Source organism: Zalophus californianus, chromosome 6 (assembly GCF_009762305.2).
Source record: "Zalophus californianus isolate mZalCal1 chromosome 6, mZalCal1.pri.v2, whole genome shotgun sequence".
In the NCBI taxonomy this organism is placed as follows: Eukaryota; Metazoa; Chordata; class Mammalia; order Carnivora; family Otariidae; genus Zalophus; species Zalophus californianus.
Window position 1 is genome coordinate 44141336 of NC_045600.1, and position 264672 is coordinate 44406007.

General features: G+C 43.5%; 3 protein-coding genes and 1 non-coding gene across 11 annotated transcripts; all 4 read right to left on the reverse strand.

Moving 5' to 3' along the window:
- Positions 1-647: 647 nt before the first annotated feature.
- SAMD4A (sterile alpha motif domain containing 4A) lies at positions 648-207099 on the reverse strand. 8 transcript variants are annotated; one of them, XM_027569716.2, is made up of 13 exons: positions 206899-207099; positions 205040-205665; positions 86177-86695; positions 53168-53431; positions 41614-41723; positions 39320-39406; positions 31917-32250; positions 29569-29654; positions 24261-24379; positions 19786-19987; positions 18295-18421; positions 10481-10564; positions 648-5019 (listed from the first exon to the last, which is right to left on the reverse strand). In XM_027569716.2, the coding sequence occupies exons 2-13, from the start codon at positions 205233-205235 to the stop codon at positions 4991-4993; spliced, it is 2157 nt and encodes a 718-aa protein (XP_027425517.1). In that variant the 5' UTR covers positions 205236-205665; positions 206899-207099; the 3' UTR covers positions 648-4990. The 8 variants fall into 8 exon arrangements, with proteins under 8 accessions (XP_027425517.1, XP_027425518.1, XP_027425521.1 ...); XM_027569717.2 differs by lacking the exon at positions 53168-53431; XM_027569720.2 differs by lacking the exons at positions 205040-205665; positions 206899-207099 and adding an exon at positions 99013-99276.
- LOC113910642 lies at positions 121476-121579 on the reverse strand. Its single transcript, XR_003516150.1, has one exon. It is a non-coding gene; the product is annotated as a U6 spliceosomal RNA (small nuclear RNA).
- Positions 157844-158410, reverse strand: LOC113908956 (60S ribosomal protein L17-like). Its single transcript, XM_035727928.1, has one exon. It carries the CDS (start codon positions 158312-158314, stop codon positions 157874-157876), a length of 441 nt encoding a protein of 146 aa, XP_035583821.1. The 5' UTR covers positions 158315-158410; the 3' UTR covers positions 157844-157873.
- A 20529-nt stretch (positions 207100-227628) lies between the features above and the next one.
- CGRRF1 (cell growth regulator with ring finger domain 1) lies at positions 227629-254308 on the reverse strand. Its single transcript, XM_027570808.1, has 6 exons — positions 254097-254308; positions 241437-241576; positions 234494-234671; positions 234187-234334; positions 229516-229623; positions 227629-229100 (listed from the first exon to the last, which is right to left on the reverse strand). The coding sequence occupies exons 1-6, from the start codon at positions 254198-254200 to the stop codon at positions 228780-228782; spliced, it is 999 nt and encodes a 332-aa protein (XP_027426609.1). The 5' UTR covers positions 254201-254308; the 3' UTR covers positions 227629-228779.
- Positions 254309-264672: the final 10364 nt, after the last annotated feature.

Sequence of the window (264672 nt, forward strand, 5' to 3'; positions counted from 1 at the left end):
TATGTTTTCTTTTGTCTTTACCTTCTTCTTTTTTGGATTATAGGTTTAATTATATAAACCTTGAGTATCACAGGCCAAAAACCAAACCAAACCAAGGCTCAGAGAGGTTAAGTAACTTGTTGAATATCACACAGCCAGAGATTTCAAACCCACATTAGTCTCTTTAACCATATGTTTGACATTATTTATATCAAACATCATACTGGAATCAGAGGTATTATAATGAGATTCAAACCATATGTAGTTAAAACCCCAAGGCTCCAAGGAGGCTGCTATTTCTTTATGCCATGGTTCAGGGGTAAAATTGGATTTCAAAAGCATTGAGGATGGAGAAGAAGCTATAAACAATATCATCTACAAGGACAGAATTTGTATTTAAAAACATGCCTTCAAGTCAGGTGACGCATTTATTGACTACTTGGAGCACATATCAAGCTGCATAAATTTTTATACCTCTCCCCCTACTCTTTTGTTAAAAAAAAAAAAGCGAATCATAGTTGAAGACACAGTTTGCATGGATTGGTCAGGTGCTAATAGTTTACAGGGATATCATGCTCATTCTTCCTTGCTGACTTATTTCTAAGATTCAGTTCTTGTTTTCTAATTAATCATATCGACAAAAAGGAAAAAAGACACACACACCAGTGTTACAAAACCTTGTATTAATCATTTCCCTTCACTTTCAATATAACATTGATATGAAATATAGCCATGATTCTTAGTTACATGGGAGGAAATGAGTAATAAATACATTGTAGCAAGTTTAAACCACAAGGGTATTTCACTGGTAACAACATTTGAAAACTGTACACTTGCAAAGAACAGCATCTTCAAACATTAGTATATCTGTATATCAGTAAAGCTTTACATGTAACAAACATGCTATTTCCATATATGACAAATTTAAAAAATATGCATTGCTTGGCAACATGAACTAGGCAAAAATAGTTCTTTGTTCACTAACTTTATACAGGAAAACAGGACGAGAGGCATGCACGTACAATAGGGATGCCTGCACGGGGCATGCAACAAAAGAAAGCTTTTTTAAAAGTCAGCTTACATTAGGCTTAAATACATGAGGGTTATATATTAATGAGGGAGGAAGTCTTCTGTTTGACATTATTAACATTCCTGTTTTCTTCCTATTCCTCCCAGAGGAATACACATTCACCTTTAAGTAAAGATAAAGGAATTACAAAAAAATAAAACTCACTTCGCAACATCTCTGATGACTTGTAAAAAAAAAACAAAACAGCATTAGTGTTATCACAGCCCCATGTGCAAATTATCCTTCCGCAGGTCCTTCTTGTAACAGGCACACCCGAGTGCCTTGGTCAGGCTGCTTCCCTGCACCCAAGCTGGAGCTGCCTACTGCAGACATCTCCAGAGGGCCAACGAGACGGGGGCCTGCTTTTCCTCCCCTCGCTGCCCTTCTGGTTGCACGTCTATGCATTCAGGCCAGCTCAGTCCCCCAGCCCAGGCTTTTGGGGGGATCCCGGTGCTAGCTGGGGAATGCACGTCTACCAACCTTGCACCGGCAGTCGCTACAAGAGGTGCAGAAGAACACAAGACCCGGAGAAGGCTCCCATTCCGTAAAAGGCAGCCAGTGACACCTCAAAAGAAAACCTTGTTTCCCTCAGTGTCTCTTCAAAGGAATGGGAGATGGGGGCTCAGCTGTAGTTCCAATCCTGAGTACCAAAAAGGGACCATCAATACACAGGATTTGAGAGCTTGGTGCAAACAGCCGCCCTCTGCAGGCAGAACCAGCAGCGTCTATTTTGCTTGCTGGCCCTTGTTTAAAAAGTGAAACTCAAAAAGCGTGTGGAAAAAGACACATATCAGCAGCAATGTTTCAATTCTTGTACACAGTTCATGTGTGTCTTCCTACTGTTTCTGGTAAGAAACCACTATGAATAAAAAGCACCAATAAAACATCATACATGGTAACAATATCATAGACCACCACTATCCCTAGGACAGTGTAGAGATGCCAAATACATACTGCTTAAATCAGAAAAAGGGGGGAAAACATGTAGTGAAATAGATTTTACTCTAAGATTTTTAATGTTTACTATTAATATAAAACAGTTGCATTTGGGGGGTCAATGGGTAAATACAAAAAAAGGCACTGCCGCTTTATTACTAAATATCCGACTTCACAGCCTTATGCATGCAACTGTTTGATTCTTTTATAAATAAAGTTCTTTTGCTTTAGGATTTTAAAATTGAGCTGTATACCTGCAGTCAACACAGGACTCAAAACAAGGTGGGGACAGGCTCCTAAAATTTATCAGAACACTCAACTTAAAAAAAAAATTAAAACACTAATAGCAAAACACAACTAAGTAGATAAATCTATACAGTCAATGAAAAATAAGCTTTTCTTTTTTTTTTAAAAAAAGAATTATGTTGTTATTAATAACAGACTTTATCATGGTTACCAGCCATAGCAAGTTAATAAGTAACATATCCAAAATAATATCTCTAATAATCAGATAACCATTGTTTCTATATTCAGTGAAGGAATAAATAGAAATCCAGATTTGCAAATACTTTAAGGTCTTCTTCCTTTTAAAGGATTCATGCTAATGTGATTGTGTTCACAATCTGTTTTCTGAACAACCCAAGTCTTTATGGATATATGTGTTTTGCAGCAGATCTGAATGCTTTCTCATTTCTCCACGAGATGTGTAATACCCTTGTTTTCTCTTCTTTATTAACTTTCTTAGCATCCAAAAAACACCTTCACAAACCCTCTGGTCTTACCTTTGGCCTTCAAAATTTTTGATCTAGTCTTCCCGCCTTACATGTGATCGTCCATCCCAACACATTCCCCAAGTAACACTAAGCTTGTTTAGAAAAGGGGTGTGGAGGATGAATGTTAATGGCACTTAGTTTAAAAAAAAAAATCAACTAAAAAGTGCTGCCTCTTTCTGCACATGGATTTGCATGTTTAGAATGTAGTCACCCAGGGGAGGTCTGTTTTCTTAACGTAAAACGTGATATAATGGGTTCAAGCCCCCTCTGCTTACCAAAGGCTCTCTACAGTTAAGATGCTCCCACCTTTTTAAACCTTAAAAAAATTCAAAAGCAAGGCTGAATTGGGTGCACATTTTTAATCTCAAAGGTAAAAGAAAGTTTAGATTTCATTAAGGCCTTTTAAATCTGTATTTACTTCATTAACTTTTTTTTTTTTAAATAAGCATAAGCAAGCGCAGTGATTTTCATGGTCTGATCTCTTCAATTTCGACTCTGACTTCGCTAAAAGGAATGGCACCAGACTCACCCATTTAATAAACAGACCTTACACCGTCTCCCTGATCTCGCCTCTGGCTGAGCATTCATACCATCATTTACACAACCCAATTTTCCAGTGCAGAGCACAACTCCTCTTTGATTTCCTTTAATACCCTCCATTGCATTGAATCCCAAACGTAGTCTTTCTTGCCCTTAAGAAACAGAGCTATTACTTTGTGGTAGCATAGTTTGTTAATCTCTCACCATGTCAGGACTGGTTTTCTCTCTCTTCTGTGTGGCTGGATAGATAAATCGGCCAACGACACAGCAAATCCCCGACGTACACGTGGAGAGAACCACGTTTCCATCCTGAAGCTGCCCTTTCCCACATCTGCTTTCACAGCCCGCCTGGCCGCGTGGACTGCACATCTCCCCGCACGCTCTCTCTGCCACTTGCTGACTGACCAGTTATACACTGTCCTGGGTCTTGCTCTCCTCCTCTTCCTCAGCAGTGAGCGAGCCGGGGGGGAGGAGGGGATGGGGGGGTGCAGACCCCAGGCTCAGGTTCCTGCGCGCAATCGTAGTGGAAGCGGTTTTTTGAGCTCATTATCTGACGTTAAGGCCTTTTGTCGGTCCTTGCCATTTCTCCTCCAGTGGAACTTGCACCCATGTGCGTGTGTGTGTGTGTGAAGCGAGGCAGGGGGCAACAGGATGAAACCCCACAGGAGGGTGGGGAGGGAGAGAGGTCTCTAGGTGAGAAGCAAATCCAGCCCAGAAAGGGGCCACAGGATTCTTCTAGAATCTCGCGGGGACTCGCGAACAGACCCTAAGTGATCACACGGTGCCGTCCTCCCCGTCCCTTCCCCGTGCTTCCAACCACATGCTCGTCCTGCCAGCCCACCTGCATGCGCTCCGCAGCCGCGGCCGCAAGATGGACGCCGCCTCGGCCTACGTGACGCGTCCGCCTTCCCAGCAGGCACGGCTCGGCAGCCATTTTGACACAACCCTGCTGCTATTACAAAAATAGAGGGAAAAAAATGAATCCATATCAACAAATCCTTTACAAAAACCATAGTATGAAGAGAAGTTCTATCCAAACTCTTTACACATTATGTACCCTTTAAAATTGTTATGTAAACAATACACAAATCAAAGTTTCTCTGAAATTTTGTTGGAGGGAACGTTCCCCCTCTGCCGCCGGGGCCGTGCAGCCCTCTCCTGCGGCTCGACTCCAAGCCGGGTCCACAGGGAAAGCCGATCCGGGCGGCAGGGAGGGCGGGCCGCCATCCTGCTTTGGTCGCACTCGCCCACGACTGCGTCCTGGGGCCTGACTGCGGAGGCGGGCTGTGAGAGGCGCCCGGGCCCAGGGTTCGGCCTCCCTCCTGTATCTCTCCCAGCTCTTTCACGGCGGTAGGCGGTACTCTTTTTGTTTCTCCCCCTCTCTCCATCCAGGAAGCCACTTGCTTTCCCTCTCCATCCCCTCCCAGTCCCACGTTTCCCTAGAGACCCCTCCCCACCCCGCACACCAAGCCATCCCATGACAGAAACAAATGACAAAATAACCAATCCCCGGTCTACTGATATGTTTACAAGGACGACCTACGCTCTCACAAAATCAAAATGGGAGAGGGACCAGGGGAAAAAAAAAGGCTGCAAAGTATCTCCGAGGATTCTGTGCAACCCTGAAGATGGCTGACACTGGACCCGCAGCAGTCGATTTCACGGCCAGCGCGGTCACTCTCATCTTCAGCTTCTAGATTGTGGAGGTCCGGTCAACCCCGTCTGGGAGAGAATACATGATGGGCACAGGTGAGCAGAACCGTTCCCTTCATGGTCACCTAGTCGCACACCGCACGTTGGGCTTCCTGGTCTCTGAGGACAGGTGAAGACCACACTTACCCATCCATCCACTCATTCATTCACACACCCACCCACTCAACATCTGCTGAGTAGCCATTGTTCCAAGAACTGAAACCAGTCTGGGAACCAAAACAGGAGACCTAGTCCTCACCGTGTAAGTACATGCATCCTAGTCGGGACAGATCTGTAAAGCCACAGGGATGTAGGAGTGATCATTGCTACGATGGAGTATGTATCAGGCACAGCAGGAGAAATGGAGGAAGGAAGATTTAAGTTGCCGTTGGAAGTCAAGGATAGTTTCACAGAGAAAGGAAATGAGTTTCGTAAGATGGTGCTGGTAGGAGAAGAGCAGAGGAGGCAGGAAAGGAAGAGGGTGTGGGGAGGCGTACAGCTTGTGTATAGGTGTGATGCTGGTCGTCAAATGGTGGGGCTGGGGGGGCTAGTCGAGGTTTAGGATGACAGGTGGGGGAATGGAGGAGGGGCAGGAGATGTGCTGAAGGGGGGAGGGGGTTGCTGCAATGGACATGCAGGTGGACCTGTCTAGCTCACATCCCTTTCTTTGACAGCATCTCCTCCTCACCGAGTCCCTGCTGAAAACTCGGGCAAGAGGTGGTTGTGACTCTGAGCTGAACAGACCAGGGGGAGGCAGCTGACCCAAATTGATCTAGCTTCTCTGTTTCAAGAATCTGGTTAGGGGCAGACACCATAGTTAGAGGCTGTGGGCACTGAGAACTGAAAGATCCTGTGGAAGTGGGTGAATGTTGAGGCTACACAATGCAGGCTGTGTCTACATTATGGAGAGCTGGTGAGACCAGGCTATAAAGTGGAGGACTTGCAGGTAGAGACAGAGGCCATGAGTGAGACAAACTGCCGAGAGAGCCAGTGGCTGCCCAGCTCCTTTATGGTTGTCTGCTTACACATGGGACTATAGGAGAATCCCCAGAATGAGGCCATAAGGGTCTTGTGTACTATGAACAGGAGCTTGGACTTGGTAATTGGGGCATTCTAAGCAGTAGAGTAATTAGATCTGATTTTAGAATGGTTTCTCTGGCAGCTGTTAGATGACCTAAAAAAAGACAAGCCTGGTGGCAGGATGGCCCCTACAATGGCCCACGCTAGGGCTTGTCTGACAAGGGCTTATCCAGTGAGCAGAGAGAAGCATGGATGAGCTATTGTAGGAGGTAGAAATGACTGTGTTCAGTGACCAGTAAATGAAGGCCAGGGAGGGATGCAGGATGCCTCCCTGGTTTTGTTGATATCCAAACATCAGCAGGTATGTCCTGGTCTAAGCCTTGATGTCACAAACCTGGTCTACCAGGAGGAGCATCTAGATCCAGTAGGCAGAACTCAGGTGTGAGAGGGGAGGGGCAGAGTGTTCAGGGAAAGCTGGAGGACCTAAGTGATATGGAGGAGTACTGAGTCCACTGCACAGGCCTCCTGCCTCCTGATGGGTGGTGCCAGTCTAGTGTCTTGCCAGCAGGGACTTGAAGGAGAAATGTTTAATTGAAATTTTTACTGAGATCATTGTAGGTTCATATGCAATTTTAAGAGACAGTACCAGGTTTCCGGGTTTGCTGGGTTTCTCCCAGTGGTAACATTTTGCAAAACTATAATATTACCACCAAGAAACTGATGTTGGTACAATTCACTGATCTTACTCAGATTTTCCCAATTTTACTTGTACTTGTGTGTGTCTATAAATTTCCATATGGCTTTTGGAGAGATTTTAAAGAAGAAAAGCAAATGACCCCGGGAGCATTTATGGTAATCAGGCCGTCAGTCATAGAGGCCCCCAGATGTGAACTTATAATCGGTAATCTTTCTCTGACTTCTGCAGGTGTTAACCTGAACCTCTTATGGTGGCTCTGCAGTGGTAATGGGTCATGGGAAACAGTGGGTGTGTGTAAATATACACACACGTGTGGGTGTGTAGAGGTCACTCCCCTGTCTGTAGGATTGGAGTGCACACTCTTGCCAGGGCTCACTGGCCTACTCATTAATGCCAATGAGTAAGTGGGGAGCTAGAAACATGAAAATCTCAACTAACCCAACCCCAAGCTGCATTTTCACTGACTTCCAATCCTGTGCCTCATCCCCCAAGGGTTACAGTATTCATCTGCAGGGAGATGACCAACAGGTAAGTCCAAATTCACCATTTACAGTTGTGCAAGGTGTACAAGTTCAGGGAGCACCATTTACATGTATTCATTATAGGTTTTATAGTTGTTAGGACAAATAGCAAATCAATGGCAGACCAGCATCTTAAGAAAGTGGAGTCTTTTTCTAATTTGCAACAAAGTCTCCATACAGCTAAAAGTGAGGCTGTTAAGTCCCAAGAAGGAGTAAGGAAAGAAGGTGAGAAGGAATGGCAAGGGGATCATGTGAAAACATGAATCCTGGAGCATCAGAGAGTGGACTGGGCGTTCCTCTTTATGGTAGAATTCACTGCAGTCTCTGTCCTGCTTGGAGGAGCCTTTTGTAGCCGTGACTGTTCCTGCCCATACAAGCCCTGTGCCGGAGGAAGATAGCAGCCAGGCTTGGTGTTGAGTCTTCCTTTATACCCGGAGCCACCAATCAGGAGCAGGCCCAACAGAGCCAGATGAAAGCCTTAAATGAAGATTCACAAACCAAGATGGCAGAGGCAACCCACCTCCTGGGCTTCCTCATGGGTTCTGTTGGAGGGGCCAAAGGAAGGGCAAAGAAAAGACAGAAAGGGAAGGCCAAAGAGAGAAATGGCTTAGACTGGCACCAGGAGGGTCGTACTTAGTGGAGGACACTGAGAGTAGAGATGTCAGCGCAAAAAGGATGGGCCACCAAGGCCTGGGGCCCATGGACCAACCACATTAGAAAGACCGTCGTAGGATGTGGTGTCCCAGGAACTTGGCCACCCTCCCCTCCTGTCCTGAGACACAGGCAGAGGAACCTCTTTTACTTTGCTTTCCTCTCCCTAATTATTTGTCCTCCTGTAAAATGATTTAATTCATTGGCATTCTGTCCCCAGCAAGGTCATCTTCCCGGCCCCTGGAAGAGGTGGGCCAGCAGAAGAGTGCAGTCCTAGTGTGGGAGGCTCACCACCACTGTGCCCAACTGGGCCACCCTGAACTTAATTTGCATTCTCTGCTCCAGAAATGCTTACGAGGCTTCCCACCAGAGAGGATTATTGAGGAAAAACACAGCAATAAAAAGGCTTAGGAGATTAACAAGATGAAAACATTAGCAAAAAAACATCAGTTCAGAGAGGTTTTCTGTAAAAGTAGAAGAATGAGCTAAAAAATGAAGCCTTTTTGATGAAAACCTCCCTTTAATAAAGAGCATTTGGCATTCTTGCTACTAATGATGATAATGTTAGCACTTAGCAGTTTGATAAGGTCTTCCAACATGCCAATTATCTGAGCTATATCCAGCCCTGGGGGAGAAGGTCAGTTCTCCTTGCTGACTCTCAAAGGCCTGGGAGTTCCTCACCCACCAGCCAGGGTTGTGTGGGAGGGAGCTTGGGCTGCCTGCAGTGGGCTGAGCTTGGTCTGAATTCTCAGGGTCTGGGAGGCTTCCCTTTTGGAAAAAATTGAGATATAATTTGCATACCACAAATTTCATGCTTTTAAAGCGTGCAATTCAGAGGTTTTCGTATATTCACAGAGTTGTGCAGCCATCACCACTATCTAATTCCAGAACATTTTCATCTGGTACCCATCAAGCAGTCACTCTCCACTCAACAGTTCCCTCCGGTCCCTGACAACCACTGAACTATACCATCTGTCTCTCTAGATTTGCCTATTTTGGACATTTCATAAATTCCTATGTGGAATTGTACACCGTGTGGCCTTTTGTGTCTGGCATCTTTCATTTAGTGTAATGTTTTCAAGGTTCATCCATGTTGTAGCATGGATCAGTACTTCATTCCTTTTTAAGCTGCATGATATTCCACTGTCTGTATTTCATTCATCCATTTCCATCTGTTGATGGACCCTTGGGTTGTTTCCCATTACTCATCAGGGGCTATCAGTGTGCCGACCCAGTCTCCTTGGTTAGCTGGAGAAGAGGACCTGGTGGCACCTCCCCACAGAGGTGCCAGGGATGAACCAATGATGCTGTGAAGCTTCTAGGCTGTGAGTGGCCAAGGGAGAGAGCAGTGTTTGCAGATGGGGTTCCTGGAACCCCGGGGAGGTCACATTAGGAGCTGTGCCTTCCCACCATCTGTTCAGTCAGCAGCCCTGGGAGGCCTTGAGCTAGCTCCCTTCTGGTACTGAGTGCAGCCTTCCTTTGGGCTGCGGAGAGCCCTGCCCAGCTGAGGTCAGGTAGGTACAGTCCTTGCTTTCCAATCTGCTCCATGCAGAGCATTTATTGGTCTCATACTTGGTGTTAGGATAAGACTGTGTTTGCAGGGACTAAAAATCTAAAAGTCCCTGGTCCGGGAGGACCAAGCTCTCAGGAGTAGCAACTGTTGGCAGCCTTTCTCCTCACCATGGCCAGATAGTGCACATTTTGGCTCTAGGTGTGCTGACTGCCCATCTCCAGGGTGGGTGAGCACATCCTGCCTGGAGAGGACTGGTGGGAAGGGTCACAGGAGGCCTCTCTGACTCAGAGCCTCCCGGAGGTTGGCAGGAAGAGGTGGCCATCTCTCCTCTGCCTGCCAAACATCCCCAGGGCTGGCGCAGAGTCCGGGCTGGAGAAAAGCACTTGGTTAGTACCCGGAGGGCACTGCAGGCCTCCCGGGGCTCTGGTGATGATGTAGGGCTTCAGACCAAACCGACAGTGGGACAACCCAGCTGCTTCTAGAGCTCCTCGTGGGGCTGCTGCCCATAGGCACATCGAACTAGACCATCCCTGTCACACTGGGAGGGACATCTCAGACTGCTTGGGGCTCCAGGCATCGTGGAAGCCATTTGGAACAGGGAGATATAAAAACAAGCAGGGATTTTTGTTTCAAAAATTCTATTTTTAGAACAAGCTGGGATATGCTTGGACCAGACAGGGAGATCTAGTGCCGAGAAGGAAAGAATCCAATTCTGTGGGGGGGGATGTTGCCACTAAAAGCCATGTCCTGTGTTTCTGACTCCTCCAGCTCCCAGCATTTGGCTGGCACAGCTGCTGTGGTAGGACCTCAGTGTGCACTGGGTGGGTGGCTCTGAGGAAAAAGGGACAGCCTTGGTCTCCAGGTCCCTGACTCACCTCCCAGAAAAGGAGGAGCAGGGCGTTGTGGGCTACTCAGTGTGGTATGGCTTGAGGAGGATCCAGCAGCACCTCGAAGCCATTCTCTCTCTCTGTCCCCTGCCTACCTCTCATTGTGTCTTTCCCATTCCTCCTGAGCTACTGCAGAGTGTAGACAGCAGACGGCTGCTAGTTCTCCCAGGCATGCGGTAAAATGCAGGGAGGACCCACTCACCTCCCAGGGCGTGCTCGGTCATACTGAGGCACAAGGACTCCAGCCTGTTGTTAATGTCTGGTTCAGTCACAGGAAGTTGGAATTCTGCAAGGGACAAAGGGTTATGTTGGTGACAGAGACTCTGAGAACAAGGAGGAGGTGTGCATGGTGCTGTGAGGCTCCACCCGCTCCACCCCGGAAGGACTCAGGGGACTGTGGGGGTCCTCGCGGAGGTAAGTTACACTCTGGTTTCAACCAACCTAGGAGTCTCTTAGCCGCACAGAGTCCACTGCGAACGTGGGCGGCTGGAAGAAAACTCGTAACTGAAAATAGCTGGTCATAGAGTCTGTCAGGCCTCTGCTCAGAACCCTCCAGCGGCTTCCCATCAGAGTAACAGCCAACCCCCTGCCATGGCCTGCAAAGCCCACGTGATCTGGCCCTTATTAACCCTTGCCTGTGTACAGCTCTCCCCGCCCTTCATTCCTTCCCAGGCCTGCTTCTACCCCAGGGTTTTTGCACTGCTGTTCCCTCTGCCCAGAATGGTGGTCCCTGGATGTTTCCATGACTTTCTCTCTCCCTGCCTTCACGTCTCTGGCTCTACTGTCTCTTTAGAAAGGACTTTGGGGATGAGCAGAAATTTCCCAGCCCTCTCCCTTTCCTCTGCTTTATTTTTCTCCACAGCTGTCACCAACATCTGGTGCATTCTTTATTTGCTGCCTGCCCCCAGTTCCATGTTCACTTCATTGGAGCAGGACTTGGCTCTGCTGCTCCCTGGGCCTGGAAGCGGGCTTGGCACATTTCTGCTTTGTTACAAGGAAATGGAAACCACAGCACTGGTGAGCACCTCTTCTGAGCCCACGACTGTGCCAAGTGCCCAGTTCTCGAGCGGGACTCAGAGTGACTGGCCAGGTTGGCTGGCTAACACAAGAACCCATGGGGGTCTGACTCCAGGGCTGGTACTCTCCTACATGCTGTAGCGACTATAACCGCTAGTCAGTACTCGCAGCCTCCAGCCACTTAGAAGGTCTGAGATGTCTGCTGTGCGGGTTCTCATTGCCTGGGACCATGCTGTGTGCATTCTAACCACAAAGCCCCTCTACCATCTGGACCCTCCCTATCTCTCCAGGCTCCAGTCCCTCCTCCCCCCGAGTTGGAAGCAGCCCCAAGGAGCCGCCGCCTCTGTTCTGCTGGGGCCCTCACTGTCAGTACCTCCCTCATCCCTCATCCTGGGAAGCTCTTGAGGGTCTTCCACTGGCTTGGAAGCGCCTTGCAGACAGCAACAGTGCTTTTATCTCTTTCTGAATCTCCCATAATACCCAGCGACGGTCTGCTGGCACACTTTACACATGTCTACTGAGTGAGGAAAAAGTGGAAGCTCTGACAGCTAAGAATTGTGAAATCCTACGATGGGGGTTGGGGGGCAGACAAAAATCCGCAGTGGGATATGTTCTGAGGGCCTGGGAATCTCAACATTGCCACTGTCTTCATGTGCGACTCTGGGAAGCTTCTCTTCTCTGTCGGGCCCTAGCTCTTCAGTCTGTAAGTGGGGAAAGGATCCTGGTGGCCCAAGCTTCAGGCCATTTCCTTGCTCCTTTAAATCTCCACCAGGGGGCACTTGGGACTGGTGGGCGGGATGATAAATGAGGTTAGGAGTTGGTGGTTTAGTGGGATAGGAAGTTGAAACCAATGGCTAAACCAAAGTATTTGTTTTCCTTGATGAGCTATACATTTAGGTTTTCTCTGCAATCTGTATTCCCCATTATCGGCTAATTCAGAGGCAGATGTCATTTCTGTTGTTTAAAATTCTGAGTAGATGGGCAAAATGGATCAATATGAAAAGCACCGGGGAGCAGATAGGGTTCTTTCCGACACAAGTTCCAGCATCAATGGGTTTGAAAGGCAACTGTGCCAATTCATGAACAGAGGACGACCGGGCTTTCCGGGGGCCAGGAGCCAGGGGGGAATGGAAGGGTCTCTCCCACCTCCACCCATTGTTGCTCTCAGAGTAGGGTCGGGGCAGTTAGACAATCCAGAGGGAAGAGTATTTTATTTTAGTATTTTCATCCATTCATGTGAAAATCATATGCATGCAAAATTAGCAGCCTTCAGGGTGTGAAATCTATAAAATAGAAACACAGTTTTATATATAGCCAGTTAGCAAATATGAAAAAAAAACCCTCAGCAATTATAACCATCCATATGCTCATTGTAAAATTTAGTTTACTCTCTAGCACTCCCCTTTAAACAAACACTGTGGAGAGATTTGGATAAATAAAGATGCTCGACATTTGGAGAGAAGTGTTTCAGCTGCAGGGTTTCTTGCCAACACGCAGCAAAATGCCATTTTCCAAGCTTAGGACTGTGTGTTCAAAAAAGGGGGCTGAGAAATGCGGGGCTCTCCGCTCTAGAATCTCCAAACCTTAGTGGCTGCTCTTTTAGGTTGAAAGTTGGCATGGTTGCTTTTTCTCCCTCAGCTCCTCCCTCTGGTGTGCTAGGGTGTCACGACCCCCACCACTCTCAGAGTGGCTCTGAAAAATTCTGAGTCTTGGGAGAAGCCCATATGTTCACACTCCAGAGTTTCCTAATAGTGTGACTTTTTAATTGTGTATTTGATAAAAACAGATCCGTGGCATCTCCCCACACATACAAGACAGAGGGAGACCAGCTGGGTGGATAACAGCTTCCATCTCAGGCTAGAAGCCCTCAGCCAAGTGTGGCTTGGGTGGGCAGAACTCTCAAAACCCCAGAGAAGCATCTGGGCAGCTCCTGCCACCCAGGCGCACACAACCCACCAGGCCAGTTCTTGCTATGGCTCCTGCTACCACCAGGGCTCATTGCATTTAGCCTGGGCCCCCAGCTGTAACGGGCCGGGCAGACATAGTTTTATGTTGTCAGTAAGGCACAAAGGAAAGACTGAGCCTTCTCTGCCATTGCCTGAAGCAGGCCTGTTTCCTTAACCCAGATGACATCTCTGAGAACCGGGAATTTTTCCCCTGACCCTCAGACCATTCCAGTATTTAGTGAGGGTCCTCAGGCCTAGGATGCCCAGGGTCTAGGCTGACCTGGATCTTTTTAATTGTGCCTTTTTCAGAAGTCCCACAAGTAGAGAGACTCGTGTTCAGGCACAGGGTCAAGAAGATTCTGGAAGGGAGCAGCTTCCCATTCCTAATGAAGCGCTTCTGTAGGGTCCACCTGGGGGGGGGTGCCCATGTGACTTTTCTCGGCAGAAACCAGTCACCCCAGCTGAGTCTCACATGTGTGGCACCTATGGCACAATTCTGTAGCTCTCTCCCAGTCCCTGTGGCTGAGGTGGAGAGGCCAGCATCTTTAGCACTTTAGAATAAAAAATGGGGTATTCTAGGAAAAACCTCTAGAATTCTACTTTGCCAATAACAGCTGAAGCTACTTGTTGAGTAAGTAGGAAGGCTTCAAGTTAAGTGAGAAGTGGGGCTGCCGGGAGGAGAGGAATCAGGAAAGAGAGGCTGAGGAGGACAGGACAGAGCATGGAGAAGTGGGGTCCAGACTGGGTAAGGGGCGTGAGGAAGAAAGGCAGGCGGGGACGGTGGAAGGGTAGTAACAGAAGGACGAGAAATCAGTGTGGGCAGGGAAAGAGAGCCGTACTGACAACTGCAGAGACCGTCATGGCGGTCACGGCGCGTGACAGAGGGACACGAGTAATCAGTCGCACCCCTGAGTCTGCTGTGGGAACACAGCTTTTCTCTGGTGGCCTTGTTCCTAAACCTGAAGACGTTTGTGCTGTGGAAATCCTCTGGGACCCCCAATTTCATGAAAAATGAGGAGAATGTGGCATAAGACAATATTGTACCATCTAGGTCTCTAGACCTACAAGTACCATCTAGACCTAGGTTGGTCTCTCTCAGTTTGACTTTCAGACAAGTACCATCTAGACCTAGGTTGGTCTCTCTCAATTTGACTTTCAGACAAGTACCATCTAGACCTAGGTTGGTCTCTCTCAATTTGACTTTCAGAGACAGGGGAGCACAGGCCCAGCTGGGTCCGTAGCTGTGATACAGTTGATTCATTCACCAACCTCCCTACCTGTTATCTGCCAGTCCTGAGCAGGACTGTTTGCCTTGGCCCACCAGAAGGCAGTGGCCCACCAGAAGGCAGAGAGCAAATGTACATTAGGTACTTGAAGAGGGTCCCCGTTCTGGTCTCTTCCTCTGCACGGCAGCCCCTTCCATTCCCCTAACAGACCCATTGTATGGATGGTACTCTCTCTCTCCCCACTCTTTTGAAAGGCAGTTCTCTGGAAGGAATCTGAGACTCACACTAAGGAGGCAATGAATGATACCAGCTTGGGATACTATGCTCCCAGGTATGCAGCATTCTGATGGTGGAAGAAATACAGTCATGAGCTGGTGCCTAGGGGAGGTTTGCTATGGTGAACAGATACATCACATGGCCCTTTCCTGTCAGGCCCTCCAGGTGGTAAGGAGCCTCTGTGACCTCCCAGTGTTACACCAGGGCTGTTTTGAGATCCTGTCTGACTGGATCCCAGTGGTGGCCGAGCCTGGGTCAGCAGGAACTGATCTGCTTCCAAGATAAGGCAGTCCTTCTGCAAGCAATTTCCAAACTAATTTTCTAGTTGGGAAGACACCCTGCCTTTGGGGGAACGTGACCGCACCAAGGCACCACACTTGTTTTGAGCTCAAGTCATCCCATTGGTGAGTGTATAAGACCCTCTCCGCCTTGCTCTGGGAGGACCAACTCCCAGTGTTTCTTGCTCATGCCAGAGGCCAGTGAGACACAGCAATCACTTAGTGGCTCTCCTGGTTTGTCCTGGAAAACATCTAAAATCTGTTCCTGTGGGAATAATTTAAAAAAACCACCCCTGACATGGCCTCCAAGGGGTCCACAAATCCTGCGGATCCAGGAAAGAAGAGATCATCTTGCAAATTCAAGCCAGGTAACTGATCAATTGATACAACTTGCGGGCTTTTTTCTAGCCCCCGGACTTTTTGATATTCTTTGGAGACATTTAAAAATTTCCATCATTTAAATGGCAGTATTTTAAGTTTACAGAATCAAACTTTCCTTGAATGAATTGTAGTCTTCCAAGATTTACCCATCTGGTTTAAAATGGATGCTCTGAAGACATCTAATGGTCCAGCAGAAGCCATTCTGCTGCATTGTAACACAGTTTTCTGAGGATCTAATTTAGGGTTGGTTACACATCTCTACACCATTTTGTGTTCACTACCACTACTGCTTGTGTAAAGATGGAAGCCACTCGCTGCCTTCCTGATTTTGACTCCCTGATATGATACTTGTAGTTTGGTCCTGCCCCCTCAGCTGCCAGCCCCTAGACTCCTGCCGAGCTAACAAGGATGTGCTGCTTTGGGTGGCAAGGCCCATCCCCGAGAGACCCCGTCTGTCTAGGACAAAACTTCATCTGGGCCTGGCTGTGGCAATTAGCCGGGCTTGCCCTGTGAACAAGGCTGCCTCTTCAGGAAGAAGGAAGAGTTCTGATCATGACTTGGGGTCTTGAAAACCAGTGTCTGATCTGCCAGGGGCAGGGATGACCTTGGAGACAGAGGAGCCTCCCATAGCAGTGACTTTCTGCAGCCTCCGTTCCCTTCAGCCAGGAACCCCTGCCTTGTGCTTCATGACCATGTCCAGGGAAGAGCCACCCGGCATGGGCTAAGTATGCTGGGCAGGGCTTAGGAGTGGCTCCTGCCCAGTACCCACCAGTTTATTTGCTTATGCTAGAGGTTAATTGAACCCCCCTTTCCAAAAAAAAAAAAAGACCCCCAAGGGTTCTGTAGTTCTAAGTCCAGTATACAAAGAACATAACTTAGAGACTTTTGGGTTAACTACCAGGAAAACTGAAAATCGTTGTTAAGTGGCTGTCTCTGGAAGATGAGACTGTGGGCTGGGAGGGGAAGGGGAAGGGGACAGTCACTTTTCCGTAAAGCCCTTTTGTATTAATTGATTGTTTAACAATGGGAACAAGAGGGAACACTCTGGGAAAAGGGTGGAAACGATCTTAGGGTCATAGTTGCCCTGAGCATGAGCGAGCAACAAAGGTGTAGATGGAGGATCTGTATCTACAGACTCAAAGAGTCCTCCTAGGGATGGCCCAGCTCTTCCTGGTGGGCCTGGTCTTCCCAATTAAGACAGGAGAATGTGGGGAAAGTATAGTGAGAACAGAGGACTGAGGACATGGAAGAAGCCAAAGGAAGGGGCAAGAGGTCAGAGAGGAGCAAGGAGGCCACAAGTGTATAGGGATCGAAGGAGGAGGGTGGGCAGCTATGCTAGGGCTCCCGTGAGGCTGCAGGGTGGCCGGGCTGCAGTGCCAGGACTGAGGGCAGCGCTGAAGGATATGTTCAAGGTGAAAGATCTCCCCGTGTCCAGGATGTCTTCAAATCTCATGGAGGTTCTCTTTTACTGAGAGTGGATTATACATAATTCTGCATGAAAACAGAGGCTGGGACTACATGACCCAGGGAGAAGACCTTCACAACCCCCAAATTTTATCAATTATTTCTTCCCAGGAAGCTACAAGTATCAAAACAGAGAAAAGGAGCTTTCAAACAAACGTGCACAAATAAGAACAGTTCTAGAAGTCTAGAAGCAAGTTTAAACAAATATCTGGACCATCTCTTCCTTTCCTGACACACCTTACCTTGTGGTGACTCCTCACCTCCCGCTTCCTCCTCGGTGTCTCCCCATCTCCATCCTGCCTTTCTCTCACTCCTCCAGGCACACTCCTACTCAAAATTTTCCCATACATTCCCCACTGAGAGTGGCTGGGGTCTGAGCTCCTCAGCCTTGGGTTCAGAGCCCCCATCATCAGCCTCGATCTTTCCAGCTCCCTTGGTCTACTTGATGCTACTTCAGCCTGACCCTTTGGCTCAGCCATGGCTCCTGGAACTCACTGAGGTATGTGGTATGATTGCGGTCTTGCTCCCTTGTCTCCTGCCTGCAGCTCCACCCTCCTCTTTCCACTTCTTCACTCTCTGTCCGCTGCAGCTCAGCTCCAATTCCAAGAAGCTTTCTTGCCCACCGAGGGCACAGTGACATTTCCTCCCCTTAAACTCCTGTAAGACTTGTTGTACAGAACATGTCTCTTGCCTAGGGTGGGTATTTTCCTACAGGTACAACACCTGTAACCTGTCTGATTTTCCCACTTAGAAGGTCATCAAGCTAGATGTAGTCATTGTTTGCATGGCTCTATATTACTCATGGACTCTTAACAAGGTCACTGTCTGCATGGGATTGTTGTCTGTGCATCATTCGGGTGACTCTGTTAGGAGGCACAGTGAGAGGCGCAGCTGACTTGAAGTGCACCACGTTGCTGTTTAACCAAGTAAAGGGAAGATGGCCGAGCCAAAAAGTCATGTTTGCAAGGTGCTCCCAAACCAGGGGGTAAGTCTCTTAGCATCAACACCGTCAAAGTTTTCTTTTTCTCTGTTTCACTTTCTGCACAACCCCCACATACACCGGAAGTACACACACAGACACACACATACACACACACTGCACATGGAACCCCTCCCAACTCCCCCAAATACCCTCCAGTGATCTCTCTAGTTTAATCAATCTAGAAATATGACTAGTATCAAAAATATCCCCGTCAGATTGCAACTGACTCTGGGGCTCCATGTGCTGGCTCCCAGCCAACGAGCCGCTATTCATGCTGGCAAGGCAGTTTAAAAAAGGAAAGGCTTCTATAAGCTCAAAAGAATGCGTGGTGACAGTCGAGGCTAAGCACTTTCCGGCTGGGTTCACAGGGGCATCTATTTTGGCGTCCTGGCCTCCTCTCTGGGTCAGGGGGTGGAGAGAGGGAGAGATCAAGTGCAGGGCCCTACCTGGCTGCTGGAACATCAGCATATTCTGTGGAGAAGTGTGCACGGGCAGCGAGCGGGTCCTTTGGACTGAGCTGTGGGTGCGGCTTGGCATGCTGTTGCTGCCCCCAGGGTTGGCAAACCAGAGGTTCTAGTGAGAAATGCAAAGTGGGGGGGACCATTAGTGCAGACACCCTGGGGTCAGGGGAGGGGGGTGTGGAGCAGGGCCGCCAGCCAGAATTCAAGAGGCAGATAGCCCTGAAAAACTCTTTGCTAACTTCTGGAAAAGGGCTTGCAGGCTCATGCTACCCATATGCATATTTATGGAGAGGGGGTTTAGGTTCGGCTCATTTTACCCCCCTCTCCAAGCCCCAGGCCTCTCCAAGCCCCAGCTTCATCTGGACAGCTCTGTCCCTCACCATCTCCCCAAACTCTTCTTATCCCTTTTGTTGCCTTTGCTTTTCCTATCACTTTTTTTTTTTTCCAGAGATGGAAAGAGTTCTATAAATGTTTGCAACGAAGAGCACAAACTATTTCGGGGCTCTCATTTGATTTTCTTTTTGAGATTCTTACAACTTACTACAAAGCGAGGGGGAGAAAAAAGCATCTTTCAGCTGGCAATGAGCTGCACACTTAGCTTGCGTTTATTATTATGCGGGTGTCCTGGTGGTGACTTCCTCTTGAACTGATGTGGGGCTTCCCACAATGGTCAGAAAGTGGAGCCTTCTCATACACCCTGTGGTGTATGCTTTGGAGAGTAAATCCTGCCCATTTTGCCTGGAGCTGTTTTCCTGTTTTTAAACCAGTCCATCATCCCTTAGTTTCTCATGACAACCCAGACCTACTTGTGCCCCTCCAGTCCCAGCCCCAACCTGCAGAACCCCACAAAGCTGGGCACACAGACGGAAGGCACTGGGCAGGGTAGGGAAACCAGACTGGTGGGTGAGGAGCCTTGGGACAGAGTTCAGCTCTAAATCACACAGTGAAGACCTCTGGGCAGCCTGGCCTTTGACAGGCGGAGAATGTTCCAGCTCTCTCTCTGACCGCCTCTCTCAGGTTCCTCTTTGGATTCTCCACCACAGCTGGGACTGTGACAAAGGAGCTTTTTGCTGTGAATAAGAAGGCTAAGAAAGCTCCTTGGATGCTAAAGCTCCTCCGGAACCCAGATCTGGGAGGTGGTGAGGTCTGCAGGGGCAGTCAAGGAGCAGGGCAAATAAAAGACAGGTCTTGCGTTTCCTCCTACAGGCTCCCAGGTGCAGGGCCCCCGGGGTTAAAGGTCAAAGTGGCCAGAGGGCATCCTAAGTAAATCCCCACGAAGCCAGGTGCAGGCATGGCATTGTGCTGTCTCCTAGGGAAACAGTGCAAACAACTGGTTACCTCTGAGCACAGAGACCCCTGTATCTTCATGTGGCCCTCCTTGGCCTTCGTGCCCACCTTGGGGTCATGTAGGGATAGGTCCTGAAGCCTCAGGCCCTGAGCTTGGCGGCCCACCTTCCCCCCAGGCACAGAACACACCTGTCTTCCTTGTTTCATGATGGTGGGGTTGGCTGTGGTGTTGCGCTGGGTGGAGCTGACAAATCCACTGGTGCCCAAGAGGCCCAGGCGGGCGGAAGGGACGTTCCGGGAGGGGATCTGGTACTGGCGTGGGTTCCGTCGGCCCATACCGCCGCCCACAGAGCCGGCTGTTGGGAGGGAGTTGGACTGCCCAAAGCCACGGCTGTGAGAGGGAACAGAGAAGCAAGAGACTGTCAGTCACCCTTAGCTCTTCCCACACCCCAGGCTGCCAGCGGGCTGCCTCCCTGGAGTCTGCTTACATTTTGACAGTTACGGGGTCTCTCTAGGGCCACCGGCTAGTTGTGTGTCAGGAAAGGGCTAGGATTAAAATGACAGCTAAGAGACATCTGAGAGGCACTATCACATGCACCGCCCTGGGACTTTGACACTGATTCTTCAGTCCTCACGACAACCCTATGAAGTAGGCGCTCTACCCCCTTTTACAGCTGGAGGACGAACACAGAGAGCTTCACAGTGTTGCAAAGGTCACATGGGCAGCTGGCGATGGTGCTGAAATACGAGCCTAGGAGGAGCACCGGGGTGCCCCCCAGCGGTCTTCCACGTGAGCACTCATGTGCCCGTCGCGAAGGCACACAGCACGAGGACAGCAGAGCCAGGCCCAGTGCGCCTTCTCTCACACCACAGTCTGTTTCTCATGTCTGCCCACGTGGAGAGAGTGGCCTGCGAGCCCTGCTAGGATGGAGACTCCAGGAGAGAAAAGATGGCATCTGTCCTCAGCGGTCCTGCACGTCCCATGCCTGCGGCAGCTCCCGGCACAGTGAAGGCAGGCTGAATGAACCAACCAACGAACGAACGGGCCTCTGCCACCAGGATGCTCCTCCCTGTGGAAGCGCTGACCCTGTGTCTGGGGCTCTGACTCCAGCTTGAGAGTAGGGAAAGAGAACGGAGATGATGATGTTGGCAAGTGCTCTGGACCTAGGACACCGACAGCTCCCCACTCCACAGGCCGTCCCTGCTGCAGAGAGACGGGGAGGTTGCGTGCTTCCCCACATGGCCCCAGGGAGGCCTCCAGGGACCCTTGGCATCGCATAGGGACACTGTGCTCCCACTTCTCCAGTGACCTCAGCGCTCAAGAACTCATCCTTCTCCAACATGCTTCAGGTTCTGGGACGGTACACAGCAGCCAGTAGGGTTTCAGGAACCAGCACATTCCTTCCAAGAAGAGTCAGCTTTAGTCATTCACTGATGTTTAACTCGAAATGCTTTACCTCCAACGGCCACAAGATGGAACAGACTTGCTTTCCCAGCCACACAGGGGAGGTCCGTACCAAGCCAGTGAGGGGACTCCAGCAGACCAGGCTGACGTAGTTTAACCGGCTGAAGATGATGGGGGTTGGGGGAGGGAGGGTGTGCTGCAAAATAGTCATTTCCTGAGAAAGAGAATTGTGTGTGTGTGTGGCGGGGGTCTAAGCCATTAGACAGGTGATCTCAGAAGATGTTTCTCTTCTCCCCAGAAGGCCTACATTTCCTAGGGGGGAAGGGGGTGGGGAAGAGAATTCCACAGGTGAGGTGGCTGCAACTGATTTCTGGGCCTGTGTCTTTCCACTTCTAGGTTTTTGTGGCCAAAAACCTGGTTCCTGGTTCGCGTCAGGGACTCATCTACATGTGGTGAGAAGGACACTCATGGGCTCTAGGTCTGTAGCTCATCCTTTCTCCCCCACCTTCTTCTTTTTATGAACATTAAAATTTTTTGGTTTGAAAGAAGAAATTTGGGCCAGGAGGGGGTAAAAGTAATTTCACACGATCTAGGAGACCTCTTTGGGAGGAGGGACAGTCTGAGATCCGTGACAGGTAGAAACAAGGATCAAGTGGTGGTTGTTTTTTTTAAGCTATGAAAACTTGTCCTTTGGTTTTTGAAGTTGGAATATTGGCCACCTGGCAGATGATTCAGTATTCTAAGGCTTTTCCTTATTTAGTGCAGATCGCCTTTTTGCTCATTTTCCTTTTTGGTTGGATTTTTTTAAAAGTTATTTCAAATGCAAAATACAGTAGTCAATGAATGGTGCTAAAATGATTTGTGCTTCCAGGAAGGCAAGATTATATTCTTGAGCAATATCATGTGGGCAGAGGATTCTGCTATGGGACACTTAGTCACGGAAGAAACAGATCTAGGGACTCCTACAGTTAGGACGCATGAACTGGGCTGTGTGTGGCAGGTAGAGCTCAGAACATTTTGGGGTCAGGATAGATAGGGGGTAGAATTTGGCTAGGCCATCTTTCTAATGACTGTGGGACCCTACTGTGACATCCTTGGTTGGTTATTACAAAGCCAGAGTTGTTGAGGGTTACTTAAGACCACTAGGCTTAATGACATAATCATTCTTTCTGGGGAGAGAACAAAGTGACACTAGTAAGTTTTCATTTCTCATTCTTTTGCTCTGCCCATCTGTGTCTTTCTCTGATTTCCTAAATCTAGCCAACTGATTTCATTACCTTGAAGTGCATGAAGAGGCTGATTAATAAGAACCAATTAATTTGGTATTTGTGATAATTCAAGCAGGGGCTGGGCTGCAGTTACCTTTGCATTATGGGAGAAACAAGTCTTCAAGGCAAATTAACAGCATAAAAAGGTCCCAGAGGTAATATGTATGAGAACAAATGATTTTTCTAGAGCTTTAGCAACTTCCAATTGAACATCCACAACTGAAGATTGAATTCATATCTAATCAATAAGAACAGGTCCATCAAGATTCCCATACGGCAAGCCTTGGATAGCCCAATACACACTTTAGTTAATAACACTCTAGAGAGCTCAAGTTTAATGGGAACTCCGATATGGACCAAGGACAAAGCAGAGCCGACAGAGGCGGGGGATGACACTTTTGGGAGAAGCAAAGAGCTTAAAAGTTCTGTCTTCTCTTTATCCTCTAAATTCCTTCTTCCTCTTCGAACGTGTTTCCTGAGGGCCTGGTGTTGCAAGAGGGGTCTGGAACCTCGTCCTCTCACTTGGGAGATGTATGGCTGCCCTTACAAGAAGAGAGAGTGAGCCTGGGGAGAGGGCAGTCCCTAGGGCAGGGGGCCTGCGAGCCTGCCTTGCCTTTCACCTGGGCCCCCGGGAGTCCTCAGGGTGCACAGATGGTCCAGCCCGTCTCCCCAGGGAGGGCAACCCCAGAGAGCGTGGAGCCAGGGAGCTGCCATACAGAGTGCTGCTCTGCCTGCTTGTGTTTTCTGCACATCAGTTGGAGACCGTGAGAGCTGCCTGGCATGTGTAGTGGGTTAAGATCACTGACTCTGCAGCTGGTGCTGGCCCGCCTGGTCCAAGTCCTGGATACCCACTGCCTACCAACTCCTCTGTAAATTGGAGTTAATAATAGCAGCTCTACCTCATATGGTTGTTGCAAGGATTAAATGTATTAATATTCCTAAAATGCTTGGATACCACTTGGCACACAGGAAGTGCTAAATGTTTGTTTAATAAATAACAGTGTTATATATGCTGGAAGGTGATAACACTTCAACTTTTCCATTAATCTTTAACGAAAACTTTTCATAAATCCCAACTATCCTTATCTCCCTCAAATGATATAAAACAGTGGTGTTTTAAGGCACACTCCTGCAAATAAATGCCAAAATTGCTAACAACACAGAACTTCTATATGTGCATTGAGAAATGAATTCAGAACTTTCCAGGTGCAGGTGAAAAAGTTATTTATCTGCTCATGTTTAAAAATGTAAAACGGAAAGTTGATTTTTCATGATGTTTGTACCATCATTCTTTTGTCACCCCCCAACTGCCTGTCACTGCTGAAGGCTTCACCCCACACCCCCCTAAATTCCTCCCCCGGATTGTCGCTGTAATTCACCTTTAATATGCAATTGGATTCCTCCATTTAAAACCAGATTAAGGTAATGGGTTCTAAAGTACAACGAGGCTTATTTTTAACTGCATCCGAGAAGCTGAAGTACTATGAAAACTCAAGAATGGTGCTGCTCCACTCTGAGATTGCAGCTCAGACCAAAATAGACCAGCACTGGGCTCTTCACCCTGCCACCAACTATAATTAGCTAGTCTGCAGCGAGAAGGGAGAAAGAAATGACACTACCTCATAAGGTGCTGCTAGAACAACCCATTTTTGTCCCTTCAGGGCCCCCTTTTGTGGACAAACCACAAAGTGTTTTGCGGGCATTCCTTCAATCATACCCATCTCCCCTCAGTGCCCATCTGGACTAATGCCTTCATTTTGATCATGTAAAATGTGTTACAAAAGATCATGTGCAGTTCTTTTTCTGGGAACGTTTTCTCTCTATAGCGTTTTCCTGACTCCATCTGTTTAAGGAGTGTGATCTGGAACTCCCCACAGGGCATCCTTGTGGACAAGGACTGGTGCCCCGCCACGGTCCTGCCCAGGAACCCAGGCAGGCCGCGGTGCATCAGGGAACCACCGTGCATTAAGAAGAATGAAATCCCAACATACTTTCTTTGCTGTCGATATCCTGATATGTCTAGAAGGGTTTTCCGAGGGAAAGACCGAAAGAGCTTCTGCACCTGCTGTTTCCATGACAACAATCTTTTTTTCTGAGTCTCTGTAAATGCCTGCAAAAACAAACAGGACTTTTTAATGGGTGGCGCAGCCTGGCATTAGAGGGAGGAACACGCAGTTAATAGGGGGGGACATCAGAGTCTCTGCAGCTGCCTTTTCTTCACCTGCTTCCCACCTGGTCCAAACAGCAGTCAGTTTCACTTGGGAGCCACCTGTACCAACAATTCAAGTTATTTGACATTGGAGGTGCCTCAGAAAGTACGTGCATTATGCTTTTGACAATGCTTGTTTTTGGTTGCATTTCTGGCAGACCCGTATAGTCACCTTCCCCTTCTTCCTGACTCTGGACTCTCTAGATTAACCAGGAATGAATTGCAAAAATGGATTGTTGACTATTCTGGCTTTTGCAGGCCCCCTTGCATTTTCATAATCAATGGAAATGCTAAACCACTCCAAAAATCAATCTGCATGATGGTGTGTGGTCACCCTGGCGTGGTCTGCAGGCTTTCAAAACATGGAGTATAGTCTCTGCTACACTACGCTCCCCTACCCTACCCTACCCTACACTATAGGTCAGGATTGGTGCACTGGACTTTTTTGTAGGGCATGGGGCTTTGCTGAGAAATCTCCAGTTAAGGGGCTCCGTTCCCTACAAAAACCCCAGTGCACCAATCCTGACCTAAACTTTGCCTAAGATTTAGGAAAACAAGTAGATCTGATACCTTTTCAAATCTTTTTTAGTAAAATTGGCACTGAGGGGTGTTTTGCCCGCTTCGTAACACACTGTAATCTATATCATGTGTTCTTTTGTGTACATGGCAGCCCGGGGAAGGACTTTACAGGGGTTATGAGTCCCCAAGGCAGAGATGCTCAAAACTATGATATAGAATCCCTCAAGGAGACTATTAAATGCAGATTCCCAGGTCCCTTCCCACACACCTAGAGCCTGATTTAATACATCTGGACAGGAGTCTAGAGGATGTTTGCAGCAAGCGCCCTGTAATTCCGTTGCAAATGGAACATGGACGTGTGGCATTCTAGATGGTTTGAGGACCCTCCACGCAATATAGGAATGCCCTGTCAGGTGCCTAAAACCAAGGTCCACAAGCTGTGGGAGGGCCCGCAGATTTGACTGATCAGCAGTAACAGTGATGGAGATGACATACTCATATAGTTTTGTCAATAAGACCTGAAATCCTTTAAGTAGCAGTAAACTATTACTTAGAGTAACAGACTATATGGCTCCTTCCCATAAAGGAAATGGATTCCTTAAACAGAGAAAACATGACAGTTTAATTTTCTCCGGATGACATTTAATCTTTAAGGACCTAAACACAGGAGAGCTATGTGAACAAAAGCAAAAAGATGTTAGTTATATTGTGAAAAAATTACTGACTTGCAAACCCCTTCCTCCTAGATGACCTTAGCCAGACGCCTTTAAAGATATTCATCAAGGAGGACTACCCAACCAAGGGACTCTGTGCCTCCTTAAAGAGGTGCAGACACTGCACAAGGTACATGGTGGGATGGTCTCATGGTTACAAGGTGAGGACATGGTTCTACTTTGTGGTCCCTTCTCATTTGTTCGCAGTGCTTGGTGAGTGTCCAGTTATACACAAATGTCTCTGAAAGCCTGAAAAGCAAGCATTTCTGCTGGATGAATAAAGAGAGGGACAGATAGAGTCAGCTTTTGACTGGCTTCTTCTGCCAAAGTTTGAGTGAGAAACAGGATGCAGGGGCACTGATTTAGATGACTTGGGGAGGAGAGTCTAGCCCAGTTGGTCGGAGGCTCTGGATGGATATGGGCGGGGCTTGAATCCCTACATATCCTTATGCAAGTTCCTTTACCTGACACTCAGTTCCTTCTAAAAACCTTCTAAAGGGAGAATATTATCTCCCTCCAGGATGTCGTAAGGTTTAAATGAGATAACACGTGAAATGCACAAGAATACTTAGGACATGCCTGGCTCTTCGTAACGGTTCAATAACTGCGACATAGATTCTCAACCCAGGTTTTTGTGGTCGCACAGACCAGCCCTTTGGTGGTGGTATGAGTGTTTGTCACATTTGGCATTCCAACAATCACCTTTAGCCCCAACAAATGACTCAAAACTACAGTACCAAGCTGGTCTGGAGCCAGCCTGAAGGACAGCTGGCCTGAGTTTTCAAGTGACAAAAGAGGAAATGGCTCACTTTATAGACATGCATTCAAAGTGCTTCCAAAGGACACCAGTTCATACATGACATCTCCCATGGTGGCCAAGAACATCCAAGAAGATGGAAGTGTTTATACTCCACCAGAGAGGTGAGCTCATTCACTCAACACTGGGGCAGCAGGCTCATTTCGTCCCAGGCTGCGGATAGGATTAAGCCCCTTAGCCATGCTGAGTGAGTGTGGTGGCCACTTCTCAGTCCTGGAGGCTGCAGCTGGGAGGCCTGGAGAGGAGCTAGGTCATGGCTGGCAATGAGGGATTTCCAAAAGCTGGTCTCTGTGTGTATCTGCAAAGTAGCCCTCCATTGTGGGAGCTCTGCTACCAGCTGGGATGGCTGACCCCCACATCAGCCATTCCACTGGCAGCTCTGGGTTGGGCTGGTAGCAGCTTCCTCAGGGACTGGAGGGGAAGGAAGCTTCCATACTACAGACTGGCATAGCCAGGCAGCCTATTCTGAGTCCTCTGTCCCTGTCAGAGCCAATCCAATGAGTCTATCTGGAGGAAAATGGCTAGGATGCGCCCTACAGCTTTCATGGCTGGATTAAAGGGCTCCTAAAGGGGCAAAAGCTCATCTCCACAGAACCTCCTTGAGATGGCGAGGAGGCAACATGCCAGGGATTATAATCCAGGAGATGAAATTCAGAACTTTCCTGTCCTCCCTTCTGTTACTCTAGGGAGTTGGTCCCTTTGTCCCTGGGGAGGGAGGAAGGTGTCTAGGTTTGGTCAACCCCCTGCCATCCAGTCAGCTAAGGAATGGCATATTTGGGTTGTGAAAGGGAGTCCTGTTTCATGGAGCTCAGGTGAAATTCAGCCAGGATAGAGACTGCTGTGCCTAAATGGAGCCTCACAGAGAGGGTATGTGCTGCCCACATAGAATAACCCGAGCCTGTGGAAAATTATTCAGACACATTTCCTCTTTCTTGAACTAAAATAATAATAAAAGGTCTTGCACAACATTTTCCCTTCCAAGGCAGAGCACAAGCCCCTTCTTCCTGACATGCATTTAGGCAAGCAGACATGGCATGAGCCCTTTTCTGCCCAGGACTTCCATCAGCCAGAGGCCCCTCTACCGCAATCGGGGCCTCTTGCCAGCGAATGAGTCTATATGGTGCCATCTTTGCACTTAATCATTTGGGGAGGCAGCAAGAAAAAAACCAGGCATTTTTCTAAATATTCTAAGGAAATGGAAAGGAGAGCCAGGCTGCCCAAGGAGGGCATGCATGACGGCAGGGAGGTGAGAAGCATCAGGCCACAGCTCCGGGGCTGGCGGAGGCCAATTAGGAAGCGTGTGCACTGTCCAGCGGAGGCAGCTGCAGGGCTCATTATTTTGTCTTGTGGGCTCAGCAGACTTGAGGCAAGATGGAAAGTAACTTCCAACTTGTTCTCCAGTGTCTTAAAGGCTCAGTGTGAGCGTGGGCATGGGAGAGCATGCAAGGTTCTAGCTTGCCTCACAGAAGTTTAAGTGCTCTCCTAATCAGTCCCTCCAAAACCCACTCCAAATGTCCTCCTCCCCAGTAAGACACAGAGCCCTCCAAACACTGTTCTCTCTGCCTGGAGCACGCCCACCTCCTCATGCAGTGAGTCTTTACCACCAAGACTCCAGCTTGCCTTTCGGGCCCAGCTTGGGAAGCAGTTCCTCTGAGGAAAAGCCATTTCTGGCTCTGGCTTTGGTGGCCTCGCTCCTCATCTGGGCTCCCTGGGATGCCAGCACAGCCTTATCCTCACGTGTGTGATCGGCTGGTTTCCTTTAGCCTTCCCCGCTGCCCTCACACCATAAGCTACCTAGTCAGGGACAGGCCCTAGACGCTTAATAAAGATCTGTGGAATGAACGAGTTCTAAAATTCTTTAATGTGTCCTTGCCTTCTCTTCTTCCTGGTGCTTTTCGCTGGCTGAAACACGTGTGGTGTCAGGATTGAAAATAGCGAAGGGTGAGTTGGGGGCTGGGGAGAGGGACACACAAGAATTTGCACTGCTGAGAGGAAACAGCAGAAAGGAGAGTTTGGGGGATTGTGGGGCAGTGACTGGGAAGGAAACCCAGAAGGAGACCGTGCTCACGAGCCGTGGGTAGGCAGACCGTGGAAGGGTGGAGGGCCTAGTGAACCGGCCTTGGACAGATGTGCCTGTGTGGCAACTGGAGGGTGGGAACAGCATAAGTAGGGTGGTAGGTGAGGGGGCCGGACCTCTGCGCTGGCTGCCTCCCTTCGCTGGGGCCCACTGCCCTTCTGGGGCTCTGGAGGCCAACCCAACAAAGGTGAGCAGACTTGGGGGGCCTTTACCATCTTATTCTAACTTTAAAATCCCACAAAATGACCTCTGCATTGTTAAGCTTCTTTAAAGCCTACACTGTGACTCTTTGGAGGGGGTGCTCCCAAGAAGCCACTGGGGTCTTGGGTCTGAGGCACAACCTCCTGTCCTCCCACGCACCTCAGGGCAGGTGGCTGCCCCAGCCGGCAGCACCCGGGACCTGCCCCCGCTCCGTCAGGGAGACCGTGCTCACACGGGGTCTAATGGGGCACAGCTCCAGCCTGCCTCGGTCCTTCTTCAAAAGGACATGTGGTTCAACAGAATTCCTATAAAAATCACAAATTGAACCACACGGAACATAAACACAAACACATTATTTCTTTTGTACATTCTCCGACCCTCCCTCAAGTTTCCCTGAGCCAAAAGGCAGAATGTTTCAACAGAAAATTTTATAAAGACTCGAAAACCTGCCAAGGCAAGGTGGCAGGACTGGACATTCACCAGCTCAGGCTTGGTCACTCGGATTCTTCTAGAGCCAGAAGTTTCTCTCAGGCATTCACCCTCACATCAGAGCTCAGTCTAGATGAATCTCTAGACACCAAAGTATTACAAGCTGTGCTTAGGTTTGACGCCATCATAGATAAGTTCTGCCCGAGCTATTATTAATGCCTGTCTACTCTTCAAAAACAAGTTGTTGGAGACCCAAATGATCACATCACATAAACTCTGAGAACCATTTCTAAGCAATGAGAAAAACAGTTTTGTGAAACCCATTACTACTCACCTCATGAATTAGACACTTGTCTATGAGCTGTAAATATGAACTGATATTTTCCTCATCAGGTCTGGAGACCAAGAGCTGTGTGCACACTGTGAATTAAAAAAAAAAAAAAGGTGAATTAGAAACATGTATACCCATTCTAACCTCTGAGACCTGCCCCTGATTTCCTTTCAGGACCAATATTTTGAGATATGTGTGCCTGTGCCTTTACGTAAGGTTCACAAAAAAGGCCAGGAGGCTCCTCATTCCACTGAAGTCAAAGGCTTGGTCACCACAGGAGCCCTCGCCTCGAGAAGCCCCTTCAGTTAATTCCAGGCATACCATTCTATATTAAGACTTCTGCAATCCAGCCCGAGACAGACACTCTGGGAGAAGAAGAAGGCAACCATGTCCTGAGCCCTATCTCCGAAAGGGGCTCCTTTTGAGAAGGGAGTTCAAAGGCATCAAATACCATCGACGTTATGGGAGAGCAGTCTCCATAATTTAATGAATGAACCGTGCACCTCATTTGGAGGCATGAGGCTCTGGCACATCTTTTAGGACATGAGGTGTGTGGGCACGCACACGAGCAGGAAGCCTGCTACTCAGTCACTGGAGAGTTATTTTCTCAAAGTGATAACACACTTATACACACGTAGGTCCGCCCACACACTCAATTAGCTGAAGTAATAAAGACAAAGCAGGGTCGGTCTGCGGGTAGAGCACACACACTCACGGGCCTTCCCACGGCCATGCTAGCATGGCCCATTCTTATCTCATCCTGGAGGCTCTGCTGCTCTGATCTTGATGGGGGTGTTTAGAAGGCCATGGTGGAGGTGGTTGGACGGAAGATGTCAATTAGAAGAGAAAATGTCTTGCACTCAAGTAGACCATGCTTGAAACCTGGGCATCACGATTCCTTTCTCCCCCTAATCCTGCATTAACCAGTCTGTTGCAGAATTCCATTTACACTCTATCTTTGCACAGAGACTCCCAGTATAGCATTGTTCGTATTGACAAAAGCTCGAAAACCACCTCCATGTCCATTCACTGGGGCCCTGTCAAATTATGCTTTAAGCATACAGTGGAACAGCATGCAACCTTGAAAAAAGAAATTGGGTAGTGATATTGTATTGATAGAAATATTAAAAGTATACAATGTAGAAAAAACAAGCTGCAGAAAAACATGTAAACAACACCTGTTTGTGTGTAAAAAGGATACTCATGTACTTGTTTATGACTATCAGGAAGTTTCTGAAGGGACAGTCCAAACCTGTTTAGAGAGGTCACCTGTGGGGAGGAAGATGGTGGTGCTTGGCGGACAGGTTATTTTTCACTTCCATCATTTGGTTAATTTTGATTTTTTATGTTGAGCATGAACTGATTTTATAATTTGTTTGAAAGGAGCCAAAGTTTAAAAAGAAGGCATGCCAGAGGAGTTTGGATCTCCTGAGGACTGAGCCCATCATGGGTCACACTCAGGCATCCACCACCACAGGATCATCTGTTCTAACCCCACGTGGCTAAGAGTCCACTCAGGGGTGGGAGGTCAGGGGGTGCAGAGGGCTCGGAGGTGAGTCGGGGAGACCAAGGACCCACCCTGGCCATCAAGCTACTGGCATATCTGCTCAAAGGGATGTTACAAGTCATCTCCTCTGAGCCAGATTTCTATGGATGGAAATCTCTTTTAGGACGTGTACACACAGGGCGTTTCTCACTGCACCTGTAAGACTCAGGTGTTCATTTCTTTTGGTAAAAACTTGGTTCTTTAAAATGATTGGACGATAAAGAAAAAAATGTTTCTCCTTCCCAAAGGAAAAGTATGGGCATTCACTGCATTTTTTAACACAATCACACTTTCTTGTGAAACACCCCGTTCAAGCACAAATTACTCTAGCATTGGACTTTTTAAGGATAATCACGTAATCGCTGTGCCACTCATGGGGAAGACACAGGGCAGTCCAGGTGGAAAGAGTGCTCTCACCTAAAGGACCACATGAGAATTCTATCCTGCCCTCCAGACAGGCACTCGGCCTGGCCATGGTGCCTTCCAGGCGCTGTCTGCAGTAAGGGCCGACTTCCGCCCACAGGCCCAAAGCCCACCGAGCCCTCACTCTACTAGGAGGGCCCAGCAAGCCCTGGTCTGAGGGAGTGGGAGAGAAAAGGGACAGGGTTAAGGAAGAGGCCTTTGCGGATTAGAGGGATCGGAGTTCAGGCGACCTCTGAGCCTCACTCTCCACATCTGTAAATGGGCTAATGGCATCTACCCCGACAGGTTTATCCAGCACTCCGGGGAAGCTCCTCAGGAACCCGGAGCTCTGGTTAGTGGTGATGAGCGAAGAAAAGGGGGGAGGTGTGAGAATCAGCTCTACCTTTCCCCATGACACGTGTGAACTGGCCGGGGAGATCCCCCTCCGGCAGGGGGGCGACGGCCAGCTCCCCATCACAGCTACTCAGCTGATGTGGCTGCAACCCGCCGCTGGCCCCAGCCGAGGTGGTGACGGTGGCCCCGGTGGCCGAGGCACTGTCTTTGCAGTCGGGGCTCTGGCCCTCAGGGCCCATCAGTGAGGGCGGGTGTGGAGCCTGGGGCTCCCGGTGGCGAGCCTCGGGGGTGGTGCTCGGGGAGCTGTAGGCCTTGATGGGAGTCAGGATCATCTGGTGCAGTTCCTGGAGTGGGATGCGCAGGTTGCCCCCCTCGATGATGTCCTGGATGGTCAGAGGGAGAAGACCTCTGTTAGCAGCAGCAACGGGGGCGGCCCGCCGTGATGCCTCGCTTCCCCTGCCCCAAGCCGTTCCCAGATTGGACGCACAGCTGCTGGCCCCTTCATCACAACATTCTTTGGAAAGGCAATCACTTTAATTTTATCATTCTATTATTAGCCCGGGCAGAAAACTTGGAAAATACAGATAGGCATAGTGGGGAAATTATACATCACCTGCAAATCCCATCATCTAGAGGTGATCACTAGAATGATTTTGTACATTTCCTTCCCTGGCTTCTTCAGTGAATTTCTACAAAAAGCATTATACAGTTGACAGGCACACACTTTAGAAGCTGTATAATAAAGCTGGGTCACGTGGTAACTTCCTGTCCTGTGTTTGAGTTGTGCATGAAGGAACCTGCTGCTCATTCACACCTTCACTCAGCCCCCCACACAGGCATCACGGGGCAGTGGTGAAGAATACAGACTCTAGGGCAGATGCTGGGGTTCAAATTCGGACACGGCTGTCTGACCTCGGGTAAACGACTTAACCTCTCTGTGCCTCAGTTTCTCTGTGTAGAACACACGGATAACAGCCATATCTGCCTCACTGGGTGGTTGTTAAGGATGTTAATATTTGTAAAGCTGCAGGTCGGTGTCAGTTATGGTGTCCTGTGCATCTTTGTTAAGTTACTAGGTATGTGGCCAGGTTCCTGAGGAGCCAGGCACCGTGCTAGGCAAGGGGGAACCGCGGGAATAGCCTTTATGGTTCCCAGGGGAGTTGACCCTGAGCTGAGCATATCGTGTGCTAGGGACTGAGGTGCAGGCCAGGTGGCTGTGAGGGAAGGCTCTCTGAGGGGTGGACGTTGGAAAGGGAACCCAAATGGATGCGGGCATGAGGATTCTGGGCAAGTGTGCTCAATGCAAAGGGCACAGTAAGGGCAAAGGCTGTGAGGTGGGGGCACGTCTGGAGTGTGTGAGGAAGAACAAGGAGGCCTGACGTGGAGCAGGGTGGTGAGGGGAGAGGGTGGGAAATCAGGTCCAGGTTGCTCCTGGGGCCTGAGTGTGGAGGCATGGATGCTGGAAGTTCTTCTAAAGAGATGGAACATCAGGGAAGGTTTTGAGCAGGGGACTGACATGTTTTCAAAGAATCATTCTAGAGAGAAATATGTATAATCTATGTGTATACGATACAGCTGACCCTTGACCAACATGGGTTTGAACTGTGTGTGTCCACTTACCTGCGGATTTTTTTCTATAAATACAGTACAGTATTATAAATTTATTTTCTCTCACGATTTTCCTAACATTTTCTATTCTCTAGCTTACTTTATTATAAGAATACAGACTATAACACATATAACACACAATATGTGTTAATCCACTCTTCATGTTATCAGTAAAGCTTCCGGTCAACAGTAGGCTATTAGTAGTTAAGTTTTGGGCAAGTCAAAGTTATACATGGATTTTTGACCACACGGGGGTGGGGTGCCCCTCTACCCCATGTTGTTCAAGGATCAACTGAAGTCTATAATATAAGAACGGCTTTATATGTTGTATAATAAAATTGGGTCCTTCTGCACCTACAGTTTGACATATTGGCCATTATGTATTAGAAGAAGAGTGAAAGTGGATTCTGATTGACATTTATCTATGCACCAGATGCTCACGGAGGCACAGAACATGCTCCGAGGCTTGGGGCCAGGGATCAGGGCCTGGGAGTCTTTTGGGCATGGTGAACGGCCCAGCCCTCTCCCTGGTGCTGTCCCGTGCTTCTGTAGCAAACCTCTCCCTGGGACCCACAAAGGACACTGACAATCGGGGCCCTGATTACTAATGAAGTACTTAATCTTCCGAGAGCCCAGAATAGCAAGGACATCATTATAAAAGCTTGAAGCATGAGGCCCAATCCATTCCTGGGATCCTCTCTTACCAAGAAAAACTGCTTGATGGTGTCAAGGAACACAAGCCCACGGAACACGATCACATCTACACCCAGACTTTCCAATCCATCAATTAGAAAAAGGAAACCTGAGGATGGCAGCCTTGGACAGGCAACATTTCAATTCTGGGCCGCAGACCACCAAGAGCCCGGCCCCGTCGTTGGTGGGAACATGCTTTGCGCAGGAGGTTGGATGCAGAAGCTTAGCTGAGTGGGCACCCGGGGTTATGGAGGACAGTGAAATGCTAAGTAGCCATCAGAATTGTCTCAATCCTGCTCAGGGCTACTTTCCAGCCTATTTTAGAGGAGAGAGTCTATTTTTCTTTTAAAGAGAAGGGTTTTAGAGTCTACCGCCTTCCTTCTACACCTGGTGGATATGGCAGAGGTAAGACTAGGTCGCTGCCTGTGCTGGCAAGCCTGGTGTGGGAGTCGGGGGTGCTCCTGATCATTGCCAGTTTTTCTGCTGCCTGGACTGGACCGGCCTTTTCCAGAGTCTAGAGGGTGGCATGTAAATGGTTCCTTGACTTTGGACATGGTGATCTACCCGGGCTGGGTGTATGGAGGTAAGCTAGCTGGCCCATGCCAGGAGAGCACCTGTTGTCTTTCCTGACTCAACTATGTGCCACCTGGGGGACCCCTGCCTCGAAGTCCTCCACTTCCGGCCAACAGCCTCACCGGCACCTGGTAAGTGGGGGGGGGGGGGTGGTTCTGATCTTGTCCCGCCCCTGACTGAGGCTGGGAAAAGGAAAGGAGAGAGAAGGGATGAAGCTTCCTCAGAGTGAGGCTGAGTAGGCAGAGCTGACCGGCCTACTTGGGAGATCACATGCCTCCCTGCCACGCTATCCCATGTGACAGCGACCACTGAGGTGAGCAAATGCATGCTCGTGACAGTTTTTCAACTGCCACCAAGCAACCCTTGTCCGCTCCTATCACATGCCAAAAGGCTTCTGTAGTTACTCAGTGAGGGAGGAAGGAGATTCTGGTTATGCTAAGAGCTGAACTCCTTGAAACAGGAAACATACACTTGCCCCAAGTTCAAATCTTATTTTATTCCACTGGAGACAACCACCCCAAAAAGGAAACCATAAACCTAACGAATAATGACAGACACTTTCTGTAAACTATCTTATCAGGAATCATGAAGAGTTTTGTTTCCCCGCTAGCCTTCAAGCCAGTGTCTCAAAGAAAACGCTTGGCTACCAACAAGTTAACAATGTGCTTTAGGCCAGGCTCCATGGTGTTACATATCCGACTCTTTAAAATCAATTCGAGAACTCAACATTGAGTGCCCAGGTTGAGAAGGAAGCTAGAAAATGGCCCGAATGGGACTCACTCCAGTGTCCTCAACTGGTTGTGGGAATTAATTCTCCAGGTTGACAAAAATAGGGAATGAACCCAAGTCTCTATTGATCCTTCAGACCATAAATATAATCCTACGTTATAAACACAAAGAGGCAAAAACGAAGCTGTCCGGTCACTAATGGGCCAAGCCAAGGAGCTCACGGCAGAGCAGGTACCAAGAAGCAGTCAGCTTGGGCGGCACAACTCAGGGCTGGCATACAGGGAAAGCAGCTACTTGCCGACCGACCGCTTGCCTGGCTTTCTTAGGTCTTAGAGGAAGACTGGTTTGGAACCTTCACAGGGCACGTGATGGCGGCAAGGGGCAAATCATCTGGAAGACAGGACTCGGGCAGCCAGCATCCCAGCACTTACGCACTGTCCGTGGTCCCACCTTCCCCCTGCATGGGCACAACTGGACTTCTCATGCAGTAGATGGCACGCCTGCATCGACTTAAATCCACTCCCTTGCCACCTTTCATTCACTAGACTCCAACTGAGCCCTACAAGGAGCCAAGACCTAAAATGAATACAGCAGAATCCTCGCCCTAAGATGTGTGTGTGTGTGTGTGTGTGTGTGTGTGTGTGTGTGTGTCCTTTCTCCATGCCAGGTTCCCATGGAAGGGTCCAGCTTCACAGTTTGGGAGTTAGTTGCAAAAAGGACAGTGAAGGGGCACCTGGGTGGCTCAGTTGGTTAAGCACCTGCCTTCAGCTCAGGTCATGATCCCAGGGTCCTGGGATGGAGCCCCACATCGGGCTCCCTGTTCGGTGGGAAGCCTGCTTCTCCCTCTCCCACTCCCCCTGCTTGTGTTCCCGCTCTTGCTGTGTCTCTGTCAAATAAATAAATACTAAAAAAAAAAAAAAAAGAGTGAATAAAAGCATGTGGAAACATTTTCAGTATTAAAGATCAATGTTGAAAAGTCTGCCCCAGTGACCATTCTAATCTTCCCTTTTCCTTTTCCACCAGACATCTTGAGAAATCTCCACACTTCCTTCCCTAATGGCATTCTCACCCATTCACACTCCCTGGTTCACAGGTTTTGGCTCTGTCCGACCATTCTCCTGGTGACCCTCCTCACCGTGGCTACCAGTGACCTGCTGGTGGCCGATTCCAGGGGGCGGTGTTGAGTCCTCACTGTGGGACACATTTGCGGCCCCTGATGGGATTCCCTCCTTCAAACACTCTGACCCTCAGGATGGTTCAGCCTCTGGCATTGTTTGGTCCCTCCATCTTCTGGTGCTCTTCGGGGCTCTGTTCTCAGCTCTTACCACTCAACACACACTTCTGCGGAAGCAACCGCCATTTCCACACAGATGACCCACAGTGAGTCTTTCAAACCCTGTGGACTCTAGCGTTGTCCTTGTGGCCACTAACTTGCCTTTTCCGCCGCAGTGTCCCATAGGCACCTCAGACAATCTGTTCAGCTGAACTCCACTTCTCCCACCCTGGCTACTCCTCCTATATTTTCTGTTCCCAAATGGCACGGCACCTGGGTCGATGCCTGGACTTCCGCTAAATGACCTCTCTTGTCTCTCTCCACCCTCACGGCCCCCACCTTAGCTCAAGGGCCCGCCAAGGCTGGCTCTAGGCTCCTACCGAGTCTCCAGCCCATGCTGGCCCCTCCATGCTCTCCCCCTCCTCACACCTGCAAGAGCACTGTGTCTCATCCCAGGAAGATCCCCCACCTGCCTCGGTGATGGTGCTGATCACAGGGGACTGTGAGGGCACCGCTACGTCTGTGTGACATGTCTGTGTCACAATGCGCATCCGAGCTCCCCAAAGGCAGGAACCAGGTATTTCTGTATTACTCACGGTTAGTCTCCAGTGGATGGGGGTAAATCTAGTCCAAGGCAGCTGCTTAGTACGTATTCAGTGAGTGAGTGGAAGAGCTCTGGACCTAGAGCTTACCTGCAACGACTACTGATTATGAACTAGCCATGGGCGGGGTCCCAGCTATCTCCTCAGAAATCTCTGGGTTCTATGTGAGGTAAGAATGCTGTGGGCAGGGGCCTGATGACAGCATTTGCAACACCATAATCAGCCCGGGACCTCTGGGAATGCCACAGAAAGGGCTGGTGTGAGTCTGTGGCTGGTGGCCTAAGTGGTAACACAGTAGGGACAACTCCCTCCCTCCAAGAGCAGGAAGGCCCTGGGTCCCAGAGGAGAGAGAACAGAGCCAAGGGGCTGAGTCCTCAGTGGATGCTGAGGCTCCCCACCCCCAGGCCATCAGCTCCTGAAGGGAGGACCACACAGGTGTCTGACCTCAGGTGTTCTGAAGCAAGCTCAGTGTGCCGGTCTGGTAGGGACACAAGCTTTCTTCTCAAAGATGTCAAAATAAAGTCATTACTGCTCTTTTCTTGGCCATTAGCTGCCCTCAGATTTTGTGTTACTTTTGTCATCTTTTTAACAATTCCCATTCCAGTGAGCCAGGCAGACGGTATTTTTGTGGAATTACTACTATTCTAGGTGCGAAATGGCAATGGACTCCTCAAAGACCAGAGAGGAAGTCAGCGACACGTCCAGGCACCTGGGCCACCTTGCTGCCCTTGTGTTTCCACACTGAGTTGGCCCAAGTCCACGGGGAGTAGAGCTAACAGCAGTTTCGTCTCTGTCTCTCAGGTCGGTGCGTTTCCTCAGTGACAGAGTTCCTGGGAGTTCCCAAAGGATGCTCCAGAGATAAAGGGGGACGATCACTCTTTCACCATAATACTCAGCAATCTAGTCCTTAGGGAGAACACTTCCCGAGCTTTCTAACAGAGGAGAAAACTGGCCTTTTGCATGGTCCCCAAAAGAGAATGGGTTCTTATGTTAAAGATGGCAATAATCACTGTTAGACAAACTGCTTGGTAAATAGAACAGAATTAAGAACAACCACCTCGGGTTCAGTTGGGTTGGTTGCTTGTCATTTGGGATTCACTTTAATTAAGGGCGGGCCTTTCAGCACGGATGTGCCATGAGAGTAGCCTCTACCCATCTGTCGATCCCAAGGCTTTCAAAGCCACCTTCCTTATAAAGTTATATATGCATATTCTATAGATATATATTACTTTATATTTTATGTGATATGCATTAAATGTAACTTTTTATATTCTATGTAAAATTATATACACACATCTTTATAAATCAGTAAAGAAAAACTCTCATTGCACTAAAATGTTTACATACTCACAGAACTTGTGTTAGGCCCACCTAGCTCTATACTTTGTTCCCGTTCAAAGGCACCCTGGGATTACTGGACGACATGACCACTTAGGCTGTGCAGGTAGCACGTGCCCACGGAGCTTCCGGCCCACCAATCCCAACCACCTCCCAACAGCAGTGCCTGCACAAGAATCCCAGCTTGGGGCAGAGGCAGCACAGGAACGAGGTTGGCTCTCCTTTGCACCTTAGATGAAATCATAAAGTTACCAAGTCCCCAAAATGAGACCAGTACGAGGGTGATGTCTGGATACAAAGATAGGAAGAGAACCTGTTTAGGTAGCAAACAAAAAGGGACAGTAGCAGCTGATAAGGGCTTATCAGCCAAATGATTCTGATTCCCTCTACTGAAGCTGGAGTCTACTGGGATGGCCAGTCACAGGCTGCCTGGACCCAGGCAATAAGTATATGTCAGTGGTCAGGTTCCATAGAAGTGTGGATAACCAGGAAACTTCACTTCAAAATCCTTTCATTTTTTCTGCCTTTGGTAAGGAAACAAGGTGGAACACTCCATAAGGTCTGCCAATGACATCTTCAGCTGAGACTTTTCCCATCATGGCGGCAGAGATATGCCCTCCCCTGGTGATCACTCACCCTTTCCAAAGACTTCAGGAGGTTTTGTCTTTCTTTGAGCTTCTGAATACTGATGACAATTTTGTGTCTTGCACCTTTGGTAACATTCTGTAATTAAATAAAAGTTAATTTAAAAACATATTTTTAAGAATCAGTTTAGAGACTCCTGGAGGCTACTTAGTACTTTACTGTCTTCTTGGTTTCTACGTTTGTGGACTAGTAAATATCCATTTGTCTCTCTCTTCAGTCCCCTCTGTCATAAACCTCTCCTTACTAAATGTTCTAACTACATCCGGCTATACATTTACCTGTGTACTTTGGCTGTGACCTTTAGGAGAGAAAAGAGAGAGAGCTAGAACAGCAAATTACCCACCCAGCATGAAATTTCTTCACAGTCTTAAACAATCATTTTAAAGTCATACACCCCTCTTCTCCATATTTTGTCATTTCAATCCCACCCAGGTTGCTTGAAAGTTCCAATCCCATACAGAGCTTCATTGTTTTCTCCAACCTTTCCTAGGTTTTCCCATCTCTGAAGTCGGGTACGGTTCTCACTGGGTGCCAAACAACACAGGGCCATTTTGGGCAGTTTGCGGATCATCTTTGGTCTCCATAAGGAAAACCAGAATAGGAAAGAACCTAAAACTCACTTCAGTCATCACTTGAGCTAAATGATTAGAATTCACAGTTAGGACTGTGGATTTTGGCTTAACTATGTGCAATGGTGAGCCCAAGGATTTAGTTCAATACTTGTTGACTAGAGATACTGCAAAGTTCCAAAAAGGAGGTCCTTTCTTAAGTCAGGTCTCTAAGACAAACTTCTGGTGACTTCTTGCAGCAATTCATAGAATTCCTCTTACAGAAGGAAAAGATGGGAACACCAGAGACATCTCCTGCAAAGATATTAACACTCAAGGGACAACTGAACTCACTCTCTAAGATGAAGTGCTGGGGGCAGATTTCTGTTTAGCCTTGACTTTGGGTTCAAGTGAATTAAATTACTCTGAAAAGTTTGTTCTGGCCTCTGGCTTTGCCCTGTCAATTATGTCTTGTTTTTTCCTCAAGTCAACCCGAGGACTTAGATTTTTTTTCCCCTCAACTCGGACCCAAACACAAAAAATGCTCTTAGAAGTAGTTCTCCTCAATCCCTGGGATCTCAAGGAGCAATTGAGATCCAAAATGTGGTGGGAGAAGTGTTAGGAAGTTGAAATTAGTGCTTTTCATTCTCTGAAAATGTGCAGTGACTTTGGGCTTTGTCTTGCATCTCAATACTTGTATTCAGCCAGGTGTGCAGAGGTTAACTAAAGGTACTGAAGATGCAGTGGGAAACCAGCATCTGCTGGGAGGTACGAGTCCAGAGCAGTACTGCCCCAAATGGTACAATCTCCTCTTCCTGTAAGGGAAATACTGTTAGCCTGTTCAGACCATTAATTCTTTTAAATCATTGCTCAAAGGAAACTGAGGTCAATCTGAAACATGCAAATGGCATTTTATTTTTTTATATTTTATTTTATTTTGCAAACGGCATTTTAAACAAGGGAAACAAAGACATCGGTCAGATCTAGTTACTCAAGCACAGCATGGTAGGAAACATGTTTGGTTTTGGGGGGGGTCTGTTGACTGGCCTAGCCTTTGGCATCCACCCTTGGGGAATGACACCTGAGAAGGAAGGGGTATCTTCATTCTTTGATGGCACTCCGAAGGGAAATGAAACCTGAGACCTGGGGTTATCCCATTCTCTGTAATGGTCCTGTGTTATGCAAGGTAGGTAGAAGAAAAAGTGTTTTGCACAACTTACTTGAATCTCAACTGAGTCCAATCTGAACACGTTTTTGGAAAAGTGTTGAGGAAGGTCTGAGGCATGACCTGGTGCTTCTACCCACTAACTACTAGAAGTTAGCTAATTTGTAACCGGACTGGACAACCCATCTGGCATTGTCCAAACCACCCTTAGTCGGACAGACAGAGGGAGGGGGCAGGGATAGCAAAGGCAGGAACACAGAATCTTTGAGGCCTTGGTCAAATGTTCCTTCTAGGCCATTCCACCTTGAACTTAGAGCCTTTTTCAAAATACTCCTTCTCCTGAGCCGTATTTGCCTTGCAGTTATGTGCTGGTCCCCCGCCTCCTACTGGACGCTGAAGACAAGAACCCAGCCGTACTCACCACGTAATGCTGGCCAGCACCTAGCAGCTCGTAGAACAAGGCAAGCTACTGGGTGGGGATAGGTATGGGTCCAAACAAGGTCTGCCTTGGGCGGGAACTTCAGATTCCACCTGGGGCACCTGATCAGGGGATGGTCACCGGCAGCACTTACCTGAGCCTCCAGCTGGCACTCAGTGAGGGCCATCATTTCCTCGTAGGTCATCTGGGAGAAAAGCGCAGCGTACTTGTGCAGGCGGAGGCTTTTTAACCAGGCCGGAACATCTGTGGTGCAAGATGCGCAAGAGATGGGGAGAGAAATTGAAAGGGAACAAGAAGAGATGACAAAAGATGTGGGAATAGAGAAGGAAAGGAGGGTGATGGTCAGAGGGGAAAAAAGAAGAAAAAAACCCTTTATGTTAACTAGTTGTTCAATTCCATTTTGGCGGCAAATTATGGACTTCGAAGTCTTGGTCTAACCCTGACATTCCCACTGTCAGTCTCCCTTATTCTACTTTAGACTAGGGGTTGCAAACTTGGGGTCCATGGGCTGCAGGGCATATAGGAACTCCCTAGAATTATATCACAATTTGTGATATAGTTTTCTGGACAGAAGTCACCCATAGCTTCCATAAGATTCTCATAGGGGTTCATGACCAAAAACATGGCAAGGAACCACTGCTTTGCCCAGACTACTTCATTACTGATTTGGAAAGAGCTGACTTAGAATGTTAAAACTACATGTGATGAGTCTTCATCTCCAAGATTTCCTTCTAGGCTCAGTGTAGCTCTCCACATGCTCTTTGTGCCACCTCCACAGGAAGAGCTCACCCAGGCAACCGTGGAAGTCCATGGGTGGAGTTGCTGTCATTCTTAGCCTAATCTTTCTTCTGCCTTCCTATGCCCCAGCGGGAAAATAAGGGCATCCTAGACTCCAAAACTATCACTTCAGTGTGTGTGTGTCTGTGTGTGTGTGTGTGTGTGCACGTGCGCGCGTGTGTGTGTGTCCCCGCTGACCATTTCTCTAGGCTATGGAATATGTCTGGATGTGTCTCAGACCTTTCCCTTGAATAGCAATCACAAATATACCAGGACTGGAAAGGCCCAAAGATTGGCTAGATCATAGGATAATGGAATTTCCAAAGCATATCTGAAATAAGCCCACATTTTGGATTCTAGAGTTGGGAAAATTAAATAGTAACTTTATCAAAATCCATGAAAATTATCACCTTGCTAAATTCAACCAAAACAAAGCACTTGCCCCTGCTCTTTTAATTCAGAGTTTTTGAGCTAATAAGATCTTTGAGCATTCTCTAGAATCACCTTCCCCGACCCTTTGCTCATTTTACAGATGGCAAAGTTAAGTCACTGTCTAAGTCACGGAGCAAGTACGTGGTGAAATGGGGACTAGAACCAGGCCTCCCAACTCCTGGCTTTTTCCTGCTTTGTAGCAACTTCTTGTGAGATGAGGACCAAACAGCCCATCAATGGTAGGGCTGGATAAACAATGACTTCAAAGTACTTTGAAATGTTGAAGCACTGGATAAATGTTATTCATGTTTCCTATAAAGTATTATCCATTACTAACCATGTTGATTACAAGATATTGTCTGTTGTGCCAAGTGCTTTATTCTGAGGCACTGACAAACACCCCAGAATAAGTGGGAAACTTCCAATTTCCAATTTTTAAAGTAGTTAACTGGGATTGATGAAAGAAACCTGGCCTACTCTGAAATCAGGCCCGGCCTCCCCGGGGAACCCAACCTAAACTTATGGAATGTGGGTATTCAATGATCTCCCGAAATTCGAAGATTACAAGGGGAGGGTGGGCCTGGTGAGTTTACCTCTTGATCTGCAGTAGTGTGAAGGCTGAAGAAGGGGAACCTCTAAAGAAATAGAATTGGATATCCAATGCCATTTGAAGACCAAACTCAGTCATCTCAGGCAAGAAATCACTTGATTCTGTGCTTCGAGGCCCTTCGTTCTACTGTGACAAGCAGAGAGTCCCTCTGGGACCATCAGGAACCACAAAGAGAAAAGTCTTCCCCAGGCACATAGTATCAACCGCTTATGTCCTCCTTGACTCAAACTGCAGTTGCATAGAGTCCGGGCCCTTCTAGCTCAGGCTCTGGCACTTTCCCTTCTGTGACATCCTGCACCCATTTTACCAGACTTTATTCTCCACCATGTTTTGTTGTTGAAACAATGCTAATCTTTCTGCAGAGTGAGCAGCAAAAACTACAGCTCTGGCTTTGGGGCCAGTGATTTGTTAATGCTTTGGCACCAGATTTCATGTTGACTACTCACATCTTTGAAAAGTCCCAAGTTGCTGCTCAGAAAACTCAGTGGATCATGATTCAGTGAAGAGGGATAGCTTCACAGTGGCAGCAGCCTTGGAATCACTGGGCAGACCATACAAACACTTGGGCACAATTTGTCACAGAGAGTACGGAGCATCTCATGGGCCAGACTTTTCACTGGTGCCCTACAGTTTCATTGTGTAAAAGCCACTCACGATAAAACAGAATCCTGAGCTACTAAATCATGTTGTAAACTGGGTATTTTATAGGCCAAGAGGACAATATGGTGTTTTAAGAGTTGGGGAGAGTGGGGTGCAAATCTTGGCTCAGTGAGACTAGTACTCCAGTTAGTACTAGCTCCTTTCTAGAAAAGATTTGGACAACCAGAATTCCTGTTAGAGGGATGAAAGAGCCAGCCTCACCCATTTAGTGAAAACGTGGGCCACTGGGAGTTGTTTTCCTACAAAAGGTTCCTACACAACTTCACAACACGGTGAGTAGGCCTTCCCGAGAAGTTATTTCTAGATGTGTTCCTGGGCAATGTAAGCTCCTCTTGGCCATTTTTCCCCGAGGCAGGCACATGTTCTCTGCTTGTACAGCAAGTATCTCCGTGCCTTGCTCGGTGCTGCATGCTGAAAGGGCTCTCCTTCCTCAAACATGAACAAAGAAGAGGAAATCCCAGTTCTTTTTTTTTTTTTAAGATTTTATTTATTTGAGAGAGAGAGAATGAGAGAGAGCACAGGAGGGAAGAGGGTCAGAGGGAGAAGCAGACTCCCCGCTGAGCAGGGAGCCCGATGTGGGACTCGATCCCGGGACTCCAAGATCATGACCTGAGCCAAAGGCAGTTGCTCAACCAACTGAGCCATCCAGGTGCCCGAGGAAATCTCAGTTCTTAAGAACATAGCCTACTAATCTTTTACGCCCTGGTTGAAGATAAGGCACGTTCCTTTGCCAGGGATTAAAACAAAACTCCCTTAAAAGGGAAACAAACCAGAGAAGTGAGCACCTGCACCATTTCACTCCTCCCAAGCCAGGAATTCCGATGACCGGGATGCTAGATTCTGTTAAGATGCTACCCAGAGATGAAGTCTAACTAAAAGTTCAGATCCTTTCCCATGGTCCAGGTGCCACAGGGTTGGATGCAAAGCTGAGAACCACCTCACAATAGACATTGTTTCTTCATTCTGCAGATCCGTGGCTATGTTTGAAAGAAAAGACAAGCAGGGGTGTTTCTTGAAGGAACTGATATGTGACTGGCGGCATGCATGCCTCCTGGGTGCCCACCTCTGGTGGCACACAGCTATTTAGCCTCAACTGGGCTGCTTCTGATGGACTTGCTAACGGAGGTCCCAGACTAGAAAGTCATCCTCTTATGCAGTGTGAGAAAGATTAAGATGCTTTTGCTATATGCCGGGTTGACTTCCTTGTCATGTGTGGGCATCCTGATATTTGCTCACTCAACGTTTGTTGAATGTTTACTCTGGGGGCCATGCAAGTCCCTGCCATCAAGGAACTTTTAATCCAGAATGGCTGACTCACACAATACATTTAGAATAGTTGCAGGACAAGTGCTAGGTCAACTCCAAGTTCTAGGTGGGCACTGACAATGAGCATTTTGGTTTCCCTTGGGGAGTGAGGGATAGCTTCACAGTGGCAGCAGCCTTGGAATCACTGGGCAGACCATACTGAGGAAGCCTCTGCAGAAGCAGGAACAGCATATTAGCAAAGCACAAAGCCAAGAGAGCAATTGGGGCCAAGCAAACACTTGGGTGAACGTTAGAGAATGGCTAGGAAAAAGGTGGGGCACATAGGCAGGGGTGTGAAGATTGAGATCTGTAATGATGAAACAAAGAGGACAGACCTCGTCTTTGGGTGATGAGGAACGGTTGAAATCTGAGCAGCAGAGGCACAATCAGATGAGGATGTTAGAAAGATGATGGCTGTCAGTGTAAAGGCTGGACTGGAGGATATGGGAGGGGAGACCAGGAGATGAACTGAAGCCCTTGGAAATGGCTTGGAAGGGCAGTGGCGAGAAAAAGGATATAAATGGGTAGTATTTGAAGATCAGGGAAGAATAGGGAGTAACAGTGAGACTGGTGGTTCTTCTGATTCAAGCTTGGTTAAGACAGAAAGTACAGGGGAGCTGCCAGTTGGGGGTGACAAGGGACAGACGGTGAGCTCCGCTTCATGTCAGCAGAGTATCACTGCCTTTGAGCCATCTAGGTGGAGAAGTCAACCGGACAAGATCTCTGAAGAGAGGTCTGAGCAGGAGAATTTGTCAGCAGCACATGGTAGTGGCTTTAAGCCATGGAAGTGGGTGAGATCACTCAGGGAAAGAGCATGGAGGGAGAACAGGGGTGAGCCAAGATAGAGCCCTAGGAGCATGAGGCATTTAGGGGAAGGTGTGGGGAGAGAAGCCCACGAAGGAAATTGGGAAGAGAAAGCTGAAGGGTACGAGGTTTCTGGGAGAAAGCACCACCATCCATGTGCAGATGATCGGTCCCTGTACACAGTCCATCTTTCATGAGGCTCCTTCTAGATCCTGCTGCAGTCCACAGTGGTTTATCTTCACACGACCATTTCTGATAATAGCGCTACATTCATCTTTCATATGCTCTGTGTTTACCTGTTGGTCTTTACCAATGGGATCAATTTCCAATTATGTTGATTTGTTTCCCTTTTAGCGTTTGGGCAAACCAGCCACAGAGAGGCTTTGTGGTGCATACAACAGCTCACACAGAAGCTGGGCTCCAATTAGAACTTGAGTTGCTTTTTTCAAATATTTGCTGCTGGAATGGCTGGCTGCCTCTACCATTCAACAGGCCATGTGGTACCTGCCTCACAAACAGAGAGGCTCCACAAGAGTGAAAGACGGAACCGATACTGCAGAAGGGCCCAATATGGGAAGCCTCGTACGGGCAGGAAGTAAGGCGTCTCTGGAAGAGAGAAACATGAACAGCCTTGGTTTCCACAAGAAGCCTCACCTGTGGTGGTCCTGGTACCTGCAGACAGAAGAGCAACTTCCATTCACCACAGAGAGCTGGGCTACTCTCAGACGACTCTCTCTCTCTTCCCAAGATACAAGTGCATCCTTGGTCTTTGAGGGAGAGAAGAGGAAACCAACTGAGGGGTAGGAAGAGATGAACTCTTCAGCGTTGAAATGAGAGGGCAAAGATTCCTTTCAAAAACAAAGCAGAAGTCTAGGAACGGCACCAGTATTACGGAAGGCTGTCTCCAGGCCTCTGAGCAAAAGAAAGACGTGCCTTGGTCTCTGTTTCCTGGGAGCTGTGAGTGCACTCCTCAATCCCGGGAAACGTCAGTGGTGGCCTCCAGGAGGGGTTCACGTTGATGGGGAGTCTGTGTGGGTCTCAGGAGGGACAGTTTGAGTAAAATATCCACTTAGACTTTCAGATACAAACATAGGGACTAAATTTCTCAATGTTTCCGTGAGCTGTGACACTCCTAAGTGGTGTTCTACACACAGCTTGCTCTGCATCGTGAAATGGCGGCTGGGTTCCAAGTGGAAAGCTGCCCTCTGCATGCCTGCACAGCTCTTCAAGTACCACAGCTGAAGACCCAGGCTTGGTAAGGAACGGCGATGAAAAGACTCATGATCTTTAGAATTTGGGGGAATCCTGGAAACTTGTCTTTCAGACAATGGGCCTCTGGCCTACCTGAGAAGAGGGGGCACAATCTGAGCCCCTGAGGACCTATCCATGCAGGTTATATGCTGGCATTTGGGAATAAAGGGAAATGAATTTACTAAATCCTGGCCTTTTAAGTTAGATGAATTCAAGACAGCGTCTAGAAAGTCAACATTCAGAACATGGTGGCTTGTTCCCACGACAGCCGTGCTGAGAAGGGTCCTGGCCACACTCTCACTCCATCACTCACACCCTTACGACCCTCAGAAATGCTGGATTCACCACTTTTCTCATGAAGGTTTCTCACGCGGGGTTCTTCGTCTTAAGAACGATCACACTTCTCAATAATTTTTCTAATCGCATACTAAGACAGGCAGAGAAGTTCAAAGGTTAACATTTCAAAAACAACTCGAAACCCCAAACTGGCAACTTCAGAACAGGCAATGCATTTCCTTTGCTGTGGGAAAAAAAAGTTTACTTCAGTTTCATCTGAGACTCCCTAGAAAAGGCAACCAAGCTTATTTTCCCAGTCCCTGGTCCCCTCCAATCTTAAGGGCTAGGTTTCTCTCAAGATGACTACAGCCACAGGTTTCTTTTGAACCCTGATGTCTGTATACAAACAAGGTAACAGTTTCAACTACCTCCACGACTTGTACCGACAGAACGCCACCCATCGTAAGTCAGCCCAGTCAATGTGCACTCCTAACGGTGAGGCTGGAGCTCAGATCAAGAGAAACAGCCCCCGACCTCTACCCCTCTCACCCTGACAACTGTGACGACAAAGTCATGGAGCTTCTCACTCTTAGGAGCCCAAATCTATGGGCCTTACTAGCCAGAAATCTGGAATGGAGGCCCCCACACGAGCCTCCCCACAGGCAGGCAGAGTGCTAGCCTGCGCGGTTGAGGGGAGGAGCCCGGGCCAGGGAAGAACACGGTGCACCGAGGTCTGGCACAGCTCCTGCACTGGAGTGTCCTATGGGTCCCTAGACTCGCCATGCCCCACATTGGCGCCGGATCTGTTTCTTCTCCTCTATGCTCTTTGCTACAGACAACACCGGGGACTCTCCAGCTGTCCCGGGCAAGAACCTGGGCTTCGTCCTAAATTCCTCTGGCTCCTGCACTGTCTACTTTCAACTAGTGCACATTCAATTCCGAGCTCTCTCAATTCTCTCTCATGCAGACCACGCCCACACACTCCTTGGAATCCATTCTTAGGGAGCTTAAGCTTGGTCCCACCTCCTCCTTTTCCTCCTCAGTTACTAAATAGCCCCCACCTCTCAGCAGGCTTCCCGGTCCATATTGCCCTCCTCCTCCTCCCCTCCTACGCCCTGCCCCCACTTCTGCCAGGGTGCGATGGCCCATGAGCAAAGGTAAGCAGATCGTTCTGCTGCTAAATGCCCTCGACAGCTTCTATCAAAGTCAAATCGCAAAGCCTAGCGTTTGGCTTTCCCTTCTCCAGACTCCTCTCCCGTGAGCTTTTTACCGTCAAGCTATAGGAGGTACTCGGTCAATCTGTCTTATCACCATGCTTTCATGCATCCTTTTCCCCCTGCACAGAATGCCCTTCCCTCACCTTATATATTTGGCTAACTTGTAATCGGGCTCCAAGACTCAGGTCCAGGCCTCTCCTCCTCAGGAACTTTCCTTGACTTCTCTCCACTTTGCATCAGGGCCCTCCTTGGCACCTACCCTGACCCAGGGCAAGTCTCCAAAGACAAGACATTTTCACAGCTGCGCACTTGCATCAGGTACCTGTTTGTGGCTCATGTGATGGGGAATCCCTTCAGGCAGGGGTCGTCTCTTCTCTGTCTCCCCAGTAACTAGTCCAAAGCCTCTTGCAGCAGGTGCTTAAAAGCCAACTGACTTTATAAGGACTAAAGTGAAACCTACGAACCAGTCTTTCTTCCCTTCTCTCTGCTCCCATAAACACAGCCACACCACTCGTCGACAGCCCTGGCCTTTTGAGAAGTCTTTGGGTGTTGTGTCTATATGTTATTTCTGAGGACATGATGCTACTATGAGGGGCAGATGTGCTTCCTCCACCAATGGACTTCTGCTCTTCTAGGTTTTCTCCTTCCAGGAAATTATGGGAATGTCTTTTTTCCTCCTCTTGGCCACCTGAAGGCTTTGCATGAGAGAAAAAGTAAAAGAGCACATTCCACTCATGTGATGCCGAGGGAAAGGAGGTTATTATAATTGAGGACCACCCCGGGAATCATGAATCTCTCCCCCGGGATAAGTCACTGTGACGTTTTTTGCCAACAACGAGGACAACTGAATTTAGCAACCACAATCAGCATATCTGGGCCAAAGAGGTATAACCAGTTGCCTCCACGGGGCATGTTTAAGGGGGAGAAACTCTCATATTCCTGTTGTTTCCCACTTCTGTTCGTTAATTTCTCGAGTAGCTGATCCTGTTCTTACTTTAGCCTGAGTGAGATTAGTCTGAGATCCCTACCCCGAGGGACATCCAATCTGTCCTTTGGAGCTGACTTACATCTTCAGGATGGGTATTTACTATAAAAGGAAAAACAAAGCAAAGCAGGCAGATGATGTTAATCCTCTGAGAACACAAGCTGGTCTACTTGGGAGAGAACTTTGCCCCGATCCCTGGCAGGGTGCTGACCCCAAGACAAAAAGAGGGCGAGATCGCTGTTTGTGAAAAATTTAAAAGAAGAATGCTGGGCCGTGAAGCTTTATTTCACACTCTTGACCCAAGAGGCACATTCCTAAGGGACATTCGTAGCCAAACCTGGCTAGTTTGTCCAGATGAAAAGTAAGGAATAGATGAACACAGTGTTTCAGCCAGGTTTGCACAGCTGTTGGCAAGAAAGATGAAATCACACTAAATTAAGCTCAATTATGGTGACTTTTTATTCTTTCCCCAAGGTGCAGGGAGAGGGCTGAGCTGCATCCTCTGGAGATTTGGAACTCCTCCAAATTCAACTACAGATTCCTTGTTGTTTCTGTAAAGTAGGCTTTTAGAAAAACTTCAGAAAAATAGCAATTCATGGATGGCATCCTGAGGTGGACCAGAAAGTAGCCTAACAGGGCTGATATTCCTGCCAAAGCACCTGGTCACACGGAAGAAAGAGGCGTGGATCCGAGAGGAAAAGCTGGCTCTTTTTAGAAGCACTTCATTTGATTTCATATTTCACTTCTCAGAAAGTATAAATTAATTTGGAAACTTCAACCGGTGTCTACTCTTGGACTTGGGAATCAAATGAGAAACTCTTGGGCTGGGCTTGGTGAGGGCTGCCTCTTGGGTGTTGTCCGGGAGGCCACCCTGTATAGTCTTTCCTGACAGAGTCGAGCAGTGGCCTTCTCAAGAAGCCATATCCAGGCACGGCTGGGGGGTGGCCTTTGGCCCCCAATATTCTGGGATGCCGCTGTTTTCAGGTGTGGACGTTTCTACAGCTTGACCCATCAGCTCAACTGCAAATATACTTTTTCCCACAAACAGAATCCTTCGTTGTCTCTCATGCTTTCTTTCAAATAGGTTTTGTCCTTTAATTTGCTAAGGACTTTATATTTTGAATCCCAATCCAATTCTTTGGGAACAGGACAGTTGGATAGGTCAGCAGAAGGGGGGTGTATATAGGAAAGAGTCCTCTGTTTTATCCAGTCACCAAATAGCCTGCTTTCTGACCATATCCCTTGGGCCTATAAAGAAAATCTTGGATGTAAGAGCTTATCTATGCCACTTTCTGACTGAAGAATCTCTGAAGGAGAAAATTCTTATCAATTCTAAAGAAAAGAATAGAAGATGCTTACATAGGGGATAGTCCCTGAACTTTGGAATATTTTGGCTTTTATTATAAAACAGCAATAAGAAATTTATTCAGTTTTTCTGTCATTCATTTTTCTTTAAAAACATGCTCTCATTATTCTTTTCTCACCTCAAAATGACAGCACATAATGAGCACACCTTCACCTACTTTGGGAGGATGTTGAAGGTGTACATTAAAGTTGAAAGAAATAAAGAACGAATGAACGGATGGAGGGAAGGAAGGAAGAAAGAAAGAAATGTAAAAGGAAGAAAGGAAAGAAAGCAAACCTCTTATAATGAGACAGGACCAACATTCCTCTCTGGGAGAGGTCTGTATCCCAGAGAACGGCCTTCCTGCAGGACCCTGCTTGCCCTTGAACACAAAAGCCAAGGCCTCCTTCCCACAGTTACCGATTAGAACCGCACATACACTTTCTTGGAAACATGCCGCCCAGACACTCCACTTGGCCTAGGAAGAAGCTAGTCCAGAGCAATGGCTGGTCCTGCCTCCCTTGGTCCCTCAGGTACTTGGGTGCCCCAATGACAGATGACCTGCTGGCTTCCCTAAAGCATGGCTGAGGCTCATCTGCTACCCATCACCTGGGGCTCAGCTGCTTGAGCACATAACCATGTAGCATGAACTCAGAAATGAGTTTTGCTAGGTCTCCAAAATTATGACACATTCCCTCAAAAACTGTGAAAGAGAAAGAGGACACACATCCCCTCCATGCCAAAATGAGCCATTGTTTGTGCTGTCTGTTAAACACCTTTAAAGACCCACTTGTATCAGCAGAAGAAAGCATCAAGACACATCCCACTCACTCTGGGCATTCACCATGGGATGGGGGTGGCATGGGGAGCATACGGGCCTGCCTGCCACCGAGGGAGAGAATATTCAAGGAATGCACCAGGGAAGCGACTTTCCGGCAGCTTTATTCCCCTAATGAACAGGCTCCCTGCATCAGCCTGGCGCTCTCGCCCTGGGTGGTCATGGGCGTCTTTCTGTGTCATGCTTCCACGGCGGGGAGGGGACTCGGTGGAGAGCCTCCTACTTCAACACTGATCCTTCTCGAGGGAAAGGTCGGAGACAGCAAAACCTCAGGACTCTGGATGCCAACAAAGAAGGCTGTTCTCAGAGCCCCACTCAGTACTGTACTCCCAGAAGCAAGGCTAGTTACTGTTTCTCCACCTAAAATTGTTATTCCTGGGTCTCTGATGAGCATCCTTCCCGAGGACTTCCCAGACTTCGAACAACTTGGTGTCTAAAAATACAAAATGCACGTATCCTCTTTGAGCCTATCATGGGTAATTTGGAAATTTCTATCTCCTGACGAGTAGCTTAAGAAGAGGAAAGATTTACAGGGCAATGTACAAACATTTATTTATGCTGCACAAGAAGGCCTTTATCACCTGTATGCAAATCCATTATCAGGCTTAAAACACTGTCAGAGATTCTCAGTGGTATTTTATTCATGTCCCTGAAACAGATGCAGGGGAAAGGGTTTAAAAGTGTCTTCAGATATCAAAGGAAAAGGGAGAGAGAAAGGAAGCACGACTACAATTCTGCACTAAGAGAGACTTAAAAGAAAGATCCTGTGGTTTGTGTTGCTAAATTATTGACGGTTCCCTGGCCACGGCCAATGAGGTAAAAGGCTGGAGTAGCTCAGCGCCTTTCCAAACAGGACAGGTTGAGCAATGTACATGCACAGTAGATCCTATCACTGTTAGTGGTGACTCATTTAATGGCCTGTAAGTCACTGCATAAAAAAAAAGGAGTGTTGACCTCTCTTGCTCTGGTTCCTGCTTCCCAGGTTTTGGCAAGATACCCTGGAAGGGGAATCAGAGCCCTTTCCGCCGTGGTTGACCGTGGAGCTCTGCAAGGGCTGGGTCAAATGCACAAGCCTGGGGAGGGGGCTGGGCTCCTCTCTTGCTGACTACCTACCTCTCTTTTTACACTTCTGACTCCAAATAAAGGGACGGACTCTGTTCCCAGTGGTTTCTCATTTAGTCACTCACCTTTCATACCACTACCTTCTTCTTGGAATGTGTTACGAGCAGTGTTCTGATCTTCTAAGTGTTCACTCCCACCACTTCCTGAAGAGGCTACACTGCTTTGTGGAGACAGGGGGGCATGATCGGATGGGAGGCACTGGGGTCCTCTAGCTCGTAAGTCCTCATGAGACATCCATCCATGTCCTAGAGGCTGGTTTGGCACATTCATGGGTGGGGTAAGGGACACAGATCGTTTCAAAGGGCTGTGGTGTGCCTGGCCTGAGAGAACTGGAAAAAAAAAATAAAATGAAATAGGTTATTCCCCCCACTTTAGCCTGGGCCACAGAGAACCCACAATACCTTTTAACCCTGAGAGATGATGCTAACTATCTGCCGACTCTATCAGTGGTCCCTGCAGGCTGAATACAGGCCTGGCAGGGGCCTTCCCTTCAGGGGGTTAAAAAGGATGCTGTCTGGACCTCTTGGTGGGTTGGGTTTCCCCAAGGAAGCTAAACCTACAGTGTCCACACATTTGGCCTTAGCCTCTGTGGGTCAGGATCTGGTTTTTGTTCTAACTCTAGAAATCAGGATCCATGGCAGGAGGCCTATAAATCAGGCGAGGCTCGACAGCCTGGCAAAGTGGTCCTCTGCCAAGAGTGAAAAGAACATGTCCTGGACAATTTTTTTTTTTTCTTTTGGAAACCCCCAGAACCCAACGTTACTCATGTCATTAGGGTGGACTCCTTGAAGGGCAGGCAGGCTGGTCACCGTTTGGGATCTCTGCGGGGCTGAACTAGAAGGTGGACTAGGCCTTGCAGCCAGGAAGCAGGGGGTCTATCAGTCCCGGAGGGGTGCGGGCTCCGCGAGGGCCACAGTGTGGACGCGGACCTCAGGGTCTGTACAGGACATGGGCAGCCGTGTGTGAAAGGGCCGGTTCTTTCCCTGGGCTTCACAGGTTAACGCCAAACTTCACAGTGGAAACAGTGCCAGGTAACAAGGCCTTCATTCAGAAGCCGGTGGGGCGCTTGCAGCGAGCTGGGAACGCTTTCCCCCGCGGTTCGACGCTTCCGCGCAGTGGGCCACATCTGCGCAGCCCCCGTTCTAACATTTCTTTTCCAGAAAACAAGGAAAAAGCAACACAACTCCCATAACTAGCCAAATTAAATGGAGGTCCTTTGAGGGAGGGATTTCACCAGAATCAAAGCCGGGAGAGCCGACGTTACCCTCGGTGGGCTTTTCTGGGCATGTAAAGAGTCAAAACTTTACAAAATAAGTCTTTTCATAACATTCTCTCAGCCCCGCTTCCTGACAGGTCCGGGTTGTTTTGACTGCGGCCATGGGCACACGGAATTGAGCCACATGAATTTTTAAACATTTTTTCAGGGAAGCCATTAAGTTCCATCTCAGGCCGTATCCCCTACAGTGAGGTCTTTGGTCTCCCAGGCCCGGACAAGCACTTCTTTGCTGGTGTTAACCTGTGTTTTTTAGTAAGCAGACCTGACACCACAGTGTAAGAAGTTCTGCTCTGTGTTAGACTGAGCAGCGCCCAGCCCACAAAGACCTGAGCAGCAGACTACCTTACCCCCACTTCAAAGAGAAAGACCAGAGCCAAGACGCTGGGGGTTTCCAGAAAGTGTATTTGGGGGCAGTGGTGGGTGTGGGAAGGTAGCTCGTGGTCAGCTGGCATCAACCAGGCCCCAAGAGCAATGGGGCTCACATCTCTGTTGTCAATGTTTCCTTCCATGTGGCTTCATGCAGCCAGAAGGGGCAGCTTGTGTGAAAGGGGGGGGGCAGCTGGAAGGGCTAGAAGCTTCTTTATTAATAAAACAGGGAGGCAAAAAGGGAGCTGCCGAGTTTACTATTTGCAACCTGAGAGATTCCCGCCTGAGGTGGATTCTATCAAAGGCAAGGAATTATCACTGGACTTAAAAAAAATGCAAAGGGAATATTGTTTAAAAAAAAGTTTTTTTGACCCTAACAGGCTGAAATAGCTTGCTTTTCCACTAAATAGACTAGGGAAGAAACTATTGAAAAAGGCTCCCTGGAAAACGCATTGCTACCTGGCTGGATCAGAATTAGCAAGAGAAGAAGGAAAAAAAAAAAAGCAGAAAGAAAAAAGTAAATAAAAAGGAAGCAGCAATAAAAATGAAGAGAGAAGCCAATAGGAAGAAAAGCCAGACATCCAGAAAATCCATTTCATGCCTGTCTAAGTATTTATATAAAATTGGGCAGACTTGTTGAGGGCTGCACTGAGTGCCGGGATGGTCCAGCTTAGACATCTTAGCTTTCTGATATCTTGGCAACCGTTTCAGACTCTCTGATGGATGCTCTGAATGGTGCCAGCCAGGTATGCCTGAAGTGGACCTGGGGGCCCCTCCTTACAGCCAGGATTAGAGTAAGCCCCAAACCATAAAAGTGGGCCTTGCTGAAGAGAGACACACAGCTTTGAACTGGCAGAACCCTTAGCACCTAGCTTGGTTAGAGGTTAGTCCTAAGTGAGGCTAAGAGAGTCCCCATCTTTAGATACTGAGAACAATACCCCAAATATAGTATTTGGATGGAGCCCATTTGCATCTTTCCGCCTAAAGTTTTCTTAAACGCCACACTACCTCCCCATGGATGGGCATCCTTGGGGATGCTTGTCGATATCCAAGGAATCCACTGGTTATTAGAATGGTACAAGACAGTAGTTACCTAACTTAATGGGACTCACAGGGATTTATTCATAGACAACTACACCCATGTCCTTGTATATTCCTGAGCTTGACTGACGTCACAGGGGATCTGGCATCCACTTGGCCTCTGCCTCTAATAAAAAATCAATTATAGCTGAGGTGCCAGGGCCTTTTCCCAGTAACTTTCTACTACAGGCTCCACCCTGTCTGTATCATAAAGACTCCCACAGCTGACACCAAAACAGCAAGGTCTCCTTAGGAGTCAACCTCCTCTAGCAAACCAAGCAAAATGTCTCACACTAAGCTTCCGATTTGCAGAGAGGGCCATGCGTTTAGACCCAGGCAGGGTGCCACACCTCAATAAGAGCAAAGTCATGCTGGGCAAATGCCTCATTTCTCCAAAGAGAACCAAGGCCCTGAGGCAAGACAGGCTCGTCTTCCTGTAGGAAGGAGACAGAGGCAGGTGACAGATGACCTGCCCAAAGTGCCATTTTGTGGTGAAGACAATTCTTCAGGTAGAGATACTAGGTAGAGGCTTTGACCACAAGGCCAATTTTGGTGTTACTTCGTGTGCTGGGGTGCTTTGTTCAGCACAAAGTGGCAGAGGCAATGATCAATGCCATGGGCAGTGTGCAGAAAATAGGCCACACCACTGTGGCATTAATGAGGTGGCCAGGGGCAGAGGGTTGATGGTTGTCCCCTAACTCCATTTTATTTTTTAACCAAAAGAACTCACCTCAAGTGGTGATAAATTGAGGGAAAATGGATATTCAAGCAAAAATAAATACATAAATAAAAATTCCTTTTTCCTCTGAGTAGGGAGGGAGAGCAGTGAAAACAATCTTCTGTTAGCTGTCCCAGAATGACTCTAGCTAGAGGCGGACCTTTAGAATATTCCCGCTTGCTGACTGCTCCGCAGCAGACAACGGCCAAGGCTTCAATCAGACTGAAGCTGCCCCCAGGTATATTCGAACACTGCAGAATTAAGTACACCTTGGGAAAAAAAAAATCTCAATATAGATTAGAAATTGACAGGTTCCAGCAGAATTGAAGTCCTGAATTTATATTGCATTTGTGACTTTATAATAGCGAGAGGGGAGGGACAGCGTGTTTCTGGGTGGATTCATTATATTGAAAATCCTACTAAAAATTACCCAGGGGAGCAAGGTTGTGCCTCTTTTGCTCTTGAAAAACTGAAGCTAAAACTTAATATAGTGTACAGTATAGATTCAATATTGCTTATTATTTTTAGAAGGAAATATAGGTTCAATATTGCTTATGTCTTCTAATAGGAAATTTCAGGAATGTCCACATATCCATGTGTGAATACATATGTATGCCAATAAAATACTGTGATTTGGGGAGCATTTATAAATTCAAGTGAACCAAAAATAAATAACAAATACTGAATAAGTCTAGTTGAAATATGGAAAAAACAGCTAAAAATAATCTTGCTACAGCCGTGGAGCCATGTGATGTGAGTACAGAGGGTCTTATATCTGGCAATAAACTCTGTCATACCATTCTTGGCTAGCCCACTTCTCTGACCTCATTTAACCTTATGATTTCTTTTTCATCTTGAAACATCTTTGCTGTCAACGTCTTTTTAGAGGAAGATACGATACCTGGCTCTGGGATCTGTTCTTTTAAGTATTTTTTTAAAGCCTGGAAATCAGATTTCTTACCCCTTTCCTTTGACCAAACTTGACTTCAGCTCTATGTTTAGTTACTGAAATAAAATTCAGTGAAAGGCTTTTTCAGATAGACTCTTTTAAGAAAGTTAGGTAGAACTACTTTTTCTGCTTTCTAATGTGACAAATAATAGGGCTTGTAGAAAGAGGAAGTTTGGGGATCCTTGCCCAATGAGCTCTTTGGTTCACTGTCAGGTTAAGCATTATACCTCACCGTCGAGGAGAGAAGTGATCCCTACAGGTGAACAGTCCAGCTAACTGAACTCCACTGTCACTGAAACTTTATCCTAACAAACTTTAATGGAGATCTTTCAAAGATACATTGCATACTTCCCTCTTCTCCTGAAACTTATCCACTGAATGTAATTTCTGCTTTAAAAATTATTATTAGGAGCCTAGATTCATAACATTTCAGAGCTGGAAGCCCCCTGAAAGGTAATTCAAGAATTCCTAAGTCATGAGCTCTGGGCCCCTGGGTAGTGAAAGTCCCTTAAAATCCCTATGTGCACCACACTTTGTTCATCAATAAAATATTGTGTTGCAAATCATTTTTATATATATGCAGGGTATTAACATTAATAAAAGACAAATTAATTTACATGTTGCTGAATTCATAGCTCTTTTGGTCACTTTTTTCTATCAGCAGATTCAGAGTACAGTTCCTATTTTATGGGGACCCCGGTTTTTTTCTATATTAAAAACTGAGGCCCAAACTCAATAAATGATAGGGATGATTATTGTTGCTCTCTGATTTGCTGAGTGAGGTTTCCATGGGCAGTATAGGCAGCCTTGGGCACTGCCATGCTCGAAGTCTTCTGCACACCTCTCTCATCGTCAGAGTATTTCCTCCAATCCCATCCACCAGCTGTTTGCTTTGCTCCCACTATGTGTTTCCAACTCCTTAGAGGCTTAACATTTTGTTCTAGAGTTTAGACTCTAAAAGCTGACTTCTTTTTGAATGAAGGCAGTAAGTGTTCCCATATTCCTAATAGCACCCTCTTTCCTCAAACCAAATAAGCCTGTCTTCTCAACCCAAAGTTGAGTTTTGTCTCCTCATCATGCCCTTATGAGTTCAGCCACATAGATGGGATTGGAAATTTTAATCTTTTTTACTCCTAAGCCAGTCTCTCCATTTCTAATTCAACAAGCTGCCCTCTCACAGAAAAATGTGTGCTTCATTAAAATTTTCAAATTCTAGATGCTCACGTGATAAAACTTAGTCGAATTGAGAGTAAACTTTGTAAAAAAACAACTCATCCTAATTTAGGGATTTTAAGAAGTAGAATGAGGAAACCAAACATTGGCATATTATTTTAAACTATTAACTTCAAATTTCTTTCCTAAACTGAAAGGTCCTAGGCCATTCCCTACTCTGGCGATACACGCTGCATATGTCAACACTCTATGACTAAGCCTACAGAATATTCTACGTATAAGTTGCTAATCGTGTAACTTTAACAATGTTTTCTAGACTTACTCCCAAAAGAAATTCAGAGTATCTGTAGAACCTTTGCTGAATACACCAATTTGAGGGCTCCCATCATATTCTTAAATTTTGCTGTAGGAGATGGTTTGATACTTGTCCAGTTTAAAGGAGAAAAAACTCAACCCACCGCCAGCTACAAAATAGCTTCGGCTATTGTTTCAAAGTTACTGGGGGAGTGTTTCTGTTCATTCCTTTAGATTTAAGGCCTGCTTATCAGGCATCTTTCAGGTGCCATCCAAGAATTTCTCGAGAGTACTTTCAGAGCATCTAAGGAACTGCTACTAAAGGTTTTCCATTTTCAAAGAGTAGACTTCTGTTAACACCACTTGCATGAATGATTCCAGGCATTTGCTTAAGAAAAAAAAAAAAAGCCAGCATTTTAGAGGCTCAGTGGTGGGGAAATGATACTAGACCCTGGATTCCTCTTCTTTAGTTGGTTTTGTGGTGCCACAACCAGTAATCTGAGGCCCTGTAGCAGGAATCTTTGGGGAAGAAAAGATTAATAGTACTGCAAGAATACATTAAAAAGCAAAACAAAACAAAAACAAAACCAGAGTGTTTGATCAGTGACATCATGCAAAAAAAGACAAAATAACACCACTCACATTTATGGCCAAGTACAAATTTGTGTAAAAGGAGGGAGGAATGGGGTTATTAATTACTAAGGTTAAAATTAACATGCTATGCCATCATTGCCTCAGGGAATAGATTAAAAGCAAATCTAGAAGGTTATATGCCTCAACTCTGCATGCTTGCTCTCTGCTTCTTGTTCAAAGGTTTGGAAAACCAGTGCTCACAACATCTGGACACCAGAAGATGATTCCCCAAAAACAGCTTCAGACTCCACCTCATTCTGGGGGAAGAAGAGAGAACATGCCACAAAGCAAAGATGTGGTTGGTGGATGGGGTGTTCTTGACGAGCCCAAAGAGGAAGCCACACACTCTCAGGAAAGAGAAAATGTACACTTGCCTAAGCAACAAAACAAAACAAATGGAGACTCTGGAAGAAGATAAAGCCGCAAAGAACATTGCAACAAGGTTGACAAATACACACTGCCAAATCTCTTTTTCCTTATTAAATCTCATTTTCATACAGTATTGAAATGAAAGCATTCTGATGCAGGGAAATGCACCCGGAGAGACTTTTTCAATAATGTGAGTCCTTGTCACCGATGTCAGCTCTTATTATTCTCCAGACGGCTCAGCCTTTGGGCAGAGCAAAGATGTATGTTTCTGCCTTCACATTATCACTTAAACATTTGGGCTTTTAAGAAGTAAATTAGGATGTTTCTGGCAGACTTTTATTGCTGCATTAATCTTTGGTACATTTCATTTGTCCTCTTTTGTCAGTTTCTATAATGGCAAAACTGGGTGTCATCCAGTAGAAAATTTATTTTAGATAACGGCTATTTGACTTTATATTGTCATTATTTATGAAATAAGTTAGACAAGAAGCCAATATATACATTTTAAAGAAATTGGTTGAATCTTACTCACAAGTTTAACTTCAAACCAAGCAGTCCTAAAAGGAAACTGCCCAAATCCTCTCATTCCATCTCATCAAAACCAATGACATCAATTATGGAAGTAATTTGACACCACGGAAGCAGATGTTTAAGCCAACTGAAGGGACTGAGGGATCAACCCAGCCACTTCTAAAGTTTCTGCATACTGGGTTAACTTCTACTTTCCTGCATTTTGTTTCTTTTCCTATCTACATTTATATCTACATACACTCAACCCTGGGGCTTGTCCATGGAATTTCTACCCACATAGAGACTGAAGAGATGAAATCCAGAAATGAATTTAGACAGAGATGCAGAATTTGAATCATTTTGTTGATGACACCAAGTAGAGTAAATAATTGAGTCAAGCCAGTGGCCAACAGTGGATTTAAGAGGGCATGTCCTTTCTCATTTTCCGACGTATCCATAACAATGCCCCGGTCATTGTGTTTCAGGAAGAAAGTGGAGACACTCAGAAAACTAGATCCTCGATGCCAAAACTTCTCTCCTGCCCCTTTCTTAAAAGACAACTGTCAAATTGTAACTGCTCACAGGCCTACCCAGGAGGTACTTCTTAGCTTTACAAAATGCAATGTCCATCCTGGGTTTAATGACGTCAGGGCTGCTCACTGAGCATGGGTACCAGAAAAGCAATCCTAGTATGGAACTGCAAACAGACAGGGTTTCATGATTAAACAACTCAGCCCCCCTTAGAGCATCACCGGTCCCAAGGCCATGGCAGAGTCACTGAACAAATCATCGGCGACTTCTACATCCTGACACTGTTAGCAACACTTGTCTAGAGAAGCAGGTCAATCCCTTGAAAGGGGCTCACAAAGGATATTCTAAAACCTTGTCTATGAACTCCTGCCTTGAGCTGAACCTTAGGCAAAGTCTGCTGCTGGAACTTCAAGGCTCCCAGATAAGAGGGCGACGTGGCTCTTAAATGTCATGGCACTCATTAGGCAAGGACTGGCATCATTAGATGCATAAGTCCTGCCACCCGGGCCTCAGCTCAGCCCCAGCCAAATGCACGACTGGTGCCAGGATTTCTCTGGGCGTGAAACTCTGAACTCTGCCTTGATCAAGCTGAAATCTTTTTTCTTCTCTTTCTAGTGTTAGGAGAAGGGTGATAAATAATTAGAAATGTATTATGTGGTCCTGACTAATTCTTAACTTAGTTACTTGATAGAAGAATGAGAACTGGAGTTTCTCAGCATTGTGACTCGCAGGGCAATTTACTGATTAGCGAATTGGTTCTTGTTTTCATTAAAGCATTCAATCTAAATGTCAAATGTAATAATACACACAAATAACCATTCAAAAACCCCACAATTTGAGCTTACATGGCTAATGAGATGATTTTTTTTTGTTGTTAATTAAGAGAAATTGAATGGTTTAGGCTCTCCTGGCTTCTTAATTATATTTGATTGAATTCACCATGTGATTCAAGACAAGCTATGGAGGCTACACACAACCCAATTCCTGCTTTGCTTTACCTTCAGTATCTTCTTGGATTCCAAACTGTCACAGGCAGCCCCTGTGGATGTTGGAACATGGTGATATTGGTACTGTGTTTGTAAAATTGATTTACTGTGGTCTGTAATTACACATACCGATTTGAAATTTTGACTCGGCACTGCATTTTTCACTTAAACCATACTGTTCTTCTCTACCCCAGAGAAACAGCATTTACGTAATTGCTCTCAACTCATCTATTTGGGTATTATAAATCAGTCCTGCAATAAAAGACTTCCAGAGACACTGCAGGCACGAGGTTCCTGGCATAATTCAGCCCCTGGGACTGTTCTAGTTTAAGGACAGGAGTCGAACAGCATTCATTTCTTATTGGAGATGAGATGGGAAGGGCTATCTGGAGACTTTGGATCCTGACAACAGAGAGGAGCCACAGGGCGATCAGGAGGGCTGGGCAGAACCCAGGCGGCCAGCTCAGATCCATAGGTCGCCTCCCTTTTCTCCTTGCCGACTTCCGGGTCCCCCTCACCTGTCACATCAACTGTATAACGTGTCATCTGTTCTCCTATTACCTGTCTTATCTACTGTGGATCCTCCGTATTCACAGATTCCATATTTGTGAATTCTCCGATTTGCTAAACTTTATTTGTAGGCCCCAAATCGACACTCATCGCATTTTCATGGTCATTCATGGATGTGCTCAGAGTGGCAAAAAACCAGAGTCCCTGATGCATATGATCCCTTACTGAGGCTCTGCCTTCCTGTGTTGGCTCTCGTCCTGTAAGCAAGTGGCCTTTTCCAGGCCTGTGTAGTGCCATGTTTCTCTCACTCTGATGTCTAAAGCTATTTCTAATGGCCCCCAAGCGTATCAGTGCTGAGGTGTTCTCTGGTGTTCCGAAGTGCAAGAAGGCTGTGATGCGCCTTACAGAGAAAATACATGTGTTAGATAAGCTTCATTGAGGCATGAGTTATAATGCTGTTGGCCTTGAGTTCAAGGCTAATGCATCAATATATATGACATAAGATGTCTTTAAACAAAGTTTTGTATTGATTGGTTGATGAAAATGTTGTGAGGCTTGCAGGAACATCACCCTCTATCTCCCCCAGAAGCAATGGTTCAGGATTTGTTAATCCAGTGCTCACAGTGATTTTATAGAACTTAACAGTGGCAAATAATAAGAACCGACTGTGTGCATATATTGATACAAACTCTTCACTCCACCTCCCATCTTGGGGGATGTTTGTCACATTTGCCACATTTTTGCCTTAGGCTAGTGGTTCTTAACCTTGGCTACACAGTCAACCTTGCTGGACCCTTTAAAAAAATCCTGACGCCCAGGCCCCACTCCAGACCCAAGTAAGAGAAAATCCCTGTAGTGGGGTCAGAGCACTCATACTTTTTAATGCACCCGAGTACCTGTAATGGCTAGCCAGGCTGAGAACTACCGTCTTGGGCTATCTTTTTGCTTGAGTGTCCCCCCAAACTCTGTCCACTATCCTAGACATTGCAAACTTCCCCAGGTTGGATGATGTTTCTGCCTGGTCTTAATGAGATGCCCACAAAGAATGGACGTCTTGTTTCCTTTTCAAGTGGCTTTTAAAGGACAACATACAAATCATTGCTTCTCCTACCAAACAAGTCCTGTTTGCTTTGGATTAACATGCAGAATTCTGCTCAGGCTCCTCAGCTCAGTATTTTATCACTCTTGCCCTGCCCTCCAGGTAAAATAAATGATATTTTGCTTCCAGAATTCCAACCTGAAGGATACCTGAGCAGAACTTTCTGAAGACTCCTTGACACATGTTTTTATTCCTGAACAATAGTGCCTGCTTCTTGCTGTGGCCATTTCACTCTTGCTGAGTAGGAAGAGAGGGTCAGGGGTCAGCTGGAGGCCCTCCCTGAACGTGAATCAGCTGCAGGAAGCTCTGAGCATCTTTTCTCTAAGTCTGGAAATTCTGCTGGTGAAAGCATAACTGATTCACAAACAGCAAAAACTGTTCTAAATCCATGGACCAGCAGCACTGGCATTATCTGGAGCCTTTTATTTTTCCCCAGAAAGGCTGGACTCTCCCGCCTTACCTCACACCTACAGAATCAGGATCTGATTTTAAGATGTGCATATTCAAGGTTAAGATACTGCCTATATGCCCAGCTCTGACCTGCTGGCTTGACACCTGTTCTCTTGATGTTGGGATAGGTATCAACCATACAAAAAGCAGCCTGCTAGAGTGAGAAGAATTTGGGATTTGGGTAGTAAGTCATATATAACTTTCTGTGCCTCAGTTTCCCCCAATATTAGTTATCAAAGGATACAGCATGGGATTGCTGGGAAAAGTCCAATCATTTAATGTACATAAAAGGGTTTTGCAAAGTGTAAAGTGCTACAGAAATATTAGTTATTAGTTGTCAGAGTAAGAATACCTCAAATGGAAATCCACACTGCTAAGGGAAAAATCAACTCAAAGTATTAGCCAATCTAATGACATTCACGGATCATTTTCAGCATATTATGGACGGTATGAAAAATATCTCTGATTACTTGATAGTGTTTCACAGATTTACAAGAGATAAATTTCCACCATGGTCTGTCATACCAAAAAGAGTATTTTCCTTGCTCTTTCAGAATCCTTACACTGACAAAGTTTTCTCTGCCCTAATCAGAATCCTCTTCCTTTGATTCAGACTCAACTTGGTCTTTCCTTTCTTCTCACACATTTTATTTTTTTTAAGATTATTTATTTATTTTTGAGAGAGAGGGAGTGAGCGAGAGCATGCACAAGCCGGGGGAGGGGCAGAGAGAGAGAGAGAATCTCAAGCAGACTCCCCCGTCCTCCCTTCCCCCCGCTCTGCTGAGTGGGGAGCCCAGTGCAGAGCTTGATCTCATGACTCTGAGATCATGACTTGAGCCAAAATCAAGAGTCGGACGCCTAACCGACTGAGCCACCCAGGTGCCCCTCCTCTCACACATTTTAGTGTTCACAGTTCATTTCTATTTTCTGGAGGGTCAGGGCATGTGAATCACCTTCTTTACCGTTAGATTTCAGTGCCCAGAACTCCTCATGAGACCCTCTCTTTCTTTGTCCTGACATTGGTAAGCAATACTGATTGCCCAAAGTTCTTATTGAAAATTCTAAGTACCTCCATTATATTTAGAAATTCAAATATAATGAAATGGCTGGGTAACATTGGGTTCTTCATAGGCAAAACAAGGGCATGGACTAGGTGACTTAATTAATTCACTCATTAAATATGTGTTGAGTGCCCACCATGTTCCATGTTCTCAAAGCTGAGGGCACAACAGTGAAAAAGCCATTACAGCTCAGCGGATGATCTCTCAGCCCCTCCCTGAGCCAACCTTCTACAATGTTATTAGCATATTTATGCCGTGCCATTCTCATTTGGACAAGGTATTTTCCCCACATTATTTATTTCTGCATATTTTTAAAAAGTCTGTCTTGTAATACCAATAGAGCAGCCAGCCAGGGATGTCAGGGTAAAGGCTCTGCCGGGTGCTCACCACAGGCAAGGTTCTGGAGAAGGGAAGGTACAAAACTATACCATCCTCCCCACTCCTGGCTCATCCAATGCTCTCATTTGTCCTGCACATTTAAGGATCTCATGAAAGGGTGACTGGATCAATGGATGCCCTGTCTCCTGACTCTGCTTCTTTCTTACCAGCCCCAGGCTGGGGATACTGTACTGTCATCTCCCCAAATGCAACCTAAAAGACCCATCCCTAAGAACCCCCTCTCCTGTTCCTTCATTCTCTGAAGAAGAGGCCACATGGCAGTAAGCACAGCATCAGTGTCAATGCTGACTAAGTGTCAAAGCTGACGAAGTGTCAGGTACAGATAGGTAGACGTTGATTCATTTAGTCCTCATTTAATGCCTTCGGAGGCAGGTTCTACCATTATTCCTCCCTCCATCCTGCCCAACACAAATTTCACAGACAGGAAGCTGAGTTGCAGTGGGTAAGGGACTTGTCAAAGATCAGACAGCTAGGAAGGGGCAAGAGCCAGGGTTCAAGACCAAGGTTCTCTGACTTGCAAGCCTGCCTTCTTATGACCAACACTACACTGGGCCTCTTGTGGCAGAAAGAACTCGCGGACTTAGACTCTCAGCCCTGACGCTGAACACTCAATATCCAAAACCCTGAGCAAGTCCACTGGCTCCTCAGGGTCTCAGGATCTCATGTGGAATACAGTTCTAATAATGGTAATACCTCTTTACCTACTTCCCAGGGATGCTGTGGGATCACATGCTGCCTGCCTCATCCATCCATCCATCCATCCATCCATCCATCCATCCATCCATCCAATATTTGCTGAGCATGTGCCCTGTGTGAGGAGCATATGCTGGGCACCAGGAAAGATGATCAAGAAAGACCCACTAAGATGATGTGTGGAAAACTGCTTTTGAAATCTCTCAAAAAATTTTTTTGAAATTTTTGAAATTTCCCTTCCTGGGAAGAGAGAGGTTCAGCTAACCTCCTCATTCAACAAACACTTAGTGTCTCTATGCATAGGGCACTGAACTAGTCAACAGGGCCACAGAGGACGAGGAGAGTGTAACAGGAGAGAGGGCTGCCCAGATAACAATCAGTACCTTCTACTATGTATTAAGCCACCACCTGCTAGGGCGAGAGGCACACAACAGCGAGGAACTGTAAGGCAGTGCTAATATTGTAAGTAACACTTTGCACGAAGGCGAAGAAGTGCTGAAAAAGTAAAAATTTTAGGTGATTTCAATTTCAATGAATTCACCACAGTATCTCAAGGACTAACGAGCGTTTTCGAGGAGGTGGTAATACACCCGGCCCTCCCTCCATTTTGGAATGACGGCAGTGGGGTATTTATGAAAGTCAAAGAAGCTCTGCTCTCTTGCTTCCATGGTAAACGTGCATGTTGTTTTCTTGGCTGTAAGTTGGCTATTCCATACAATCATTTAAAATCCGTGAATCTGAGATGCATGAAGATTCCTTATAACTGAATTAGAAATCACCTGCTCAACCACATGGAAAGCCTCTCTTTTCCATTTGGGCTTTCCCCAAATGACTCACAAAGCTTATGGTTTGGGTCTTGTGTGGGTGGTCTGAGGGCAGAGTCAGGCAATCTCTGCATAAAAAAGCCAAACCAGGATCTTTTCATTTTAAATAAAATGCTGGAGGAGCCCCAGACTTAAGGAAAACAACGTAGCTTTTTTTTTTTTTTTTCCTTCAGAGAAGATAACCACAATGTTTCCCTGAAGGAAAAGCTATGCTTCAAAAATGATTCCTCCTGAAATGAAACCGCCTCACCAGGTGCCCGAAGGGGGTGGATATAGAGCTTTCTTGGGTGTGGATATAGAGCTTTTCATTCCTGAGGCAAGACCTCAGGAGAACTGGTCGAGAGAAATGCCAACGTTTTATTGAAAAGTAGATGTTGCTGTTGTTTAGGTGCCCAGTGGAGTTGGTCCTGATGGAATTTTAATGATGGTGCTACATTTCTTGGGCTCTTCCTCCAAAAATATTTTCAGAAGACTGGAAGGTATAAAGCTGCAATTTGTTTCCCTCGTTTATTTACCACCAATTATCTCAGAATTCCAGAGCTTTAAAGCAGGAAGGGAATTTAAAAATATGATTTAGGAATCATCTATTCTACACCCTTCTCTCCCCTCGCTGCCCCCTGCCATTTTATCAGTTAAAGAATCAGAGGCTTAGAGAGATACTGTCCAAGGCCACTCAAGAAAGTTGATACTGAAGCTAAAACTAGAGTCTTGATGTTTTTGGTCTTCATCATTCATATTATATCGATGGTTATTAATCTTCATATCAATGATATTGATAAAGAAGAATAGAATAATAGATCTGTGATCTACAACAGATTATCCCTCATTTAACACCAGAGTAATACATTGCAGAACCCAACCGTTGAGAGCTACAGATTTTTACAACAGCATGAACAGTGTAACCCAAGCACAGCAGGAACTAGGACCTCCAAAAAATGATCATATGCCATCAGAGTGTTTCCAGAACCAGGGCTATTGCATCTTCACAGATGTCGGCATTTTCCAGGTCTGGGCACTCTGTGCACCTGTTCTCCTCCTATTAGCTGTCTACATTGTTGAGCCATCACCAATCCAGGCGTGCCACAGGACCCTCTCATTTTTGCCTCACTGCTCAAGAGAGAGAGCCATCCCTGTGAAATCAAGTATTGTTTGTAGACTAGAGAAAGCAACACCTTCTTTAGTCAAAGTCTTCACCTGTGGAAGACTTCTTTCCCTACTACAATTAAACCTGTTCATCAGTTTGGGTTGTATTTCTTTAATTCCGTGATTTTAATTATGACAATACATTTATGGAGAGGTTTGCAGCTGGGATGTCTATATGTAGACAGGTCTAGAAGCCATCATTTTTATACCTAATTATCTAATGAATCAACTGATTTGTCATTTGAAAAGACGAGGCATTTTCCACTGGGATGTCACTATTGTCTGACCTGGGCCTTAGAGACGGTTATTTATTATTGACTGACACTTCATAATTAGCAGGACTGCAGAATCTGTCATTTTAGAGCCTGAAAAAAAACTTCAGGGATCATTTAGTCAATATTTCTAGTCTAGTTTCCAGATAAGACAGTGGAAACTGAGGGAAGATGGCTGACAGGCTGAAGGTCACATTGTAAATGAGAGGCACCAAGCTCAAGTTCCAGGAATCCTTCTACTTGGCCATGGGAACTTCCAACAGTCTCTTAACATCCAAATGCAGCCCTTGCTTTAACGGAAACAGGCAACATCCTATTAGTTATCCACAGTGATTTGTGAGAAGATCACCATTAGGAAAATCTCAAACTTGAAGGGGAAGTTCTAGGGGAGGTTAAGATATTTCAGGTACACTCCATTAAAGATTTTAATTTAAAAGAAGCAGATTCAGGGTGCCTGGCTGGCTCAGTTGGAAAAGCATGCGACTCTAGATCTTGGGGTCGTGAGTTCAAGCCCAACTTTGGGTGTAGAGATTACTTAACAAAAATAAATAAAAAACTTAAAAGAAAAAAGCAGATTTATCCCCATTTAAAATCAATGGCTGTGAGTAGCATAAAGTTTTATTTCACTGCCTAATCCTCAAAGATAGAAATAGTTATGGGTAAATATTATTTTTTAGTGGGATATACGCATTGTACAACTACATTACATGTCATTCATTCATGCATGCATTTATTCAGTAAGTATTCAACATCTGTGATATGCTAGGCAGCGTTTTGGACAATAATAATACTTCAGGGAACAAGACCAGGCCTCTGACTTCTTGGGATTTATATTTAAGTGGAGGAGACAGATCATAAACAAGTAAACAAATTAAAACAGACTTCCAATTTATGCAGATGTTCCTCTGTTCTTTCTGGAAGCTCACTAAAATGACAGCAAACACATAAACCCAGAAGGAAAAGAATTCAGGAGAGATGAAAGAAGCAGACAGTGGGTATCACCAGAAGTCAATGATATTTTGGAAGCTGGAAACAGCAGGACATGGGAAAACTGATGCAGCAGACCAAAGAAAGATGACATGTATGTCCACAGGAAGGGGAAACATGACCATTCATGCCACAGGAGTTCCAAGAAGTTCTGGACTCAGAAACCAGGTACCTTTAAAGGCAGGGGTGCAGGGAGGGGCCAAAATAGGAGGTTTGGTAGGAAGTATATCTAAGGCACAAGGAGACCCTTAGCTTCTCTCCCACACCCCATAAAACCAAGTGATTATCATCTTAGCACCTTTCTCTTAACAGCCCCTAGAACCCTGGTAGCCAGGCCTGAATCTTCCAGGAGGAGACAAAGATTCCTCTAGGGGAAATGGACTGGTCCATGAGAAAAGAATTAGAGCTGGTATTTTGTGTGAGCCCCCAGTAGAAGCAGCCAGGCCACATCCCTACCTGATCTCTCTGTGGTAAAATTCACACGTATAAGGTTCTAGCACCTTCTCACTTGAGAGACTGGGTCCAAAACAAACAGAAAAAGAAAGTCCAAGGAAGCACAATGTTGGGAGCAGAAAAAGACTCCAAAACTCAACTGTCATGTCTTCAGAGCTATTAGCAAAGGCTTTGGTACCCATGAAACAAGAACAGAATGCAATACAAAAAGGAACAGTCAAAGAACAAGAAAAAACTCTTAGAATGGGAAAATGTGACAGCAGAGATTAAAAATTGTATAATAGGTTTGGAGGATAAAGTCTTAGAAATCACCCAGCAAGTAGAACAAAAAGATTGTGGAAATAGGACAGGAAAAGTTAAGGAGGTAACAGTATCATTAGAGAAGAGCTACTATGTGATTAAAAGGAGTTCCTAAAAAAGAGAACACAAGGGCGCCTGGGTGGCTCAGTTGGTTAAGCGACTGCCTTCGGCTCAGGTCATGATCCTGGAGTCCCGGGATCGAGTCCCACATCGGGCTCCCTGCTCGGCAGGGAGTCTGCTTCTCCCTCTGACCCTCTTCCCTCTTGTGCTCTCTATCTCTCATTCTCTCTCTCTCAAATAAATAAATAAAATCTTAAAAAAAAAAGAGAACACAGAATGAATGAGAGGAAAATATTTTTAAAATTTGAGAACATTTCCTAGAACTGAAGGAGAACTAGTTTTAGGGGCACCTAGTGGCTCAGTTGGTACAGCATGTGATTTTTAGTCTCAGGGTTGTGAGTTCAAGTTGCACATTGGGCATGGAGCCTACTTAACAATTTTTTAAAAAATTAAAAGAAAATGAAGAACAAGTTTTTAGACCAGGACTGAAATAGGAGGATGGAAGTCTCCAGGAGGGATGTCTTCAAGGGAAAACACCCAGAGGACTTTTACAATCACTCGTGGATGGTGATTATTCCCCTCTTCGTAATATGAGGAAATCAAGGCCAAGAGAGGTTAAGGCATTTCTCCAAGGTCACACAGCTAGTAATCAGTGGAACTGGGACTGAAACCCAGGTTGGTCTGACTCCAAATCATGTGCTCTGAACCACAACCAATATTGCCTGAGATCTTTCTGGACTCTGATTCTGTAACCTAGCGTATTAGGATGGGATTCTATAGATTCATTAGGTTGAAGAGAAATCCGGGTATCGAGCAGGTTTTTCCTAGAGTTCCAACAGCTCAGCCAAAGGCCCATTCAAATCTTTGCCAATCTGGATGATTCCAAAGGGCTGGGTCTAAGCTGATCTAAAAGAGGGAGAGGCAGAGGGGAAGGTGCTCCTCTGCACCCTTCTTTCCCAAAGTCAGGATCCTTCCCTCCCACCCCCAAAAGCCAGGATTCCTAATGAACTATCTTTTCAAGTGCTTTGTTTCTCTCAGTCCATACTAGAGTGGTAGAGTGGTCTCACAGGGTAGGAGGATCTCTGGAAGTAAACCATTATTTACTCAATAATGAAGAGGAGTTGAAAACATTGACCTGCAAGCAAAAGCAATCTCCTGGGTCAAGGAATTTTAGCAGCCCTTTCACTTGGAGTCATGCCAGTTTGAGAGTTTGACCCCTGAGTGTATAAAGCGTCTTGCTCCTAAGCCATTTCAGGGGCAGCCAAAATGACAAAGCCTTGGTTAAGGAAAGGCACTTCTCTTTTCTCTTGGCTGCTCTGTGGTTATGTTTCTGGAGTGAAGACCCAAGAAATAAACATGGAATCCTCTGCTTGCTCTGTCCCGTCAGAAAACGCACTTATTTCTTGTGTTGACCTTTCTAAAAAGTTTGTTCTTGCAACCACACAAGGATGGAAGGCTGCTCCCATGCAGACGTGTGGACGGGAATGAGGAGAGGGTCACGAGCGAGACCTCGGCATCAAGCCGTCCCGGTTGAACGCTTAAAGAGCTTTTCTCTGAGCAACTGCTTCTCCAGTACCCCATAATTAGCCTGCTCTCGGAACTGCATACAGATTGAGTGGCTGGGGAAGAGGAGCAAGAGAATAACTCTAAAAGCAAATAAAAATTAAGCAGCTGTCTCTAGCTAGAGAGAGAGAGATCACCCACAGAAAATTAGGGAAAGAACTGTGACCACACAAAGCTTTCCATTCTTTTTCGCACATCTCATAGATTGAAAAGAAAGCCTTCAAGCAACACATCATTCGCTTGCAAGATACCTACCCTCTCCGAGTACTGACAATTCTTATTCCTTAACGACAGTGAGCTATGCATTGAGACTTACCTTGAATTTAGGATCTGCAACTCAGATCCGGCCTTAGGGACTGACTGGCCTCAATCATGTTCTCAGCTCACACTCCCAAGTAGACACACTTTGGGGAACCAAAAACTCTGAGGTTGAGCACACAATACTTTGGGAGTTGGAGCTGCTAAAACCAGCAGAGTTAATAACAATATCACAGGCACAAAATAATTTCTTGGATAATGATGAACATATGTGAATAATTCCCTTTCTCACAACCTAGCTCCCTGAGGCCTAACAACTACCCCCCAACTCTTCCAACTTCCCAAACATGCTTCAGTCTTGAATGTTCTCCCACGGCACCCAGTGGATACAGACCCAGGCATTATTCTAGTCAAACCCTCCCGTCAACATGTCTCCTCAGCAAGCTCTCTCTCTCTAGTTCCTGAAAGTATTCGGGAGGTCCACACTCTCCATGTTTAGAAATGCAGCCTGAGGTGGGATTTAGGGCACCACCTGCCCTGCCCATCCAAAGCCATATAAATGGGACTTGTTAGAGACAGCAAACCAGAACCAAAAACAGCCATCTAAAGAGTTCCAATTTACTAAAGAAAAGGACTATTATACACATTACTGCCCCCCCAAAAATCAACTGATGAAATCCTTTCAATATTTGTTATCTTAAGATACTTTACAGATTATTAACTTTGATAGAAAATCACAGGAACCGAGTTCCTGCCAATGAAGATTAATTAGAAACCAAGATAGTGTGTACCCCAAATCATAGTTCTAGTCAATGGGAAAATGATTTGATTCAAATAAAGGTCATTTCAGACAATTTTTAAAGAATATACCCACCATGTAAATGAGACTTGTCTATATTATACGTTCTCTCCCTTATGCTTCACTTTGACACTAATGATAGATTAGGAGAGTGTGCTCAGTGTCTTCACCTTTGCCACCACTATCCTTCCACCGAGAAGCTGAACTTCTGGGCTCTGTGAGAGAGGGTCGGGTGCTGTTGCCATCCCCTGACGCCCTCAGAGACTGCTCCTCAGGAAACTGGCACCGAGGGATGCACGTCTCATTTTATTTGGACTTGGGTACTGCAAAAGTTGTTGTTGTTGTTGTGTGTGTGTGTGTGTGTGTGTGTGTTAATCCAAAATGTAGTAGCTTTTGACACAGAGCCCCAAAGCTGCTTGTCCCCACTTCCTCTGTGGAAATATTTGACTTCATGGCACAGGAATAAGACCAGTAACATGCCAAAAGTTTACCAGATCTCTGAAAACAAAGAACCTTCAAAAACAGTTCACTTTCCTCCCAAAAGAATCTCTTTAAGATGATGCCACAATCACAGAGAAAGAGTGGCTCTCAGGTCATCTGTGGGCGCTGGGCAACTGAACCTGTCTATCCTCTGATGTGTTTTAACTCCGACAGGATAGCGAACCCACATTTGTCATCGTAACATGCTCAGGCGTCTCATCATCACCAAGATCTTTACCTGTAATTGTTGCTGATTTTCTTTTCTTTCTATGTGGCAGAGACCAAGGAACTAGTGATAGTGCCCCTCCTATTAACGCACTTTAACGTCCTTCTCAATGATCCAACCACTCCTTATTTAGCCTTATTACTCCAGCCTAAATCACCCTGCCTTTTCCTTTAGGAGACCTTTTTTCTCTCTCTTCACGAACATCTTCATATCCTATTCCTTTTGTATCTTTTTTATTTTTAGTAGATGATACGTAGCACTAACATGGTACTCACTTCGAAAGGTAGAGCGAAAAAGTGGTTCCTGGGCATTCCCTGTCCACCGGACTCTTCAGTTCCAAACTTCCCAACGCCAGCGAGCAGTTACTGGTGTTCACATCCTTTTAACAATGACGGCAACTGAAATCCTATCAGGTTCTCGCTGAGTGTGTACTTAATGCCGAGTATATCCGGGGAGCCTCCCCCTGGCTTTGGCAGGCACCTGCCGCTCTAACACCAGCCCAGCATGTTCAGTGGCATAGCACCCTTCTTCTCCTGCTCACCGCAACCTAACAGCACTGTATCCTCATCAGCTCCTACCTTAGAAGCATAGGATGAAAGTACTAACCAGGGTCCTTAGGGGTCATCCAAACTTGTACCTTCATGACGATGTGGGAGTCCCCAAGATTGCAAGATCACACACTGAGTGAGAAGTGGGGTGACTTTCCCAACCCATTGCTCTTTTCACTACACCACATTCTTTTTCTTCCAAACATTTTAAACTCTTGGGACCAGCCGCACTTCCCTGGCCTGTATCTAGGTGCATAAACTCATTTGTCTCTCGTAAATCCAATTCTGTTCCTTAAGGATCATTTTTTAAAAGATTTTATTTATTTATTTATTTGAGAACGCAGAAGCAGGGGGGAGAGGCAGGGGCAGAGGGAGAAGCAGACTCCCGGCTGAGCAGGGAGCCCGATGCGGAGCTCGATCCCAGGACCCCAGGATGAAGACCTGAGCTGAAGACACATGCTCAACTGACCGAGTCACCCAGGTGCCCCCCCTTAAGGACCATTTTTATAAATTTGAATAAAATCCTTATATATATCACTGATTTAAAAAATTATTCCTGCTAGCAATGGATCCCAAAGAAGCAACAACAAATGTTTACCTTACTCTACTCTTATTTTTTTTCTAGTCCACTTTAAGGCATTTATTAAGATATATCACTGGAACAATCCTTACGGGTATGTTGATTATTCGTGGAGGGCCAACTCTTTATGGAGCTGAGTCAAAGCATCTTGATTTCAATTTAGCATGTAGGAAGAGCTTTGTCATAAGGCTGCCCCAGGGAGCCTATTCCAACCCCATTTCCTGGAGAGCCTGGCCTGGTGGAAGAAGCAATCCTTACTGTATCAGCGTTAGCAACAAGTGAAGAAATAATAATAATGAGGGCTATTATTTGTTGAGCATCTCCTACTGGCAAGTGCTCTATACACATTTCTCATTAAATCCTCACAACAACCCTAAGTAGCTCTCAACTCATCTTCACTTAACCAACTTGATAGACCAATCAGTACTCTCCCCTTAGACTACTTCCTGATGCCCATGGTGCACCAACTCCTCAACTGTAATTCAATTGTACACTTCTGCTCCCACCAGCGAACTTGGAGGGGGACCAAGAGTCCATTGATCTTGTTCCCTAATCTGTTTATGCCAGTTGTACTTACTGTAAATATGTCATTTAAAAAAGTATAACAAATGATGACATAGGAATTATAAAAAAGTTAATTGCACAAAAACTGCATTACATATTTTAGAAATAGTCATTGTTTTGCTTAAAAATCTGTTGAATTCAGAAAGATTCTGTGCTCTGATTGCTTTTTTTTTTTTTTGCAAAAGTCTTCAAATGCTTTTTCCATTTTGAAGAGATCACAGACAATCATGCATCCAGGGTGTGAATTATGCAGGAAAGACAAAGAGCAGCCAGAGTTAGGAGCGCTATCCTCAAAGAAAGATCATCCATCACTCTATATAGAAACAGCACATGAATGTATGTATTCATGCTTTAAGTTAATATGTATGGTCTTATTCCTTTTTTATGATTCCCTGGTTTAAACAGCTCTTACAATCAACACATCAACTACCAATCCTGATCAAATCATTTAAGAGGTCTCCTACTGAAATTTAGTCCCATTTCATAGACGAAGAAAGGAGCTTTAGAGGCCAAGTAACTTGTCCATCACCAGACACCTGCTCATTGGAGGAGCTGCAAGAGAAAACCAAAGCATCTGACTTTGAAGCCGTGTTCTTGATCTTGATGGACACTGCCGTGTCATTTATACCCCAAAATTGAATATCTAACATGCCACTTAGCCCTGTAATTCCCTTTGCACAGCAACATTTTCCTGTGCAGAGGAGAAGACTGAAGTATAAAATAATCTGCTATGAATCTTTTAGCTCCATATGGATTTGCTGGGCTTTTCTGAAAGGATGCATCTCAGCAAGGTTGGCTGTGAAACAAATCTCTAAAGCAAACCCTGTGCTCTCATTGGTTCCTCTAATTCTAGCCATGGAATTCGTCTATGGAAATGGTCCAGACTTTTGGCAAAGAATGATTACTCCAGGGTATGTTAGAAAATCCTATATAGCATTTTCCAGATTTTGGAACCCCCTGTCTTCCTTGTTTCCTCGTCTCCTTACCCTTCTCTTAATTGACTTATACCTGAGATTTCCTATACTCAGATACCATAGATACCTATCCATAGATTTCCTATACTCAGATACCATACTTTACCTAATAGAATGTTGAGAATGGGGGTGGCAGCAATGGTATGTACAGTGTTTAAGAGTTAGAAAATACACCCCAAATTGACAGTAAGCACTGCCACTAAGATTCACCCCTACCTGAAACCATGAAATTCAAGGGTTTAATTTGCCTATTAAGGATGTCAAATATATATGTATACATTATGTATACATTACATATATATACATATATAACATATATATATTTAAGTTACATTCATGATACATCTTTCTTCAGTGTAACCTGAATTTGTCCCTGGAAATCTTAAAAGTGAGAAAAGAAAAAAATAAGTGCAAGATTAGAAGTTTTCTTGTCCAATTTTTTTTCTTTTTTCTTTCTTTTCTTTTCTTTCTTTTTTTTTTTTTGTGGAGCAGCCACTGTTAGACTATGACTCTAAATCTTGTGAAATAATAGAAATCATAAGACTAAAGGGCTCAAAAAAGTCTTAAAGAAGCCATGTTCATCTCTTCCTCCTTTCTTCCCTCTTCCAGGCTAGTCCAATCTAAGCCATGTATCCCAGCCAGAATCCATCCTATTTTTGAATTACAGTAGAGAATTAGAACTTGGCTCATCTAGTATTTAATAACCCTCACTTGAATTAGGGTCTAAGAAAATCCTCCTGGATAGGGGACAGATGGCACAGCCTCATGACCCAAGGTGCATGGAGGCCCATGGAGGTCATTGACTTTTCCCAGGCAGTGGGATCTCCGCCGACTCACAATAAACCAGCAGACTTCTTGCTTACTGTGGTGTTTTTCCGATTGTTGCCCCAGAAAAGAAACATGAAGCATGGTGAGGAAAAGCACAGTCCTGTGAAACCTCTGGACTCTTGGAAGGGAAAGATTAGGTAGTGGCAATACCGGGTCTGAGATCTCGCTGAGCCCCCTTCACACTGTAGTATCAAGAAGGCCAGTGTTATGCTTAAAAAAGTTTCCCCTGAAGGGGAAGGAAGCTGAAGCTAAAAATATATCAGGCCAGCTGTTATAAATGCTTCTCAAAGGAAGCAAAGCAACTAGAGTTACCTCTTGGAAAAGCAAATGAGGGGTTAAGGAAATAATGGAATTTTTCAGTTACATGCCAGGTTGGCTAGATTTGGGGGAGGAAGAAATTTTCCAACCAGAAAGTATGTTGGTAAAAGACAAAATAATTCCATGAAGATTTACTTATATGACACCAGTGGCTTAGGATGGGGAAGACCTGCAGCCTGCCAAAAAGAATCGGGGTCTACAGGCCTTGCCCTCTCTTTTCAGTTTCCAAGAGGCCACTCCCAAGACCTCGCTTCCTGTCAGGCCTACCTAAAGCTGTGTGGTGTCTCTCCTTCCCTTGAATGTCTGGGTTCTGATCATTTTTTGCAGGCTGACTGCAATGAACTTGAAGGGGCTGCTGGTCTTGTAAGAAAATGTTGACGGGCAGAGGATTTCTTGAACCAAACGGGTATCTCTGAAGGAGCTGGCCCTGGCTGAAGGGGTCCATCCATGGACTTGGAGGGTTTTTTTCCAGTGGTGGATCGGGGGTTCCCAAAAGAGCCATTTTCCCTGAGATCCACGTCACCCTCACTTCTCACCTTGCCTGCTGGAGTTAGTTTTGTTCCATGTGTTGGCTCCATGGAGCCTAGCAACCAACCTTCCCATAAATGGACGGACCCTCCACGCTCCTAGAAGGCCAGGTCACAAGGACCAAAGCCCAAGAGATATCCGGGCACTGGATGCCTCAGCAGTTTTTGTTTTCTCACTTTTAATTTTGAAATAACTATAGATTTAACAAGAAATTGCAAAAATAGTACACAGAGAGGTCTCATGTACTGTCTCCCAGCTCCCCACAAGGTGACATTTTATCCAACTATAGTGTATTATCAAAACCAGGAAAGCGACATTCATGCAATACAATTAATAAGACTATAGACCTGACTTGGATCTCAGCAGTTTTGTGCACAGATTTTTTTTGGCAGGGGGAGGGGAGAGGCAGGGGCTTACAAATTTCCATACAACCCTATGGCATTTTTTTCACATGAATAAGTTCATATAACCACCTCCACAATCACGATCACAGTATGTTATTAAAAGTTTGTTAGTATTGAGACCTAGTTGGTAAAATAGGTCAGGCAAAAAAAAAAAAAAAGCAAGAGGAATGACAAATGTCACTATGAGGATTATGACAGAAGGCTAAATGATCAATATTATCACCAGATATTTAGTGAATTCCCAAGGATGTTTTCTCGTTTATTTTGGAACTTCATTAACTTCATGAACATCTGCCTAGTGAGCCCAGGAATTTATTAAAAGTTCCTACTGTTCAGCAAACATTTATGGCAGGGTGGGCAGACAGGCTTCAGCTCACATGCCATCTCTTATTGAATTATAGTGGCTGCTTTGAGGGGTATACAGAGGAGGATTTGGAGGCCACATCTGGCCCTAGCAAGAGACAGCCAGGATCTAACAGAGACGCCCTGCCCCTGGAGGATGGCAGCTGAACACGTGCCAGGAAATTGCCATCTCCACAGTTTCTGTGACTTGTTGAGCCACGCAAGTGTTCTAGGTGCCGGGAAGGAGGGATTAAGAAGACACAAGCCTTGTCCCCAAGGAGTTTGTGATTGGGAAGGGAAGGCAAATATGTCAACCAAGAACTGTGACACAGAACGCTAAGGGCTGACATTGAAATATATGGGTCAGTGCAAAGAGAGCACACCGGGGGTGCAATTTGGGCAGGATCCTAGATCTGTGTGCTATGGAGAACCATGCAGGGACAAATTCAGAGTCAGAGTCAAACAAGGGTCTACTAGCTAGTAATTGAGTCAATCTCTGAGGACAGGATTAGGAAGGACAGGCATGTCTCCTCAAGTTCAGAGACAGACTCTGGACCCTGACCGCCTGGGTTCAAGCTCCAGTTCATCCAAACTTGGTTGGTCTGTGACACTGGTCAAGTGACTTCGCCTCTCTGTGCCTCAGTTTTCCTTATCTGTTAACTGGGGATAACACATCATGGAGGTATGAGGATTAAATGAGTTAATATTTACGTAAAGCGTTTTGAACAGTACCCAGCATGTAGCAAACGATATGTAGTGTGCTATCGCTGTTAATTTACTTTTTCTTTTAATGATCTACGGTGCCAACATTTTTTAAGGTATTGTTTTTATTATCAGAAAAATCAACTGAGACAAAGAAAAGAAATACTAAGTTTCCAAAGTGTACCATGAGACTGTAGAAGTGGGCAGTCTAAATGGAACATTTTGGAAGAATTTCTGTTACCTAAAGCTTCTGAGTTCTTGCCTCATACCAGGCTAGCAAAGGGCAGCACATTTTCAAATCCACATGTAAAGAATGCGAAGTAAAATCAAGTATTGTAACGATTTGAATAGAAACAAGTTTCTTTCATTTGTCACTGCAGCACGTAGTTTTCTTCCGGGTCCATGTCCACCAGCGAAGAGCAGAAAATGGTTAGAAAGGCAGTCTGGGGTAAGGGAGGTGGCACTGACCTCCACACAGGGGAAATCTTTGGGCTCTTTGGAAAACCAGGAGGTATTTTTCCTGAATGTTCTTTTCCTGAATGGTTTACTTTTTTCTATGGCAGACTTCAGACAGGAAGCAAACAGAGAGATGCTAAGCCAGGTTCTATGCACCTTACAATTGGAATTGCTTGTAATGGCCAGAACAAAGTTGACTAAGTCTTTGCGTAAGTCTGAGACAGCTAATACCCTCGTTCTTTCTGATCCCACGGGCTCATGATGAAGAATCTGCAAATTCTTGCTTTCAGTGAGCAGATCTGAGTAACCTTACAAGGACAGTGAGGTACTGAAAAATACAGTACCTCTCTTCTGAAACACCTTGAAGCTATCCAAAATGTTTAATCGACTTCTCAACTGTCCCAACCCATTCTTCTCTTTCTCATGAGAAAAGGTGTGGCTCAAAGTCCCTGTATGATCTCACCTGATTTAACCTGCAACCAATAAAATGTACTCTTGCCTCTGCTTAAATGGATGAAAACAGGTTGATTTTTGTTATATCGGGGTTTAGTTTTTGCCCCCGACTCTTAGCCTCACCCTAATCCCTTCCTTCCAAAACTTCCCATGGCACCATCATGTGCATTTTAAATACCCTCTAAACATCATTTTTCTCCATCTCAATGTTCTAGCACCTTCTCTAAGTCAATACACATCGAAAATTGAGCTTGTATCTAGTTTGTCTCCCTGTCTTGCCTTTTATCTCTTTGGAATCACTAACTCAACTTTCTTCAGCCCTTAAATGCCTACCATGTGTGAAGTACTCCCAATTTATCTCTAATATTCCTTTTTGATAAATCCAGTGGTTAATCCTTGGTCCTCATTTTATTGGATGTATCAGCAGAATTTTACCTGATCACTTTTTCCCCTTGAAACATGTTCTTCATTTGCTCTGCAAGATGCCCACACACTTGACTTTTTTCTGACTTCAGTGGTTTCTCCTGCATTTCTTTTGCTTTACCCTCCTCCTCCTCAGCCTTCATGTTCAAGTACCCAGGCTCAGTCCTTGGTCCTCTTCTCTGCCTACATCTTTGCTTTGGTAATTTCATTCTGTTTCAGAGTTTTAAATACTATTTCTGTGCTGGTAACTCCCAAACGTCTATCTCAGATCAGTCCTCTCTCCCAAACTGCACACTCATACATCTAAATGCCCACGAGACCTGTCTGATCATCTAATGGGCACCGAGATTCGTCATATATGACACAACTCCCAATCTTGCTTTCAAACTTAATAGAAATTTTCTCCATCCTTCCAGTTACATAAGCAGAAACTCTGGAGTCATTCTTAAATTCGGTCCCTCATACCCTTCATTTCTTTTGTCAGGAAATCCCGTTGGCTGTACTTTCAAAACATATCTAGACTCTGACACTCTTCTCTCTTCTACCTCAGCCATCCCAGTCAGAGTCGGCAATGTCTGGCCTGGATTACTGCAACAGCCTCTGAACTGATCTTTGTGTTTCCATCCTTGCCCTGGTACAGCCTATTCTTTTTTTTTTTTTTTAAGATTTTATTTATTTATTTGAGAGAGAGAGAGAATGAGAGATAGAGAGCACGAGAGGGAAGAGGGTCAGAGGGAGAAGCAGACTCCCCGCTGAGCAGGTAGCCCGATGCGGGACTCGATCCTGGGACTCCAGGATCATGACCTGAGCCGAAGGCAGTCGCTCAACCGACTGAGCCACCCAGGCGCCCTACAGCCTATTCTTAATACAGCAGCCAAAGTGATCCCTTTAAAATATGTCAGATCATGTCACTTGTCTGCCAAAAACCCTCCAATGGCTTCTTGGTTTCCTGAGAGCAAAAGTCAAAGTCCTTGCAATGGCCTGCAGTGCCCTGTAGGATCTGTCCTTTCCCAATACCTGAGCAACCTCCGCCACTGTCTACCTTACTCACTCATTCCCTTTCAGCCGCTGGCCTTCTTGGTTTTCCCCAGCAAGCTGGGAAAAGATCTTGGGATCTTTGTTTAAGCTTTTTCTCTGGCTGGACAATTGTCCCCCTGGACACCCACTTGGCTAACCCTTTTACCTCCTTCAAGTCTTTGTTCACGTGTTACCTTCCTGATGAGGTCTACCCTGACCACCCTATTTAATCCTATAACCACCTCACCACCTAGGCCTGACCCTCCTGACCCTACTCTTTTTGTTTTTTTCCATGCCACTCACCAATCTCTAACACACTATATAAGTTCCTTATATATTATAATTTATACATGTTAGACTGCAAACTCCACAAGGGAGAGCATCTTTGTCTTGTCTGCTGATGCACCCTGAGTGCCTTAAATAGGTTAAGCATATAGTAGGTGCTCAATAAACATTTTCTAAGTGAATGAATGAACAAATAAATAAACTGATAATGTATGTCCAAGTCAATACTGAACCCTAATTTTCTTTTTTTTTTTTAAGATTTATTTATTTATTTATTTGAGAGAGAGAGAGAGAGAGAGCACATGAGAGGGGGGAGGGTCAGAGGGAGAAGCAGACTCCCTGCTGAGCAGGGAGCCCGATGCGGGACTCGATCCTGGGACTCCAGGATCATGACCTGAGCCGAAGGCAGTCGCTTAACCAACTCAGCCACCCAGGCACCCTGAATCCTAATTTTCATAATTACACCTAGAAACATTTCTAGCACCCATTCCTTCTGCTCCATGCCTGTTTCTATCCTCATGATACTTTTACTACCTCACAACTGAGGTTTTGAAACTCAGCACTTGTCATTCATCTGGTTTGCACCCAGTATACCAGTCCCTCTGCAGCACTGCTCATATCACTGCCACATCCATGGTGGGATGCTTGGACTCTTTAGAGCTCTCAGATCGCCTCCCTCAGTCTACTTGTACTGCTGTCTCTCACTACTCTTTGTCCTTCGTGAACCTCTCCTTCCTCACTGTCTTCCAACCCTGACTGCATACTATAACCTCCATGCCTTTGCTCACAATGCATGTCCCTACCTTCGGTCCTCCCACCATCTCCAACCTAGCTTACTTCCTCTATTACCTGCAAAGGCTTTCCTGACCCTCCGGTTCACAAGGATCTTTCCATTTCACACACTCACAGTGCTTACAGTATAGGCCCCCCTCCCCCCGGTTCAGCCGACACAATCCTATATCACCCGATGGCAGCTATTGGAGTTATTTTTTTTTAACTGCACTTTTACGTAATGCATGGGTTATTATGTAAAATTTTTGCAGATTAGTCTGACTAGAGGGAGAGATTTCATTTTCAATTGTGAGACTGACTGATCTATCTTCTCTTTCCACTTATATGATAGGTTCCCTGAAAACAAATCACTTTCCTTAAGCTTCCTTATATTTTTCACGGCCTCGAACACAGTGCTGGGCACCCAGGAGGTGGGTAGTGTTTGCAGTGCAGCTGGATGATGCAGAATCCACACAGGGAGGAGGTCATGAATGCTAAGGCACTTTGCTGGAGCGTAATGACCAAAGGAATAAAACGTGAGTAGGATAAACCAAGATTAAAAACCAAAAACTGTGTAAAGAAGTTGTCTTCTAGTTAGTTTCTTTTCATCAACTGTCATTAAGGTGGCTGATAATTTGAAAATGCGAAGCACTAATTGATCTCAGTTCTCCTACTATGATTTATAATCACGTTGTTTTGTGTGAGTATTTTTTTCATTTTAAAAGAAGGAAGACATCTAGCTCTTCAGTGCAGTAGAAGAGGTCCTGAAGCCTTCAGTCCAACCCATTTTCTATTGTAGTGAAATGGCCAAAAGTCACGGCATAGTCAAGGATCCCTAGTCTACTCTGCATGGCCTGGGCTCGGGAAAGGTGCTTTCATCAGGTGACAGTCAGAGATGCAAATGCGGGCACAGACTCTGGGTGTCAGTGTTAGCACTTTGCTCCTTGATGTCCTTCCTACCCTCTCCATTTATTCGCTTAGCAGATGCCATTGCCAGCTCTGGCCAGGGCTGGGCGTCAACATATGTAATCTCATGTGCCTTCACCACAGCCCTCAAAGATGGATATCATGAATGTTCTGCTCAGCGGGGGGTCTGCTTCTCCCTCTGACCCTCTTCCCTCTCATGCTCTCTGTCTCTCATTCTCTCTCTCTCAAATAAATAAATAAAATCTTTAAAAAAAAAAAGAATGTTCTCATTTTACAAGTGAAGACCTTGCTCAGAGAGGTTAAATAACTTGGCCAAGCTGTAGTTAGCAAATTGTAGATCTGAGATTTGGACTTAGCAGGACATTGACACCAAAGTCCTTATTCTTTCCACTTCGTCAACCTGCCTCCCAGGTGCTCAGGATATACTTGATAGAGGCACAAGTGAATGAATGACCCAAAAGTTTGCAGCTTTGACAAACACCATTTAACCACCATAGACAATGCAGAAGACTAAAGCAATGATACTAATGTTTTGTTAAAGAGATACTGAAATACAAGTGTTGACATGGCCTAAGTGTTTGCATAAAACTTTCTGGAAGAGAGATCTGAGCTTTCTTTGCCAAGGCTTTGAAACAGGGCTCCAATCCCTTTCTTCTTCCTGAGATATATAATCTAGTTATCTTGTCAAACCTTCAAGTCTTTTTCTACTCAAGTACTACACAGGGACCCAAAGATCTGGGAGGCCATGACAGTTCTCTCTGCATTTTCTCCCCTCTGCAGGGCTGGGCAGCCACAGTGAAAAATGAAAGTACCCACGGACTACAATCTGCTAACCACCTCGAATGTACCAATCTTATCAAGACTTACAGCCCTGAGTGTGCAAATCAGGAGAGACAGAAATATGATGACCCAAGACTAATGACATAAAATTCAGCCCTTAAAATATGAAAGACCAAGTTTTGAGAGGGCAGGCAGCTTGGAGCTTGCATCTCTCCCAGCTATCAAAGAGTTTTGTAATAATTACTAGATTCTGTCCCTGACCCGGGAAACTTGAGCCAAAAAACTCTGTCATCCAGCCTGCATGTGTCTGTCTTAATAGTCCCAGCCACCACTCTGTCACACAGAGGCTAGTGAAACTGTTCCCTGGATTACTAGTCTGCACAAGAGACTGCCCCCACAACCTCTTACATAATAAAGTAATGAGGCAATAATCCCTTAATTCCCCAAATGTATGAGTTATCAAAATCTCAATGTAAAAGTAAAAAAAAAAAAGAATTAAAAATCTTATGAATGCAGTATCTTGAGTATTTCCTTGGTTATTTCAATTAATGTAGTTCTAATTCGACACTCCTATGTATTTGAGAAAGCCATTTCAAAGGACCCATTAGCTGAGAGATCCGAGTGGAGGGAGAGGCCAAGAAGCCGTCACTGTTAATTCTTACTACTCTCAGATCTTTTAATTGGGGGTTCCTGCATGTTGACAGGCACGGAAGGTCTGACCACAAAAGCTTTCCCTCGAGAAAGTTATCTCAGTGCTGACACTGTATTCACGGACACATGCAACTAGCATCAAGGATTTCTGTTTAATGACAGGCCCCCTCTCCCACGTTGCCACTTATAGAAGCACCAATGGCATATTTGTCCCTTTGCTTGGCCTGAGTGGGGAGCCACAGAGAGGACTCCTGGCCCTAGTCCCAGCTGTGCACAGGGTACTTTGCTTTATGGTCAAAAGAGCAGAAAGCTGTCCTCTGCTCTCCCCTTCCTCAAAGCTGTTCCCGACCCACCTCTCCTAAGTTAGACTGAGCAAGAAAAGGCCACAGCATTCACACCAGGCCACAGCACAGAGCCACATTCTCAGTTAGCAAACCTGTTTCCCTTGTCAGGCGGAAAAGTGCCCCCAACAGCAGGGGATAAAAACCAGAAAATGCAAGGGAGGGAACATTCCAGGGTGAAATATAGTAAAAAAAAAAAAAAAAAAAAAAAAAGGAAGAAAGAAAGAAAGAAAAAGGAAAAAGGAAAAAAAAGAAGAAGAAGAAGAAGAAGAAGAAGAAGAAGAAGAAGAAGAAAATGCACAAATCCCATGAGGGCATCTAGTTAACCAGGGGTTAGAATCAGGTTTAGAGAATCACACGTAACTCAGTGTCTTGGCAAATCCAAAAACCCCAGGGCGAAAGGCATGTGGGTAAAAGGCATTTCTACTTGTGGAAACAGGAAGTTTCCTTCTTTTACCATCTATTCTCTCTCTTATTTATTTACTTTTTAGTCCCACCAACCCATAGTCCAACCCAAATTTGGACCATCGATCATTTTACCTGCCCAACATTTTTATCTTTCCAGAGTCAAAGGGATCCAAAGATCCCTTTCCCACAGCCAATTCCAGTGCCCCTCTCTCCCAGGGTTACGGGGTGCTCAGAGCGACATTCTCAGCGGGACATGCCACACACAGCAAGTCACTACACCAGACTGCTCTAGAGGGCTTTCAGGGAACTTACTTGTACTTGTGCTGGTTCCAATTGTATTGATTGTGGTGGGGACAGATGAGGAGGAGTAGAGGGGCACGTGGCCATTCTCACACCCCAGGCTTTTGTCCTGCCAGTTGGAGGCGTTGATGCAAATCCCAGAATCCCGAGAGTTCTGCCACCCATTGAGCTTGTCATCGGAGTTCTGTCTTTGGTGATAGTAGTGCGTCTGCCCATAATCCACAGAGTCCGAGCGGCTTCGGTTCTGGCCGCCAAAGCTGGTCGACGTGCGGTCCTCCAAGTGGTTCAGCCACATGGCTAACGCACTGCGGTCTTCTAGTGAAGTAGCCGGATGTATCAAAGCGTAGGACAGTAGCTGCCTGCTCTCCTCGATGTGCTGGTTGTGTTCAATAGAGTGCGCCAGGATTTTGGGCAGCAGTTTCATATACTCTACTTTTGCATCAAGGTTTCCTGGCTTCAGCAAAGGCAGGTGAGTTAACAGGAGGGAAATCGCTTTATCCTTGGATTCCTGTTGCCATTGGTTAATGATTCCTGGAAAGGAAAATATACAGGGCGAATGAGCAAATACACCCACAATGGCATGAAACACCACACTGTAAAGAGAATTCCTATGGGTTAGAGTCTCCATCTAGGTATCCTGGCTAAATTTTTCTCAAAACAGCCTGTGCATCGGGTCGGATAACAGACTCCAGGTTGTCAAGGGGCAGTGACATAAATGAAACACAGAACAAATGTTCTTGGATGTTTGGGTGCTCAATCTAATTCCCATTCAGGTCTCCAAAGAGCCTACAACTATTTTTGGTACAACCAAAAAGAATTTACAGCCCTGTGTTTGCTCTTAGAAAAGTCTAGCCACACCTTCAGATAGACGGTGATAAGGACTAAGAAAATCTCCACAGAGAAGCAAGTGTTGTCAAAGGTTCATTGGATCCTTGGGGATAAGCCTGCTTTCCCTCCTGCAGACATCTGTGGAAAAGTGGGTTACACTCTAGCAAAGGCAATTGTGTGAGGATGTTAAAGCTTCCTAGAGAAATCTGTCAGGAAAAGAAAGGACTCCCCTCACCTCGGTGAAGTAAGCCTGCCCTTCTCATGAGAAGCTGCCTCTGAAAACCACTGTGACCCCGAAGCTAGATCTCAAAGCTAGACTTAGCACGAGTGGCACCTCTGATCACACATGATAAGCAAGCTATTTTTCTTTAAGCAGAGAAGATCTGTTTAGTTATCTTTATGATGGTAAAGTCTGGATAACATAATATTTACCATTTTCACCATTTTTAAGCGTAGGGTTGTATGGCAATGAGGACATTCGCAATGTTGTGTAGCCATCCCCACCATGCATTTCCGGACCTTCTTCTTCTTTTCAGACTGAAACTCTGTACCCATTGAAAAATAACTCCCCATTTCTTCCCTCCCCCAGCTCCTAGCCACCACCATTGTATTTTCTGTCACTATCTATTTGACTACTCTAGTTACCTCATATAAGTGGGAACATACAGTATTTGGCTTTTTGTGACTGGTGACTTCATTCATGAGAAGATCCATTTGTGACACCTTCTTGTCCCCTTCTACTCAGAACACACACTGACTGCCTTTAGGTAAACATGAATAAGCAACGCACTTTGCCTTCGACTGGCCTTTTAGAAGTAGCTTGTTCTGGAAACTGGAAGTTATCCTTAGAACCTGGGGCCACAAGAAAGAAAGCTCCCTTCCTGAAAAGTCACTCCTGATACCCGAAGACATCGTCCCTGGCCTACTGATTACCCTACATAGGCTGAGGCAGGGCAGTCCTACTGGCTTTCCTGAAGTATATGCTGAGTTGAAAAGGGGTCTCTGGAATTTAGCAGACGGGCTTTACAATTCTAGCAAGGCACACACATATCAGAACAAGCTCAAGAGTCATTGTTGGCCAGAAGCTACAAATGCATCAGCCAAGTACTATAAGGCCGGTCAAGACCAAAGAAAAGTATCAGGCAAGGAAGGCATGGGATAGAATGAAAGAATGTGGGCTCTGCCATCAGGCAAACCTGGGCATGGATCCCAGATCTGCCACTTAATTTGCGGTGGGACCTCGGTAAGTTACTTCGCCTATAGGAGCCTCAACTGCCTCATCAAGTTAAGACTGTTACCAACAGCCTCTGTCCCTCCTTGCATGACCATGTATCAAAAGGACCGGTCAAGTACTCGATGGTGGAAATAATGCCTTCTACTTGTCTCTGCATTAGTTGGGCCCCACATTAGAGCCATGTTGGTTGGTTTCAGATACCGAGTTTTAAAAATAATTATAGAGTCTAAAGATGACCCAGGGAAGGCCATTAAAAAATATCAGAGTTGGAAGAGGCAGAAAGTCAAAGGGTGAAAGAAAATAGGGCTATTGAGCTTATAAATTAACAGCATAAAGAGATGCTCAATGTGGGGATTTCAGAAGACCAAGAGTCAAAGATTTGAAGTACAAGTCTTCACATTGAAGCAGCAGAGATTAAGACTGGATGTGGAGAAGAAATGAAGTGCCAGGATGACAAAAGACCCAGAGGAGTCTCCAAGGAAGGCTTTATAATCTCTGTCCTGGGGCCTGAAGAATGGAGACAGATGGGTCTAAGGAAGCACTGTTGGGTAGAATGTAATGTGAGCTACATACGGTATTTAAAATTTTCTAGTATTAAAAGAAAAGTGAAAAGAGGGAGGTGAAATTAATTTCAATGATCTATTTTCTTTAATCCAATATATCAAAACATTATTATCTCGACTTGTAATCAATATAAATCATCAATGAAACATTTTACATTCTTTTCTTTGCACCAAGTCTTCGACATCCAGGGTATATGTATATTACCACTGACCTCACACCTCTAACTGGGACTAGCCACAGCTGAAGTGCTCAGAAGCCATGCCTGGCTGGAGGCTGCAGAACTGGCTAGCCATGGGGCTGGAGACATTCAGATGGGGAAAGCCAATGGCAGGAGGGCACCCATGACCTCAGCAGGTCCCTCCTGGCTCCCTGACTCTATATTTAGCTAACTGCCTCCTGACAAAAGACAACCCTGGTGCATTCCATTAGGTATGGCCTCCCTTTTAAAGTCGCTTTGGGAGATGGAGGAAGCACCAGTTCCAACTTGCCATCAATACGTTTTCAGGAAACACCCAGCATGTTTTTAATTATGAATATGCTTCAGATAAAGAGAAAATCTATTCATTATGCCCAAGGAACTAAAGAGGCACTGGCAAGAAGCAAAAGGTCCCGAGAGGAAGATACATCTATGTCTGATGCCAATCCGATGAGCAGATGTAGCTAGCGTGCACCTGGAAAATGTACATTTAGAAATAAATTCTTTTATTTATTTAATAAAAATTAAACAAGTTTTAATAAAAAGTCACAGGGTTGAGGAACTCCCTAGCTTTCTGCGAGGTCACTTCCCTGTTTGGGTATTCTACCCTTCTACATAAGGTCAGCCTAAAAAAAAAAAAGGAACAAAAACAAAACATAAATAGGACTCGGAGTGCAAACTAACCATGTTATCTCCCTGTAAGCACTCTCTGCCAGGGATTAGCAGCAAAGAGGAGAGGAAAACAAGGGCCCTGGCCCTGGTCCCTCCCAGGCCTGAAATGGGTCTTTCTCTATCCTCGGGACAGGGCTTGGATGGTGTGGGGACTGGCGTGTGGCCAGGAAGACGATGACTTTTGTTTACTCCATCGGGAACCTGGACGTGAGGCTGGCTGCCTCCTGAAGGCAGTCTTCTGAGGTGTACTACTGGATCGAACTATTCCTGCAGCACGTACCACTGCCACGTGGACAGCTAACATCTTTGAATGTGGTTTATGTGCCAGGCACTCTTGTAAGCTCTGTGCATGTAATTACTCATTTAATCCTCCTAAGAAATGGATGAGGTAGGTCCTATTACAGCCTTATTTTACAGATGAGGACAGAGAGGCACAGAGAGGTCAAGCCATTTGCCTCCGGTCCCCCTGGCTAGGGAGGTGGCAGAATGAGGGTATGCAAATTAGCATAAAGATACATAATGATTATCATGCTAGAGAGCTTGGTCATAAGTTAAATACATTAATGTTTATAAATATGTGTTTCTTTAATACATAAGATATATAATATAGAACTATATATAAAATGTGTATATGTGTATTATATTTACAAATATAGTAATATGAATATATTTAAATAGAGTGCATGGATCAGCAGAAGACTTGCCAGCTATGGAAGTGCAGGAAGAGTAGTTACAGAGGTAATACCTACTGTGGTTTTAAAAATATGTCCACAACTTCTTTGACATTCCTCTCTAAAAGATGGAGCCTAATTAATTCCTTTCCCGTACAGTGCAGGGTTAGACTTAGTGAGTCACTTCTAGCAAATTGAACGTAGCAGAAGTGACAGTGTGTGAGTTCATGGATTAGGTTATAAAAGGCACTGAAGGGGCCCCTGGGTGGCTCAGTCGCTTAAGCGTCCAACTCTTGATTTCGGCTCAGGTCATGACCTCAGGGTCATGGAACAGAGCTCCAGGTTGGGCTCTGTGCCGAGCACGGAGTCTGCTTGTCCCTCTCCCTCTGCTCCTGCCCCTGCTCATGCTTGCTCTTTCTCTCTCTCTCAAATAGATTAAAAAAATAAATAAGAGGCGCTGAAGCTTTTACCTAGCTCTCTCTCAGGTTACTCACTCTGGGGAAGCCAGCTGCTATGCTGTGACAGTACTCAAACAACCCAGTAGGGAGAAGGGTCTTGAGAATGAGGAAGTGAGTCTTCCGCCAACAGGAACCATCTTGGAAACAGAACTCCCAGCCCATTAAGCCTTCAGATGACTGCATTCCAGATAACATTTGGGAAACTCGGCCAGAAACACTCATATTCCTGACCCATAGAAACTGCATGTGGTAACATGTTAATTGTTTTAGCTGCTACGTTTTGGGTAATTTGTTATGTGAACAAAAAAAACCCAATATATCTCTTCAAGAGTTTTCCTCTAGAAAAATAGAAGTCTTAGCCATTTGGCTTTGAGCAGTTCACTTCTTCAGGCCAAATCATTCCCAGCTGAGATCTACTCATGAAGCTAACCTGTTGCCACTAAACCTTCACCTCAGCCTCCCCCATTCTGATTATCCACTCATCAAACAACTTTTGGACTATGATTAAGCTCCCGGTATCTTTAGGGAAAGAATGAACTGATCATACAGACTTGAGGTATTTCTAGATTCTATGATGATGATTTTTCAGGGCAATTTAATGGTTTCTGATTGTGATTTGGTTTCCTGTGCGGGTCGCCTTCCTGTGCTCAGTATATGGACTTGGAGTATATCTGGTCCCTCTGGTGATGGTTCCTCATGGCAAACTAATAAGCCAGCATTGCAGGGTTTACTTCCCAGTTAGTACTGAGTCAATCTCTCAGGGTGAACATCCCCAGGACAGTGATGAGAGTAAGTATCCCCACCTTCAAACAGAAGCCAGGTCCTACAGGTGAGGACTTGGGACATGAATGCTCGGTCCTGCCCAGTTGCCCATTGGTCTTCTTTGTGGCATCCATACCATCTTCCAGACAGAAAGGAGTTTTTACTGAGATGTGTGCTGAATGGATTCTCCTTACTGGGGAAGACTAGGAATCTTGAAATTTTTAATTAGTCAATCACTTCTTGATGTAGTTTCTATTACCATATACCCCAATATCACTCTCTTCAGTAGACACTCTGGAATACAGAGGTCCAAGAATGGCAAGGTTCAATGGTGCCAACTCACCTCTATTACTTTCTCTGAATATTTTCTCTAGATAAGGAGCAAAGATATTATTTTCTGGACCTTTTATGTGGGTAAAAGTGGATGATTTATAACTTATAAACCAGTGACATAGGAGTAGTAAAAAAAATCCTAAAGGAGCTATAATGAAAGACCATGAGGATTAGGAAACTGTCCCAATGATTCTTAGAGTGATGAAGATTGTGTTTAAATACCAAGTCTGGTATTATTACCACACAATGGTATGTCAATGTTTAAGGGCTCCAGTTGTTAGTAAATTACCCTCAAATTGTTATTTTATTATACCCTTGTTTTCAGTTTAATAACATTTACCATAAAAGGGTTTCTCACAAGGGTATTTAGGCAATTTGCTCATGCGAGAAATGGCTGGAAATTAAGTGCACACATATAAGTACTGTTTAAATAAATGCACTAAAAGGCAGGAATACTAGTAGATCTTAAGTGGTCAAATTCTCCTTGGAAGGATCTATATTACAAACTCAATCCTAGACACATCATGTAATAAAGCCTTCTGAATGTAGTGCAGCTCTGCACAACTCAGGAACAGATGGCACACACTATGTATTTGGTAGGGGTGTGAGCTGACGGGGCAGCTAAAAAGTCAGGGGAACAAATGGCCAATACCAACATGGCAAATGGTGGATTCTTGTATTGGCTCCTGCACTTGCTTATTGTCTCCCAAGGTACCTTCTTGAGCTAGAAACGATTGGTGAAACATCCCCTTGATTTGGTGGAACGCTGCAAGACATGAGGATTAGACTAGATGTTATGGGGACCCCGGACAGTATGTAGTTACTGAGCTCCTATTGCTGCAAGTGGTGCTTTGAGCAGATACAAAAGACTGAGTAGATAGAAACCATCTCTGTTTTCAAGGAGGGTGATTTGGCCAGCTTCCTAGGTGGCTCCATGGATCCTTGCCTCTTGGTATTCACACCCTTGTGTACTCCCCTCCCACACTGAATTCAAACAGGTCCATGTGACCAATAGACTGTGGTAAGATGTTCTGAGATTAGGTCAAAAAAGGCACTGTAGCTCCTACCTTCCTCTCTTGGCTCACTCACTCTGCAGGAAGGTAGCCACGTCAATTATGAAGACATTCAGGCAGTGCTGGGAGAGGCCTGAGTAGAGGGAAATTGGACCTCCTGCTAATCGCCAGCAGCAACTTGCCAGCCATGTGAGTGAGATACCTTGGAAGTGGATTCTCCCGCTCTGGTCAATATCTTGCAAGAGACCTTAAGCCAGAACTAGCCAACGAGGTTGTCCCAAATTTCTGACCCTTGGAAAACTACGAAGGAAATATTATGTGAAGCTATTAGGTTTGGGGGTAATTTGTTACACAGCAATAGTTAACTAATACAGCTTATTTTTTAACTAATTGGAGTTCATGTTATTTGGTAAAAAGAAAAAAAAATCACTCACAAATGCTACTGCCCCTTGAATTCACTAGAAAAGAAAGGATCTATGTAGTAGACTTCATAGCCCATTATAACCACTAGAGCTTTCTCTGAGACCATGAAGGTCATTAGCTGCTGCACATTCAAAGACACCTGACTATCCTCAAAGCATCCCCCTGACCCCAACATATCTACAATGACTCACTTACCACTCCTCAGTGATCTGGTCATCTCTTCAATGGGGCCTTTCCATCTTTGTCACTTTTTGTCCTGGGCACTGGTGTGGCTGGGTGCTCCAGGAGGGCGCCTTTGCTCCTGAAAGACCCAGGCCAGTAGTAAACTAGTTCTGAGATCTCAGCCAAGAGCTCAAGTTGGATTTCATATTCAGGTTTCTGACCTCTTCCTGGCTACGGCCAACTTTTGTAGGTCTGAGCCTGCCCATTCCCAGAGGGTGTGTAAAGCCGGCCAGCTCCCCTGACCACTTGCCTCAATTCTGACCTCACATTTGTACAGATGACTCCCACATTTGTATCTCCAGCCCAGGTCTCACCCTGTGCTTCAGATTCACACATCCAATTGCATCCTCTACATCTCCACTCAGATGATCTCAAAGGTACTCTGTCCAAAACTGAGCTCCCCCTCTCACTCTCACAAGATCTGCTCCTTTGGGCCTCTTCTCTATCTCAGCAATGGCTCTTCCATCTTTCCAGTAGCTCAGGTTGAAGCCTTCAAGTATCTTTGGCTACTCTCTCTTACATCCCATATTTCATCTGTTAGCAATCTCGTGCAAGAAATCTTCAAAACATACCCAGATTCTGACTACCTCTCACTATCCACCTCCTGCCCCATAAACAACATAACCACCAGAATGATCCTTTTTATACTACAGGATAGGTCATGCCACTTCTCTGGATCAAAGATTCCAATGGCTTCTCATCTCACTCTGGGTAAAAGCCATACAACAGCCTATTAGGCCCTCTGTGATATAGCCCCATCCCCTACTACTGGTCCTTCATTCTTTTCAGTCCATTCTGGCTTCCTTGCTGTTTCTTCAACATGCCAGATATGTGCATACCCTCCAACCTTTGCCCTTGCTGTTTCCTGTCTGAAACACTTTTATCCCCAGGTCCACATCTAGCCCCCTGTCCTGTCTTTGCTTAAATGTTGCCTTCTTAGAACTTTTCTGCCCACAGTATCTTAAATTGCCCACATCACTCCCTCACCCTGTATTTCCTTATCCCCCATGTCCTGCTTTATTTTTCCCCCCTAGCATTTATCATGTGACCTGGTATGTATGATATCTATTTTCTGCCTTTCTCCACTGGACAAAAGCTCTGTGAAGGTGGTGATGATGTCCCCATTTTCCCATGCATTATCATTTCCTTATTAATCACATTTTTTAATGGCTATATAAAGTTGTCCCCAGGCATTTTGTTTGATAGTGGTTTATTAGACTTTGAGATTTCTTACTCAAAATAGGCATTTCCTAGAAATTTCTTTTAAATGAAGACTGATAGAGTGGGTGACCTGCAGACTCTAGTAGGTATCAGATGTCACCCCAAAATTGTTTGGTCACCTCCTTCTCATTTGATTCTGCAGAATTCTGATTATTTCTAGCTTTAACATCAAATAGAAATAGGAACATGTAAAAGAGGAAAATAAAATGATTAACTTATTTTTCAAAATCTTTACTACAGTCCTCTCTCAGTATTCTGTTAGGATGGAAAATTTCCCTACGTGCTAGAAAACAAAAGCATAATGGGTGCTTTTCTTGATTGTAACTGACACCAATTAAAGTAATCTTCATGACAAAGATTCGTTAGGCTGAGACAGCAGAATTAGATGTATTTAATATGACTCTTTTGCAAACATCTGTTGAAGAAAGAAAGAAAACCAGTGCCAATAGGGTTGTGTTGAGACTATTGTATATCCAAATTTTTTGGCCATGAGTAATTATGTTCTAATAAAACCTCACAGGAATGGGTCTCCTAAGAGTCATATAAACTAGAGACGAAGAAAATGTTACCTTACTCTTGACAAATGCAAGACAAATCCTTATAAACCATATTCAGCTAGTTTTTTATACCAGAAACCCCTCAGAGGAGAGTCTATAAATGTTCCAAAAGCAGGAAGTTTTCCCACTCACTCATCTTCAGTGCCATTCTCACGCTCCCGGACCACCACTGACAAAACCCCACATACCACAAAATGACTCTTCAGTAGTATTTCAAAGTAATGAATTAGCAATCCTTACGCTGACCTTGCAGAGGAGAAAACCATGCTTTGTACTACAACACTTAGATTCGGGCCTTCTTCCATGAGAAGCACTAGAAATGAGAACCGTGAGGGAAGCACCCTGTCGTCCAGGTAGCTTCATTGCAATCATATTTGTTAATGAAGAACTCTCAGGACCAAAATCCTTGGCAATGTCCAGACGGAAGTCAATAAGGAGGGTCTTAGAAGAAATATAAACAGGTGAGTCTCCAGGGAATAGTTTGTGCTTGACCCAACAGACCAAACTGAACAACAGCCACTTCCCATAACAGGTTTACAAGCCTCAAAAAGTCTAGGAAGGGCTGTTTCATCTCTGACAACAGGGAGTCATTCTATGTCTTTAAAGGAGTTAAATCACTGGGTCCCATGCTTTCCAGAATGTGGAAGTCACTCAACAACTTCTAGACAAAATTTCCCATCTTTAGACATGGGAATCCAAACTGTAAGTGTGAATGTAAGAGCCCTGTGATGTGTGTAAATACTGTCACCAAGGAATAGCACAGATACATCCCCAAAACAGACGTACCAGAAGAGTTGACAGTAAAATTTATGTATCCCTCATTTAGGTATGAAATCTGAAACACATGTACAAGTTATTCTATAGAGGCGAGGATGGACAATTTTGTGGAAGGAAGATATTCAAATCTATGGTCAAAAATTAATGTTACTGTATTTGAAAAGAAGGGCCCAGTCAACTGTACAAGGACGGAGTTGGGTGAGCAACCCTAGAACATTCCCAATCCTGTTCGCTTGTCCTCATTAGGTATAGCCCCATAGAGGGAGTGAGAAGCATACCCCCCTTTCTGGGGTTCTCTTGAGCTATTAGCCAGCTCTAAGAATTTATGCAAAGGTAAGTAGCTTATGTTCACTTGTTATCTGTGTACCAAACTCGTGTTCAGGTTGGTAGGTCTGTTGATGAAATCAGAATAAGCTTTTTCAGATTTTTGGAGAAGGGGAGGTACTTTTTAATTCTAAAGCCCTCTGGGGGCAGTGGGGTAAGAAGGAAGAAAGGCGGGAAGGACAATGGCAAACGATGAAGTTCTGCAATCAGAAATGAGAGTGGCCAAGGCCATTTCTCTCCTTCCGGGCATCCCACCATGAAGTTAAATAGGACCGGCGGTCAGTGGCTGGACCAGAAGCAGGAGCACAGACCAGCTGAGGACCCTTTGCTTTAGTAGACTTTGTGGGAATACCGCTGGAGGAGACCAGAGCTCTAGCCCACAGTTAGAAAGACTATGGATAAAGCCTTCTCGCTTAATCATCCTGAGCTTCAAACACACTGTCTGGAATTCTAAACCAAAGAAAGACCTGAAAACAGCAGAAAGTCTTAGGCAACACTCATCCAGAGCCAGGAGTGACCACAGCAGCCTGTTTTGTTTTAATTTAGCTTTATATCACCACCTTTAGGGTAGATATATTTATTAAGCCCTGGGGTCTTTATCTTTGGTCTCTATCAATGTAGATGGTCGGGTGTTAGGATCTCTCCTCTTCAACAGGGTGTGCAGGGTCAGAGATAGTCATGGGAAAAGTTTTGTACCCTATAGAAATGTCTGCAATATGAAGAATTTGGAGAGAATCAGAGCAGAGAGGTAGATAAAATACTTTAAGAAGGTCTGCATTTATAGAACCAACTGGCAACTCTGTAAGGAATAGAATCAATTTTCTAAAATAACCCCAGAACCTCTAGCAGACCTCCGACCAGCATCCAACACTATTTACTGGAAAAACACAAAAAGCTTAATTGATTATCACTACACCCATGGAGACAACTTTGGCTGTTCAAATCTTAAAAGAGATGGTTATTTATTATTAAATATTCTCTGCTGTAGAAATGCCTTGTATACATCTAAACCTTTCCCCACCTGCCCCTCCCCCATCATCCATAACATGGTTTAAGAATCTGCCACCTCCCTCAAATCCTGTTGATCTACTCTGGCCCTCACTGCCTCTCTCTACCACACAGACCAGCTCAATGACATACGCACTCGTGTGATACTCTCCTCAATGAGACTGCTGGCTCTTGGAGGGCAGGAACAGTGCCTCCCACTGACGTGTCTTCTAATGCTTGTCTAGGTCTGTGCTGATCACACAGGCTTGCATGGATAAAAGATCCATGCACTTTTCCATCACAGCTGATGACACAGCAGATCTGCTCCTTTTTCAGCTTTGTCTGTCTCTGGTTAAGGTGTTAAGTGTCAACAGTGGAAACCTTTGCACCAGGGCAGAATTGTGAGGGGAACCTGGCCTCAGCAGAAGGAGAGCTCTGGCCTCCTTTCAGGGGTGGAAGCCCCCAGGGTCTTCACTTTATTCCCTCCCAAGGCCCTCCTGAGGCTCAGTCGGCTCTCAAACTGCCACCTTCCACCAACCTACACACAAACACACACACACACGTACACACACACACACAGGTGGGAGCCCAGCTGTCTGGAAATTCAGACTCCAAGACACAGGTTACAAGTACCTAAGATGGGCTCGGTATGACTTGGGGCTCCTTTCTGAGCTATTCACTTCCAAGAACTGTAGGAGCATCAGGTGCTCTAAGTGACTTGAGGAAAAGGAAAAGAAAGATAATAGCTGTATTGTCTGGGTTTGAATCTTGAATCCTGATCTTCCATTTGGTTGCTGTGTGACCTTGGGCAATTCACTTAACCGCTCTGTACACTTCAGTTTCCTCATTTGGAAAATGGGATACCTCACGGGATTGTCATGACGTTTGAATCCTCTAATCTGTGTAAAGCAAGGGACCACTATCTGGCCCACAGTAAATGCTGTGTAATTGTTAGCGACAGTCACCAACATCTAAGAAACAATGCTCCATGGGCTCCTTTCCTACAGGTCAAAGGAACTAAGAGAAAACCAAGGCCTCTACCTTCCAGCTTTGAGATGATCAGCAGCTTAGGGCCGGTGTGTAACCAGGTAGGAAAAATAATTTCCTACCAGGAGAAGGGCTAAGAGGAATCAATTCAAAGTGGGGGTGGGGCAAGGGACCTATTTTTAAGAGGAAGTTGTTGGATTTTTAAAAAAGTAATCAACAAGCGAGCGAAATGTCATCTTATTTCTAGGACAGGGGTGATCTCTCCAGTTTTCCATTCCGAAGCAACCTAGCTAGTAAAAAAAGAGTGAGGGCTAGACAGGGAGGCCGTGACCCAGCTCGCGTGAGTGTGCAGGGTGCCGTCAGAACAGTAAACAGCCCGACCAGGCCTGGAGCACCTCGGGATAAAATGAAGGTGAGAATTTCCGGTTTTAAAGCATCTTTACCGCAGAGCCACCCCCTCCCAAACCACTCCCCCATCACCCCCCTTGAGTTCTGTGCTGCTCCCAGAAGGCTGGAAGGGGGCCTGCCACAGGCTGGGAAGGGCCCGGGCCATGGAACCAGAGCATTACCTCCAGACGGTTGCTCCGGAGAGCCCTTTGGTGAAGAAGTATCAACTCACAGGTCTGACGGTGAACCACGAGACGTGCAGCAACAAGAGCAAAATTCTCTTGATTAGAGGACCGTAAGATTTTGCTGAGTTTGGGGGAGAGGGCACAGACGCTGTACAGGTGATACGGAGCTGAACACATTACAGTGGAACCAGATGTTAGGTGCAAAGTTGTGGGTTGATGGAATTATCACATAAGGGATTGCTCCATCTCCTCCCTCTCCACTTGGTCCTCCTCTTCTCCCCTCCTCTGCAGTCCACTGGGCACAGCTCCTCATTATTGAGTGTCCAGCTGGGTATTGTGATGTCAGAGGCATCACCCACTGTGGATGATGCTGGAGGAGAGACTGGCAGCCCAGCCGTGTTTGAGGACACATGGCTCTGATTTGAGCTCCCGTGATGCCAGGGGACACCACACTCCCTCCATTTACCGGTAACGTCTCACACCTCACACACCTCTGGAAGCCCTCATCATCCCTTCTTAAAACCAATGTGGTGCTTCAGAGAAACTGAGGCACAAAGAAGCTCATCCAAGGTCACACAGCCATACTCTGGTATGACCGTGAACACTGCCACAGTTTCCTGACCACTCATCCACAGTCCAGGGGCCCCGGCTGCCTTTTATAGAAAGTTTCCACACACCTTCTATTCCTAAACTTGATCACAAGCATCGCCGGTCCGCATGCTTTGGAAGCACCAGCAGACTCTCTGTGTCATGGACTTAGTAACGCGCCCCATTTAGGACCATGAGCACAACTTGTTTGCACTGGACGCTCAATTCTAGATATCCTTCTTGGGCCATATTTTTGTTTTTATTTCAAACCCAGCTAACAAATCCGGGCTTTCTACATCAATAACAACAACAACAACAACAACAACAAAGAAGCTAACTCTGATTCTCCAAGAAAAATCAGCAGCTTACCACACACACCCTTTCCAGATCATCTCTGAGAGATGCCAAGGACATCAAAAGTCTACAGTTTTGGGTAGAAGAATACTTTGCTCCTAACTGCCCATGGTGGGGCAGGACCCATCTTTTTTGGTTTCTTTTTTGCAAGCTGATAGTAATAGTAACAGAATATGAAAGATAATCTAATAAATAGAAATCATCACCTCTCTCTAAATATATAGTTACACACATATATATAGATATGTATATGAAGTTATGAGACTGTCTTGACCTTGAGATCTAAAATGAGAAGGGCCTTTGGAAGAGAAGGATGAGAGCCTGTCAAAGTAAGACCTGTAGGTGAAGGTGAAGAGCAGATATATAACCTTTAGCACATGACTTGCTCCACTAATCACTGAACAGATTCCAGTACCTAAATAAAGCCCCAGAAGACATACACACCAGAAGAACTGACTCACTGATTGAACAACTGATGGGCCAAGGTAGGGAGTGCTCACCAGCCAGTAGGGTGACTTGGTTTCTCAACATGACCCAGAGGTACATTTTGACTGAGTAGTAAGTAAAATAAAAGTTCATTGTAAAAGAGCCCCGACTGTCCCCCATGTGATCTGCCTTTGCTGCTTCCTCATGTGACTGGCCTCCCAATTTAGAGCGTAACCAACTCCCAGTGACCTGTAATAACACCATTCCCAAATTAGAGCTCTCAATTTGACTTGGCCTCAGTCCCTCCCTCAAAGCAAAATAAAGCATCCGTTTTCTTTTTTTTCACATTCATAATACTCTCCTTTTTGAGTTGCCAACTCAAACCCTGCTCCAGTCAGATTGAGCCCTTCCTCTATTTTTTTTTTTTTTTCTGGTTAGCCAAAGAGCCCGATGGAAAAACACCAAGAGACGAAAACAAAAACAAAATCAGACAAAAATTCCAAGTAAGTGACATTCAGCTGGAAAAGCTATGATTCACATGCAAATAAAAATCTCCCTGAATTCACTGTTATATGACGCAAGCCTCTGGCTTCGACATAAAAAGGGCAGAATGAAATCACCCACAATTAAATTCACTCTGGAATACTGGAATTCTCTGGCGAGGCCTCCCCAACTAATGATAAGAAAACCCCCAACTGTGACAGAATGAAGCTAATTGTGTTGGATCCCAGGGCATCCCCACCTCAGCAGACATTCACTCCTGAACATTCCCCAGCCGGCCTTCTCCACGTTCCCTCACCCCCTGTCCTGGACCCAGCATAACCTACAGGGAGATAGGGCCTCAGATGGGTCTCCCAGGGGCAGCCCTTCTTTTTGGGCACACATGAGGGCACTGTGTGAGAACACTGGACCTCACCTCCCACCCCCAAGCTTAGGATGCTACTGCACAAGAAAGCTTTCTAAGCTCTGGGAAGATCTCCCCAAGAGTAAGCAGAGTCTTTGTTTGAGCTTTACAGCATCATCAGCCTCTGATCTAAATAAAGTCCAAGCCAGAGATAGTTCCACAAGTCGCCTCTCCTGAATGGTAGATAATTTGCCATCGCTTTTTCTCCTGGGGGGGGGGGCATTGATCAAATACCACTTTTTTTTTTTCTTCCAGGTGGTTCCCTTAGGATGCGCACTCCATCTACCTGAGAATCACAGAATTCTGGAGATAGAAGGGCCCTTAGAGATTCTCTGGCCTTTCCTTTACTAGTTGTGGGGGTCTCACCCCATGATTCCTCCCTGATGGTCACCAGGGCCGAGCTCCTCCCCAGCCACGGGGAACCCACTTCCACCATCAAAGGGAGCTAGGGTTATTAAAGCCCTCATTGGGCTCTCTGCAGCCTTTTTCACAATAACCAAAGGCAACCCAAATGTCCATCAACAGATGAATGGATAAACGAAGTACAGTATATAAATACTACGGAATACTATTCAGCCTTTAAAAGGAATGAAATTCTGACACATGCTACAACATGCATAAAAATTGAACACATTATGCTAAATAAAGGAAGCCAGACACAAAAGGACAAATATCATATGATTCCTTTATATGAATACCTTGAGTAGGCAAATTCATAGAGACAGAAAGTAGAATGATGGTTACCAGGGGTTTTGGGGGGAGGGGGGAAGTTACTGTTTAATGTGTGAAGAGTTTCTGTTTGGGATGATGAAAAAGTTTTGTAAATGGGTAGTGGAGAGAATATAGTGGGAATATAATATAATGGAACTGGACACTGAAAAATAATCAAGATGGCAAATTTCATGTACATTTCACTCCAATTAAAAATACAAAAAAGTTCTATTCCCCCTTTCACAAGATAGCTATCTCCCTAAATTTTCTTTTTTTCAGGCTCAAAATCCCCAGTTCCTTCTCATAATCTTTAGTTAATAGGACTTCTAGACCCTCACACCTTCCTGGCCACACTCCTCCGGGTCTACTCAGTGTCTCTCTGAAAACCCAGCACCCAGAACTGAACAGCAAGACTGAGCTCAGGCGCCTCCTGCCCTGTGTCTCCCTCTGAGGTACCCAGCTTAACCCCCAGACAAAAGCTACACAGAGTGAGCCTACTGACTGTTTCAGCTGCCAGGGCAAAAAAGGGCCAGGTTCAAAGACACACCATCATCCACCCCCGCCCCTGTTGCTTCCCCAGGCCCAGATGCATCTCCCAGACAGCTGTGGGCAGCTGCAGCTGAGAAGTGAAGCCAGCAGAGGCAACTGGGGGGAACTGAGGTGGGGCAGCATCTCAGCTGAGCACACTCTGGCCTTCCACAGATTTCCCTCATTTCTCGTGGGTGTTTGGCAAATGGGAACAGGGCAGGCCAGGGAGGCCTCTCTCTCCAGGCACTCGGGGATGTCTCTTGGCAGCCACCCACCACCAGCCTGAGGCCGCCATCATGGTGTTCAACCGCACAAGCTAAACCAGCCTCGCTGGGCTCGACACACTCGCCCCTCTCAATCCCTTCTGGAAAAGCTTTGGACGTTTGAGGTAGGAGAGTTCCCTTTCGCATTTTAAAGTCTGTTGAAACTAAGCAGCCTGGGTGTTGGTCTGATTCCACAAGTGAGTAATCCATTTCCTGAAAGTAAACTGCTCACCCTTTGGCAGTGGACCAGCGATTTTGGGGTGCCATTTGAAGTGTCACTAACTGGGCAAATATTTACAGGCACAAGCCATGGAGCTTTTCTAGGAATGTCAGTTAATTTGCTAAATTAATGACCCTTAAGGTGGAACCCTTAAAAAAAGTTAATTCGTCTCTAACGGGTGAGTAATTTATGCCTTGGGACAAGGTATTGGTGGGGGAGAGGGGGAGGGTATGCGTGTCTGACTAGTTAGAATAACCACATATAAATTAAAAACAGGCCGGACTTAAAATCTCTATCTTTTAACTTTTTTGACTCCTGATTTTCTACTAATATCTGAGCCAATGATGGGTTGACTTTGGAAAACTCTTTTCTATGCCAATATTTTGCCTGGAGTTTGAAATGACAAGATTTTTAAAAATCCCTTCTTGGTAAGTCTCTTGGCCTCAGGGATTCCCTACAGAAGATATCATGTATTTGCCACTCACTAAAAGATTGTGCCCACCTGGCTGTACCTGGAGACTTGCCTCCAGATCTCTGGGGTGGAATAATTTCCACTTCAATCAGCTGGCTTGAAAGAGCCTTTTGCCTTGAATAATAACAAGGTGATTTCTTTTGGGCTCAAATGATCACTTAAACAATCCTTTCAAAAAGACTCCTGTGCCATCTTTTCCTCCTCCTTCATGAGATAGGCAATCTGCAAGAAGTTATCTAAATGTTTTGATTAAAAGTATGCAGCTAGATGAGTGTTTCTGGAGCTCTGTTAGGAAGATGAGTTTGTGTGTGTGGTGGGCTCTGAAGTATGAATAAATCAGGCAGAGAAGTGATCCTCAATGCCAGGATCATGGAAGTTTCTGAATCTGATAAAGAGGTCATCTGGATTCTCCATTTGCCTCCCTCCAGCACTCTTCTATCTCTGCACAAGCCTGTTTAGTAAAGAACGTAGGAATCCCAGCCATCACCACCACCTCGACAGGGGTTCCCCTGACTCTACCTGAACCCCGGGCGTGGTCCTGGGCCTCCGACCCTGTCCTTACAACCACTTGTGCCTGGGTTTTAGGCCAACCCTACAAGACTTCCTGGAATTAGATGCCGGCTACCTGCTATCCCAGCCCCATCAGGGATACTCAGAAAAGAAATGACTATGTAACTCCGAGAGATGACAGCCCTCCCTTAGTGTCCTGGAGCCTAAGCCCACGAAGACCAGAGCATCAGTGCACCCTTCCATCCCTGGAGAACCAGGCCGGGTGCTGGCTGGGTACACAGGTTCCCCAAGAGGGCCCACCTCCAACAGCACCGTATGGAAGAAAACAGGGTGCCAGCAGCAGAGAACCCAGGGTTGGTTATCCAGGTAGCCAGCAATGCTAAAAACAGTGTTTTTTCCTTCTTCGTTCATTTCCTTCCTCCCCTCCCACCCCCCCAACCCAGGCATACATATGAAGCAGCAGGGCTTGACACAAGTCACTGAACGCCTGAAAGACAAGGCTGGCCTATATTGTCAGCAGAGTGGGGACTTGGTCTTAATTTATTTCCTTTTATGCTTTAATTTGGCACATGTTCATTCTCCATTGCATTATCTTTTTTATTTATCTTTTTAAGAATGCAGCCACAGCCAGAGTACAGACCCATCTTGGGAACTTGATTATGTGCTGAGAAACTCCATCCTAAATACTTGTGGGAACAAAAGTAAATGCTTAAAATACAACTGATGATTAATAAGTATTAATGCCAACAGGGTTACCAGGGATTGGGGAATGTCAGACTCACAAGTTGAGCCTTCAGTGGGATGTGTGCTGGTTAAGTCAGGGACCCAGATACGGTGTGTGTGTGTCACTTGGCTACCGTTGCTACCAGCAATCAACAGCCCCCCAGAAACCACCTTACTTTATTTTTCTGTGACTCCCTGCTGTACAGGCCTGATCTGGGGAGATGCAGAGGCCACAGAAGAGAGCAAATAGAATGAAACAGTAGAGACAGGAGGCAGGCATGGAACGGAGAAAGCCCCAGCTGCTTCTGCTGCCTTCTCAGTCCTGGGAATAAGCCCGAATTCTGGAGTTCTCCCTTATGAACTCACACCTCAACCTTCTTCCACGCACGCAGCAGACTCCCCATGACCCTGAGCAGTAGGCCATGTTGCGGGATGAGAACAGGCTTCTTCTTCATCCCCGGATCCCTGAATCACACACCCCTTTCATGGAATGCCCACCTCACGTGTGTTCCTAATATTCATTCCGCATAAGGCCGGTCTCATAAGCAAACGTTGTATATTATGATAGCTCTCTTCAAGAGCTCTGTGTTTCTTCTTAGGCAGGATATTGTGTCAGCCATAAATCTTTCCATCATCGGGACCAGTGGTCTGTCCTAGCTTACTTCTCCCTCTCACCTTTGGGGAGATTTCCAATTCTCCCTTTGGTTAAACTGCTGAACTGGTCTCCTTGCCTGGTTTTCACTTTAGGCCCCATGAAGAAGTGACTAAAAACTTTTCCAAAATTACCAGTGTCCCCCACATATAATGGTCAATGCACACATAGAATTACACTTATCTACTCGGCCTCTGTTCCTAACATAATATTGAACATCCATAGAGTACTTTTTTGAAAACTTTGCAACTCTTTTTAAACACCATCACATCTAAATTTCAAAACAAGCATGAGTGGGCAGGTGGTGGGGAAACGGAGGCTGGTGGAGGTGAAGGGCCATGCCCTGGGTCTCCCCTGCCACCCTAACTCTGCTCCCCCACCCCCCTCACCGGGGCTGGCGTTCCTGTCCTCTCACCATGAGGCTGAGGCAAGGCTCGCTGGGAGAAGGGTCAGCCCAGTGCAGCCTGACTGGTTCATCTGTTTTCTTGGTTCTTCTTACAAATGAATCTAAACCTAGACGGACATTAGGAAAATAATAGTAGTTTAAGAGCAAATCCCAGCATGTCTCCAAAACAAGAGAATCAAAATCAGAAAGCAAGTAAGATGTTCTTTATTCTTCTTTCTCTGGGTCTGCTGGCTGGGTGTGAGTGAACTGGGCGCGTCGGGTGAGGGGAGAAGAGCCTCCAGAACATACCATTATGATTATCTAACAATAACAACACTCTCACTGGCAATGTCAACTGAAAAGATTAAAAGCATGAGGTTTCTTTTACTTTACATGGCAACTAGCTTCTGAAGCAAAAAAAAAAAAAAAAAAAGAGTAAAAATATTAACGGCTTCATTAGGTCTCAGCGATGCTGGTTACTTTAAGTATTCTTCAACCCTTAGCATTATAAACTAAAGAATGTGCTGGAACAGAGACTTCTGGATTTTATTTTAACTAAGTTACTTTTCAATTTTTAGGAAAGGATAGTTAAAAGTGTGGCTAAATATAAGTAACTTCAGTTTAGTTAACATTCCCTTAAAATGACCTTGTCATAAAGTAATCATACACTAAAAAGACCTCAATACCCACATTACAACCCTAAACATTGTCTCCGCTCACAGTCCAGACATGCACACCATCCAAGTCTCAGTCACAGACCTGAAAATTACGCCACACTGGCAAGAAGCAACTCTATAGCAGATGTATTTAAAAAAAATGAGTGGTAGCTACGAAGGCCCAATTTGCCATGCATTGTCTTATTAATTTTATTTTCTGAGAAGTAACTTTTTTTCCAAACAGAAAATGTGGCAGTTGGACCAACACAGTTAGTTTTCACTTGAATAGTTCTTATCCTACAACCACATGAAGCCTAAGGAAAGATTGCTGTGGGAGGAAAGACATGGTGACCTCAGGCACGCTTGTGAGATTTCCCAGCAGACGTAACATGGGAATCTACGGTGGTGGAGGACCAGGCATGCCCCCTCTGGGATCAGAAGACAAGGAAGTGTGGCCCCCGGGGGGACTCTGAACACATCACCCCCACCGTTTTGCCTCCAAATCTTTCTCCAGGTCATTATCCCCTCCTGTCTTCTCTATCTCAGATCCCAGACAAGATCCCCTCACCAAATCTTGAGGGCTATCCCATAAAAGTGTTTCCTTTTGCACATTCTGAGAGACTGATCTGGTAAGGATAAGCAGTGGAAGAGTTACCATGTAAGAACCAGCAATGAAAAACGGTCTTCCAACTGTGGACAGGACCTCAGGGCCACAGCACTACGTTCTAAGCCTGGGGAGGCAATCTCTTGTATTTCAGTTTCCTCGTAAGAAAAACTAAACATAATACCCTTCCGTCTCCAGCCACTTTCAAAGAATGACCAGGAAAACAATGGTGTGTGCATCTGAAGACTCAGCACTGGGGTGGGGAGAAGGCAACCACTTTGAATATCCTTGCCTAAAGATCTTTCCTCCTATAAACTACAATCGACACCCCCCCCCCATGCCCACGCCTCAGGGCATCCTCTGAAATCCAGTCTTTGCCTAGAATCAATCCTGCATCTGGAAAGGGAAGAGAGTTTAAAGATTCTTGGTTGCAGATTGGTATTTTTAGCACTTTTAGAAAAGATTAGACTGTTTTTCATGTAACTCATTTCTCATAATATTAGCACTTGTGTTTTAAGAGCACGGAGCAGGGAGCTATTGTTAGAGAAGACAGGATCAGAATAAAGTGGCTGAGTTATAAGCTATATTGCTCATTATTTTCTTTAGCTGAAAATATCTCCTCAATGTCTACTTTCCAATTAGCAGCTCCCAAATATTCCTGCTCTAAAGGACTGTAGATATATAAGAATCACCAAAAACCAATTTTAAATATTTGACCTTCCATCCCAGTCTCCAAGAGTGATGAGAAACTGGCTCATCTGTGTTTCCAGAAAGTCCTACCAGAAGGTCAGACACAAAATTCAAACCTGAGTCAATAACAAAATAAGTATTTGAAATATCTGTCTTCCTTGTTTCCCCCACTTCTTCCTGCTGTCTATTTTTTGGCTCTTTTACTACTTTTAAATTTTACATAGCACAAAGGGGGAATGTTACTTGAAAGAAGTTTGGGGGGGGTGCCTGGGTGGCTCAGTTGTTGAGTGTCTGCCTTCAGCTCGGGTCATGATCCCAGGGTCCTGAGGATCCCGGGGTCCTGGGATGGAGCCCCGCGTCGAGCTCCCTGCTCAGCGGGGTGTCTGCTTCTCCCTCTGTCCCTCCCCCTGCTTGTGCTCTCTCTCTCCCCTCTCTCTCTCAAATAAATAAATAAAATCTTTAAAAAAAAAAAGAAGAAAAAAAAGAAAAATTGGGGGACAAGGTTGGATCAAGCAGAAGGTAAAATAAAAGGCTGGGATTATTCAGGGTTTCAATTTTCTATGCTTTACCAGTAGACTGTGTGTGTGTGTGTGTGTGTGTGTGTGTGTGCGCGCGCGCGTGCGCGCACGCATGCACACAAGTGAATATATGTACACCACACACACACACACACATACACAATTACAGATGGGTAGGTCAATAGAGAGATAGTATGAATGAGCAAGAATTGGCTGCAGGTCATTGGAGACTATTGAAAAAGCATTCAGATACTAGTATAAACCCCAGGGGACTAATTCTGTAGACAAAAATGCCCTTTTAACCAAACAGTTCCAACACAGGAGAGAATTTCCTCCTTCCACCACAGCCAAATATTTTACTGTGAATTAAAAGACTAATTAAAACAATATTGTGGTATTCAAGCATGCGTGGGTTATGAAGAGAAACCTTCACTTCATGAGCAAACACTGAATCTCTGGTGAGGGTTATGCAGGAGTTGCGGAGACTTGCTTTGTTTCATTAATATTCACATATCCACTTGGTAAGAACTGTAGCTTGGAACTATGATTTCCATTACAAAGCCCCTGAAATGCCAGGAATGAGTCATGGCGTTGTGCCTGGGCATTGCGCTGATTTTCTCCATTAACCAGGCATACATACTGACAAGTTCCAGGAGAAAAGCTGAATGAGTCAGTTTCAGGAATAAACCGCATTAGAATACTATGTGCGAGGAGGAGTTTGGGTAATAGGAATCGGGGCGTTTTTTGTTTGTTTGTTATTGTTTTGTTCTCCTTAAATAGAAACATTCATAAAATTCATTTCTCCAAAAAGCAACAAGCATAGATCCATGCAATTATAAGGATTCTAACACCACGACCAAATTGGCTACCCAACCACTGCACGATGTGCTAAAACGGCCAGGATCGATAGTAGCTTTTCGAGGACAATTCCGCAGTCACTTGAACACACAGGGTCCTATCTGGATCATTTCCAACCATCTTCTCTTGTCCTGGCTCTCTTCCTCAGCTGTCTTCCACTAGCTGACTGTCACATAGGAATGGGGGTCACCGGGAGACAACAGGTCAGCTAAGGGAGAGGTGGGGCCAGAATCTGGGCTCAGCAGCAGCAACAAACTGTATAGACAGACAGAGAGCTCTGGCTTTGGAGAGAAGCAGAATGCATTCTGCAGGGCTCCGGACTGTGGGGACCCTTGCAATTTGTCGTGTTCCCTAGCACCATTCTAAGAAATGGGACTCCAAACCTCTTTAGCCCTCCTCTTCCTTGAGAGTTGTTCCCGTATTCAAGAGGTGAAGGCCTAGAACATTGTCATCCTGGCCATCTATTAAAAAATACCTTATTTGAGCATATTTGGGGAAGTCTGGCAAGGGGGAAATATTCAAAGTACAGCGAGCATCAATGGCTAACATCTTCCCAGAACTTCTGATCTTATCTGAAGTTTGAAACCTGGATCATGAAATGATCTGAAAACAGCAGAATCATGACAAATGGAGAAATCCGAATATGCCAACGGCACTTGCAAAGCCACACTGTGAAGTTAATTAACGAGAGTGATTACATGAAGCTGGCGCCCCTCTTTCCAGCACGGGCCTGCTGTGGTTCTCATTGGCTCCCCTGTCTAGGATTATACTCCGTTGCTCTACATCTTTCCTAGGACTGAGCCACAGGCTTGCTTTCTCCTTTTTTTGGATTTGGCTTCCAATGTTTAGGCACGAGTCAGCACACACAGATGAGTAGATGAACTGCGCTAATTTAAGGGAGCCCTCCCATGGAAGGATTCTCTTTTAGCCCTCTATATTTAGTAAGGTTCGTGCCTGCGCAAGACACTTACTGAAGGATTGAATTTTCTAAACCTTGCGAGTGATGAATCTCTGCCCTGAGATCTGCCTCCTGTAGCTCCTTGCTTGTTCACTGGGGCTCTGAGGTCCCCATGGCCACCGAGCATTCAAACAGGACAATTAAGGTGACCTCACTGAGAGGACAGGGGACTAGCCTCACTTCCATAAATGCAGCGAGCACGTACCATTTTGGGATCCAGACTGGTGAATATCCCGATCAGACAAAACTTGCTAAAACTTAATTTGACATGACAATTCTATTGAATTGCTCCCAGAAGCAATCATTCTGATTAAACCACAGGGTTCCTACATTTTACATTTAGTAACAGACTAAAGACTTTGAAGCTTCCCACTGCTGAAGCATGGATTCCCATGTTCATACACTGTTGCTTCATCAGACCTGATATGTGGCTAAGGAATAAGTTTCACGTCTAGCTCTCAAGCAGAAATTTCAGAAAGACTCTAGTTTCCTGGCTGTGAAACAAGCTGCTTTCCATGGTATGGGATTCTCTGCCGCCTTTTAAAATCTCTCTCCATCCCACTGATGTGAGTGTCATTTGGGACATGGCTACCTCAATGTTAACGGATATGCTGCACTGTCACGATGACAAAAGTCAATGGGTTTCAGCAATTGCACTACTGGGTATTTACCCCAAAGATACAAATGTAGTGATCCGAAGGGGCACATGCACCCCAATGTTTATAGCAGCAATGTCCGCAACAGCCAAACTATGGAAAGAGCCTAGATGTCCATCAACAGATGAATGGATAAAGAAGATGCGCGCGCGCGCGCGCACACACCACACACACACACACACACACACACACACACACACACACTGGAATATTACGCAGCCAACAAAAAATGAAATCTTGCCATTTGCAATGATGTGGATGGAATTAGAGGGTATTATGCTAAGCGAAATAAGTCAATCAGAGAAAGACAAGTATCAACTGATCTCACTGATATGTGGAATTTGAGAAACAAGGCAGAGAATCATAGGGAAAGAGAGGAAAAAATGAAACAAGACAAAACCAGAGAGGGAGACAAACCATAAGAGACTCTTAATCTCAGGAAACAAACTGAGGGTTGCTGGAGGGGAGGGGGGTGGGAGGGATGGGGTGGGTGGTGATGGACACTGGGGAGGGTATGTGCTATGGTGAGCACTGTGAATTGTGCAAGACTGATGAATCACAGACCTGTACCCCCGAAACAAATAATACATTATATGTTAATTAAAAAAACTTAAAAAAAAAGTCAATGGGTTTCCTCCCCATGTTTTTGACATTTAAAGACATCTGCAGAAAGGTAGACCCCATCTGTGTCCTGCTGCAGAGACTAAACACCTGCACGGTAGAAACCAAGCCAGGATCCCGTTCCTTGGCAGGATGGGCCTTCAGAGAACAGAATCAATTATCCTCTGCTTTCTCTTTTGTTTCTCAAATTCTTGGGCAGGCTGAAGAGGTCAAGTTTTAAACAAGCTGCTGTTGCGTTCTTACTTCTTTAGAGAACCTCATGCAGAAATTTATATCCAAAAGCAACATAAAGGAGCAGCAAAGCTCCTGTCCTTCTCTCCCTAAAAATGGAATAAATTTACTTGGCAGCATCTTTGCTTCCACTGAATATATTTACTTCTTAAATGAGACAAACCTCTTGCCAGGCTTCTCGCCCACTCTGCGGGGACATAGGCCTCCTTTGCATAACCTCTCCTTCCCGTGGAAAAGAATGAGAACACTATGCTTTAATCTTTTGGCATTTCTTGCTGGATGCAAGTAGGATACTACAATGGATTTAGGTCCCAGGAAGGAGAAGTGAATGAGTCCTCTTCATTCCCTTCCCCCTTTAATTCTGTGTGCCCCGGCATGGTGTTTTTACGACTCACGGAGTAGGCTGCATGCTCAGCTAGAGGCATCAGAGACTTGAGAAAGCAGGGAAGACTGGCCTCCAAAGTTAAGGTCTGAAAAAGAAACCAATCCAGACCCATGGGCTGAGGTTTGAAGTTTAAGACTAATGGCCGTGACTGTTTACACAGACAGAAGACAGTTATTTAAGGGTGAAATTTGATCTACCTTTAGCTCAGCCAAAATGATGATCCAAGAGAAGTGTAATGCTATGTCTTCTTAGACTCAGCTGCCGAAGGGTCCTGCAGAACAGTGGGGCTGGTGGGTTGGGATCTGTTGCTCCCTCCCCGGACCCAAGGCCCAGGGCCCCATGGCAGAGCTTCCCCCCAATGATGCTAGGCATCCTGACAGCAGATGGGGATTCAGTGGACTTCCAGAATGTTTTTTCCCAGCAGACAGAGGGGGTAAATGAAACCGGTCCAAACCTCAAGTGCTAAAAGGAGCAAGCAGCCTGCTTCGCTGACACTGTCCCAAAACCCATGGTTCTAGAACAAGGAAGCCATTATTTCTCCCCTGGTCCGGAGAGAGCTGGTTGCCTGTATTGTTTTCCAGCTTCGGAAGTACCAAATAAGGACGACTTTTGGTTCAAGGTAGGAGCCATGACTGTTTATATGACCTCACTCTTTCTTACATAATACATTAAACAGGCCCTTTAGGCCTAAGTTTAAAAGCTAAATTCTGCCTCTGGACAAAAATGTGCCATTCCCATTGAAGTTGGTGTGACTTGGCTGTCAGACAGCTGAGGTCAAACTTCACTCTTCAGCAAGGATGTGATGGATAAGTAATAGTTTCCAAGACTGGAATATAACGCTCTAAAAAAGAGACATTGGAGGAGTATGGAAAAAATGACTTTAAAGCCCAAATCAACAAATACTTCCCATCATTTAGGAATGTGTTTGTGGACCTTCCTAGCTTACAAGGTAACCCTTGAGAGAGGGCCCAGGCACCTGTCTGAAAAATCATTCAAGATCTCTTTGGGTGAGGCTCCACTGCAGGAGAAATGCAGCCTGGACCAGAAGATCCCACTTCCAACGGTTGACGTGCTGGTGTCTCCCTCCCGGTCACTTGGTGGGGAGGTGCATAGTGGGCTCTAGAGCAACACATTACATTATAATTGTACCTTATCATTTCCCTGTTCCCACGCTACACACAGACATTTTATGTAATTGATCTTGATTTTGTACCTATATAGATTTATTGGATACTACTTTGTTCCACAATGAGTTTTATTTTTTAAAAAGATTTTACTTATTTATTTGAGAGAGAGAGAGAGAGAGAGAGAGAGAGGGAACAAGTGGAGGAGGGGCAGAGGGAGAGGGACAAGAAGACTCCCTGCTGAGCAGGAAGCCTGATGCAGGGCTTGAACCCAGGACCCTGATACCATGTCTTGAACCGAAGTCAGACACTTAACCAACTGAGCCACCCAGGCGCCCCATTGCATAACGAATTTTAAATGACTTCCATGGGGTCTTAGGAACTGCCCCACATCCCCATAACAGTTAAAAACCATTAATTTAACTCAAGAAACTGAAAACAATATTACGCCCTCATAATAACTTGGATGATTATTTTAAAAATTGAAGATAGCATTTACACAGCTAAAGTCGAAAGTAAATCAAACCTGAGGCATTCGAACCCTCCAATTTTCATTTAAAGACAAATTCCAAGAGAAGAGGTCATCCTCTCGGGGGCCCTGTTGAACATTATGCAGCCCTTTCCGAAATCCTACAAAATCCTGCTCTAGGTGCATAGAAGAGGAGGCAGAGGACAACATATTCCAGATCCTGACAAAGCCTGACATCTATAGATCACTGAAAACAAAAGTCTCCTGAGGTAAGCTTTAATCATCCCCACCTCCCTACCACCCTAACACAGAAAGTAAAGATGACCACACGCATCCCAAGGCTCAAAAGAAATAAAACTACACACGAAAACAAAAACAAAAGGGCTGACTCTACCCTGAAGAAAAAAAATCTGTACTCTAAAAAGGAAGCAGTGGATGGGGGTAATGGGGTGACATTTCCTGCCGCCCTCCCCACATACCTCTGCACCTCCCCTCCCTTCGCTCCGTGGTTTCGCTTCTGGCTTGGGCTCTGCTGCCCATCTTCCCTGAGGTATCAGTTCAGGCCCATGTGTTGAGCCTTGTTAATCCAAGTTTCGACTTCATGCCTGCTGGTATCTGGTTCATTGCCATGTTCACTGCAACTGAAATGTAGAGACCTACCCTGAGACATGTTCAGATTCTGGCTTCGCACACCCCGACCATGGAACTCTAGAAGACTGAATTCATTTCACATTTTCAGTAAAGTCTAAGGTTCCTGGTCTGCCACTCAGGAGCATCCATAATCTCATCTCAAGCTGCCTTTCCCCCTCTCTCACCTTCTCCAACCCTGTACCTCAGAACAGACTCTGCCTTGGCTCATGTTACTCCTCCGTCTAGAAAGAACATTTCTGCCCATCTTTGCTTGGAGGGTAAATCCATACCTGTTCTAAGCACTTCACACAACTCACTTTATCCTTACAACAATCCTGAGAGGTAGATACTATTATTATACCCATTTTAAAGATGAGGAAGCAGAGGCACAGAGATGTGACCCAGCTTGATCAAGTAGCCCAAACAAGGAAGTAGCAAGGCCAAGGTTTGAACCTAATGGTCCAACCCCAAAATCTGTGATCCTAATGATGACTAAGCTGCCTCTTTCATAAAACCTGCATGTCCCAGCTCCAGCTAGAATTTTGATCTTCACCTAAACTCCATATCCCTTTAGTAATGTCTTTCCTATGGTCCTACCATTTTCTACCTAACTTCCTGGATGTTTATGGGCATTTCCTCTTTCCGGGGAGATGGTAAGCTTCTTAAGGACAGAATCCATGTGGGATTCAACTTTGGCCCCTAGGGCTTACCTCTAAGCCCTGCACCTGCACAGTGGGTACCTGTCAATATTTGTGGGTGGAAGGAAGCAAGCAAGGAAGGAAGAAAGTACCCACTCAGCAAGGGATCCCAGCTGGAGTGAGGAAGCACTTCATTCTTTGTTTTCATCCCTATGTAGTCGCACATTTTATATTTATCTTTATTGGTTTTGGAACATGTGCAGCTGCTCTGGTAAGGAAAGCAGGTTGCCTGGAAGGTTAAAGCTGTGTCCTATGTGCATGGGAAGCAACAGGGGTCGAGTTCCCCTTGGTTCTTCATACACAAGAGTGTGGTTTTGATACAGAAGCTACTTGGAGAAGCAGTAGTAATGGCGGTGAGGACAACAGCAGAAATAACAAGGAAAACCACTAGCCATGACTGCACACCAGTTCCGGGCACTTCACAACCAGTGTCTGCGATCCTTTCAATAACCCTGTAAGCTAGGCCTTGTCATCCTTAGTCCACAGATGGGAACTGAGATTTGGAAAAGCGAATTCTTCTGGTCAGGGTCACAAGCTGGTAAAACATAGCACAGAAGCGTGAACCCAGATCTGCTTCCTTCAGGGTCAGTCCGGGCTCTGTCCACTATAGCAGCAATGCCTACAGTCCCCCAGGAGCTAAGAAAAGTAAGCTACCTGGTCCATTCATTCTTTACTTCCTGGACTCTCTCTTTGATTTCATCTTTTAGGTGAAAAATTACCCTCGCACACACCCGGTGCTTCCAAGAAACCAGATGAACAGTAACCTACTTTCACATTGCTCAGAGAGTTCTTAATTACTAGGAACAGACAGGACCATGGTCATAAAAAATGTACCACGAGATATCCAAGAGGGTGGTGCAGATGCGGGAGGGGGGCAAGGGATGGGGCCAGACAGATTTGCTTGGAGTCAAAGAGGCACAGAAAGAACTAAATGTTCTGCTTAGAAGAAAGATAAATCACTTTTCATTAACCTATAAAGTTGTCTTAGTTGCCCCACAACAACCACTTGATGCGTTCACAACATCGCCACAAAAACATTTTAGTGGTCTTGGGTGTAAACAATGGTTTTACACAGGAAGAGCAATGCTTTTCACCCTGCAGGGGTGGGGGGCGGGTGGGGGAAGAAGGGAATCCCTCAAAATGCAGCACACACTTAAACATGATTCAGCTGTGATTCATCAAAGCTGGAGTAGTATTCTGTTCACTCTAGGATTCTGGGTGCAAAGTGTTCTCTCAATGCTGGCAAAATCATCTTCCCATGCTCCTGAATGATAGGCCACTTCCGTTAACATGCTCTAAAGTTCAAAATACATTTAAGATAGATTCTTCTGTGTGTAAGGCAGAGTGGTGCTAGCGTGAGCAGAAATACTAATAGCTACTGGGAGCCTGGTCAAAAACCAACCACATTAACAGTCATGCTTCTAAAGATAAAAGCCCCCATTCAATATTCTTTATCAGCTTGATTTAGCCAAACTTGACACATTTGCTACTCATTTCTAGTCGTGGTGATTTTAAGTCTGTGACTGTTCCCTTGAAGGCAGCCTTCCATGGAAAGCACGTGCTCTGGAGGGAGCGTCTGGGGAGGGAGCGTCTGGGGAGAGAGTCCCTTCCTAAGGGACTCCGGGTGGAGGGCATGTGAGCTATTTAACAGTCTCTTGGCTAAGCCTCCTATAGCAACTAGAATATAAGGCAGGCAATCTGGGTGCCATGTGTTCAAGGAGTTTCACAGCAATCAATTTCTAGCAAATTTCTAGCAAATCCAGGCAGTAGGGACAAACTCCGTAGTCTGGCCATTGCTCTCATGTATGGTGCCCCTTCTCAACAGAATTAAAAGAAGACAAAACATGGCAGCTTAATCTAAATGTCCTCTGCTCTGTTGTCTTGGGCACTGATCTGAGGCTCGTCCTTCTTTCTGTATCTTTCCCTGTCTGTCCGTCCCTTCATGACCCTGCAGCAGAACACGGTGGAAGAAGAGCACAGGCTCAGGAGCCAGACCCCTTCTGTTCAAGTCCTGACTCTGTCACTTACCAGCTCTGTGACCTTGGGCAAGTCACTTAGCCTCTCTTGCCTCGGTCTTCTCACTTATAAAATGGGGCTGAGAATAACACGACCTATTTCGTAGGGATTTTTTTTTTTTTTAAGTAGGCTCCACGCCCAGTGTGCAGCCCAGCACAGGACTTGAACACACGACCCTAAGATCAAGACCTGAGCTGAGATGAAGAGTCGGACACTTAACCTACTGAGCCACCTAGGCACCCCCTAGGGATTTAAAGGGCGTAAACTAGAAAGGGATTAAGGTAAAACAAAAGGGCCATATAAAGGTTAGCTATTACTATTTTTTTTCCCTTCCTATCTTCTTCCCTTTGCTTTCTTTCAATAAACACTTACTGAATATTCCCTAGAAACAAGTCTCTACATAGGATGCTTTGTAAACTTCGAACATAGACAGGGTAGAGTCCTTGTCCTCCAAGGAAGGACAGAAGGTAAAATGCTACAGGAGAAAAAGATCACCAGTCTGGGATTTGGGGAATGGGGCTCTGGCCCCAGCACCATCACTAACTTCTTTGTGGTTTCCTCACCTGTAAGCCCAAGATCCTTCCAGGGATGTTGACAACAGAAGGCAATAGTACCCAGCCAGGCCCCACACACCATGCCAGCTGACTGATGATACCATCAGCACCACAACTCACAGGGGAGAGAAAGGGTCTCTAGCCGGGCCAGTCACGGACGGCTTCGTGGGCTCCGGATTTATGTGTGGCCCTGAAGGGTGGCTCGGAGGTAGGGAGATGGAATTGAGGGGAGGACGGAAAATGTGCAGAGGCACAAGAGGATTTGGGAACTCGTTAATAGCACATTTTGGCGGCAGCGGAGAACAGGTTTGGGGAGAGCAGGAGGGAAAAGAGATGTGTTCCGCCTTTGGAGGCTGGTGTGCATACAACGAGGGGCAGGCCATGAGGAGGAACTCATTCCAGGACAGTGGTACGGGGGACGTCTGGTGGTGGCCTGCAGGATGGGCCAGGTGGGGAGCGGACAGTTGGAAGACAACTGCACAAGGCAGCCTTGAAGACTCAGAGGCTTGGGAGGGAGGCCCCCCCCCACAGGACAGCTGCCTGGTCTGGAGAACTCCCGTCCCCACTCTTCTCCACAGTTCCCTCAAGTTAACAAGAGGATGACAGCAAAGTCTAAGCACAGTAAGAACTTAGTAAACATTCTCGAGAAAGCAAAATAACGCCTGTGAGAACAGTTGTGAATGAATTACTATTCCCCTGGAAGTCAGTTATTGGTGAAACACATAACAGGTGACAGCAAAAGGAGGAGGCCCACGGAGACTTCACCCAGGTCACCGGCCCTGTGAGCCGGGAGAATATGACAGAAAGAGAGCTGGTAGTCCAGGAGAATGTCAGGATGTGGAGGAATGGCATGCACCTCCCTTGACTCTCCAGTCAGAATGGCCGTGGTTACTGGACGCCGCAACTGCTGTGTAGACTAGGGAGAAATTAAAGCCAATGCCCTCCCTGGACCTGGATCCCTGACCTACACTCCTGGTCCCTGAGGAAGAGAAGAGAGTTACACCCTCAGACTCTCAGCCTAAAGCCACCAATAGTGCCAGTCACAGATACCACCGCATTCCATAAAAAGACAGTATGCGCAATTGTTCCCATTTTCAAAGTGAGAAAATTGGACTGAGGTCACTTGGTGAGTTGGTAACAGCTGAATCCAGAGCCTGGGACTTGTCATGGACTTGAAAGCCTGGTCGCTTCCCAGATGTCTCTCAGGACGGTTTTTTTGCCCCAGTCAGCCTTCACAAACAGATCTAAAACCACAGTGCAAAATACAAGAGCGTGAAATTGGAAATAAAATAGGTGCTTCTACATTGATTTAAATCCCATTTATTTTTAATAACCACTGAGGTTAGGCTTTGCATGAAAGGTGAGAGGTTGGTTTAAATCTTGATGAATGTCTTGGTTGACTAGTAAAATACTGTCATTCTGCTCAGGTGAAGAAAAGGCCCATCGAAAAATATCACACTTATTTAGCTTTTCTTAAAACTAAGTGCACATCTCCTGGACATTTTCTTCTGTGGTCTTGGGCACCTACGATTTGCCAGATTTTGTTTACTGGTATGTTCCCTTCCTCCAACATGTGCGGATAGATATGTGTCTGTAGGTTTATGGCAACGAAAGGGCTAATGCTCACCCTGTCACAATCACACATAAATTCTCATCCTAAATGGGAATCATTTGTCCTCTTAGTTAAGTGTTGATGGCAATGTTTATAAACTGAAGACATCTGGCTCAGAATGGGGGCTCAGACAATTGCAATAAAAAATAATAGTAATACAGATTGGTTAGTAGGAGAGGCTTCAGTATGAGCAAAAACAATTATGTCAATAAGCCTAACCTAATGTGGAAGTAAATGAGAATATCAGGCCATGAATCAAGAAGCTCACATAGGCATTGTTTTAATTAAATCCATGAAGCGTTGCTGTTCCTCGTACTTCCCATGGGTCCCTCCTTCCATTGATCTTGGGCGTCCCCTCTTTACCTCCAGGCCTGGAACAATGCTTCTGGGGTTTTCCCACAATCATCTGCTTCTCCTTACACATCGTTCCATAGTTGGGGTGACCCCTGTCAGTCTTGCTTAGTGATGGGTGGTGAGTCTCTCATCAGACTTAATCTAAGAACCCAAAGGTCTCTCCTTTACCTGAACAACAGCAGAAGAAATTTGTCTCTTAAACTCACTCCCTGAGCTTTCGAGTTCATACCCTGCCCAGTTGTGTCCCATTCCCAGGGAAGAATATCCACCATTGCTCAAAGTAAGAACAGCAAGATTTCAGGTTGAGATAGTCCCTTTCTTCCAAAAGCCTGAAATAGCAGGTGAGTGCTTCTTTCAATCTGTTCAGATTTTAGTCAGCACATTTTGGTTATTCTAGACCCAGAAAATCCTCAGAAATCAGAATTCATTATGGAGGGTCAGAACGATGGAGATGGATGCCGGTCAACCAGGAATTAATGAGGATTGCGGAAATCCAACCAATTTCACCTGGAGATCTCTGTGGCCATCCATCTTTTCCACCATCTGCTCCAAATTTGGCCCTATGCCCTGAGAGGTAAAAGACAAATGCATCCATCTTAAAAGTTCACCCAGGTGAAATGCCATTAAATTGCATTATTGTCCAGAACTGCAGAGAGAAACATTTCTTTCCTAGTTAATCTGGCAGCCATCAGTTGTTCCCCCCATTGACTTGAGAGAAGCATCTGGTTTATGTGTTAGAATAAAATACCTCACAATCTATCAAAATTAAACCCCAAAGAGCTATTACTGAAATGAAGGGCGGTCTCTTTTTTGTTGGAGGTAGGTAGACGCATGCTTTCCCACAAAGTTCATGTTCCGGCATACTTATCTTTGGGATCTGCATTCCCTGGATGAATAGAAACCTAATAATCATACCTGTTTTATGATTTTAAGCATTCCAGGTTAGCATAAATTAAAGCACATTCATACGGCTGTTATTGTGAAAGACAAAAGCCACCTCATGGTAAAATATTATTCTTCCTGAGGGCTCTCAGATACCTCTTTTAGCGTGTCTAGTATCTACACGTATTCTGTTTTTCCTGCACTTGTTTGTGCTCTGATAGAGAGTCTAGACAGAGCACAGAGACAGAGGAAGGTCTTTCAAAAATGTTTTTAGACCAGAGAGGATAGAAAATTGACCCACTGGATTTTAGGACACCTAAAATAAGATTTCTTTCGTTATATCCTGATCTCACTTCATGAGAAATAGGTATGTTCCTGAACTATCAAATGGAAGTCACATATTAATAAATCGAATCTCATTATCTCATTATTTAAAGGAATTCCCTCTCTCCTCTGTGTGTGTGTGTGTGTGTGTGTGTGTGTGTGTATTGGGTTCACATGAACAAACAAATATTTCAGATCTTTTTTAAGCTAAAGACTATCTTTCTTGAAACAAGTATTTTGAGGGACATCTGGGTGGCTTAGTCAGTTAAGCACCTGCCTTCGGCTCAGGTCATGATCCCGGGAGTCCCAGGATCGAGCCCCGCATCGGGCTCCCTGCTTAGTGGAGAGTCTGCTTCTCCCTCTCCCTCTGCTCCCCCCCCCCGCCCCCTGCTTGTGCTCTCTCGCTCTCACTCTCTCTCTCAAATAAATAAAATCTTTAAAAAAAAAAAAAGAAACAAGTACTTTGAAATATACTCTTCAACTCCAAATGCTCCCTCCCTTATTTATTTCAGAGTTCTCTGAACTAAACTACATTGGTTAGGGAGAGAGGAGAAAGAGGGAGAGAGGAGAGAGCAGGTGGGAGAGAGAGAGTGAGTGCAGTCGGAGAGCTCACGTAGACAGGTCTGCCCACGGTGCCCCCCAGCTGCATGGGTCCTTGATGAGCATGAGGAAGGAGGTGTGTGTCTGTCTGCTCCCTCCCCAACCTGGCTCAGTTCCCTTGTAACCTGCATAGTATAAGCACCTTGGCAGACTCAGTGGGCATGTGTATTTTACACAACATGCCACAGCTGCAAAAGAGACCATGACTGGTTGACACTTTGACACTCAGTCTAGAAAAACTGGTCAAAGCATGGAATCATAAAAATGATACTCTCCTTATAGATAGATAGACAGATATAGATAGATACATAGATAGATGATAGATTCACTGATACTTATTATATATATTCACAGATATTTATGTGTCATCCTTGTGCAGGGGCCATGCTAATCTCTCTATCCTTCCAGCTTTAGTATATGTGCTGCCAAAACGAGCATTATATTCACAGATATTTAAATATATGAGTGTACACTCATTCACAAATTTGGTACAGGTGCAATGCCTTGTCTTCCACTCTCTGGAAGTCCCAGTTTCCTGAATAAACCAGAAATCTGCTATGATTTTCAGGTTCCAGTTTCCTTAAAGAAGATAAAAAATCCAAAGACAGCTGAAAAGCAATCTGAACTGCAGAATCTGCCTAGATTTTTATGACGTTCCCCACAATCTTTTAAAGTTATCTTGTTTATACTTAATTTGCCCACAATTTTTGTTCATCCCGGACAAGTCTTTCCAAGACAATGGTGTAGCTTCACAGAAACACCTCTCCTTTTCACACTCATGTATCATGTGTTTACATAACATTTAGTTACGTCTTAAATGGAAAAAGTACACCTGGTGTAAACAGGTTTGTGAACAAACAAGTCTCAGTTGGCTTCCGATTGCCCCGATCAGGGAAGTAGGAGAGGCCACAACAGAGTAGCTGCCTCGCCCGCCCCCCCCCCCCCCGGCCACCTGCCGGGCGCAGAGACATCTGGCCCGCGAGCTGGGGGACCAGGGCACGGCCTGGCTGGGAGTGGACCCAGGGAGCTTCTCTGAATCTCAGGTGAGACTCAACCAAAGAAACAGCTAACGAGCTATTCTCATGCCGGAGAGGAAAGAAACTGACCAGGTTGGCCCTAGGGAGAAACTGTAGGTCGGTCTCTAACCTGAGGCCTTTCTAAGGCTTTGAAGGGTAATTTTGTCTGCTCGATTCTTATCTTACATACTACTGGATAAACTTCCTCATAAGATGCAGTAACACTGCTGTAAACAGAACAGAAAGAAAAGTAGTCATGTTTTTGGCCAGAGAAAAACCAAAAAGGCAGAATATATGTTATATATTAATCCCTAAAATTCCAGCTGGATCGAGAAATCAGCTTAGTTGCCTTGGTTCATTACTTTGGACCAAAGTCCATCATTTTACTCCTCCCGGCTGCTATCCAGGGTTTGGATAAATGTATCGTGGATGAGAGGTATCCGAAGCTGAATCCCGCCTCAGTGTCAAGGAGCGCCCACCCAAATCATCCACATGGGCCAATTCTACTTCGTTGCCACTTTGCAACACTTGGAGCTGTGTGGGATGGTAGATTTAAAGGGCCTTTATTTAGCTCCTGCATTTTATTTATTTATGACTTATGATTTACATCCTGCCTACTTCCACGAAAGATTTGAGGCAGCTTAGCTCTTCAGTTAAGCCCATTCTCAATCAGTTTCAGTCACTTCTTCATCCTGCTATGTCCAACTTCAATGGAATAGTCTCCCCAGTGTGATCAATTACCTCAGACCCCTGTGTTCTGGGCCTTCCACTGAGCAACAAAGGCAGTGCCTTTGCAGAGTCTGTGACCTTTGGATTACTGCCCCAGCAGTACAGGAAATTCTGGCAGCCCTTCCCAGGGCATTCCCTTTGGTGTCAGGACCTCTCAGGGGTGGCGTAGGGTGTGGGGACCCACAAGGCCGTCAGCAGCTCCACAGCCCGGGCAGAGGGAACTGAAGAGTGGCTTCAAGGACCCTCCCTGGTCAGGACGTAGGCTGTCAATAAGCATCCCATCTAGTAGGGGTCTCCGTCAAGATGTTCAATAATCACACAGCCTTTTGTGAGAAACGAGAATGAGCAAAGCCTGAATCTCAGCTACTATGGATCTCCACCCCTCCACTGCCACCTGTCAAGTCTCTAACTCAGTGGAGCAAAGTACCCACAGGTGTTATTTCAATTTGCCATGATCTTTCTGGGCTGAATAGATCACCTAACTTTACTATGCTTGGTTTTTCTATCTAGATCTTAGTGATGAAAACACTGGTCACGGGCATGCTTCAAGAACCCCAGGGAGAGAACTGCCATGTGTGGCTACGGCGAAAGCCCCCGAATGTCGCTGCGCCTGAGGGCTGCTCCTATCTGACGCCCTGCTCAGGCACCCAACCTCTTGCTCTCAGCTTTTCTTTGTAAGAATGGCAGCTGCTTATCTCAATGCCTACTACTCTTCCCGGATAGTGAATAAAGCACTGCATTCAATCATTTACTCTTGTAGCCTGCACCCCTGGTAATTCTGCTGAGGGGAAAAATTTTATTCGGCACCTAGGACACAGCTGTCAATGTAAGGGATTGTCCTCAGAGTCTGAAGACATCTCAGACAGAGATGCCTCACACCATCTGAATATATTTTTCCACTAGTGGGCACAGATTTGCATGCATCCTACTCACTCTCCCACCAACCTTTTCCCATCCAATAGCAGACATGTGGAAACAGCTGGTGGAGTCTTTGGGAGCGACCCGTGGCCATGGAATAGTATGCAGCTAACGTGCATGCACAAGGAACAAACCCATGACCCACAGTCATAGAGTCACAAAGGACTGAAGTTAATGAATAGACAGAAGATCCAAACGTTGGTCTTGACTGGAATGGAAGCTATCTTCACAGAATAGGAAACTCTGGGCTAGATTCCCCACGGGTCTACCTCAGTGGTCTGCTTTTATCTGCTAATCAGCGCTCTGTCCCAACCACCTGACGAACCAATTACAGACTTAGAACATGCTAGACACACCAGGGACAGGACTTTGAACTATTCAGGAATAAAATGACAACAAAGCAATCTATAGACTCTATTTTATGTGTCTGAAGTATAGGTAGGTAAAATGTTTATTCTATATTATTTTAATCTCATAAGTTAAGGCAAGTATACGTAGACCCTTGTCCTGGGTATAAAAATGCATATAGACCAAAAGAGAATCACGCTTCTCTATCTATGAAGCACTGCCAAATGCTACTCTTGTGTGGTCTCACTATGACAACCTTGCTTGACAATCGCGGTGACAGGCATGTTCTCCATCATCGGCAGATCAAGGTGTCCCCTCACGTTGCTGAGCTGCTGTCCTCCTGGGCACTTACAGGCTCCTGGGCTCCCACTCCCACAAACTCTCTAGGAACACTCCTCAGCCACAGAAGGAGCTTTCTCCTGTTCTTTGCAAACAGAAGACACCTGTGGAAAAACTTGTACCGGGGCAAATGTCCTGAGAGAGAAGTGGATGACAGTATGACAACTGCCTGGGCTTATGTCCCCAGCCTATCACTTTCCAGAACAAGTTATCCAGTTTCTCGGAGGACTCTTGGTTCCCTCCATGAATTATGAAGAAAATAAAAATAATATCTACATCCCATGTTCCTACACGGATAAAAGGAAGGCAGGTGATTTGAGAACAGTATGGCACCATCCAAAGAAGAGTTTAGATACAGGGAAGCCCGGGAAATCAGACAGGCCAAGATCCTGGGACCAGGGAGGGAGACTGACAAGGGACTCTAGAGTGGGCCTGGCTCATTTCTCTATTTCCCTTTCCTGGCTCCAAGCACACCCCTTCCCCCCAGGTGATGACACCAGGCCACCTAAACTCTGTCCCAGTGTGTTGTTATACAAGGAGCTACGGTTGTCTCAAGGCAAAGTCCCAGGTAGTGACGCAGCACGGGTAGTTTCCAAAGGAAATTTTCAGAGTCCAGAGTCAGCCAGCACTCTGACGGAGTTGGACTCCGTGACGGTTTGTTTGTTTTCAGGTGCTATGTTCTACTCATGACCACTAGCTCCCATCCATCTTTCCTTCCCTAAAGCGCCAAGTAGAGCATCCCCAGGAAATGTCTGCTGAAGAATGAGAACAGGGATAGGGATTTATCAGTTGATTATTCATGATCCACATAAAGTAAGGGCCATAAAAGCACCAAATGCCACCACCAAAAAATCCCCCTAACAAAAAATTTTGTTAATAGCCCTGATAAGAATGGATACCACCAGGGAAGATGGCAGGTCTCTCAGGAACTTGAGACTGACTTCCTGACCATGATGCATCTCGAATGCCTCACAGGCCTGTGGCGATACTGATCCCCTCAGCCCTCGAGCAGCTGGGCACAGCCTGAGACAGCTGGGTGACTCCAGCGTGCTGAACAAAATGTTAGCATCCTCCATGTTCCTCGCCATGTAAGGGACCCCAAAACAGCCATAGCAATGTGGAACTGCAATCCTAAATATCTCCTCTTTATAATACAGAGAGCCAGAGATAAATTGGATGCTTGGTTGCCCAGTTTCATTTATTTCCTTGCCTGATTCTGATATCAAGCCCTCACAAGCAGCCTATGAATGAGGCAGCCACAATTTACAGGTGCATAAACGGACCTCCAAGAAGCCAAGGGACTTGCCCAGTGTCATCCTCCTCTAAGCACCAGCCTGGCCCAATTCTGCTCATTCTCTGCCTCCTGCACAGCATGTAAAACATAGCCGGCCAGAGGGTGTGCCTAATTCCTCAGTGTGACTTTTCTTCTAATGAATGTAATCTTAGAAGATGTGAGAGCGGAAACCAAGGGTGAGAAGTAAGGACATTACAAGGGGAAGACGGTAGAGCAGCTTGGGGGGAATGCTGGCAAGATGGAATGAATCTTACTTGGAGGCCAAGTGGATACCACAGTGGAAAGATCACAAATGGTGCAGAGAGGTCTGGCCGCAGGCGATGGCGGGATGACGAAGAGACTCTTGTTGGAGGGGGGGCATGGGGTCTGACTGTCGTAGGGCCAGATGGCTACCCACCCAGGGCAGGATGTCAAACAAGCTTTCGGGCATGTAGGGATGGGGGCCACCTAGAGATGGTGGATGAAGAGCAATCATTTGCCCAGAGAAGGAGGCTGAGACTCTGGCTGGCTGAGACCTTGCAGGGGAATACAGCCCAGATCTGGAATGTGAGGGGGTCACTGAGCTTCCTATGGGGAGGTCCAGGAGATCTGTGATCCCCGGGTAACATTTATAATTAATTGGAGAGCTAAATAATTACACCTTCCCTTTAAGCTCCTCTTACATGTATGTCACGTGATTCAGTTAAAGAGTACTCTTGACCTCAAGGTCCTGAACCTAACACTGAAGTGCACTGTAAAAGGAGTCTTCACTCTGCGGAGCCTCAGCTCCTGGGATGGCTGGGATCTCCCCACCGTGCAATCTTTATCCTAGCCAGATCTACAGAACTGCCAAGTAGAACCCAAAGAGGACATTCTCACCTCCAAGAGATAGGTGGAAAGGAGCCTGGCTCTTCACTGGCTAATTTCAACCGTCCTCATATGAAGTTTCCTGAAACTGTCACTTACTCTGCAAGGCTGACTGTCCTCCCAGTGCAGCTGGCCCTTAGGGAAGAGCTGGTGTTCATCTGATGTGACTGTCCCACAGTAGAGGACGGACAGCGCCCGTGCCTTAGCAGAGAACCCAGCACAACTTTGACAGCAAAGTTGCAACACTCTCGGCCAAAAATCCTTGACTACCAAGCTAGAAATCGTGCTTCCAGCTGACCTTTCCTCTTCCCCTCCAAAAACCTGGCATCTCTCTGACCCCTTGACCGGCAGTGAGCAAGCAAGACTGGCAGCCCCATCACACAGTTCATTCTGGCCGCCTTGGAAAGTGACAAAGGAGTCCGGGAGGAAAGCTGCACCTACAGAGGGGGGAATGCAGCAGCGCAGTGAGGAGAAGTCTTCCTACAAGAACATCATGATCGTGTGACTTACCGAAGGAAGGTTTTAGATAATTATCAGTTTCAGTTTCTCATTATACCGCAGATAGGCGGTGGGTGGACTAATTTGTTTCAGTGGCCAAGGTACCTGGAATATGTTATAATAAAGCATTTTAATGGCTGATATATGTCACTGTAAGTTTAGTGAGGAAATTGAAAAATGCTCATACTACAGGCGTTAGACACAGGTATGGAGTAGATGGAATGCATGCGATCCTATAAAAGGCACCCGAAATACTCGTTCATCTGTCATTGACTTCCACTGGAAAACAGATGTTAGGTTTCTTCAGGGGATGGAGAAATGGCAAAAAAAATCACGTTATCTGTCACTTTGCCCTGTGGGCTTGGCAAAATAGAAGAAAGCGCATATAAAGCTAATCCCAGAATCAGCTTTACTATAATTCTTGCTACTTATTCTAGAGGATATCTGTGCAAATGTCTCAGCATCTCTTAGTCTCTCAGCAGATAGGTTCGTGCTTGACTTATCACGAGTTAGGGGGCTTCTCCCAATACTGCCAACTAAGGCAAGTCCAAGCTCAAGGGGGAAAAGCCAGGAAGGGGTGACCTACAGAAGACATGCTGGGAGGGGTCCACCATACCAAGAACAGAAGTTTCTCCAAAGGACCACCTTGGGGAGAAGAGCCTTGGACAGCTTCAAAGTATCTCTCAATATGTCAACAGAGAATAGTCAACCAAAGATGCGATCAGTGAAAAGCAGTCTTGACAGAGTGATGTGATATGAAAATCTATTGAAACAATGAAGGGTAAAAACAGAAACCAAAGATTATTGGAGAGCTGAATTCTATAGGAAGGGAAGTTAAGGATACGAATCTAACCCTTTAACATCTATAATCCTGCCCATCTGATTTTTATTCATTTTCCATGTCCACCACAAAACCAGCTTCCTCAATAATATAAATAATAAATATTTGTTGATCATTCAGATTATACACCAAACACTTTAAGCACTTTACATGTCTCAACTCCTTATCAAAACAAATCTATGTGGCAAATTGTATTATATTTCTCCATTTTACAGAAGACAACATTAAAGCACAAAGAGGTCAGGGCGCTTGGGCTAGCTCTTGATTTTGGCTCAGGTCACGATCTTGGGGTCTTGGAATGGAGCCTGTATCAGGTCATGCTCAGTGGAGAGTCTGCTCAAGGATTCTTCCTCTCTCTCTCTCTCTCCCTCTGCTTCTACCCCCTCCCGGGCAGGGGGCGGGGGGGGGCCTCACATGCGCACATGCTCTCTCTCTCAAATAAACAAATAAATCTTAAAAAGAAAAGGCACAAAGAGGTCAAATAAATTGTCTGATATCACACACCCAGTAGGAAGCAATGCCTGGATTCACACCTGGCTCTTTTGGCTCCAGAGCCTCTTCTCTTAACCCTTATACTTCACTGTCTTTCAATGAAGAGGAATGTCCAAAGGAAAGGGAGAAAAGAGCGCCAGTGAAATAAAATGGGTTCTACCTTACATTTGCTGGAATACACTCAGTGAATAAATTCCTACTGCTTTGATTCTGTGTTTCCAAGGAAAGCGAACACGGTGATTGCCACCCCAGCATCCATCCCATCTCTCCCCCACGGTGGGGAGGACATGGGATTTGGGCAGACCAATCAATTGATGTGGTCCCTGAAAAAGCCTCTCTTCTATTTGCAGAACAGTGAGCTGCATTTTTATGGATGGGTTAGCCTCCTGCGAACTTGGGAAAGCAAGTCTTTCTGACCATCCAGGAGGTAACTGATGAAATCACTCTAAAGATCTATACAGCTGAAGATCAGACCCTAATCTACAATGAAAATTAGCCCAACAAGAGCAGTGTCCCTTGAAGCCCAAACTGAAATAGTCTCTAGTGTAATTTACTTCTCTAAGAGAGAATAAAAACAAACGTCATTTACTGAGCACTACCATATATGTGCTGGACACTGATGGGCTGCTCTGTGTGCTGTGTCCTTCATGCATCCTCTGTGTTCTCCTGGAGAGACAGCCGGGGCTTCCCAGCCCCAGAGCGAGGCTGTGGTTCCCATGTATCACAGACCTACACTGCTTCTGGGACAAAATTCATGCTGGCCTGTGGCTAAGTAAGATCAATACAATACAATACAATACAGTACAACACAATAGGGTTTCTCCCGAAGCTACATGTGTGTGGTATAGAGGACTGTCCTTTTTTTTTTTTAAGATTTTATTTATTTATCTGAGAGAGAGAGCGCGCGCATGTGTGTGTGTGTGTGTGTGTGTGTGTGTGTGTGTGTGCGTGAGCAGGGGGAGGGGCAGAGGGAGAAGCAGACTCCCCGCTGAGCAGGGAGCCTGACTTGGGGCTCGATCCCAGGACCCTGAGATCAAGACCTGAGCTGAAGGCAGACGCTTAACCAACTGAGCCACCCAGGCACCCGAGGACTGTCTTTTATTCTGAGATTATATTCTTCCTATTTCTGGTGTGAAAATATCTTTTATGAAAGGATTGTAACATTATATGACAATTTTGCTCTTGTTGTTTTTAACATCCTTACTTTTCAAGATAAAAGCTAACAACCCTATGTTAAGCCTCCTCAGTTAAAAAAAAAAAATTGTTAGATCATAAAATTCCAAAGCGTAGGATCACTGGCTCAGGGGGCTGATAGCCTGGATTTTGTCCGACCTCAACCACGGGGGGAGTTCAGAAAACAAAGAGACAATCCCAGTGGCTGAAAAGTACCCTGCACTGTCAGTGTCTTCCTTGCTAAGCTCCTATCTGACCTCTAGTTACTCCCTTGGTCCCCACTGGCTGCTACCAGTAGGAATTCCCTATCCTTCCTGGCCAAGCTGACATGCTGTGCAGAGTTCAGGACACAGCTTTAAATGTGGTTTCCTGATTAACAGAGAGACTCCAGTGAGGCAGGAAGGAGTTCAAGCTCGAATATTATATGTCATAGTCATCTACCAGTTCTTAGGAATGAATACATCAACAGAAATGACCTGGAGCAAATACCATTCCTGAGAAAATCCTTAACAACCCAGCGAGGGACTCCTGTTACGGCACTCCACCCTTTGTGTCTTCTTTTACAAGAAAGAGACACACAAAAGACTCAGTTCCCCGAAAACACATTTACACAGAAAAATATTTGAGAAGGCTGATGGTGATTAAGAGGAATGAGTGCTAAAAGAAGCAGACACCACGTCTATATGACTTTCTGGCTAAAGGAGATGGGGTCATCAACTCGGCTCTGCCATTAAGTTGCCCTTGAATCTTAGGATAAATCATTCTCTGCCCTTCTCCTTCCTCACTTGCCAAAGAAGATGTCTGGTCACTCTTGATCCTCACATTCTCTGGTTCTATTCACTGTCTGGAGGAAAGAGCAAGGTACCTTCATGTATCAAGAAGGATACTGAGAAATAATATGGAAAGGAAACATGGAGCGTTTCCAGGGGCATCTCTGGGGGGGGGTCTCCCCAGAGTGAGCTTCCAGCCAGAGCAAAGAAACGAAGTGGGCCTACATTGCTAAGAGCAGGAAAGAGAAGGTAAAGAAAAGAGCAGGAAGAAAAGAGGAAGGGGGGTGCGCCTGGGTGGCTCAGGTCATGATCCCCGGGTCCTGGGATCGAGCCCCAGGTCAGGCTCCTTGCTCAGAGGGGAGTCTGCTTCTCCCTCTGCCTTCCGCTCCCCCTGCTTGTGCTCTCTCTCTCTGTCAAATAAATAAATAAAATCTCTTTTAAAAAGAAAGAAAAGAGGAAGGGAAAAATCAGAGAAAAGGCAGGGCTTAAAATAAGTGCGATCCTTTGAATAGAGAAAGCTGAAAACAGGAAAAGTGAAGAAGAGCAAAGAAAGAAGGGAAAGAAAGAATCAGACCTCTACCTCTCATTTTGGATAGAAATAGAATTTCCTAGCCCTTCCACCACCCACCCACCGAAAATGTCACCAGAATGTGAGGTCCCATGGCATACCACCAAATAAATAGAGAAAAGCCTCACTCTTCTAGAGAACACTATAATACCATCTCCGTAATACAGAGAACACAGAGGCAACCCATTTGTCCGCAGATATGACAGAGAAAAGAAGAAAAAAACAAAACAAAACTCCACAAAAGGTCCCTAACCTAAAAAAAAAAAAAAAAAAAGATTCTGGGCTAAGCTATCCAGAAATAGAACATTTTGATTACAAAATAAAAACTAGGTCAATAAGATAATGGACGTGATTTAAATGAAAATCACAGTATTTGTAATGGGCTAAAAATGGTATCAATATTACTGCAGAGAAGGAATATAATTAAATGTATTTTTAAACAGCAGCTCCCCGCCCCAGCCCTACAAATCCCAGCCCCACCACCAGTACTCCTCCACCTCATCGGAAGAGGAATGTGCTGGCCTGCCACAAGTTGGTCTGAAGAATGCAGAGTTTCCGTACTACTTTAGAAGATCCCAAATGACACTGGTTAGCTACATTCTTTCACTTTTAGATCACTGTTATTCATTTATAAAGCAAAGAAATGGAAAGGTTAGGGATCTGACCATTTCATTCTTTTATGATTTCTGCTATATGGCCAGGAAACATGCAGAGGGAGGTATAACCATCACAGTTCTCTCCAGCCGGCTGACCCAGGAATTCCCGACCATCATAGGAGGTGGATAGAGATCCTAAGAGGTTTTGCACGGCCAGGAATTAAGATAAAGGGTGGAAGTGCAAATTTCTGGTTTTCCTTCTACGACTTGTGGTGTGACCTTGTGGATAAACTCTAACTCTGGAGTGTAATTTATCTTCTAAGCCCTCACAAGGGGAAGGGAAGCAAAGAGAGAGATGAATGAGCCATAAGGAATCATGACCTGATGGCGACTAGGATTACTCTAGCGGGCAGGCAAGGGCTGCTGCAGCACCTGCATTTCCCCGGATGTCTATGTAACAGCCTGGGACTCGGGGCGCCTGGCGGCTCAGTCGGTTAAGCGCCTGCCTTTGGCTCAGGTCATGATCCCGGGGTCCTGGGATCGAGTCCCGCATCCTGCTCCTTGCTCAGCAGGGAGCCTGCTTCTCCCTCTCCCTCTGCCTCCGCTCCCCCTGCTTGCGCTCTCTCTCTCTGTCAAATAAATAAATAAAATCTTTTAAAAAATAAAATAAAAATAAAGCCTGAGGCTCTGTTTATGAGGAACTATCAACGGCCCTTCTACACTGGGATGCCTTCAGGGGTCACATAAAGATTAAGCTGGATTACTCTATGATGACTCTATTGCTGCTTTAGAATATATACGTACACCTGCAGGCACATCCACAGAGTACTCCTTATGAAAGGAGACTGTGTCAATATTGATACCATGGAAATCTCAGATAAGATATCTGCGTGGACAACATATATCATGGTCATCATTCCGAAGAGACTGTTTTCATAATCGCTTTGTGGGTAGTGCCTATTGACTAAGAAGTTCTTTTTTTTTTTTTTTTTAAGAGAATTAACTCTTTAATATGTTTCGATTCCAACACACCAGCCACGAGGGGCAAGGCACTCCCTCAACCTTAGACAGCACAAGCTTGCTTCCCATGAAGAAGATCTGTCAAGTGACAAGTGAGCTTGCCCAACAAAAGAGAAGTAGAGAACTCAGTCATTTTACCTTATGACTCCCATAATGTTGAACTCCTTAAGGGCCATGAAGTGTGTCTGTAAATTATCATTCAGTTAGTGCCCACTTCATCCCCTCTTCACTTTGAGCACCAGAATAAAAGGTATTTAAACAAGGCAGCAAGTGGACAGACACCCTCACCACGAGTCCTTTCTGGAAGTGACTTAAGGAGCTCCAAACCCCTGGTATTCCCAGTCAAGTGAAATAAGTCACTATAATAGGCCTTGAGGAATTCTAAACCAACAGAAAGGCCAAAAAGTTAAGGATCATCTGAGCTCATCCTATCACTCTCAGGGTTATTCTTATTTATAGTTCCTTCCTTTCACCCGGGCCTCTAGACCATGAAACAAAAAGAGTGAAGCAAATGTGTGGCGAGGGGCACTGCAGACGAGGCAAGATTTCCGTGCATATCCACAAAGTGTGGCGCTCGGTTTTCTGCAGACAAGCAGTCCGTCAATCTCGTTTTTTAACTCTGACCTTCCATGACCTCAGTTGGGAGATCCTAAGAGAGATGAAAGAAAAGAACCAAAAGGTCAAGCAAGTAAAAAACACTGAAAGAATGCTCAGGGCAAGCATATGATATGGGGCACGCCTCTGTCCCTGGGAGTGTGGTGGGGGAAAAATGGATTATTTATAGGGAAGGGAAACAAGATGACAAAATAAGCTCTTGACAAAGAGGATAGAAGCTTATGTTTGGAAATCTTGGGAAGGGGGGGAGGAAAAGACACTGGAGTCACTTGCACTGTCACAGGGCGAACGTGGTCTAGCGGTGACTTTGGCAGATTTTGGGCTTCTAGCAGGGAGGAACCAGCTGAGGGCTGGGGAAACTGGTGTTTTTGGAGAAAGAGAAACAGCTGCTCGAGCACGAGTGTCAGAAGGAAGTCCTCTTCCCTACCGCCAACCCACAAGACATAAGTATACTCCAGTCGCAGGAGCTACTATAACGAGACAAAGGGGGACAAGACTGAGCCACTGCCAATTAGTGCCCCAGACCTCTGACAAGGGGACCATGCCAACAAACGCACGGAGGGAAAAAGCATGAGCCAATAACATGGGGATCCCCGCCTAGAAACAGGACGCATGAAGGAATTCTAATTTTCTCTCTCTAGCAACTATTAATTACTTACGCAGGTTCAGAAACAGGATGTACTGGTGAATCAGTATGTAGTGTAAAGATGTATCTACAAACAATATGTAAACCCTCTATTCCAAGTCTTGATCTGATAAAAGTTGGGAGTCTTGAATGACTTAATTTAATTGCATTCGCTTCTCTTCTGTCGACTTTGTCAGGTGAGAATCAGTGGAGGAGGAGGTAAGGGGTAAGTGGAGAGACAAGACACTTCTCTCTGGAATAACCATTGCCTAAGTAAGAGTTCTCAATAACCCCTTCCACTGCCCTATTAGTACATTACAAGTCCGTAACTATAACAGAAAATCTTGCTTTTTTAAATGGCAAACATTCTCACAGTTAAAAAGCCTAAATAGACGAGAGACAAGAATAAACTAGAATACCGAATATTTCAACACTTGGCCATTTTAATGGGAAAAATATGATGTACGCATTTCCATGTAAATGGAAATCCTACATTTATAAAAAGCAGGCAAGATGATTACGTGTGACAAATACTTATAGGCAAATGAGAGAAACTAGAAAAAATGCCCTCTTCTAAAATAAACTACTCTTTTTTCAGCACACAATTCTCCTAAATTCTGACATTTATGCTTGCTTGAAAAAACAATTTAAGTCAACACTTCCACTCTGTTATTCAAAACCCCGAGGCATAAAAATTTGATTAAATAGCCTAAAATGCCTTCGTGCACAAGGAGCAGGCAACAACTGACTTACACCATGACAAAGTCATGCTATAGCTTGGCTTCTCCCCAGGTGCTCTGTTGGAACCCTCCTAAGTCCATCATTGACTCTTGCATTCCCTACCTTCTCCCTTCTTCGAGAACATACCAAAGCCTCCCAGTGTGGGCCTTCTCCCAGCTGTTGCCACCACACTACACCAGTCTCTTCAAAACACACCTGGTCTGTTTCAACAACACCATAACCACAACGGCATGTTCCTTCCCTGGGTCAGCACCTTCATTCCCAAACAGGACCCTGTAACTTCCCTGTCCCTAAAATCTTTGTCCCACCCTTGAATACTCTTGTTCCTCAGCTTCTCTTTCTCTTCTGGCTCCTTCCTTCCCCAAAGACCTTAACAAATCAGAATTCATCAAATAAGGAGCCAGCTGCAAGATCACATGTTCAACTGCCTCCTTGACAGCCCCACTAGGACGTCTAATAGGCTCTCTAGCTTAGTACGTCCAAAATGGAATTCTTGATTTTGGTTATAAACCTGGTACTTCTTCAGAGTTCCCCATCGCAACAAAGAACACACTCAACTGCTTAGGGCAAAATCTGAGACTCACCCCTGACTCCTCTCTCTCTCTCATTCTCTCTCTCTCACCAAACATCTTATCCAACAAAAAATTCTGACTCGCTTTGAAAATTTATCCCTGGAATCCAACCACTTGTCTCCATATCCACCGCGACTATGCTGGTTAAGCCATCAGGATCCCTCACCTGGAATACTGTAGTAACCTAACTGAGCTCCCAGCTTCAACACCTACTCTGTTACTAAAGTCTGTTCTCTGGACCCCATTCAGAGCGGTCATTTACAAAGTCCAATAAAACTCATCTTCCATCTCAAGCTTTCCAAAGGCCTCCCATCATACTTAGAAGACAGTCCAAAGTTATATAAGGCCCGGATAGCCCCTGGTAGCCCTGTGACCTACAAGGCTACCTCTCCAACTTTATTTCTGACCACACTTTGCTGTGCTCTCCTGACTCATTCACACTGACTTTCCCACTATTTTTAAAACACATAATTGTGAATATTATCTGCGTGCATGGATTACATATTATCTCTATGCAAATGTTAAATCTATTTATCCACCTACACCTGCTTCTCTGATACAGCCTCATGATACACACTGTCTATAAGGCATCTCAAGCTCCATGTTCCTATGCCAACACAAATTCCACATTGCAAAAAGAAGCTGTTTTCCTATCACCAGGCTGGAAACCTTGAAGCAGCTACCAACCTCCAACCTCCACTGTATCTGCCACCCACGATCAGTCAGGTGCCAAACCCTGCCATGTCCCCTACCACAGACACCTCACTTTGCCCCTTTCTCCTTCCTCCCTGTGTTTAGAGTCTTGTGTCTGACCTGCTCATCTCATGTCTGAAATCCTACGCCTCCACTTGTCTCTTAGCCTCCTCATACTGCTGTACAAGTGTCCTTCCAGAGGGCTGACAAGGACTTCTTTCTACACCCAAGTTCAAGTCCACACATGTCAGCCTCCATCTCTGCCGCCCACTACTTAAATTTTCTATTGCCTTCTACTGTTCCTATGCTGTCCAATAATGATAGTCACTAGCCACACATAGCTATTTACACTACAATGAACTAAAATTTAATAAACCAAAAATTCAGTTCCTCAGCTGCACTAGTCACATTTCAAGTGCTGAAGGGCCACATGTGGCTGGAGGGGACCCTGCTGGACATCTCCATCATCACAGATAGTTCTACTGGGCAGTGCTGGAACCGATTCTCTCTGAAAAATTTACTCACTCCCAAACAAACTCTTCTGCGAGAATAAATCCCATAACCAATGAGCCCTTTCAACCTATTTTTTACCAAGACCTCAGGCTTCAACATTAAGGAGGTCCTGAAATATTTTTCCCTGAGATCCACCCTAATTTAAGGGAAGGGTAAATGCCATACCCTTCGCCCTAACACACATAAACATGACTTTCCTTCATAAAATTTCTCTTCTGTGCAGAGTAAATATTTGCATATTACTATTCAATTTTTTTTTCAGTGCTTGATCAGCTATGATGCCTTCACTATCTGCTCCATAGGGCTGACTATTTTAGACCGAATGCTCTTGCAGGCAAAACCAATATTTAATGATGCCAAGTATAGAAAGCTCTTCAAAAAGTGAGTTTTAATAAGGGTGATAGCATAGTGGGAAAACACCTATGCTTTGGAATTACCCTGCTCTGAGTTCCTGTCCTGCCCCTTACTACCCACTTGGATCTTGGGCAAGTTACTTAATCCTTCATCTCAGTTTAAGCATCATAAAACAGAGAACACGGTAACTCTCTTCCTCATGGGGTTGTTGTGATAATTACATGGGATCAGACCCATAAATCTCTTAGCAATCATTTATATGTGATGATCACTCATTGATGTCAGCTGATGATATCAATGATTTTAGCCAGTTGTACACAAAATAAATTTAAATAATACTGGAAGGGTTAAAAGCATGATGAAAAAGAAATCATGAATGCAACTGCTCCTCTTAGAGAGTCAAGTGAATGTCTTCAGATACAATGTGATGGATGTTACTTAAATATCAAATGGTGGAAAATATGTATCAAAGTAATATAAATTTGAGCATTTCTATTCTGCTTCTTGTATAAAAGCTGCATAGAGTTTCCAGTTCTTTGGAAAATTTGTTTCAGGAACAGTGGAACCTTGCTTGGCAAGTTGAACAACTTTCCATTAGTTAAATGCAAGAAGGATTATTTCATTTTTAAAAGTGAAATGTGGAAAGTGGTTAAATGGGCAGGCTATAACTAATCATACTAGTCTTTTAAAAAATCTGAAAAACAAAGCAATAATAGAAGAAAGACCCATAATTCAAAGCACATGTGAACATCATTTTGTATTGATTGCTTCAAAGTCCATCACGCCAGTGAACAACTAAAATGAATATACGTATTCCACACATTTGGAGCATGAGATATCTCCCCCTACCTTCAGTAGCTGAAATTCAGAGAGGGCTGTGTATACTCAGGAGCCAAAGCCAGTATAGGAATTCTGCCCAACCCGTCATCCATTCTTCTTGTGCTATGGCTTCTGAAGGTAATAAGCCAGTGTGGTTCTCAACGTATGTGCCTCGGACCAATAGCAGCAGCATCACCTGGGAACCTGCACATTCATGGGCCTCACCCTGGACCCACTGCATCAGAAAAACTCTAGCAGTGGGGGGGCGCCTGGGTGGCTCAGTCGTTAAGCGTCTGCCTTCGGCTCAGGTCATGATCCCAGGGTCCTGGGATCGAGCCCCGCATCGGGCTCCCTGCTCCGCGGGAAGCCTGCTTCTCCCTCTCCCACTCCCCCTGCTTGTGTTCCCTCTCTCGCTGTGTCTCTCTCTGTCAAAAAATAAATTAAAAAATCTTTAAAAAAAAAAAAACTCTAGCAGTGGGGCCCACCCGTGTATGTTTGGAGAAGCCCTCCAGGTGTTCCTAGTTTCCTAGTGCCAGAGCCTGGGAAGCACACCGGGGCTGCACCTGGGCCCTCTACTGGGGGCAGCTCCAGCAGAGAGGCCATTAGGCCTTTTCTTAGACAGACACTATTGAAAATATCTTCACCTGGCTCTCATTTGTTTGGACACATGATATGAATTCAGCTTCCCTCACTAAGGTATGATCCCCTGATGTGAAAATTAATGGAATCATTAACAGTGCCAAGCAGAGCCCAGGAAGAAAGGACCCCCACGGCTCTACGGCACCAATAAGCCTCCACAACACCACACATTTTGTCTATCACATTTAGAGTGGAGGCAAAATTACATGGCCCCAAACCATACAGCTTTATAAGAAGAGTTACTGACATACAACAAGACACAGAGGAAAAATAGAAAGGACGGCGTACTGCGGCTAATTTCCCCTTATGCTTGTTTATTTTTAAATTCGTTTGGGGAAACAAAAGAGTCACAAAATTATATAACAAAATCCCACCAACTATATGAAAAACAAACAAAAAGGAAAGATACTAGATGCCCTCTTCAGAGGTTTTTCAAAACATAACACTTCCTAACAGTCTAAACTCATTTGGAGGGGAAATGGAGAAATATGCTCGACCTCAAATTTTTATCATACGAAAGTACTTTTAAGCAAGATTCGTCTTCAATGACTTTTGTTGTCAGTTTTTTAAAAGGATCTAAGACAAAACAGAAGCTTATTTTAATACTTTGATGCTTCCATAATGTTGACAGTTATATTTTCACAATTCAAATGTGTTCTCCAGCACAGTGCCTTATTCATTTTTCAGTGGAAGGGAATAAAATTCAACGTGCATTAATTTAAAGTCTTATGCTTTTTTAAAGATTTTATTTATTTATTTGAGAGAGAGAGAGAGAGAGAGAGAGAGAGAGTGTGTGTGTGTGTGTGTGTGTGTGTGTGTGTGCGCACGCGCGCGCACATGAGCAGGGGGAAGGGGCAGAGGGCAAGGAAAAGAATCCCAAGCAGACCCTGCACCAAATGCCTAGCCTGAGGAAGGGCTGGATCCCAGGACGGGAGCTGAGCCCAAATCAAGAGTCAAGTGCTCAACCCACTGCGCCACCCAGGCGCCCCTAAAGTCTTGTACTTTTTTAAAAACAGGTTTTGTTTGAAGATTTTTTTTGTAAGGTACCTATAGTCATATATTGTTTTTGCAAATAAGATAATTTAAAGAAACTAGCAGATTCTTTCACAAATTTATATCACGGCCATATTGCATAGTTATATATGAATAGCCAATTTCTGAAAGGAGAAAACCTAACTGTAGTAATGTCTGGGCAGTGGGACTGGGGTTGAGGGACAGAGAAATAAGACTTTTACTTTTTCACTCTAAATTCTTGAGCCCTATTCAAACTTATTTTTGTACATATTTTGTATAACTCTTTTTTTTAAAGATTTTATTTATTTATTAGAGAGCGAGTGAGAGAGAAACAGCATGAGAGGGGAGAGAGTCAGAGGAGAAGCAGGCTCCCCACTGAGCTGGGAGCCTGATGTGGGACTCGATCCCAGGACTCCGGGATCATGACCTGAGCCGAAGGCAGTCGCTTAACCAACTGAGCCACCCAGGCGCCCTTGTATAATTCTTCTAACTGCACTAGGTAGAAATAAAATGAGTGAACTTGAAAGTAATAAATCCAGGTTGCTGGACCATTAACCTTTGGCATCCATTTCATTGTCCGCCACCTGATAGCTTTAGGAAGCAGTTTCCACTAACTTTTCCTACTTTGGGGTGCACTGTCTCCAGATGAGAGTAGGCTCTCATCTGGTACAACTCAGTCACACTGCCAATGAAGAAACCAAGGCCCAGAGAGGTAAAGTTGGCCCACGTCATCAAACTTACTGATACCGAGGGCAAGGCTCAGCCTCAGCTCTTGGCCTTCTTGGTTTATGCTCAATTTCCTTTTTTTTTTTAATCCTATCATGTTGCCCATCACATACTCTATATGCCACTCACGCCTTAATCTAAGATCTGAATCATAATCACGAAGGTACTACAGTGTTACACAGACATGACTCCATTAGAACTAAAGCTGGACACCGTAACCGAACCCTGCACCTAGCGATGGTCCAGGCGGAGGGCCTACACAGTAGTAGAGGGATGGGGAAGGCTGAAGATCAGGAGCTCAGCAGTTTTCTGCCTGAATGTGACTCCTCCACTTAATAATTGTGAGACTTCTTGCAGGCAACCTCTTTATGCTTTGTTTTTTCTCATTGGCAATGTCGCAATTAAAAAAGAATACCTAACTACTTAATAGAACTGTGACTTGATTAAATGACATAACTGATGTCAAGTTTGTAGCCAAATGTCTGGTACATAGTAAGTGCTCAATAAAAGTTTAGCCAACATCAATTAAAATCTAAGTTAATAAACTAGGCACAATTTAGAACCTTTCACACTGACTCTGGCCGTTTTTTAACCTATTACAAACATAGTATCCACACTAAAATTTGATTGTAAGTGCTCGTCTTTGTGAAGATTTGCATTTTACCCCCAAGTTAGTAACCTAAGAAAAGACACACCTCCCTGCTCCATTCTCCCCAGCAGTCAGGGCTGAGTAGCTCAGATTTAATGAATGCGTGTGAAAACACTGTGGAATGGCGAAGTCTCCTAAACAAAAGATATCATGGCTTGGAGTCATGGTTTGTTCTCAACTCTCCCGATCACCCAAATGACTCTGATTGTTTTCTCCAGCTAGCTGCCAAAATGAGAACTTGCTCTAACAGGTCCCTCCTGGGCCGGCCCGCCTTTTTCCAGCCCAGTGTGAAGCCCCAGGCCTGCCCCTCTTTTAAAGCTCCCTCTTTCCTCCTTTCCACTGGTGGAGTGACTGCTCTTCTCTAAGCCAAATGCGGGGCGGAAAAAACAACAACAACAACAACAACAAAAAACCCGTTGAGTAATTTCTTTTCAAATCTGGAGAAGGTAGTTTTCCACTATTCTCTTCAGCAAAGAAGTAAGTCAAATCCCTGTGACCTCTTTAACAAAAACATTCTTTGAAGGCACAACAGAATAAGCAATAACTGACAACTTAAACATACCTGGAATACTTTGCCACACATATTTCTCGAGTGTCTTATAATGGCACAAAACTTCAAACAGCATACCAGCCCCTGCCTACCGGCTTAAATGGAAGTTAAAACTATCTAAATCCATTGTCAAGGCATTTCGAGGATATTTTAAAATGTTTTGCTGGGAACAGTAAGTACAACCTACTTAGAGCTCATGCTGTAAACCTCTGGGCCCAGAGGACTTCCTAGCTCAAGGCTGGTGCATCCATAAAAGGGCGGGCATTTGCCAACGTCTGGTTTTGGTGACAAACTCAAAAAGAGCAGCTTTGGATTTTGAAACCAAACAGTCAAGGGTGCGAGGCAGGCACGCGCAGTGACCAACAACTGAGTTGAGGAGGTTCACAGTCAATTCATTTGCATGGAGTTAGACCAACAATGAGCTTACTCAGTGGCTTTCACAATCAGGGGCAAACAATTCCGAAGGGTGTATTTAATTCCTTTTTCCTCTTTCCTATAGCTCCTTTTCAAAATCAGATCTGTTGAAGAGGAGCGGAAGGAAAAGTGAGTAGAGCAGGGGATGGAATTTTTGTTTTTTCAATTGAGATTTAATAGACATATAACATTTTATTAGTTTTAGGTGTACAGCATAATGATTCAATACTTGTATATATTGTGAAATGATCACCACAGTAAGTTTAGTCAACATCCATCACCACACATAGTTAGAAATTTTATTTTTTGTTCTGAGAACTTTGCAGATCTACTCTGTTAGGACTGTTAACTGAGTCTCCACGCTGCACATTTCATCCCCATTAAGTCCATGTTAAAGATGTACTGATCTTATAACTGGAAGTGTATGCCTTTCGACCACCTTCACCCATTTCACCTACTCCTCCCACCCCCTGCCTCTAGTAACCACAAATCTGATCTCTTTTTCTATGAGTTTGGTTGTAGTTTGTTTGTTTTTAGATCCTACACATAGGGAAGATCATACATTATTTATCTTTCTCTGTCTGACTTATTTCACTTAGCCTAATGCCCTCAAGGTCCATCCATGTTGTTGCAAATGGCAAGATTTCCTTCTTTTTTTATGGCTGAGTAATATTCCGCTCTACATAGATCACATTTTACACAAGGGATGGGGTTCGTGGAGCAGGGTGCTAACTCTCCTGCTCCTGCCTGTTGTCGTAATGATCTTTACCAAGCTCCTTGCTTATCCAGTGCTTTATTCTTACGGAACATCCGCCTTCCTATACAGATATTAGAGGAACTAAAGATGCGGTTGAATCAGTAGATCACATTGAGACCTTTGAGGAAAGGGTTATTTTTCCCATATAGTCCAGGACTTTCCAGCCATGTGTTGGGCTCACTGCTGGGCTCCCCATCATTCAGAGGCTCTGGTGGGCCAGTGACTCCGTCTAATGCATCTCCTTATATTAATTAATGCTCACAGACTTATGCTACCGTGTTCAGAAATGCAGGATTTGTGGGTTCAGTTCAAGTAACTCGCTTCACCTTGATTCAGAATGCTTTTCTCTTCATCTGGCCCTCTGACCCTTCCCTCCCTTCTCCCTCCTCCCCCGCCTCCCCACCAGGAACCAGGAAGTTGGATCATCCATTCAACAGGATCTCTCATACCTGTTATTTCAGTGACTAACACAGCACCAGACACATAGCTAGTACTGAGTGAATGTCTGCTGAATGAGCAAAGATTTGCCCGGATTTGGGGTCACAGTCAGCACCAGGTGGGTTCAAAAAGGATTCTTCTGCAGATAGTCAATGCCTGGCCGATCTGAGGATCATGTCAGGTTTGCCACACCAGCCCTTGTTTTTATGTTGCTTCTACTCACTTTCCATTTCCCCAGGTGTACCTGGTGTCCTCCTCGCTGAATGGAGGCCCTTGTGTTGTACTCCCTGAGCACAACTTTTCCAGCCTAGGCAAATCTTCATCCATATTATCATAACCTTAGTCCTCTGCCCTCAATGAGATGTCGGGAAAGAAACCTAGTAAGTAAGTTCAAGCCATAGTACTGGGAGAAGATGAGATAAATCCATTGTAGAGAGAGACTTAGAACTCATATCTACCTTCCAAGAACTTAGAATGTAATGACTTCTTGATAAAAGCCCAGGTAGAAAATTAAATGTCATTGCTCCTCTACACAAACACACACACACACACACACACACACACACACACACACACACACAAAGAGGCTCCACATAGAAACTACACTGGACTTGGAGTCAGAAGGGGGTTTGAAGCTTGGGTCTGCCTCCTATTGGCTGGTTATCTTAAGCAAAACATGTACTCTGTCTGATCTGAAATGTTATCACATGTACAACGGAGAGCATGATGTCCCCATCTCATAGTGCTGTTACTTAGATTAAATGCAGTGACATTCATAATTCAGCTTTGTCAAATGTAATGTAGACAAATGAGCGAGTATAGTGAAACAGTGCAGAAAAGAAGGACAAGAACAGGGGCGCCTGGGTGGCTCCGTCGTTAAACGTCTGCCTTCGGCTCAGGTCGTGATCCCAGGGTCCTGGGATTGAGCCCCGTCATCGGGCTCCCTGCTCGGCGGGAAGCCTGCTTCTTCCCTCTCCCACTCCCCCTGCTTGTGTTCCTGCTCTCGCTGTCTCTCTCTGTCAAATAAATAAAATTTAAAAAAAAAAAAAGGACAAGAAGACTATTCCTTGAAAATCCAGAATAGAACAGAGAATACAAAATTGGCACCATATGAAATGCATTTCAGAGGAGACTTGGGTTGTGATTTGTAGGGTCTAACGTGTAATCATAATATCAAAATTACAAGTGCTCCCTGCTGGTAGACCCAGTGTCTTCCTAGAGATGGTGGTGATGAAGGAGATGATAATGTCTTTACTAAGCAATGATCATATACATGGCACTATTCTGAGCACTTTATATGTTTTATCTGGCTCAACTGGACAATAACCCAATGATGGGGTAAATTATTATCCCCATTTCACAGATGAGAAAACGAACTAAAGCCCAGAGAGCTTAATTCATGATTAAGTGCAATTCTCCCTGAGCACATACTTTTCTTTTCGGTAGACTGTTGAGAGAGAGGATAAAAACATTAGGAAGTGAGGGGCGCCTCGGCGGTGCGGTTGGTTAAGCTTCTGACTCTTGGTTTTGGCTCAGGTCATGATCTCACGGTCGTGGGATTGAGCCACGCTTCCAGGCTCCACACTCAGTGCAGAGTCTGCTTGAGTTTCTCTCTCCCTCTCCATCTGCCCCTCCTGCTAGTGCTCTCTCCCTCTCTCTCTCTCAAATAAATAAATAAATCTTTTTAAAAATCAGGAGGTGAAAGTCAAGCTTTTATTCAGCAGGATTGAAAGGGTGAAGCGAAGAGAGGAGAAGTTCAAGATCAGGAGAGGGATGAGGTTATAGACGCTGAGAAGAAACCTGCAAGAATCCTACTGGGAAAGACCAAAAGGACATTCTTCATAATGGAAGACAAAATGTAGTCTGTGTGTAAGGCGAAGGCCAGTAGGAAGCAAGGAGAATGTAATTGTTGGGAAATCAACAGAGATCATACCATGGCACTTCCCCCACAGCCTGCCCAGTGCACCAGGCACACTAATCAGCAATGTTCTCATTCTCGGAGGCACGACATGCTACTGTGACAGTAGAGGGCTGGGGTGAGAGCACACTGATGAAGCTGCTGCCACCCCAAAAGCCTCGTGCCACCTCTGAGCATCCAGCACCATTCCTGTGAGCAGTGACAGGAGGAAACAGCTAAAGCTAACTGTCACCACTAGACTGCTAATGAAAACCAGAGAGTCTGCAAACAAAACTGCCAACTTCTTCACAATTAAACGACCACCCAGAATAGAATCAGTTCGGAAAAGGGGCCCCTTCCACTGGGAACAGGTTTCCTCAATGGTGAGTCCCCAAACAGACTTGTCTTAGGGGCCCATCAACCAAAATGAGATACATACATCCTGACACTGTCTTTGCCGTTCCATATTCTTCTTCTAAATCAATAAATAACCGAATCTGTGTCAATTGGGATTTCTTACATTCCAAACACAGATAAGAGATTTCAGAGATCTTTATGGCCATGAAAAAGAATTTATAAAACCAGAGTAAAACATGGAAACCCATGGCACAAAAGCTGCCACATCCTATGATGAGAAAGAGGGATGGAGACAGAGGACAGTGGGGACAGGGGCAAGAGAGAGAGGGAAAGAGAACATTCCTGAGGGGGGGGGAAGGTAGTAGTTCTGTACTGTGTTTCATTTGATTGAGGGGAAGGCCAACACAAGTCACTCTCTTTCTTGATTGGCTCAGGGTAACAGGTTTTGCATATGATGATTTAAAGGCACGCAGGAAACAAAATATGCAGGTTATATTTTTTATCAAACACAGATATTTTGCTTTAATTAGCCAATGCATGCTGACTTTTTTGCCAAACGTATTCTGTTAAAAATAAACAGAATTGCAAGGATTTGGTATTTTAAAAGGGAGTAGTTTGTCAATAGCAGAATGCTAGACCTCTTTATAACCTCATCAGTGACTCAGATGTGTTAGAACTAGAACCTGGTAGCAAGTAATTTTGTGTGTGTGTGTGTGTGTGTGTTAATCAATACCAATTTGACATTTAAAACACCTAATCAAGGTAGGCAAGTAGCAGGCACCACTGGCATACTGAGGAAATGGAAGCAGTGTGATATAAACTGACTTGTTTAGAATCCCAAAGCAAAGGAGAAATAACCTAAAAACCCCAGGGTTGAACAAGGGACGCAGGTCTACATAGAAATGCTGAGAGAGTCTGAGTGTGAGGACCCCCCTCGAGGGAAGGAAGAGAACTACCAACCCCACCCTATCAGGCCACAATAGCTGCCACTGCTTCTTGTGGCCCAGCTGGTGACGACAGGGAGGAGTGGCCCCCACCGGCGAGGCTGGCTACCCCCCTACGGCTTCTACGTCCCCTCATCCCCAACCCTGATGCCTCAGTTGAGACAGAAGGCAGGGTGAGGTGAAGGCAGGATGTTTTCGGTAAGGGCGCAGACACGCTTGAAAAGCAAAGATGCTGAGAGATTTCACAGAGGCTCAACCACCCTGTTTCTTTTCTTACGTCTTCCAGACTGCAGGGCAGGCTGGAGAGATCACAGTGACAACGGTGTCAAGAACAGCCGCCTTGGCTCCGTGCTCCCAAGCATCCAGCATGGCGCCAAGAACTTTACATCTGATATTTTGTTTAATTCTCACAATAACTGTAATGCAGGTTATTTCCCCCATAATAGAGGTGAAGAAACAGAAGCTTAGAGAGTCAAGTATTTTGCTGGAGTCAACAAGTACCAAGTGGCATGGCCCACGGATCTGTTAAGCCGTGTCCCCTCCCCCCGGCATGCCAACCTTACTCTGGCATCTAGAGAGACAAATGGGATTCTGAGCCCCACAGTTAATAAGCCTAAACTTGATCAGATTTTAAAAAATAAGACATGCCAAAAGGCAAAGTCAATCCTGTGTAATTTAGGGAGGAACATTTCTTCAACGACAGCATTGAAAATAGGACTGGTCACATGTCCACTCTCCTAGAACATGAGTAGACACTGGACCCAGATAATAGAACCAAGTTTTCAATTTCTAGCCTGCCTAGAAATCATTATGAATAGTTTCCATGATAATAGAAGTTAACTTTGAGATACTATTATAACTCAGAGTATAATCTATCCTGAAACAATACAGTAAGTGACTGGCTTAATCTCCTTAAAAAAAAACAAAAAACAAAACCTCTCTTGTTGCTCAAAGAATAGTAACAAACCATTTTACTTACAGACAAATCTTATAAACTAAGGACTTATAGATGAATATGCTTTTAAATGAAGGAATTTAACAGCCTCTTTGATAATTTATTATAACTTCTCCTTTTTTCCACATTTCTTCTCGTTAAGACAGAGGATATCTATAATGTTAAAAGTTTATAATATCAGTCACTAAATATTCACCCTCAGGATGCCAATATTCTAGAATTCCATTGCCTTGCTTCAAGGTAAAATATTAATGTGTACAGAGATTTGTATAGGATTAGAGAGCCAACTCAGCATGACAAATGGGGCAAATTCCATGCACAACAGTATGGGAAACATCAGGTTAGTATGCTCCTAAGACCAGCTGCTCCATGCTAGAGCTCCCTGGTACAGTCACCCATGAATCACGAGGACTCACAGTTGGCCCAAGCCTGTGGCATTCACCAAGTGGCTTGCTTGAGCAAAGACAAGACTTCTTCTGCTCCTGGACAGTGAAGACTCCATATGCTGTGCCATAATCTCCTTGTAGCAAAAACAGCCTCAGGGATTTATATCGTTTCCAGGAAGAAAGGATGTATGGATGGTGAACATTTGGCAAAAAGCTATAAACGTTGGGACTGGGTGCAAAAACTGACCTATTCTGATGTTTGAATCCTTCCTTACATATAAGAACGTGTTAGCAGAGAGCTTACGGAGTCTGGGCACTGTTTGTTGGTGTATGAAGAATTCTTAATAAAAATTTCAAGAATTCAAGAGATCCCGAGTGGCACATAAAACAAAAGGGAAAGAAATTTCATCTGCGGGGGATCCTAAAAGGCCATTTTAGAACCAAGTGAACATAACCTCACTGAGGGTTCCTGTTCATCCTCCTTGGCTAGTTCCCAATCTTCTCCCAGCCTCTTAATGCTAAAAGGACTCAGTTCTTGGTCTTTGTCTCTCCTCTATCTACCCTCATGCAGTTTCATGCCATGCTGATGGTCTGTAGAGCAAACAACTCCCAAGTCCATATCCCCACCCTTGATCACTCTCTTGAATTCTAGACTTGTATGTCCAACTGCTTGTTTAACACTGGACTTGGAACTATGATAAACATCTCAAATTCAACATGTCCCAAATTGAAAGCACTTAACACACACATTAAGTCACTTATTTATAATACGAGAATGGTGAGATGATTATTCTCATTTTATAAAGGACAGTGAAGCACAGAGAGGTGAGATGATTGTCCAGGGTCATACCTCTAGTGAGGGACAGAGCCAAGAGGGCACCATCATCCTTGAGTTCTCTCTCTCCCTGTCTTCCTCCTACCTGCACCTCTGCTCCCACCCCTCAGTCCTCCATATCCAGTCCATCAGCAAAGCCTGCAGACTCCACTTCCTCCATCTCTACTTCCAGCGCAGGCCCCTGAGCTCCATGCTCTCTCTCGCGTGAGTCACTGCAATAGCTCCTCATTAATCTCTCTGCCTCCTTCCACTTGCCCCAACTGTCTAGTCTCTACCTCAAAACCAGAGCCATCTGATAAAACCAACCTTTAGACCCTCTAATAGCTTCCAGTCCACTTAGAACACACTCTTAGGTTGAGTCAATATGAAATCTGCCTTCCTGTCCAACTCACGGCCAGGCACCCTCCTCCTCAACCACCAGCCTTCAGCCACGGTTGTATGCCTTCCAGTCCTTGAACACACCAGGGCTACTACTTCTGTCTTGTAGCTTAGTCCTAGCCGTTGTGACCCTAGATCTTACATAGCTGGCTGGCTCATCGTCTGGGACTTACCCTCAATGTCACGTCCACAGAGTGACCCTTCCTTGACCACCCAATATAGAGTAGCCCCTGACTCCACCCCACCTACCCTCCCTTATACACTTCAGTCAGGATTCTTTAGACGGCCAGTTGGCAATATCCATCAAAACCTAAATGCACATACCTAGCCATTTGACCCAGCAATTCTACTTCTAAGAATTCATTCTAAATATAAACTTGTACATGTGTGAAATGGTATATGTTACAGGATTATTTATTACTGTGTTGCCTCTAATAGCAAAATGCTGGCAACACCCTCAATGTCCATCAGTAACTGGTCCTTAGATAAATTATTACATATAATAACATAAAATAAGTGTATTTGGTATCTAACAACCTTATGAGCTAAGTAGTATTATAAGCCCTCTTTGTGAGGAGAAAGCTAAGGAGAGCTTAGGAAACTAACACAAGATGCACAGCTAATAAGTGGTAAAGTGGGGAGTCAGACCCCAGGTTCTGAGTCTTTATACTATAATGCTTCCCAGTACACATTCTCATGGTGAAATACTATGTGGCCATTAAAGGGAATAAGGCATTATAAACACACTGATATGGACTGATCTTTAAGACATGTTATTGAGTGAAAAAAACTATAGAATAGTGTTTTAACCTCATGGAGTTTTTACTCCTTATTTTAAAGAGGGCAAATATATATGTTTGCATCCATCTACACAAAGACATGTAAGAAAGAGTAGAATAGTATGTAGGAAGCTGTGGCTACTCTAAAAAGGGAAACCAGGTAGCTTAAGGGCAGGGGTGGAAGAAATCTGACATTTCACTGCATACTCTTTTTTTTTTTTTTAAAGATTTTATTTATTTATTTGACAGAGAGAGACATAGCGAGGGCAGGAACACAAGCAGGGGGAGTGGGAGAGGGAAAAGCAGGCTTCCCGCAGAGCAGGGAGCCCAATGTGGGACTCGATCCCAGGACCCTGGGATCACGACCCGAGCCGAAGGCAGACGCTTAACGACTGAGCCACCCAGGCGCCCTCACTGCATACTCTTTTTTGTCTTTTGATTTTGTTGTGGACGCACAGACATATACCCATAGCTTATTCAAAGAACTGAATAATTAAAAACAGATTGCTGAGGTTTTTCCAAAAGAACAAAAGAGCACACCCAAGTCACTCTATCTCATAACACTTGTATTTTCTTTATATATCTACTAATAAATGGCTTATTTGTTAATGTGTGTTTATCTTACGACTTCACTAGGGTCATTATCTAAAATTATTTGTTTTTTCTTTGTGGGGAGGGCAGTGAATATTTACTGTACTAAGTATACAAGCTCACTAGACCCCATTAGAATGTAAGGTCCATGTGGGCAGGGGCTGTGTGTGTACAGTTCAGTTCTACAACCCCAACATTTAGAATAGCACCTCATGTTTAGTAGTCATGAATGAATGAATGAATGAATGAACGAATGAATGAAAATTAGTGCCCAAGAGTCTAGGGCTTAGATGATCAGAGTCAAAACAGTAAGAACCTTTTTACCAAAAATGCACAAAAATTTTCAATGCTTTAGATCAACAGTAATTTTTAGTATGTGTTTCCCCACACATGAGCCCTCCCTATGAGAATGCACAAATGCATTCTCAGCTAGTGGCGAGAGAATACCTGAGAATACCTGATAAGGATGGACATCCCAGAATACTTAAGGAACTGTTACAACTCAACAACAAAAAAACAAACAACCTGAGCATAAAAAGGGGCAAAGGACCTGAATGGACACTTCTCCAAAGAAGACATACAAGTAGCTAATAAGCACATGAAAAGAGGTGCAGCGTCCCCTAGTCGTTAGGGATATGCAAACCAAAACCACCATGGGATATCATCTCATATCCATTAAGATGGCTACTATAAAAAATAGCAAGTGTTGGCGAGGACGCAGACATACTGGAACCCTCGTAGACTGCTGGTGGGAATGCAAAATTGGTGCAGCTGCTGTGGAGAACAGTATGGCAAGTCCTCAAAAAATTAAAAATAGGATTACCATATGATCTAGCAATTCCACTTCTGGGTATATATCCAAAAGAACTGAAAGCAGGATCTCAAAGAGATATTTGTACACCCATGTTTATAGCAGCATTATTTACACTAGCCAAAAGGTAGAAGCCACCCAAGTGTCCCTCAGCAAATGAATGGAGAAACACACCTGGTTCAGATACATGGTGGAATATTATTCAGCCTCAAAAAGGAAGAACATTCTGATACATGCCACAACATGGCTGAACCTGGGGGATATGGTAAGTGAAATAAACCTGTAATGAAAAGACAAATGCTCTATGACTCCACTTCTAGGACATACCTGGAGTAGTCACATTCCTAGAAAGAGACAGTAGAAGAATAGTTGCCCAGGGCTAAGGGGAGCGAGGAATGGGGAATTTCTATTTAATGGACGTGGGGTTTCAGGTTTACAAGATGGAAAGAGTTCTGCAGACGAGTGTTGGTGGTGATTGCACAACAGTGGAATGTAGTTAATACCACTGAGCTGCACACTTAAAAGTGGTTAAGTCGGTACATGTTATGCTATATGTATTTTATGATTAAATAAGCTAAAGACTTAGAGATCTCCAAGATACACAAGTAAACTTAAAAATAAAAAGGCTAGGGGGCACCTGGGTGGCTCAGTCAGTTAAGCATCCAACTCTTGGTTTGGGCTCAGGTCATGATCTTGGGGTCCTGAGATCGAGCCCTGCACTGGGCTCCATGCTCAGCGCAGAGTCCACTTGAGATTCTTTCCCTCTGCTCCTCCCCTGCTCTCTCTCTCCCTCTCTGGAATAAAGAAATAAAATCTTAAAAAAAAAAAAAAGGATACAGCAAAATGCATATAATACAGGCCCATTATATAAAAACTAATGTAAATATATATGCATAAAGGAGACAAATCGTCCTTAGCAATTAGCAGTATGGTGGGAAGGGGGAGATAAAGTGGAATAGGAAATGTTCATGTGTCACTCTGTATGTCTCTGTCTTGACTGAATCTGGTACAACAAGCACATATTATATTCGCTTCCTAGGACGGCTGTAACAAATTGAGTAGCTTAAATGGCAGATATGTATTCTCTCCCTGTTCTGGAGGCCAGAAGTTGGAAATCAAGGTGCCAGCCGGGGCCCGCTCCCTCTGAGACTCTGGTGGAATCCTTCCTCGCTTCTTCCTAGCTTCTGGTGGTGGCCGTCACTCCTGGCTTGGTGGCCCTTGGCTCACAGCTGCATCCCTCCAGCCTCTGCCTCTGGGGTCACACGATGCTCCCAGCGTGTCTGTCTTCACTGGGTATTTTCCTCTTCTTGTAAGGACACCGGTCATTGGACTAGCACCCACCTAATGACCTCATCTTCACTCCATTACGTCTGCAAAGACCCTATTTCTAAATAAGGTCACATTCACAGCCACTGGGGAGTGAGGACTTCCAACATTTTTGAGGGGACACAATTCACCCTATAAGGATATTCATGTTTATTTTATTTTTTTAAAAGATTTTATTTATTTATTTGAGAGAGAGAGAATGAGAGAGAGAGAAAGCACATGAGGGGGGGAAGGGTCAGAGGGAGAAGCAGACTCCCTGCTGAGCAGAGAGCCCGATGCGGGACTCGATCCAGGGACTCCAGGATCATGACCTGAGCCGAAGGCAGTCGCTTAACCAACTGAGCCACCCAGGCACCCGGTATTCATGTTTAAAAACATGCAGTTACGTTTCCTTGAATACTCTACCTGCGAGCCCTCAAGGGGTTAAGAAAAGATCCTCTGGAGGCAGTATTAAGAGAATGAAGACCCTGGATTCAGGTTCACGCTACAAAGGTTGAAATCCCAGTCCGCCATTTACAAACCACAGAACTTCATGTAAGTTCATGAACTTCTCCCTGCCTCAGTTTCCTTGTGTTTCAAATAACAGCAACTAGCTCAAAAGGTTGTTATGAGGATTAAGTGTGTTACAAAGTGCTTAGCATGTAGTAAGTGCCCACTCAACACGAGCAATTGTTATAGCTATCACCACCTTGAGGGTCCCTAAGCCCCCTCCCCTCCCAGACAGCATTCTGGAGGACAGAGTAGCTTCATGTTTACAGAACCTACTCAAAGCCCTTCTCTGTGGTTCCTTGCCCAAACAGTCTCATGTTTGCCTCTCAGAGCACCAGCAGTTTCATTCGATACAGGGTTACGCTAAATATTGCACTAAATATTCTTCATCCACACAGTCATCCCAAACTACCTTCCTGGGTGCGCCCCAGCTGCAGAGTGGCAGGCAAGCTCCCCACGGCTCACGGGGTCCCTGAGCAGCAGCACCTAAGCCATCAGGGCAAAACGCCCATCACTTCATGTGCAGCCTGCGGAGGGACGCAGAGTGGCCTCAGACCTCCCACTTTATGTGATCAGTGCCCTAAATTTGGATTTTGATCTTGGCCTCCCTTGCTGCTAAATCTGTATCCAGTTAATCTTACAGGGTTGTGCGGGAGGAGTCACGTTGCCGCGGCAACCCAACAGCTCCCCGGGCAGAAGGAGAGAAGACATGGAATTTCAGGACGGAGACCACCAAAGGATGCAGAAGCTCTTATTTTCTGCCTTTGTTTCGCAGAAATGAATCTTGATATGCTAAAATAAACAGACCTCTCTTCTCTTTTTTACAAGTTTCCAGCCATTGACAAAAATAAAAGCCTGCTTCTACAAGCACTCTATTCACATGTCATTTCCTAACAGGATAGAAACTAAAACTCACACTTCATTCAGCAAGTCAGGAAGTCAGCTGATTTCCTTTAAAACTCCCTCTCTGCATGAAACGAGAAATTGTCCAGTCTGGATTTTATACCTAATATTACTTTTTGACCTACAGTTTACAATAAACTACCAGAGGGACACAAATAGAACAAAGGCATCCACAGGGATGCCTTGCCCTGCCCACACCGTAGCAGAGCCACTCACACTCAGCAGAGCCGACACCTTCCATCTCCTTGTCTTTGTTTTCCTGCCCATATTCTCAGGGAGCATCTAAGGAATCGTAAACTAAAAGATGAATCACAGTCAAACAAACACACGAACACAAACCAGGTATTAAGACTGTGTATCAGGTATGCAGGTGTGAAATAATCTGAAATGGACCAACGACAGTTCTGCTAAGACTAGCCCAGGCTAGGATCCGCCAGGGAGCAGCCAGAGTGACTGACAGGCTTCCTCTTTGAAAAACTACTCTGGGTTAAACTTAGCACTGACATCTTAGGGCAGAGGTTGAAATGTTCTCTAAAGGAAACCAAAAAGAAGAACTCAAATCTGATTCTTTTTGCTTTCTCTCCTTTTCACCTCTTTTTCCAAGATAGTTTTCCTGAGCTCCGGCTAGGACAGAGTTAAGCAGCATTTGTCAAGGGTCAGGGAGTAGGGAGGTAAAAAGGTGGTGCGTTAGCTGGGTTATGATTACATAAATTTTCTGAATTTTTAAGGGAACAGCAATTGCTTAGAATCACATAATAAGATTATAGAAATAAACAGACCAGAGAAGTAGGATGTGATCAGGGAGCGCTCTGGGAGCGGGAGTCAGAAGATTCAACTCCTTGGCTTGCCTCTACCACTTAACCAGCCACATAATCACAGACAAGTTATGTAAACTCTCTGAACCTTGGTACTTTCAACTATGAAATGGGTATAATAATACCTGCCCTGACCTCAATTATTGTGAAGATCAAATGAAGTCATAGACATTGGAGGTCTGAGATAAAATATTAAGTCCTGCTTGGTGAATGTATTGCTATTTCTTTTTTAACTTTTTTAAAAAAGATTTTATTTATTTATCTGACACAGAGAGAAACTGCATAAGCAGGGGGAGCAGCAGAGGGAAAGAGAGAGAAACAGGCTCCCCGCTGAGCTGCGGGGCTCGATCCCAGGACCCCAGAATCACGACCTGAGCTGAAGGCAGACGCTTAACCAACTGAGCCACCCAGGTGCCCCGTATTGCTATTTCTATTAGACTCTAGATTTGTTAGATGCAGGGAATGGCTATTCTCTCGTTTTGTGTATCCTGCAGTCTCCAAGGACTTCCTTGTATCTGGTCGGAAAAACAAATGCAATTGAAAACAAAAATGTGCTGGGCGCCTGGGTGGCTCAGTTGGTTAAGCGACTGCCTTCAGCTCAGGTCATGATCCTGGAGTCCCGGGATCGAGTCCCGCATCGGGCTCCTTGCTCAGCAGGGAGTCTGCTTCTCCCTCTGACCCTCTTCCCTCTCGTGCTCTCTGTCTCTCATTCTCTCTCTCTCAAATAAATAAATAAAATCTTAAAAAAAAAAAAAGAAAAAAATGTGCTAACCAAATATGCATCTAGGTTTTTAGACCAATTTCCCCTAAAGTAGGTTTAAGGCAGCTCTGTTGGACTGGGAAAATCAAAGCGGCCGGCCATCAGCAAGCCATCAGTACTGCATTCACCATTCATGAGGTGCAGAACACCCGGAGGCAAAGCCGTCCTTCGTCCTAAATGGCAAAGAGGACTTTGGTCCTAAATGGCACCTCCATAATATCACTCACTGTTGTGCAAGAGATAAGAAGTTTTAGTTCATAAAATTCTAGCTGGTAGCATGCCATGTCAATTAGTTTCTTACTCTATGTTCATAGCATTAACACCAAATTAGAACTAATTACCCTCTCAATTGACAATTTAGAGGCCATTAAAATATATCTTTCATTAGCATGAAAGAAATACAGTATACTGTAGGAAGCGAAATTCTGATGGAAAGCAGATAAACTCTAATATCTAACCGTTAGTGTGTTAATGACCCTGTATCAGGTGCTAAAATAGGGTGTTAATTAAAGTAGAGCTACTACCTTTCCTGACCTCCTGACACCTAGGGTCTAAAACGACAAGATAACTCGCACACACAACATGCTCATGCCCACCCCTCACAGAGGAGCTGCCATCCGGTCTGGCACACAGTCAATTCCAAACCTGGGTCAGGCTCGAGACACAGACTTTGCTACACATGCTTCAGAAACAACTAGAAGTTTTTAAGCTGAAGTCACAGAGATATCAAATTGGAGTAGGGTAATTGAGAGGTACAGCATCTGGAGGGATGAGGTAGGGAAGAAAGTGAGGAGAGCAAGGCAAGGGAGACCAGGAGTCACGAGCTGAACATGCCCTATGAACAAGGCTGCACACAGGAATTCAGAACATTTAATTTAAAAAAAATTATTTTATTACAAAGTTCTATTCCTTAGGTACTTCCTGAGTACTTGATATTTCAAACAGGCAAACCACTGTTTGGGGCCCTTTCTCTGAGAAGACCTCAAATATGGGAACTAATTTTTTTTATAGATTTTATTTATTTGACAGAGAGAGACACAGCGAGAGGGGGTACACAAGCAGGGGGAGTGGGAGAGGGAGAAGCAGGCCCTCCGCCGAGCAGGGAGCCCGATGTGGGGCTCGGTCCCAGGACCCTGGGATCATGACCTGAGCCGAAGGCAGACGCTTAACGACTGAGCCACCCAGGCGGCCCTATGGGAACTAAATTTTTAAAGAGGCCTGCGGGATTTAACCTCTCATTGTATAAACATCACCTGGGGATCAGGAGAATAACAGTGTATCAACAAACAAACCCCACCTGGGTTTACCAACAAATCAATACTTGGGGTTCTGGAAAGAAACTTACTGTTACTATCTTCACTGCTGAACTTGGGGGCAGCTAATTTCCAGAATGGTGATGTTTACGTTATGTTCCCTACAACCTCACACCTAGTGTAGAGAAGCCTAATGACAGTGTTGGGAGGCAGCAACCGTGGGAGTAATTACTCAGCAAGGCGGAGCGCTTGCAATCTGGATGCAGCAGCAGCAGGAAAGCCCATTACTCCAATTGCTGAAATTATGCCTCACTCTAGTCAAGTTTACAGAAATATTTATAGAATTAGCAAAACACTATCACTGGCAGTTTCTTTGGGTTGCCTAATCTCCTGAAAGCCTTTGGGGGTGGGGGTGAGGGAGAGCGCCTAGGGAAGGAGGAACAAGGGAAGCCATCCACCAAAAAATAACTAAGTGTTAAAAAGAAATGATTGGGCTGTTTGCTGTAGTAGCATAGCATTTAGAGAATGTATGGGAAACCAAACCCATGCCATAATTCATCCTAAAGAACAAACAGACTGCCTATTGCCGTCAAATCCAGATATGTGTTCCAAAGACTTCTATTAGCCTACAAAATCCTTACATTTGAAAAGCACTCTGGAAGGTGGTATTGATTTTCCTGATATATATGTTTTTACTCACTGTGTATCTTTGCTGTATCCTTCATGTTTTAATAATTTATGGTCACTTTCCCCCACCAAAAAAAAAAAAAATTCTTTTCTCAGGTTGCCCTTTATATTACAAAATAATTGTGGTGTTCGTTAATTGAATTTGGTAATTGAGAATAACTGTATAGTCATATGAATAAAACTATTTGCTTTCTTGGCAATTCTGTCAGTTCTCAAAATCTATTAAAAGTCACAAATGACTCAGAGGGAAGACTGAATTTACTTTCTAGGTCTCAACTGTAGGCGTTTTACCAAACCTCAGTGAGCACATCATTTGGGCTCAGTTAAATTGGTTGTTTCTGAAATTTCCTGCTAGCATTGAAATAGATGTCAAAGCAGGTGGTCTCCAAAAGGTCTTAGATCAGTAATTCTTGGGCTCCCTGGCTCAGTGAGGGTTTGTATAATAAGAGTCAATGGAAGTGGCTCCAGAAAAGAAAGTCATTCCGTAATGTTTGATGTCTTTTTCCTCCCCACATTGCACACTGACATATAAGTTATCATGTGATTGGAGAAGACACGATAGAGATTAAATAGGAATAGATGAAATCAAACCAGTTCCTCCCGATACCACCCATTATACTGTCACCTCACACTAAGGTCTTATGAAAGTGGAAACACCCTTCTTATTTTCTCCCTGGTTGTTAAGTTAGAGAAGGGCCCTGGGCAGCCATCGTCTATTTCCTTCCAATGTTTCAGGGAGAGTAGAAAGAATAACATTCCAGGTCAAGAGATTCCAAAGGCAGGTATGCACTAATCACCAGGACCTCCCAGGTGGCTCTCCCCAACTACGTTCAGTATATTTCTACATTGATATTTGCCCTTACCTCAAATTCAGCAAGTCCAAATCAAGCTTATCCTCATTCCACCCAAAACCTGTTTTTTTTTTACTTGAAATATGTTTAATAATAAAAGGCCACCAACATTCTCTTTTTATTTTTATTTGCATTTATTCTGCAGAATTTACTCCCGGGCCATAAGTTTTTGTTTCTTCAGTTTCTTCTGGGCTATCTTTTTCTTCTGTGCAACCTCCTCTTCTGGTTTAGGAACAATCTGCCCTTTTTCAGTAAGGATCATCTCAATGTGGCAGGGAGAGCTCATGTACGGGTTAATCCGACCATGAGCCCTGTACGTTCTACGCCGCATCTTGGGGGCTTTGTTCACCTGGATGTGCTCAATGACCAGAGAATCAACATCTAAACCCTTAAGTTCAGCATTACTCTCTGCATTTTTAAGCATGTGCCGTAAAAATTCAGCACTCTTCTTGGGCCACCGACCTTGTGTCCAGCCCCACTGTTTGGCCTGGTCACACCTACCAACTCCACCATTGTAGCGACGGAATGGCACACACTGCTTCTGTAAAGTGACGTCTTTCAGATACTTGGTGGCTTTTCGGATATGCATACCCTTGATGGCCTGGGCAGTTTCACGTGTGTTCTTAAAGTGAACACGAAGATTTGAACCTCTTGATTTGATTTACATGATTTCGTAGGGTTTTCTGGGTCAAGTGAACAGCGAACCATTTTCAGAGGTCACCTCAGGCCGCTTAGGGGGAAGAGCCCAAAACCTGTTTTTAACACCTATTCTAGACACCATCCAGTGACTTGAATGTACATACTCGGGGCTCTTGTTGCAATGCAGTCTCTGACCCAGTTGTGCTGGGTGGGGCCTGAGACTCTGCATTCATAACAGGCTCCCAGGTAACGCAACTGCTGCCCATCCACAGAACCCACTCTGAGAAGCAAAAATTCCAATACCCAGGCTACATGGCAGACCCAGGAGATCACAGTCCCAGGGGCTGGGACCAGGAATCAGTAATACTTTGGGCTCCAGATGCTCCCATGTGCAGCCAAAGTTGAGACCCTGCAAGGCCTAGATGCTTTTCCAGGGCCAGGAGCCTTTCCTCAGCCTGCATCACTACATTACACACAGAAGCAAATCCACAAAACCCTGTCTTGCAGAGGCCTGGGCTACTTCCATTTCTTGAAGTTCCTCAATGCCAAGGCAAACTGAGGCATTTCTTAAGTGTTTACATGTGTCAAGCCAAGGCCTTTAACACAAAGTACAACTTCATGGATATGCTCTTTTGAAGATAACATCGCAAGCATTCATGTGAGGCTCATCATAATCCTCCATCCTGCCTTCCTGGATAGTGCCCCCATTAGTTGCCTGGTTATTTGAGAAAACTGGTCTCTGAGAACTAGCTAATGAGAGTGCAAAAATGGAAGAGAGACATTATAACTATGGCTTTCTCAGTACATCAAAATTGATGTGACAAAATAAACCCTAAATGATTAATTTCTAATTTAAACAAAAACAATATAACCTTCATATGAAGAAAATGCTTTTTCCCCACCCTCATTTACAAGCCATATCCTAGTGTCACTGCCACAAAACTCTATCCATTCAATAAAATTCGTTTTTTAAGTCAATATCACAAAGTTTGCAGGTAGGTAACACATTTTTATACATTAAAAAAAATCAGTGAAATACTTCCCTTCCTCCAAAGAAAAATTCTTCCATGAAATATTCATTACTTTATTCCTAAATTTCACATATTATCAGCAACACGAAGGAACCCAAATGAATAAAAATTTTTTTTTAAAGATTAATTGCTTCTCCCCCAAAAAACTGTTCTCCCCTGCTTCGTCGGCATATCAAAAACCAGTCCAATTCTCACCTAACACTTTCAAAATCAGATTTTCCTTTTTTTCCTCTTAGACGATACATTACAAAGCATCGGTATCCTGTACATTTTAGGGGGTAGATTTGTTTTCTTTGGGGACGGGAGACTAGAAAGAAAGGATAGAATCTAGGAATGCGTATGTACTTCAAAAAGGCGTTCTGAAAATAAACACAAATGCAACAGTCCTCAAGCATTTTTAACCATGTGGGTCTTTCTTCACGACAGCCTTCTTGGGGTCTCTGTGGTGAGTACCAGCGAGGGAAGGCTATTCTGTGAGTGTGCTGTTTGAGTTCAAGAGTTGCTATTTTAAAAATCTGAACAGGAAATCTGGGAGTTGCAATGCACGAGACCTTCTCCTAGAGGTCACGCCTTCAAAACAGCTCTCAGATGTCAGCAATTCCTTTCTCCTTTTGTCACCTGATCTGGTGTGAAACTTCAGTTGCATGTAAGGAAAAGAGGAATGGAGCAATGCTTTCTTTTCTTAGGTGCCATTTAAAATTATACCTAAGTTTGCTGAGGAAACACCCCAGCTGTAGCACGTATTCCTTAGGACTTCCTTCCTACCTGATTTAATTCCAGTTTCAAGAAAAAGACCTCAGACCTGAAAATAGTCAAAAACATTCCACCTTATAGCGAGAGAAGGTGTTTCTAAACTAGCAAGGTAGGACCAACGCCGTAAAAATCTGCACCGTTTATCACCAGTTGCCTCACGATGGGATCCTCTAAGGAGACCACAGCCGCGTGAAGGGGAGGGAAGGGCACTCCTATTCACCTGGCATTTTGGGTGGGCCTTAATCACACCGAATTAGGGATCAAACTGACCTACTTTTTTTTTCCCAAATTGACCTAGTTTTAATGATAATAGTGATGATGATGGTGATGATAGCTGAGACTTACCTAGTGCTTGTTTTTGTTGCAGGCACCGTTAAGGGCAGTTTCCAGTGGCTAATTCTTTCAATGTTCCCAACAACCTTCTGGGGTGGGCAGTGATATTAGGTCCCTTTGCAGATGAGTTTTGGCTCTACAGCTGCTAACTGTGAGACCTAAGGCAAGTTAACCTCCCAAACCCTTCGTTTCAACAGCTGAAAAATGAGAATTATGATGCTGCCAACCTCATGGGACAATGTATGTAAGGCTCTCTACACAGGTCTGGCGTATATGTAGTGCCCACCAAAAGGGAGCTGTCAGGGTTAGTGGGATGCCTGGTGTAAGAGATGACCGACAGCGTCTTATGACTAAGCATCACCTCACATCACAGCTGAGGCTGAATTAGGGACATGGCAGCAGCGTTAATGTGGCTACATTTAAGGTCATCCAGAAGACAGAAGTTCTCCTGAGAGCAATGAAAACAGAGAAGCATCTCCCAAGTCCAAATGAAGACATTATTTTTTTTAAATTAATTGACCTGGCTGCTTTTGTTTTTGTTTTCCAGCTAAAACAAAAAAGGTTATCCCTAGCCACAAGCATGATCCCCTTTCTGATTTCCTAATGTGTTCTATATTAAATTTGTTCTAGTCATTTCTCCAATATATGCTACATAGGGAAAGAACACCTGCTATGTAAAATGCACTGAGTGTTAAGATATGTCTTATAGACACAGCTAGAAAAGAAAAATGTAAATGAGAAGCCAGGAGCTCAAGATTACCCCTCTTGCCCCAAGGGAATAAAGGATTTTAAATATAATTTAGACTACTGTGGGAAGAAAGTTACCATTTTCAGTCTTGATAACAACTATATCTGAATATCAGAAACTGATCTTGGTTAACTAACACTTGACTTGAAGTAATTATCTATTAATTATATCAGTAAGGAGATTATCATTCCTAGAAATTTTCCCATTTATAATTCATTCTATTTTAAGTCATTGTTAAGAATATATTTGATAGCGGTTGTATTCATGTTGGAAATGATTCTACAAGTCTACCCTCAAAACATATTTAAGTGACATATTGGTCAATAAAGGCGCTCTTTCTCATCTTTCTAATGAAAACTATATATTTTTATTCAAGACATGACTTTTTTGTATGATGCTAGTCCTACTCTATTGTTAGCCTTAGGAAAAAAGCACATTGCTTTATAGAGATCCAATAAATAGTGAAGTGAAACATTTTGCTTTTCTGCCCAAGACATCTTTGAGTAAGTAATTTTCCTAAGGACAAGTGTTATCTTAAAAATAAAACAAACAAAAGAAAAGGAGGGAAAAAAAGGAAAGGAACACGACTTGTCGGTGGTGACTGGACCGCTTCTCTTGCGTGCCAGGTAAGATTAGCAGTCCCAAGGAATCTTCCTTAGTAACCATAACCAGAAGCTTTCTCCGGACTGGAGAAAAGCCCTACACCCAGAAGGATCTATTAAATCAAACCAACATTTAAAAAGACATCTTAAAACATATTTGTCTATTCTAACCCAGGCTTAAATTATCTTGTTCATTTTCAAGTTTGAAAGGAGGTAAGTTTGATAAATGCTTGAGTGAAGGGAGGTAGTTTGGCTAACCCTGTGATTTCTTAATGTCAAAAGCCTTATTTGATATTCCTTCTGTGATCAATCCTTGGTAGATACTGTTTAAAATCTCAAAACCGCAAAGTTAGTACCTCTTGGTTTTAAAGCAGGAGTGTGTTGGTAAACGTATTATTAGTAACTGGTTCTTGGGGAGTGGAGAGGAGCACTTCCAGTGGGCCAATTTCCTTGGTGTTGAGACTCCCAACATGGCTGATTTCAGACTACCAAGGTTGACGTCTTTGAAAGTCTAATTGGAAAGAGCTGTGCACCGTCAGCTCCTGGGCGCTGGTGTGAATTGTCTCCAGCACACAGGTGAAAATAAGGCACATCAGCAACACTGTGGAGCTCTAGGCCAACTGTAATCTGAGTTACACCAGAAGCCACCTCATTTAAAAGTTGAAAGCATTTAATTTTGTATTCTTACCATGTTTGTCACCAATAGACTAATAATGTTTGGGCACAGTAAACTGTGAACCCCTGGGGAAAAAAAAAAACAAAAACAGGCTAACGAATGGAATGGCTCCTTAAAGAACACATCTTCTCATACTGAATCTCCAAAAACTCAGGGCCAGGCCTAAAAGACATCATCCATCTCGATGTCAGGGAGGCTCTGAGTCATTCCCATACAATACAGCCCTCAATAAACTTGTGAAAACGTAGTTTATATTGTAGTTAAGTCAGGTACCCAACTTTCAAGAAACTCACAAGCCAGGCACATTGATGTGTTGCAGAGAAAAGAATCTCCCTGGGAATACCTGTTGAACGGTGCTCTAAGTCCAGTTTAAAGTTGTCATTAGTAGGGCCTCACTATTAATTCTGTAGAATGATGTGTGACTAGTGGTAGTCAGAACTCTCATGGAAAAAGAGGTTGGATGACTTCTTGAAATTAATTGTGAAATCTAATGACTCATCAGAATGACTGCATCAGTACATGGAATACCAGACATTTGTTCATTTTTTTCAACTTCACAGAAGACAAAAATGTGAAGCCACTAGGGAACAGGCTAAACTAAACTATCTTCCTACAGCACTTTCCTCTGAATTGTCAGGTTCTTCCTCACATGATTTTAAAAACCAGCCTGAAATCATGTCTTTCAGTGAAGAAAATGGTTTATTGCTTGCAATGAAATTACTGACATAGAAATTCATATTTGCATGTCCGTGTAATATAACTTATTGACCATTTATGTACGTGAATGCACAGTTGTACTTATTGTTTGTTGAAAGAGCCTATTGTGTTTGGGGAGCCACAATTTTTTCATGTACAGTTGGGAAAGAAATACCATATATATCCTATAGAATCTATTACCTCAAGAAAATGAATGCTCTTTTCATCTTCTCTCCTTTATTGTCATAGAATTACAAAGAAGAGTACCATATCTAAACACCTCCACATTTATTAAATATTTAATTTTGGTACCTTTAAAAATCCTTTGGTTTATACATATATATTTAAAATTCATCAGAGTCTTGAATAAATTGTTTGACACATAAGTGAAAGAAGGATAAATTTTACTCAAATGTAAATCGACTGGAAACAAATTCCAGTTCTGGTTTCAACGTTCACTAGCTCACACTCAAAATCCTCCTTCTGCAATTAAAGGATATTATTTTTCTATTGCTACCTATAAAAAGAAATTTCACATACTTCTGAAAATTCAGTGCTCTTGAAACTGCATTGTTACGTTGGGAAAAAATACACAACTATAAGATTGGTGACAAGATAGGCATTAAAAGGTCCTGAATTTGTCAAAGCAAAATAATTACATCAATTTAGCAAAAAGAAATCAGTAATAGTACATTTAATTCTACAAAAGCTCAGCTTAACCAAAGGAATTCACAATAGTCAAATCTTCATATTATTAAATTCTGGAACGAGCCAATAAATGGCCTCAAGCAGGAAGGAGCCTTCCCACGCTCAGACCCTATGCTTTAAGGGCTATTGACACAATCACCAAGACATACACAGCTTCATACAATGACACGAAACCGTAACTGGCAGAATAGGCTTCTAATGGCATAAGAAAAGAAAATAAGAATGATGTATTAGTATGTGATCTTTCTGTTCATGAAAGACTTAAGAAGTTCTAAAGAATCAAAAGGAAAAATAGGCATTGTCACATAATTCAAGGGAGAGTTATGGAAAGATTTTTCCCCCCCGGAATATAAGAAAGTATGGTGTAACTCAATAAAGAGAACAACAAAGACAGATATTAAGTGTGCATGACCAGAAGGAACAAGGCAATTTACAATCTTTCCTATGGGAAGGTTTATATTTTCATTCTCTATATGGGGTACGCTTAAATCGAGGCAGCTATCTCCCTTTAGTTATCTTCTCTAGAAATAGTGTGTAGTTTTATACAGAGTCACATGGGACATACCACAGATTGTACAGGCACTTATAAATACAAGTAAAATTTACTTAAAAGACAATGGAATACAACGAAATTTTATTTTTATATAGGCAAACTCTGATAAGAATTTTTTCCCCATTCACTTCTATTATACAATTAAATCTGCCTTCTGAGGGAGCGGGGAGGGGGGCTCTCTCTACATAATAAAATAATGAAGTAAAGTTATTTACTTTGGAGGAAATACTGTTTAAAATAATATACTTTAAAACTATCACTTTCAGGTAAAATATTCTGACTTCTTAGTGATACCATATTACAATTTCAAATAAGTCACAAAATAAAAATGATAAACATTTAAAAAGAATGCCCAACTATAGAATGCTTTGTATTTCAAAAGCTCATTTACATACAGGTTGTATGGAGCTCAAAACACCTTTTTCATGAAACAATGCCGTAAGAGGTGATTGGGAATTTAGGTCAACCCACAAGTATCTACGTAGCCCACAATATTCCTCAAATGTAGTGCTTACAATATCCAGGCCTGGGGCGCCTGCCTGGGTGGCTCAGTTGGTTAAGTGACTGCTTTTGGCTCAGGTCATGATCCTGGAGTCCCAGGATCGAGTCCCACATCGGGTTCCCTGCTCAGCAGGGAGTCTGCTTCTGCCTCTGACCCTCCCCGCCTCTCGTGTTCTCTCATTCTCTCTCTCTCAGATAAATAAATAAAATCTTAAAAAAAAAAAAATATCCAGTCCTGAAAAACCACTTGTAGCCATATTGCTACGTGGAATCATTCAGAGCTCCAACTTGAGGAGTCAAAGACATCTCCTGTACTTTGAGCACGCATTTCTCAAGGACCAAGAGACTGGTTCGTGTACACCTGGGCAGAGGTTTTGTATTGTTAGGATGAGGAATAGAACGGAATGTCATTACTACCAATCATATAACTTCAGGTACTTTCTGAACTGCAAGGAAGTAATGACACCCGCCTTAGTTACTTCGAGGTTTGTTGTAATCATTACATGAGATGGAAGACAAATAAATTACATTATAAACTCTAAAGGTGCCTCCCACCTCTCTAGGCTGGTATGTCTTTATTTGACAGATGACCCAGAAGCACTGGGGAGGTTGGGTGACTTATCCAAGGTCACAGGGTGAGCTCGTGAGGAGCTGAGAGAAGCCAGGGCCCTTGACTTCCGGTCCATCTCCCTCTGTACTAGATATGCACTGTCTCATAGGCTCTTTCAGTAGTTAATCTTTATCGAACACACACTGGGCAGAGTATCAAAGAAAGGTGACAGTAAAAATGGTGCATTTTGCAATGACTGAGCTGAACTCAAGAAAACCAAGTCCCAACCCTGGTCTCACCTCTGAATCTAGGACTTTATCTGATGATCACACAGCCACTTTCCATTTTATAAGTTCTATCTCTTTAATTGGAAGAAATAATGTGGCTTCTTCAGTCTTCCTCTTAGGAGGCTGATACTTTGGCTTTTATTTTAACAGATAAATAACTGGAGAATCAATGAAATTTTGTTGTAAAGCTGTTTCCCTCAGGCAGAAAGGGCAAAACTGCCCTTTGCTGTTATTAAAGTATTATTGGCAACCTGAAACATTTATGAAAAGAGAATACATAGTAACTAAGTGTTTCCCACATATTTATACAAGATTTAGGTCAGGTTTTAAGTTATTGGTGTGTAAGGGGAAGAAAGAAGAGGGAAATGTAGCAACTGCTAGCAGGGAAGACAGGAGAGACCCAGACCAAGTACTTTGTATAAGTCACTTTCATTATCAATTTCTGACTTTAACACTGTGCATTTGTGGGCCATACATTTGTGTCATTAAACAACCCAATTCTCGCATTATAAACAAATGCTTACTTTAATGCAGTGGTTCTCTACCTTTTTAGTCATAAAATCCACTTCCACTCTTAAGAATTATTAAGGACCCCCAAAAACTTTTGTTTATGTGGATTATACCTATCCAGATAAACCGTATTACAAATTAAAACAAAGAAACTTTTAAAATATTTATTAATTTATTTAAAAATAACAATAAACCCATCATATGTTAACATAAATAACGTATTTTATGAAAAATAACTATTTTACAGGAAAAAAAAAACTAGTGAGAAGAGCAGTTTTCACATATTTGCAAATCTCTTTAATGTCTGCCTTGATTTGAAGTCAGCTAGATTTTCATATCTCCCTCTGCAGTCAATCTTTTGTGATATGCTCTTTCAGTTAAAGTATATGAAGAAAAAAAAAATAAAGTATATGAAGAAAATCTAGCCTCACAGAAATGTAGTTGGAAAAGGAAAGAGTATTTTAATAGCCTTTTTTGGATTCTTCTTTGATATATACTAAAACTCGACAACTGGTTATTTCTTAAAGGTTACTTGTGGCATGGAAGCTGAATCCTTATTGATGAACATGTACTCTGTACAGTCATGAGATAATGTGAGCAAAAAAAGGCAAGCAATGTCTTAGTGGTATTGGAAAATAGTTTTGACCTTGTAGATTCTCTGAAAGGGCCTAAGGGACCTTTAGGTTCCCCAGACCACACTTTGAGAACCACCACTTTAACTTACTTTTTTCTTTTTCTTTTCTTTTTTCTTTAAGTAGGCTCCACACTGGGCAGGGCCCAAACCCATGACTCTGAGATCAAGACCTGAGCTGAGATCAAGAGTCGGATGCCCAACCAACTAAGCCACCCACATTCCCCAAGAACCTTCACTTTAAAGATACAAATTGCTTATGACATATAATTGGTAGAATAAAGGAGATACTATGTGAAACTCAAGAAACAAGGTAAAAAAAAAGTTACAAAGGAATGGAAGAAAGATCACATGCAAACAAATCATTCATCCCATGGTCCACTTTCATTTGGACATGGGAACTGGAAATCAGGCACTGTAAGAAAGAAGCACAGAGAAATGTCCCAGCTGGAGCCTGGCAATGGTTGGTGCGCCGTAATGGGCCAAATAGAGAGGGTGACTTTTCTATGGTATGTTTGGGTACATTGTAAAGACATTCTTATTGCACCATGACTGTTTACAACCAGCCCTAACCCTTTAAACCAGCCTGGCATGCACACACCATGAACCTACCTACCAACAGAGGCAAATCAAGAACACCCAGTCCTGGTCAAAGCAATGGCTGCTACCTGCTTCATTTCATCCCTACCTGCTCCCATCTCCCTCTAATCAACATCCAGCTCTTGACCCAGGCCTTCTGCTCCTATATGTATCCTGTTCTTGTTGTCAAGTGTATTTGCTTCCCTTGGCTTTTCCTCTTATGAGGCTTGTGGTTTTTTCTGCTACTGACTGACTGCCTCAGGCAGCCCCCTGCTCCACCCTCTGCTCTCCAGGTCAGGTCCTGACTCCTAGAGGGAGATGAGGCTGGGGGCAGTAACCTCGAATGGGCCATCCTAGAAAACTGATGTTTTTTAGTCTTCCTGTACAAATTTTTCTTTTTGTCTGTTTCTTAGTGTAGCATGACAGAGAACATGGAAATAAGTCATTTTCATGCTATTAGCACATTTAGGAAACAGGCTTCTACGATAATTAAACTAATGAAGATGACCCTAGACTGAAGAAACAGCAATTAGAGTTGACTGAATAGGCATTAGGGGAAATGAAGACATTCACATTCAAAGAAAGACAAGATTTTAAATAAGAGGTAAAATTAATAGCCCAAACTCTATTGAGCAGGAAAGAGCTTCTGATGACTCAAAGAAGGATTGGAGACATGCAGATTAGAGTTCACCATATTCAAGTGAATACAAAAATGATGGTATCCTATCACAAGAATATGGACATTGAGGGATAGAATAAAAAAAAAGAAAAAAAATTAGAAGAAACTGGCTATATGTAACCCAAATCAAAATGGAAAGCATTTTCTTTGAATAAAAATTTTTTTGCTGGGTAAATTTTCAGTTATTATTTTCCGAAGATAAACAACTTTTAAAGTAATAATTCAAATCCTGTGCTATTCAGAGATGCAATTTGGAAACCAAAGGAAACTCCACTCCAGTGGTACAAGGTACCCACTACTACCCACCCAGCTCACCTCAGCAAAAGGGTCTGCACATTTGCAGTCAAAGGAGGGCCCCATCTGAGGGCTTCTATCCACAGATTGAGTACATCTGTCTAAACTAATAATTAGCTGTGACAACAGTTATTGCTGGTTTATTTCTCATCAAACCCAGTGTGTTACCTGAATCTATGTATCATGTTCTCCTTGTAACCTCACAGGCAACAAACCAGAGGGGAAAAGGCTATTCCCTAGGCTATGACTTCTATGTAAAGGTTGATCGAGTGGTTTGCTGGGACCTGGGCCTACCCAGGGAATTTCTGCCCACTCTGGAAGGCAACTTGTGTTCTGAGCATTGTGCAATTGCCAAGCATAATGGAAACCTCGAAGGTCACCAATGGGGCAAACAAGGAATATGCTCATTATTGTTGAGGCTGTTACGATTAATAAATGGGGCTTTACGGATGAAAAGGGGAGTGAGCTATGGCATTATTAACATTCATTCTTCTTCACTGATCCTTCTTCGAATCTTTTAGGTTTTTTTCCCTTTAAGACCCATATGCCCAGCCAAGATTCAAAGGCTCCCTTTTATGAATTAAAGTACTATATTTCTATGCATAATCACAATTAATATGACCTTCAATGCATAAATTAAATGTGCTATAAATTCTAATTATCATCATGCTGGTTTTTAATCATTTTTATTAGATGAACCCTTAGAAAAAAGACATACCTATCATGAACACTAACAGCTTCCTATTTTAATTCTACAAATTTGGGCCTATCTGCTGGCTGGGGCGGGGGGGGAACAAACTCTTTTTCCAACTGACTACAGGTGTTTTCATAGCTTATTTTTTCCACACTCACCTCTAAAAAATGTACTGGAGCTGAACTATTGTAAGACTGTATCAGAGTCAAAGAATTATCACTATCAATTATTTCACAGGAGAATTGAACTGTCTGATTTTTTAAAAAATCAGAATGGACTTTTATAGTAATAAGACTTTATCAACAGTGACTGCATGTTCCATGCAACTTCGCTCCAAAAAAAAAAAAAAAAAAATTGAAGCTTCAGCAATTAACTTTATCACAAGAAACGTTTAGCCGTAAGCAATATCCAGCTGTAGAGGCACACAGATGAGAGAAATGTGCTAAGAAATAAATACTTTTCAGACGCCGAGTCGAGAGAATAGTGAGGGCTAGTGTCCTCCCATTGCAGTGCCAGGCCGAGCTAGCTGGTAAGTTCTCCGGTGAAGAAAACGCTTTTCTGGGAGGACTATAATGGGTACTCTGTGAGCTCTGGGGCCTGGGCTTGGTTTTCTATAGATGACTTTGTTCCTTCTTTACATTGTGAAGTTCAGTTTATATTTTTGTAGAAATACATTCTTGTCATTTCAAATGTAGACGCCAATACGGCCCCATTTCAGTTTCATCCTGGCTCTTTTGGAAGAGAAAATGCTGCAGAAACTCTTTATTTCCCTCTGAAACTTTTATTAACTATTCCGACCAAAATGAAAGTGACCTAGTTCTGGAAGGGACAGGTCATGTTTACAGTTAAAAACAAAAACCAGGCTGCAGAAAGATCAAAAGACAGAGATTCACTAGCTGGTTGAAAGTTAGAAACAGCATCCACAGCGTTACCTCCAACTTAATAGCAGCAGTGCTAATAAAAGGAGATTTTCAAGGTCATAATGGGCTCCCATTCTTCAGAGCAAATAATTGCCTTACTGGGAAAAGAAAACCACAAAGACATGGCAATTTTACTTCTATTTCCAATATTAAATCACGCCTTCGATGCTGCACGCAAGTTTAAACACTCCAACAAAGTTTTCTGAATGATTCTGCTAACTTCTGCTATCAGGCTAACACATGAGAGACTTTAACGAACTTCACTTTCTTTGATGGTCAAGAAGAGTCCATTCTGAATAATCACGTGGCAGAGAGAAGAAGTGCAGTGTGGCCAAGAGGTATCTGTACTGACGTACGAGTCAGCTACTGCTATTTCTTTCAAACCGGTGTCCTGTTAAATTCACCTTCCCCTCAAGATGCATAAATTAGCCCTCAGAAAAGCATTCAGATGCCACAAAGGACATTATTCTCCAGAGATGAACCATCAGGAGCAGACACAGCCTACCTTTCGGTGACCATCTTGGAATGGCTTTAGTTTCCTGTTGGCTGCCATGACAAATCACCATAAACTTAGCGGCCTGAAACAACACACATTTACTAGCTCATAGTTCTGGAGACCAGAAGTCCAAAATAGGTGTCTCTAGGCTAAGATCAGGATGTCTGCAGGACTGTGTTCCTCCTGGAGGCTTTAGAGGAGAATCCCATTCCTTGCTTTTCCTAGCTTCTAGAGGCTGCCTGCATTCCACTGGCCAGTCCATGCCTCACCCCTATCTCCCCACCAGGCAAGAAGTAATGGTTACACAACCTAGGGGGGAATTTCCCTCTAAAGTAGAGACTCGGGTCCTCTCTCTTTTCCCACCAAAGACAGTGTTGGCAAATATATGAAGACGTGCTGACCACCCAATATACCTTCAGCAGCACTTCCACAAGCCAGAGATTCTCTTCAGCCACCAAACGAAAGAACTAAGGAGGGAGCTAAACCTTTAACACAGACATTATGAGAAGACATTTCACAGAAAACCTCAAAGAAATGTGCTGAATGAATGCTGACAGTCTAGTGATGATTTCCAGAGCACGGAGACTAAACAGGGCCTGTGTCCTTCATCTTTCCGAGGTTACTGTGCCTGCCTCAGGGAGGCAGCCTCACACCCCGCCTGACTGTGCAGGGGGCATGCTCCCTCCCCGGGCTCAGCTCTGCCTCCCACGAGGGGACGAGTGAGAAGCAGGCACATGCCACAGATTAGGCAGCACCAAGCAACATTTTGCAAACAGCTTGTAAACATGGACGTCATACCAATCTGTGATAGCCAATCAGGATGGCAAGGTGCTCTCTAATCTTGAACTCACTCTGTTGGAAACTACATGAAGCAAGCCCATGGCATGGAAGCAGCATTGCAAAAGTGTGCATGAACACACACACACACACATACACAGGCATGCACGCATGTACCCTCTCAGATTAAGGCAGATAAAGGTCTGATCTCTTCCTTACAGTGGAAAGTACATGCTTCATATTTTCTAAAAGGTGGGATTGATCCTTAAACTTATTTTTACAACTTCTTCACCCCCCCTAGTAGTTAGAACAGTCCTAAGGTAAAAACAGGCACCTAATAAATACCTCAGGAAATGAGTTCATTACTGTTTTAAGTTAAGGATAACTTGCTCTTACCTAACAAGGATGTTGTACAGAGATGGATTTCTTTTAAAGTCTGTATATGTAAAGTTAGTTACAGTGAAAAGTGTTAATTCTGTAAAATAGTTTTTTAAAGTTATACATACATGTCTGCTTGATGCCTAATCTATTTTAAGAAAATATAGTTTATTAACAAATGTTTATGAAAATATTAATTATAATAACCAATACCAAACAATGGAGCAATGTAGAAATTATTGTAGTCATTAAGATTATATTTATAAAGATATTATGATGCTAATACTCATATCATTATATTATCATTTTAAGTATAAAAAGATGCAAAATTGTTTATAAAGCATGATAATGATCACAATGATATTAAAGCAGTGCAGAAGAAAAAAGAACAAAATATTAACAGCAATTATGTTTGGATAGTGGGATAAAGTTTTTTCCTGTTTTATTTCTATATATTTTCTAACTGCTCTGTAGCAAACACTGTTGCTTTTGTAATAAGAATGAACTATTTTCTAAAATATCTGACTACTCTCAGACTTAGAGAAATGCTCCACACTGACTCTTCACTTATTAGCTAGACTTTCCTAAGCATGCTTTATATGACGTGCACTGGAGCAAGTACTTTACAGTCATTATTTCTTTTTTTTTAAAGATTTTTTTTAAATTTGACAGAGAGAGACAGCAAGAGAGGGAACACAAATGGGGAGTAAGAGAGGGAGAATCAGTCTTCCTGCTGAGCAGGGAGCCCGATGCAGGACTCGATCCCAGGATTCCAGAATCATGACCTGAGCTGAAGGCACACGCTTAACCAACTGAGCCACCCAGTGCCCTTACAGTCATTACTTCTTAATCCTAAACACCACCCTAAGAGGAAGGCAATGTCAGTATCCCTGTTTTACAGATGAGGAAACTGAGGCACACAGAGGTTAAGGTAGCTTGGCCAAGGTCACAGAGCTAGTAAGTGGCTGAACGTGCCATGAACCCAAATGGCCTGCCCCAGTGCTCATCCTCTTAACCACTATGCAATGTTCTCTCTACAAGACTCAAGCAGAGACAGTGACTAACGCAACCCTGGCAGGTGCCTTAGCTTCTCTGGGCCTCAGTTTCCTCATTTATAATAGGACCTTATCAATGCAGTTGCTATGAGACACTTAACACAATGCCTGGCACACAGGAAGCACTCAATGTCAGCTCTGGTTTTTCCTAAAAAAGAACCAGTGCCTTTGGCCATGAGCCCAGACCTCCAGTAGGATGGGCACTCAACAGGGCCTCTTGAGAACTGTCGTACTAGCCCTCGGCATCACTGGGAAGTTTCCCTGCCCATTTCTAAATGACGCAATGTAATGACTAATCAATGTCCTTCACTCTCTCTTTTTCAAAATTCTGATTTTCACCAAAAGCATGTAGTTATTTAATGTATGCATCCAATCTTGGCTCTTTGGAACTGTAGGTAACAACAAAAAATCCACATCAGAAATGAAAGGGTAGAACTTTAATGCCCTGCCCCTCTCACACACCTAGAAAATAAGGACACCTTCAGTGGATTTAATGTCGACGATTTAAAGATAATTTCCATTAGCTATGCTTTCTCCCGGGCCTGGATGGATCGTCAGCCTACAGGCCCCTTGCCTTCTCTAGAGCAGAAGCTCAAGCTGATGGATACTCATCCTGTGCTCAGGGAAGCCACCACTGCTGCAATTGCCATGTGAACAGGAAAATTAAAGTCATGAATGATGCTATTGTTTTTAAGCAGGATAATCAGCTTGTTAAAGATTAGTTTCTAAGAGGAAGAATTTAACTGTGTTCAAGTTCAGTATCAGACAGATTGGAAATATGAGAAAAGTTTGCATATGAGATAAAACTGGCTGAGCTTCTCTCGCTTGGTATTCACCAATAGGAGTGCTCACAAATAAAACATCACGGTGCACATTAAAGAAGTCTAGAAATGCACATTAACAGAGACTGCTTTAAAGACAATGGGTAATGTTCTCCTTCTTAGTCTGGGTGGTAAGCACAGAGGCATTCATCTTATCAATCTTTAGTGGTACAAAAATGTGATATACTCTTGTATGTGTGATAGATTTCACAGTTTAAGAAAAGATCAGAAGTGCAATGGGAATTCCAACTTTAAAGTGCATATTAGACAGAACATAAGTTTAAGGAGGGAGCCCTTTTTCTCTTCATTTAGGATTTATAAACAATGTTTATAAGAGTTCATAAAATTTCAGACTACAAAAGACTGAAGATCATCCCATTCTAATGGGTTTCCAACAATGTCCCAGAAATAAAATTCCATCTTGCATGGACATACAATCAACTCCTTATTCAGAGCTGGGAGTTTTCTTAGCACTGAAGCTCATTCTGTGTTTCAGAAAAGTGGCCCTAAGTCTCTCTGTGTCCGACATCACCCCCGGTACTTTCTTTCTTGATCCAAGAGCCTCCTTTCTCATCACCTGAATTGCTTCAGTAAAGATACAGATTTAATTTGTGTCTACATTAAATTCAGAGAGAAACATACAATGTGCCTTACAGAGACCTATTCTATTTAAAAGGCATATGAAAATCCACCATTCTTGCTGGAACGGTTACTAAGCGGGGAGAAATCAGTACCTTGAAACACCAAAAACTGGACCAGCCAGGCAAGGAGCAAACAACTAATAATGCCTTAAACAGGTATCGTCAGCAAGGGCAGGCCAAGGGAATGAAGCATTCAAATAGGTAACAGTGGAGGAGGGCAGAGGACATATGGGACATCTTGGTACTTTCCCCTCAATTTTCCTGGGAAGCTTAGACTACTCTAAAAAAATTCTCTTAATAAAAAGATATAAAAAAAAACTTAAAGAAATAAAACCAAAAAAATTCTTTAACTAAAATAAACTAATGGAGGTAGAAAAGTTCTTCCTTTTGAGAAAATGTCTTCTAGGGAATGGGGAATGTATCAAACTGTAAAAGAGCCATAAGTGTCCCTGGGAGTGACTGATACACACACACACACACACACACACACACACCCGTCCTTGAAGATCTAACTGACTCAGAGAATTCCTGAAAACGGGACTCACTTGCTCAGTCATAGAGTTGGCTATAAGCCAAAGACCTGTATAACCATTTAAAAGAATCAATTTCACAGGCTAATGGGCATGATGGGAGCCAGAGGTATGCACACGGCACTCCAGACAGAGCTGGGCGCCGTAAGCTTTGTAAACGCTAGCACTGATCAGTGTCTGCTAGTTGGAAGCAAGACGTAGCTGTCGTTAAATCACCTGAGTACATTCATATCAGAGCTAAAAACTCCTATTCATACAACTGCCTAAATTATACCTAGTCTACAGTGTTTTCAGGTTTAATTATCTTTGAAAAGCCAATAAAACATAAGATATAAGTAAAACAATGACATTTTCAGGTAGTAATGGTGCTGCAACCAGTTTTATTTAGTCTTAAATAAATCACAAGGTTTCTCTACCAACTATGTCTCGGCAATTGGGAACCAACCATGGTCCTAAAAGATGCTACAAGTTAAAGGAAAGCCCAAAAGTCTTAGATAGTGTATAAGATGAGCCAGCCTGGCCTCTCCCTCCCACAGCCCCAGCCAAGGTCATGCTTGTCACATGGCCCTGCCCACCCCCTCATCCAGGATGATGACATTGGAGTGGGCACCCGAGTAAAGGGAACAACTCTATAAATAGCCAGGGACCAACACCATGTTCCTCAAGCCCTCATGTGCAAACAAATCACCAGGAGGTCTTGTTAAAATGCGAATTCAGATTTGGGGTGGGGTCTGAGAGTCTGCATTGCTACAAGATTGCAGGGGATGTCCCTGCTGCCGGTCCTCAGTCTGCACTTGCCGTAACATGGACCTAAACATTTAGCCTGACAAACACAATGAAGGGAAAGAGAAAGCGAGAACGTAGCTGTCTTGAGTCCCAAAAAAGCCTCCCAATTCTAGCTCCCCTGAGGTTGGGAAGGTTCCTGACCATGGAAGTCTCACATCACTCTCCCGAGAACATATTCACATACTTGCACCAAACTCCCGTTTCCTTAAGCTAGCTCATGATGGTTTCTGTTCCATGCAACCAGAAGAGGCTTGACTAGAACAGACACAAAGGGAAGTATCTTCATCCCTGAAAGCCACTGTCTGTGCCATTCTGTTTTGTTTCTAAAAGGGCAGGCTTCTAGCAATAGGCAAACATGTTATTTTGGTTTAAAAAAATGCAGCAGCACATGGATGTGCTTCCTCTTTGAACAGCGATTTCTCACTTAACCCTAAAGGAATGGTCCAGCCCTGGAAAGATGTTCCAAGTAAAGAGGGTAGTGATTCCATGGTGACCTAATCTATGGCCAACCGTGCCACCCACCCGCTAAATCACAAGCCCTCCCTGGGCCCAGCTGAGACTCAGCGAGAGAAGACTGGAAGTCTGTGGTATGACCTGGATCTCAGGATCCTGCTTTCTCTGTTTTGCTTTTCCCTTTGTTTCTACATGGTTTTTGCTTGATGTTCTCCCCACCATTACTGCCAGATGTCTTTTGAGTTTTCTTCTTTACCCAATAACCTGGAACTGTCATCTTATCCCAAAGTCTTTAAGTCCCTTTAGCCAGACTAGCTTTCCAACCCCAGTGCTCACGCATCAGTTCCTATGGATAGTGATGTCAGAGTATCCCAAAAGTCAGACTTTTTTCTCCAGGTCATCAGCCCTGGTTTCTGCCTAAAATAGCAACTCTAAACCCAGATATGAGATTCAACTGAAAAGTGCTTCATAATTCTAACACTGAGGGCTACAGGGGAGACTTTGGCCATGAAGTCCACTATTTAACCTAAACAAAGTCCCCTAACCAAACACTCTTAACCCCTCTGCTGTATCTAAGACAAGTGATACCTCTCAGATTCACATGAAAATAAAAATATTTGTACAGTGAGCCTTGTAACTTTATGCTTTAAACTATAAAAATTTTGCCAGGTTTCTGTTGAGGATCATATCCCTTTTTTGCTCCTAGTCTGATTTTTCATCCCCATCCAAATATGAGCAAATCAGCAAGGATAAAGGAGAAGTTAGAGGGAAACAGGAGACTAACGCCAAACATAAATCAATAATGTGACTGTGACAATAATACGAGTGATACCATTTATTTATAATCTGAACTCTACCTACTTCCATAAAGGATTTAAAATGGCTTAAAATAAACACATGTACAGGATCACTGAAATAAAGAAAAGAAGAGCTAATCCACATGGAAGAAAGAGATAACTACCAGGAAATGGAGACGAGAGTTATTGTAATGAAGCACTAATTTTGGCTCTGAGCTTAGGAAACCAAAGCTAAAAAGGGAACATGATAGGTTATGAATTCTCAATTTCGTAAACGTGGAAGCAGATGGATTTGTCGGAAGGAACGTCCATTTTCTACTGCTGAACTCAAAGAGGAATTTATGACATAGTCCCTCCATAAAATAAGTTAGAAATAAGGAACGGTGATTTCGGCTGAAGCCAGGTGGCCATTTCTTCCTTTGACTGTTGGCTGAAGCCAAAGGCCAGATACTGAAATGCAGCTCAGTAAAGGCATATCTGTGCATGGCTGGTTAACATAGTCCAGGCAAGCTATTTACTGGTGCTACTATGATAAAATGGAAGCTCTTTGAGAACCTACAGTAACTCGTGACTAACCTGCCCTGCAAGCTGTCTTCCTCAACGAACGATTAAGATTGCTTGAGCGTTTCAAGTGCAGCATATAGGTACTATCAGCTGATGTTCTGTTAGGGAAATGAAGGGTCCTGACCTGAATTCTTACCAGAAAAGGGGCTCTCACCTTCTGTAATGGCTCCTACAGGCAAGAGCCCTATTATTTTTCAGTAACAAGCTTTTAATAAGCTTTACATGCTAAACAATTACCTGAGAAATACCAACCCACCGTTCTGGACGACGAAGAGAAACAATTTTAATGTAGAAAGTTAAGGGCAGGGGTTATCGCGTGGCTAACTCAATCACAAAAGCACCACAGCGTGGTTCCAGCAGAATAACAAATTCTGAGAGAAAATATATCCTGTTGACAATTCACCAGATTCCAAGCAGCTAGATCTATTGAAATACTAGAAATACTTCATCATAAAGATCTTATAGGAACAAACATAAAAAGAAAAACAAAAGCAACAACCACCACCACAAAACCCCGGAAAACGTCTTCCAAAGATCCTAATTTCAGGTGTGAGGCTTTCAAAGCCAAAACATTATTTCATAAGTAGCTGCTTCATAAGCCCAGACCTTCTGGGTTTATGACAGTGACATACACACAAGAGGGGCCTGGCTTCCCTTTGGTCTGGCGGAAACCAGGCATCTAACTTGCCTAAATAGAGAAAAAGAACATTTAGCTATAATTTAAAAAGGAGAAAGACCAAAGCACAGCTTTGCTTCCTGTATTTTAAAACTGAAATTTGATCTGCCCAAAGGTTGTTATTACTCACTGCAGTTGGGCATTAGGAAATGATGTGGTACAAGGTTGGGAGCAGAATTAAAAGTAGGATTAATGATCTGGGAATATGCAGGAATATGTGTCTCTTCTCTCCAAGTTCCAAGACTGCAAGTTCATAAATTCTCCTGAAATTTTCCTTTCAGATAGAGAGATCCAGTGTTTTAAAAGAAAAGAGGCACACAATTTCAAGAGAATGTCCATCCAGCTAATTAATCTGTAACCTGAGGAGTAACCAGAAGGAACTATATCAGAAAAATTTAGGAATAGTATTACTATTGTCACTAATGATATCGAGAAATTTGTATATTGCTTTGCAGTTTACAAAATACTCTATATTTTCATCGATAGTATTATTTAGCTCTTACAGTAACACTTTGAATCAATTATGGTATTTTCTCCACTGGATAGATGAGAAGATTAAGACAAGTCAACTAACCCGTCCAAGATCATACAAACAGAGAAACAGCTGGGCCAGAATTAAAACTCAGCTCTTCTAATTCCAATGTTTTTTCATAGGAATAATAGAGCCCATTTCTCTTGATACAGTCTAAGCAGTATAGTATTAAAAAAAAATCTCACAGAGCAGAGAAAAAAAAATTATCATGCAAAATTGGTAGTCTCTATCTTACCTACAGGTTTTTTTTTTTAAACTCCAAAACTTAAGTGCTGAGAGTATTTACAATATATGGTCCTAGTGGGTAAAAATGTAGTCTGTTCCTATCATAAACATCCAACAGGCTGCCTTTACGTTGGGTTATATGTCCTTATTTGAGTCCTCACTGTCTATTACTCCAGACAGGGCAATTTGACAATAAGAATTAAAAGTCTTAAAAACAGGTATACTGTTTGGGAATGTCTATCAAAAATTTAAACACGCACCACCGCAGCCATTCCTATTCTAGGAGTTTATGCTAAAGAAATCAGGCTAACAGGGGCGCCTGGGTGGCTCAGTCCAATGGACATCTGCCTTCAGCTCAGGGCAGGATCCCAGGGTCCTGGGATCAAGCCCCGAATCGGGCTCCCTGCTTGGTGGGAAGTCTCCCTCTCCCTCTGTTCCTCCTCCTGGCTTGTACCCTCTAGCGCTCGCTCTCTCTCTCACTTGCTCTCTCAAATGAATAAATAAAATCTTTAAAAAAAAAAAAAGAAATCAGGCTAACTTCACAAAACTGTAAGAAACAGGATGCTCCTGACAGTGTTGTTTATATCAGATTACAGTTTACCTGCTTTTTCTCTACTTTCTATTTCTTTCTTTCTTTCTCTCTCTCTCTCTTTCTTTCTTTCTTTCTTTCTTTCTTTCTTCCTTCCTTCCTTCCTTCCTTCCTTCCTTTCTTTCTTCCTTTCCTTCTTTCTTTCTTTCTTTCCCATTTTAGGCTTTCTCTTTTCCTAGCATGTTCTTCCACTGAAATAAGGAATAGGCTGGAACATATTCCATTCAACAATCTTTGTTCTATGGAAAAGAATTAAAAGTTTAAAGGTAAACACAGAGACCAACTTAAAAAATCCAACTGAACTTCATGTATCTAGCAAAACCTTCTCCTAGGTAGTCTAACAAACACTCAGACTGTGTCTCCGGGACAAGATTAATCTACCTCTTTAATCCCTTTGTAGAGAAGCGCATCTTCCAAGACAGAGCTCACTGTCTTTCTAGGTTAAGTGTGACTTATCTATCCTTCCTTCTCTAAAGTGCTTTGTTGAGGCCAGGGGGCACAAACTCCAATGTCTACAGATATCAGGCAGAAGCCATGTGGGTTTAAGACTACAATAGGGAGTGGTGGGGATTGAGGCAAAATGAAGAGTTCCTACCTGTCTAAAGGGGCAGCTCCTACTAAACTTAGCAGATTGTTCCCAACGCATGTTCAGTGCTGCCAAATTTTCCATTTGTCAAAAGAAATATGAGACTCAGACTTTGATGTGAATCTACCCAAAAGCACCATAGTTTGCCATTTGTTGGTATTTAAAAGAAAACACTGTGTGAACCAAACAAAACATTTCTGCATGGGGCTCCCCTTCACAATATCTGATTTAGAGGTTAGTCCACAAGCAAAAAAAATCCTAACAAATGAAGCACCCTAGTTAACCCTTCAAATGAACACATGAATGCTAGGGACAAGGAAGGTCACTTTTCTTAACTTGAAGATTTTCCCCACTGTCTAGATATTCTCCATTTGCCCCTCCAGATCCACTCTCCTCCACTTTGCACCCTGATCTCCACCACTTTGCCCCAGGAGTCTACTCTCCTGAGACTACAGCTCTTGGTTCCATGCTTTCTGGGGTCCATTTGGGTCATCCAATGGAATGGTCAGTAAGAAGCTGAATGGAGGGAAGAGACAGAGGTGGCAATATTTATCCCCTTGGCTCCTGCCCTCCTGGGCTGCTTTGGCAGTGACTGCAATCTTTGCCTGAAGGCCACAGCTCCTGTCAGGGGTAATGACATTCTGTTGTTGCTAACTCTCAAGATACTTGTGGATTTCCCTGACCCCTGCCTACATCTTTGTTAGTAGTCACTTTATTTCCTCCTTTTCCCTTTCAAGGGAGCCACGTCTTTCCCGCCAGGACCTGCCCAAGCCATCTTCTCAGGCCACATACCATGATCTAGTTATGATATTCAACAGACGAGATCAAGACCCCTTCCTTCCAGACCTGTGAATCTAATTCCATAGAGGAGAGACATCCGCTACTAAAGCTACCTTGACACCATTCTTTTTCTTGAAAAAAATATTATTTCTTGAACCTTACAGGAACTTTAGTTTCTAAATCATAGCTCTGAATTATGAAAACCTTTAGATTAGCAGTCCTACTCTTGACCTGCTAACAGAGAAGGCAAAAACCAGTATCCTCCCGCTAAAAATACAATTTGGAAATCATACAGCCTCATGGGGCAAAGATTTTTTTTCTTCTATCTTCCTAAAATGTCCACATAAGATAGTTAACAACTCTTAAATAATATTGAATGAGATGTGCCCCTAAAATACATTATATTGACGCTCTTCTTCCCACTTAACCCCATTAAACACTTTTAAGTGTTCTGCTTAATCCAATTGTCCAAATATCCAAGTATCATACACTTAAAGTCTATATTAAGAAGGACATCAGGCTGTCCCTCTACTCCTTTTAACATTGCTCCTTGACTCCTTGTATTGTAGTATGGAATGTAAAGATTTTGGTCCACATTACGAGCTTTTTAGTTCCATCAATCATTTATTCAATAAATATATTTTCCTTCTGTCTATTTATCCATCTATCTATCTATTGATATTGAGCACATACTATGTATTCATTTTGACTCTATAGCCATGAACATATGAGAGGAATTCAACATCTGTAGTATTGTGTACTTACAGGACAATAAGTAATGCTCTAGTAGAGAGGTGTTCAAACGTGAGCTGGGAGGGGTCTGCTAAGTCAGTCGGTAGGGCTAATGAGGCTGGACATCCGAAGTGACCTTTGTGTTGGGACACGAAGGATGAGAGAGACGCTGTCAGACAGAGGAGAGGAAAGTATTCCAGATGGATGGGAAAGCATGTGCAAAACACCAAAAGAGCTGACAGGGGCAAGTTTCATAAGTTGGTATCTCTAATACTGAATACAGCTCATAGCACAGAGTAGGGTTTTTTTAATGAATGAACAAAGTGGGATTCCACATGCAAAAATTCTACCGTCTTCATTATCGGGTTCTTACGCCTTCCTTTCCTTAAGCTTCCCCTTCTGCTGTCGTTTTCCACATGTAACCAATTCTGTCTTGTTATTTCTGCTTATCATTTTACCTCTAACAAGGAGAAACTGCATGTGGTCTGCATACTTCAAAGTTCCTGATTACACTAGCATTTTAAAAAGTAACACTTTTGTTCTGTGGATTATGCAGATAATATATGCTAATATGGGCCTAGAGAAATCAAAATGAGCACACCCAGCCCTGCCAAGAGCGGGAAGGGGTGTGGATTATGGGAGACTTTCACTTTCTCTCACTTTTCGATACATCTCTACTATAAATCGCTGAAAACCTATTCTCTCTCTCTATTTTTTTACAGCAACCATGTTTTACTTTGTAATAGAAGAAGCAAAGACCTTTTCTCAGAGTAGGTAGGCACATGAGTCATCTTGGCGTACACGACCTGGCGTAGAAATTTCAGTAAGTGCCACAGAAGAACTCCCATCGGGGCAAGGGCGCCAGTAATCCTACTGCCCATGTAATTCCCCGACCGCTCATCCTCCGAGGGCTCACGATGGGCCACATCTAAGGAAAGCCTCTCTCTCCACCGCCTGAGAAAGTACCTCTATGAAAGAGAATCTGCACGCTGGAACTCTCCATTTAAAGATGTTGTGTTTTAAAAACACCAAATATACTTGTTAAAATGTACATTTAAATCAGCTCAAGAAATACACATATTGGTTCAGGTGCGCTCTTGTTTAGACGCTCACCATTTCATCCATTTCTTAAGCAAAACTAAGCATGTAAAAAATAATTTTACATTGGGTAAAGATTATATTTTACCAGATATTATTTCTCCTGAAACCATTTTCTCTTTCCTTCTTGTGCTTGCCCCTTAAGATACCTAGAAAGTAAATGCCATCTCCTACATTGCCAGTTTTGGGGTTTTTTTTAAATTTTTTTCCTCTAAAAGAAGAATAGAAACACATGACTTGTTACTGTAATTCACTTAAGACCCATTCTGGCTAATGCAAGAAATACCTGATGGATGGAGAAAAGAAAAATGATTGTGAAACCAGTCACAGATATGAAATACAATAAAAATCTCAGAATACAAAATTGCTAATAATCAGAATTACTTAATAATGAAGAAATTAATTAGATTCTCCAGAGAGCAAGAATAATAATTATGACTAGAAGTATAAAAACATAAACATCTAAAATTATAGAAAACCGAAATTTTCAGTAACAGAGAAAGGGTTAAATAAATTATGTATCATCCAAACAATGAAATGGTATGCATCCATTATAAACTACATATTCAGAATGGCATACTATTGATAACTATTGAAGCTGAATGTCAGGTGTCTAGGAATTTATCACATTATTCTATTTTTATGCCTAAATTTTCCATAAAATATTTTATATAAATACGGTTTCTAAAACTATTTAGTGACACAGGAAAATGTTCATGATATAACATTAAGCTAAATGGGTGAGGACAGTAAAATACAAACTATAGAAAGTACGTAATTTTAATTTTGTAAAAAAAACATACATACACACAGAAAAGACAACCTAGAAGGAAATGCTCTAAAACGATAGCAATGCGTGGCTCTGGATGATATTTCTTATTTTCTTCTTTTCTTATTTCGATGATAATTCTTATTTTCTTCTTTTACTTTTCCATATTTAAAAATGTCTTAACGATGAATAGATTTTACTTTTATAATTAGCAAAATGACAGGGAAGAATTCATATTTGGGAAAGGAAAGAAGACAAGAGAGAACAGTACAGCTCAGGAGAATGAGCTGCCTACACATAACGGATTCTTAGACTCTGCATGAGATCAAAAGAAGACCAAATCAAGTTGACCATCTGAAAGGAGCTTACAAGCCGTTTGAGGAGATCACTTCAACATAAAAAGATACGTAATGCTACCAGGCTGAAGACATGTGTTGAATGAGGCGCTCTCACAAGTGCTACAGTAGTTTTAAAAAAAAAGGTCACAGAGTCTAGTCGTTGAGGAATGATGACCTCACAAGTCTCCCCGAGACCGGGCTCTGATGGACGAGTGGGATTTATAGAAGGGGAGATGGAAGGAACTTGGAGGAAGAGGGATAAGTTTGAGTTTAAGGCATACATGGGGCAAGAGAAAATCTGGAACACAGAGCAAATCATTTTGGCTGAATCAGGGTTCATGTAGACTAGTGAGAAATGGAGCTGCCAAATTGGTTAGAATGAAGGATTTCAACCTCATCAGACTCCATGCCCCTTTTGTAATCTTGTAATGAAAATCACAGATAATATAATCTAAGCTACACATAATTCTAGGAAATCAATGTTATGGCCTGTGATATAAAAAAGAAATAAAAGGAAAATAATTTATAACTGTGTAACATACATTATGATATGTACACTTTCAGGCACAAGATCTCTAGAAGACATAATGAAGTGGTCGGATCCTTGTCCCTATACAATCATCACGATGCAAAGCTACCATGACTTGGTGCCAACATGGGAAGCAATTCTTGGCCAAGTCTCAAAGCAAATAGAATACGCACTTCCATCTACTTAAATTGTGCAAAAAAACACCTTTTGCTTACACAGTTGGCTGTAGGCTCTGATAATCATCAATAGGGCTTTTCGTGTCTCTTGCCTGGTGGACATTTGAATGTCAAGGAGGATGTAGGGCAATTCTCCGGTGTGGGCGACTGCCCTGTGCATTGCAAGGCTTGTAGCATCATCGGCCCCGCCTATTAAATGCCACTAGTAAATCACCCCTTTATGTTGTGAAAACCAACAACATCCCACAAATTTCTCAAGTACCTCCCAGAGACCACAACCAGTATTGCTGAGAACCACTGGGGCAGAATCAGCATTTCTTGCTGGGGGTACCACTGGCATTCTGGGCAGGACAATTTCTCTTGGGCATGGCTCTCTCCTGCATTGTAGGATGCTGGGTATCTGGGGCTAAAAATCCAGTCATGGTGATAACCAGAAAAACAGCCCCTCATCCATTCTCTCTGGGGTGTTACCCTTCTGCCTTTGAAAGAAACTAACTCAGATCTTGGAAGATCTGAATGACAAGTTACACAACTGAGTGAAAGAGATGCATCTATGATTCATCTGTCAAAGAAATTAAGTTCAGAATCATGTGAACAGAAAATGAAAACTGTAATAAAAGTATCTGTGAATGCTTACTAACACTCGACTATCTATCAACCCCTAAGGTAGCCTTTGGTGACTTCTGGAAGGAGCTAGCTCCTACAAAGCCTGTCCCCTGGGAGTCTGGGAAGTACAATGTTCAAGAGTTGACCACATTTGGGTTTTCGTGCCATTCAAGTGGGAAGGTCAGCTTGGAGTGAGGCATGAAAAGAATGTGGTGTGACTCCTTCGAGAGACTCAGCACAGCTGACGGAGTGGTCATGACATGGCTAGGGGAGAGGAAGGGGGGCGACTCAAAGACACTCGGGAGAAAGAAAAGGGAAGACAAACCTGCCTTACCAGTGTCTTCCCACCTTTTATAACCCGGGCCCTTTTCAAATGGACATTTTTAAGAACTCTCTGTCTACTTAACTTTCTTTATTTTTCTTCATAGCACTTTCCACCACCCACAGTGTCAACCACACCACAGGTATGGAAATATTCAGTGAAATAATTAATTCAACAAATATTTATTGCATGCCTGCAATATTTGATGTTCTTTTTCTGATGCTGGGGAAAGGCAGTCAACAAAACTGATAACACCCTTCTTTCCTGGGCTTTACATTCTAGTGGGGCGGGGTTCAGATGACAAACAGATAAGTAATGTAACACATCTTACAGTGATGAACATGATGCCTAAAATAAATCAGGGTAAGGGGTTTAAAGAAGGTGGCCAGAAAGGCTTCCCTGAGGAGAATATAAAGACCTGAAGGATGTAAAGAAGTGATTTGTGCAGACATCTAGGAAAAGAGCAATCAGAGGGAACTCCTGTCGTATTTGAAAACTAAAGTTTAAGATATATCATGATTAAAACAAAATCAAAGGAATGGAATTTGTTTTTAAATGAAGGGAAATGCTATGCCTTGCATACAGCTGTATCTTCATCTTCTAACATGGTATGTGTTCCTTCCCATAAAAAACATAGTTCTCAATAGACACGAAATAAAAATTTTGAATAAATGAATGACACAAGCCACCTTATTACTGCCTGGAAAGACATATGTCCTTCCCATATTGAGAATCACTGGCTCTAACTGATGTTAATATCATTTGGCCTCAAATAAATTTGCTTACAGTTGGGTCTTGCTACTTAAATTGGTAAAATAAGTTTGATGCAGAATAGATCAGGAAAATATCTACATGGAAAATCCAACATAAGTATCCATACTACATAGGGTTATAAGATTCCCACATATTGGAGTGAAGAAATGAAGCTTTTTGACCCAGCAGGTGTCCATGAATCAGAAAACCATCAGTTTTGATAGGCCCGTAGCTGTCATTGTTTCTATACATCTCTAGGCATTCCTGACAGATGAGCACATAAATTAGTCTGTCTTTAGAAAATTTCACACACAATAAATCATTGATCCATTTTAACCTTTGTCCCACCTCTAATGTGTCTTAAGTTGGCATAAAACAGACCAAACTCTAAAATGAGAACTTTCTAGGATAAAGTACTAATTTGAGCTCTTTGACATACTGTTCAGACAATGCAAATACAAAAATGTCTTGATTCTTAATATATAAGCTGTATACATTTTAATAACTTAAAACCTTCCTGAGAGGATTAAAGTAAAACTGAGCAGTTACCTCTTCCTTCCTTCTGGAAAACTAAATGACACCACACAGGGGGAGAAAAAATAAGCTTTTGATAGAAATATCACTTGCTCTCAAAAGTCGTTCTCCTACCAACAGGCTGCATCAAAATTTAACACTTCCCAGCATAGTCACACTATAAGAACGGACAGGAAAAAAAAACGTATATAAGAAAGAGTGTTCATAAATTAGGAAGTAAAAACAGATGCCCCCATGGAAAAGGAGACAGAGAATAAAAACCACAACTGGACCATAAATACAGGGAAAAGTACCATCAAAGAAATGCACCTGAAAATAATAAGAGCCTATCAAAAAGATGTCTTTTGTTTGTTTTTAACGATAGCCATTGTAGAAAAAAGTGTACAGAAGTCAATACTTAAATGTTCGTAGGAACGTTCATTGGGCCAAACTTTCAGAGGACGATATGGTTAACACACTATATACAAAATTTTAAGAGTGTGTGACCAGAAATTGCACTTACAGGCAGAGATCCAAAGTAATAACCATGTTTTAGAGGATGTTTATCACAGCATTGCAAGCAACTGGAAATAACTTAAATGACCACGGAAGGCACAACCATACCGTGAAATGCTATACAGTCACTAAAAATATTGTTGTAAGACAATTCGTGGCGATGCAGTAATATACGAATGACATATTCAGTTTAAACAGGCAGTTTAAATAGATTTTTTCACAGAACAGCACATAAACACATGTATACTACTACAATATGTTAATGTGGTCCTAATTTTGTGTATGTGTGTAAACAAATTTATTTGTGTATTTGTGTTAGGAAAGAAGACGAAATGAATTCAATAAAAGGAAAAACAGGATCATGGGTGCTATTTATGTGATTTTCTCCCTTTTTCAATTTTTCTGTCATAGAAACACAATTCTTCCAAGAATGTTGTCTTTTTAAGAACTCTTCTACCCAATTCGCTAGGATCCGATTTGCACAATTTGATAAATCGTTTCAGACACAGGAGAAAGTACACTTAATAAAACAGACTTCTCAGTAATAACTTTTGTGTCAAATTCCATCTCATCCATTTAATGCTTCTAATTCTCTATATTATAATCTGATCTAGTATAAATTTAGCTTGGAACATTTATTTTAATCAGAAAACATGTTAACAATTGTGTTGCCAAGCAATTGGGTAAAGGGCAGTAACTGAAAGATCTTCTATTTCAAGTAATTAAATCATACTAAAAGTTAAATAATAACACAAACATAATTATCTAGTTCATTCCATTGAACAAATTTTACTTTTAGTGCCCACTACGTGCTAAGCACTGTACTGATCATTAATTTGACAGAGACTTCTTCAGTGCTTTGGACCCGAGATAAAAGAAAACTCAAGTCTAGAGGGTTAATCTGAACAGTTGCCCCTAAGCCTAAAGCCCAGGAGAACAGTTCCTCTGAAAAAAATTCCTCTGCTGCATAAAGAAGACCCTGAATGTTTTATCCCTCAGCTGCTATGTCTTATCTGTAAGCTTTCCAACTCCCGCATATGCAAGACACCCCACCCTAAACCCAAACCTCAACGCTGAAATACAATTTGCCAAAGATGAAGTCAGTCTAGCACTTAATCACAATTCCGATGGTAAAATAATGCTGTGCTTTATTTGAATCACATTTCAGTGAAAGCAGGCCAACTGAAGCCACCTGTTACTTGCATAGACCCCTCTTTTAGCAGCTCAACAACAAAATACTATAAATATTCATTCTTTATGAAATTGCTCAAAGGTCACTTTGAAGGGGAAGGTTATCAATGGGACAGTTGGCAATAAACTGGCTGTATTTAAAGACTCCACATCTGCATTTTAAGGGGCACTGGTAATCGAGAACATTGTAATACACTATTACTACATGGTGGGGAAAATTAATGGAAAATATTACGAAGCGTATAATTTCTAAGACCATTGTATTTGATAATTTAACTGTGAACATCATAATCATTTAAAATTCTATAAAATACTATTTGCCCGAGCAGCCTGCACCTCTTTTCAAAAAGTTCACTGAATAATATCAGTGTTACAAATAACCTCCTTAACCTGCTGTAGCAACAGCCTGGATTTCCAACAGCTGTCAAAATAGATTCCAGTATCCATTCTACTCAAGTGTGTTAGGAGAAGATCTTAAAACTGTCAGGAGTGTCAGGAGGTGGGTAACTTAGTATAAAATGTAACCCAGCTGACTCCACCACCTACAGAGAAATGGAGAAAGCTTGAAGCAGCTCCAAGAGAAAAGATCATTCAAAGAGAGGAGATCAGGTCCAAGAACAGGTTAAATCCCAGCTCCATGCTCAGACACAATGGGTTTTATCTAAGAGGAGCTACAGACCAGAATTCTGAAAAGACACGTCATTCATTTCCCGGACAGAGGAGCACCTCCTAGGGGTCACTCGCCCTGCTGGTACCAGGGGCAATGCTCGTTTAGAGCAGAGTTGCCGGATGCAAGCAAATAAAAATACAGGACCCCCAGTTAACTCTGAATTGCAGATCCACCACAAAGAGTTCTTTAGCACTATACGTGCTCTAAGTATGCCCCCATGATTCAAAGGGTATCTGCAATTCAAAGTTAACTAACTGGACATCCTGTATTTTATCTGGCAGCCTACACAAAGGTCTTCAAACACAGGCTTTTCCCTCTGGGAGCCAATGTTCCAGTGCAGGATATTGATATAAAAAGGTAAACATTTTGAACTTCTTATTTTAAAAAATCTACTCTCCTATACATTTCACCAGGATTCACTAATTCTTCATCTTTGTCACCTTACATGTAACCGTTTGAGAGTAAGTTGCAGACATCAGGTTCCCTTAAGCCAAAAGACTTCAGTATGCATCTCCTAATAATAAGGACATCTTCTGATGTGACCAAGGTATAGTTTTATTAAGGAAATTTAAAATTGTATAATATTATCCCCATTATCCTCTATAACGGATAGAGTCCACATTCAAATTTCACCAACTGTCCCACTATCCTTTATGGCAATGTTTTTTTTCCCAATCTAGGCTCCAATCCAGAACCCCATGTTGCACTTAGCTGTCCCCTCTCTGTAGGTTTCCTTTACTCTGGAACAGTTCCTCAGCTAACACAGTAATTGCAATCCAGCATGCTAGGTGTTGAGCTGGTGGTGTGTAGAGGGGGTGTGGGAGCACCGGGGACCATGGGGCACCTCCTTCACTTGCCTTCACACACCCATATCCACTCCACCCAAGGACCATAGCATAGCTGATGAACACCAACTTGCCGTTTTAACTCTCAAGGAGTTCAACAAAATATCCAAGCATTTCCTGTTTTACCTCTGCAAGTCTCACCTCTCTCAACGAGAAGGGGGGAAAGTCTGAAAGAAAACCAACAGCAGCGATTCACCTCCAAATTATTTCTGTCTACAATACCATGAACTCAACATATACACACCACGATTATTTCCATGTAAACCACCCGCAGCGTAAATATCAGAATCACACACGAGTTTCAAGTTCGACCTTACAGCTCACAATTTCGATATTTTAACTGTGCTCAGATCATCCGCAAGTACCACAATAATCCGGAAAATGTGCTAACACAGCTCATTCTGCCACAAAAAGGAAATGTGAGAATAGGGAGGTTTTGTGAAAAACAAATGACAAGAAACCATTCTCCTTTTCCAACTAACATTTGTTTGGCAACAGGTAAAGGCGGAAGTAATATTAAAGGATAAAAAGCCAAGCATAATTATTTTCTTGTTTAGCTGAGTTATACAAAAATACGCAAAGATTTCCCGCTAAATGGTTTTAAGTTGGATAACAACTTTTATGAGGAGTCACTTCTTTAATAATAAAACAAAACAAAACAAAACCCAAACCGTAATTATCACAAATTTTTAAAGAATCCAGACCTGCCAATTTATGCATAGAGTCCCTGTGCCTTCAAAGACTTCATGAACACTCATACTGTAACATCTGCAGACAGAAGTACAATGGTCACAACACAGCATTTTAGGTAGTTTCCCCCAAAAGACATTCTTTAGCCCTGACATCTGAGACCTTCATACTCATAGAGAATGCACCCAGGGATCTAATCAATTAAAAGGATGAAAGTGGACACAAACGGAACTTGGACAAGTTACAGCCAGGCCAGGCTATGGGGACTGCAGGTCAGAGGCTCCAAGTCCTAACCAAATCATCAGAGTCAGGCATTTTTCCAGGCCCAGAGGTGGCCACTGTTCACCAAGAGAATCTTGCTAGTGAGCAAAAGCTCTGGAAAAAGAAGCCATGCTTATCTTTTCCTAGACCTTTTAAACACTCACATTCCTGAATTTTGTACCCCACCGTCTCAGTGAGTCCTTTGAGAATAATGCCAGCCTGCATTTGTATAATGTGCATCACATTACAAAGTCCTATCTACATATATAATCCCGCTTGGTCCTGGTAGTAACCCTGTGACTTTCAGAGGGTCAACTCCATTCACAGATGAGGAAACGGAAGTTCCAAATTTAAATAATGTTTACAAGGTGACACACTTCTAAATTAGGATGCCAAGACCCCAACCCGGGGCTTCTGTAACAGACTGAAAAGTGACGGTATCTATTTGTCTCATCTCATCTGGTCTTTATCACATACCTCTTGGTACCAGCACTGGGATTATCATCACGTCCCACTTTATTATTAAATCTTTTTGCAATTAGGTTTTCCTCACAACCAAGATGTAAACCCCTTGTGGACTAGGGCTAGGAGTTCAATTTCTTTGTACTCATTCACATTTCTTTCAACAAACACATACTGAGACCATCTAGGTGCCACGCACACTATTAGGTGCTGGTGGAGGAAAGTGAGGAAGACACAGCCTAGCCTGGAAGGTGGATGATGGCAACCCCCTGTGACTGGTGTGGTAAAGGAGGTACCTGCAGGGTGCCAGCCAGCCGTAAGGGGTCGGGGGACACCCTCAGGAGGAGTCGTGCTTGGTCCACCACATCACCACGCAAAGGAACGCTTCACCAACCAGGGAATGAAATCCCTCCTGTAGGCATGGGGACAGTCATGAATAACACCTAGCTTTCTGCTGGGATTTAGAGTGACTCCAGAGTGGCCAAGTCAGATTCCCCAACAAGAGCACGTTATGGAACTGTGATGACGCTAAAATAAAGTCAAACCTTTCTACACTGTAACTCTTTGGTATTTCAAAATATGAATGCCAGCCATCTTCCAATAAAAACAAATCTGTGCTTTACTATGAGTAAAGAAACGAAAAGGAGGGGGTTGTGGACATGACTTCGAGGAGACCAACCTGATGAACAGCCTTTGCCACTCAGGTAAATAGAGCATCAAATAATCCTTGAATGGGGTGACCGTGGCAGCCATAGGAAAATGGCACGATACCAAGGTCTAGGTCATCGATGGTCGGAAAATGACCGAGGGTAACACCAGACCTTCCCCACTGGCAGGTACCCCCAGCTGACCTCAGTCTTCCCAAATCTTCAACAGAGGGGCTGGCATAAAGTCTGGCCCACCTCCTGAATTTTATGCTGTTAGAAAATGAAATAAGCAGGATTCACTCTTACACCAACTGTTAACATATGTTTTCCTAAACTAATCTTCAGAAATTTTCTACCATTTACCAACAATGGGAGAGCTTGTTTTAACTTACAGCCCTCAAGTTGGTGCTTTGCCCAATTCCAGATCCTAAGGAGATCCTGATCCAGCTCATCAATTGCTAGTTTGTCAACGTCAAGGATGCCATGAGCTATTAGATAACACATTCCTCATTCTTTCCTCTCTGCAGCCGGCAGAGCCTGTTTCCCTCTCCAAGTCCTGCCCGTTCATGCACAGGCGGCAGAAGCCTCCATTCCACAAGTCTTCCTTAAAGGAAGGAAAATGTCTGAATTGATGCTTTTCACTAATTAAAAAAAAAAAAAAAAAGCCAATGGGAAGAAGAGACCAAGCCATACCAAGCTATATAGGATTAAAATGAACAAGCCAAAAAGAATTCTTCCAACATTAGATTTCTAAAATGTTAGGGGGAAACCTATTAAAATTATCATTAAATATCCTTACATACTTTTAACTGCCAACATTTTTATTTACCTAAGAACTGGAAGAGCCCTGCAGCATTCAGGTGGTGGTGAGGACTCAACACGGGCTTTTGGATCAGAAACAACTCGGGGACCTTAGTTACCTTTCCAGCCACTCTCAACCTAAGCTCCCTCATCCAGAAAATGGAGATAAGATCTGCTTTGTGGATTTACGTAATTTTGAAACCAGTTAATAAGCACTTACTATGTGCTAAACTCTGGGTCATAAGTACATTATCTAACTACTGCAACATAGTGTATTTAATTTTTACAACCATTAGTTCTGCTTCTTTGTATCATTCATCTGTTCAATAACTGGAGGTAACAGTTGTGCATATGTGTAGCTATCTGCACAGTGCCCGACACATAGAAAGTGCTTTTTAAAAAAAGAAAGAGGGGCGCCAGGTGGCTCAGTCAGTCAAGCTCTGCCTTCGGCTCAGGTCATGATCTCAGGGTCCTGGGATCGAGCCCCGCATCGGGCTCCCTGCTCAGCGGGGAGCCTGCTTCTCCCTCTGCCCCTCCTCTCTCTCTCTCTCAAATAAATAAAGTCTTTTTAAAAAATTTTAAAAAGAAAGAAAGGTAGCTATTACCCTACAAAGAATATATCGTATGGTCACTTTTAGAACCACATGGAAAAAAAAAAACAAAAAAAGATTTGGAGATACAGATTGCAATTATGAGTTCTTTGCTAATAAAGAACTGACACTCTCAGGGCTTTATCACTGCTCTTGTCTGACTCAAAAGAAACGAGATCCAATTCAGTTCGTTACATCTTTTCTTAAACAGGGTGGCCCTACTCATCATGGTGATCTAGCCTCACCTCACCGCCTACTTCAAAAAGAACAGAAAATCACTCTACGTATTTCTTAAACAAAAGCCACAAATCGGAGGCACCAACAGGCCAAGAAGTACAGAAGGAATCCACCGGAAAGAATCTGAAGAAGACTCTTAAGACCACCCTTCTTCATTCACTCATATTATTTCTCTCCCTTTCTCCTCCGGTCCCAACAGCTTTGTTTTCTTATCTTTATTCCTGATTCACCTAAGCCATAGGATCTTAAGGTTAGAAGGGACTTTGGAGATCATCGAAGAGGTCACAGTTTCTTTTTTTAAAGAAACCCACAGGGTCCCTACAGTGAGGAAGCACGTGGAATAGTCTGGAAGTCAGACTGCCTGTTTCCTCCCTGACCAATGGAATAATGACAGTTCCTATCTCATTTCATAGGGTTGTTGGGATGCACACATGGGATAATGGATGCAAAGAATTCAGTAATGTGCAGGCACTCGGCAACCAGGAGCCGGTCTTATTGAGAAGCATTATTCGGTGCCCGGCACTGTTCTGAATGCTCGCCCACCCCTGCTGAAAGCCCAGCCACTGCCTCCTATGGCAGCTTAAGCCACTGTCTGGGAGCTCTAACCATCATGAAGTTTTCTTTACTTTGAGCTAAAGAACTTCAGCTTCTATATACTATCCTCTACACAGATACAGAATTAAAGCCCTCAACTCCAAGCCAGATTTTCAAGGGACCAATGACAGCTGTCATGTTCTCTGCCCACCTTTTTCTCCAGCCTAAATGTTCCCCTGGTTCTTCGAGGGCCCCACCATCCTCTTTCCTCTGGCCACATCCTCACCTGTCCATCTCCCTCAAAGTGTGCACCAGAACTGCTCCCCGGACTCAAGGGACAGCCTAACTGGCAGAGAAGACCTATTTCTGAAGACAATATTATTATATACTATATTATACATATAATGTATTATTAAAGGTTTAGTGGCTTTGGGGGCAACCGCATCATGCTGTTATTCCTTCTAAACTCTAAGTCTACCAGAAGCCAGAAGTCCTTTTCTTGCACGCTACCGCAGGGCCGGTAGTCTAGGGGATACGAATGTAGGCGCTCTGCTTACGGTGATTTAATAGTCATCCTGTTATATTCAAGTATGTGGCTCACGAATCTGTCATCAGGCCCCCAGCTACCCCGCTAGGTTCATCCGTGGACTTGAGAACTACACCCTCTCAGCGGGGCTTACACTGCAGTCCTTGCTGTAGCCACCAGCCTTGGGCGGGGATAACCTGACAGCGCCGTGCCTCAATTGTACCACTTTTCTCTAGCTTTCTGCCTTGTGGCTTCTCTGACACCACAGTGCAGGACCCTGGAAAAGGCTCAGCACTCACAATGCGCAAACCGGGGCGTGCAGAAACGTGGTACCCTGGGGCAGCCCTTGACCAAGGGGAGAGGGGAGCCATGGATAAATGCCACCTTGTCTATCCCTTCTGAGGCACACTCAGCAGCGGTGAAGCTGGATAACATAATCCTGTGTTGGCTTTCCTTCCTTCTGTTTCTCTCCGCAGTACCCTCTCCTGTCCCTGGGATCAGTGCCCTAAATAAACTACCTGAACGCCAGCCCCTGCCTAGGGCTCTGCTTTCTTGGGGACCCCAGGCTAAGCCACACGTCAACACAAATAATGATGTAGCTAGAACACGTGAGCTCCGAGGAAGAGCACCAAAGTCCCCCCGCTTAAGGCTGACAGAGGCCAGAGCCAGGCCTGCCTGTCAGTGAAGCCACTCTAAGGCCACACAGCTAGACTCTGATCCAGCCTCCACATCTCCATTTTATTCAGCAGGAAACAAGGGGATTTGTCAAAGGCTGTGCTAAAATTCAGATAGGGGATGGCTACCAGAATTCCTGTGATGTGCCCAGAATACAGAAGTCTCTTCTATGCCATCTCACTTCCTCTCCCCTTCTCCCATCAAAAAGGAAATGACATTCGTTCTCCACGACCCATTCTTCCCCTTCTTAGGAAAACAAGGCCACTTCCTATTTCCTCATCCAAAGGCTCTCAAATCAAGTTTCAGTTACTCTTCTGGTATCTGACGCAAGATTAGTGTTAACTTCACGGGTCCCTGCACAGAACCTACTTTCTCCCTGCTTTCTTCTTTTACAAACTGAGACAATGTTATTTCTCGAGGTTGTCATGATTCCCCTATTCCTTTATGGCTCTTCAGAAATTCAGAAGTGGTTCAGCATTGCCATTTTAGTCACACATTTCCATCACGTATTGGGCGCACATCCTCACACAGACAGAAATGTATACAATGAAAGTCAATGTTCTATATGTATTTATGCTGCACACACAAACACTTGACTTCTACTGACAGATCAGGATGAGCTGCCTCAGAAATTCCGATGATTGTGCTGTATGGGAGTACGCTGGGGAAGTAGGAAGAGATCTCTCCCATCCGGTCTCTGGAATTAACACTCCTGCTCTCTCTAGCTCAACTTTACAGCCCATAGCATCAGCAAAAAACGAATCTCTCCTGGAGCCTCATTTTCCATGGGACACTGATCATTAGAATGCCTAGAAATTCCAGCAGGGGCACCTCGAAAAAGCTCAGGGAAATGCTACAACAGAGCCCAGCGCGGCCTTCCTCAAACCCAGACTCATTTCGGGCTGGAAGAGACGGTTCGAATGCCTCTGAGCCAGGGGAAGAAATCACAGTGCTTGGACAGAAATGATTTTCAAACTGCTCTCCTTGGAGTTAGGGTTGGGGGGTGGGAAAGGGGAGGGGCATCCACTTCCCATAAGCTTTCATGTGAAGTTTCATTTGCAGCAAACAAAAATCTTCTGATACACATCCATAACACTTGAAAGCCAGTGCACCAATTACCTCTAAATAATCTTCCACCTCTAATAAGTCTACGATCTTTCCACTCAAAGAGTGGTCCACAGACCTGCAGCAGCTGCAGCATCACCTGGGGCCTTATCCGAAACACAGACCTCCTCAATCAGAGTTTTCCGTTTAACAAGATCCCCAAGCAATTTGTGAGCACATTATATTTTGAGAACTAGTCCAAGTCACTTTTGTCTTTTCCTGCACCTATTCAAAATGTTTCTGCTGAACACGAGTTCTAATCCAAGTAACATATAAAAGTAACCTGCCGGAAAACATGCAATGGAAAAAAGACAGTCTCTTCAATAAATGGTGCTGGGAAAATTGGACAGCCACATGCAGAAGAATGAAACTCGACCATTCTCTAACACCATTCACAAAGATAAACTCAAAGTGGATGAAAGACCTCAATGTGAGACAGGAATCTATCAAAATCCTAGAGGAGAACATAAGCAGTAACCTCTCTGACATCACCCACAGCAACTTCTTTCAAGATACATCTCCAAAAGCTAGTGAAACAAAAGCAAAAATGAACTTTTGGGACGTCATCAAGATAAAAAGCTTCTGCACAGCAAAGGAAACAATCAACAAAACAAAGAGGCGACCCACTGAATGGGAGAAGATATTTGCAAATGACACTACAGATAAAGGGCTGGTATCCAAGATCTATAAAGAACTTCTCAAACTCAACACCCAAAAAACAAATAATCAAGTCAAAAAGCGGGCAGAAGATATGAAAAGACACTTCTCTGAAGAAGACATACAAATGGCTAACAGACACATGAAAAAATGTTCATCATCATTAGCCATCAGGGAAATTCAGATCAAAATCACACTGAGATACCACCTTATGCCAGTCAGAAGGGCAAAAATGAACAGGGAAAGAAACAACAAATGTCAGAGAGGTTGTGGAGAAAGGGGAACCCTCTTACACTGTCAGTGGGAATGCAAGTTGGTACAGCCACTTTGGAAAACAGTGTGGAGGTTCCTCAAAAATTTAAAAATAGAGCTACCCTATGACCCAGCAATTGCACTACTGGGTATTTACCCCAAAGACACAGATGTAGTGAAAAGAAGGGCCATATGCACCCCAATACTCACAGTAGCCAAACTGTGGAAAGAGCCGAGATGCCCTTCAACAGATGAATGGATAAAGAAGATGTGGTCCATATATACAACGGAATATGATGACTCAGCCATCAGAAAGGATGACTACCCAACTTTTCCATCAACGTGGATGGGACTGGAGGAGATTATGCTAAGTAAAATAAGTCAAGCAGAGAAAGTCAATTATCATATGGTTTCACTTATTTGTGGAACATAAGGAATAGCTGGAGGACATTAGGAGAAGGAAGGGAAAAATGGGGGGGCGGGGATTGGAGGAAGAGATGAACCACGAGAGACTATGAACTCTGAGAAACAAACAGGGTATTAGAGGGGAGGGGGGAGGAGGGATGGGTTAGCCCGGTGATGGGTATTAAGGAGGGCACGTACTGCATGGAGCACTGGGTGTTATATGAAAACAATGGATCGTGGATCACCACATCAAAAACTAATGATGTATTATATGGTGACTAACAACATAATAAAATTAAAAAAAAAAAAAGTACCCTGGGAGGAGCCAAGAGAACTACTACTAAGTCTCATAATTTTATGGGTAATTTTAGGGATAAAAATATTAGCTGAGCAGGTGTTTCATTTTCCTACCTTTAAATGTTAGAATTCATTCCTGATGAACAACGGGCATCACGCTCCCCTACCTCTAACGTACTCATACTCATCCTTCAAAGGCCCAGGAAGCCTGCCCCTTTCGTGGCTCATGCACAGAATCCCCCTACATGTGTGGTTTCCTTAATAAAACTTGCGTTAGAGATACTACAAAAGCAAGGAGTGTGTGAGCCTTAAAGCGCTTGTTCAAATGACCCATTCAGGTTTACTCCTTCCACTCATAATTTCTTGGACTACCCAGCCCATCCTGTTCTCTCCCTCCCATTCAGCTCCAGGTCCGTTCTCTTGTGGGAACCCCAGTATTTAGTAACTGGTTATGGACTAACCGTTATATATACTGATGTCTGTTTTACTTCCACAACTCAAGTCTGAGTTCCTTGAGAAGAATCATTACACCTACTTCACCTTTTAACATGGACCTTGCTCTCTGCTCGGGTATTTGGTGAATGAATATGTCATGAGGAACTGGCTACCACGGTTTCTTACCCAGTGCTCTTTGCCAGGTACCAGTTGATGGTATCATCTACTGTGCAAAAAAAAAACCACTGAATCATTTGATTTTTTTTTTCCCTAGTAAACCAAGACAAGGAAAACTGTATTACAATGTTGATATGTGGAGTGGGAGCAAATCCCTACAACTAGCTAAGGAGTCCCACAGAGTCACGTGCTCCTGCATAAAAGCAGGCGATTGCGTCCCAAAGCCCACGCCGGCTTTTGGAATACAGGCTTCAGAACAAGGCCCTGGCCTCAGACTAGCTCACCGAGAGGGAAAGCTCGGCTCTCATTCTGAAAGTTCTGCCTTCTTTGGGAGATTTCTGCCTCAGGCAGCTTCCACAGAAGCAAAAAATAGCTCAGAGGAGACATCTGATTCTGCATCCTAATCTATGAGAACTGGTGGAAGTCAGGAAGGCCTTGGAAGGAATGATTAGGAGGAAGGAACCGGCTAAAACTCAAAGCAATAGTTGTATTTAAAAAAGAAAGAAAGCACCACACCTTTCCTAGCAGGTGAGTTATACAGAGCAGTTCACTCAGAGATGCAAACGTCCAGATTTCTCCTCGGATCAAGGAAGAGAGGTATTTTGTCTTTTCTGGTGTTGTCACACTTCTCTTTAGAATCACACCTGTGCAGGATATACTGGGAAGTTTCCGGCTACTTCTCAAGTCCTTGTGACCCTCATTTCACCCTGCTTTGTTTATTGAAACGTAAACACACCAATTGGATTGCTGTTAAGTTTGTCCGCCTCTTACTCACTTTCACGGGACCTGTTTATAACACATACTCAGTTGCTGAAGCCCTTGAGCACCCAAGCTAAACAACCAAATCCAAGTTCTTCACAACAGAGGGCATAAATGTGCGTGACCTGCCACCCGTCATGCTAGACCAACCTACAGAAAATGACACCTTAAGTGGAAAGTGCTTCAGATATAAAGTCCTTATACATTTTGTTCAACAAAATGACTTCTGCTTTTCGCATTTACCAACTGAAGGGAAAAAAAGTGTTGACAAGTTATGTAGGAACAGCGGGCCAAGACTAAATTTTTTTAGGACCCAACATGATAAAGACTAGAAGAAAGCTGATGTGCAGAATATGGAGTGAGGGAGACTTGTATCTTTTCAAGGGGTCAAGTCATCTCCACTCTCTTCTTGATAATCCTTTAGAATAGAAGAGTTCCTGTCATCTACAAAAACATTATTTATATCAACTCCACATTCATTAGAGGCAATTCCAATAAATTAGAAGCAATTTTAAGCCTGAGGGTTAGAAGAGGTCCTCACTGGATTATTAACAAGTAACTTCTGGACAATAACGAGGTTTTATTAGCTCCATTTTACAGATGAGAAAACTGAGGCTCAGAAATTAATTGACCAGCCCACTCTGATTTCAAATCCATATTCTAAGAATCCTTTACAACATATGCCCTCCTATGGATGTAAATAAATGCCCACCTGGACAATACCGTCTTTTCTTCTCCACATCAATCCTTTCTTCTCCCCCACAGATCAGTGCTGAGAGCAACAAAGCTGCCGGGAGCTGATGATGCCCCCAGGTGACCAAAATGGAAACTGAAATGAACCAAACTTTACCTCACTCCTCCCATTTTTGCCTCTCAGAGGATCCTGCAAATACTAGAAGCTCTTTCCCAAAAGTGTACAAATACACACACACACATACACACACACCTTCCATCTTTTAACTCCTTTCCTAAAAGCCTTTTTGGGTTTTCTATCATCTCTGCAAGACTGAGTCCAAACACCGTAGCTGGCAAAATCCCGCACACCCACAGCTTCTGTTTTAACTTTCGCCTCTTAGAGGTCAGCATTCTGTACTCTTCTAGCCATTCTGAACTCACTATTTCCTGCACAGGCCCTTTAACAAGGCAACATTTTTTATCAAAGCTATCCCTTCTGCTTGAAAAATGCCTTCATGGGGCGCCTGGGTGGCTCAGTCGGTTAAGCGTCTGCCTTCGGTTCAGGTCATGATCCCAGGGTCCTGGGATCGAGCCCCACGTTGGGCTCCCTGCTCAGTGGAGAGCCTGCTTCTCCCTCTCCCTCTCACTGCCTCTCTGCCTATTTGTGCTCTCTCTCTCTCTCTGTCAGAGAAATAAATAAAATCTTTAAAATAAAACAAAGAAAAATGCCTTCAAACCTACTCTCTACAATCCTTTGGACATACTGAACCAACTCCTATTTACCTTTCAAAATTCAACTCAAACATATCTCCTCTCCAGTAAAATGTTCTCTGACTCCCCCAGACAATTAGCTGCTAGGCTCACAATGCTCCCAGAAGCCCTCCCTCCACCCTTTTTTATTCCTGTATCTATGCTTCAGCACCTATGATACCGTATTAGTCATTTACTCAACACTGGGTATCCATGGACCAGGCTCTGGAATATAGTAAGGTACCTCTGTGTTCCCCAGTGCATTACACAGGGGCAGAAGAGCAGTAGGCAGTCAGAAAATGAATGTTGAATGAATAAGCAAAAGGAAGAACTACACACAAGATCTTCTCCAGTATCATCAGGAAAATCTCGATCCTTCTGCTTTCCTTTGACTCCATTTGTGATCTAAAAAAGCAACTCAGGGTACAGCATACCTACCCTATGGAAACCAAACACCATAAAAATCACAGAATCAACATCTTCACCCTCTAATGAAAGTAAATATGTACAGAGGTCCTTTTTCAATGTCCACAATTGGCTTTGTCTCAAGCACTGCCATTTCAGATAAACTTTTCTCTTATATTTAAATTATAAGTAAAGCAACAATCTTTTTGCCATTTATTTACTACATATACAATTGCCCCAGAAAGTATGCACTGTTTTTTAAGTCTTTATGGATTGCACTTGTGAACCTTCATTTGTTACACTGTTTCCATTGCAAACATACTTTAAGTCCAAATGACAAAAGTCATGAATAAACAATGCCACACAACCTATTTCTCTTTAGGAAACTGCAAATAAAGTCAGTGGGTTCCATTTTTGCCATTTTTATGCATCAAAGGACCTATTAGCCCCAGAAACACTCACCCACAAACTGAGACTGGCCAGAAGTCTCAAGGTTAATCTGGGCTGGTGGCTAAAGTGCACTAATCTAGGATTTGAGGGTTCTGGAAACCAGCCTCTACTTAGGAAGCTGACCATTAGCAATACCCATTGACCAAATCTAGAGGGAAACACACACACACACACACACACACACACACACACACACACACACACACACACACACACACACACACACTGGGACTGACTCAACCATTTTCTTGGATCTCGGATGACCATGAACCTGAGGCAAAGGATAAACCAGTGAACCACTAAATTCTCAATAAATGCTAAATTTAAGAGACTAAAATGTTAGTATCAAAATACATCCCACAGATCTCAAACAAACCATGTTTAATGTGAAAAATTCTCTCTCTCTATTTAAAGTCAGTCCTGGAGAAAACAGAGCCAAGTTCATACTATGACTAATTAAATTTTTATTATACTGAGATCATGCCTCAGATATGAATTTGGTTCCCATTCACAAGGTTTAAAATCTCTCAACACCAGAAAAAATATGTGTTTTTTAATTGATGATTACAAAGTAAAGTAAGTGATACATGATGCTTTTGGTATAGGAAGCCTCAGCCAGCCAATGAATGAGTCATTCTACACAGCCTAGTTTTCTGAATGGGTAAGAGCTTTACACACCAAAACCACCTTGGAGGTTAATTATCTTGAATGTCAATACAGTCAAAGTTTATGGCATATTTCCCTCTCTTCTCAAAGAGCGTATTTAAAAAAGTACCCCTTTTTGGTAGTTCACTCTCATTCACGGTAAACAGTAATTACTGATTTACATTATTACAGAGTAATGCCTGCAAGATCAGTTGAGGGCTCCTATCCTCACATTCCCAAACTTTAGGGCTTCTGCTCCCAATTCTCGTGTCTAAAGTTAAAATGTTTCTCTCTCTTTCCCGGTTGCCAAGCTGTCTGGGGTCACCTTGCACTGCTGGCTAAAGGAGCCCCTCATCCCATTCTAAAGGTGCTACCCCTAATATGCTATGGATTATTTTTCACATTAAAAAAAATTGTTAGGATTGTTGTCTAAAGTAAGTATGTTCTGAGAAAGGGTTTGAAGTAGTCTCCCATACTTTCTGTCCTCTATTCTGATTGCTGAGTGGGCATTTTTGCCCCGTTCCTTGTTCTTGGCTAGGTTCCAGATACGTGAGAGAGCCATACTCCAGACGTGGATAGACCATGACAAATCTTGATGCTCTTTATGATCCCCATATAGAAGTAAACTGAGCCATCACACACTTTACTAATGAATTTCTGTCCTGGCCACACAACAAAACAAGTACAAAGTTTTCCAAGGAAGCAAAATCTCCAGGTTGAATGAATAATTCAGAAACTGGAAAATGGTCCCTGTCTTACATAATGGCTCTAGATTTGGTACCTCTACAGCATTTGGCAGCATGAACAGGTGGGCTTACACAAATAAGGGTAGTAAAATAAAATTTGGAGGGGAGGAAAGGAATTACCAAGTGAGTTTTAAAAACTCAGAGAAGTTCATTTTTTTCTTGGTTTATTAAATGGCAAGGTTTTTAAAGTAAGCAACTTTTTACACCACACACTGAATGCTTTCACTTACTGAACTGTTGCTACGTGGGGAAAAGTCTCCTTTAACTCAAAGGGCAAAAATGTTGCTCTAACACTTGAGTGGCCTAAAGATTAATTACCATTATTTGAAATAGTGCCCACAAGCAGTGAAGTCAAGCATTCAACATCAATTACTATACTGAAATCCTCTGCATTCTATAACACACGGAAGTTTACATAACCTTGCTTGTCAAACCTGAGAAAACAAAATCAAGCAGCTGAACCAGGCTACCCTGTCGTATCAAGGACAGAAGTCAAGAGAGTAGATCACGGCTTTTGCTACTTATGCTTCCACACCCTTATGAAGGAGGCTGGCCCTTCAGCTATTTATAAATGTGGAACTGAACAGAAAGGGCCCTGCCGCTGCCACCCCTGTAAGTAACCGGGTGGGCTGTTTGGGCTCGGGCTGAATCCCAGTGGGGCTTGTGCGATCTTTCTCAGTGTGGCCCTTCCACACTTGGCAGCACAGGGACCTCTGGGTTCAGTCCTGTCTGGTCAGGAAAAGGGCTGTGAGGATTTCCCGACTGACTTCCAGCCTATGATTCTATATATGGAAACATCCCATCCAAGGGTTTTCAGCCTCAAGAGCACCACACCAGGGAGGAGGAGTAAGGAGGAGGTCTCCTCTCCTCTTGCTGCCCTGACGGCACACGCACTCACTTTAGTGTCTCCCAGGCCCTGCTGCCCTGGACTGGACCGGCGTCGTCAAATGGCAGCCCAGACCTCTGCTGAGTCTTGCAGGCTGGCGCCTTTAACGTGGAACAGCTGGAAGAGGACCCTGCATTCTTTTCTCTGCCTAAACACTGGGGGCTCTGTTCATCCTCCTGCTGCAGCATGAACTAAAGAATTTCCCCTATCCAAAATTACAGCCAACAGACCTTTCCCCATCCGCCAACCTCACCCCCACCTCCCCACCCCAGGATATAACTTCAGTCTGTCACCACCCATGCTAGCAAATAGAAAACTGCTGAACCTTCCCAGTATATTCACTTTCTATACTAGTTGAGATGTCTGTAACTACTAGCAGAGTAATATGAAACAATTCTGTTATATTCAGTGAAGTTTTCCAACAAAAAGCTTTACGGACCCTGATTCATGCCTGCTCTCCACTGAGACCCTTTCTGTAAGATCCTTTCTACAAGATCCGTGTCAGTACGATAAGGTCGTGATTGATAAATATAACCCCACAGAATACAAACTGCAAATATCATTTTAATAATCTGTAGCGTCACCTGCATCTTACTCTGAAGACAGAGCTCTAAAACTGGAATATCCATAGGGGAAAAAATGAATAATAAAATTGAATTTCCATGTATTCCTCATACAGCCTAATCAAAGCTTGGCTTTCTGAAGGGCAGTCCGGCTTCTTCATATGTTGCTGAAATCCAGAGAGCCACGTTGCCCAAAAGAAGAAGAAGAAGAAGGGGGAAAAAAAAAAAAAAGCCCAGAAAATCCAGACTCTACGTGACCTGACTTACTTATTTCCCAGGAAACTGCATGAGAGAAAAATCAATCATTCATGCTACCGTGGCTACCACACGGAATGGGCTGAAGGAGTTGACAGTGGGCAAAACCCCAAAGCGACCAGCGGAGGTAAGTGGGTGGTAGGGAAGGGGGGGTCGGTGGGGGTGAGGTGCCAAGGGCCCCGGGCTCGCGCCCTCCGTGTGGCGGCCGGGGGCGGGGCCCTGGCCGGAGGCTGGGAAGCAGGAGGGGGTGGGGGAAGGAGGAAGGGGGGTAACAGGCGGGACAGCCGTAGCCGCGCACTTACCGGGGCTGTTGGCCTCGCCTTCGAGGACGTGCAGCTCGGCGCAGTCGGCCAGCGAGTGCTCCAGGCAGAGCTGGAGGAAGCGGGCCTGGGTCTGGCTCACGCGCTTAAGCAGCGACAGCAGCGCAACAGTCTGCTCGCACTCGTTCCAGCCCTTAAACCAGCCCGCCAGCACCCCGACCTGGTCGCGAAACATCATGGTTAGGGGGCGGCCCTCGGTCTACGAAGCCCCCTCGGCGCCCCAGCCCGCCCCGCCCGCCCCAAAGTTTGGCGGAGCCGCAGCCCCGCGGCCGCCGGAGACGCGTTCCGGTTCCAAGGTGGCTCTGGTGCCCGGACGCTGCAGGTACTGCCTCGGCTCCTGCCTCTCTCGTCTGGTTTCAGTTACGTTCCGGTGGTTCTGGCTGATTTCCCCAGAGATGATGACAGACAGTAGCACGGAAATGTTTCTTTTAAAAAAAATAACGATTAAAAAAAAAAAATTCCCTACAAGGCACACAAACTGAAAGAATGCTCTCTTTACCCCCCCTTCTCGCAGCTTCGGGATGGTGATTTCCGGCGTCCTGGGGTCTCTTCCCCGCTGGGCGGCAGCTCGGACCCTTCACACCCGCATTCCCGAGCGGCGATCACCACTGGAAGGAGAGAAAGGCTGCAGTGAGACCTCGGCCAGCGAGAGAGCGCGCCCGGGAAACGAGTGCATCAGAGCGGGCGGGGGGTGCGCCCCGCGGAGGGTTTGGTCCCCCAAATTCCGGCAGCCCCCTCCGCACCCGGCTGCGCGAGAGGAGCTATTCCCGTTCTGGGAATGGCCAGAAGCCTCCTTCCCAGGTGCGGGAGGAGACCGCACGGCTTCCTGTTGCTGCCGCTGCGAACGGCCAGTGCTCCCCACACGCCCCACCCGGGGTGGCCTCGAGGGCTGAGCCTGCAGACGCCAGCACCAGCAACAGATCCTCGCGCGGAAAACTTGCAATGCGGCTGCGAAGGGGCGCGGGGGTGGGGGTGGGGGCTAATGCAAAACAGGCGGAGGCAGCAGCCGCCCGAGTTCCTTCCTCCTCCTCCTCCTCTTCTACCTCCTCCTCCTTCTCTACCTCCTCCTCTACCACCTCCTCCTCTCCTCCTCCACCACCACCTCCCGGGGAAGCAGCCGAGCGGCTGCAGCTCCATCTACAGCAACAGCCAGCATCTCCACCGCCAGGCGCCCCTCTGGATTTAGGCCGTGAGCAGCCGCGGCTGCAGCTCGAGACAAAAATAAACTCCCCACCCAGAGCTCCGCGCCCAGCGGGCGGAGGCGCAGCCGGAGCCCCGGCTCCCCCGCGCCTCGCCTCGCCGCGCCGCTCCAGCCCACCCGGCAGGTCTCCGAGGGCCTGCTTTGCCCAGAGCGATCAGATGTGTGCGTGCGTGTGCGTTTGTGGGTACGAGCGTGTGTGCTTTCGGCATTCTGCCCTGACTGCCGCCGCCTACGGGCGGGTCCGGCCGGCCCAGCGCCTCGCCCGCGCTTCCCAGGCCGAAGACGGTACGGCCCCGGGCGCGCGCCGAGCGCGGAGACAGCCCGAGCCCGAAACACTGCTTCCCCCCGCGGGCAGGGCGGCTCCGCGGAGACTGCGGCTCCACGCCGCCCGCACACGCCCCCCAACGACCGCAAAGAAGAAAGTTCAGCTTCGGGGGCTCCCCCACTCCTATCCCTGTCCGGGTGGCCGCCCCCGGTGGAGAGAAGAGCCCAGCGGCTCAGCCCTCGAGGGACCGCTCGCTGCCAGCCTCCGGCTTCCCGACTCCCAGAAGTTCTCGGGCAGAGGGGGAAGTCTCTCGGGAAGGGGACCCCCAGTGACCGGTGGATCCCCTCCCGGGGTCTTAAGGGTGGGGGCGCTCACCTCGGCGCGGCTCATCCCGGCGGCTCGGGGCCCCACGCGTGGGTCGGGGGCCGCGGCGGCTCTCAACGGGGTTGCGGGCTCCGGGAGCGCGGGCCGCGGGCCATGCCGTCGGGGCGGGCGGCGCTGAGAGAGTGCGGCGCTGCGGGTCCGGGCCGCCGCCGCCGCCGCTGCTGCTGCCTCCAGTGTAGGCTCGCGGAGGACTGAGCCGCCGGAGCCGGAGCTCCCCACATGCTACTGATTAACATACACCATTACATCATGGGCTTGGCAGGGAGCGCCCGAGAGGGGGGAGAGGAACCCGGGCGGCGGCGGCGGCACGCGGGGGGGAGTCGGGGGGAGGATCCCCGGACCCGGCCGGCGACGGGGGTGGGGGGGAGCAGATTCCTAAGTGGGGACCAGAAGAGGGGAGGGGAGCGGAGAGGGAGGAGCCGGATGGCGCAGAGGGGTCGGGTTGGAAGAACCGCCCGGCGGAGGGAAGAAGTTTGGGGAAGGGGAGGGGTCCGAGTGAATTCCTCCCCTGGTCGCCAGCGAGTTCTGGAGAGGTCGGGGCCCTAGAGCCGCGGGAGTGCAGGCAGTAGAGGACCCGAAGGGCGCTGGAGAGGGGGCGGTGTTGCCACCGGCTGCTTGTCCTTGGGAATGTGGTTCGCCGACTCGGGTGACCCCTGGGTCCTCCTGGGGTCCGGGGGGATAGCAGATCGGCTTGGCCCGCGGGCGGTGGAGACCCGGGGTCACTGCCGCCGGGGGGGGGGGGCGTGGGCGGGTACCGTGGGTCGCGGAGCAAAGGGCGAAGGAAATCGAGGGGCGGTACGCAAAGCTGGACGTGCGTGGGTGCCGGGCTCCATGCGGCCCTCGCCCGAGGGGCGCGATAAGTGCCCGGCCTGATCACCCCTCACCGGGCTCTGGCCTTGGCGGCCCTTTGCTCTTGTCGGTGCCTCGCGGGCGACCCAGCGCCCCTCCTGGGCCTCGCTCTCCCCTGGGGAAGCCGCCCGACTTCTGGGGCCAGCCTGGGAGCTATGCTAGGCGCGCGGGCTGTGGCTGCGGGCCCGGAGTGGAGAAGAGCGCCGCCCTGGGCGGCAGGAAGGCGAGCGAGGCCACCTGTCAGCGCGTCTGAGTCCCCTGGCTGGGCAGTTTACCTGGACCGGGACAGTGCGTGAGGCCCAGGCCGGGTCTAGGTCAGAGGTCCACGTGCGCGGGAGAGAATAGGGGGGTGCGGCGGGGAGTGGAGAGGCACCGGGTGGGCTGCACGAGTGCTGCCGGCTAGGCTCGAAAGTAGAGGATTGGTTAAAAATCCCCTAGACCCTAAAAATCGCTGTACCTTCTCTTATCAGGTGACTATTCAAGGGGTGGACTTGATGGCCAAATCCGGCTATCTCCGTGTTTTCAGTGAAACACTGAGCCCCTCTCCAGTAACTTGAAGCTTTGTTTCTAAAAGAGTACTTCTGAGAAATCAGTGAAATTCGCGCTTCAGACCCAGCCTTCCCTACTCCCGCTAACACAATATTTTTGTAGATAAAGTATTTGAGATATTATTCCACTAATTAACATTTCCGTTTTTCAACTCCAGCATATGTCACTGGAATTTCAATCCTGCCTTTCTTCCTCAAACCTAGTTTCTGCACCGTTTACTTCGTATCAGACATGTGACAGCACCCAACTCTCTGTCGGGGGTATTAAAAGGTCTTGTGAGGAGCTGCAAAAGTTTAGGTGTTATCATTAAAATAGGGTATGTGAATAATTTTTTAAGTTCACTATTAACCAGCCAGGAAAGGCATCTGCATGATTTAATGAGTATTTTTCCCTGAAATCGAGACTTCTAAAGTCCGTGTTTTATTTTTGTTTTGTTTTGTTGTTAGAGAGGCAGAAAGTCTTGTCATCATTTGCTCCAAGACATTACTATCCATTAGCTAGTCCTTAGTAATAACTTCGATCAGGAAATGGGGAGGAGGGTGAGAGCAGTCTACCCTGGTATATACCTTGTTACCTATGGAAGCCAAAGTAAAGAGTTCCGCATCTGAGGCTTTTGAAATCAACAAGGGTGATTTTTGTTAAGGAAGTGAAAGAAATATCAGTTTCATTAACTTATTTATTGTCACCTGCATATTACTGAAGGAATAGTAAAACTAAACAAAAACAAACCCAACAAACCTTAAGACAAATTTTTAAGAATTCTTATGCTGAAGAAAGAAGACACTGCCACCTACTGGAAAAATGTAGTCCTTACAGCAGCCTTTAACCTAGGAAAAGATCTTGATTTAGCTAATTTTTGAGCTATTTTTAAGAAATACAAAGATAAGCATGAATGAGTTACCAGTCCCCCTTGTTTTTGTGGGTTCACAATACTCGTAATTTCCCTTGCCTCTGGGCCTTTTCTCTGATGAGAAAGGGAGTATAGATAAAACCCAGTGATGCTGCTTCATTATTCTGAGGAGTGAAGTCAAGACTCCAAAGGAAGGAAAGTAATACTGTCAGCTAAATATATGTTTTTGTATTAAATGTAGAATTTTTCCATATGAACCTGTGTCCAGTTTTTATGGATAATTAAGAAGTGGCTTGGGATGCCTGGGTGGCTCAGTCAGTTAAGTGTCTGCCTTCAGCTCAGGTCATGATCCCAGGGTTCTGGGATGGAGTTCTGAGTAGGGCTCCCTACTCATTGGGGGGTCTGCTTCTCCCTCCCCCTCTGCTGCTCCCCTGCTTGTGCTGTCTCTCTCACTCTCTCTCTTTCTCTGACAAATAAATAAATAAAATCTTTTGAAAAAAGTGGCTTAACAAGTACTAAAAATCTACACCACTTGGAAAAGGAATGAAAATATGAGCTAAAAGAGATTATTAATATGTCTATGTTCACTATTTTTCTATTTATTAATTTGAAAAATACCTATGGTTCACCTACTTTGTTCCAGGCACTGAATCAGGCAGTGAGTACACAGAGCACAAGTACTGAGTCCATCATGGTGTACCAGCCAAAAGATTTTCTGTAAATTAGCATTCTTTTAACATTCTTTTGCTTTTCTCCCTCCTAGAATCTGGGAAGGCAAGAAATTGGTGTTTGCTTAGTGAATAATACTTTTGATCAAATAACTCATGTTCAAATGTTTCAAAGATGACTAAGTCCAGATAAATCAGTGCTATGTTTATAAATCACTGCTTAAGAAAATGTCTAGGTATTGGGGTGCCGGGGTGACTCAGTCGGTTAGGCGTCTGCCTTCAGCTCAGGTCATGACCCCAGGGTCCTGGGAGCCTGCTTGTCCCTCTTCCTCTGCAGCTACCCCTGCCTGTGCTCTCATTCTCTCTCTGTCAAATAAATAAATAAAACTTTTGAAAAAAAAAAGATGTCTAGGTATTGTTTGTATCAGTAAGATATTTCCAGGAGCCCATGTCTATATATTTTAAATTCACATTTCTTCTAGTAGTAATAAGATAGAATAAGAAAAGGAAGTGCATTAGTTATAGAGACAAGTCATCTTTAACTATTTGCTGCATGAATTAGCAAAAGTATTAAAATCTCCACATAAAGGCAAAAGACAATGAATAGTTATCATTCAGTCATTTATATATATTGAGTACTTATTCTGTGTCAGGTCCTCAAGATACAATATTGAAGATAGATGGTGTTTTCTATCTAACATAAAAGCATATATATATATAAAAGCATATATATATACACACACACACACATAATTTGTATTTAATATATATAGTATATTTAATTTATAAGGAAAATGTAATAATAAAACAAATGGTAAATAATAAAATAATAATAAAAATGATAAAAGAAATAAAAATTTCATATATCCATTATATATTAAAATATATTTTATTGCATATATACATAGGAAAAGGTGTTGAAAGATTTCCACCAAAACGGTAACTACTCATGATTCTCTCTGGATGGTAGAATTACTGAGGATTATAATCTTGTTTCTCTATATTTTCTAATTTTTCTACCATATGTACAAAAGATGAAACAAAACAAAACACTGCATAAGCTCAGAACCACTGACTAAACTTAAATTTAGAAAGTATCCTAAAAAAACCACACTGTAAAAATTAGGTCTTCAACTTGCAATCATTGTTTAGGGGTCTGTTTGCTTCCTCCCTGGGTCTTGTCTCAGCCTCATTACTAAATCTCCCGGCCTCAACTCTAGTCTTTCCAGGCCCTGTTCAGACACTTCCTGTGGTTTCTGAATCAACATTGAATACATTCCAGGCTCTTTGGCCTGAAATACAAAGACTCCAGCATTTGGCCACTATCTGCTGCTCTGGACTTTACTCCTGAATTTCATTCACTAATTCGTTCAACAAGAAGTATTTATTGAGGAGCACCTGGGTGGCTCAGTTATTAGGCGTCTGCCTTTGGCTCAGGTCATGATCCCAGGACCCTGGGATTGAGCCCTGCACCGGGCTCCCTGTTCCGCGGGAAGCCTGCTTCTCCCTCTCCCGCTCCCCCTGCTTGTGTTCCCTCTCTCACTGTCTCTCTCTCTGTCAAATAAATAAAATCTTTAAAAAAAAAAGTATTTATTGAGTACAAATCACTGTGCTGGGCAGATAAACGATACAAAGGTAGAAGGAAGGCATGGTCTCTTCAACTTCTAGTGGAGAACACAAACTATGCACACATACTTCGCTAAAAGGTACAGTACTCAGTGGGTCTAGGGGAAGACCTCACACAGTGTTGAACGAGACCAATGGAGGCAGAAATTTTGCCAGAAATTTCAGAAAAACACTATGCATCTGGTGCATTTTGAATTAGTGCTCATTGGATGAATAGTTTCAACAGAGATGGGCAAAATTTTAAACTCTGATAGCATCTGGTGGGAGCCAGGATGTATAGATGTTTGTACTAGTAAAGTGTCCTGAGAACTCCGTGTTTCTATACTTTCAGTCCACGTTTCTTCTAGCAGTAATAAGATTAAACAAGGAGAAGAAATGCAGGCCTTCCCAGACTTTACTGGGAAGATCCAACAGTATCTACTAAATTAGGCAAATCCTTTAACCTAACAATCTCATTTTGAGGAATCTATCCTACTGAAGTTACAGCATCATTACTACAAGGTATACAAAAATATACAAGAATGTTAATACAAGAACGTTAATTTTAGCATTGTTTATGAAGCAAAACACTAGACTGCTCATCTGTAGAGGAATGTATGAATAAATTATCAAACCTCCTCCATACTATAAATCTTTTACAGCTATTTTTAAAAATGAGTTATAGTTGGAAAAATGCATCAGAATATGATGGATTGATGGATAAATAGAGGGATACATAGGTCAAGTAATATGTGATAAATGTGACAAAATGTTAATTGTGGAATCTAGAGTGTATAGGTGTTTAACATTCAATTCTTCCAATTTTTTGTATGTTCATGTTTATAACAAATTATTGGGAATCAAAATAATAAGTCAAATTTCATGTATTGGCCTAGAAATAAGCTTATTTAAAGTTGTAGAATAATGTCTATGCTATGATTCTGTTTTTGTGGTTAAGAGACCCACCTCTAGAGCAAGAGTCTTAGGTCTTGGAACACAGTCCAACACTTCCTAGCCATTTGACCTTTTACTAGTCACTTCCCACTCTGTGCTTAGTTTCATTGGTAACAAATCTACCTCATTATTGTTATGAGTAAATAAGTTAATACATTTAAATTTCTCTAAAACAGTACAGGCACATAGTAAGTGTTCGATAATGTTATTATTAAATACGATTGTTTGAGAGGGGAAAGAGGTTATGTGGGATGGGAGAGCAAACAAATCTTTGTCTCTATAAATATGCTATAAATACAAATATACATAGATTTGTATGGGACTGTTTGTATGTTTGGTACAACCCCATGAGAGAACAATCAGACAAATCCAGAAAGAGGGCCATTCTCCAAGACAACGGGTCTGGAAAAAATGGTGGAAAGACTGTTCTAGATTAAAAGAGACAAAAGGCACATAACAATCATATGCAATGTGTTATCCTTGATTGCCTCCAGGTTTGAAAAAAATAGCTATAACGTATATTACATTTGGGGGACAATTGGGGAAATTTTGAGCATAGGCTTGGAATTAGCTGATATTAAGGCAATTATTATTAGTTTTGTTAGATGTGACTATGATATTGTGGTTATGAAAAAGAATACTTTTTTGTTGTTTTCTAAGGATATTCATACTGAGGTGTTTGGTTGAGGGGTCAAGGGGTCACAAAGTCTGCAGCTGACTTCGAAATTGTTCAGCAAGAGGTGCCCAGGTGGTTCAATGGGTTAAGGATCTCAGCTCAGGCCTTCATCTCAGAATTATGAGTTCAAACCCCATTTTGGACTCGAAGATGGGCATGGAGCCGACTTTAAAAAAAAGAAAAGAAAGAAAGAAAGAAATTGTTCAGCAAAAAGATACATCGATAAAATGAATGTGGCAAATGTTGAACCAGGTAGTGAGTGTAATGTGAACTATCCTTCCAAGGTTTCTATATGTTTGAAATTTTTCTTTTCTTTTTTTTAAATATTTATTTATTTATTTTGGCGGGGAGAGGTGGGGCAGAGGGAGAGAGAGAACCTCAAGCTGACTCTCCACTGAGCACGGAGTCAGATGTGGGGCTTGATCCCACAACCCTGAGATCATGACCTGAGCCGAAATCAAAAGTCCGATGCTTAACCAACTGATCCACGCAGGCGCCCCAAGTTTGAAATTTTTCTTAATAAAAAACTGAAAAACAAAGTTAGGTAGAAGCGTTTTAAAACACAGAGGTGGGATTTATAAACAACATTTGCAAAGGCCAGAAGATGTGCAAGTTCATAGGAAATGCTGTCAATGCTTTGGTGTTAAGAACAAAGGCATGAGTTGTAATAATGTTAAACTGATGGGGTATTTCTCAAAGTGGGGGTCCAGGAATCTTGCTCATCAAAATCACCTGGGAGCTTATTTTAAAATGCAGATCTCTGAGTTCCTCTGTAGATGTCATGAATCAGAATCTTAGTTTCTATGTGAGTCTCAATTACAGTGCTTACTAAGCTTCGGCTGTCATAAGATGAATCCGGACTGTTTAGTAACATAACGGGTCCCAGGCCCCTTGCCTGATAATTCTGATTCATTTGTGCTGGGGCTTGAGAATCTGTATATTTAGAAAATGCTCTAGGTTATCTTGTGATTGGATTAGTTTGGAAAACACTGAGTTAGGAAATTCTGAAGAGCCTCAAGGTAGAGTTCTCCTAAACACACCTGGTAAGAATCACCTGGGCTGCTGGGAGAAGCCACTCATACTTGCAGCCTTCACCAAAACTTCCTAAACAGAATCTTCTGGGGTGGGGGGTCTGGAAGTCCATATTTTTATCAAGAGCCTCTGGTGATTCTTGAGATCAGGCAAGCTGGGGGAGTATCAGCACACAGGTGTGCAAAACCGTCTGAAAGAATGGCCTGTTGAAGCAGTGGGGTCAGCCACAGAAGTAGTAAGAGGAGAGGGCCCATGCAAGCTCTCTCTAGACGAAAGATAGTACCTTTCAGTTCTTGGTCATTCAGGTACATCGCTAAGTGTCTTAGTCACCACATTCCAGTGCCAAGAATCTGATTAGAGCTTGTCTTCCCAAATGGAGTACCTACAGATGAGAATGTGCTGGTGGGAGTGTACACATTTTTGGTGCCCTTGGAAGTTAGAGTTCTAATTGTCAATTAATACCCAGCCATGCTAGATGTATGCAAAAATCTCACAAATGTGCTAAATATATGTCAACCCCTGAAAGACGGAACAATCCTTTCTTTCTTTTCTTTTTTTTTCCTTCCTTCCTTCCTCCCTCCCTTCCTTCCTTCCTTCCTTCCTTCCTTTCCTTCTTTCTTTTTTCCTACAAAAAGGAAAGCCCTGATGAATTTGTAGGGTAAGTATGTCCCTTTGAATGTTTCTTGGGAAATAACCCAGACATCACTCTTCAAGCAACTTCACACTCTACTTTCCCGTGAACGTCTAGCATATTTAGACAAAGAGGAATATCTGTCACTGAAATAAGGTTTTTAGAGCCCTAGAGTGGACTCTCAACCAGACATGCTGGAAATACGCCCTGCTTGATCTCACCAGCTGCCCCGCTTTACCTCATTTCAGCTGCAGCCCACCACCATCACCCCCCCACACACACACCCGGGCTTATGTTCAGTTCCTCAAATGGGCCAAGCTCACTGTCTTCTGGAGGACTTTGCACTTACTATTCCTGGAGAACTATGTCCTTCTGGCTCCTCATCCAGCACTTCAAAAGGTTGACTCCTCCCTTTGCTCAAATGTCACCTTCTTAGAGAGGCCTTTTCAGACCACGCTCTCTAAAGTAGGGGCCCTTTCCTTCTGGGAGCAGGTACCACAAGGGAGACTGTAAGTGCTTATTCTTTTGTTTACCGCTTCCTTCTCTCTCTCCACTCACCAGATTTTAAGCTCCACAAGTGTCGGGACTGGCTCAGGACCGTCATTATCTTTCCAGGACCTGTCACACAGAGGCGCACAGTCAATATTTGTGACTGGAATTAACAAGTCTCAGGGTTAGAAGACCTCAGAAGACCCCAGGTCCAGTGCTCCGTCCTGTACTTAAATACCCTCGAACTGTATTTTGCGACCCAGTCCATGAGCATATTTTTACCTAAACTGCGGCAAAACAAGAGTAGCAAGAACACTGTTTTTCGCTGTTCTTAATGTATCCAACTCAAAGGGCTTCACTTTGAGATTATGCTCTTCTTAGTTTTGGGGGTATTAAAGTATCTTATATTAAATGACAGTGGTAGTAAGGAGTATTTGGCTATTAATGTCTTATGTGGAGAAATAAAAAAAAAAAAAACTTTGGGTGACTTTATTTGGTCTCCTGGTTTTTCTGGCCCATGAAATTTAGAAATCTGTAGGTCAGAGGTCACATTATTCCCTCTAAGCGGCTGTTTCCTGGGGTGGCCATTGACACGGATGATTATAATGTGTTTTCTTTAAGTCCTCTGTTTGTGCCTCTGTAACTTGCACCCGTGGCAGCCATAGACTCGCACTGGTCAGCTCTCCTCCAAGGGTCTGCCCTGGGTTGGTGTGGCCGACTCCATCTGGTGCCTCTTTCCTCAGGGACACCCCACGCACTTAGTAGAGACTTTCTCAGAACTGTGTTGTGGTCTGAGGCCCTTCCTCCCCACTCCTTCTTCCCTCTCTGCTTTCACGGTCCTCATCTGAAGGCTGTCCCTGCCTAGTCCTGCTCCCTCCCCATGGAACCTTCTCGGGCATTTCCCCCAATAAATGGCTTACACGTCTAATCTTGTCTTGGCATCTGCTTCTTGGAGGATCTTCCTGAACAGACATCCTATCCACTGCTTAGAGTGACCCTGGGAATGAGACAAGGGATTCCAAATGTGATCTGACCAGCTCTGCAACCAGGGACAGATGACAATCTTATTTCACCACCTATAAAATGGGGAAAATACTACTCCTCTCTCAGGGTTGTTGTGAGACGTGAGTAAATAACACGGGCAGTGCCTCACAGTGCCTGACACTCAATAAAGGCAATGACCTGTCCCCCACACACCGTTGCCCTGAGAATACGGAAATGTCTGTTCAAACGTTGTTCTGATCTATGAAGAAGTGTTTTATAGGTTCAAGGGAAAAGTGAACAGAAGTGTAGAGTTTTTGAAAGTTGTACATTTTAAAGGACCCGAATGAAGGTCTCCTAGGGTTATTAATGTGTAATATCAGACAATCACATGTAAAATGAGCTCTAGTGCAAATTCCAACTTCCAAAGAGCAGATGATTAGGCAGTCATCTGGGAGGAATGGGATTTAGCTGAGCTAGGAACGTCGCTGGCAGGTGGGGGAACCATTTCCTGTTGGAAGGAGACGAGTGTAGGTGGTTCTCTGTCCTCTGTCCTCAGGAAAGGTATAGAACCACTGATGTGCATGCTGGTGAGAATAGGCTGTTCGGGCGGAGATGCAGAGAAGAATTTGACAATGAAAATATTAGACTTGGGTGAGTGAACAGAAATGTCAGGACTGAGGAAGTTTGAAGACTGATTTAATGTGAACCAAGTCAGCATCTGCATCAGACAGAATTCTGTATTTGCCACTGGGGTCTAGCGTGCTTCCTGAAAAGCAGACATAGCTCTGGCAAAGTAGCTTCTGCATTAAAAATACTATTTAGGGGAGCCTGACTAGCTCAGTCAGTGGAGCATGCGACTCTTGATCTTGGGGTGCTGAGGTCAAGCCCCACATTGGGCAGGGAGCTTACTTAAAAAATATATCATTTATACACAATTGCAAGGTTCTCTCATAAGCTCATTAGAAGGCCTGGACATAACTGGCACATTACTTGGCACTTAGGAAGTACTTGATAAATACTAATTTTCCTTCTTTCTATGCCCAGGTTAGAGTGTGTTCGTTTGGCTACTTTACATCTTGGGTCTGCCTCACACAGAGACTTGCTTGATTCACTCTTCAAAGACATGCTCTCTCAAAATCCACGTAATGTGGCCTAGGACAGGATTGCCAGGGCTTGAGTCAGGATTCGAGGGGATGAAGAGAGAGATGTGGAGGAAGGAACCGCAGAACTGGTGACAGATGGAATGTGGGAAGGCTAAATCAGGAGTCAGGTTTGCGAAGACAGCAACAGTGAAAGGCAAGCCGGGTAAGGCCCAGGAGCCGTGGTTTAGGAGACTACACTTGAGTGCAGCTCTCATCAGAAGCAGCTCAGGAACATCTCAGTGTTCACAGGGGCACGAATTCAGATGGAAAGCCGGCGTTCTGTGAGCCCAGGGCAGGGTGGTGATTGCCTGCATCAGCTTCCCACATCCCGAGTACACTCTCACGCGGCATCATGGCTCAATGCAGGCCAAAACCCCAGCCCTATCTGGCCGGGCAAGACTCAGGCAAGGCAGGGGGACTGGAGGCTTTTGCTTTTCATTAAAGTTCTTAATTCTCTCAGGATAGTTTTCAAATTTTCTTCAGTTCCTCCATTTAAAGAATTCTTCCCCCCACCCCGAAAAAAGACTTCTTAAACCCAGTTTTAGGTAAATAGAATGCCACTATCCAAAGCCCTTGATGAGCAGTTATGACTAGTTATTGTTCGAGTCCAACCAGAATGTGAGCTAGACAAGTATGTTTCATCCAGGAAGAAAGTGGCTTTTTTAAAATTATGATAAAATATATAAACAAAACATTACATTTACCCTTTTTCTAAATGATTCTTAAGTGTAAAACTCAGTGGCCTTAAGCACATTCACATTGTACAGCAAATCATCACGATTTCCAGAACTCTTCATCATCCCAAACTGAAACTCTGTACCCATCAAAAAAAACAAATCCCGCTCCCGCCCTGTTCCCTCAACCCTTGCTAGCCAGTACCCATTCTCTATCTCTACAATTTCTTTGCCTATTCTAGGCACCCCATAGAAGTGGAATCACACAATGTTGTCCTTTTATGTCTGTCTTCTCACTTAGCATAATGCTCTCAAAATTCATCCATGTTGTGGTACGTATCAGAATTTCATTCCTTCTTAAGACTGACGAATATTCTATGAAGAAAGCTTTTCAAACAGCTTTCTCTAAGATGGAGTTAGATAAGAGGGGGTTAACTTTAGTTTTTAGAACACTCAGTCAGGAACACTACATTTTTTACTGATTTCTAAACAATATAATTCAAACCAATTTACTGGCATGGCTATTTAAATAAAATATAAATACTAGCAAATGAACCACAGTTTCAAACACAAATGCAGATGGATTCACACTTTTTAAAAATAAACAAATGTGTGAAGTATTAATTATAGTTTTTTTTACAGTAAAACATCTCACGAGATGTCATAGGTAAATTTTCAAATAAATACAGTCAGAAGGTTAAATGTAAGCATTGTAAAACTACTCCTACTTACAGGATTTATATAGGTCAGAATTACAGAAGTGGGACCTCAGACCTTTTGGAGGGATAACTTGTCCCAGATTGGCATAAGAGAGTAAAAATCACTTGTTCTCATCAAATCTTTATTCTACTCTTCGTTATTAATTTAAGAATTGCCAGGATCTTTTCAACTAAAAGTGCGATTGAAATGTGTCCACAGATTTGGGGAAAAGTTGAAATTTTAAAATGTACAAATCTAGGGTCATATTTCTTTTTTTAAAAAAAGATTTATTTTGGGAGGGGGGGTCAGAGGGAGAGAGAGAATCTTGAGCAGACTTCCCCTGAGCGTGGAGACTGATCCTGAGATCATGACCAGAGCTGAAATTAGGAGTCAGACGCTTAACCGACTGAGCCACCCAGGCGCCCCTTAGGTCATATTTCTACAATCTAAGCAAAGATCAGACTCCCCTTCCCCAGTATTCTTTTTGAAATTTATTTAATATTATGTTTGTTTATAGATTTTGTGGTACTTGTATTAATCTGCTTTGTTATATTTATAATTTGTTATACTTTCCCCCAGTGCTCCTTGCAGCAACCTCTGTATGATGAAAAGATCTCTCCACTGCCGGCACCAACAACTACTGTTGCACAGGATATGTTAGATTAAATATTGCTTAATCCCACATTTTCCAAATCCTCAGAATGTTCCCAGTCAGAAAAGGTATGAGAAACTGCCTGGTTACGTATTTTAATTTTATTGCAAGATTTTTTTCAAAGCCTTTATTAAGCTAATGTTCATTATGCCTCTTCTGGAGAGTATAGTCTAGGGCAGGCCCCAAATTTACGTGAGCCCAGAACCCATTCTTCACTGTGTAGTCTTGTAGTATAGCATTGCCTGGAATATGTTTTAGGAAATGCTTGGCTCTGATAATAGGGTCAAGGAAAGCAATAAAAATGATGAAAGAATTTTTAAATTGTATCTATAGTCCAGTGATGAAAAACCATGTGTTTTTCAGACGATGTAGGAAGGGGACTAGTGACTAAGGGTACAAGCTTCAGGCAAAATAAAATACAGCAAAACTGGATTCAAGTCCGCACTCTCCCAATATCAAGTAGCTGTGTAATATGGGCTATTTAGCCTGTTGGTCTCAGTTTTCGGTCTGCTTTAGTAAATTGAGCCAGGATTATGGGAGATATTTTCTAATTGTATCAATTAGACTATAGCTGGGAGACAAAAAACACAACAATCACTTTATCAGAGATTATTAATATAAAGAGTCATTAACTGAAAAGTCGAAAGGAAAACATGAAGGTATTTTAGAGGCAGCAACTGCAGAGAGCAGCCACCATCCCCAGGGCTGGAGAAACAAAGTAAAGAAGTTGGAATTACAAGAACTGAGAAGTTTGGAGGAGGGGCCTCCCAGAGCTGAATTTCTCAGACCACTGAGGCCGGGGTGTTGCTGGGCTGGGGCTGGTGTCCTCAGTGGGGAGGTGAGGAAGCAGGGTTGGCAAATGTCAGAAGAATAGCAATGGGGATTCAGCTGCTGCTCCTGGAATCAACCACCACTGCCCAGTAGACTGAGGTAATGCTCTCGAAGGAACAGGAAGCCCACAGGAAAGACACAGGAAGGAGCAAATCTTTTCTTCCTCTTGTCTGCCAGTCTCCCCCTGTTGCTCTGATTTGCAAAGCTTTATAGGCAGCCCACTGGGGAAGCATAAATGTGGTCTACAGAGTCTTACCCCAGCATCACAAAGCAGAGAATAGAAGGACGGGTCTGGAGCTGAGAGGCAATAGCTTCATCACTGGCACAAACACAAAGTGCTTAGCTCATAGAAACTAGACAACAGCTATTCCTCCTCCTAACATGACTAATTGTCTCAGTCCTATACCTGGTACAAATTTACAGAATTTCTGTAGGACGTAGCTCTGATAAACACAGAAGAGACTAAATGCTAGAGGTTCAACCAATTACATAAAACAAACAAGGTAAGAATAATGTCACATCTTAAACTTAAAATGTCTAAAATAGAACTCTTGATTTTGCACAGCCCCTTCCCCAAATGTGTTCCCCTTTGGTCTTTTAAAAGTGCAATTCAAACAAGGTCACCTCCCTATTTGACTCTATTATCTTCCCACTGCATAGAAGACAGTCCCAGCTCCTGCCATGGCTAATAAGGCCTGTCCTCTTTCCGACCCCATCTACCTGGCTCCTCCTCATTTAGTCAGTTCCAGTCACACAGGCCTTCTCTCTGTTTCTCCAACATGCAAGCTCTTTTTCACTTTGAGCCACTGCACTTTTCATTTCTTCCACCCAAGTGCCAGATGTACCACCACCACCACCACCACCACCACCACCAGATGACTAGTCTCCTATCAGTCTCTGGGCCTTCTATCTTGACCCCTTCCTTCTCAACAACATACCAGTTCATCCTCCACATTCAGCCAGCTAGCTCTTTTTTTTTTTTTTTTTTTATAAAGAGCTACTCAGATAAGGTCACCTCCTTGCCTTAACTCTCCAGGGTTTTCCCATTGTTGTTGTTGTTTTTAATAAAACAAATCAAGTTACTTCTGAGTAAAACCCTTCAATGACTCCTCTTTATCTCATAATAAAGCTTAACTCTTATCAAGCCCTTCCTGATCTTGCCTCAGTTTATCCAATGATACCTACTCTTGTCACTGCTATTCAACATTTTGTCAAGTGCTTTCTCTGCATCTATTAAGACGATCTTATGATTTTTATCCTTCATTTTGTTAATGTGGTGTATCATAATCATTGATTTGCATGCTGAGACATCCTTACATCCCTTGAATAAATTTCACTTGATCATGGTGGATGATTGTTTTATGTGTTGTTGAAGTTACTTTGCTAATATGTTTTGAGGATTCCTACATGCAAAAGAATGTAGTTGAACCCCCCTCCTCAAAGTATATATAAAATTTAACTCAAAATTATTCATAGACCTAAATGATAAAACCCTTGGAAGAAAATACAGGAGTAAATCTTTGCAATCTTGACTTAGGCCAAGTCTTCTTAGATATGACACCAAAAGCACAAGTGACAAGAGAACAAATAGATTAGTTGGACTTCATCAAAGTTAAAAACTTCTGTGCTTTAATGGAATATTATGCAGCCATCAAAAGGAATGAGATCTTGCCATTTGCAATGACGTGGATGGAACTGGAGGGTGTTATCCTGAGTGAAATAAGTCAATCAGAGAAAGACATGTATCATATGACCTCACTGATATGAGGAATTCTTAATCTCAGGAAACAAACTGAGTGTTGCTGGAGTGGTGGGGGTGGGAGGGATGGGGTGGCTGGGTGACGGACATTGGGGATGGTATGTGCTATGGTGAGCGCTGTGAATTGTGCAAGACTGTTGAATCACAGACCTGTACTTCTGAAACAAATAAGGCAACATATGTTAAGAAAAAAGGAAAAGAAGAAGATAGCAGGAGGGGAAGAATGAAGGGGAGTAAGTCAGAGGGGGAGACGAACCATGAGAGACGATGGACTCTGAAAAACAAACTGAGGGTTCTAGAGGGGAGGAGGGTAGGGGGATGGGTTAGCCTGGTGATGGGTATTAAAGAGGGCACATTCTGCATGGAGCACTGAGTGTTATGCACAAACGATGAATCATGGAACACTGCATCAAAAACTAATGATGTAATATATGGTGATTAACATAACAATAAAAAAATAAAAAAAAAACCTGTGCTTTAAAGGACACCATCAAGAAAGTGAAAAGACAACCAAAGGATGGGAATATATTTGCAAATCATATTTCTGATAAAAGACTTATATCTAGAATATACGCTCTTACAAGCCAATAATAAAAAGTCAACCCAGTGGGCAAAAGATCTGAAGAGGTATACAAATGACTAATAAACACCTGAAAAGATGCCCAACATCATTGAGCTGTTAGGAAAATGCAAATTAAAACCACAATTATACTGTGAATGGTGGTTGCCAGGGGCTGGAGTGAGAGGCTGGTAGAGTTTAATGAGTATAGAGTTTCAGTTTTGCAAAATAAAAAAGTTCTGGAGATTTGTTGCACAAGAATGTGAATATACTTAACAGTACTGAACTGTACATCTAAAAATGGTTAGGATGATAAATTTTATATATTTTTTAACCACAATTTTAAAAGTCTAAATTATTTTTAAAACCCCACAATTATACCACTTCTACCCACTAGGATGGCAATAATCAAAAAGATAATGAGTGTTGGTGAGGATGTGGAGAGATTGGAACCTCTTTGCATTGCTGGTAAGAATGTAAAATGGTATAGCTACTTCAAAAAACATTTGGGAAGTTCCTTAAAATGGTCAAAATAGGATAATATGACCCAGCACTTCCACTTGTTGCTACATATCCAAAAAGAATTAAAACATATGTCCACCCAAAAACTCGTAACCAATGTTCACAGCAGCATTACTCATAATAGGAAAAAAGTAGAAAAATCCAAATGTCCATCAACTGATAAATGGATAAGCACAATGTGGTATATCTATGTAATGGAATATTATTTGGCAATAAAAAAATAAAATGCTGACTCATGCTATAACATGGATAAACTTTAAAAACATTATGTCAAGTGATGTTTTGTGGCCAATCACAACAGGTTACATATTGTCTAATTCCATTTGAGATTCTACATGTGATTCTATTCCATGAACTGTCCAGAATAGGCAAATCTATAGAGATCCGTGGTTGCCTAGAGTTGGAACAAGATGGCAGGGATTGGGGGTGACTGCTAATGTGCACAAGATTTCTTTTTGGGGGTAATGAAAATGTTCTGAAATCGACTGTAGTGGTGGTCGGAAAACTCTATACTATAGTAAAACTAATCACTCTATACTATACTAAAACTCTATACTATAACCAGTCACTATACTAGTAAACTATTGAATGGCACACTTTGAATAGGGAAACTGCAGGCATGTAAATTATCTCCATTAAGCTGTTAAAAAGAAAAAAAATACAAAACAAAAAAGGCCATGCAGCAAATTTTACCCTGTTCACTAGGAATACTTGCTCTTGGAATCCTGGGCCCCCTTTAAAGAAATCTGACTACTCTGAGACCGCCAGGCTGTGACAAAGTCCAAGCCACAAGGAGAGGCCACATGTCCTAGATCAGCCCCACTTTCAACTTATCACAGCCCAGGCATCAAATATGTGAGCAAAGACTTCAGATGATTTTAGCCCTCTGGCCTTTGAGTCACACTCCCAATCATTTGAGTTTTCCCAACATAACTCCCAGGCAGGCCCATGCCTGCCATATTTTGCCCCAATATTGACCACAGAATCTGTGAGCATAATAAAATGGTGCTTACTTTATACGACTCTGCTTTGGGATGGTTTGTAAATACCGCTCTTCTGGCTTTCCTCCTACTTCACTGTCTACTTCCTAGTCTACTGGTTCCTCCCTAAACTCCCTGAATGTTAGAGTATCCTCTTAGTACATGGGCTTCTGTTCCTGGGCGTACTCCTTCAGCCACCTCACACAGATCCATGGCTTTACATACCACACTGATGACCCCTAAATTTGTATCTTCAGCTGGACCTCTCCCCTGAACTTCAGAATTACTATATTCACCTGTTTATTTGACATTCTTACTTGGTTTCCAACTGGTGTCTAAAACTGAACAAAAACAAAATTGGTCTTTTCCTCCAAACCTGATTTTTCCAGTTGGCTCTATCTCAGCCTTGTAGTCGTTAAGTTCTCTTTGCCTAGAAATTCACACGGCTCACTTCCTGGCCCCTTCAGGTCTCCACTAAAACTCCTGGTGAGGCCTTCCTTGACATCCTATTTGAAGTAGTAACCCCACTTCCAACCTTCCCATTCCCTATGTGCCCAACTGAGCTTTGATTTTCTCTGTAACCCTTCCTTCCACCTGGGGATGATCTGCTATATCTTTTACTAATTTGCTTCTCTCTCTCTCTCTCTCTACTAGAATGTAAGTGCCACAAAGGTAAGGGTCTTGCCTATTATTTTCATGCTGTATTCTCACGTCCAAACAATGTGTAATGTCTTTGGCCCTCAATAATTATTTAATTATTGAATGAATAATCAAATGAGTTCAGGGAGCAGAGACGAGATCAAGAACACAAGTAGTGTTGGCTTCAAAAGTAGATATAATATACCTCCTCTTTTAGGGAAGAGAGAAAAGAAAGTCCACTGGCTATGAACATCTAAACAAAGTAGTAACAGTACTACATATCACACATAGGGCTTCCTCTGTGCTCTGCCCAGGACTAAGCACTTTACACATATTAACTGGGCTAATCCTCTCAAGAGTCTATTGGTAGGTTCTATTACCAGCATTTCTATAGACGAGGAAACTGAAGCAGAGTGAGATAAGTAACCTGTCCAAGGGCCAAGTGGCAGAGCTGGGATAAAAACCCAAGACATAGGACTTCGGGCTCTATCACGTTAACCACCACACCAAACTACCTCTTGAAGGTTCTTTGCTGGAAGTGATACAGGACTGGTGGGATACAGAACATGAGAGGAGTTGAGATTTGCAATAGCTATTGGGAGTTCAGTAGGGGGGTCCAAGAGGGGGGAAAAAGTGAAAGGATTGTTGAGCAGCAGTGAAGGCCTAGACACAACTAAACAACGTGGCTCTGTGGTAGACTCCATTAATTGGTTAGTTCACTTGACCTTCTGTGGTAACAGCAGTAAAGAAGCACAGTTGAGTTCAGCCAAGTTTGTGGGTTGATGGGGCAGGTAGAGCAGATATCAAGAAAGTAAGCTAAGATAAAAACACATTTGTTTACCCAAAGGATAAAACAATACAGATTCAAAGGGGTACATGCACCCTGATGTTTATAGCAGCATTATCAACAATAGCCAAACTATGGAAAGAGCCCAAATGTCCATCAACTGATGTGGCATACATATACAATGGAGTATTACTCAGCCATCAAAAAGCATGGAATCTTGCCATTTGCAATGATGTGGAGGGAGCTAGTGTATTATGCTAAACAAAATAAGTCAGTCAGAGAAAGACAAATACCATATGATTTCACTCATATGTGGACTTCAAGAAGCAAAACAGATGAGCATATGGGAAGGGAAAAAAAGAGAGAGAAGGAAGCAAACCATAAGAGACTCTTAACGATAGAGAACTGAGGGTTGGTGGAAGGAGGGTGGAGGGAGCTTGGCTAGATGGGTGATGGGTATTAAGAAGGGCACTTGTTATGATGAGCACTGGGTGTTATATGTAAGTAACAAATCACTAAATTCTACTCCTAAAATCAATATTACACTATATGTCAACTGATCAGAATTTAAATAAAAACTCGAAAAGAAAAAAAAAAACCACATTTGAAGTAGTTGAGTAGGGAACCTTGGAGCAAGTTAATGAATAATTAGAATAAACTCAGGGACCCAGGAACTAGAGGTCATTATGTTACAAGGATGAAGATTCAGGAGGAATATAATATAGGGAGGCATGTTCGAAATCTGGGAAATGGAGTTAGGGAATTATCCAGTGATAGGGCCTGTCTTAGGCAGAACAGGGGTTGAAATCATCTCCTCCTACCCTTCCTAAACCCAGACTATCTATGTTGATGCTTCAAACACCCACAAGCCAAGACAAGGCTCTTCACCCCACAAAATTGGGAAGGCTTAAAAAATACAAGAGCCCCATGGGAGATAAGTCAATGACTCGTGTTGAGTCCTTCAGTTTTTAGGTTCCTCCTCTAGAACTGTTTTGGACATTAAGAACCCTTCTAGGCACTAAGTTGGGAAGAAAAGGTCACTGAAGGAGAAGGTGGCCAATCATCTGTCAAGTCTGCTTAATGTAGCCCTGGGTGGGATTTTTGGAAAATAGCAACTAATCTATATCAACCAAATATTTTCTCTAATAACCCATTCAAATAAAATTCTTTTGTAGATGTTCTCACAAAATGTTACTTGTTCACTGCTACTGGAAAATTCTGACATAAGCCTGTAGGAGTCAGTGTACTTGTTTTTACTTGATTACCTACCAAATTCCTCATATTTATTACCGCCAAGGGCAGGAAGATCAATTACTTTAGTCACATCAAGAGAAGCTAAGGGCAAATCATCTTTAAAAGTTATAAAAAATGATAGGCGAATAGATAAACAAAATGTGGTCTATACATACCATGGAATATTAGCCTTAAAAATGAAGGAAATTCTGACTCCTGCCATAGCACAGATGAACCTTGAAGACATGCCCAGTGAGATAAGTCAGGCCTAAAAGGACTAATGTTGTGTGATTCCAGGTATATGAAATACCTAGAATAGTCAAATTCATAGAGACAGAAAGTAGAATGGTGGTTACCAGGGGCCAAAAAGAGGGAGAATGGGGAGTCAGTGTTTAATGGGTAGAGTTTCAGTTTAGAGTGATAAAAACATTCTGAAGATGGTTACTGATGATGGTCACACAACAGTGTGAACATACTTGATGTCACTGAACTGTACACTTAAAAAAATAGTTAAATGGTAAATTTTCTGTTATGTATCTTTTACGACGATAAAACAGTTATGAAGAATGGAGGAAGATGGCAGGTAGAAATCTATCGCCAAGGAGAAAGCATATGTCTCTGACAGTTTCAGTACAACAGATCTGTAAAGAGATGCAGGATGGCTGAGATGGACAAAGTGATCTTTGAGGATCCCCCAGTTGACACCACAGGGTGAGTTTCCCAGATGAGCTGTTGCTAGCTAGCTGCTGCAGAGGCTGTAGCTTTCGCCTGCCCCTGCTTCCAGCGGGGGACGTGTTTCTAAAATGCCATCAGTGTTCCTTTGAGGCACAGATACTTTGACCGTCAGAAGCCTTGCCTGATTCTTTGTAGCCCAGACTGCCAAAAGGTATCTGGCCCCGAGAAGGTATTTAATACATAGCTGCAGAGCAGAGATGAAAGTTTGATTTAGTTTATAAAATGGAGAATAGGTAATGGCTTTTTCAGAGCGTTATATTTGATTAGAATGAAATGATACTATGTAAAAACACTGATACAAAGATAAGGCAATATTCTTAATACAAACAGGACAAAGAAGTCTTGAAAATTTCCCTGAAGTTCAGTTTATTTGCCGTGATCTAATTTCTTGGTGAGTGGGAGGTGATTTCCCCTGAAGACACAGAAAGCTCTGATTTACCTTTTTCTTCTTTGTCATCTTGGAAAGCACGGGGGATGGGGCTTTTTGCCTATCAGGTTACTATTCTGGAGGATATGGGTTTATTTGGAATAAAAATACAGTAGAAAAAAATAGTTATCTGTTTCTCTTAACAGCTTTTCTGGCTCCAAAACCTCTCCGGTTTTAGATGGATTTGCTATGCAGGAGGAAATCTAAGGTAAGGCATTACGAGTTTCACAGTTCTTCCCTGATAGGTCACATCCTGCTAACCTAGTCATATTTGAGAATAATTTTAATTATCTAAGAAACTTTATTATCCAAGTTTTATATATCTGCTTCCTATAGATGAGTATCATTTTAACCTATGATACACTGAGAACAGACAAGAATTGTATCTTGCATTTACGATTTAAGACACTATATTAAAATTAAGACTTGTGTTTATGGGACTATAAGGAAAATTAGATGGATATTTATAAAAACTGTTATTTTAGGAAAAGATCTAGAGTTAGAAGCACTTTCCAACTCCTTTGTAAACTGGGGAACATACAATTACTTTAGGAAGAGTTCAGTTTTTTCCCAATTGCTCTCCAGATGATGTCAAAGGCAAAAACATCCAGAGATCTTGACTTTCACCTCAGATTTTAGATGGGTTGCTTTTCAGAATTTTCCTAATCAACATCATATGAAATCCTCTAGCTGATAAAAGGCCAACATTTACATTCTTCTCAAGAGTTGAATGCATTTTTATGTATTAACACAGATGGTATTCCAATATTTATCATACCAAACAGGAAGGAATTCATTTGCATCATCCATGTACCATACAAATGTGAAGTTAAAATAGAATTTTCATCGATGGTCAACACGGTAGATTCCATGTTATGATTAATTCCAAGGATACAAATTTCTACATCTTCAGTGGAAAGCATACTCTTCAGTCATAACAACACACTCAAAGAGCTCTCAGTTTGTCTTTCTCTTGCTCCTTTTGACTGCAAAGGGTAAAAGATTCCTGAACAAACTGCCTGCACATGGGGCACTGCTGGAAATACCGAACACAGCCGTCACACAAGCATGCGTGTCGACACGGCAGGAGCACCCAGTTCACAGTTCCGTTCTGGCAAACCACACAGTCCTTGCTGTTCTCCTCCGGAGGCTCCACTTCACTCTCGGACAGCCCGGCTTTTTCCAGCAGACTGTGCTCTCTGCTTTGTTCTTCTGGAGAAGAATTGCTGGAGGGAGTGGAATTATTATTTGCAGACATGAAAAGTTGCTGAAAATCAAAGAGAAAAGGTTAAGGATAATCACAAATGACAATTCTTCTTTTTTTTTTTTTAAAGATTTTATTTATTTATTTGAGAGAGAGGGAGAGGGAGAGAGGGGGAGAGGGAAGCAGATTCTGTGCTGAGTGTGGAGCCTGATGCAGGCCCAATCCCACGACCCCAAGATCATGACCTGAGCTGAAATTAAGAGTCAGACGCCCAACCAACTAAGCCACCCAGGCGCGCCAACAATTACTCTTTAAATCTGGGAGTCATAAAAGCTGCTAAAAATTTGTGAGCAAACAAACCCAATAGCAAATAATAGCTAACTTCTGCGATAACTGAAAAATATTATCTCTTTATAGATGGTCATTCTTTGAAACTCTGCAAATAAAAGGATCAGAGATAAGACAACAGGGTACTTACCTTAAGATCATGAAATTGACCTTGAGCCAGGAGTAAATATTGATACAATATTCTACAGGAAAGTTTATAAGTCTTATCAGGAATATGAATTACTGACACCATGGAAATCTAAAATAAAAATTGAATACCAGTCAGTAATTAACCTCCTTACATTATTTCACAGGTATGTGAAATAAAAGAAAAATAAAAGGTTGATAAATCAGAAAACTTACAATAATTGATTTAAATCATAGTCACTAAAGAGGAACCAGTTACAGAACATATTTTTGCCAGTTATTTTTAATTATATGCAAAGTTACAAATTTAATGCGATCCCAACAAAAATACCAATGAGTTTTTTCATAGAGTTATATGAGTTGACTCTAAAATTCTCATGTGGAAAAATAACACATAAGAATAGCTAGGAAAATACCGGAAAAAAGCTGTGGGGAGGATCAAGCCCAGTCAGATATTAAGACATAGTGCAAAGCCTCTAAAATTAAAATAGTACAGGCACATGAACAGACAGGTGGCTAGAACAGAACAAACAGTCCAGAAGCAGACCCAACTATCTATACAAATATAACAAAGGTACCATCTGAAATCACTGGGCAGTCTTTTTAATAAAAAGTATTGGGACAACTGGATAGCTATTTGGAAAAATATAAAATCAGATGCATTCCTCGAGCCATATGTAAGAATAAGCTCCAAAAGCATAAGAAACTTAATTATAAAAAATAAAACCATGCAAGCACTAGAAGAAAACATGTGAATTCCTTTTACTCTCAGCATAGGGAAAGACTTTCTAACTATGATTCAAACCCAGAGGCAGATGCATTTGACTGTATAAAAATTTAAAGCTTGTATGACAAAAAGCCCCATAGGCAAAGTCAAAAGACACGTGATGAACTGGAATAAAATATTCACAATATCCCTAATTTATGAAAAACTTTTAAATACTGAAAAAAAGTAACCAAAAATCCTATTAGAAAATGGGCCAAAGATATGAACAGACAATTCACACAAAATTATAAACATGGTCCTTAGCCATATCAAAAGATGTTCATTTCACTCACAAGATAATAAACACAAATTAAAACTTCATTGAGATATCACTTCGCACTAGTGGATTAATAGATTTCAAACATTTATCAATATAATCTATGGAGAAATAGTCACTTTCATATATTGCTGGTGGAAATGTATAAAAAAGAAAAAAAGTTACAACTCCAAGGATATAACCCCAATGGAGGGGAATTTGATAATAGGTATCAAAATGACATACCTTTACCCTGCAATCATACAACTTCACCAATATGAAAATACATATGCATAGGTTATTCAGTGCAAAATTATTTGTTACTGCAGAATACTGGAAATTACCTGAATGTCCAGCCACAGGAGACTGACTAAATAACTATGGTACCTATACATTCTACATACCATCGAATGCTACACAGTCATTGAAAAACAATGTGAGGAAGAGCTCTATGAACTGATCTGGAGTGATTTCCAGAGACATTATGAAGTGAAAAAAACAGGAAAATGCACAGTATATATAGTGTGATACCTTTTGAGTAAGAAAGAAGAGAAAATAAGAAATATATACATCTGTATCTTCTCATCATTACAATAAGATGTTGGAAGGATAAACCAGAAAACAATAAACTTGGTTATCTACAAGAATTGGGGTGTATAAGAAGGGGGAGCACCTGGCTGGGGTGGAGCATATAACTCTTGATCTCAGGGTTGTGAGTCTGACCTTCATGTTGGGTGTGGAGATTACTTAAAAGTAAAACCGTAAAAAAAAAAAAAAAAAGGCATTGTGGGAGGAGATGTGAGCAACATCTGAGTATACTTCCTCTTCATGCATTTTTTTGACTTAGGAGAACTAATCCAAGTAATTTATGGACACAGAATTTGACTATAAACTCTGGGGCAGAAAATAAGGAAAGGGCAGTGGAGCACCAAAATAATTAAATTCAGTAATGAATTATAAATCACTGGGGGAAAAATGGAATTTGTGAGGCCATATGGATAATAAATAAACAAAGAAATAAAGGGAGGTCTATTGTTTATAGTAGAATCCTGAAGACTGGCTGAAGGGCTGGAATTGGAAAATAATCATTTTGCAACCATCATGGTAAAGATAAAATCTGTTAAGAATTATCAGTGGATATTAAATCCAGGGGGGCAAATTTTCATAAAGACTGGGATTTTGCATGGTCTTAAAAGTGCCCCCCCCCAATTGCTTATTATTTGCAAGGGAGGGGAAAAAACAGAACAGAGGAGAAATGAGATGCCACCTTGCTGAGAGATCAAAATTAACATCACCAATAAGGGGAAAGAACCGCACGTGCCTCCAAAGAGGAGGAGTCCCGGGATCGAGTCCCACATCGGGCTCCCTGCTCGGCAGGGAGTCTGCTTCTCCCTCTGACCCTCCCCCCCCTCATGCTCTCTCTCTCTCATTCTCTCTCTCAAATAAATAAATAAAATCTTAAAAAAAAACAACAATCCCTGCTTCTACCTAAAATGACAAACTGACTACACTATCAAAGTGTAATTTTTACTGTTAGAACAGGAATGGTAGAGTTTAATTTTTTTTTCTTTAGATTTAGACTCTGACCCCCAGATAAAATATTGAAAAACCAAATGCTCAGTTTGCTTTTTAAAATTAAGAATAGGGAACATTAATACAAACTATGCTAACAAATATGCTTTATTTCCAATATGAGCCCAAATCTGAGTGATAAGAGATGGAGAAGCAAGATTAACAGGAAAAAAGAGAGGGAGCCTGCTGATGAGAAGAAAAGACCCAGAGAAGGAGACGTTAAAAGGAAAAGAGAAAATGCCTATTAAACCCCCCTGAGGGCCGGCCACCCCAGCTCCCCCGTGGGAATGCATCTCCCACAAGTACAGCTGGGCCATATAGTCTTTGTTCCAGTTGGATCTGGAGGCTGAGAGCAAATCTTTCCCTGTTTATGATGCCATTGACTTATACACTGGAAAGTGGTTAAAACAGTAAATTTTATGTTATACATATTTTAACACACACCTCTGTTCAGACTGAGGAAGAAAGTTAGAAAACAAAGAATACTCTGAGTTCCTTAAATAGATAGAGATCACCATCAGTGAGGGGGAAAGAAGCCAAAAGGGGAGGCTGGGAGGAAGGTGACAGATCTGACCTTTTCTGTTTTGAATGAGAGGAAGGAAGGAAGGGAGCTCAGAAGACACGGGTGACACAGTGGTGACAGAAGGGTTACCTTGCTGGGATAGGCGGGGTAAAGAACGGAGGCTGGAAATATGAAACACCAGCCTAACAGTTCTTATTTATCTTCAACTGAACAGGGTGAGGGGGAAGAGGGGAGGAGGGGGAAGAAACCAGATCTCTCATATGCGCTTCTCATGCACAAGTAACTGACCTGCTGTCAAGTTCTATGAGGCTCAGTAACATTGCTTGGTATGACTTTGGGTTGTTGTTTTTTTGTTTTGTTTTGTTTTTCACTTATTATGCTTATTGAGCACCTATAGTGTTCTAAGCACTGTGTTAGGTGCTGGAAGCATACTGTTTTTAGTATGACTTATTTGGAAAAAAACAAATTGACTTCAGTTGAATGGAACTTCAATTTGGTAAGATTAAAACCTCAAACTGTATGAGCAGGGTCTAGATTTCTCAATAAGGGTCTGCAATTTCCAAATGCATGAAAATGTACACTTGTTTCGAGGAGATATCCCTTTAAAAAAAATTTTTTTTTAAGGTACTGGCACAAAGTACAGAGGCTTACTGGTTCCATCTCTTCCTGAATGACTGGGAGTTTTCTTCAGACTCCCATTTCAGTCTTTATAAGGAGAGTATTTGCCCTAACACACAAGGTTGTTGGAAGGAATAAACAAGTTAATGTTAGCCAATGTACTGTATATATTACAAAGTATCGTAAAAATGTTACCATATCATTAATAATAAACATATCGATATCACGCACTTCAGAATAGTAAATTGGGCATGAGGGCATTCTTACCATGAGACAGTTTCACCAAAAGTTTATTTCATGTATATGCTTCTACCATACTCAGAGGTACGTCAGGGCTCAGGTCCTCTTAGATCCCTAAGATGCTTTTATCTTACTAATAGGAACAAACTACCAGACTAACAAAATAATGAGCACATAATGAGAAAAGGAGATCACTACAATTACTGAAAATACAGGGATCAAATACATAGAAGATGTAGGTGCGGCAGGGGCTATGATGGAAACAAGGCGATCTGCAAGCATGTAAAGAAAAGAGGGAATATGGTCTTAAAGTGGAGCACTTCAGATGATTACAATGCTTATTCACTCAGTGTTAAAAATGCTAAGAATAAACATGCTTCCCAAGACATTTTCTATCTAGCAAATATGACAGAATACAGAATGATAAAATTAACTTAATTCAACTATAATATACCTTTTGTTTTCTAAATAATATATTCTTGTAACTCATATGAAAAAAAGTCATACTCTGAAGGAGCTGTTACATGTATGATCATCATACAGGTGTACTTCCCAGGTATTCCTTCTTCAAGAAAAATGTGTCTGGGCCAAATGTAGATCCTCAGAAATTAAAAATAAAACTGTTCCTATTCACCAAATAATTATGACCCATCATCCAAATCACTTAAAGGAATGCTTCCAGAATTTTAAAGTTACTTACAATATCATAAATGTCTCGGTCATCCTCATCAGCTAGGGTCAACAGTGCTACCAATGGATAGCGAGATCTGGGCACTGTACCAAAGTCTTCAATTTTAGTATCTCTTGGTAACTGGCAATATATTTCTTCTTTGCTGTCCTTTTTAATACTTTGTGAAAATGTAAAGGTAAATTGCCACTATAACCCAAAATACAGTAATACACCAAAGGTGATCAATAATAACTGAGCAAATACTTTATTTTATCCATAAAAAAGTCTAAAGTCTAAAATTTTCATTGGTTAATGGATATATCAGATAAAAGGATACAAATACTGTTCTTGATAGAGGTATTCACTATACAGAGCATCTTCCAGGGCTTGGGGAGTGCTTATTCGGAAGCAATAGAAGTGCTTCTGCAGAGCTTCATATAATTTTTGAACACTGCACCCCCAGTAGCATGTCAGGAGGCTATCTTCAAGGCAATCTGTTGTCAAAGTTATGCCAGCTGTAGAAAACAAAGAAGAAAAGAAGACAAAGAGAAGAAAATTACCTAATGTAATTTCTCATGCAATTATACACACTGAATAACAAAAGCTTCCTTTTGGAGGCTGGCCCGGCTGATGGCAGTTAAAGGAACTCATTAAAGGGCACGTGCCTGTAAATGAAGGAACTGGTCCCTAAACAAGTGATAGAAAAACCTCAACATCTACACAATTTTGAAGCACTATCAGTAAACTCTTATTTATACATTTACACTTGGAAATTATCAAGTTAGTTTTTTGTGTGTGATTTAGAGACTCCTCCCGCATAGAGTTTAAAAACTGAAATATAGTTCACTATCGATAACCTACTGCTCTAATAGCATATATAATCTTAACTACAAGAAATAGTAGAGCTGTCTCCAAAAGTGGATATACACAACCTTGTAACTGTAAGAAACAGAGCAGGACTGTCTCTGAAAGTGGATACACATAACTAATGGGGTCCAAAGATGATCACTGGAGTAGAAAAAAATATGAAAAAGAAATCAAGCCTAACTAATATTAATATACACATTGACAACATTAATATATACTCTTGTCACACAGTTAATGTCCCACATAATATGCAAAACATCCCAAGGAAAGAGCAGGGATTCCAAAACATGAAGGGCTTAATAGCAATGCCCTCATTCATTTATTTGCTTTCAGCATAATAAAACATATTATAATTTGAGTAAACCTGATTAAGTGGAAAAATAAATTATAAGTGGACATACAAATTATATTGTTTTATCTATTTATTAAACACTCACATTGGACATACTACTAGCATCCATACGGTTTTTCCCCTTGCTCATAGCAGTTGTAGCAATATTAAGTTCAAGGGCAGCAATATCTAGGGTCTTATACTGCTGGCAGTGGAAACTGTAGCCTCTGGTGCTCAGTGGTAGTGGTGGACTTGCAAGACCAAAAGTACATGGTCTGGGGCATTGTTCCTGGCTGAACAGCCTTGGTCTCTGATTCTGGGTCTCCAAACCTATTGGCAATTCTGTAAGTTACCCAGTACCCTTTGACTGGAGTCATTTCTGTTACTTGCTAATAGGAATTCTGATGGATACATTATGTAGTTTTAAAAAGGTGATCAATGGGGTGGCTGGGTGGCTCAATCAGTTGGGCATCTGACTCTTGATTTCAGCTCAGGTCATGCTCTCAGGGTTGTGGGATGGAGCCCTGAATCAGGCTCTGCACTCAGCGGGGAGTCTGCTTGAGATTCCCTCTCTCCCTCTCCCTCTGCCACTGCCCACCGCACTCACTCTCTCTCTCTGTAAAATAAATAAATAAATCTTTTAAAAAATATATAAATCATCCCTTTACAAGAATAAAATGAAAAGGTGATCAAGAGCATGTGTTGGAAGGATATACACAAACACAAGCAGATGCTCTACAGGATACCAAAAATTCAGTTTCTTACTTTTCTTCCCCATAATTAGTAGTATGTGCATAGAGTTTCAGATTTGGAGTATGCATAGTAGCAGCAACATAGGATAATTTCCAATCATAGTTCAGCAAAACTTTTAATCGGCAGGAACATTGCATAGGTAATTGGAACAGAATTTGATTTCAAAGTTTTATATGATTCCAATCATCAGGTATTACTCAAGAATGGGAAATTTAATTAGCTATTATTTTTCAGTTAGCTATTAAATAGCCAAAGAAAACCACTCCATCAATACAAATTTAAATATATATTTATATATATTTAATATACAATTGTTATATTAATTTATACATATATTAAAACATATATCAATATGTCATGTTCATATATACTATTTATATTATATTACATAACAATGTTTATATATTTAAAGTTAATATATAGGGCGCCTGGGTGGCTCAGTTGGTTAAGCGACTGCCTTCGGCTCAGGTCATGATCCTGGAGTCCCGGGATCGAGTCCCACATCGGGCTCCCTGCTCAGCAGGGAGTCTGCTTCTCCCTCTGACCCTTCCCCCTCTCATGTGCTCTCTCTCTCTCTCTCTCTCTCTCGAATAAATAAATAAAAAAAAAAAAAAAAAAAAAAAAAAAAAAAAAATAAAGTTAATATATATATTAAAAATCATATGTCCTTTTTTCTATGAACCATACAACATGAGGTAAGGAAAAAAGCTGACATAGATACAAAAGGGAGAAATAGAAAAGGCACATAAAAGAAAGTAGAAAAAGAAAAAAAGGAACCCAGAAAATGATTTCTTAATATTCTTGGCAGAAATGTGTAAATGTGAAAAGATGTTATGTATGGAGCTCTAGTTATATCAAAATGCTGGAATCTACCCAAATGTCCAACAATAGGAGATTAAATGAATGAAATGTGGAGTGTTCTATAATGAAGTATTATGGAGCTCTTAAAAAAGAACTGAGGCATGGCAAAATATCAGCATATACTACTTGGGAATGATCTTCAGAATATATACAAATGAAAAAGGCAAGATGGAGGCAAGTATACAGCATACTCCTGTTTATCTCACAGGAGAGGATATCCATATCTACGTGTTTGTTTACACTAAAAAATAACCATGGAAGGATAAGCCCTAAAACATGTAAAACTACCCAGTTTATTTGCTTTGTAAAAAGCATCAGAGTTCCAGAGATTCAGAGCTGCATAAAAGGTCTGTTTACAGACTGCATATACGTGACTGAAGTGGGGAGCGTGTCAAAGACTACTGATAACTGGATATTAATCAGACTTCAACAGAGTATGTCTCTGAAATTAATATTATAAGTTAATGAGAAGGGAGAATACAATCAATAAATTCTACTCTCCATTATCTCTCCTACACTTGTCCATGACATAGACTGAGAAGACAATGTGTTGATTTACACTAACTGATGACAGTTCAAATCCCCCAGGCAAAACTGTTCTCCCTTTTGTTTTTCCTACTTCTTCTGCAGACAGTTCTCATTCTTACATTTTCTCAGTCTTCTACAATTCAATGCAAACACAATACCATCTCAGATCGAGAGCAATAGCAGACTTGGAACACAGCCTTAAACTAGAAAAGCCAGAATCGAAGTTAACTGAAGCAGCATGGGGGTGATTTCCCTCAACCTGCCCTTATGTGCCTTGCTGTAACAGCCAAATGAAGCCCCCCATAAGAGACAGCCTTGCAAAAAATTGCAAAAAATTAGGATTACAGTCAATGAGTTGAGCCATTAAAAAAAGGAGAAACAATGGGGCTGAAAAGCCACAAACTTTCTTGAGGAGAGTCCCTGAGAAAGATGAACTAATGTACAAGGTGATCATGCATGAGGATAATAAATCTAGAATACTGGGAGATGAAAATTTTACATTGTAGAGAATAGAGGTTCACAAATTCCTCCGAAAATGCTATGTGTGTCATTTTGTCTAACGCTTTTACCTTTGTTAGGTCTCACCAGGGTGAATAAGCCAAAATATAAGGAAGCTGTTACAAAGGGACAGGAGAATTTCTGAACCAGTTGAATTAAACTCAACTAGCACATCCTGAGTACCTCCTTCCAATTCATTAGAGCCTTTTACACTGGGGACATGGAAACATCATAAATCCAAATCCTGTATCACCACATAACAACAAAAGAAATCCCAACAAGCCACCCATAGTAAAGAGGACTAAATGACTAAGATTAAAACTGATTCTCTTGCTCATTTTCGAGTAAATCAGGTCTTTAGATATTTCCCTTCCCTCCCTACATGCCAGGCACCTTGGGTACAGTGGTGAAAAAAGACCTGGATTTTTATTTTTTTTTTTAAGATTTTATTTATTTATTTGAGAGAGAGAGAATGAGAGAAAGAACATGAGAGGGGTTAGGGTCAGAGGGAGAAGCAGACTCCCTGCCAAGCAGGGAGTCTGATGCGGGACTTGATCCAGGGACTCCAGGATCATGACCTGAGCCAAAGGCAGTCGCTTAACCAACTGAGCCACCCAGGCGCCCAAGACCTGGATTTTTAAACTATCTACACATCAAAGGAAATAACCTTTTAAAATGTCACAATTAGTGCTTAGAATATTATTTAAAATGCCTGGTTAGACATCTTTAACGATATCCACTGTTCCACAGTTTAAACAAATGAATTTTATTCTGCCAAATATAATTCCCATCAAAATCCTTCTCCTTATTTACCCAAAGAAGATAACGAATGATAGGCACTGGTATTTATTTTATTTTTTTAAAGATTTTTATTTATTTGAGAGAGAGAGAGAGAAAGAGAGAGAGGAAGTATGGGGGGAAGGGCAGAGGAAGAGGGAAAAGCAGACTCCCCACTGAGCAGGGAGCCCAACTTGGGGCTTGATCCCAGGACCCTGAGATCATGACCTGAGCTGAAGGTAGATGCCTAACCGACTGAGCCACCCAGGCGCCCCAGCACTCGTATTTTAAAAATTAAAATACTTCAATAAGCATGCTATAAATCCACACGTTTAAAAATCTTTTTGTGTACTTTGGTAATGGTACTGTTGCTTGGCAGCTAAGAGGTCTTCTACTTACTGGATATCTTTTCATTTGCTTCGAACATTTATAGGGATGCAAGGGGGACAATTTTTGATACTATTTCTGCCTGAAAGGAAGACTGGTGGATTTCCTCACACTTTCTAGCTCACAAGTATCCTGTGTTTGCTCACAATTTTTCAGTTTTTCAGCATTTCCCGGCTTGTGGAACTATGTAGCAGGAAGGACACCTTTGTACTGGCAGCTCTTTGTATTGGCAGTCCTACTCAAGACCCCAATGTGGCAGAAGGTCCAAGACCTGACCACAGAGGTCAGAGGTCACTAAGCTACCACTGTTCTGTACATTTTAATTAGGCATGTTTTCTAAACAGGTTAATTTTCTCTGTCATGTCTTGAAATTTGGTCTTCCCAAGTGAAAAATGTCAGAATGAACCCCTTATCTACCATTAGAGGGTAAAAAAAAGAGGTCCTTGGTTCTCTTCAAGTCATAGGGTGATAGTATAGCATTTACAGCTAAGGAAGAATAAGAAACTTTGTACTTCTTCATTATGAATTAGTATTTACTTAAGGTTGATAATCCCTATTGACTAAGTACATTGATTTTTTTTTAAAGATTTTATTTATTTATTTATTTATTTATTTATTTATTTATTTATAGAGCGCATGTCAGCAGGAGGAGGGGCAGAGGGAAAGAGAGAAAGAACCTCTAGCAGACTCCATGCTGAGCACAGAACCTGACTCAAGGGCTCGATCTCACAACCCTGAGATCATGACCTGAGCTGAAATCAAGAGTCGGACATTTAACCAACTGGGCCACCCAGGTGCCCCAGTACACTGATTTTTGACATGTGATTCTGGAAGTTAGAGACAGGAAGATGACTATACAAGAAGGGTCACAGAAGCCTAGGGAGCATGGTATCAAGAAGGAAGGATTGGTCAACTCTGTTAAACTCTGCAGAGATAGTGTTAACTCAGGCCTACAAAGTGTGCACTGCTGGGGGTCAGGGTGGGGGCAGAAGTGATGATCAGTGACCTGGGGGAAAACCATTTCAGTAGAGGGAGATGGGCAAAAATCAGACTGCACTGATCTGAGGAGTGAAAGTAGAGCTGGCTCAGGGAAGAAGGCAATGCAACCTGCTTTTGAGAAGCCTGGCTGTGAAGGGAAGAGAAAGAGGGCAGTAGTTACAATAAGATAAAAAGTTGAGAAAGTTTGGGATTGTTTTTAAGATCCCAGAAATCTGAGCACGTGTAAAAGGTGATAGGGTCTCAGCCCAGAAATCCCTGTAGAGTCATGGAGCTGTACCTAGAACTGCCCACTCCAAAATCCAGAAGTTCAAAACTGAAGTCATTACCTTTCTTCCAAAACCTGCTGCTCCTCCTGTATTCTTTATCCTGGTAAAAGGATCTGTCTATGGAGAGCCCCTGCAAAGAACCTTCCCCCGCTCTTCTCTCTTACCTGTCCCACTCTGTGTTTTATCCACAACAAACCACTATTGTTTCTCTACTGCATTATTCTGTTTCTATATTAGTGCTTTGTTCATACTTCTCCCTCCACCTAGACTATCTCCCAACCCCATGAGATAAACACCTACTTACCTTTCAAGATTCTACTCAAAAATAAATAAATAAATAAATAAATAAATAAATAAATAAGATAGACCCAGCACATTCTTCAATGAAGCTTTTCCTGAATATGCCTCCCCACCTCAGCAAACTTAAACCATTTCTTTCTTTCTCTCTCTTTCTTTCTTCCCTTCCTTCTTTCATCCCTCCCTCTCTTTCTTTCACTCCAGTGGTTCCTAGATAGTCTTGCAGACAATTTATTTTTCCAAGTAAGTGCAGAAACAAACAACTATTATCTATTATTACCATCTCCCAATATAACATCTTATACCAAAATAACTTATACCCAAAATACCATAATTTCAGATTAAAAACACTTGTTCTTGAGAAGGTTGGCAACCTTCCAGTAACTGTTTATGCTATACGATCCATACATTTCTCACTGCACTTAAGACTCATGAAAATGGCAGTGTCCTAACAAACTTCTCTTATTAACAGTTAAGATACTTTATTCTTCTCACATGAACGCCTCTGTTTGTTAGTTGATAAATTCCTGAGGAGCAAGTTTGGTGAATTATTAGTCTTTATATCTGTAATACAAAGTACTACATAGTACAGCTCCCAGAATAAAATAGGTGCTCAATAAATACTTGGTAATTCTAATGAAGAGAAAGCATATAGAAAGAAAAATGCTAAGAAAGGGGCACAGAAAGAAAAAGATCTTTGGAAAATAGCCACCAACTTGTAATTGAAGCTGAAGATGGATTAGTGATCTCTAAACCAAAAGGATTCTTGACTTGTCTCATTTGCTTTTTGAAAACTCTTGTGTTGAACTGGGTCTCTTCTGAATTTCTCAAAATTACTGGAACATCCCAACCAAACCTGAAGAAAAAGAAAAATAAAATAATACATAATTCTAGCAAATGTTGAAACTTTGTTTATGTGAAGTATGTTGTGCTTCATTAGTTATTCCTTTTAACATAAGCACCACAACAAGAGATCAATTTATTCAGTTTAGATTATATTACGGAATTAATCTAGAGTTGAGAGATTAGAGGCCCCATATAATTGCAATATATTGTTCAGCTGGCTGAACTGACATACTCCTGAAAATAAAGAGTTCTATTGTTAATATTATTGCTGATAACAAAGTACTGTGGTCATTACAGAAATTGTACTTAATATAACAGCAAAAATATGAGAATTATTCAATTTTTTAATTGATATAAAAAACAAATTCATATTTAATATGTAGACTATTTGACATTATTTATGGAACAAGAGAACTTTTTTTAATTAATTTTATTTTATTATGTTAGTCACCATACATTACATCATTAATTTTTGATGTAGTGTTCCATGATACACCCAGTGCTGGAACAGGATAACTTTTAAACACCAAATACAGCACTTCATTTATATAACATATTTTCTACTTTTATATTTCATGTAAAACTGTGAAAATGCACACTGAACAGATTAGAAGGAAAATGAAAGGGACCAAACTCAATTCCTTATCAAATTAGAAAGCAGCTAAGTTCACTCAATTTAAAAAAAGTAACTTAAAATGAATACACATTAGTTAAACCAGGGGACTTTAGGTTAAGATGGCATTCATACTCTGATGCACTCTCTTCTCTCCAGACACTTAGTAGTGATGGATAAAAAATAAACAGAGAAATCAAAAAAGACCCCACTGAAATGAGCAAACTGTGGTGTGTTGAAACAAAGGAATAGTAGTATTCAGCAATGAAAAGGAATAAATTATTGCTACAGCCACATAGATAAATCTCAAAAACAACATGCTGAGCAAAAGAAGTCTTAAACAAAGGAGTACACACTATATGATTCTGTAATATAAAATTAGAAAGCAGGCAAAACTAATCCATAGTAGAAATAAAAAAACAAGGCAATGGTTGCTTCTGTGGGGTGGAGGGGTATGGACTGACCAGGAAAAAGCATGAGAAAACTTTCTCTGGTGATGGTAATATTGTAAATCTTGAGAAGAGGTTTGAGTATAGATGATGTGTTTGATAACACTGAAGGCTTGTATATTTCATTGTGTGTAAATATTACTTCAAAAGAAAAAAAAGGAACTATAAACAAAAACAAATATTGAGGGACACCTAGGTGGCTCAGTCGGTTAAGCATCCGACTCTTGGTTTCGGCTCAAGTCATGATCTCAGGGTTGTGAGATCGAGCTCCGCATCAGGCTCTCTCTCTTTCCCTCTCCCTCTGCCCTGCCCCCCTTTTCCTCTCCCTCCCCCCCAAAAAACAAAACAAAAAAACCCAAATGTTGAGCCCCAGTTAATAATATGTAATACTTTAGTGTCTATGGGAAGAGTAACGACTTACTTTGAAGTGATCAAGAAATAAGATGGACAAGGGGCACCTGGATCACTTACTTTGAAGTGATCAAGAAATAAGATGGACAAGGAGCACCTGGGTGGCTCAGCTGGTTAAGCGACTGCCTTCAGCTCAGGTCATGATCCTGGAGTCCCGGGATCGAGTCCCGCATCAGGCTCCCTGCTCAGCAGTGAGTCTGCTTCTCCCTTGGATCCCCCCACCCCGCCCATGCTCTCTCTCTCTATCTCATTCTCTCTCTCAAATAAATAAATAAAATCTTAAAAAAAAAGTAAGATGGACAAATATGTAATAAAGACTCTATAGCAAAATACTGATTGTAGAACCTAAGTGATGGGCATATATATGTTCATTGTATAATTTTTTCAAGTTTTCTGTATGTTTGAAAATTTTAATAATAAAACATTGTAAAAAAAAGAGACATAGCAGGTTCAAAGACAAATCTTTATGGTTCTGAAAAGGGAAAGAAATATAAAGTAATGAGTAAGGCTGATGCCATGGTTTGATGGGTCCTGAGTCTGTCAGCAGGCATTGGCAAGTAAGCCTTCCCATAGTAAAAGGACCTTATAGGTTGTCCACTTAAAACAAGAGCCAGAGCGAGGTTCATAATTTGAATCTAGGAACTGGGTTAAGCCAATATCAATATGGAACAGAACTGTCATTGTAAGACCTGGTCCTTGACCAGGGAGCATCTAGGAATTGGGTTGGAGACAATTGTAAAATGGTTAAACAGCAAGGGTGATGACAAAGGGTAGGGAAGAAAACTTCTACTAAAATTTAGGTTGCAAACCAAAATTTCAAAACACATGAATGAAGCTAATGCCAAGAGAAGGCCAATAAAAGTAACACATGGAATAAAGTTACACTCTAGATGAATTTAATTTTATGGAACAGTTAGATAAGGCTGTTCTGGTCCTGCTTAAGAAAGCCAAAAAGCAAGCCTCTAACAGATCAAATTGTTTCCAAGTAAGTTAACTGTATCCCAAAACAAAGCTCAAGAATATATATATATGAATACAAAAACATCCAGCACCCTAAAGTAAAATTCAGTGTTTAGCATCCAATAAAAAATTAACAGCCATGCAAAGAAGAAAATATGACTCATTATGAGGAGAGAAACTAATCAAAAGAAATAGACCCTAGAAATGACATGGATCCTAGAACTAGTAGACAAGAACATCGAAATAATTGTTATAACTATACTCCATATTTTCAAAAAGGTAAGTAAAGATTGAGCATACTATATGGAGACATGGAAGATATTTAAAAAGACCCAAATCCATTTCTGAAGATGAAAAAATACAATATTTGAGATGAAAAATACACTGGATGAGATTAATAGCTGACTTAACATTACAGAACAAAAGATTAGTATATTTGAAGACTTATCAACAGAAAGGATCCAATATGAAACAGAGAGGGAAAAATACCTCAAAACATCAGTGAGCTGAAGGACAACTTCATGCAGTTTGCAGAGAAGGGGCAGAGAAGTACAAGAAAACTACAGATGCCTATCACTCAGGAGCATAGATGCAAAACTTAATAAAATGTTAACAGATGAAATCCAACAATATATTAAAAGGCTAATACATCATGACCTAGTGATGGCTTAGCATAACATTAAAAATTTAATGTAATTCACCATATTAACAGACTGGAAAAGAAAAACCATATGATCATCTCAATACATGCAGAAAAACCACTTGCTAAAATCCAATGCCTAGTCCTGATAAAAACTGGCAGCCAACTAGGAAGGTAAAGGAACTTAACCTGGTAAAGGACGGCAATAAATATGTAGAGCTAACATCATACTTTAGGAAAAACTGCTTTCCTCCTAAAATCAGGAACAAGACACTTAATAACTATGTGTCCTTAAGCAATTGCTCAACCTCTGTGTAACAGGTTTCCAGATGGGAACAGGGCTTGGCACTATATAAGTGCTAGCAATGATAATGCTGATCATGGAGTAGACACAGGGGGTGGCAGAAGAGCTAGAGAGAAAGAACAAATCCAGTAATTTCTCCTTTTTGAACCTCAGAATCAGTTACCCCACAGCCTCTGTGTCCGCTGCCCAACATTGCCCCAGTGCCTTTTAGCGGTTGTCAGGAATGTGAAATGGTAGGACACAAGATATAATCTTCTCACGAGAGCCATAAGATAACACCTTTTCTTCTTTCCTTCATCCCGTGGAGTGAAAAAAACAAAGGGAGAAAACACCATTCTGTGCTATACATACTCATTCTATTTCCTGGCCCCTTCATCATTTGAATTCTCCCTACCGTCCCCTACCCCTTTTTCTTTCTTTACCCCCACCGCCTGGCTCCTTACACCCACACTACCAGCAGTAAACACTGGAATCAGAGCTCATTGTGTTCAGTTCTACTGTAGGTTCGAGCATTATATTTCAGACACTTTATCATGTTGTACCTAAAAATTTCAATTAAAGAATCTTTAAAGATATAGGAGCCAGAAACCCAAACAGCAGGGCTTTGAAGAAATACCTGGAAGCAGCCTGTTGTGAGCACAGAATTCCTTTACAATATGCTTTATTTATTGTGTGTCAACTATACTTCAACAAATAAATTTTCAAGAAAAAAATATGCTTTATTTATTCCACGATATATCTGGTTTTAATATAAAATGTATTATTTCTCCAAATCTTTATATAAAATCAGTGTTGTAGGAAGATATGCCATATCTGGTCTGTGCCTTTGAATACACCTCAGAATGGAACAAATAATTTGAGATGTAAAGTTTTGCTTCTTTTTAAACATGCTTATCCAAGGCTGCTTGGCCCAGCATCATCTCAAGAGCTGCCAAAGCACACCTATTATTAAAATAAATTCATCTCCCTAGATTTTTTTATTTCTCTGCCTCATGCTTACTCTTGGGTCTGTATTTTCTAATAGCCTCAGGTCCTTGATTTGAGTCAAATACATCTTTTAAAATTGGTATGATGGATCATGCTAAACCCTTGGCCTTTTTATGCTACATAACCTTTTTACCATGAAGGATAACATACAGAAAAGTACACAAGACATAGTTCAATGAATTAGAAAGTAACTGGTATTCGGGTTAAGAACCCAAACAATATTCTCAGAGTCTCTTGTGTCACCATCCCTCTCCACGATCTTGACTTCAATTACTGTAATTTAGTGTATTGTTTTGGAATTATTTATAAGTGGAAGGATGCTGTGTATACATTTATTTCCTGTTTTACAGCTTTATGCTTGCAGATTCATCCATGCAGCTATACTTAGCACATTTTTGTGGCTGTACAGTATTCTATTGTACAATAAATGTGGTGTAACTTGCTTACACGTTCTACTCTTAACGGACACTTAAGTTGTCCTCACATTTTGGCCATAATGAATAATGCCTATACAAACATTTTCACATAAGGCACTTGGTGCACATGCGTGTACCTGCATTTTTGTTAGGTCCACACACGCTGAGAATGGTATTTCTCGGCCATAAGGTCTGTGCTTCTTCAACTTCAGTGGGTAATGCTAACGAATGTTCTACGGGGTAGTATCAATTTACACTCCCATGTTCCGCTTGCGCCAAATCCTTGCCAAAACCTTATTAGACACCTGGTAGGTATGTGGTGGCACTGTGTTATGGTTTTAATTTCTATTTCTCAGATGACTGATTATCCTTATTTATAGGAATTCTTTGCATGTCCTGAATACGAGCCCTTTGTTGGATATATCTTCACCCGTCCTACGTCTTGCCTTTCACATTCATAATGGTATCTTTTGATGAACAGAGTTCTTAATTTTAACACAGTTATTAACCTTTTCTCTTAAGGTTAATGCTCTTGCTCTTTGGCTTTTCATTACTGGCTTATCTGAATTATGTCCTGACAGTGCCACATTTCTGAATTATGATCTCGGACATTTTTGCATTCCTGTCCTCTTAAAAGACTTAGCCAGGCATGACTAGAGCAGCCAATGCTGAATCAAGGCGTCCATATCTGACTTCACCAGCCCTGTTACCCCGATATCCTTATGCTTTAGGGGAAGCAAGGGTTGGGGGAGGGAGGGTATTCACTGTGTAATAGAGTGATGTCGCAGTCTGAACACACCTCTTGTCCTAAGCATTATGTTTAATGTAGTCTGAAATCATGTAAGCCGGTTTTGGGGCAGCTGACACACGGATGACTCACGCTGAACTTTCAGCCTAGTATAATCCTAAACCTTTTCACATACCTGACCCAGCATGAACTTGCTCATTTTTGCACAAAAATCCACAACTGCCACAGTTTTAACCTGTTTGATGTGGACCAATATTTCTATCTTTAACATATTACTCAAAAGCCTATATGCAGAGATGACCTGGCATAAGGTTAAAAATTGGAGACTGGTCAAACAGTAATCCGTAATTGGTGCTGACAAACGGTTCTGTAAAATCCTGGTAAACAGACCCAGTGACGTGCCTCTGGCCACCATCCTAACATCTGGTCTTTTCCACATTTTTAATCAAAAACTAGAATAAAGACATTGATGCCCTGTGTATCAGACCATGGCTGATATGACATTACAAGGAATAATAAAATAAAATAGTAAAAGAGAAAACTGACAAATTTTCTTTTCAAATTTCATCCTATATCTTTTTACAATCAAAGTCATGTTGGCAACTGTTAGTAATAGAATACCAACTAAATAAATGTTTCTAAACTAAGTTTCTAAAACTTTCTTTTATATAAACTTAGTTCCCTTTTTTTCATAAAGAGAATTTCCTATTCTCTTTCCTTTATTGATACAATTTTATACTTATTCCTCCTGGATTTTTCTGTAATTCTGGTTTTTCCCATTTCTAAATTGTTTGTTGTACTTGTTCATAATGTTTAAACTTCTAGCACAGCAATAATCTGTGGACCTCCAATTCTGACATTTTTCTTATTGCCTATATAATGTCTTACTCTGCACATACTTCTGAAGCTTCTAATCAGAGGCTGAATTGGTAGACTGGACCTCCTTTCCTTGTGTCTAGAGTCTCATGGAGCTCCTCATAAATAAAGCCTACTTTGAAGCTAAAATTTCAGGCTCAGCAGTACAAGTTTCATTACCCCTTCAGCCTTGAGTTCTCAAGCCAATCAGAAAGCAGACAGGCAGTTGTTAATTTGGGGGGGGGGTCTTCTCTCCAGGGCGATCTCCCAAAGGTGGTCTCACCCAGCTAGCTGGATACTGACACTGGATCAGGATATAAACACCATCCGTGGGGAAAGCCTCTGTAGGGGAGGATAGTCTCTGAGGGAACTGCTGTGCTAATGCTATGACTTTGGGAAAATGACTCAGTCTCTAAAATTCTGTGCCTTTACTTATAAAATGAAGGGTTAAAATAAGTGGCCTTAAGGCCCTACGAAGGTGTGAGATGTCATTTCTAACAGTTTTGTGTTTTCTTCTAGATTGTTCTAAAAAATTCTTGCCAATGCAAGCGTCAAGTATTGTGTGCTCTAAGCAAACACAAACTAAAGTCATCTTCTCTTCCTAAGGAGGAATCTGTACCTCATCACCAGCGTCATCACACACACAACCTACTGCATTCAACAAGTGAGATGAGAAATAGTCAAGGTCAGTGTATCAGGCAGGGTCAGCAGGAGACAGAAGCCACATCTGTTATTTAAACATAAAGAATTTAATACTAACATAAAGAATTGTTAATCAAGTACCAAAGACTGAAAATGCAAGAAGGGGACACTGCGGTATCCTAGCACGAAGCAGTTACTCACTCCTAGGGTGGGGAAACAAAGAGAAGAGTGGGGATTAATTACAATTTATAAGCTTGGATAAGGGATCTCCCAGAACTGGCATGCAGACTTTCATGGTAGGAGAGCTGGCCAGCTAGTGCTGATATCTCAGAAGGAGTATGATAAGGCTAGTTCTAGGTCTGAGGAAAAGTTGTCCGCCAAAATAAACTGCTGCTACTCAGGCCAACTGCCAGGGCAAAGGCCAGTGCTGCAGGAATGCAGACCAGGAAAACGAAGCAAACTGTTAAGAGGAAGTCCCTTCTTCCTCCTCCAGCCTTCCAGTCTCTTTCTAGCATCCTCTACTGGCAGATTCTAATAGGGAGCAAAGGACAAGAGAAAAATGGTTTGCAAAGTCCCATCCCCAGTATTACCAAGCAGAGCACAGAAGACCATGTTTGCTTCTGAGACACAACAGCCTTTGAGAAAGATCTGGAGGATGATTGATCGTATGTCCTTGTGGCAGCACTGAAGGGTACAGGGTCCTTCGTCTAGGGGACCTCACTTCCCCTTTAATCAGACGCTCCAGGTCTATGGATTGGCTTATATCTGTAAACTGGGTGAAAGATGCTAACTCTCCATTGTGATGACTCAAGTCAGGTTTCTGGCTCCAGACGTGGAGTTTTTCCTTCTATGTAGTTTATGTAGCATTTAGTAGGCTGCCCACCTATTTTATTCCTAGAGACACTATAATGCATTAGCCACTGCCAAAAATCCTTGTGAGCCAAAACATTCTCTGCTTTATCCTCCACTGCCCATTACGGAGCATATGTCCACCTCGACTCCTGTGGGGTGCCACTGGACCTCAAGTCAGAAGCTCCCACCATCATAAACAGCCTACAGAGAACAGAGATTTTCAAGGATACAAGTCTCCTCCCAGCAATTTATTTCTCAGTGCCTTCATGAAAAGTGTGTCTTCTGCATAGTCTTAAAGGATGCAGTAGCAGGGTGGGTGTGCAGGTTGCACATAATAAATCCAGTCCAATATTCCTATCTTTCTAAGCCTTCAGAGTCCTTCCTCATTATGCCAGGAAAGTTCTAGCACCTCAACCTTATTACATATAGGCCACCACTGAGTCCAAGTTTCAGTCAACCAAATCTGAGTTAATACCTTAGATTCAAAATTTCTTGAGAACACACCCAGATCAATAAATTTTATCTGGGGCACCTGGGTGGCTCAGTTGGTTAAGCATCAGACTCGATCTCAGCTCTGGTCTTGATCTCAGGGTCATGAGTTCAAGCCCTGCCTTGGGCTCCACACTGAAGGTGGAGCCTACTAAAAAATAAATAAATAAAAGAAAGAAAAGAAATAAATACATTTTATCTGATTTAGTGTTACATCCTATCCTTCCTGGCCTAACCTATTTACAACCCATTCTCACAGATACTGCTCCTTCCCAATGATACAAATTAGCAAACGTTTGCAAATCTTTTAGAGGCTAGGCTCTTTCCAGCCAGGTTGGATTTTGTCTCTGTCCTTTGGAGCATGAAGAGATCCGGGCCTCATAACAAAAGGTTATAGAGACAGGTCTTGAGTATAGACATCCTCTGCAAAGCAATTACTCTAGGAAAGGTTATTACAGGACCTTCAAGCCAAGAAGGGACAGTTTTTTGGACATGGAAAGCTAAGCAGGCTGCTTCCATGAACAAAGGAAAGTCAGAATGACCAGGGTTTCAAGACTCTCAGTTTTATCCAAGTCAACTTAGATGTTCCCATTCCAAGTCTCAGGGCTCTGGTTCTTTCCACTCAGTGCCCTAAATGAGACATTGACAAGGTGGTGTAATTCTATTACCAGCACAATTAAAACTGTGTTCAATGTTTAGTTCTGTGGCTACATGAAAGAAAGTGCTTTAGAACCCAGACCCTCTCTAATTCTCTAAGAGTTAACGTGGGTGTTTTAAGATCTTAGCTTATCATTTTCTTTTTGGGCTCCAGTGATCTCAGAAGCAACCATCCCACCCATCCCTCAGTCCTTATAGTCAAAAAGTGTTTTAGCCACTAGGTCCCCCAAACACTTCAGAAATCTTTTTATCACAATCAATCAGAGGTAGTAATCTGATGAATTGTGATGCCAATACATGCCATGGATTACTAGAACCTTATATCCTGTTGGCAAGGAGCTGAAGATGTGACCAAGGTAATCCCTGAAGCCCATCTTTGAGAGTTTCTCCCCTGGGATCCCAATTGTAGTAACAATTTCTTTATTAATACCTTTTATAAGTCCAATCAGGAGACAAAAAACACACCAGTTATTTTAGGAGGGCATTTAATATGAGTAATTGTTAACCATATGCTGAAGAACTGAAAAAGCTAAAAGGGAACAGTGAGTATCGAAGTAGCACCAGTAGGAAGCAGCTATCACTCCAAAACAGGAATAAAGAGAATTACTACAGTTGAGAAATTTGGAGGAAGGACTACCATGGAGCTGGGACTCAGATCTTGATATCTTTGAAGGGGTACGATAGGCTGGTTCTAAGAGAGTGGAAAACTACAAACTGGAAAAACTGGGGCCAACTATTAATGCCAGAGTGAGGCACTATCACTGTGGTGAGACAGAAAAGAAAAAGAAGCACACAGGAAGCAGCAAGCCCTTTTGTCCTCTACCCTTCCACTCTCCCTCCCCTGCTGGCAAAGCCTGCTAGGCAGCCAACTAGCAAAGAAGAAATGTGGTTTAGAGGTTCTGCCCCAGATTCACAAAACAGAATCTAAAGGGGTGCTACGAAGCTGAGGGACAATAGCTTAACAAACTGTAGTCAAGAGGAAGCAGGGAGCAGCGCCGGGTCAGGGTACCTGATTATCTGAAACTGTTAAAGGATGTGTGGCATTTTGGTCTCCTTTCTGCACAGTGCCTGGCAAATAGCAACGGCTTAATAAATGTGAGCTATTAGAGCTCACGAAACCACTGAGAGTTAAAGAGAAATACCATACTTCAGTGGCATGATTCTTTGCTATTGCTATTGGGATTCCAATATTCAGATGTTCTTGTTCTTTCTCCACTCCCACACAGTGCAAGCAGACAAGGAGAACAGTAGAAAGAAGCAGTGGGAAAGAAAATTAAAGCAGTACTGAGATAATGGTGAAGACACAAAACAATAGGGATTATATTTTGGGAGGTTAAAAAAAATGACACAGGTGAAAAGCATAGTGGATTCATGGGTTTACCTTCTGTCTGGGTACTATTAGAAAGTTGCTTTTATGAGATCTAGATGGTTTTCTTTTTTTCTACTCAATGTATCTGTTGCCTTGGCTTAGGTTAGCAAATAAACACTAGTAAAAAGTTTATCTATATGGACAAAGCTTACCCAGCTAAAGGGAATGGTTGGGATAGGTTCAAAATAACTGGTTAGGCCCAAATCAGAATGAAAGTGATTGGCACTTACATGGTCTTGGGTCCTCAGCAATGCTTAGCCCAGACTTCCAAAAATTCTACAGGTATCTGGCCTTCCACCCCTCTAAAGTCATACCCAAATGCAGGGGTTATGCGATCATTAAGTTTTCAGAACAAGTCTTAAACTTGGCAGAGCCAGAATTTGAATCTAGGTTTGTCTGACTCCAAAGTGTCTCTTAACCACTACAAACATGAGGTTCCTGACTACCCTTACCCACAGATGCTGCCCATCATTGTCCATGGTCCTCACTCATTTTCCTCTTCCCAATATTATAGACAGATATCTAAGATATCTAATTAGCTGGCCTACAGAAAATTAAAATTTAAGGATATAATGCAATGATCAACGAGTTAACTATTTTCCTGAATGGAGGAAAATTACATTTCTTTAAGAGAGTAACATTAACATTACAGTCATTAAGAAATCTTGTGTTCGGGTACCTGGGTGGCTCAGTTGGTTAAGCGTCTGCCTTCCGCTCAGGTCATGATCCTGGAGTCCCGGGATCGAGTCCCACATCAGGCTCCTGCTCAGCGGGGAGTCTGCTTCTCCTTCTGACCCTCCCCCCTCTCATGCTCTCTCTCTCCCTCTCTCTCTGTCTCAAATAAATAAAAATCTTTTTAAAAAATTTTAAAAAAAGAAATCCTGTGTTAAGACTGCTTTACTCACTTAGGCAACCAAGTTGCAAATTCCAGTTACAAACTTTCTTGAAATGAACAATAAATAACAATAAAATTTGAGGTGTCAATAACAAATTGCATAAGACTAGTCTTAATCTTCTCCCACCCACAAACAAGGAATTTTGTGCTCTACAGCAGGCAAGGTGAGGGGCAGTATGGAAATATTAAGACTGGGCTTAGTTTTTAAAGATGGCATATCGTTTGAGAAATTAACAAGGGCTTGTTTCCTTTCTGTAAAGTAATCCTATATATGTGATCAAAGGGTATTTTAAGATTTGTTTTACACAGGCTGATCCATTCACTAACACGCTTCCTCTGTCCCTCTGCTCATGTTGTATCCCTGAAATGCCTTCTATTCTCTATCATACACACTTAACTTCATTTGTTTCTCAAAATACCGATTCTTCAAAATCCAGCTCATGTCTCTCTCCGCAATTGATGAATCAGTAAGATGGTTTCAACTAGCCGTATTTATAAGGCTTCTCTAAACATGATACAATGGCTTCTCCTCAAGAGAGAAATTTTAGAATCTCTGAGCTAGAAAAATTGCTCAGGGATTATCTAACAGTCTATTCTCCTTGTCTCCAGTGGGTAAACTGCCCCTACCCGTTAACGTAACTTATCTCAAAGGTCTTTTCCAGCTCTAAAATTATGACTTCATAGTTCTATCGACTAAATATTACTTCAAAAGACGTAGAATATATCTAGAAACCATTAAATTCCCAAACGGTAACGGAGTTCAGTTAGAAGTTACGCTGAAAGATCTGAGGTCAAGTGCTCAGTTCTGGTCAGAACAACAATCAACTGTGTTTACTGTCCACGTCTGTGCACTGTACCGCCGGTGACTGATTCACTCTGGGCACACAGTAGGCCCCAATCCGGGACAGAAGCCTGCTGGTCAAGCACTCTATCCCAACACCGAGACGAGGCCCTCACTGACCGCTTTATCTCTTAGAAACAAACCTCAATCCGGCACCACCCCCAGATACCCGCTGCGACGGGGACGGCACAGTGATACAGAGCAGTGATGCAGGTGCACAACGCACCTTGTTTTGCTCCCGGAGCCAGTCGGAGTTCGCGACACCAGCTCCCCGACAGCCCCAGGAGCGCCAGCCTCGCAGCACCCCCGGCTCCGATGCCCCCCTACTCCGGTGCTCTCCGCGACCCCACTGCCCCAGCGGTCCGCCCCTACGTCCCTTGTTTCTAACCATGGGGCACTTACCATCCCAATACCAGGCCGGTGGTCACGATGAAGCAGGTAAAGACCACCGCGATGTAGAAAAGCGGCGAATACTCATACAGCGTTACCAGAAACACCGCAGCCATCAGGATGTCCTAAACTGAGCCGAGCTTCAGCCGCCCAGCCCAGCCCAGCCCACTCCGCCGGTGTCAAAGCCACTACGGTGCCTCAGAGCTGACAAACTTCATAGCTACGCACTCGCCCGGGGTTCTCAGGCTAGACGTCAGGGCAACCTCGCCGGCTGCGGGAGCCAGAGTGCCAATCACGACGTCGCCTGCAGGGCTCGCCCCGCCCCTCCTGCTCCAGTCCCGAGCTATTGGCTTCGCAGAGGGGCGGTGCCCAGACTGGACTCACGGGATTGGTAACCGGAGAGCGTCTGTGTGTCCTAGCGGTCAAGGCTTTTCTGCGGCAAATTCTAAATACGCATCGCGGCCAAATCTGTTCAACGCTCAGGTAAGGTTTTTGATGACGCAGAGAGGAGGCACAGTCCGAAATTCACGTCACAGAGTCTAAATCCCGCATCTTGGATCCTCGGCAAATTTGAGAGGAGGAGAAGAGCCGGCATCTTGGGTTCTACAAAGTGAAGTAACCTCACATCTGCTCTTGTTTTATCTAGAAAAGTTACAGTTAGACACTACGAAAGACCAAAAGGAGTCTTACAAGCAGTTTATACGAAACTTGTCGGCCTTTTCAAGTTGGATATAATGATAAAGGAAAATTAGCATTGCGTATCAAGATTCTCATAGAAGTAAATCAACTGTCCTCCCACATTCCCTTCTTTTTCTCCTCCCCCTACCTCCTTCAAATTAGAATTAGATATTTGAACTTTTTTGTGTTAATTTTTACTTTAATAATAATTTTAAATATATATATATGTATATATATATATGCCTTTAAGAGAGGAGCGAAATGCTCATCCCCCTCTCTTCATCCGCATTCAGCCAGCCCCATCAAGGTAGCCTCCCTGGAAGTCCCTCACACCTCCACTGACAGCTCATCGGTTTGGGTTTAGCCTTGGCCACACGCAGTTACCACAGAGACAGGTAATTTAGTCTTTTATTCTGCAGCAAACCACTAGTAAAATTAATGCTGGAGAAAGATGAGCTAAATTTGTTCTATGGCTTCACATATCTCTTGGCCAATGACCATGTGTTGTGTACTCTCTGGAGTAGTGCTGTGTAAGCAGCTTGGTTCAACAACATAATTTTTAATAACTACATATATGATTTGTGAAAGTATATAGTTTATTTATTGTTGGATAATTTTTAAAATTATAAACAACACTGCAATGAACATTCTTAAAGCTAAATCATTTCCTTAGGTGAATTCCTAGAAGTGGAACTTTTAGTTTCAAAAAATATGCACATTGTAAGCCTTTAGGGAAACAATGCTTCTCCAGAAGTATTATACCGATTTATGCTCCCACCCTTTCATCCTCAGTTTTGTGATCATTTGATATTGTCACTTAAAAAGCTTGGCCAATGGGAAAGGCAGTTTTATTGCAATAAGCAATAAAGAGTTTTTATAATGAAAACAGGGAATTCCAAATTAAAGTGGCATATTAAACATATGCCTATAATTTTGCTCTCTCCCCAAACTCCACTAAAACTACAGTAAAGGGATGTAAAAAATAAATCAACAAAAAGAAGAAGAGGAAATAACATAACAGCAGCACATATTGGAAGATGGAAAACAGCTGAACAAGGATAATTCACTAACCAGCCCTTGAAAGTCAAATCCCAAAGCAGCAGTGGAGAAAACTGACTCAACTTGATTTACACTGAAGAATTCTCAAAAAGGACATGAACTAACACAAATTTAACTCAAACCTTTATTTCCCATTTGGATATCTGCTACAACAATTCCAACTTGTCACTTTACTTGCAACATTGATTCTTTCTTAACACATAATACACGATACACAGTGCAGGCAAAAATTATTTTTTAACATGTATCCTTTATTTTTAAGCACGTTTTATTTCATTCCACCACCCCAAATACTTGATTGCCATGCTATGTATCCTTGAGGATGAAGTCTTAAGTTCCTTGTTTGACATGCCCATCTCTACATGATCTGACTCCCACTTACCTCTTACTTACTCATTCACAAAATGTTTGTTTTGTGTCAGATATGTGCCAGACACTGTAGAAGCCATTAGGGATACAATAATAAGCCAAAAATGACATATCTCTGTTCTCATGGAATTTATCATCTACCGGAAAAGATAAACAATCAAAGAATCTTGAAGAAAATATAAAGGCAAAATTATAATAAGTGCTATTAAAAAGAGGTACATGGAGCTATGAGGGCATATAATGAGAGACTAGTGAAACATAAGGAAGACCAGGAAAATCTTCCCTGAAAAACAGATGAGTGAGCTGAGAGCTGATGGAGAGAGATTTACCAGACAAAGGGACAGGAGGGGAGAAAGCATTTAGGACAGAAGCTCTAGCATGTGCAAAGGCCCTGAGGTGGGAGAAATCATAGCACACCTGAGAAAATGAAAAGCCAATATGACTAAAGCATGGAGAGTGAGGAAGAGCATGCTAGGGGGTGAAAAGGAGAGATAGGGCCCAGACCATACATGAGTCTTGCTATTTTAACTACTCAACTGTACCCTTAGAGCAATGAGAAGCCACTGATATGATTGAAGAAGGGGCATGTTATGGACTGAATTGTGTCCCCCCGAAATTAATATGCTGAAGTTCTAGTTCCCAATGTGACTGTATTTGGAGATGGAGCCTTTAAGGAAGTAATTAAGGTTAAGTGAAGTCATAAGGGTAGGATGCTAATTCAATAGGAGTAGTGCCCTTATAAAAAAAGAGAGACACCAGAGATCACTTTCTCTGTGCAGGTGTATACAGAGAAAAGTCCATGTGGGAACAGTGAGAAGGCAGCTGTCTGCAAATCAAGGAGAGAGTTCTTTCCAGAAAGCCTGCTGTCACCTTGATCTTGGACTTCTCACCTCAAGGACTGTGAGAAAATTAATTTCTTTTGTTTTAACCACTTGGTCTGTGGTATCATATTATGGTAGCCAGGCAGACTAATACAGGAAGTGACATTCTGTTTGCATTTTCAATCACTTAGGCTATTGTGTAGAGAACTTATTGGAAGGAGGCTGGGATGGATATAAATGAATATGGGGATATCAATTAACAGATTCTTTAAAAAGTCCAGGCAAGAAGTATTGGTAACTCTGATTAGGATAGCAACGAGGACTTGCAGTGAAGTGGATTATTAGTCAGAAATTATTTCATTTGTAAGTAACAAAACTCAAAACAGTAAATCACTTGAGATAGAGATGTATTTCCCTTTCAGGCAAAAGTCTGGAGGCAGGTCAATGCAGGACTGATACGGTGCACAGTGCAAGGGAACTAGGCTTCTATTTTGCTCCACCATGTGTAGCCCCCATTCCTAAGGTCACCTCATGGTTCAAGATGCTTGTTGCAGCTCCAGCTATCATTTCCATATTCTTACTAGCAGGAAAGAGGACAGAGAGGGAGAATGAGATGATACTTCAGTTTAAGGAAACTCTAAGGAGGCACCACTCATTCCATTGGCCACAACTCAGCCTCATGTTCACCTTTAACTGGAAGGAAGGTTGGAAAATACAGTCTTTGTTTAGGGCGGCCACCTCTGCTTTTGAATACTATTGCTCCTGTTCAAGGTGGTACAGAGCCAAATGCAAATCCTCTCTCTCTTATTTTTTTTTTAAGGGAGAGAGAGGGAGGGAGGAGGGTAGAAGGGACAGAGGGAGAGGGAGAGAGAATCTTAAGCAGGCTCCACACCCCAGGGAGGAGCTGGACTCTTATCTCACAACCTATCTCACAACCCTGAGATCAGGACCAGAGCCTAAATCAAGAGTCTGATGATTAACTGACTGGGCCCCCAGGCACCCTTCCTTGCCTTCTTTGTTAAGAGAAAGTGGACTACCAATTTCAGTCTTTTCAGCTTCTCCAATATCATACCTATTTGGATGCTTTACTCCAACCCCTTCCAGCACCCACCCCCTTCCCGTTCTGAGACTGCAGTCTGGAGGGGAAGCCAGAACATCAGTACGGTATGGCCTGCTGTACTTAGTCAAGCCCCACCTTATTGCCTCGCTCCAGCACACTGGAAGGGAAAAACTTCCCCTCTTTCCCACTTGACAGATACAGGCCTTCTGTCCTCGCCCTGGTTTCCCTTACCACATGGCATAGGCTAAATGCCATTTTTAATTTTGCCATGGTCTGGATTTTGAAATGTTGGTAGAGCTTTAAAATTTTATAAAACCTTTCTTGGTAGTGTCTGGCTTTTTCTAGATTTACTGTGTTTCTGGGGATTCAAAAATCTTATTTTGGTAGCCAAAAGCTGCTTGCTTTCTTCTGCATTCCTAACATCGCAGTTCTATTTATTCTTTGAGGCTTATACATGCTTCTGACTGACCAAGGAGAAGGTCTCATAAGAGAAATGCATGCAAATATTAACGTGTTTTTAAAAATTATTATCTGCATTGCATAATTTTCTTGGTGCTGTTAACCCTTTCATTTTATATGGTCTTTCTATAGCCTACATTATTTCTTGGAAGGGCAAATTTATGTCTATTGTGAAGATACCAGTAGAAACATAATAAGCATCATAACTGAGTTTCAAACTTTGAGACAACTATTGCCCAACAGAACTGAATGAGTGTGCAATTGGGTATAATCCCATAGATGACAGGAATTGTGAAAAATCCTGTATGTGGTACCTTGGCAGAACCTGATTCCTAGTAGCCCACTGAACTTCCAAGTCCCTCTAGTAAAAACCTCTCATGGTCTTAGCTGTTGGACTTCTGTCATCTATATATATTATGTGACAGGAGGCTACCTGAAGCTCACTCCAACTGAACTGACACCAATGACTTATGTGATACATGGTCTGTGGCCCAAAGCTTAGGACATTCATCTAGGACAGTGGTTCTCAACTGGGGTTGCTTTCCCACCTCTGTGCCCTGGCAACATTTTACAATGTCTGGACACATTTTGGTTCCCAGTGGGGGAGGTTCTACCAGCCTCTAGTGTAATCCCCCCCCCCCGCCCCACCCCTGAAGCCCTGCATGGCATTTGGTATTCTGCTAAACACCCTACAATGCACAGCACAGTGCACCCACAACAAAGAATTATTTAACTCCAAATGTCAGTATTGCTAAATTGAGAAACTCTGATACAGAAAATTCTTTTGGTTCTGGACACTTCTCACCAAATCACTGTTTCCATATTGGCCCAGGCCATGTCTTCCCTGGATTCCCAAAATAGTCTCCTAAATGGTTTTCTTGCTTCTCTATCTCCCATAGTCTATTCTTTTTTAATTTGTTTTACTTTTTTAAAATTTAATTTTTCATTTACATACAAGTAAAAATCATTACGTCTCATGTACAGTTCTATGAGTTCTAACAAATGTATAGAGGTCATAGAACATTAGCACCATCAAGGTACAGAATGGCAGCTCAATTTTCAAAGTCTTTATTATGCTCTTTGGGTCTGTCCCTCACAGGAGCCACTCTGGGGTTAATCTGAGCCTTGGCAATGGTTTATATTGTAGGTAAGTTCTCGTAGTCTTTGCTATGCTTCTGTGGGTGTGTTCTGCACACATGGACCTGGGGTATGTGCCCCGGTTCAGTTTCAAACTCTGCTCTTCAGGACTTCCCTTCTACCCCTGGACTCCCTTTCCCTGTTCTTCTGGTCTGAAAGATGGGACCCTCCATTCTACACTGTTGTGCAGTTCTATGTGACTGAGCCTGTCCTTCAGATGAAATGGCAAGAGAAAAGGAAGAAAAAAAGTAACTGACATAACCTCCTTCACTCTATGCACAACAGTGGCCCTTTCCAAATTCCTCACAGAAAGATGGATTTTCTCTCAGGTTTTAGGTGCCTATGCTCCTGTCCTGCTGAGACAGAGCTAACGATTTTGGTGGTTGGTGTTGCCCTCGGGGCAGGGTGAGGAGAGAAAAAAGGGGAAGGGGGGGCAATTCCTTCCATATTCTCCTGTTCCACACTCTTCCCTGATCCAGTCTGCTCTCCTGTCATGCAGTAGAGGAGGAAAAAAGTACAAGAAAATTCACTGACACTCTACTGGTCATTCTTCAGGTTCTACCTTCTTGTGGTGGAAGACCTAAAATTAAGGTCTCATATTATGTGCTGCCATGACACTTGGTGACATTGGGCATGACCTTAGTGCAAGCTCTGCTCCCTACTCTGCTCACATAGATAAAGTCCTCTACCCAGACAACCCTCATCATGGGGACCAGGCACAGGGCCTGCTTATCCTTCAGTGGCAGGCTTCAGGTCCCCGCCAACCTGGGCACCACAGCCTCTTTAAGCCTGCCTCACACAGCCTCTAGTTGTTCACTGTGTTCCCAAGGGCAGCTGCCTGGCCCTGCATGGCATTTGGTGTCCCCCTCCCCCGGACTCTGAGTATATATGACTACAAAACTGCCATCAGTCTCATCTGTCTAGTGTTGAGTGTTATGTGTTTGGCTATCCCCATAAGCCCAGGGCAGGAATCCCTCCTTCACAAACAGGATGAAGAGGAGACCATCAAAGCTTTTCCATGGTACTGGCACAAAAACAGACACGTAGATCAATGGAACAGAATAGAGAGCCCAGAAATGGACCCTCAACTCTATGGTCAACTCATCTTCGACAAAGCAGGAAAGAATGTCGAACGGCAAAAAGTCTCTTCAACAAATGGTGTTGGGAAAATTGGACAGCCACATGCAGAAGAATCAAACTGGACCATTTCCTTATACCACACACAAAAATAGACTCAAAATGGTTGAAAGACCTAAATGTGAGAGAAGAGTCCACCAAAATCCTAAAGGAGAACAGGGGCAGCAACCTCTTCGACCTCAGCCACAGCAACTTCTTCCTAGAAACATTGCCAAAGGCAAGGGAAGCAAGGGCAAAAATGAACTATTGGGACCTCATCAAGATAAAAAGCTTTTGCACAGCAAAAGAAACAGTCAACAAAACTAAAAGACAACGGACAGAATGGGAGAAGATATTTGCAAATGACACATCAGATAAAGGGCTAGTATCCAAAATCTATAAAGAACTTCTTAAACTCAATACCCAAAGAACAAATAATCCAATCAAGAAATGGGCAGAAGACATGAACAGACATTTTTCCAAAAAAGACATCCAAATGGCCAACAGACACGTGAAAAACTGCTCAACATCGCTTGGCATCAAGGAAATCCAAATCAAAACCTCAATGAGGTATCACCTCACACCAGTCAGAATGGCTAAAATTAATAAGTCAGGAAACGACAGATGCTGGTGGCGATGCGGAGAAAGGGGAACCCTCCTCCACTGTTGGTGGAAATGCAAGCTGGTGCAGCCACTCTGGAAAACAGTATGGAGGTTCTTCAAAAAGTTGAAAATAGAGCTACCATACGACCCAGCAATTGCACTACTGGGTATTTACCCCAAAGATACAACTGTAGGGATCCGAAGGGGTACATGCACCATGATGTTTATAGCAGCAATGTCCACAATAGCCAAACTGTGGAAAAAGCTAAGATGTCCATCAACAGAGGAATGGATAAAGAAGAGGTGGTATATATATACAATGGAATATTATGCAGCCATCAAAAGGAATGAAATCTTGCCATTTGCAACGATGTGGATGGAACTGGAGAGTGTTATGCTGAGCGAAATAAGTCAATCAGAGAAAGACATGTATCATATGACCTCACTGATATGAGGAATTCTTAATCTCAGGAAACAAACTGAGGTTTGCTGGAGTGGTGGGGGGTGGGAGGGAAGGGGTGGTTGGGTGATAGACATTGGGGAGGGTATATGCTATGGTAAGCGTTGTGAATTGTGCAAGACTGATGAATCACAGACCTGTACCTCTGAAACAAATAATACATTATATGTTAAGAAAAAGAAGAAGAAGATAGCAGGAGGGGAAGAATGAAGGGGGGGAAATCGGAGGGGGAGATGAACCAGGAGAGACGATCGACTCTGAAAAACAAACTAAGGGTTCTAGCGGGGAGGGGGGTGGGAGGATGGGTTAGGCCGGTGATGGGTATTAAGGAGGGCACGTACTGCATGGAGCACTGGGTGTTATACGCAAATAATGAATCATGGAACACTACATCAAAAACTAATGATGTAATGTATGGTGATTAACATAACATAATAATAAAAAAAACCTTTCCTTCTTCAATTCACTGACTATTTTGTTATTATTTACTCTTTAGAGTCCTTAGGTGGTTGTGTTTATATTCTGCCCAGAGCTTTTAGTTGTAATCAGTGAGAAAGAGAGACTGCAGCTTGGTTGTGCCGTCTTGGCTGGCTCTGGAAGTCCCCCTGTCCCTAGAGTCTGACACAGTAGCAGAAGGATCTTCTTAAAAGGACACTGAAGTCAGAATGATTCTGCTAAAATGCATGACAGACCACATCATTCCCCTGCTCCATCTCTCCAATAACACTGTATCTTGACTCTGTAAAAGCCAGAGTCCTTATGATCATTTACAAGGCTGTAAGATCCGGCCCTCCAATCCCTCTATGACTTCATCTACAACTCACCCCAGCCTATCCACTCCAGTCATTTGATTGATTTTTGTCCCCTGTAATAGCATGTATGCTTCTGCCTCTGGGCCTTTGCAGTGTTTCCTCTGTGGAATGTTCCTCCAGATATCCACATGGCTAATCTCCACAGCTTCCAATCTTTGTTCAGACATGACCTTCCTAATGAGGACTAGGACTACTACCCTATTTAAAATCACAAATCCCTCATCCCCTGCACTCCCAATCTCTTTTCCTATCCCCTCCCAACACTAATCACCTTCTAACTGAACAATTGTTTACTAATTTATTATTCTTATTGTCTATTACTTCCTCCTCTACATTAGAATGTTAGTTCCAGGATGGTAGGGATTTTAAATCTGTTTTGGAGCTTGGTGCCGATTCTATAATGGGCCCTTATTAAATATTTATTGATGGAGCGAGGCGGTGGGAATATATAAATAATACAAACATACTTTAGCAAATGTGCTGTTACAGAGAAAAAAGGACTTAGAAAAAATTCAGGCCAGAAAAGATTATTCTAGTTCTGATCTTCCGTCAATTTTTACTTAGAATACTCCTTTCCCATTGACCCTGATCTTGTTTTCATGTCAAATGCTTCCCCGGGGATAGAACACATTTCAGTGACTTCAACACAGCTTAGTATTGATAGGTACTTGACTTTTTTATATAGGTTAGCCAGGCAGAAAAGTTTTGGAAAACATTCCGGAACTTTGTGCCATACCACCCCCCCCACCCCCTGCGTAGATAACCCAAGCTGGATGGCATTTCCAAGCCCCATTTAAAATAGCTGTAATATTTTTACTGGTTAAAACATGTTCTATAGAATGAGTTCGAAGTTTCTGTACATAGTCTATATTAATTTTATACCTCCCATAAAAGAAAATAAATCACATTTTCACCAGTGTTCTTGTCAGTACACCCAGTTCAACCTCTCTTCCGTGTAATATAAGACCAGCCCATTTCATAGCCCGTAACACTTGGGAAACATTAAAAAAAACAAAACAAAACAAAACAAAAACAGAATGAAAGGGGAAAAAAAAAACCCAATGGATTTTCTATTTATCAGGTGTGATATCATGTAGCTTAATGTTAAATTTTTCACCTTTTCCTCCAATTCCTCCTATAGATGGAGAGAGAGGAGATTGGGAGAGGGTGGGGAAGGTTGGGAGAGAACTTATGTTAAAGTCACATATAAGCTCATGGACCACTAACATCATTTTATCTTCCATCATTTGTTATATGGTACTATTTGTCAAACTTACCAGTCCCCTTCTCATAATAAAAAGTATTATGGGGGCAGATCACTATGAGAATGTAGCTGAGCTGTGGAATTTCTTATAGCTAATACTTTTATTTTTCTAATTTATGAGCAAATGTAAGTATTGTATCAAGTTAGTTTATGTATTTTGAACCCTGACTTAATGTTATTTATTAACATGCTAACAATTCTTTAAATTTAAACATTAATACAAACTTTAAAAATTCTAATAATTCTAATGAGGAAGGATGGCAGTGGGAGCATGTTCTGGAATTTTCTTTTTCTTTGGTTCTTTCACTCACCTAGCAAATATTAATTGAGCGCCTATTATGGACCAGGCACCATGCTAGCACTACCCTGTAAACACCATGATATCCTGCCCCAGGAAGTTTCTTTATTGAAGGCAACTGTATGAATTCTAGAGTTCAAACTTTACTTCTTCCAAACTACTTTCCTCACTACATTCGAAAATTAGCTTGCTCCAGTAAGTCTGCATCTCCTACAGAAACTTCTTTAAGTGTCATGAGGCAGTGGTTCATAACACCTATACAGACAGCAATCCTCATTCAATCATACTTCAATAAATAAACACCATTGAGAAAAGGAATGTATTCATCAAGTCCTGGAAAGTGGTGGGGACCCCGGGGTGGGCGTGGTCAGAGAGGGTGGGAGGAAAGGCAGGCGTGCCTAAGTTTGAGGGACCTTTGAGGGACCTGGGGTCTTTGGTTTCAGTTCTCGAAC

Bases quoted from the DNA above. Each gene is read 5' to 3' on its own strand.
- LOC113908956 (XM_035727928.1), bottom strand. From the start codon at position 158,314: ATGCATATCCGAAAAGCCACCAAGTATCTGAAAGACGTCACTTTACAG.
- SAMD4A (XM_027569716.2), bottom strand. From the start codon at position 205,235: ATGATGTTTCGCGACCAGGTCGGGGTGCTGGCGGGCTGGTTTAAGGGC. The intron at 18,422-19,785 runs GTGTGTTCTGTG...ATTTCTCACTAG, and splicing joins TCATGAAACAAGGAAGACAG to AACCTCTGGTTTGCCAACCC. The intron at 5,020-10,480 runs GTGAGTGGGTCC...ATTCTCTCCCAG, and splicing joins GACCGAGCACGCCCTGGGAG to ACGGGGTTGACCGGACCTCC.
- CGRRF1 (XM_027570808.1), bottom strand. From the start codon at position 254,200: ATGGCTGCGGTGTTTCTGGTAACGCTGTATGAGTATTCGCCGCTTTTC. The intron at 234,672-241,436 runs GTTGGTGGCTAT...TGTTTTCTACAG, and splicing joins ATCTTCAGCTTCAATTACAA to CTGGCATAACTTTGACAACA. The intron at 229,101-229,515 runs GTAAGTACCCTG...TTTGATTTTCAG, and splicing joins GTCAATTTCATGATCTTAAG to CAACTTTTCATGTCTGCAAA.